Source organism: Nuphar pumila, chromosome 17, assembly GCF_984573655.1.
Source record: "Nuphar pumila chromosome 17, dmNupPumi1.hap1.1, whole genome shotgun sequence".
NCBI classification, from domain to species: domain Eukaryota; kingdom Viridiplantae; phylum Streptophyta; class Magnoliopsida; order Nymphaeales; family Nymphaeaceae; genus Nuphar; species Nuphar pumila.
The window spans coordinates 21,745,894-22,025,005 of record NC_143265.1 but is presented as its reverse complement, the minus strand read 5'-3'; the positions used below and the strand labels follow the sequence as shown (position 1 = coordinate 22,025,005).

At 38.1% G+C, this 279,112-nt stretch overlaps 3 protein-coding genes across 4 annotated transcripts; 1 reads left to right on the top strand and 2 right to left on the bottom strand.

Moving 5' to 3' along the window:
- Positions 1-20,534: 20,534 nt before the first annotated feature.
- LOC149811787 (E3 ubiquitin-protein ligase AIRP2-like) lies at positions 20,535-23,681 on the bottom strand. 2 transcript variants are annotated; one of them, XM_089993524.1, is made up of 5 exons: positions 23,544-23,681; positions 21,840-21,999; positions 21,652-21,718; positions 21,242-21,476; positions 20,535-21,144 (listed from the first exon to the last, which is right to left on the bottom strand). In XM_089993524.1, exons 1-5 carry the CDS (start codon positions 23,624-23,626, stop codon positions 20,937-20,939), a joined length of 753 nt encoding a protein of 250 aa, XP_089849650.1. In that variant the 5' UTR covers positions 23,627-23,681; the 3' UTR covers positions 20,535-20,936. The 2 variants fall into 2 exon arrangements, with proteins under 2 accessions (XP_089849650.1, XP_089849651.1); XM_089993525.1 differs by having other exon boundaries at positions 21,849-21,999.
- Positions 23,682-82,572: 58,891 nt separating this feature from the next.
- On the top strand, positions 82,573-219,403 carry LOC149811786 (cystinosin homolog). Its single transcript, XM_089992925.1, has 8 exons — positions 82,573-82,691; positions 82,823-82,955; positions 87,365-87,454; positions 87,543-87,667; positions 191,271-191,313; positions 194,528-194,645; positions 194,741-194,790; positions 219,224-219,403. Exons 1-8 carry the CDS (start codon positions 82,573-82,575, stop codon positions 219,401-219,403), a joined length of 858 nt encoding a protein of 285 aa, XP_089849051.1.
- Positions 219,404-223,638: 4,235 nt separating this feature from the next.
- On the bottom strand, positions 223,639-252,461 carry LOC149811785 (conserved oligomeric Golgi complex subunit 8-like). Its single transcript, XM_089992924.1, has 12 exons — positions 252,366-252,461; positions 252,122-252,274; positions 251,314-251,462; positions 244,352-244,429; positions 244,177-244,270; positions 243,906-243,980; positions 243,169-243,465; positions 241,906-241,973; positions 241,762-241,816; positions 241,372-241,510; positions 224,054-224,238; positions 223,639-223,969 (listed from the first exon to the last, which is right to left on the bottom strand). The coding sequence occupies exons 1-12, from the start codon at positions 252,459-252,461 to the stop codon at positions 223,682-223,684; spliced, it is 1,677 nt and encodes a 558-aa protein (XP_089849050.1). The 3' UTR covers positions 223,639-223,681.
- Between the last annotated feature and the right edge of the window lie 26,651 nt (positions 252,462-279,112).

The window sequence follows — 279,112 nt, the reverse complement described above, 5'->3', positions numbered from 1 at the left end:
TGTTTAACGCAAGCCGAATATTATAAGGCGTTGACCTCATGAATTGCAATCCTATTTCACGGTTTGCATTTAAGGTGTCCCTGCAAATGAGCGATTTCTGAGCAGGAACCATATTGTACAACTTTTGGCCGACAACCTATTGCGCGATTTGAATTTACTGATGATCATCAATAGCGATTTCTGAGCATCAAACTTTTCTTATCGATGTAGACTGTTATCATTTATGACGTTAGAACTTGTTCAATTATTGTTCACGGCATACATCGCAAATCCTTTTTGCGATTTTCTATCAAGGCGGAGATAAATACAGCGATTGCTGAACAGAAATGATCTATTATATCAATGCTGACCTTAATCATATCCCAACGTCGATTACGGGACCTTGTTGACCACATAAATCGCATGTGTTCTGCGATTTTCATTAAAAAATGATGAGTTATATTGCGATTTGTGAACAATATTACTCATGCTAATCAAACATCTATTGCAAATTTCATTGCGATTTTCATTCAAAAATGATGAGTTATATTGCGATTTTTATTCAATCATCATGTTACGATAATTACTTATAGAATTATGTTACAACAATTACTTATAGAATTACAACAAATATCTATAGCGATTTATGAGCATCACACTTTTCATGTAGTTGTTGACTGTTATCATTTACGACGTCAGAACTTGTTCAATTATTGTTCACGTTATACATCGCAAATCCTTTTTGCGATTTTCTATCAAGGCGGAGACAAATACAACGATTGCTGAACAGAAATGATCTATTATATCGATGCTGACCTTAATCATTTCCTAACGTTGATTACGTGACCTTGCTGACCGCATAAATCGCATGTGTTCTGCGATTTTCATTAAAAAACGATGAGTTATATTGCGATTTCTGAACAATATTACTCGTGCCAATCAGACATCTATTGCGATTTTTATTGTGATTTTCATTAAAAAACGATGAGTTATATTGCGATTTCCATTCAATCAAAGAGGTTAGGCAATGCCACGATTTCTAAACAACAGACATCTATTTTCGATTATAGTTTATTTATTTACGAGATCTATAGACAAAACATGTTTGTTAGATGTAATAAAAAAGAATTAAACAATAAAAGAATGTCACGTTATGACAATTACTTAAACAATTACAACAAATACCTATCATGATAAAAAAAATACCTAGGGTTTATTCTGTGGCACTTGACGAATCAGATGAAATATGATAGACTTGTCTATTTCTTTTTATTGGTGGACTGTCTATCCTAGGTGACCTCTTTGTTGAGAAACTATGTTTTGATAACACATAATATGATATACTGTCATATAGGCTTTAATATGATATGATAATATGCCTTCATGAATAATGTTATATTATGACTGGATATGATTTGTCATGTATTTAACGAGTATTTGATGCAAGGTTATTTCACCTTAAAAGGATGGAGATCTCCTGCTCAAGAACAACCTTTGGTACAATCATATTCTCTGAAGAAAAAGCTTGATGGGTCATTCATTCTTAAAGATCATCCAAGGAGATCGGCTACTTCAAGATGAAGATTCTTTTCTTCTTTAGTGTCATATGTAACAGAACCTTCAGAAGGATGCATAGTGGATATTTCATATTGCATGCTTTATCATACAAAGCCATCTATTTACAAAAGCTATGTTTCATAAAAGCATACGATATTTCAAAAAGCACCTTTTTGAAAACTAATCATTGTACTTTCTTACAAACTTTTATGAAAAATGTATTTTGACAAGATATAATAGCTCATGATTTCAAAAGCATTAATTGTACCTTTTAACATGCATTTATGAATAAGACAACTTGAAATGAAATAAAAACTAATGATTTCAAGTATGAAAGAAAAAGACAAAATGAATTTAAGTCATAATACAAAATCGTCTACCTTGAATTGACAAAGTAAGAAAACTAATATTATTATATTGTGTTTGGAAAAGACTTTAGTTACTTTATATAACTCAAGAATGTCGACTTACTTAAAGTCATTATTCTTTCTGTAGACATTAAATAACACCTCATAAAGCATTTTGAGAAATGACCATTTACAAATAATGTACTCAACAAAGCATTTATTGTACTTACATACATTTAAGTAAAGAAGTGATGATTTCTAATAAAAATATTAATATACTACAAATCATTAAATTGAATAAAGACAAAATTGCATGATGATTTACAATCCAACGTTTAATGTACTACAAATCATTTATTATAAGAATAGACCTTTTACAAAATATAACACACCTAAAATACTACAACGAATAGTGTACCCCAAATGCTACACTTATAAAAAGAAGACTTTTTCGAAAATACAATACAATACACATATCTTTTTACACAAATTTGTTTTTGAAATGACTTGACATCTCACATCCCAAAAGGAAAATCATTTCAAAAAGACAACGACTATTTTCTGGAGGCTATATAAACTCAAACAAAATAGTTTTTCAAAAAAGAGACATGTGAGCTTACAACGAGAAAAATTTATATTCGATATCTGAAAAAGAGAACCTAGAAAAAGAAAGAGAAAAGAAAGAGAAAAAGTCAAGAATAGCTCTTTGACAAAGAGTATTATCTGATTGAAAAGAACAGAACATTCTGAGAATCCTTCATTCGTGCATTCATATCATTCTGAAGGTTCTATAGGAAGTATTATAACTTTCTGTTATTCACTATATCCCTTCTCTGTTGAGAGAAGTAGACCTCTGTGAAAGAGGGTATGTGCCTTCTCTGTTGAGAGAAGTAGACCTCTGTGAAAGAGGTTGTGTTTCTTTTCTGTTGAGAGAAAAAGACCTCTGTGGTAGAGGGTGTGTGCCTTCTCTGTTGAGAGAAGAAGACCTCTAAGGAAGAGGGTGTTGTACTATTTATCTGGTAACTCGGATGTTATAGTGAAAAGGCTCAAGTGTTTTGCTTGGGGACTGGATGTAGGTCAGTGACTTGACCGAACCAGTATAAATCCTGTGTTTTATGTATTGTGTCTTATTGCATTTAAATTTTATATTATCGATCTATTTCATATTTCACTATTCACCCCCCCCCCCCCCCCGTCTAGTGGAATTTCATTTGGTATAAGAGCAGGTTTGTTGGTTTCGACATAACAAGTCTTCCAGCACTTATGGCATCAACCTCTTATGCTCGTGATATTGAAGGTCAACACGCATCTCGTCCTCCTTTCTTCAACGACTCCTACTATGAATACTGGAAATATAGAATGGCTATATTTTTCTAAAGTTCATAGATTTTGCTGTATGGAAAATTGTTGAACATCCATACACATCTCCATCCTCAGACTATAGCTTATGGTTTGATGAAGAAAAGAAGATGGCCAATCTAAATGCAAAGGCTATGCATGCTTTGTATTGTGCCATTGATCAAAATGAATTCAACAAAATATCTATTTGTGAATTTGCTCATGATATTTGGCATTCTCTGGAGGTTATTCATGAAGGAACCAACAAAGTGAAAGAAGCCAAAATCTCATCTCTAGTTCAAAAATATGAGTTGTTCAAAATGAACATAGATGAACCCATCACAGAGATGTTTACAAGATTCACCAACATCACCAACGACTTGAAATCTCTGGGAGAAACCTATTCACAGACAGATAAGGTGAAGAAAATCTTGAGATCTCTCACAACTGATTGGGAGAAAAAGACAACAGCAATTGAAGAAGCTCAAGATTTATCCAAGCTTACCCTGGATGACTTAATAGGCATTCTTATGGCCTATGAAGTCCATATTAAGGAAAGAAGGGAAGAAGAACAACCTACAAAGAAAACTCTAGCCTTTCCAGCCCTTTCTGAGAATGAGGACTCAAAAAAAGAATCTGAAATTGCGCTACTCACTAGAAAATTCCAGCGCTTCATGAGAAAGAACAGGCTTCCAAATAAGCACAAGGAAAGAAAAAGCTCTAAGGAAGATACCATGTGCTATCAATGTAATAAGCCAGGTCACTTGATACGTGATTGTCCTCTACTAAAAAGAAAATCTAAAACCGAGAAACCAAAGAAAAGGTTCTTCAAGAAAAAGGCTATGTATGCTCAATGGGATGATTCAGAACCATCCACAAGTGAAGAGTCAAGTGATGACGAAGCTGAAACCGCCAACATGTGCTTCATGGCAGAAAGCTTTGTAAGTGAATCTCTCAATTTTTCTTTCAAAGATCTTCAAAATGCTTTTCAAAAACTTTTTGAAGAATCAAAAAAAACGATTCTCAAAAATAAAAATTTGAAATATGAAAATCTAGAGCTTGTGCAGAAAAATGAAAAACTCAGTATTGAAATTTCTGAGTTGAAAAAGAAAAATTGTATGATTACTTCTGAAATCTTTTCTACCAGCTCAAAGACTAAAAATCTTAAAGTAGAAATTTCAGAATTAAAAAGTAAAACTGAAAACCTTATGAAAACGGTTTTCAAGTTTACCAAAGGAAAAGAGAACTTGGATAAACTCCTATCTTCTCAAAAACTCTCTTTTTACAAAAATGGTATTGGTTGCTCTCACATGAATAAACCTTCTTGTTTAAATAAAAAGATTGTTTTTTCAAAGGTTCTGCTGAACCTAAGCAGGAGTATTACAACTTTCATACTATGTATTCCTCTAAAGTTATAGACAAACTCAAATCAAAATGGATATGGGTTCCAAAGTCTAACAAAAAGGGACCCGATTGGGTACCACAAAGAACTTTTACTTGATGTTTTGCAGGCTCCAAAGAAGAAGAACAGATGGATACTAGACAGTGAATGTTCAAAACATATGACAGGACATCCAGATCTTTTTGTTGTTCTTCATCATAAAGAAGGAGAAACCGTCACCTTTGGACATAACAACAAAGGTTTGATAATTGGTATTGGCAATATTGGTAATATCGATAAACCTCTTATCAAAGATGTTCGCCTTGTCAAAGGCTTAAAACATAACCTCTTAAGTATAAGTCAAATGTGTGACCTGTGTAGCTACTTGTTTTAGGCGCAAAAACATTAGAACTACCTAGATGTGAATTGGATAATTTTTATCAAGCCCAATGTTGTAAAAAGCACATTGTAATGCACACAAAAAGGTCTAAGACACAAATTTATCATATTGCAAGATGCACCAAAATATTTTAAACGATAAAGCTAACACGTATTTTTTTCAGGACAAAAACTAACAGGTATATAAAACTCAAGTTGAAAAAAAATATCATTTTTACCAGTTATAAAAAATTATCATTGTTACCACAAAGAAGGTTATAATTAATAAACAATTGAACATATATGTAAGCCAAAAAGAAAATAGAAAACAACAACAACAACAACGCCTTCATCCCAAAACAATTGGGGTCGGCGATATGAACCAACAAAGAAAATCATTCTGGGTCTTCCACATGAATCCTTCTCCTCCATTCATTTCTATCCAATGCCATGTCCTCGGTGAGGTTCAAAGCATTCATATCCTTTCCTATCACCTCCATCCATGTCTTCCTAGGCCTACCTCGACCTCTTTTAACTAATATATTTTCTCATTTATCCGTCCTTCTAACTGGAGCATCATTAGGCCTTCGGCGAATATGTCCTAACCACCGTAAACGATTCTCTATCATCTTATTTTCAATGGGTGCAACGCCTACCTTATTACGTATCTCCTCGTTCTGAATCTTATCTTTTATTGTATTTCTATCATCTTATTTTCAATGGGTGCAACGCCTACCTTCTTATGTATCTCCTCGTTCTGAATCTTATCTTTTATTGTATTTCCACACATCCATCTCAGCATACGCATCTCAACTACACTCATTTTTTTAATATGATGTCTCTTGACAGCCCAACATTCCGTACTATATAGTAAAGTGGGCCTAATAGTCGTCCTATAAAACTTTCCCTTCAACCGCAATGGCATTCTACGATCGCACAACACTCCAGTTGCACTCTTCCATTTCATCCACCCAACCTTTAAACATGATGCGTGCCTTATAGCAGACACCAACGAAAATATCATTTTAAATGGTATAAGAAGAAATAATATATATGAATTATACCTAGAGAATATTATTGAACACTGTCTTATAGCTAATAATGACACTCAAAATTTATGGCACATGAGAATGAGTCATGTCAACTCAAAATACATGTCTAAAATAGCTAAAAACAATTTAGTATGTGGGTTACCTAAAATATCATTTAAAAATGACTATTTTTGTGATGCATGTCAACTAGAAAAATTGTCAAAATCATCTTTCAAATCAAAAAATTTTGTTTCAAGTAAAAGACCTTTAGAGATTCTCCACCTGGATCTTTTTGGTCCTTCTAGAGTAGCCAGTATTAATCATAATAAATATGCTTTTATCATTGTAGATGATTACTCAAGATTTACTTGGGTAATATTTTTGAAAAATAAAAGTGATACGTTTTGTGAATTTGAAATTTTATGTAAAAGGTTACAAAATGAAAAATCTTCTTCTATTATCAAAATTCGTAGTGACCATGGAGGAGAATTTGATAATGATCATTTTGTAAATTTTTGTAACTTGCATGGTATATCACATAATTTTGCCTTTCCTAGAGCTGCACCTCAAAATGGTGTAGTAGAAAGAAAGAATAGAACCCTTTAGGAATCTGCTAGAACTATGCTCTAACATAATAACCTTGCTAAATCTTTTTGGGCAGAAGCTGTTAATACTGCATGCTATATATCAAATAGAGTTCTTATCAGGCTCTTATTAAATAAAACTCCTTATGAATTATTCTATGACAGAACTCCAAGGATAGACTACTTTAAAGTCTTTGGATGTAAATGCTTTATCCTTAACACAAAAGATAGCCTTGATAAATTTGATGCTAAATCTGTTTAAGGCATATTCTTAGGATATTTAAGTCATAGTAAAGCATACCGAGTTTTTAATAAGAGTTCAAATACTATTGAAGAATCTATGCATGTCAGTTTTTGTGAATCTATTGATCAATCTATTCATAAGCATACTAACGATGATGATGTTGAAAGTACAAATTTATTCTCAGATAATACAGCTAAATCCAATGAAGATGATCTTCAAAGAACATTTGCCGAAATCAGAGATCATCCTCAAAAGCAGATTTTGGGAGACTTGACCAAGGGGGTTCAAACTAGAGCTAAGCTGGAACGGATTGCAAACATGACATTCATTTCTCAACTTGAACCAAAGAAGATTGATGAAGCCATCATCGATGAGTTCTGGATGCTAGCCATGACTGAAGAACTGAATTAATTCCAAAGAAATGATGTTTGGGATCTTGTACCAAGACCAAAAGATCATCAGATCATTGGGACAAGATGGATCTTCAGAAACAAGCTAGATGAAACATGTAATATTATAAGAAACAAGGCAAGGCTAGTAGCTCAAGGATACAACCAGGAGGAAGGTATTGATTTTGATGAAACATTTGCTCCTGTTGCTAGACTTGAATCTATTAAAATGTTTTTAGCATATGCAAGATATATGGATTTCAAATTATATCAAATGGATGTTAAAAGTGCTTTTGTAAATGGTTTTATAAATGAAGAAGTTTATGTAAAACAACCTCCAGGTTTTGAAAATGAACAATTTTCTGATCATGTTTTCAAACTAAAACGTGCTTTATATGGATTAAAACAAGCACCTCGTGCTTGGTATGACAGACTTAAAATCTTTTTATTAAAAACCGGATTTTCTATAGGCAAAGTAGATTCTACTCTATTTGTAAAAATAGTGAATGATCATACCCTAATCGTTCAAATTTATGTGGATGATATCATCTTTGGATCTACTGACAACAGTCTTTGTGAAGAATTTTCTAAGTCCATGCAGAAAGAATTCGAAATGAGTATGATGAGAGAACTCACCTACTTTCTTGGACTGCATATTAAGCAAACCAAGGATAGAGTCTTCATCAATCAGTCTAAGTATGCTCATGAACTTCTGAAAAGGTTCAACATGAAGTCAACTGCTTCGAAGAATACTCCTATGAGCACAACTACTGTATTGGACAGATATGAAGATGGTAAGATTATGGATACAAAGTTATACAGAGGTATGATTGGATCACTACTTTATTTAACTACTAGCCGTTCAGATATCATGGTCAGTATTTGCTTGTGTGCTAGATTTCAGTCAAATCCAAAAGAATCACATCTTAAAGTTGTAAAAAGAATAATGAGATATCTAAAAGACACAGTTGATTTTGGGTTATTTTATTCAAAATCATCTACATTTGATTTAATCTCATACAGTGATGTTGACTTTGCTGAAAGTAAATCTGACAGAAAAAGCACAAGTGGAACATGTCATATGCTAGGGCACTCACTAGTTTCATGGTTCAGTAAGAAACAAAACTGTGTATCATTATCAACTACTGAAGCTGAATACATAGCTGCTAGCCTAGCATGTACACAGTTCATCTGGATGAAACAAACTTTAAAAGATTTTGGTTTAAAATTTGAAAATACAACTATTTTATATGATAACACAAGTGCTATAAGCTTATCTAAAAATCCTATTTTACATTCTCGAACTAAGCACATTCAAATTAGACACCACTTTTTAAGAGAACAAGTCCTAAACAACATAATCAAACTAGAATTTATTCCCACTAATAAACAATTAGCAGACATTTTCACTAAACCATTAAAAAATGAAGACTTTATAAGAATTAGAAGAGAATTAGGAATTTGTAAATTAAGTGACTTATAAAATCAATTCATATGACTAATTTATAAAATGTAGAAAGATTAGTCTACTCGAGTTCACCTTTACAAAATATTAAAATATAATCTTTACTTGACAAAATTCATCTTAACCAAAAATTAACAAGTAAGAATGATAAAAACACTTTATGAAAAATCTTGTTTTCTTTTACAAATTATTTTTGTCATAATCGAGTGTTTGCATTTCTTACTATTTTTTATTTTGTCATCATTCCATTCACCACCTTTTTTAAAGTTGAAAAAGAGTCTTTCATATTTCACGTACATCATAAAGTTTTTTTTAAATGAATGTTTTATGTCATCTTTTATATATCATATCTCAAAGTACAATCTTCTTTTTGTCCTATCATCTTTCACACTTTTCTATAAAAATAAAAAAAAAATCCACAAAAGACTCCTTCTCGACAAACTTGTCTTTCATCTCCTTTTTAATTATTAAATGTTCTTTTCATTAGTACCATTAGTACCATCCTTCTCTTTCTCTCTCTCATACGAAATGTGCCTCCATTCTTTTCAATCCGTGACTTTGACTCCTTTACAAGTTTAGAAAAACTTAATTTTATTCTCCAAAAACTATGAACTCCCTCCAATCGAGTTTCTTTAAAAATATGTTTAAACATTCATTCATGTCAATCACAACTTTACTTTATGTCATTCATCTCATATCAATCATGAATTTTTTTGTCAATTCCTATCCTACTCGAAAATCCATATATGTGATCACCTTTTTCTTTATGTCTACTCTTACTCCTTCCACGCATATCCATAAAAACTACTTCTTATATAAGCAATCATTACCCTTCACTCATGAATTTCTTTTGTCTTCTTCTAAATTCATCTCTCACGAATATAGAATTTATTCTCATAAAGTAATAATATTGTTTAAAGTTGTTTATCTTATTAGGCCATTATTCATCTCACATGAGAACTCTCTCACACACCTTCCTTTCACGAACTTTCATCTCATCACATCTTCACATAAAAACCTTTAAAATCCATGGATCATAATTCATATCGTGAAACACACATCTTTGACTCTATTCTTCTATCATATTTGTTATCACACTTCGCTATTCGATGGACTCTCCTCTATCAAAAATCTCCTTATATAATTTTTTTGTCATCTTCCCTAATTTAATATACTCTCATCAACACTATCTTCCAAAGAATGATTTGATTTATCATTCACAAGAGCCCTTAAGTTACAACTCACAAATTCTCCTTTTAACTAAAATCTAAATTTTCATTCACTTCAAGTGTCACTCACTTCTTATTATAATAATTTTCTTCTCTCTATTTAATGAAATGATTCTTTCCTCACCAATTCGTTCGAATACTTCTATCATCCTTCAAGCTATTACTCTCTCCAAGTTCCTATTTCCTTCAAAACTTCTCATTCTCTCAAGATTACTTGATATGGCATCCTCTTCAACATCCTCCGATGTCAACATGATTAAAGCAGCTGAATTGAGATATCCAGATCTCATTCATCAATACAACTTCATTAATTCTAGGTCCATTCAAACTGGTAAGTTAGTTCACCTCGAAGCTTTTCCCTCATTCAACCTAGAGACCTCTCTTTCAGATTTTGTTCATATCTTAGCATCATACCAATCCATGACCATTTATCCTCAACTTATCAAAATTTTCTATACCAGCCTTTTAGTCGACCCTGACTGATCATCTATCACTTCCATGGTTCATGGAAAACTCATTTCCTTCGACATTCCTCAATTAGGTTGCATTCTCAATATTTCTTCTTATGGCGTTGAATTCCTCAACATAGTTCCTATAGATCGGACTATATATGTTCAAGAAGATCCTTCTTTCCACTCGTTCAACCCATTTCCCGTGGCATACAAGCAACTTGAAGTCTTATGCTCTGTTATTGTCACAGTTCCTCTCATCCAACGTATTCCCTAAATCACCATCCAAGGGATTCATTGCTAATGAAATCTCTTTTCTTCTCTATGCAATTTTTTGTGCTTTTCCCATAAACTGGTCCAGTATCATCTTCAACAACATGATTAATTTTCATTCCTTCCGCTCTCTTCTTTTCGGGTATTTCATCTCACTTATTCTTCAATACTTTCAAGTGCCCCTTCGAACCGATGTCGTCTACTACTCCATCCATACTTTTCATGACTCCTCCCTCCCTGAGGAAGGATCAACTCAACACTTATCTGACAACGAAGGCCATGAAGAAGCAGATCCAGCAGCAACTTCTAAACTAGATATCTTTTCAGCAATTGTCGATGTCCAGAACACCCAGGATCTCCTTCTGAAGAGTCAAGCTTCTCTGCATCAAGCCTTTGAATCCTTGAAGATCGGCCAAGATGCTTTGCTTCAGAAGTTTCATCCCACATCTGACTCTGAATGAACATTTTCTATTCATTGGTCTGTAATAACTTATTTATTTACTCTGATCCCCTCCTTTTTGTCCATGACAAAGGGAGAGAAAAACGTGTCTCCTACGATGGAGAAAAATACTCTGATTTATTTTTTAAACTTAAAACTTTTATGTTTTATGCTTATGGTGTATGCATTTTTATAATATCATTATTATTATGCATATGGTTTTTTGACAGGAGGAGCATATTTTGTCATCATAAAAAAGGGGGAGAATGTTGAGAAACTAGGTTTTGATGACACATAATATGATATACTGTCATATAGGCTTTAATATGAAATGATAATACGCCTTCATGAATAATGTTATATTATGACTGAATATGATTTGTCATGTTTTTAACGAGTATTTGATGCAAGGTTATTTCACCCTAAAAGGATGGAGACCTCCTGCTCAAGTACAACCTTTGGTACAATCATACTCTCTGAAGAAAAAGCTTGATGGGCCATTCATTCTTAAAGATCATCCAAGGAGATCGGCTACTTCAAGATGAAGATTCTTTTCTTCTTTAGAGTCATATATAACAGAACCTTCAGAAGGATGCATAGTGCATATTTCATATTGCATGATTTATCATACAAAGCCATCTATTTACAAAAGCTATGTTTTATAAAAGCATACGATATTTCAAAAAGCACCTTTTTGAAAACTAATCATTGTACTTTCTTACAAACTTTTATGAAAAAGGTATTTTGACAAGATATAATAGCTCATGATTTCAAAAGCATTAATTGTACCTTCTAACATGCATTTATGAATAAGACAACTTGAAATAAAATAAAAACTAATGATTTCAAGTATGAAAGAAAAAGACAAAATGAATTTAAGTCATAATACAAAATCGTCTACCTTGAATTGACAATGTAAGAAAACTAATATTATTATATTGCGTTTGAAAAAGACTTTAGTTACTTTATACAACTCAAGAATGTTGACTTACTTAAAGTCATCATTCTTTCTGTAAACATTAAATATCACCTCAAAAGCATTTAAGAAATAACTATTTATTTAATCTCCTCTCAAGAATGTTGACTTACTTAAAGTCATCATTCTTTTTTTAGACATTAAATAACACCTCATAAAGCATTTTGAGAAATGACCATTTACAAATAATGTACTCAACAAAGCATTTATTGTACTTACATACATTTAAGTAAAGAAGTGACGATTTCTAATAAAAATATTAATATACTACAAATCATTAAATTGAATAAAGACAAAACTGCATGATGATTTACAATTCAACGTTCAATGTACTACAAATCATTTATTATAAGAATAGACCTTTTAATAAATATAACACACCTAAAATACTACAATGAATAGTGTACCCCAAATGCTACACTTATAGAAAGAAGACTTTTTCGAAAATACAATACAATACACATATCTTTTTACACAAAGTTGTTTTTGAAATGACTTGACATCTCACATCCCAAAAGGACAATCATTTAAAAAAGGCAACGACTTTTTTCTGGAGGCTATATAAACTCAAACAAAATAGTTTTTCAAAAAAGAGACATGTGAGCTTACAACGAGAAAAATTGATATTCGATATCTGAAAAAAAGAGCCTAGAAAAAGAAAGAGAAAAGAAAGAGAAAAAGTCAAGAATAGCTCTTTGACAAAGAGTATTATCTGAGTGAAAAGAACAGAACATTTTGAGAATCCTTCATTCATGCATTCATATCATTCTGAAGGTTCTATAGGAAGTATTGTAACTTTCTGTTATTCACTGTATCTCTTCTCTGTTGAGAGAAGTAGACCTCTGTGAAAGAGGGTGTGTGCCTTCTCTGTTGAGAGAAGTAAACCTCTGTGAAAGAGGGTGTGTGTCTTCTCTGTTGAGAGAAGTAGACCTCTGTGAAAGAGGGTGTGTTCGTTCTCTGTTGAGAGAAGAAGACCTCTGTGGTAGAGGGTGTGTGCCTTCTCTGTTGAGAGAAGACCTATGAGGAAGAAGGTGTTGTACTATGTATCCAGTAACTCGGATGTTATAGTGAAAATGCTCAAGTGTTTTGCTTGAGGACTGGATGTAGGTCAGTGACTTGACCGAACCAGTATAAATCATGTGTTTTATGTGTTGTGCCTTATTGCATTTAAATTTTATATTATCGATCTATTTCATATTTCATTATTCACCCTCCTTCTAGTGGAATTTTACTCTTGATTGCGTCCATCTTATTAAAAAAACTGGTCATCATCTCTACCACTGAGTTCAATTGTCTCCCCATATTGCTTACATCTGTCCTTAATTTCTTATTCTCCCTCTCCATCAGTTCGAACCATGCGGGGGAGACAATGTTCTCTTTTGTAGCAAGTGTTCGCTCTTCATCACGATTTGTTGTTGTGGAAATCGTTGTTGTAACCGGAAAGAGACGACAGACGGGTTGTAGATGCTGGGATGCAATATGAAAGGGGGCAGTTGGGAGGCATGGGTTCCCAATTTTCTCAATCTCCAGATTTCGCCGCATAGGTTTCTAATACCGTTGGAAATAGAAGGGATAAAATTGTCGTCCTTTATAATCATATGATACGGCACGGACACCACCTGTGTTCCAAATTAATAATTCATTCATGTAGCGTTCGCGCCAATTCACGTTCCTGCCCCCACCATTATTCATCTTCCTTCTCACTTCCAAAGGCTTATTTGGGATAGACTGCCTCAAGCCAAATTATAGGAGAACTCGACTACCATGCTGCAATTCGGCTTCATAATTACAAAACAACCATAAATCGCGGTCAGACAATCTAGCAGTCTCTGCAACGTCTTGGTCATCGTCCTCCCCATCTCCATACGGTCTCCACAAAACCTGTACATTGGTAATTTTTTTTAATAACGAGTGACAAATATATTATAATTTTCTTAAGAATGATATGGCGACAACAATATGTACTACGGAAGATAAAATCTTGCAGCGATGATTACTTAAGAATGCTAAACATTATAACGATTTATAATACTGAATGATAAATGCTGACCCGATTGTAAAAAAATTTAGAACGTTTACCTCATTTAGTTGCAACCATCTAAAATAGACTTAGCATTATGAACGGTGACGTTTATTCTAGCCCAGCGGCCGATCTTTGGAAAACCACAAATCGCAGGGCCATAATGTGGATGCAATGGGATAATATGTTCCCATGCCCAAGCCTAACAAAAACAATATATTAGTAACACTACAACCTTCAATGAGCTTAGTCTACAATTACTAAGTATGTAATAAACAAATACATGAACAAATGGCCAAAATCCCCCAACTATTTTCGTACCCTTACTCGCACGGTAGATTTGACTGTACAAGTGTGCGAGCATAGCGGCACCCCATGCATAGTTGTTGACTTCGTCTAAGTCTTCCAGGTACTTCAGCCACATGTAACTTATTCTCGAACCAGAACAATCGAAAAATAAAGTAAGACCAAAAAAATAAAGAAGGAAGTTGCGCAACTCTTGGTCAGCTATTTCAGATGCACAAGTAGCGGAGCGACCTTCCCATTTATTACGAAAAGATGAGACTTTCATTGATGTGGAATTGATTCCACCAGAAATACATTGACTCCATTCGTCCATCAACATTCCTAGAAGGGCCGTGCATTTTTCTCTTGCGTTATAGTTTGAATGTCGTAATAGGACAACACTGTCATCGCACTTAAGGTCAGTGATCCTCGCCACATCTTCTAGAGTCATGGTGATCTCAAAAGAATCAAACTGAAATGTGTTTGTCTTATCATTCCACTTATTTACTAGGTAGGTCATGGTATTCCAGCAAGTTTCAAAATATTGTTGGTCCAAAAGGCCACCGAAGTGCATATTTCGTAATCGGTCATTCTGATATGCACTCAGCTGACCATACCACGACAGAACTACAGGCCATTGACACCGACCTCCAAGCTTTTCACCTGGTGCTCTACTTCTCCTGTGACCTCCCTGTAACACACAATAACATATTATTCTTACCAATTGTAAATTAGTACCATTTGTACTTATAAATAATATTCTACTAATTGCTATAAATAATATTGGTTGCACACACACTATCACAGTAATTGCTATTCATATTAATACCTAACACAGTAATCGCTATACCAAAATCGCTAAACATATTATTAAATCTTCATAGACAAGACAGATTTATTTACCTTGGTCGCACTTTTCTCCTGTTCAACCAATCCCTCCAACCTAGGCCTTTCTGATTGGTCCACTGCCTCCCACTGCCTTTCCTTTTCCTTCTCTTCCTCCTCCACCTTTTCCTTCATTTCTCTCTCCTTCTTTTTCTCGTCCTCCTTCTCCTTCTGCCGCCTTTCTTTCTCTTCCTCATGTTGTTTCCTTCTTTCCTCCACTTTCTCCTTCTGCTTCTTCCTTTCTCTTTCATTTTCTTCCTCCTCCTTCTCCTTCCTTTGCCTTTCCTTCTTTTCCTCATCCTCCTTCTCCTTCCTTTGCATTTTCTTCCCTTCCTCAAACTCCTTCTCCCTCCTTCGCCTTTTCTTTTCTTCCTCATCCTGAAGCTTATTTTGTTCCTTCTCTTTCTCCTCCTTATTCAATTGCCTTCGCCTCTCCACCGCCTCCTTTAGTAGCTTTATCCTGTTTCGCATTGCTATATGCTCCAACAACAGCTTCTGCGTTTCTGTCTTAGCATCCTCCTTTAGATTGTTCAATTCCCTTTCCCTCTCCTCCTTATTCTTTTTTTGCCTTTCCCTCTGCTCTGCCTTCTTCCTTTGCCTTTTCTTTTCATTCTCCTCCTTATTTCTTTGCTTTGCCTTCTCTTGGTCATCCTTCTTCTGCATTTTTAGTTCTTCAGCATTCTTTCTTTGGTCTGCAGCCTCGATATCTGATGGACAATCCTCCACATAATACAATTTCAACGCTTTTTCCCTGTCTTTATCATTCTCAATCTTAAGTATATTTTAGTACCTTTCAAAAACCTTAGATAGATGAGACTGGCGGATCACTTCTCTAATACACAACCCATTGAACGACGGGGTATCTCTTCTCTGATGAGCCTCAGATATTACTAACCTGCACAACACATTAAACGGTCATCATGATTACAAATCGTCGCAATATTTGGCTTCATAAGTACACATCATTGTAAAATTTAGCAAACTTATGTACAAATCGAGGTATCTTAATAAACACACATCACTATTGCTTTGAATGTATAAATCGTCGCTGATTCAAACTTACAAATCTTTGTATAAGAAGCAACCTTCAGATTGCATAACGAAACCTTACACGAAACTCACTTAAACGATATGATTTTGGATATTCCAACTGTAGAGTAAGAAACAGTAAGAACGTATATGCAACAGATGGTGGCAACGATGTTGCGACTGCGCGTAAGATGAAAACGGATGCTCTGGCGGTAGCAGAGCAAAGGAAAGGATGCTTCAGCGATAACAGAAGAAGGCAACAGATGATCCGACGACAACAGATGAAGGCAAAGTATGCTCCGGTAGAGTTTTTTGCTTAGAGCAAGAATGAATTGTTTTGAACTATTTAAATCCTACAACATACAACTTGCTACATAGGCAAACTTTGCTGAAAATTTTGGGGCGATAACGATGGAGGGCAGTTTTATCCTTTTCATGAACCGTCGAATCAGTTTTCTAGATGGAGGGCATTTATGTCCGTTCCAAGAAGAGGAAGAGAATGGCGGTAAAGGGTACTTAAGTCTTTGCGACGACACCAAATTACGATGCAATGTGATGCGGACACACATGGGGATACTAGCCGGTCTGCATCTTATACGCGGCGCTCTTTGGGAACCCCCGAACATGAGATGGAGCTACCGGCCCTGTTCGTGGGGGTAACATATAACCTGCTTGGGTTTTCCTTATCTCTATCCAAGGAGGTTATCTAATTGGACCTCCTTATCCCTATCCAAATCAATCCGACGTGGTGAGAAGGTAACTTAATATACAAATTTACAGTACAATACAAAAACGTAAATGTGTTATTATATATATAATAAGTGATAAATGAAAAACCTAGCTGATAAAATGCAAATATCACAATAAAAACACGATATTTATTCTTACAAAATAAATCGGCCTTTGTTTTGTGTATTTTCAAAGTATTATTGCCAGACTTAACCCTCGCATAAACGAGACTTCTTGCCATCATACCAACGTATACTAAAAGGCCAGTAACTAATCATGTGAAAGCCAATTCAAAAAGTAAATGCAACAACATAGCTCAACCACCATTCGAGGGTTGCCCGTGTTTCTTTTCTTGATGAAAATGACCGTTGCACACTTTTTGTTAAAAATCATTAAAAGTTATGAAACTGCCCATAAAGAAAGGCTAATCTTTTACTGCATCCAATGTTTAAACGCCAAAAAATTGTTCACCATCCAAAGTCAAATGCCGTGTGATCTTATTCCCACAATGCGTGGTAGCCACATGAAAAGTGACCTTACAATGACACCACTTTTTTATATTTAAGCTATGAAAAATCATTTCATTAGGGTATGTTTGATGCGCCATTCTGGGAATGATTCGGACAAAAATCTCGCTGGAAACGGTAATTTCCAACAAATGTTGGACACAGATGGCGTTCCGTGCATTCGCCGCATCCTTATACGTATGTTCTTTTCGTTTCACCCTCCCTGTGATGAGGGGAACAAAATCTTCTCGACGGGCACGCCTCGAGTCTGAAGCGGAGTTGCCGTCGGTGCTTCGTTTTGCCTCTCCTTCGACGCTCGCTCCGAGCTTCGCCCCTTCATCCCGATGAAGCGGGGTTGGCAACAATGGATTTCTGACTTCTTCTTTTGGAAATGGATGTCAAGCAGGTTGTCGTAACTAGAGGGTGAGAAGAAGCAGAAGAAAAGTTGGGTTTTTGATATTTAGTGAGGGGTGGGGACATGGGGAAGAAACCCTTTTAAAGAAAAGGTGGAATCCTTGATGTTCCACCTGTTCACTGGAAAATGGCAGCATAATGCATACTTTGAAGCGATGTGTAGTAACTAGGGTTTTCAAGTTTCAATGAGGTGGAACTGGTCGGACCTTGGTCGATCTAAGATTGGTTCAACCAGTCAATAGGTGGGTCTAGTTCATATTCAAAAATTTGAACCACATATATATATCATGGTCCAAGTCTCTGTCACAGACATATGGATGCAACCAAACACATGACATGAGTTTTTTTTAAATTTATAACCCAAAGAAACCGGCACCAGGACCTGGTCGCTCTGGCTCAGCCTCGTGCCGACAGCATAAAACTCTGAGGCTAGGACTCCTGCCCTTGGGCGTATTCTATACATTGGCTTGCACAGAGGGGTACGCCCATGAGAATCGAAGCTAGACTGCTCGTCTAGCAAACAAGGCCCCACCTCTACGCCAACCCCCTCTGGGCTCATGATATGAGTTTGAGATGAGAGTTTGTAAAATTTTCAAAAAACAAGACACACAAGGACTTTTTCAAAATTTGCCATTCAATCAATAAAACCTATTTTTGATATTTTTAATATATAAAATGCAATTTGATTAAAATATAACAAATATTAGTAAAAGATATTTAATTATTGAAATAATTTTCACACGTGGTGGGGTCATGTCAGTCGCATAGCGTGTCTGGTTCGTGTCACTATAAACACGTGGCTAAATGGTGTATCCCTATGACATGGGCTCAAGTCCAATAGAAAAAAAAAAACTTTTTTCTAAGAGTTAGTGGTGCAAGCAGGTTGGATACAGGTAGGATCATGCTTAGTCCAAATTTGAACCTGGGACTGAACCTGAATGAGATCTAATAAAGTAGGATTGAATCTAGACCCAAAATGTTTATGGTAGTTAGGGTGGTCAATAGGTCCAGTTTGTATCGGGTACCCGACCTGACCCGAACCTGAATTCCTGGTTATGGGCATGGAAAGTGTCAATCAGAATAATATTTGGGTTGGCCAGAACCCAACTAGAGCAATACGCATGCCAGGTTTGGGTCATGTTTTTTGCCAAGTACCCAACCAGGATTTTTTGCTAGGTACCCAACCCAAGTATTTTATATACTCTTTTAATAAAAATAGATTTCTATCTGGGTTTGGGATTCTATTTCCGTGAACCAACAAAATCTGAACCTGAATCCAAACCGGGTTATTAGTTATATGAGCAGGTCCAGGTCAACCCTGACCTGGCCTGACCCATTGATAGCCCTAATGTTAGTAATGTATCTAGAAAGAATACTAAAAAACCTTTAGCATCTAAGAACAAAAGGATTGAATTTGGTCAGAATATGAACATAGATCTGACATGAAATGCCGACCTCAATCCACAAATGATTAAGCGAATCCAAATCTATCAGAACAAATATAAAAACCTTATTCAACCATCCGTATCGAGAAATAAAATGTTTGGATTTGGATTGGGTGTCTAAGTCCATCCGATTTACACCCGTACCAGAAACTGATAGGGTAATACTCACCCACAGCTTCTGGATGGTGCGTCAGGACAATGACTTGTGCAGGATTTGAGTTGAATGTAGCCAATACCAAATCCAACTAATCAGATATTGGCTAATCGGACTTGAATTCGGATTTGGATTCGAATGGGGAAAAACTAATACCAAACCTGAAAAAACACATGTAATTGAATGCGGATATCCATCAGATTCCGTCATGAAATCCTTAAACTGAATCCAAATCCGATTACCAATCAAATTTGGGATCGGGTGGGATATCAGTTATATCCAACTTGTTGACATCCCTATATGCACTCCAATCGAATCAAATACGGCTGGATGAGGATAAGGTTCAATACCCAATCAGTATACAGGACCATATCCAATTAAAAACCTACTTCATTTGACAGATCCAACCTGCAATTTTAATTTGGTGATCTTTTGAGACTACAATAAGATCTGGGCCAGGCGGATATGAAACGCAATCCAGACTGTGGATTGCCCTAATCAGCAACCGATTCATTTCAGGGAAGTGTGACGAATCAAGTTGACATGAATGAGCCCACCAAGAGCCCATTCATAAGTCAATTAACATCCTACTAAAGAATGATCAAACTTTTAGTAACTCCTAACTGAGTATTAGAATGTTTAGCGGATAAATTTTAAAGGAAAAGAAGAAACAGGGCCTTTTTTAAGAAAAATATAAAAAAACTGTGTTAAGAAATCATGAAAGACAATCTCACAATGTTTTGATGTATTGTTAAACTCAGTATTAGAATCCAAACAGATTTGATGCTTTAATTTCAACATTCAAGGAAACCATCTCCAGGACTTTTGTCATTAAGCCATATATGGGTTCTGTGGATGCAACCATTTATCCATAAAAGTGAGATAAACCAGGAAATTGAATTGCAGAGAACGATATAACAACTCATCTGACTTTTCTAGGTAAGTGGCTAACACAAACACCTCCTAAAGATAAGTTTCTATATTATCATGCTTTCTTCATTGAGCATGTTTATGCGGTCAACAAGCGAGCTTAACATGTTGATTGCTCAGAACAAATATGAAGTAATTTCAACAAAAAAAAAGAAACTCAAGACATTGAAAATTCAGACTCAGCTAAGTAAATATACCACTTCATTTCTTCAAGCAGTAAAAGATGCCCATAGATGGGAGTTCAATAAGATAGGTGGGATGGTAAAGTCACACTATCATAATCGAGGGGTCTTCTCCGGTTCTAATCCATAGGGATACCCCCAGCTTGCCTATCATTGAAAAAAAGAAAAAAAAAGACAGATGATGCAAGATGCATGATATCTTCTGCCAGACTCTATTTACAGGGGGTGGTCGGCATTCTTTCCGCACCGTACACCATTTTATCCTCATCTAAGCAATGAGATCCCTCTGTACATGTCATCATATAGTGTAATCATAAACAAAGAAGAGGCTCTCAGGCATAATGAGAGGAAGGCTCTCAATGTAGACATAGAATTGCCTTATGTTCTCCTTGGCCAACTTTGTGGTATCAATGACATCAGAATTGCTGATTAGAACCCAGAGGTCTCTTGAATTTACCCTCTTCAGGCTGTCTCTGCAAAAAGGGCATGACTTAGACAGCGAGTTCCTGCAAATAGAGACACCATTAATGTTTAACTGCATGCTTCTGAAGCAAAACAATTAACATGTGAATGAAAAACATGAAGATTCAGGCTCCAGCATACCAGTCGCGGAAGCATTTGATGCACATTGCGTGCCCACAATTGGGCAGGATAACTTTGCTGCAAGTCTCCATGCAAATGCCGCATTCATCTTCCCTCTCCAAATCCAAATCCGACAGCTTCTTCCTCTCTTCAATTCTCTTCCGAGATAACCTTTCTTTACACCGGGTTCTCGGCTTACTCTCTTCCAATTCCATATGATCAGCTTCAAGTTGCTGCAGAGAAGGATATATAACCGCTGCAAAGCAGAGCCCATCAAGAAAAAAGTTGAGGAAACACAAAGAACACCAGCAATGCTGATATTGAATCAGAGAATTGCAAAGATGAAAAACATGAATGATATCGGAAGTGTCTGTGTTCTCCTAGCAATAAAACAATCAAGAAAGAATAACAATGAGGCTTAAGATGCCCACCATAGAATTCCCTAAGGCTAGCTCTCCGTTCTTGAACAGAGATGGTTGTCTTCCCATCAACGTATACCTGCAATTAAAAGTTTAAATCCGTATTCATGACTGTAAATCTATATTACACAACAGAGTTTTGTTGAAATTAACTTAGACTGAGATTTTCTGCTAGTCTTTTATAAAGATAAATGGCACACCTCACTCACCTTATAAATAAGAATGTGAATAAAGCATAAGCAGCTTGAGAAGCTAAAATCCATCCACTCAATGATGAAAAGAAGAATAGGTGCTAAGGGACTGTAAGATAATCTCATTTGAAGGCAAGACCCATCAAAATCTCTACGAATAGAAGCAGCCCTGGAAAATAGAAATGAAGAGACCAAATTTAGTGTAACTAGACAATAATCTTAATTGGAGGCAAGCCCCTTGAACATAGATATGCATAGACCCAATTTAGGATAACCAGATAATATGCATAGACCAAATTTTGGATAAGCAGGATTGTCAATATTCCTCCCCTTTTCAAATTTTAAATTCTAAATGAGTAAGCATCTTTTCAATAAGGAAATCCGTAAGGGAACAAGAAAATAAAACAACAATTTAATGGGGTCCCTGCTTTTTTTTTTATTTAACATGGAGAAACCACTGCTATCGTTTTGGATGTCCAGTTACGGCCAAGAGGCATCACATTGACCATGGATCTGAGTTGGTGTTCGCAGTGTAAAACCCGATGAGTACTCACCGCTGCCCACCAGGGATAGTTTCCTAGTTGGTTTAGGCCTTGAGGCAAAGGACGTACACCCCGGGTGTCGAACTCTTGACCTCCAACTTGAAAGCCTTACCAAGCGGGCTTGATGAGCCTCTTGTTATGACAAGAAAAGAAAAAATAACAATTCAATATGCATATTTCAAATCAGCCTTCCATGTTAGAATCATGGATTTTGACAAAAAGGGAAAAAAAATGAAAACTTTTATAATGAAGCAAAACCTCCAATTGGTAGAGTATGATTACATTTATTCAATAATTTTCACATCCACATGTCAAACCTAAAGTGAAAAAAGATCAATAACTTGCAAGGTATGTGTCTTATCTTTGTTTGAAGGCATGGAAATAAAAACTTCAAAAACAGTAGAATCATATTCAACTCTCCATATGGAAGTAAAAATAGATAAGATCAGAGCAAATCCACTGTTGTTCAATACACCATACTTCGCCTTTTTTAGTTAAAGCAATCAACCAGCATACAGCATACGGATAGTGATAAATTTATATGAAGAGATGAGATAAGCACCAACCAATTTACTGGGGTACTTATTCCCAATGTTAGGCATCACGGGTGTAATTGATTTCATAAAAAGATTACCAAAATGCATAAACAAAATTGCAAAGGTATAGTAAGGAAGAACAGGGCAGAAACACAATTGATCATTTTGTTCCTTTTTCGCAGTGTGAAAAGAATAAACAAAAACATGGTAACATTCATATAACCTTAATAAATAAAACCAAAACGAAATAAAACACAGAAAAAGAAAAAAGAAAGATTGTTCGTCTCTATTTTCTTCCTTCTCCAAGTTAGAAATTGGGGGATGGGTGCCAACTCAACGAGAGAGAGAGAGAGCAATTACGATTATCATCTGCAAAGAGAAAACTCAAAACAGAACGTAGAAAAGAGCACCCCCAAATTTTATATGCTTACTTTCAAATTTTGAAAAGAATGAATGAAAATACGATCAATAGGAGGCCATACAAGGAAAATAAAACAATAAAGGAAAGCAAATTAGCAAAAAAAATGATGGGTCATCCAAAATTTCGGTTTTTTTTCAAGGTCAGATATCATGGGCTAAGACAAAACGACTGAAACAACTTGACTCCCCAAGGTAAGAGAGAGAGACAGGCTCACAAGGTATTGGCATGTTGAATGTCTGCCTCTAATGCCTTCAGTGACTCCTTGTAAGACGATTTCTGCTGCAGTTTCTGCAACATCTTCCTCTTCTAGAGAGAGAGAGAGAGAGAGAGAGAGAGTTGGTGAGAGAGACAGAAATGGAGGGGGGAGGGGAGGAGATAAACGGCAGAGAAGGGATATAAATGAGAGAGAGAGAGAGAGAGGATAAAAAAGAACTCGAAAAAAAAAAAGGAATGGCTTTTCACCCCTTTTGGTTTTGTGGGTTTTTAGGGCAATTTTGGGATTTTCTTTTTGGGTTTTGTTGGTGGTGACGATGGTGGGCGGCTGGCGACACTGACTTCTGATTGATTTGGTTTTTTTGGGTGAGAGAGAGAGAGAGAGAGGCAGACTTCGGGTGGGTATGGTTTTGCTTTTCCCATATATTTTATTTGTATTTTGCCCCCACCAGGAGTCATCAGGACCACCACTGTTTTGCTTTCTTGGTGGTTACTCCAATCCCTTGTTTCTAGGGGTGAAAACGGATCGGTTCATCTTAGATGAATTTGGATCCGACATGTGCAATCAATTTGAATCTGAAACCAGGTTCGAATGAGATTCCATGAAATAAACTTGAATTCGGACTCAAAAATGGCAATACTGAATCTGGTAAAATGAGAGTTGAGAATTTAAGTATTTTGCATCCAGAAAGCACAAACTGAGTGGATTTGATCTGGATCTTAACATAAATTTGATGTAAAATCCTGATATGAGTATGAAAATATTCTAATTAAATGCACTTTGAATCCAATATGGATAGGGCTGGTAAAGGAGCCTAATTAACTGAAGAGGGCATGTTAGGGCTCGGCTCGTTTACCAATGAATAGAGCTGTTAAAGATTACATTAAATATATATATTATACTTAATAGTTCACATTTTTTTTAGATATTTTCATGCATCCTTCTCTTTGTATATATATTCTATGCATTTTTTCTTTATTTATTATACTTAAAATATATGCTATATATAAAAATATATTTTTTTTATCTAGCCACGGGCTCGACTCGTTTAAGCTACACGAGCTGGTCGTAGCTCGGTTCACCAGCTATACGAACCAATCAAGAACGAGTATGTGCCGAGCCACTACTCAGTTTGTTTAGCAGCCGTACATCTGGATATCCATATCAACGTACCATAGCAATGATGTTTTGATTGAATCATTCATGTTTAGGGCGGTCAATGATCCATTGGTGTTGCAGCCCAGCCCAGCCAATTTGAGAGAGACTGCATGCATTCTGGCTCAGATCCGGTTATCAAACTGGAACTAGGTCCAAGGCAATGTCTCAAATCACTGGGCTATGTCACAAAGATACGGGTACGATCCAACGTGTGACTTGAGTATGCCACAAATTCAAAAAGTTTTTAGGAAAAAGACCCGGGGACATTGATTTTTTTTATTGCGTGTCAGTGTTTGTGACATCGTGCCTGAGCGTGTCCAATCGTGTCAGTAAGTACATGCCAAAATGGCGTGTCCCTGTAGCATTGCGACCGAGTTAAGTAAAAGAGTACCACCCTGTCCAGGGTCAAATGGGATAGCTGGATGGTAAAATCTCACTATCATAACCAAGAGGTATCGGGTTCAAATCTGACGGGGTTAAAATAATCCGACTTGCCTATCAAACATATTAATCTTTGTTTCTGATTAGGTTATATCCGGTTACTCTGGTTCCAATGATGCCTACATCCAATCTCAACCCGACTTGTTCACATCTCTACCTATAAATTTCGTTCTCAGGAAAATCTTGAGATACATAATTTTTCTTTTAAGAAAAATTTCACAAAACTAAAAACAGAAAAAAAAAATAAGTAAAAATATTAAATATCAAAAAAGTGTCTTAATATTCTGATAAAATTGATGATGTTTCTTAAGTAAGTAATATTTCAAAAAATATCATATTTTTAAGGCAATGTATCATCCGATACTTGTGACACAGGTTAAAGTCAGGTGGGGATGGACATTGACTAGTATCAGGCCAAGATCGGGTTTTGACTCATTCAGGTCCACTGGGCCTCAAAGAAGAGCAGGCTTGAGTGGGGCTTGTTTTGGTAAGCTAGATTCAGGCTATGCCGGGTTGGAGTCGGGCTCGTATCCAAAACTTGGTCTAATTCTATCCATATTACATTGCAATGAAACTAAAACTGAGTCAGGCCAGCCATTTCTTGGGACTGGCTCAATTGCGCATGGTGCCGGTTTTGGTTTGGACCATGGATCAGTACTGACCCAATATCCATCCAACACCAGCACCGGCCAGATGCCAGATTATGCTATGAAACTTAGGAGGTGATGGATCCTGATAGCGCCGCTCTACCTACCAACTAAATTAATAAATAAGTGAAGGCAAAACAGGAAATAAGAACCTACAAAATCCAAGAAAATCTCATCAGACACACATCACACCAAGCAAAAGAAGCCATCATCTTTAGACTTCCTATTCATGACTGGCTTGTCAGTGTCAAACAAGGATATGACTGGAACCTAATAATCTCAGATTGTGCCACTAGTTATCCAGAAGAAATAGAATGATATGGGATATTACACATTTCAGTGCACAATTTAAAACTTCAGGTGTTTTCCTGTTTCATGGATAAGTAGGTTTATCCAAATGTAGTATAAGTGATCTTGTCTAGGCTGTGATCAGTTCAAAGCTTGGTCAGGCCCTCTGGGTCCAGGTGTGCTGGGTCCATCTTTGAAGGCCCAAGCCACTTGACCAAAGTTAGTGCATCTGATTCATAAGATTCCAAGGGCATGCCAGAACCCTAATTTTCACATTATCTTGTTTGTGCCTCCTTATTGGATAAACAGGTCTTTCCTATACAATAATCACAGTGTAGCAACTATAGCTTAGTGATAAAGGTATGGTTCTTTCTATTACAAACTAAAATATTAATGACCCACAAGGGCTCTCCTCATCTTGGGCGACTTCTGAATGCCACCAAATTGTTCATAAGTTCGAAATCCATGGGTGGCATCCCTTGCTCCAAGGTCGAAGCTGTGTACTCCCTGGTGGGCAAGGGATCTCAAAGGTTTTACCAACAGGAGGCAAGCAAATGTGTGGTCAGTGATTGGAAGGGGGAGAGGAAGGGTTTTCTTGGATTACAACAACTACGCCTTCATCCCAAAACAATTGTGGTCGGCGATATGAACCAAAAAAGAAAATCATTCTGGGTCTTCCACATGAATCCTTCTCCTCCAATCATTTTTATCCAATGTTAGGTTCAAATCATTCATATCATTTCCTATCATCTCCATCCAAGTCTTCTTAGGCTTACCCCGACCTTTTTTAACTAATATATTTTTCCATTTCTCTATCCTTCTAACTGGAGCATCATTAGGCCTTCGCCAAATATGTTCAAACCACCGTAAACGATTCTCTCTCATCTTATTTTCAATGGATGCAACGCCTACCTTTTTACGTATATTCTCGTTTCGAATCTTATCTTTTATTGTATTTCCACACATCCATCTAAGCATATGTATCTCAACTACACTCATTTTTTGTATATGATGTCTCTTGGCAGCCCAACATTCTGTACCATATAGTAAAGTGGGCCTAATTGTCGTCCTATAAAACTTTCCCTTCAACCGCAATGGCATTCTACGATCGCACAACACTCCAGTTGCACTTTTCTATTTTATCCACCCAACCTTTATCCTATGATTTACATCTCCATCAATTTTTCCATACTTTTGAATGATAGATCCCAAATATTTGAAATAGTCATTCACCGGTATTTCTTGCTTACCAAGCTTCACTACACTCCCATCACTACTTCGTTGCTTACTAAACTGACATTTCATATATTCTGTCTTACTCTTACTCAACGTAAAATCTCTTGCTTCCAATGTCTGTCTCCATAATTCTAACTTAGCATTAACCCCAGCTCTAGACTCATCAATCAAAACAATATCATCAGCAAACAACATACACCACGACACATTTTCTTGAATTGATCTCGTAAACTCATCCATCACTATAGCAAATAGGAAAGGGCTTAATGCAGATCCTTGATGTAACCCAACCGTTATAGGAAAATTGGTTGTCACTCCTCCACAAGTACAAACATTGGTTATTACTCCTTCGTACATATCTTTAATTATACTAATGTACTTGAGAGAAACACCTTTCTTCATCATTGTTCACCAGAGAACATCCCTAGGTACTCTATCGTATGCATTCTCCAAATCAATAAAAACCATACGCAAATCTTTGTTCCTCTCTCTATATCTCTCAATAAATTGTCTAAAAAGATGTATAGCTTCTATAGTTGATCTTTCAGGCATAAAACCAAATTGATTCTCTGATATCATGATAATCTTCCTCAATCTATACTCAATCATTCTCTCCCAAAGCTTCATAGTATGACTCATGAGTTTTATACCACGATAGTTTGTGCAATCTTGTATATCACTCATATTCTTATATAGAGGCACCAAAGTACTTTTCCTCTACTCATTAGGCATCTTATTTGTCCGTCGAATCTTGTTAAAAAGATTTGTCAACCATTCTAAACCTTTCTCACCCAAGCATTTTCAAGCCTCGATAGGTATACCATCTAGGCCAACTGCCTTTTTTTATTTCATTTTCTTCAAAGCCTCTGCAATTTCTTTCTTTTGAATCTTGCGCATGAAGTCACGATTCATCTCATGAAAATGAATGGATAAGTCTCCAAGATCCTGAGCATGACTTCCATTAAATAGTTTATCAAAATAATCTTTCTATCTCTGCTTAATTTCCTCCACTACAAGAAAATACGTTGTTAGCGACGGACGTTAGCGACGGAAAGATTTCGTCGCTAGTTAGCGACGGATTAGCAAGCGACAAATATTCGTCGCTATAATTAATGAATCTTATGAAAATAGCGACGGAAGATAGTTTGTCGCCCAGTCCGTCGCTAATTAGCGACGGACTAGGCGACGAACTGTTTTGTCGTTACGATCGCACCATTTACCGACGACGTTAGCGACGGAATCTAGTCCGTCGCTATTTAGCAACGGATGTGGCGACAGAATATAATCCGCCGCTATTTTCGTAAATTTGATTTTACGTTGGCTTAGCAACGGAAATAATCTGTCGCTAAGCCGTCGCTAACTTTCGAATAACCCTAATCCCAGGCAGCTTTTCCTTTTCTTTTTTCACTGCTCCTGTCGTTCGCCGCTCCCGCCGTTCGCCGGTCCCGCTCCCACCGTTTGCCGGTCCCACCGTTCGCCGGTCCCACCGTTCGCCGGTCCCACCGTCTGCCGGTCCCAACGTTCTCCGCCCGGAGAAAGGTAAAGGACGCCCGACGCCCCCATGCTGTTTCCGGCAGGGGGTTAACGCCCTCCTGGTTCCGGCAGAGGGTTAACCCCCATTTTCACGTAGGGGGTTAACCCCCTGCCAGAAAATGCAAGGGATTAACCCCCTGCGTCCCCTGCCATTTCCGGCAGGGGGTTAACCCCCATTTTCACGCAGGGGGTTAACCCCCGTTTTCACGCAAGGGGTTAACCCCCTCCCGGTTCACGCAGGGGGTTAACCCCCTGCCGAAAAACGCAAGGGATTAACCCCCTGCGTCCCCTGCCATTTCCGGCAGGGGGTTAACCCCCTCCCGTTTCTGGCAGGGGGTTAACCCCCATTTTCACGCAGGGGGTTAACCCCCTGCCGTTTCCGGCAGGGGGTTAACCCCGGTTTTCACGCAGGGGGTTAACCCCCTGCCGTTTTCACGCAGGGGGTTAACCCCCTCCGGGTTCACACAGGGGGTTAACCCCCTGTCGTTTCCGGCAGAGGGTTAACCCCCTCCCGGTTCACGCAGGGGGTTAACCCCCTGCCGAAAAATGCAAGGGATTAACCCCGTGCGTCCCCTGCCGTTTCTGGTAGGGGGTTAACCCCCTCCCGTTTCCGGCAGGGGGTTAACCCCCTTCCAGAAAACGGAGGGGGTTAACCCCCGCATTTTTCGATAGGGGGTTAACCCCCGCGTTTTCCAGCAGGGGGTTAACCCCCTGCGTTTCTTGCAGAGCGCTAACCCCCTGCGTTTTTCGGCAGGGGACCCTTGCCCTCTGCCTTTCCGGCAGGGGGTCGACCCCGGCAGGGGGTTAACCACCTGTCGTAACAGGCTGGGGGTCGACCCGCTGCCCGAACAGGGGGTCAGTTAACTCCCTACGTTCCGTAAGGGGGTTAACCCCCTATGTTCCGTAAGGGAGTTGACCCCTTGCCAGAACAGTTTTTTTCGTGGTGATTTTATTTTAAAACAGTGTTTTTTTGTGCAGATTTTTCAACGGAACTCGCTTGTGCCCCGCCACCCGTGGTAAGTAAGTGACAAAAACAATGCAAATCGGGTAAATACCCGTGGTGAGTAAGTGATGCAAGCGTATCACATGTTATTTAATTTATTAGATGTAACACTTTATTGTTCACACACTCACTTAGTTGTTGATATTTAGGGTTGCTTTGTTGGAGCTCGGAGATCATGCTGAGCTTGATTTTAATGTATGAATATGGAAGTGTTCTTATTTTTGGAGTACGGAGTCCATGCTAAGCATGATAGTAGTTAGTGAGATATTGAAGTGTGTTTGCTGCAGGTACATGTTTGCCATTTGTTTGATATGAATGATTACGATGTATTGCAATGTTTGATGTAATTGTATTCATGCTTGCATGTAGTTACTTTCAATTTGATTTTGACTTCCATGTGAAATTTTATAATAAAAGCATGCTTCAAATGATTGTATCGTGTCATTAATAATTTGCACATGAAAATATTAAGTTATCAATGCATGCATCAAAATTCTTGTTATTGTTTGACATAGTATATTGCATGATAAATTTGATATTTTTTTCATCGTAGCATTCTGATTGTTTTCTTTTAATTCGTTAGGATACTATTCGTAACATCATACGACAGAATGACTGCAAACCGTGAATGGATGTACCGTAGGATAGTGGACAATGAGTTACCGCATGAATATATGGATGGTGTTGACAGTTTTATTGAATTTGCAACGGCAAGTGTCAGTACAGTAGATCCTACAGGTCAGATTAGGTGTCCCTGCAAGATTTGTAAGAATAATCGATTTGTAGAACCTCATAGCATTAAACATCACCTATACAGGAAGGGTTTTGTGAGTGATTATCAGAACTAGATGTTTCATGGAGAAGAATTTAGAAACGATTTTGATGCACAGGTGAATGTGGTGCACGATAATCCATATACGGATTTGATATTTGATGCCGCAGGAACAGAACTGGGTTCTGCTATGAGTTCTAGTGATGTAAGAATTGTCGTAGATGAAGAATCACCAAACGATGCAGCTAGTAGATTTTATGATTTACTTAGAGATGCTGATGAGCCACTTTAGAACGGTTGTGAGAGTCACACTATCTTGTCTGCAGTTCTTCAACTAATGAATTTGAAGTCCGAGTATAATTTAAGTCAATCATGTTTTGACCATTTGTGCATGATTGTGAAGAGTATGTTGCCCAAAGATAAGAAATTGCCACAAAATTTCTATCGTGCGAAAGTTATGGTCAACGCTCTAGATATGGATTACAAAAAGATTGATGCTTGTTCAAATCACTGCATGTTGTATTTCAAGGATCAGGAAAACAACATATCATGCCCGTCATGTGGGCATCCTCGGTTTTAGCCAAAGACAAGAGGCAATGGTAACACGAGATCAAAGGAAGTTTCATATAAGTCGCTCCGCTACTTTCCTATCACTCCTAGATTGCAGCGATTGTATATGTCTTCAAGGACAGCTAAACACATGAGATGGCATGCAAATAAAGTTCGACACGATGAAAACAAGATCACGCATCCTGTTGACGCTGAAGCTTGGAAGCACTTTGATCGTACTCATCAGAACTTCGCAATGGAAGTGCGAAATGTTAGACTCGGTCTATGTACAGATGGATTTAATCCATTTGGGGGTAGATCAACTCCATACTCATGCTGGCCAGTATTTGTAACTCCATACAACCTTCCACCAAGCTTGTGTATGAAACGTCCAAATCTTTTCTTGTCTCTGTTGATCCCTGGTCCGACCGCACCTGGCCAAAATCTTGATGTATATCTAAGGCCATTGATTGATGAATTAAAAGTACTGTGGGATGACGGTGTTACCATGTATGATGCCCACAAAAAACAAAATTTCAACATGAAGGCCGATGTTCTATGGACAATCAGTGACTTCCCTGCATATGGTATGTTATCTGGTTGGAGCACACATGGGAGGTTGGCTTGTCCGTACTGCATGGAGGATTCCAAAGCTTTTAGATTGAGGCATGGAAGGAAGCCTTGCTGGTTTGAATGCCATCGTCGATTTCTACCCAGTGATCATCTGTTCCGACGTCAAAAGAATGCATTTAAAGCAGGCACAACTGAAACAGAAGGTCCATCCTTAAGATTGTCCGGCATAGAGATTCTAAGAAGATTGTGATACTTTTCAGATGTATTAATAGATGCCCGCAGTCCTACACCCTTCCGTGGATTTGGGAAGGATCACAATTGGACGAAAAAATCTATTTTTTGGGAACTACCGTATTGGCCGACCCTATTGATACAACATAATTTGGATGTGATGCATGTAGAGAAAAATGTGTTTGATAATGTGTTCAATACAGTAATGAATATTAAAGGAAAAATGAAGGATAATCCGAAGGCCCGTATGGATTTAAAATTAATATGTAAAAGACCAGAATTGGAACTCAAAGAGTATAATGGCAAAGTACTAAAACCAAAGGCGAAGTACGTGCTCGGACCTAATCAAATAAAACATGTATGTCAATGGTTGAGACAACTGAGATTTCCTGATGGATATGTCTCTAACATTGCTCGGGCTATGAAGATTGACGATGGACAGTTATATGGGTTGAAGAGCCATGATTGTCATATCTTTATGCAACGATTGATACCCCTAGCATTCCATGATATGTTAGACAAACCTATATGGGGGGTATTGTCTGAGTTGAGCGGATTTTTCAGAACATTGTGTGCATCGGAGGTCGTTGTATCAGATGTAAAGAATCTCGAGGACTCTGTCATCACCACTGTTTGTCTGCTAGAAAAGATATTTCCGCCAGCATTTTTCGATGTTATGGAACATTTGATCATACATCTGCCATATGAACTAAGGGTTGGTGGCCCTGTGCAATATCGATGGATGTACCCATTTGAAAGGTATATGTTTTTTTATATTTGTCTCTTTAATGACAGATATTTAAAATTTGAAATATATATTATTGTCAGATGCATGTTCGACCTAAAAAAAAAGGTTCGTAATAAAGCCAGAGTAGAAGGCTCTATTTGTGAGGCATACACTTTAGAAGAGATTTCAAATTTCTCATCTATGTACTTCGAACCTCATATTCCAACACGTTACACATGCCCGCCCCGTAACGATGATGGAGAACAAGTAATTGTAGCTGACAAGCTGGCGATATTTCAACCACTTGGGCATCCATTTGGTAGTTGCCGATCAAGGCTATTGACAGATCAAGAGCAAGATGCAACACACATCTATATTCTTTTTAATTTCTCAGCGATCGACCCATACATCGAGTAAGTATATGTATATGCAACTCAATTATAAATCCTTTTATGTTCTATATGTGGATACATGACTCGGTAATATAAGTATTTATGGTTTGCAGACGATTTGATCTGGAGTTGCAAAGTGAAGTTTCACATCTCACTAATGCAGAAGTATAAAAAGAACATGAAACTAAGTTTGTGGAGTGGTTGAAACAGTTGGTAAAGAAGCTAACATAAATTTTGTACTTATAAACAACACTAAGTTACTTAATTGATCGTGATCACAATCATTGTTTATGTCTGTGCATAGGTTCGCCATGGTGATGTTAAAGATCAAGGAATATGTGATTTAGAAAATGGTCCGACCAAAGTTGTGCAATGCTACAACGGGTATATCGTAAATGGTTATCGATTCCATACAAAAGACTACGGTATAAACAAATCAAAGATAAATAGTGGCGTGTGTGTCAAGGGTAGCAGCTACGGTGAAAATGAACATGATTACTACGGTGTTATAGAGGAAATAATGGAGTTGACTTACTTAGGCATGAATAACAGGGTTACGATATTCAAGTGTCATTGGTTTGATCCAACTGCAACAAGACTCGACAAAGCTTCAGGCATTGTGGAGGTGAATCATAAATCCAGGTTTGGAACATATGAACCATTCATATTAGCCTCACAAGCTCAACAAGTTTATTATACTTCATATCCGAGTATAAAAAAGTCAGATAGAAATGAATGGTGGGCAGTTTGCAAGGTGAAATCCAAGCTATACCCCGAGTATGATCAGTTACAAGAAGATGAGTTAGTTGAAGACAGCGATTACTATCAATCAGATGATGTCTATGACTTCGCTTATGGTCACGATGTTGCGCATGATATGCATGTCATATCTCCATTGGCCGATGAAACATTCATAGAGGAATGTGATCTAAATGATGTACCAAGTGGATGGGCAAACATTGAAGAAGAAGAAGAAAAAGAAAAAGAAAAAGAAGAAGAAGAAGAAGAAGAAGAAAGTCAAACTAGTGACGAGGAAGAATTCTCAAGCTAGTGAGCAAAATCTTATACTACAAACCTCTATTTAAATGCATTGCAGTACTTGATGTGAGTTGTATTGCAATACTTGGTGTGAATGATTAAAAATTTTATTTGAATGTATTGTAATACTTGATACGAATGATTTGAATGCATTGTAATACTTGATGTGAATGATTTCAATTATTTGAATGTATTATAATTTATGCAACGAATGATTTGAATTAGTGCAATACTTCATGTGAATTATTTGAATTATTTGAATACATTGCAATGCTTGATGTGAATGACTTGAATGCATTGTAATACTTGATGTGAATTATTTGAATGTATTGTATGGCATATGTTATTTGTTAGAATATGGTTTGTGGAGGTTATAGTGGTCGCTCATCCAGTAGTAGCCAGGCTCAACCTTCATCTTCACGGGCTCCTGTGATAGGTATATCATATAACTAATTGGATGCTTGATTAGTTCAAATGCGCATTCTGAGAATTTCTAATGTATTTTTTTACATATGATGTTGCGCCTGTACATGACCCACCTACACCAGTTGATCACACAAGTCAACAGCCAACACAGGAAACAGGGTCTTCTCAGGCTGACACAAGAAGACTCATTTGAATAGTGTATATTGATAATCGACCGTAAGTATTTTGTTTTCAATTATTGCATATCTTTTAAATATTTTATATTGATATTTACTGTGTAACAATTCATGTGCAGCACGAGGTTTGAGCCACAAGAAGTAGTACGGGAGATTAAGAATTCACTTCTTCAACATCTACCAGGACCAGTTGCTCAATGGAAAGAGTACCCAGAGGAGGTGTTAGACAAATTGTGGTCTTCATTCATGGTATACAGTTGTTCCTCATAGTTAATGTGTTTCATATTTAATTTATTTAAGCAATGTCTACTAACTTTCTGAAAATATTTATAGGCTTTGAATCGCTTCGCAACTACGGTGGAAGAAAATGATGCAAGGAAGGTGTGGCAGAAGGTGGCTGCCAATCGAATCGCTACACTATGAAGACTGCAACAAAAAAAGCATCCGGCGTAGTAGATGATCCATTACTGTGGAAGGGTCATGGTCCTATTACTATCAGGAGAGATTACTGGGATGAAATGTGCGATAAGTGGGCGGGAGATGCATTTAGAAATCGCTCTGTGAAAGCTGCACAAAATCGATCGAAGATGTCCGAAGCCCATCTACACACAGGTGGATCTAGGACATTTGGGAGCCACCTGAAGAAAATGGTAACTCATTAATATATAATATTAATTTTATAAGTATTGTTGCAAACTTGTGTACTAAATCTTTTGTTATTTAACTTCGCAGGAAGCAGAAAAAGGAGACAGCGTACCATATAAGGATGTGTTTGTAGAAACACATAAACGGAAGACCACGGGAGTCTTTCTATCAGAGAAGGCGAGAACGACAACGGTATGTATTAATTCTATTAATAATCATTGCAATATATATGCAAGTTATCATAATGTTATCATTAATTATTAATGAATACTTTAAACATTATTTTGTAGGAGGCATATGAGCAACAGATGGTAGAGCGATATGGCGATGACGCTACTCAGCATCCATCATTTGATCCTACAGCATAGGTGACTGCAGCAGGTGAACCCAAAAAAGGTCGCGTGTTCGAGTTTGAGAGTAATATGAACACTTCACTAGTTATTGGTTCTTCTAGTTACGGCTCACCAACTTCTTGCGCCGACATAAGCTCCAAGCAACCGACTATTCTTTCCGGTGATGATGTACGCCAAATCGTTAATGAATCACTGAATAACTACTTCTAATACACTGTCGCCCCCTTTCTCCGAAATGAGATCAAGGCCGCTGTTCTGGATAGGGGATCTTCGATTCCAGGTCCCTCTCAGGTATAATCACATATTCAATTTTTTGTCTGCCTTAGAACACATATGAGCATAATCGAATCACATATATAACTTTTTGCCTGCCTAAGAACACATATGAGCATGTTATAATCACATATTCAGTTTTTTGACTGCCTTAGAGCACATATGAGCATGCTATAATAACATATAGAGTTTTTTTATTGCCTTAGAGCACATATGAGCATGCTATAATCACATATAAAGTTTTTTTGCCTGCCTTAGAACACATATGAGCATAATCGAATCACATATATAACTTTTTGCCTGCCTTAGAGCACATATGAGCATGATAGAATCACATATAGAGTTTTTTGCCTGCCTTAAAGCACATATGAGCATGCTATAATAACATATAGGGTTTTTTTATTGCCTTAGACCACATATGAGCATACTATAATCACATATAAAATTTTTTGTCTGCCTTAGAGCACATATGAGCATGTTATAATCACATATTCAGTTTTTTGACTGCCTAAGAACACATATGAGCATGATAGAATCACATATAACGTTTTTTTTACTGCATTAGAACATATATGAGCATGCTATAATCACATATTCAGTTTTTTGACTGCCAAAGAACACATATGAGCATGTTATAATCACATATTCAGTTTTTTGACTGCCTTAGCACACATATGAGCATGCACAAATCACATATAGAGTTTTTTTACTACCTTAGAACACATATGAACATGCTATATATCATTTATGATAGAATCACATATAAATTTTTTTGCTTTGCCTGCCTTAGAGCACATATGAGCATGCTATAATCACATATAGAGTTTTTTTATTGCCTTAGAGCACATATGAGCATGCTATAATCACATATAAAGTGTTTTTGCCTGCCTAAGAACACATATGAGCATGATAGAATCACATATAAAGTTTTTTTGACTGCATTAGAACACATATGAGCATGCTATAATCACATATTCAGTTTTTTGACTGCCTAAGAACACATATGAGCATATTATAATCACATATTCAGTTTTTTAACTGCCTTAGCACACATATGAGCATGCTATAATAACATATAGAGTTTTTTATTGCCTTAGAGCACATATGAGCATGCTATAATAACATATAGAGTTTTTTTATTGCCTTATAGCACATATGAGCATGCTATAATCACATATAAAGTTTTTTTATTGCCTTATAGCACATATGAGCATGCTATAATCACATATAAAGTTCTTTTGCCTGCCTTAGAACACGTATGAGCATAATCGAATCACATATATAACTTTTTGCCTGCCTTAGAGCACATATGTGCATGATAGAATCACATATAAAGTTTTTTGCCTGCCTTAGAGCACATATGAGCATGCTATAATAACATATAGAGTTTTTTTATTGCCTTAGAGCACATATGAGCATGCTATAATCACATATAAAGTTTTTTTGTCTGCCTTAGAACACATATGAGCATAATCGAATCACATATATAACTTTTTGCCTGCCTTAGAGCACATATGAGCATGATAGAATCACATATAGAGGTTTTTGCCTGCCTTAGAGCACATATGAGCATGCTATAATAACATATAGAGTTTTTTTATTGCCTTAGACCACATATGAGCATGCTATAATCACATATAAAATTTTTTGCCTGCCTTAGAGCACATATGAGCATGTTATAATCACATATTCAGGTTTTTGACTGCCTAAGAACACATATGAGCATGATAGAATCACATATAAAGTTTTTTTGACTGCATTAGAACACATATGAGCATGCTATAATCATATATTCAGTTTTTTGACTGCCTAAGAACACATATGAGCATGTTATAATCACATATTCAGTTTTTTGACTGCCTTAGCACACATATGAGCATGCACAAATCACATATAGAGTTTTTTTACTGCCTTAGAACACATATGAACATGCTATATATCATTTATGATAGAATCACATATAATTTTTTTTGCTTTGCCTGCCTTAGAGCACATATGAGCATGCTATAATCACATATTCAATTTTTTGACTGCCTTAGCACACATACGAGCATGATCGAATCACATATATAGTTTTTTGCCTGCCTTAAAGCACATCTGAGCATGGTAGAATCACATATAGAGTTTTTCTAGATGCCTTAGAACACATATGAACATGCTATAATCACATATTCAATTTTTTGACTGCCTTAGCACACATATGAGCATGATAGAATCATATATATATATATAACTTTTTGTCTGCCTTAGAGCACATATGAGCATGATAGAATCTCATATAGAGTTTTTTTATTGCCTTAGATCACACATGAGCACATGATAGAATCACATATAGTGTGTAATTTATTTCATTATATTTTGTTTATCAATACTGATTGTTATTTTCTTGTGTAGGCTGCTAGCGATAATCAGCGTAGTGGAGCTGAAGGGACAAATAAAGACAATGAACAAGAAGACGCACAAAATCTTGGCGATGATTAGAGAACTGTGTTGAAGAAGTTCTATTTTTTTATGTTTCCTAATTGTAATTGTTGAATTGTAAATAATTAAACTTGTTAATTTTAAGGTGGAACGATTAATTGTTGTAGATTCTTGTTATATGAAATTTTTTGTGTGGTTTGTTTTTTATTTACAGGAAATATAAATTGTACAGGAAATATAAATTGTACAGTTCTCGGTATTTAATTTTCAAATAAATTTTTTTAAATTTTTTTTCGTGTTTGCGACGGATTAGCGACGGAACCATCCGTCGCTATTCATATAAATCTAGCGATGGCATAGCGACGGAAGTAAATCCGTCGCCAAGCCGTGGTCGCCGTTTAGTATCGGCGGATTGGCGAAGGAATATAGCGCTCGTTAGTCCATCGCAATTAGCGACGGACCTGGCGACAGAATAATTCCGTCGCCAGTTAGCGTCGAAATATTCGCGACGTAAGCATATCGTCGCCTTATTGTCGCTAATCCGTCGCTAACATGTGTAGCGACAGATTAACGACGGATTAGCGACGGAATGTGGTCGTCGCTAATCTACTGCTTTGTTGTAGTGCTCATCTTTGACTAAAACCCTTTGTAGTTCATCTTTGATACATCTAACCATACCCAGATTCCTCGATTTCCTATCTCTCATCTTTATAAGCCTATAAATATCCTTCTCGCACTCTTTGATATCCAACTTGTCATAAACCTCCTTATATACCTTATCTCTCGCGTTTCGAACTACTTTTTTAGCTTCCTTCTTTGCTATTATATACGTCTTCAAATTCTCATTATCACGACTTTTATTTAGATTTCTATAACACTCTCTTTTAACCTTAATAGCTAATTTGACATCCTTGTTCCATTATGATGTATCCTTACCTAGCGATGCACCGCCTTTAGACTCACCCAATACCTTCTTAGCCATATTTTTCATGCCACCCGCTATCTTATTCTATTGATTCTGAATCCTCCTCGAGACACCAATCAACTTCCTTAACTACCTGCTCTACAAATATTCTTTGTTTAACTCCTTTCAGTGCCCACCACTTAATTCTAGGATTTATCCTATGTCTATCATTTTGGCGACATTTTCTAATTCTAAGATTTAAAATTAAGACTTTATGTTGTGTAGCTACACTTTCTCCTGGTATAACCTTACAATCGATGCAACAACCCCTATCTCTCTTTCTAAGTAGGGAAAAATCTATTTGACTCGTATTAACCCCACTTTTAAATGTTACTAGGTGAGACTCCCTCTTCCTAAACCAAGTATTTGCTAAGATCATATCATAGGACAAACCAAAATCTAAAATCCTTTCTCCACTTTCGTTTCTTTCTCCTATACCATAGCCTCCATGGATACTCTCAAATCCATCCCTACTAATGCCTACATGTCCATTAAGGTCACCGCCGACGAAAAGCTTTTCTCCATAAGATATCCCTTTTACTACTCTATCTAAATCTTTCTAAAATTGACGCTTAATGGAATCATCTAAACCTACTTGAGGTGTATAAACACTAATAATATTAATAATATCTGTACCTAATACTAATTTAATAAGTAAAATCCTATCACCCTTCCTACGGACCTCAACTACATTATCTATAAACTCACGACAAATAACAATCCCTACTATATTCTTATTCCTATTTATTCATGTATACTAAATCTTATATACCCAAGGTTCTATCACTTTTGCTTTCTTATCTACCCATTTGGTCTCTTGTAGACATAAAATATTCATCTTTCTCCTACACATACCATCTACTAACTCTACCAACTTATCAGTTAAAGACCCTATGTTCCAAGTGGCTAACCTAATTTTATGGTTTTGAACTATCTTCTTTACCCCAACCCATCCAACAAAGTGAGGGAACCCTTGCCTATTTGACACCACACCCGAGCACCGGTGTGACGCGTCGCTTCTGGGTGACGACCTAGCAACCCTTGCCCATTTATCACTGCCTCCGGGCCTATAGAGTACAGCGCGTCGCTCAGTAGGGAACGCCCAAATGAAATTCTCATATTGGTTCATATTCATAGGGTGTGACTGAGTTTTTATGCTGGCTGTCATTGGCTTACTGTAACCCTCCTCCTTTATTCGGGCTTGGGACCGGCAGTGTATAACTAAACAGTTATGCACAGACGGAGTTGAAGGGTTTTCTTGGATTATCTAAAAAAAATCCTAAAATATCTAAGGGTTCTTTTGGTTTGATCCATTCATGTTTCAATAGAAAAAAGAACCTTTATTTCCTTCAAGAGTTTAATCCTTTTCTATCAATCCCACAATTGACGAAGAATATGCATTTTTGTGATTTTCAAGTTGGCTTAGTGGGTTAGGTGGGTCTGGATCATGTCTCAGATTCAATGAGTCACTTGGACCCCACTGGCTCAACGAAACCAAATGAAAGAATTGGCCAAAGAAACTCAAATGTACTTTGTTAGTTACCCACGATCCATATAAGTCTGACCTAGCCATTCAGAAACTTTCACAATTCATGTTAAGCTAGCCAACTTTATGAGACATCTAGGACCACATATCATGATCCATGCCACAACCCATACCGTCAGATATGGGCCCATATATTGGTTACTCAATGAAAAAGAATAGGTCCGATAAAATAAATGAGATCAAAAAGTTTGACAAATGCAATTGTGGCATGAAGCTTGATCACTTTTAGCGCCAAAAGCATGGCAATGGGGCCTTTCATTTGACCAAGATTTGAATACTAGAAACGAAACTGTTCATTGGATGTGGATCTGGATCCATTTAAAAATATCCAAATTGAGCATACAAGAATTTTTTTTATATGTGAAAAATGCTCATAAAATTTCGAATAGAACTCAGTAATTTTATTTTTTGGATAGTGTATAATTTGGTAAAAGTTCTAGAACATCTTTGTGGGTGTGGGTGAGTGTGTGGGCTCAGAGAGTGACTATATATATATATATATAGGCAAGCGGGCAGAACCCCACCAGTTATACATCATACCATTGGGATTTGAACTTGCGACGTCCCAACATAAGGTGGCGTGCAGTAACTGCTCCTACCAAAGAAACGGAGCCCCATGACTAGTGTTTAGGAGATATCGGATCTCAAATTCATGGATCTGAGGTTGCGCGGAGAGCGGCTGATGTGACATGGGGCCCATTCCCAGATTCAAGAGGGAGGATCAGATGAAACGTGATTGCACACATTTTAGTGTGCCACTGCACCTGATCACCCACCATCTTTGAGATACAGTCTGTGGGCTCAACAGCAGATGGCGGGTGATCAGCACGCATAAAGCGTGCAATCACATTTCACCTTATCTCAATTCCATATTCAAGGCATTCAAACAACGTGTCTTAACATCCTATCTTTTGAGGATTTGAGTCACATTTTTCAAAAAGAAAAATGCATGGTTCTTTGGCCCGACCTGAGTGGGTCAAACTAGAGATGCTCGGTTCCCAATTTCAGAACGGAGACATTCAAACACAGCCAAAGGGTGGATAGTGAATATAAGTATTTAACTTTGGAGTACATCTATTGTCTTTTCAAGGAAATTATGGGAATTAATAGAATTAAAAATTTATTGTTTACTTGAATAAGCCCGTGAGTGGTTTTTGGTTTCACTGTTGTTGGTGTCATTATTGGTATCATTGTTGTTTTGCTTCAATAAATATTTACCCTAAAACTAAAAGTCATCTAAAAAATGTTGAGATAATACAAAGGACAAAAATATCAAGTTTTGATGTGTCCACAGCATGGCACCAACTCAGAGTGGGTCCACTTTTCTTACTTTTGTTGTGCTGGGTCCACCGTACCCCTTGTCTGTTAGCTCAAACATTTCATGTGTATGGCTAAAGATGGATAGGGTTGGCTAGTTCAACTACTTGGAGCATAACCAGTTGCATCCAAACCACAGTCCAGCCAGACATTGCCCATTGGACTGGATAAGATCATAAGGTCAAGCCAGCTAGGATGAGATGTTCAGTTACGACTTAGGTCTAGAGATGCCAGCCTTGATTTGGATTGAATGTAGAGAGGATTGACCCATTTGTTTTAAAATGAGTTTATGACATCCACTCATGTTTAATACAATCAAACCCTCAATGATGTGAAACTTTTTGAAATATGGTAAAAAATTGTGATAAATTCTAGTATAGTTTGATGTTAATTGTAGAATTTGATGAAGCTTCATTATTAGAATCTGAACATATATCACGTTAGGCTTTGTTTTGGAGCCTTGAATTGGAGGTGCATTCCCCAACCCTTGTTTAGGAGCAATCGTTATGCGGTTTCCACAATTTTTCCTATGTTGTTTGGAAATAGTGGCATTTTCATATATAGAGGGAAAGGATCTCTTGAGTAACCCTTTGTGTGCCATCAGCTATAACGACCCCAAACTAACCTTCGAAGAATGCAGATTTTTTTTTTAAACATTGCGAAAAATATCCCAAGAACCTAGGGCACATCACAGATTTAATATACACAATCCCACAATAATTTCAGACATAAAATAAAATTAAATCTTGAACTGAAAATGAATTTATTTAAATTAAATAATCCTCATTAAAGGTTTACATAGTTTCCAAAAAATAAAAACTCTAAAATACGTCATAACCCTAGCCACCAGATCATAACCCTCGATCCCTCCAACAAGCTAGTCCTTCCATCACTGTGCCTCAGTACCTAAAAAAGATTTTTAAAAATAAGGTAAGAACTGAATTTCTCATACGAGACCCTCTCGAAATCTAATATTAAAGAAAATTAGCATGGATTAAATCAAACATAAGTTTAAGATGACTCTACAAACAACACACATTTAGAACAAACTTACAATTTAAGTAGTTTAAACAGACAAAAAATAATTTTATACTAAATCAAACATTAAAGATAACTTTTTAAGTTCAATTATCAATATTTCTTTAAAATGCATGTCCCTATTTAATACACACAAATTTTAATTTTCACTTTCTTACAACCCGCAAATACTAAAAAATAGGCAAAATTCTTGAGGTTCAAGGTAATTTCTAGTAGTAGCTTAAAACACAATTTATATTTTATTTACTAGGTTCTAGACATGTTTCTTGACTGATGTCAGAAATCATCACCATCAATAAGGGTATTCAGAATCATCATCTAATGTCGGGACGACAAGAAAATCAACATGCATTTACGTCACTTTTTTGGTATACCAATAACTACAACTGAGTCAACAACACCACCCAATCAAAGTGACAAAATTTTCTTACAACTGTGACTGAGAACATAAACCACACATCTGGTTCTTAGAAAAAACAGTTGCACATGATGTTTAGTATCCTCACGGTCCCTCGTGATCGTCATTCAAGATTCTCACCCTTTTAGAAGAACACCAAGAAAAAAAATATTATATTGTTTAATCTATTTTACCAGTCTTAATTAATTAACAGTTATGCAAATCATCATCCAATAATAGATTCGGGCCCTTGCCCTATCAAATCAATAGTGTAATTAACTCTAAAAATAATTATAAAAAAATCATTTTGCAATGCATTCACAGTTTACTTTCTTATGAGCAATATGCGCTTATTGCCTCTAAAGATTCATAAGTGGTCCACACACAACCATTGTACAATTTAATAAGATTTAAATGACATTGCAAATTTTAGTGAATAGGAATCACACATGAATATTTAATTATTTATGTTCACGATACAACCTCAATGTATATTCACAACTATTTAATGAAGGCACATTGAACCAAGCATAATGGATTTACCATGCCAACAGGAAAGTCAAAATTTTTATAACCATTCGAATTCAACATCTAAACTTTCTCAAATTTACCAACTATCCAAAGCGAAACAATTTTAACTTTTTTTAATGAAAAACAAAGTTATGAGAGTCTGAAAGATCTAGCTTCCAATTTGATTTTTCAAAAAGAAATTAGATTTTTATGACACACAGAAAAACAATTTTTCATAACATGTCAAACTTATTTTTAGAATCAAATTTAATCAAATTATATTTTTTAGTACTTTCAAAACTTTTTTTTGAAATATGTTTTAGTATATATACATACACATATATACATATACTACTCGATATATATATATATATATATATATATATATATATATATATATATATATATATATATATATATATATATATATATATATATAGTCTTGATTGACATATATACACATATGTTGATTAATTTGTATATACGGTCAGTTATGCATATATATATATATATATATATATATATATATATATATATATATATATATATATATATATAGAGAGAGAGAGAGAGAGAGAGAGAGATTTCTGATTCATCAAGCCCCTAATTGATCAAGATAATCAACAACCTAATTCTTGGCGGATTAAAACAGGCACAACAAGGTACTAGCATAGGGATGGCAGTGGACCGGGGGACAACGGGGCTCTGCCCCCGCCTCGCCCTGTTTGGACCGGGGATGAAGGCGGGGATGAAGGTTAAAATCTATCCCCATGCGGGGATGGATTTACGCTTTCCCCTGCCCCACCCCTGTTTTTCCCCGCTCTGCCTCGTTCCCAATCCTTTAAGGAATAACTATAGACCGAGGGGAAACGGGGCCCCGCTCCGCCTCACCCCCGTTTGGACCAGGGATGGAGGTTAAAGTCCATCCTCATGCGGGGATGAAGGCGGGGATGAAGGTTCAGATTTTGAAATGGGGTGGGGGTGGAGACCTTGTCCCCCGCCCCGGTCCACTGCCATCCCTATACTAGCAACATACGTGTTGAGTAAAGAATTTAACAACATACATGCACAGTAAAAGAATTTATAACATACATGCACAAAAAAAGAATTTACTACATAACAAACACAGTAAAGAATTGACAAATACAACAACATGATGGTTGAGGCATCAGGAAAGTAAGTCGGTTATATGTGTTTTATATTGTTACACCTGACTATATTTGTCATGGTTTTGAATTTGACCTTTAGGCATCAGTTTGATGCACCAATTTATCAAGTTGAACATGATAAACTAGATATATATATAGGCTGATTCAAGGACTTGTCTTGAATCTATCAGCCCAAAATTCTATCTTGAATCCACAAGACTGATTCTCGGTTCAACAGATTTTAAACTAGTTTAACATAAAAAGATTGTAGGTAAAACAACACATATTACAAACCGGTTTAATATAAAAAGATTATAGGGTAATAAAAACACATATTATAATTTGGTTCAACATAAAAAGATTATAGGTTAATCAAATCACATATTATAGACTGGTTTGACATAAAAAGATTACAGGTTTATAATAACACATATTACAAATTGATTTAACATAAAAAGATTACAGTTTAATCAAAATGCAGGTTTCAATCTGGTTTAATATAAAAAAATTATAGGTTAATCAAAACACATGTTACAATCTCGTTTAATATAAAAAGAAATATAGTCCAATCCACATGCACATCTCAAACTAGTTTGTCATAAAAAAAACATACAAATTTTTTTCATTAAAACGCAGATTTCAACATGGTTTAACATAAAAGAATACAACTCAATAAAACTCAAATTTCAATCTGCGAAAACCATGTATATACCAAGATAAAAAACAGTTTTTTATTTTCAACACTAAACCCATGCTTGAATCAACCTACGCTAAATCCCACCAAATTCGACACAGAAAATCTTGTACTGTTGAGAAACTCTGTTTTGATGTCACATAATATGATACACTGTCGTATTTGATTTTATATGATATGATAATATGTCCTCTTGAAAAATATTATATTATGACTGAATATGTTTTGCCATAAATCTAACGAGTATTTGATGCAAGGATATCTCACCCAAAAAGGATGGAGACTTCCTGTTCAAGTACAACTAGTGCAATCATACTCCTTGAAGAAAAAGCTTGATGAGCCATGCATTCCTAAAGATCAACTGAAGAGATCGGCTACCTCAAGATGAAGATTTTTTTCTTCTGTAGAGTCATATGTAACAGAACCTTCAGGAACATGCATATTACATATTACATACTCATTCATAAAAACTATATCATAAAAGTATACCATAGTTTCAAAAAGCTCCTTTTTGAAAACTAATAATTGTACCTTCTTACAACCCTTTATGAAAAAGGTATTTTGACATTATTTCAAAATGTAATAATTGTACCTTATATCATATACAAGACAACATGAAAAGAAATGTAGGAAAAAGACAAAACATGAAATCGGCTACATAAAGAAAAACAAATATAATATGTTTTTGAAAAGACTCTAGTTACCTTCTTTAAAGAAATGATTTCAAATATGGGTAAAAGACAAAACATGAAAATCGGCTACACAAAGAGAACAAATATAATAAAGGTTTTGAAAAGACTCTAGTTACCTTTTTACAAACCCATAGAATGTCGACTTACTTGAAGTCATCATTCTCTTTGTATAGCATTAAATACCTCCTGTAAGAAATCCTTGTTAAAATATCCTTCTCAAGAATGTCGACTTTCTTGTAGTCCTCATTCTCTCTGAAGACTTTGAAAACCACAACATAAAGAAAACACTTGACATGACTATGTACAAATAAATATCTCAAAGCACTCATTGTACTTACACTCATTTAAAGTAAAAAAGTACTTATGTACCTCAAATCATTAATTAGAATAAAGACAAAACCATAATCCAACGTTCAATGTACTATTGTAAGAAATAGACTTTTTACATAAAATATGTATTACCTAAAAAATTACAACGCCTAGTGTACCCTATATTTTACTTTTATGGAAAAAGACTTTTTTGAATTTCTCTAAAGATGTTTTTGAAATGACATATCATTTCACATCTCAAGAAGGCTACGATTTCAAAATGTAACGACTACTTTTTTAAAAGCTATATAAATACACTCAAATAAAACTATTCAACATGGAATGGACATGTGAGCTTACAACGAGAAAAATTCCTATTCGATATTTGAAAAGAGAGCCTTGAAAAAGAAAGAGAAAAAGAAAAGAAAGAAAAGAGAAAAAGTCAAGTCCAGCTCTTTGACAAAGAGTATCCTCTGAGTGACAAACAGAACATTCTGAGAATCCTTCATTCGTGCATTCATATCATTTTGAAGGTTCTATAGGAAGTATTGTAACTCTGTTATTCACTGTTTTCCTTCTTTGTTGAAAGAAGTAGACCTCTGTGAAAGAGGGTGTTGTCCTTCTTTGTTGAGAGAAGAAGACCTCTGTGGAAGAGGGTGTGCCCCTTCTCTGTTGAGAGAAGAAGACCTCTGAGGAAGAGGGTGTTGTACTATTTATCTGGTGACTCGGATGTTATAGTGGAAAGCTCAAGTGGTTTGCTTGGGGACTGGATGTAGGTCTGGGTATTGACCGAACCAGTATAAATTCTGTGTTTTATGTGTTGTGCCTTATTGCCTGATTATTTTATTTTATCGATCTTTATCGAATTTTACTATTTACCCCCCCCCCCTCTAGTGGAATTTCATTTGGTATCAGAGCAGGTTTGCTGGTTTTGACATAACAAGTCTTCCAGCACAAATGGCATCTACCTCTTATGCTCGTGATATTGAAGGTCAACACGCATCTCGTCCTCCTTTCTTCAATGGCTCCAACTATGGGTACTGGAAGTGCAGAATGGCTATATTTCTCAAATCCATAGATTTTGCTGTATGGAAAATTGTTGAGCATCCATACACATCTACATCCGCAGACTATAACTTATAGTCTGATGAAGAAAAGAAAATGGCAAACCTAAATGCTAAGGCTATGAATGCCTTATATTGTGCCATTGATCAGATTGAATTCAATAGAATATCTATATGTGAATCTGCATATGATATTTGGCATTCTTTGGAGGTTATTCATGAAGGAACCAACAAAGTGAAAGGAGCCAAAATCTCATCTCTTGTCAGAAAATATGAGTTGTTCAAAATGAACAAAGATGAACCCATCACAGAGATGTTTACCAGATTCACCAACATCACCAACGATCTGAAATCTCTGGGTGTAACATATTCCCAAACAGAAAAGGTGAAGAAAATCTTGAGATCTCTCACAACTGATTGGGAGAAAAAGACTACAGCCATTGAAGAAGCTCAAGATTTATCTAAGCTTACTCTGGACGACTTAATAGGCAATCTTATGGCCTATGAAGTCCACATGAAAGAAAGAAGGGAAGAAGAACAACCGATAAAGAAAACTCTAGCTTTTCCAGCTCTATCTGAGAATGAAGACTCAGATAAAGAATCCGAAATTGCGCTACTAACCAGAAAATTCCAGCGCTTCATGAGAAGGAACCGGCTTCCAAACAAGCACAAGGAAAGAAAAGATCCTAAGGAAGATCCCATGTGCTATCAGTGTAATAAGCCAGGTCACTTGAGGCGTGACTGTCCCCTTCTCAAAAGAAAGTCCAAGACCGAGGAACCAAAAAAGAGGTTCTTCAATAAAAAGGCTCTGCATGCTCAATGGGATGACTCAGAACCATCCACCAGTGAAAAGTCAAGTGATGATGAAGCCGAAACTGCAAACATGTGCTTCATGGCAAACGAAAGCTCTGTAAGTGAAATTTCTGATTTTTCCTTTGAAGAACTTCTAGATGCTTTTCAAGAACTATTTGAAGAATCTAGAAAATTAAGCTTCAAAAATAAAACTTTAAAATCTGAAAATTTAGAGCTTTCTCAGAAAAATGAAAAACTCAGCAGTGAAAACTCTGAGTTGAAAAAGAAAAATCTTCTTATTACTTCTGAAATCTTATCTACTAGCTTCAAGACTAAAAATCTGCAAGTAGAAATTTCAGAACTAAAAAGTAAAACTGAAAATTTTATGAAAACGGTTTTCAAGTTTACTAAAGGAAAAAAGAACTTGGATAAACTCCTATCTTCTCAAAAAGTCTCTTTCTACAAGAATGGTATTGGCTACTCTCATTTCAACAAGCCTTCTTGTATAAATCAAAAGACCACTTTTGTGAAAAGTTCGTCTGAACCAAATAAGGAGTATTATAATGATTTTTTTAACTCCTCTAAGGTTGTAGACAAACCCAAATCCAAATGGATATGGGTTCCAAGGTCTAACAAAAAGGGACCCGATTGGGTACCAAAAAGAAATTTTACTTAATGATTTGCAGGCTCCAAACAAGAAGAACAGATAGATTCTAGACAGTGGATGTTCAAAACACATGACTGGACATTCAGACCTCTTTGCTGTTCTTCATAAAAAAGGAGGAACCGTCACCTTTGGTGATAACAACAAAGGTTTGATAATAGGTATTGGTAATATTGGAAATATAGATAAACCTCTTATCAAAGACGTTCTCCTGGTTAAAGGCTTAAAACATAACCTTCTAAGTATTAGTCAAATGTGTGATACAGGTTATAAAATTAGCTTTAATCATAATGCTTGTCTTATAGCAGACACCAACGAAAATATTATCTTAAAAGGTATAAGAAAAAATAATATATATGAACTATACCTAGAAAACATCACAGAACATTGCCTCATGGCTAATAATGACTCTCAACATCTATGGCACATGAGAATGGGTCATGTCAATTCTAAATACATGTCTAAATTAGCTAAAGATAAGTTAGTACGTGGGTTACCCAAAATATCTTTTAAAAAGGATTATTTTTGTGATGCATGTCAATTAGGAAAACTGTCAAAATCTTCTTTCAAATCAAAAAATATCATTTCAAGCAAAAGACCTTTAGAGCTTCTCCACCTAGATCTTTTTGGTCCTTCTAGGATAGCTAGTCATAATCACAATAAATACGTTTTTGTCATTGTAGATGACTACTCAAGATTTACTTGGGTGATATTTTTGAAAAACAAAAGTGATACGTTTTGTCAATTTGAAATTTTATGTAAAAAATTACAACATGAAAAATCTTGTTCTATTGTTAAAATCCGTAGTGACCATGGAGGAGAATTTGAAAATGAACTTTTTGAAAATTTTTGTAACTTGCATGGTATTTCTCATAACTTTGCCTTTCCTAGAGCTGCACCTCAAAATGGTGTAGTAGAAAGAAAGAATAGCACTCTTCAGGAATCTGCTAGAACTATGCTCCAACACAATAATCTTGCTAAATCTTTTTGGGCAGAAGCTGTTAATACTGCATGCTACATAACTAATAGAGTTCTCATTAGACCCTTATTAAATAAAACTCTCTATGAACTATTCTATGACAGAACACCAAGAATAGACTATTTCAAAGTCTTTGGTTGTAAATGCTTTATCCTAAACACAAAAGATAGCCTAGATAAATTTAATGCTAAATCTATTGAAGGCATATTTTTAGGATATTCAAGTCATAGTAAAGCATACAGAGTTTTCAATAAGTGTTCTAAGTCTATTGAAGAATCTATGCATGTTAGTTTCTGTGAATCTATTGATCAATCTGTTCATAAGCAAACTAACGATGATGATGTTGAAAGTACAAATTTATTTTTAGATAACACAGCTAAGTCTAATGAAGATGATCATCAAAGAACATTTGTCGATATCAAAGATCATCCTCAAAAGCAGATTTTGGGAGAACTGACAAAGGGGGTTCAGACTAGAGCTCAGCTAGAACGGATTGCAAATATGGCATTCATTTCTCAACTTGAACCAAAGAAGATTGATGAAGCCATCATCGATGAGTTTTGGATGCTAGCCATGACTAAAGAACTGAATCAATTCCAAAGGAATGAAGTTTGGGATCTTGTACCAAGACCAAAGGATCATCCAATCATTGGGACAAGATGGATCTTCAGAAACAAGCTAGATAAAACAGGTAATGTTATAAGAAATAAGGCAAGACTAGTAGCTCAAGGATACAACCAGGAGGAAGGTATTGATTTTGATGAAACATTTGCTCCTGTTGCTAGACTTGAATCTATTAGAATGTTTTTAGCATATGCAAGCTATATGGATTTCAAATTATATCAAATGGATGTTAAAAGTGCTTTTCTAAATGGTTTTATAAATGAAGAAGTTTATGTAAAACAACCTCCAGGATTTGAAAATGAACAATATTCAGATCATGTTTTCAAACTCAAACGTGCTTTGTATGGTTTAAAACAAGCACCTCGTGCTTGGTATGATAGACTTAAAACCTTTTTGTTAAAAACTGGTTTTTCTGTAGGCGAAGCAGATTCTACATTATTTATAAAAATAGTGAATAATCATACCCTAATTGTTCAAATATATGTAGACGATATCATCTTTGGATCTTCTAACAGCACTCTTTGTGAAGAATTTTCTAAGTCCATGCAGAAAGAATTTGAAATGAGTATGATGGGAGAACTCACCTACTTTCTTGGACTGCATATTAAGCAAACCAAGGATGGACTTTTCATCAATCAATCTAAGTATGCTCGTGAACTTCTGAAGAGGTTCAACATGAACTCAACTGCTTCAAAAACTACTCCTATGAGCACTACTACTGTTTTGGACAAAGATGAAGATGATAAGTTTGTTGATACAAAGGTATACCAAGGTTCTCTATTTAACTGCTAGCCGTCCAGATATTATGTTCAGTGTTTGCTTGTGTGCTAGATTTCAGTCAAATCTAAAAGAATCACATCTTAAGGCTGTAAAAAGAATAATGAGATATTTAAAAGACACAGTTAATTTTGAATTATTTTATTCAAAATCCTCTACATTTGATTTAATCTCATACAACGATGCTGACTTTGCTGGAAGTAAATCTGACAGAAAAAGCACAAGTGGAACATGTCATATGCTAGGGCACTCACTTGTATCATGGTTCAGTAAGAAACAAAATTGTGTATCCTTATCAACTACTGAAGCCGAATACATTGCTGCTAGCCTAGCCTGTACACAAGTTATCTGGATGAAACAAACCTTAAAAGATTTTGGTTTAAATTTTGAAAATACAACTATTTTCTGTGATAATACTAGTGCGATAAACTTATCTAAAAATCCTATTTTACACTCACGGACTAAGCACATTCAAATAAGACACCACTTCTTAAGAGAACAAGTCTTAAACAATATAATTAAACTGGAATTCATACCCACTAATCAACAGTTAGCAGACATTTTCACTAAACCATTGAAACATGAAGACTTTACACGAATTAGAAGAGAACTAGAAATATGCAAACTAAGTGACTTATAAATTAATCACACTTATTATAATACTTCTTATAAGTTTTGTTAAAATCTTATTTTAAAAGTTTTTCTTCTTATCGATTTTTGTTAGTCATACTAGATTTCCATATTCACGTACACTTTAAAACTCTTATAAGACACATTCTTTATGTCTTTCAACTTGTCATCTTTTCAAGTACACATCCATTATGACTTCTTGTCCTATCTCCTTTCACTCATATCCATAAAAACTAGTTATATTAAAAGCTATCATAACATTGTTCACATCACTCATCTCATAACTCCTTTATTATTTTTGTCCTTTTGTGAAAACTTCTCTTATGATAAATTGATTCACCTTCAACATGAAAACATATTAGTTTATGAGAACTCTTGCTTTTCGAATTATTAGTTAAAATCGAATGTTTATTTTGGTTCTTTTACCTTTCTCTAAAAGATCTAGTTGCTATGTTCTCACGTAAATTTTTAATATATCATTTAATATATCATAGATTACGTACACTCTATTATATCTCACGTAAAATTTTACTATATCATCTGTTATATCATAGCCTAAAGAACTATCTATTATCATCTCTTCATGCTTTACATCTCTTACAAAAAGTATTTTTACTCCACCCATTAGTACGTTTTGTATCACCTTCTTTTTTATCTCTCTCTCTATATATATATATATTATACGAAGCTCCTTTTCATCTGTGACCATCACTCTCTCATTTTATATCTCTCTCCATTCTTGTCAAACCGAATTTGTGACTCCTTTACTAGTTTAAAACTTAACTTTATTCTCTATGAACTTCCTCAAATCGAGTTTCTTTAAAAATATGTTTATCAAATAAACAATAATTCATATCAATCATAACTTTATGTCTTTTATCAATCATGTTTTTTTTTATTACTTCTTATCCTACTCGAAAATCCATATATGTCATCTCACTTTTCTCTATGACTTCTCTCACTCCTTCCACGCATATCCATAAAAATATTTCTTATACAAGCAATTATTACTCTTCATATCTTTTTGTCTCATCACTATTCATAGTCAAAGTGTGTCCCTCTCATCTTTACGTATACTCATAAAACAATACAAATGTGAAGACACATTAATCATGACACATTTTTTTAAGGCATTCTTTTCTTTCAAAAATGTCATATCTTTCAAACCACATATCCGTATCACCCTTCTTTATGTCTAGTCATTCTTTTTCCACACATATCAAAATATATACTTATTAAATAACAAATTATTGCCTCTCACTCTCTTATCTTTGTTTGTCTTATTCCAAAATCACTCTTCACGAATTTGGAATGTTTCCACATCAAGTAATATCATGTAGAAAAAGTTGTTTGTTTTATTAGGCCATTATTTTCTTCACTCTCTTCAATATGTCACTCCATACTCCATTCATAACATTTCTCACTACTCGATACACTCTCCCATAGTATATTTGTTCAAATCTATGTCTCTCTTAACTTACATACCAATATGATACACTATCTTCCACCATTGATTTGATTCGTCATTCACAAGCCCCTTAACTTACAACTCACGAATTTCCTTATTCAAACTACAATCCAAAAATCATTCACTTCCATTGTCATTCAATTATTGTCACAATTATTTACTCTCTTCTATTTAATCGTCTGGTTCATTCCTCACCAATACCACTCGTAGCTCACTATCTTCATACATACTTTCAAACTCCTTCTCTCTCAACTTCCTTTTGCAATGACTTCCTCTTCAAACTCTGCAATCACTGCTGCAGATCTTAGGTATCCAAGTCTTTTTCATGATTACAACTTACTTTGTTCTCGACCCATTCATGAAGGAAAATTAGTTCACTATGAAGACTTCATGCTATTTGACCTAGACAACTATCTCCCCGAACTCAAACATCTACTAGGATCTTCATCCCAAACTGCCTACTATCCTGAACTAGTACGACTATTCTATACAAACTTTTCTACTGATCATGAACAAACTACAATCACCAGTAAAGTCCGAGGAAAGCTGATGCTTTTCGATGCTTCCGACCTAGGTAGAATTCTAAACCTACCTTCCACCGCCACCGACCTCAACAACATAGTACCAATCGAACGATCGGTACTTCGAAAAATTCTTCTCTGCACCAATTGCTACCAACTTCCCTGGCACATGAGGAATCTTCAACCTCATGCTCAATTACTTGCCCAGATTCTTCTCCACAACATCTATCCCAAGCTTCCCCGCAAGGGATTAGTTCCACGAAAAATCTCTCTCCTTATCTACGCAATTTTTTCTTCTACTCCGATAAACTGGTCCTCCATTCTTTTCGACCTTTTTATTCGTTATCAAAAATTCAAGCCTCTTCTTTTCGGGTGTTTTATAACTCCCATCCTAAAATACTTCAAAGTACCCCTTCACAACGAAGTTATCCTCCATCCCTCTCAGGTCCTCGATGCTACTACCTTCAATCTAAGGTCCTTGCACATGCTCGGCTCTGATGAAGAAGATCCAACATCCACCTTCAATTACTTCCCTGCTCTGATGGATGTCCAGCGTTCTCAGGATCGTATTCTTCGTCGTCAAGCCTCGTTGCAGCAAACTCTACAGACCCTCCAGTCGGATCAAGTCAACCGAACACATCAACCTACTCCACCTTCGGGATAACCTTTTTTTTTACTGTAATATTTATTATTGGTCTGTAATAACTCTCTTACTCTGATCCCTTCCTTTTTGTCTATGACAAAGGGGGAGAAAACCTGTCTCCATTATTGGAGAAATACTCTCTTTAAACATTTTTCAATATTTTATCATATTATTATTTCTATGCATAATGTCTTTTTGACAAGGGGAGCATATTTTGTCATCATCAAAAAGAGGGAGAATGTTGAGAAACTCTGTTTTGATGTCACATAATATGATACACTGGCGTATTTGATTTTATATGATATGATAATATGTCCTCTTGAAAAATGTTATATTATGACTGAATATGTTTTGCCATAAATCTAACGAGTATTTGATGCAAGGATATCTCACCCAAAAAGGATGGAGACTTTCTGTTCAAGTACAACTAGTGCAATCATACTCCTTGAAGAAAAAGCTTGATGAGCCATGCATTCGTAAAGATCAACTGAAGAGATCGGCTACCTCAAGATGAAGATTTTTCTTCTTCTGTAGAGTCATATGTAACAGAACCTTCAGGAACATGCATATTGCATATTACATACTCATTCATAAAAACTATATCATAAAAGTATACCATAGTTTCAAAAAGCTCCTTTTTGAAAACTAATAATTGTACCTTCTTACAACCCTTTATGAAAAAGGTATTTTGACATTATTTCAAAATGTAATAATTGTACCTTACATCATATACAAGACAACATGAAAAGAAATGTAGGAAAAAGACAAAACATGAAATCGGCTACATAAAGAAAAACAAATATAATATGTTTTTGAAAAGACTCTAGTTACCTTCTTTAAATAAATGATTTCAAATATGGGTAAAAGACAAAACATGAAAATCGGCTACACAAAGAGAACAAATATAATAAAGGTTTTGAAAAGACTCTAGTTACCTTTTTACAAACCCATAGAATGTCGACTTACTTGAAGTCATCATTCTCTTTGTATAGCATTAAATACCTCCTGTAAGAAATCCTTGTTAAAATATCCTTCTCAAGAATGTCGACTTTCTTGTAGTCCTCATTCTCTCTGAAGACTTTGAAAACCACAACATAAAGAAAACACTTGACATGACTATGTACAAATAAATATCTCAAAGCACTCATTGTACTTACATTCATTTAAAGTAAAGAAGTACTTATCTACCTCAAATCATTAATTAGAATAAAGACAAAACCACAATCCAACGTTCAATGTACTATTGTAAGAAATAGACTTTTTACATAAAATATGTATTACCTAAAAATTTACAGCGACTAGTGTACCCTATATTTTACTTTTATGGAAAAAGACTTTTTCGAATTTCTCTAAAGATGTTTTTGAAATGACATATCATTTCACATCTCAAGAAGGCTACGATTTCAAAATGTAACAACTACTTTTTTAAAAGCTATATAAACACACTCAAATAAAACTATTCAACATGGAATGGACATGTGAGCTTACAACGAGAAAAATTCCTATTCGATATTTGAAAAAAGAGCCTTGAAAAAGAAAGAGAAAAAGAAAAGAGAAAAAGTCAAGTCCAGCTCTTTGACAAAGAGTATCCTCTGAGTGACAAACAGAACATTCTGAGAATCTTTCATTCGTGCATTCATATCATTCTGAAGGTTCTATAGGAAGTATTGTAACTCTGTTATTCACTGTTTTCCTTCTTTGTTGAAAGAAGTAGACCTCTGTGAAAGAGGGTGTTGTCCTTCTTTGTTGAGAGAAGAAGACCTCTGTGGAAGAGGGTGTGCCCCTTCTCTGTTGAGAGAAGAAGACCTCTGAGGAAGAGGGTGTTGTACTATTTATCTGGTGACTCGGATGTTATAGTGGAAAGCTCAAGTGGTTTGCTTGGGGACTGGATGTAGGTCTGGGTATTGACCGAACCAGTATAAATTCTGTGTTTTATGTGTTGTGCCTTATTGCCTGATTATTTTATTTTATCGATCTTTATCGAATTTCACTATTCACCCCCCCCTCTAGTGGAATTTCATGTACCTTTTCCTATAGATTCACAGCGAAAGAAGTAAAATAATAATAAGAAGAAGATGAAGAAGAATGTGGCATTGATGATGTGAGCATGCTGCAACTCACACATGATGCTCTCTCTCTCTCTCTCACTCACAATACAACTCAATTATTTTTTTCTCCCTTATGTTCAGCTCTCCCTCTCTCTCAAAACCAATGTTGAGAGTGGGCTCTTTCTAATGTTTTATAACATGAGGAGGACTCCTCAAGGAGGTAACACCCCCTCTAGAATTAGATAGAGTTAGCGTATGTTTATATATAACTTATCTTTATTATACTAATCTGACTCCCTAATGAAGTAGAACTTCTTCTAATCTAACACTTTAAATATATATGTTTATATATATATATATATATATATATATATATATATATATATATTATACCACTTTAAGCAGTGAAAAATATATATTTATTTAATAAAATCATATTTATTAAATTTATAATTGAGGAATTCTATGATATATTACATCCTTACCCCCTTAAAAGAATTTTGTTCACAAAATTTTAACATACCTAATAAGTGTGGGTCATGTTCATGTATATCGGTCTTAGGCTTCTAGGTGTACTCTTTCAGTCTGTGATGTTGTCATCGTACTTTTATGATCAGAATCGTCCTACTCTGAAGTACTCACTCCTGACGATCCACAATCTCCATTGGTCTCTCCACTGTTATGAAGTCTGATTTTACTTCGATTGTCTCATACTGGATAACATGTAAGGGGTTTGTTACATTCTTCATCAATATCAAAACATGAAAGACATTATAGATCTGAAAAAATTAAGGAGGAAGTGCCACTCAATATGCTGACTCATCAACTTGGTTAAGGACCTCAAAAGGTCCCACATACTAAAGACTAAGCTTCTCTTTTTTTTTTAAACCTAAAAATGCTCTTCGTCAGCAATATCTGAACAAACATATGCTCACATACTGCAAAACTGAGCTCCCTACATCGTTGATCGGCGTAGCTCTTCTATCGGCTCTGTGCAGCAATCAACTGTTGGTGAATCATTCACACCTGATATGAATAGTGTTAGATCACATCTAGAGATTCAACCGTTTTAATGCCAACCTCATCCCAATACACTAGGCGATGTACCAGGTCTATCATACAGAGCTTTATACGGGGCCATACCAATACTAGCATGATAGCTATTATTGTATGAAAACTTTGCAAGCTTCACATGCTTATCTCAATCTTCTGCCCAATCCAACGCGCATGCTCTAAGCATGTCCTCAAGAGTTTGGATCGTATGCATTATCTGTCTATCGGTCTGTGGATGGAAAGTTGTACTAAACTTCAGTTTAGTACCTAACACTTTCTACAATTGGTGCTAGAAATGAGATATAAAGTGAGGATTTCGATCTGGCATGATCGAAAGTGGTACCCCGTATAGTCTGACAATCTCATCAATATATAAATCTGTCAAGCTCTGACTCACCTTGATCGGTAGAAAATGTGCACTTTTTGCCAGCTGGTCTACTGTCACCTAGATAACATTATACTGATGATGGGTCATCGATAATCTCATTATGAAGTCCATAGATATATCGTTTCACTTCCACTCGAGGATGTTCAACGTCTATAACAGTCCCTTTGGTGCTCAATCTTAACTTGCTTACAAGTATGACATCGATACACAAACTCTGCAACCATAGTGACAACGTTTTTATCGATAATTTCTCATTTTTTTAAAACTCACAAGAAATTGAAAAAAAATCCATAAATCTCATGTTTTTTTGGAAAAATCTCGGCATTAAAAAAATTAATTAAAAAATATAAAAAAATTATAAGAAAATATTAATAAAAAATATTTAAAAATAAAAGTACATGATTTTTTATGATAAATAGCTGTTTAAAACATAAATATTTTATTTAAATCGCAATATTTATGTTTTTTCATAAATCTCATGATATTTTATAAATCTCGCGAGAAATTATCGTTTTAAACTTTCAGGCAATTTCTCACAATATTATTGTGAGATTTTCATAAATCTCACGATATTTGTCACATTGTCTACAACATCTCATTTCATCCTGTTCTACCAATAAGTTTGTTATAAGTACTTAAACATCTTAGCGCTATCAGGATTAATAGAATACTTTAAGCTATGGGTATCACTCACCAACTCCTTCCGGAGTGCCTTCGAAATCTACCATGTATCCCCGAGCATAATGGTTTCATCCTTCTCACGATAGAACTGCATATTCAACTTCCAACCACTTTTTCTTAACTTCTCGAAGTCTGGATCATTTGATTGTAACTCCTCGATGCAATCTATGATCTTGGGTTGCGCTCTCATCCCTGTACAATGGATGTGTCCAGCTTTATCAGTAAATGACTGCTACTTAACAATTTCATCAAGTAAATCCCAACTCTTACCAATCAAGCTGACTACCAAAACTGAAGTCTTCCTACTCAGTGCATCAGCCATCACATTCGCTTTGCCTAGATGGTAAGTAATGGTAAACTCATAATCTTTGAGGAACTGTAGCCACCTACGTTGTCTCAAGTTCAGATCTTTTTATGAAAAATTATACTTGAGACTCTTATGGTCAGATAAAACCTCAAATTACTCTTCATATAAGTAGCGGTGCCAAAACTTCAATGTAAAGACAAAAGTTGCTAGCTCTAAGTCATGTGTTGGGTAGTTTTTCTCGTGCAACTTCAGCTGCCAAGAAACATAAGCAATAATCTTTCTATGTTGCATCAAGACAGCCTAGTCTAGTTATCTAGGCATCGTTGGACTCCACCATGGTAAAGGAGGGAAAGTTGGCCTCCAAGAACTTGTCTCGAAAGGTCTCCCAGAGAATGAACTCCACTGTGACGTATTTTACCTTATGCAAAATGTCCCACCACTTCTTGGCATCATCCTTCAGACAGTAAGTGCCAAAATCAGTCAGTCTGACCTCAGGTACGGGCAAAACACATAAGGCAAGCTTGATCTCCTCAACCCAACTCTCAGCAGCTTTAGGGTCGGCCTTTATAGAAATGTTGGCTGATCCAACTTCAAGAATTTCTCATACTTCACCACACCAGTGTGGGGGGTCACGACTGATGTGACATTTTCACATGGTGCATGTTGAGCAATCTGTGTTTGGATGTGCGTAGTAACTGTCTCGACCAAACTGTTGAGGGCATTAATTAAGAAATCCCTTTGTTCCTGCTAGTTCTCAAGAGGGTTTGTACGACCACGAGTATACATCTAAAAATCAATTAAAATAAAAAAGTATCATTCAACCATACTCGTAGATCAAATCTACCCCCTTAGGATTGATCTCACTAAAGAAACATAATCACTTCAAGCATGCAAATTAAATCATCATACATTGATTTAATTATCATAGTTCATATTGTCAGAATAATAATTTTTATAATTTCAGGACAATAAGTAAAAATTCTCAAGATACCTCTTATCAGTGATCTGAAAACTGTTTCTGAAGTATGAGTTTATGACTTTGTGGTAGTGATTCTGACTAGCTTTGATACCAACTCTATAACGACCCCAAACTAACCCTCGAAGAATGCAATTTTTTTTTAAACACTATAGAAAATATCTCAAGGACCCAGGCACATTATAAATTTAATATACACAATCCCATAATAATTTCAAACATAGAATAAAATTAAATCATGAACTGAAAATAAATTTATTTAAATTAAATAGTCCTCACTAAGGGTTCACATAGCTTCCCAAGAACAAAAACTCTCAAATACATCATAACCCTGGCCACCAGATCATAACCCTCGATCCCTCCAACAAGTTAGCCCTCCATCACTGTGCTTTAATACCTAAAAAAGATTTTTAAAAATAGGATAAGAACTAAAGTCCCCGTACGAGACCCTCTCAAAATTCAACAGTAAGAAAAATTAGCTTAGATTAAACCAAACATAAGTATAAGAGGCTCTACAAACAACACACATTCAAAACAAACTTACAATTTAAGCAGTTCAAGCAGACAAAGAACAATTTCATGCTAAATCAAACATTTAGGGATGCATAATAACTTTTCAAGTTCAATTATCAGTATTTATTTTATATGTATGTCCCTATTTAATGCACACAAATTTTAGTTTTCAGATTCTTAAAACTCGTGGATACTAAAAAATGGGCAAATTTTTTAAGGTTCAATGTCTGAATAGTATCTTAAAACACAATTTGTATTTTATTTACTAGGTTCTAGACATATTTCTCGACCGACGTCAGAAATCATCACCATCAATCAAAACATTAAGAACCATCACCTAATGTCGGGATAATAAGGAAATCAACATGCATTTACATCACTTTTTTGGTATACCAATAGCTATAATTGAGTCAACAATAACACCCCTAGGCAAAGTGGTGAAAGTTTCCTACAACTGTGATCAAGAACACAAACCACACATTTGGTTCTTGGAAAAAACAAATTTACATAGTATTTAGTATCTTCAGGGTCCCCCATGACTGTCATATAAGATTCTCACCCTTTCAGAGAAACACTAAGGAAGAAAAAATTATTATATTCTTTGGTCTATTTTACTAGTCTTAATTAATTAACAATTATGCAAATAATTATGCAATAACAGATTCAAAACCTTGCCCTATCAAATCAATAGTGTAATTGATTCCAAAAATAATTTCAAACAAAATCATTTTGCAATGCATTCACAGTTTACTCTCTCATGAGTAACATGTGCTCCGGGCCTCTAAAGACCCTTTAGTGGTCCACACAGAACCATTGTACAATTTAATAAGATTTAAACAACATTGCAAATTTCAGTAAATATGAACCACACAAAAATATTCAACTATTTATGTTCAGAATACAACCTCAATGTATATTCACAACAATTTAACGAATGCACATTGAACCAAGTATAACAGATTTACCATGCCAACAGGAAAGTCAAAATTTTTATAACCATTTCAATTCAACATCTAAAATTTCTCAAAGTTACTAATTGTCCAAAGCGAAACAATTTTAACTTTTTCTAATGGAAAACAAAGTTCTAAGTGTCTGAAGGATTTAGCTTCCAATTTGATTTTTCAAATAGAAATCAGATTTTTATGATACACCAAAAAACCAATTTTTATAACATGTGAAACTTACTTTTAGAATAAGATTTAATCAAATCAGATCTTTTAGTACTTTCAAAACCTTTTTTTCAAAATATGTTTTACTATATATATATATATATATATATATATATATATATATATGTGTGTGTGTGTGTGTGTGTGTGTGTGTGTGTGTGTGTGCGTGCGCGTGCGTGTCTTGATCGACATATATACACATATGTTGATCGATTTATATACATGGTTTGTTATCCATATATATATATATATATATATATATATATATATATATATATATATATATTTCTTGATTCATCAAGCTTCTAGTTGATTAAGATAATCAAAAACCCAATGCTTGGTGGATTAAAACTGGCACAACAAAGAACTAATAGCATACGAGAATTTAACAACATACATTCATAGTAAAAGACTTTACAACATACATGTATAGAAAAAGAATTCACTACATGACAAACATAGTACAGAATTGACACATACAACAACATGATGGTTACATCAAGAAAGAAAGTCGTTTATACGTGTTTTACATTGTTACACCTGAATGCATTTATCATGGTTTTGAATTTGACCTTTAGGCATCAACTTATCAAGTTGAACATGATAAGCTATATATATACATGACATCCATATTCTCATTGGCATATATATATATATCCAGATCAATATATGTATATATTGTTGATCGTTATCTATATATATATATGCATTGGCTGATTCAAGAACATGTCTTGAATCTCTCAGCCCAAGAATGTGTCTTGAATCCACAAGACTGATTCTTGGTTCAACATATTTCAAATTGGTTTTACATAAAAAGATTATAGGTTAATAAAAACATGAATTACATACTTGTTTAAAATAAAAAGATTCCAGGTTAATCAAAACACAGATTATAAACTAGTTTGATATAAAAAGATTATAGGTTAATAAAAACACAAATTACAAACTCGTTTAACTTAAAAAGATTATATGTTAATCAAAATGTAGGATTCAATCTGGTTTAATATAAAAAGATTATAGGTTAATCAAAATGCATATATCAATCTGGTTTTAAATAAAACGATTATAGGTTAATAAAAACACGGATTACAAACTTGTTTAACATAAAAAGATTATAGGTTAATCAAAACACAGATAACAAACTGGTTTAACATAAAAAGATTACAGGTTAATAAAAACATAGATTACAAACTAGTTTAACTTAAAAAGATTACATGTTAATCAAAATATAGGTTTCAATATGGTTTAATATAAAAAGATTACAGGTTAATCAAAATGCAGGTTTCGATCTGGTTTAGTATAAAAAGATATACAGTCTAATCCAAACGCAGATCTCAAACTGGTTTGTCATAAAAAAAACATATAGATTTTTTTTTTATTAAAACATAGATTTCAACATGGTTTAACATAAAAGAATACTACTCAATAAAACTCAGTTTTCAATCTATGAAAAACATGTATATACCAAGATAAAACCATATTTTTATTTCCAACCCTAAACCCATGCATGAATCAACCTATGCTAAATCCCATAAAGTTGTTCTGAGAAAATCTTGTACCTTTTTTTTTATAGATTCATGGAGAAAGAAGTAGAAGAAGAAGAAGAAGAAGAAGAAGGTGACATTGAGGAGGTGAGCACTCTCTCTCTCTCTCTCTCTCTCTCTCTCTCTCTCTCTCTCTCTCTCTCTCTTCCTTATGGTACAAGTCTCTATTATTTTTTTTCTCCCTTGTGTTCAGCTCTCCCACTCTCTCAAAACCAATATTGAGAGAGAGGGCTCTCTTTAATGTTTTATAACATGAGGAGGACTCCTCAAGGAGGTGACACCCTCTCTAGAATTTTATAGAGTTCTATTTCCCTAAGGAAATAAAACTCCTTCTAATCTAACCCTTAATATATATATATATATATATATATATATGTCTTTATTGTATAGTTTTAATTTGTTCTTTATTTTAAAACTTATTTATCTTATCATGAATGAACTATGGGTCTCGACTAATGGATCCATGACCTAAGTCCAAATCCAAATTGATGTCATCCCCTCTCTCTCTCTCTCTCTATATATATATATATATATATATTATACCACTTCAAACAACAAAAAATATATATTTATTTAATAAAATCATATTTATTAAATTTATGATAAAAAAAATCTACGAGATATTGCAGCCAATCGCATGACAGTGTTTCATGGGCACCACAACAACAAAATGCAGGCCTCACTTAAAATGTTGTCATGTGATTGGGTGTTGCATATAAAGGATCACTTAAGAGATCTTTGGAATCCTAAGTTGCATTTTTCCCAATACTGTGTTGGGAGTGGAGTTGACAACTACAATAATTTACACATGTGCAAGTTTTGACGTATTGTAGCTTTCGACATTGAGTGTTGTTAATATGCCATAACCACCAATGGGTAGGAGCAAAGAAAATATATATATAGCAAAGAAAGAAGAAAAAAAAATAAGAAACCTTTGAAAAATTCAACTTGTGTTGTATTTTTGGAAAGAAGCATGGGCAACAGAGGGAGGGGTCGACCAAGAGGGAGGGGTCGACCAACAGTCTTCCCCTTTTCTTATTGGGCTGCTAAGGCAAGCCCAAAACCTTGGCTTAATTAGCTACACCCAAATCCCATAAAATAGGGGGGAGCCCAAGGGGTGGCATCCCACCCTATTTCTCTCTCTCTTTCTTTCTCTGTTCTTCTTTTAAGTTTTGAAGGAAGGTCTAGCAACCATTATAGCTGTTACAAGGTGCTACATTGAGAGACAAAGGCTTGCAAATTGATCAAAAACCATTTTTGAGATAGGTATCCCTATCATATATGCTCAAAAAGAGATTTTGGGTACAAAAAGAATGCAATATCAAGTTCTATGGTGATCCATGGTGAAGTAGCCATACAATCATCATAAGAGATGTTCTAAATGTCTATAATGAACATGCCTCATACTTAAGAGTTTCAAAAATATGATTTCTTTAAAAATCAAGATTTTTTCGAGAATTTACCAAAAATGGTTTTTGAAAAAATCATGTAGTCTTATATAATATATGTAAATCAGTTTCAAAAATGTATATTTACTGATTTGTGTACATGTTTAGCTGATTGAATGATGTTGAAAATGACATAAATGAGGGTTCAAATAGATCATAAAAATTGGTCTTATTAAATCCCATGTTTGTAAATCAAAAACATATTTTTTCCAAAGACTTAGTTTGAGATCTTGGCAAAAACATGTGTTGGGTTATGATTTAATGTGTATACAGATTTATTTTCAACATTACAACATGATGTTAGCTTGATTATGTGTGTATCATGCTTAGATATCCATGATATATGTGTTTATACGAGTGTTTTCATGCATAGAATGAAATTTGAAAATTTACTACATGTTATTTGTATTTTCCCTAACTAATCGATGTTGGTAAAAAAATCATAACTCGCAAATGATTCAGTTTCTTATGAAACCCTTTTACATGGGTCTTAAAATCATAATTGTTTGATTTTAATTCTGTGACACGCTCAGGTTTGAAGATGGTTTAGAATTGGTTCGAAAAAGACTTCTATTGTGTTTCAAAAAAAAAATCCCCTAATTGAGGCGGGGTGTTACAATAAGAGCTTAGAATGACTCGAATGGTATAAGCTTGTTAAATATTAAATACAAATTTGATATATTTTATATCATATAACGTAGTGCAGAATAAATCATCAAAGCATTTGGCTTGCAAACAAGGTTTTAGAGCTAAAATCTTTTTGCTTCTAGATTTGAAACATTTTATTTTCTTTGTAAATAATACAACTTGAGCTCCGCTTAGGGCTGGGAAATGAGATGAACAGCTTGTGTTCAACTTATGCTTGGCTGGTAAAGAGTTCGTTCTAACTCGTGAAATAGGCTCAGCAAGCTCAAGCATAAACAACTAAAGTTTGGCTTGGCTCGACTCATACAGGCTCACTAATTAATAGTAAATATATTTTACATATATTTTATATATATTTTATATGATGGTTGAAACATTTGGCTTGCAAGCAATTAGTTTGCAAATGAGTTGGTTTGAGCATGGTTTAGTAGGATTATGTCCAAATTCCACTATTTTCAACACTAAAAAGAATACTTTTTTTTTAAGTGAGCCAACTCGTACTTGGCTTGGGTTTTTTCTTAAGCTCAAACCAGGCTTGGCTCGACACAAGAAACAGGCCGAGCTTGAACATCTTCTGTTCGGCTTGTTTACCAGCCTGAGCTCCACTTAATGGATCCATAGTTCAAATTCAATTACTTACAGTTTAAAATGGTGAATTTCTTTCAAAACTATCAGCTCGAACTTGGCTTCACTCCCCACAAAAACAAGCTGAGCTCGAGCACCTCATGCTTACTTTGTCTTTCATCTCTAAGGTCATCCTTTCGAACTGCTGCTGAAACCATGAGCAGGATAAAATCATTGATCAACTACCATCGGCATTATGACCTCATCTCAAGGAAAACCAAGATTGAAGAAAAGTCATAGGCATTGTTTGAGAGGTGGTAGGTGGTTGTTAGTTGAGGATTTGGGTTTAAATTTTGGTCAAACCACTATGGTGGTGATTGTTTGGATGAATGACATTGAAAAGGTAGTTATGGTAATGAGAAAGAGAGTGAGCAGATTTGTATTACATTGAAAACACGATTTGATAACTAGTACCTCCTAAATGTGGTAGCTGTTAATTTCAGGAATTAATAGCTTTCACTTGTCTAAATTCTTGCTTCTAAACACATAGGTTGGATTGAATTGACTTACCGTGAGCTATGTTTGTGGTCTGGCCTTTGATTAAGGCTTGGTTTCCAAAATGGTAGTAGGAGGGAATTTATGCATTTGGAAAAATTGCTGCTGTTGAATCCTGAATTTCAATTTCTCTGCTATCACACCTCTAGGAAGTGGTTGTTTTCAAGTCTACCATTTGATACAAATACAAAGGGAAGATAGTCTCACTTTACTTCTGGAATGCACGTGGCACGAAGACCTGGTTGCACTGACTCAGCCTGCCATACCTACAGTCGTCGTACTGGTGGCATAAAACTTCCAATAGCAACAGCCAAGATAGTTTGACAAAGTTTATATCAAATGTGTAAACTCCTATCCCAGCTCCCACTTACCAAACAGTGCCCAAGTTTTGGTCAGTGGAGGAGGCCAAGCATTCAACACCAAAAGCCACACCATTAAATCACATGGACTATTTCAATCTTTGGCCTAAAGCATTGACCCTAGTTTGAGGGTTGGCTTTATTGACAATTGTCACACAAAAGAAGAGTAGGCAACTAGGGCTGATCATATTTATTTCATGATGTGATGGTTTTAATTGCTCCCTACTCCGTACCAACCACTCCACCAACAAAAAAGAAATAAAATAATAAATGCTGATATGTTGGCTTTGAGTCCAATGTGTGAAATGCCCTCATTGAGTGTTTGACAATGTGGCATTTCCTCTTGTGCTTTTCGTTTGAATAAAAGAAGCGTTATTTCTGATTTTGTAGGTCAAGTAAACATGCCTGCCAATAATTCAAGAATCACATTAAAAATGTTGAGAGTTCTTTTTCTTTCAAGCTGCTTTGTGTTGGTGTAGCAGAGCTGAAACAAGAAAAACAGAATTGCACTCTGACCTATGATACCAAGATGTTCCTTTTTTTTGCTCCCTAGACAATATATGTTTTATTTTTATAATAATGCAATAGAAAAAAAAATTGAACCCATTAGCCAATATTGCCGGGAATCGGTTTCTGCACTTTTTCAAAAAGATTCAGAAAACCAACCTGAATGGGATCCAATAGAATTGTTTTGAATCAGACTATTTTTAAAAGTTGATTTAAAAATAAAAAGATTCAGGAAATTGCCTAAAAGAGTAAAGTACAAAAATGAAATAAATGATGACTTGGAGGTTCAATCTAATTTCTAAAATGCACATTTAACATTTAAAAAAAGAATAGCAAACAAATATCATAATTATCACAAAATATTGAAAAATAAAAGAAAACCAACTCAAACTGATTTTCGATTATGGACTCAATTCAAATCGACCGATTCAGGCTAATTCGGTTAGATTTTAACAACATTACCATTAGCCATATTCTTGCAAATGAGTCTTTGACACTTAATCTATTTCCAAATTGAATAATATTGAGGAAGGTAACAAATACCAACAAAGGGGTTGGATGGGAAGGGTTTGTCTCTCAACCAAGTTTGTCTGCTTTGCTAAAATGATCAAACTATCTTTTTGACTTTGTGGAGTTGTTTTGGTTGGAGTACAAGGATAATGGCTGAAAGTCAAGTACATTAATGCCTATATTGTTCACCAGAAAGTAAAAATGCATTGATAAGAAAACAAGAAAATGGAGTGATGGGCAAGTGAATTGAAAACGCTCATATCATTTCTTTGAATGACTTGAAATCCAAGCTTTATTTATTTTTCTTTGAAAAGAATTGGTTCATCAGCTTGTGTTGAGGTACAATGAAAACTTGGGGGTTGTCATGTATTGAACTCCTTTTAACTCTATGATATTTCAGTCATCTTTATTTTTCTTCTATAATAACAAAATATATCAAAAGGACATTAAAGATCATTTTGCTTTCAAATGTGATGGCTGGACCACTAGAGTTGCACCATCTTTAATAGGGAGGCCAAATGGTTCATGACAAACTTCTTTGGCCAACTTGGCTGATAACTGCAACACACACACACATGCATGCACACACACGTGGGGCGAAAGATCTAGAGTCACTAAGATATCATATCACTTCAGAGCTGAAATCCGAGACAATCAAACCCACCTTTAGCATCTCATTTTAAGTCCAACTCTTCTATTTAGAAACAGCTTCTTCCATTACCGATTTTGATTATTGCAAGCTGTTTTAAAAGTGGCCATTGGCATAAATGCGATAAGGATGAATTCTTGAAGAACTTTTGGATGGGTAGTCGTGTGGTAAACATGATCTCCAATAATCCCACCTCACAGACTCCAGGCTATAATGAAATCGAGCTAGAAATAATGAGTGTTTAGAACTCGCTGATAGAATGAAGAATGATCCTTTTGGATGATCAATTCCTTTAATAGTTTGTGAGACATGATTAAGCTCGACAACCTCTAGTACAATGTTTGTAACCCTCTCGATACTGACCTGCAATCTGCCGATGAGCATGAGCTGAAGAAGGGCAGAAATCGGCCCTTTCCTACTACCACACATTTCAATCTTTACAAAGGAATGGATTTTGTCTCCCAGGGCATGGAGGAGAGTCTGGAGAAGTTCATAGGAAAACAGTAGATTAAGGGAAGGAATGCAACCCGGGTGGACTACCCAAACTTGGATTAAAACCTTGGTTAAAACTAAAACTTGCAAGGGGCATCCATGCCAGCGGTGGAGTCTTTGGGTGGTACATACAAAAGACTTCTCCCTGTTCTTTAGAAGAACTTCACTTTTTTATAATACCAAACTTGCCCCCAAAAAAACAGTTTGTAAGTTATTGGGTTATCTGGCAGTCCAGGCCCTTTTCCTAGATCATGTTTCCTTTTCTTTATCATTGTAATTCTTGAATTTGTGATTTGCATCTACTTAGCAATTCAATTACAAACTTTCTCACCCATGAGATCATTGAAGTTGAAAGAACACTATGAAAGAACACCAGACTTGTCAAACCACAATGAACATAAGCACACACTATTTTTAACGTGGTTCGATCGAGACGATCTACATCCATGAATGGTCCTCTTTCTCTCTCTTTCTTTTACTCTTGCCTTTTAATGAGAGAGGACCATGTTTATTTATAATATTTTGAATACACGTTTTAGAGGATCCTCCTCTTTACACATTTTAGAGAGAGAGAGAGAGAGTCCTCTTTGAATACAAGGATTAAAAACATTATCAAGATAGGTCATTTTCATCGTATCTTCATCATTAGTTGTTCCAACGTGAGGTGAGATTCCAATGTTTCCAGATTCCATATGGGTTGAGACTCCAACATGATTTGGGTCTCTACTAGTTCCAACGTGAAGTGAGACTCTTTAACTATTATCTCGTACTCTTGATAATCTTGAACCATTATCTCTTTGGACTCTTGAATAATTATCTCCACTAACATCCCCTCTAAAGCTCAACGTCTGATAGACTGAATTGACGTTGAGCTTGGATATGAAGATTTGAAACTGAAGCACTGGTAAGGGCTTCGTGATCAGAATGTCTGCAATCTGATCACGAGAGGACAGATTTTGAACAAATAGTTGTCTTTTTGCCACTTTTTTCTGAACAAAGTAAACATCAATTTCAATGTGTTTACTTTTATTGTGAAATGTGGGATGAGCTGCAAGGTAGGTGGCACTAACACTATCACACCAAATGACCAAAGGAGATGGGTCTCATATTATGAGTTTGCAAAGAAGAAATTGGACCCAGGTGACTTCAGCAACAACATTGGCAACAACTCTATACTCGGCCTTTGTACTGGAGAGAGACACAATATGTTGCTTCTATGAGCTCCAGAATATAAGATTCAGTCCTAGATACAGGCATATCTATGAGTGGATCAACAATCATCTAGGCATCCAACCCAATAGCATCTGAATATAGAGAAATGCTCTTAGATTTCAACTGCCTAAATATCAATCCATATTGGATGTTGGATTTAAGGTATCTCAAGATTCGTTTGATGGCAGCCTAATGTTCTATTGTTTGGTCAGTGTGAGATACTGAAGTGTTCCTACAATGCTCTCATATATTATGAGATTTTCAAATTCTGACCCTCTTGTGGTTGAAAGTTTATTGGAGGCAAACATTGGTGTCAATATAGGTTTTGCATCAACCATATTGGACCTCATGAGGAGATCCAAAATATACTTCCTCTGTGAGAGAACAAGACCCTTTTGAGTATAGAAGGCTTCTATACCAAAAAAGTATTGCAATCTGCCAAGATCTTTAAGAGAAAATTATTTTCCAATGGATATAACCAGGTCACTGATATAAGACTTGCAATCGCCTATGACTAATATATCATCAACATACACCAAAATGAATATCTACAATTTATTCTTATGAAAAATAAATAATTAAGGATGAGTTTTGGAGGTAACAAAGCCACGTTGAACCAGAGCATTACTTAGTTCTTTAAATCAGACTCAGGGTGGCTGTTTTAGATCATATAGAGCTTTCTTTAGTTTGCACAGATAACCAAAAAATGGTAGGTTTTCAAAAATAGAAGGTTAGACCATGTAAACATCCTTTTCTAAGTTGCCATTAAGGAAGGCATTATTCACATCCAGTTGTCCTGCATTCAACACAATATATAAAACAATACAGATGGTTGCAAGCTTGTCCACGGACAACTAAACGAGCCTTATGTTCAACAGTACCGTCAGCTCCCTACAAGATTATGATTTCTACTAAGGTAAACCAATTTCCAGGTATTGTTTTTGAGAAGAGTGGCATATTCTTCCTTCATGGCTTGTCACCACTTAGGATCCTTAGCAGCCTGTTTGTAGGTGGTAGGTTCCTGATCTCAAGTAAATTCACTCAGAAAGGCTATAGGAAAGAAATATTTTGGTACATGATACACTTTAGGCTTGAGAGTTTCATCTTGAGCAGGGGCTATCATCTGATGTATCCTGAGAGGAGCAGAAGGTGGTGTAGGTTCATCATATTCACCACCACCATAAAAGTGTAAATATTTGATTTTCTTTTCAACAAAATTTTTGACTAACACCTTAAACTTGCGAAAAATATGAGCAACATATTTATAATTCATCAAATATAACCAAAAATATTTTAAAAAATAATCAACAAAGATTATGTAGTATTTATAGCCATTTTCACTAATCACTAGGGCTGGACCCCATACATCCAAAAAAATAATTTGTAAAGGTTCACTATTCTCATATGAGATACGAGAGAATGGTAACTTATGTTGCTTACCCATCTAACACGCAGAACAAATATGAATATCACTATTGATCTAAGGTAAACTAAACTTTTGAATCACTTTTTGAACTACTCTTAAACTTGTATGTCTAAGTCTATTATGCCAAGTATCAAAATCAGATTTTTCAACTATATAAGCACTTTTATTATCAATGTTTCTAAAGGAATCAATAAAGTAAAGGTCATCTTTAGCTTTGCCACAAAGGAATTCCTGCCAAGATATGCAGATCTGCGAACCTTCACACTGAGTGTGATAGATGAAACTCAAACGCTACTCCATTGTCTTGAGTGAATCTTTGCATAGAAAGCAATTTCTTGGTTATTTTAGGAACATGCAAGATATCATTATCACAAAATTTAGATTTTTCAAATTGAAAAGTAAAACTACCAATATGACAGATTTCCAAACCTTTACCATTATCAATTTTCATAAAGTCTGAGCCTTGGTATTCTAAGTGAGATGAAAAGGCATTGAGATATTGAAAAGTATGGTGAGATACCCTTGAATCTGGATACCATGCATCTTCTTCTGGTACTGATGTAGAGGTATGATACACATGAGGTAAAACATTCTGATAATTAATGGTGATCATCCTGCAAGTCTTGGCAGCGTACCCTGGTTTGTCACAAAATTGACAAACAACATATTGCTTGTTGCCATAGTCATTGGGCCAGGAACGCCCTCAAGACTGATTTGGTGGTCTCCCATAAAAATGACTACCTTTTCCACAACCTCAAAAATTTGGTGGTCTCCCATAAAAATTTTGTTGCCTCCTCTTTAAACAAAAATTATCCCAAAAGATTCTTTTTTTTCATCATTTTCAGAAAGATGAGCTTCTTGCAAAAAAAGAAGACTGTGTAGTTCAATCAATCTAATTAGGGTTGATTCGGCACGAGTACTGATGGATACTTACAAGAGTTATACTCACTAGGAAGGCCTTAAAGAGCATAAAGGATAAGATCCTCTTCTTGAACAGGTTTGCTCGCAATAGCCAATTAATGTGTAATCAACTTAATTTTATGAATATATTCATAAACACTTTTGGTGCCCTTTTTGAAGCATTGAAGTTGCTCCTTTAATTACATAACTTTTGCATGAGAATGGGTTGCATATACTTCTTTGAGGATCTGCCATACCTCAAAGGAAGTGTCCAAACCCACAATTTGGGTGTGAACAACCTCTAATAGAGATGAGATAATCCAGCTTAATAAAAGTTGAGTGTGTCTCCTTCAGACAAAAAATTTAGGATTAGAGATTTGTTCCCCATCCTAAATTAGGAGGCCCACAAGGCATAATTGTTGATGGTGAGCTTAGAACTTAAAAAAGACTAAAACATATTGGGAGCATGAAGAGATGAAAGGAGGGAAGAGGTCGAAATAAGGGAATCATTGCTGATACCTTGACTACTTGCCATGAGGTCGAAGAGACTTTACTTGGGTACAAAAAATGAGGCGGATGATTCTGGCTAATACCATAAAAGAACACTAGACTTGTCAAACCACAATGAACATATATAGGCACAAGCACACAATTTTTAATGTGGTTCGATCAAGACAATCTACGACCACAAATAGTCCTCTGTCTTTCTCTTTCTTTCACTCTTGCCTTTTAATGAGAGAGGACCATGTTTATTTATAATATTTTGGCTACACATTTTAGAGGATCCTTTTCTTTACACATTTTAGAGAGAGTGAGAGTCCTCTTTGAATACAAGGATTAAAAACATTATCAAGATATGTCCTCTTTATCAGATCTTCATCGTTAGGTGTTCCAACTTAAGGCGAGACTCCAACATTTCCAGATTTCATATGGGTTGAGACTCCAACATGATTTGGGTCTCTACTAGTTCCAACGTGAGGTGAGACTCTTGAACCATTATCTCTTTGGACTCTTGAATCATTATCTTCACTAACAGTAGTGATTGGTAATGCTTCTTTCTAACTATTAAGTCCACCTCTTAAAACTTTTATGGCATGAGAATTTTCTAAATGAGGTAGGGATGACCAACTGAACATGTTCCTTGGATCTACCAGTCTATCTATACAAGAGGGATGAGAATTATGAGATTTTTGAAACTCACAAATTTAACAGAAAGCTTTTATTTAGGACATGAATAAGTATGTAAGGTACAATAGATTAGGTTATAATTACTTAATAAACTATTTAGCATAGATTAGGTTATAATTAATAAACTATTTAGCAGTATTTATTTCAATATACTTTATATTATCAAGATCAACACAAGAACCCTTGATCTAAAAAGAAAGACTAAAGCCCTGTAATTGGGAGACCTGAATTGAAAGTGATTACGCTTTATCCGCATCTTCTACTGTTTTGGCATCTCCAATACCATATTTCAACACCATTCATAGAAAGATGTTTTTGGCAACTCTGTTCTCCTTATCATATTTTGGCAACATATGGAATGTGTCTTTCTATCCCAATCTAAGGCTTCCATTCCAAGCCTTCAATCAGATGTATGTTATGATTTTCCCCAGTATTGTCTGTTGTTTGGAAGCAATGGTGCTGCCAAAACACTGCATTGGGAATCAAGTTGGCAGTGCCAGCACCACATTCAACACCATCTACAAGTGGATATTTTTGCAACTCTATCCTTAACACCACATTTTGGTGCAAAACCATATTTTGGCAACACATGGAAATGGTGCTTCTATCTCAATGCGAGGTTCTCAAATAAAGCCCACATGACATCAAGAACAAAAACATTAAGCTTTGTTTGAGTGCTTTGCAATAAGGAAGTTAACATGTTTCCATGTATCACCGCAAATGTTGTTGGCCAATATATGGCATTGCTAAAGTTTGGTGTTGTCAAAATGTGATGTGGGAATGAACTATGTGGTTGCCTAAGACATTTTCTTGGGAATAGTCTTCAAATGTGGCGGTAAGAGTTGCCAACTCTATCTCCAAGATAGTATTTTGACAACACCACTACTCCATAACTCTAAACAACAAGAAGTGTTTGGGAAACCACAACACATTATTCAACGCTTACAAACAAAGTATTAATGTCATTTTCATTTTTTCTTTTACACCAAACTACTTATCAATTTTAGTTGATGATATGCGCTATAACTTGACCGACTCTCTCTCTCTCTCTCTCTCTCTCTCTCTCTCTCTATATATATATATATATATATATATATATATATATATATATATATAGAGAGAGAGAGAGAGAGAGAGAGAGAGAAGAACCCCTAATTGGAACTCATGAAGAGAGGCTATTTTGACTCTCATGAATGGGTTCAACCTGATCAAATAGTAGAAACCATCCTTGGATCATAGCTTTTGGACATAGAAATATGTTTTTTTGAGGTATGAAAATTTGGTACTTTGTAGGTGGTTGATTTTTCAATCCTCGTAAAATCTGACATCTATAAGAAAAACATGATCCAAAGGTCAATTTCTACTAAACTTAATAGGTAGATTACACACATATATATAGTGGTTTTGTATCATGTTACCTTATAGTAGTAAACACTTTTGTTCGTGTAGATCTAGCCACCAAATATTAGATCTAACCATAGTTACTGGAAGCGCTTCCATAAAGGGGAAATCAGAAGCACACCTCATTTGAGGGAAGTGTGCTTTTCAATAGTTTCTCAAATCACTTTGATTAAGATTTCCACTCATTTATCTTTTGCTTCCAACTTATTTCTCCATTGCTTCCCCATGTTCTTTGTGTTTCCATGTTTTTTTTGCTTCCTTCTTACTTTCCACTCATTTCCCCTTTCTTTGCCGCCTCGTTTTCTTCACATTTTCTTTTTCGCTTCTACAATCACTTTCAAAATGAATCCCGCTTCATGATTCATACTACTTTTTAACACTGGCTTTTCCATTTTCCAATTTACACATTGCTTCCCATATCAATTTTACTTCCTGGTAACTGTGGGTCAAAATACACAAAGTCTTTGACATTGTTTATTGACTATGTTAGTAGGATTTATCATGGGCATCTCCAGTACACTTATCTTACACCTTATTTCAACTTTCACATGAATTTGAAGCACATTTCTACCAAAAATTTTATTATTATATTAGCATCAGCATTGAACACTTTAGACTAGGTTTTGCCCATACATGTACAGGATTCATTTTTAAGATAGTAAAAAATCAATGCCTCACAATTCTTGAAGGGTGGTTTAAAAATGGTATAAAGACATCATATTTGTCTCAACTTACATAAAAATAGAAATTAGGACATACTGAATTTGATCCAAAGATTTAATTTTTCTTTTGGCATATGTAAATCAAGTGTGTAGTATTGTAATTATGGTGGTATAATACTACAATAGAAATATAGATGCAAACATGTTGGATGAAATATGCTAAATGAAACATGTTAAATGAGTTTGTTAGCTTTTTTGGTGATTTTTTTCGTGATTCCAACCTCATAGATATGTTCAGCAAGGTCAATTTACTAAGAATTGACACCCGGATCATGTGTTTTCGATGAAAAATGATATTTGGAGCTTCAAAATTTTATAACGATTTTGGATTGTTGATTTTTTAAACCTTATAAAAGCTCACTCGTGTTAGATATGAACGCGCCAAGAGCTGATCTCTATAAAATCAAGTAGGCAGATTAAATATGTATAGTTAGAATTAAAAAAAACTCAAAAAAACCATTTACAATGTTCTTATATATATATATATATATATATATATATATATATATATATATATATATATATATATATATATATATATATATATATATATTCCCTACTAAATTCCAACCTCTTAAATTCTAGAAACATGCTAATTGGCGAAGTTGCCTTAAACTAATTCAAATAGCTCTTAGACAGTGTTGGTGCAACCAAACACATGCAAGAATTTTGCAGTTGTGATGGATTACAATATTATAAATAAATAAAAAGTCTTGCACATCAAGCCTGTGATTTGATAGAAATAAGGTCAAATGAATAGCTTCCTAAATCTTATAAAAGCAGAAGCAAGGGTAGTTGAGGCAAAAAAAATTGACTCGTTATAACTTTTTTCTAAATGACAGAATGAGAATATAAATTTGTTTGAGCATTTGTAGGGTTTTATTAAAAAATAAAATGTGTTAATTACATGGCAAGTATGTAATTTTTTAAATTAAATGTACATTGAATTAGGCAACTTTTCATTTTCCACACGTCCTCTCTCTCTCTCTCTCTCTCTCTCTCTCTCTCTCTCTCTCTCTCTCCTTCCTTTATTCTTTTTTCTCTCTCTCTCGCCTTCCTTTATTCTTTTTTTTAGAGGCTAAACGGTTCCTTCTCCCAATTTGAAACGTTTAAAATCAAAAGACACCACTCTCCTCTCCTATAAAATTGCCAAGAATTTCTCATCTTTCTTTTATATGGTATCATGTTAAGAATATTTAGATTACCTATTTACCTTCTTTTTCTTTTCTCCTTTCTCTCATTAGATTAATGGATAAATTTTATGATGTTAACTAAAAGCACGCCATACTCTCTGGTGAGTATACTATTTTTTTCTTTTACCTTTTAAACTTTAAAATGGCATATATCAACATTTTTTAATTTGCTTTTTAATGTGGTAACTAATATTTATTATTTTTTCTAATTTTATTAAACATATTGTGAGCGATATAAAAAAGGTTGTATTTGCTTCACTTTTTTTAGTTGTATGTTTTAAACTAAAATAATATAATTTTTTTAAACATATTTATCTATTTATCATAAAATATTAATTAAAAACATCATGCATGTGGGCCAGCCTTGTGGATGGGCCGTTGAAATATGCATTTATATGTAAAATTTAGAGAGTTAGTTGTAATTTGAGAGATGTTAGGCATTCCTCAATCATATTGCTTCATAGGTGTTTTTCTGCAGTAAACCATTTTATGTGAACTTTGTAATGGTCTACCCTACCTGCTAAACAGAATTTGGATATTTTGCAGGCCTATAATCTAATTCAAGGAGCTGCTGTTAGTCCTTTCCTGTATATTTTTCTTACTTTTCATACTATTAGTTATTATGAACAACCATATGATAGTCAAAGAAATAACCTTTCTATTGGACACATGCTTGCCAAGGCTCTTAGTGAACCATAAGTCTAGCCCCTTGGAACAACCATATGGTCTTTAATTTGTAACAAGAATGTTATTTGTATAAGATGCTTCTTTTTATATTTCAAGATCAATATTATTTGTGTGAGATAATAAAATTACTCTTTTCGTTTAGTTTTATGAATTGCATCTTATCATCACATTTCAATATTGAACTTCTATACGTATTTATATACATCCAATTTTTCTTATTAGTCCATTGCAGGGGCCCGCCTTACTAGTCACTTATAAAGGTGTGCAACCCTTTTCTTTTGTGTAATGGGTCCACCACTTGTGGGATGGATAAGGGGTGGCATCGCATCTAAGATAGCTTTGACAGCAAAAATTCTTGGCAAGCCCCTTGCTTTTGAGCTTGGGCTTGTTAAAACTGGATAAAGCTCGTATATATATATATATATATATATATATATATATATATATATATATATATATATATATAGAGAGAGAGAGAGAGAGAGAGAGAGAGAGAGAGAGAGAGAGAGAGAGAGAGAGAGAGAGCACATATTAGGCTTCATTTTTTGTTCTGCTCCGCTCTGCTCCATAGGTTTTAAGTGTTTTATGATATATTTGAAGCGTTAGATGTATTTAGCATAATTGATTTACTGAGAATCGACTTTTGGATCACGGTTTTTTGATGAAAAAATAAATTTTTACTTGCCTGAAAAAACTGGTACCTCCATAGCCACTGATTTTGGATCACCAGAAAAACCTGTACACAGGTCAAATCCTGGTGATCAAAAAGCTGGTTTCCACTAAACAAAACCTATAGATCACATCTACAGTGTTAGATGTGAAAAAAAAAACTTAAAACTACGATTGTTAAACAGGCCTAATGAGACCTAGCGAAAAAAGAAGCCTAAAGAATGCATTACTCGTATTCGTGTATATATATATATATATATATATATATATATGAAGAGAGAGAGAGAGAGGTCATAACATCACGCCCTTCTTGTCAAATGGGTCGATAGTGCCTGGTGTGTCCGTTCATTTTTTTTTTTACGTCTTTTTGGCCTTTATGACATGACCGGGCCACTGCTAAATGCCATTTTTTACAAAAAAAAAAAAATAATGTTCTGCCACTGATCTTGCACGATCAGCCGCGAAAAAGCATCTTATTTTCATCAGATGCTTCGTGTGTTTCACGATAGACTCATCATATATATATATATGAAAATGAAAACCTACAAAATCCGTACAGTGTTAAATGAAACATGCTATTGAATCTTAGTGTTTTTTCTAAATTCTGACTATACAAATGTGATATATATGCTTGTTTTTATAGGAATCAGCATGGATTAGGTTTATATAAGGTTTTAAAAATCAACAGCCTACAACTTTTATTTACTTTTGAGGCTCTAAATACTATTTTTTTATCCAAAATGCATGATCTATGTATCGATTTCTAGTAAATCAATCATGTTGAACACATTCATGAGCTTAGAATTTTGAAAAATACACCAAAAATCCTATATCATGTTTTATTTAGCACGATGCTCATTTTGTAGGTTTATATATATGAGTGTGTGCAAGCCTGTAAATGAAATATGCTAAATGAGTTTTTTTTTAGAATCCTAAAAAAACCCAAGAAAGTAAAAAAAAAAACCATTTAACATGCTTCAATTAGAATGTTTATATATATATATATATATATATATATATATAGAGAGAGAGAGAGAGAGAGAAATGGGTTCGTGCTAAATGGTTTTGTTTGCTCTTCAAATGTTTCTTTTGTAGTTCCCACCTCATAAATGTGTTGGGCATGGTCGATGCACGAGGAATCCACAATCCACACCTGGATTATGTGTTTTTGATGAAAAAAATGATATTTGTAGTCTAAAAATTTATAAAGATTGTAGACTGTTGATTTTTTGAACATTATAAAAACCCACCCATGTGTAAGAATTGAATACTTTTAAGACTTAATCCCTATAAAATCAAGTACATAGATCACATATGTATGCACAGAATTTTAAAAATAAAACAAAAAAAAACTGAAAAACTCATTTAGCATGTACCCATTACTCTCTCTCTATATATATATATATATATGTATGCTAAATAAAATATGCAAAATAAAACGTGCTAAATGGTTTTTCTACTCTTCTGGTGTTTTTTATGCCATAAATGTGTTGGGCATGGTCAATTTAGGAGGAATCCATACCTAACCTATATCATGTGTTTTCCATGAAAAAAATGATATTTGGAGCCTTGAAATTTTACAAAGATTTTGGACCGTTGATTTTTCAAACATTTTTTAAAAAGCCATCCATCTGTGGGAATCGAACACTTCAAGAGATGATCCCTATAAAATCAAGTACATAGATCACATACATCTGTATGGTCAAAATTTAAAAATAAAACAAAAATTCTGAAAAACTGCACGTTTCATTTAGCACGTGCCCATTACTCTCTCTCTCTCTATCTATCTATCTCTCTCTCTCTCTCTCTCTCTCTCTCTATATATATATATATATATATATATATATATAACCTATCTTCGCAACCAACAGAAAAACTAAAATCCCACCTAAACGGTAGGACATTTAACTATACATATACCGGATCAACCGAACAAATCAAACAGGCTGCCTCTGATTACTAGCTTTCCCACGAAAGAGGAAATTTGCTATTAATTTATTGTCATATGTGGAAACATTTAGCCACCCACTCACTCACGCCCCTATAAGTGGGTAGATGAGCGGGTGGGAGACAAGCATTGGTTGGTGCAAAAAGGATCCATTCCTTTGACATAGAATAGGTTCCATCCTATGTCAATCTGGACGGCTAGGATTAGTCCACATCCAGGTGAAAATGTAGACCAATCTTTGCTGTTGATTGGATTGCTAGGGTTGGATGCATGATGGAACCCATCCTATGTCAAAGGGCTTGATCTGGACTCTTGGTTGTGTCTGTGTATAAGGCAGACAAATATGATCTGCTTTAAGCCTTACATCCAGATCTCAACCTTTCACAATTGCAAAATATTTTTAAAATATCGATTGTTACATTAAAATGGTTTAGCTCGTGCAAAGCTGAGCATACTAAGCTTCCTCAAGCTTGACTCAACCTGAGCTTGAATAAGACAGTTCAAGCTTGATATAGCTCAACTTGAATGTGGCTCACATGTGGCATGCTGACCTCAAGCAGCCTAGGCTCCACTGAAGCCCGGTTTGAACGTGGCTCACGTACCGTGATGTGCTAAGCTCAAGCAGCCCAGGCTCCACTGAAGCCCGGCTCATGTGCATAGAAAAAGAAGAGTAGCGAGTAACAAAAGAGCAGGAATTAAATGCAAAACTTTTCAATACCAATTTGCCAAAACTGCACTATACTACGGTTCGTTGATAATTTGTCAAGAGAAGCTATGAAGACATGTTCAGCAACCTGTGTAAAATTATTAATTTTTTTTTCTACAAAGCTCTCACATTTGGCTAACTACAAAGCTCTCACATTATTAAAATTATTCAGCTCATTTTAGTTTGTATAAACCCATTAAGTAGTATTAATTATGCCTTAAGTATATTTCATATCACAAAATAGTGTAAAATAAATAGTCCAGTTGTTTGGCTTTCAAGCAATAGTTATAGAGTTCATTTCATCATTGAAACCATGTTTTTTTACTAAAATGAGTCTATACATTTAGAGTTCAAACTCTATCACTTCTTGCTTTGAAACAGCTTTGGCTTAACTCCTAGTAAAAGTCAGCCAAAATTGAATACTTAATGTTCGGCTCGTTGACCAGCCTGATTTGAGAACTTTTGCAGCATAAGGACTACAGTTTATAAAGAAAGACACTATAATGAAACCATAAGATGAACTATTTTCCAAAATGGTGAAAGTAACCAGCGCAACTTCCGTGCAAACAAATTAGGAGTTGAGCTTTTCTTAGCAAAACCAACAAACTATAGGATTCTGTTGCCAAAATCCCCTGTTTGCTGAGATGAAGACGTGCGGGCATTGGGGACATTTATTGTGTATTACGTGTCCATGCATGACTTGCGACACAGCGCCAGAGAGGAGGTTGATGCGAATGGACGTGCCTGCTTTTGGCAACTAGCTCAAAAGTTGCCTTTGATGGGCGTGCCGTGTGAATCTTCCTCAGATTCTGGGCAGGTTCAAACGATATTTGAACCTCAAAATGCCTCGTTTCTATTACGCCACCCTCTGGTTGCCCACCATTGCCAACCAGCGAGAGAGAGAGAGAGAATGTCTTCCTGGCACTCCTTTGCTCTGGAGGTGACATACCAAGTTCTTGGATGGGTGGCTTTCTGCTCTTGGTCCCTTAGTTTCTACCCTCAAGCCTTCCTCAATTACCACAGGAAAAGGTGTCACCTTTCTTTTCTTTCAAACCTTCTTTCTTTCTTATTATTGTTAGTAATATGCACAAAACCCATCATTTTTTGTTTCCTTTTCTCTTTGTTTCTCTCTCATGGTTGTGTAATGTCTGCTTCTTTAGCGTGGTGGGACTGAATTTCGATTTCCTGGTGCTCAATTTGACGAAGCATACGGCTTATCTCATCTACAATGCATCTCTATACTTCAGCCCTACAGTTCAGCATCAATATCATAAGAAATATGGGCACAATGAAGTATGATCTGTCCTCACTGTCTTTCTTTTCTTTTCATTTTTCAGATTTAGTTTCCGAGTAGTTGAACTTTGTCAATTTTTGCTTGGGAATTTTTTATTGATTCTATTTATGTTGGTTTATTGGCGAAAAGACTAAAAGGAATGTAGACCACCTTGGTTTGAAGGTGGAGGATTCAGTGACATGAGTTATGGTATACGTGTTTAATGCGCAGAAATATATGAATTACTTAATATTTGCATATACTACATTAATTGAATTGCCAAGATGGTGATTAATGGATTTTTTATTTTTTATTTATGGATGAATTTGTTTTCTGTTTTGATAGTAAATGTGCTGAGTGCATCATGTAAAGCGTGGGAGAAGATTGAGAGAAAGAAGCATTTGATTTGCTCTTTTTTGCTTTGTGAGTTCCTTTGGGGCCTCTATATACATGGAAGCAATCATGTGGAAAAGCCATATTTTTGCTATTTGTTTGTGAGATCCTTTTTTTTTTTGGATAATCCAAGGAAACACACCCATCACCGACCACACATTGGCTGCCCTCCGGTTGGTAAAACCCTTGAGGCCCCGTCCACTGGGGAGTACACCGAGTTTCGACCTTGCGGCAAGGGATGCCACCATGGATTTCGAACTTGTGATGCCCTGTCAACTTGGTGACATTCACAAGTTGCCCCTACTAGATGAGTGGAGCCTTTGTGGGCATTTGTGAGATCCTTACTAATATGAAGAAGTGTGGGTTGGCCCAAGGTTGCCAAACTAGGAAGCGGGAAGCGGGAAGCGGGAAGCGGGAAGCGAGGAATTTTAAAATTTATACGAAGCGGGAAACACAGTTTCAATTTAAAAGAAAAATATGAATAAAAAATGAAGCAATATGGAATAAAAAAAGAAACAAATAAAAACTAAAATAAAATTGATCATTCTTATATTTTATGATTTTTCTGTAAAAGAGTTAAATTTTTTGTTAAAATCTAACAATGATGGTTACCAATTTAAAGAAAGTACATGGAAAATGAGTGAAAGCGTGAGAGAAAATACATGAAAAAGATGAGAAGAAATGTGAGAAAAGTATATAGTATGCATAGACCATGTGTATGAGAAGCATAAAAGAAGCGTGGGGGAATCGAGCTTCCCATGAAGTTTCAGAAGCGAGGAGTATCGAGCTTCCGAAGCGAGTTTTCGGGAAGCGAGTTTCCCACTTACCTAAGAAGCTTCCGGTAACTCTGGGTTGGCCTGAATGATGTATAAATGACAATTAGCAAGAGTGATCTTGTTTGGATATGTCTAAATGTCTGTTTCAAATGAGCTATTTTTTTTATTTGTTCAGTATATAGTAGTTGACACAATTATTAGTTGGACATTTTTTTTGCACGCCCATGCTACATTTCTTTATTACCCAGATGGTCTTTTCAGTTGTGATTTCTGGCTTATGAACAAGCATCCTATAATTCAATTGAATTGTGTTGTTTCATTGAAGAACCATTGGTGGGCAAAGCTAGGTCTTCCAAAGACGTAAGAAACAGATGCCATTTGTCAGCAAATTGAATTTGGATCTTTGGCTCATACTAGGTATTTCTTTGAAAATCTTTGGCTTAAGATCCTCAAAAATCTTTATGGTTTTAGGTAAGTTGGAAAAGAAGCAGTTATGCTAGTTGCAGATGTGGATATCAAGAATCTGATGCCAAAATTGGATTCAAATGAAACCCGAGGAGCAGGTGGTGGGACATTAGTAGTGATAATAGAGAAATATTTTCAGGAAAGCCATGAGGACGAAGACAATAGAAACAGAGATTAGATTTAGACCAACTTTGGATGCAAATCATAAGTCACATTCAACAATGGTACTTGGTGAGTCCAAATGCCAAGGTCATTTGCATTGACAAACCCAATCGCCGAATGCAGATATCAAAATCTCTCAAATATTAGAAAATACAACTTTAAGAATAATAAAATATATAAAAATATGGAAGATACAGGCTAATGAAAGGTAGATACATAGGAGGATAAAAAGTTACAACAGGACAAGGTCATAGATACGATAAATTTTTATATAATGATAAACAGAAAAGAAGTAATTTAGTCAAGATCAGAGAGAGGAAAGTTAGAGACATTTACCATGCAAGGTCTATTGAAGATAAAGACCAACAATGCTTGGTAAAGGGAAATCAAACTAAACATAGATGGATAGAATATTTTCTTTGTTAAATGAAAAATGAGAAATGAAGTTGATCAAGAGGGAGAGTTTAATTAGAGGATGATCTACAGTTACAGACAAAAAGATGAAACAACAATATAAAAAATATGAAAAGATTTATTGTATTAGGTTTAGATGATATTTGTGGACTTGGTGGGTAAAATGAGAATTCATGGTTAACTGAATTGTCATAATATTTCAACTATATGAAAAATGACCAATGATTGTAGGAAAAGCATCATAGTATCTGCATGGGAGAAAGAGGAAGATCTGACACTATACCAACCATAGAGGCAATATTTATGATAAACATATTTTTGAGAGGAGAGATTTGCATATGGTTCTTATTGATTAGGAGAAAGCTTATGGCAATGTTTTGAGGGAGCTAATCTAGAAAAAAAATTGATGTAGGTAAAATGTAAATTTTTATGCACATGATGGAGCTAAGACTGCTTTGATTGCTACATTGAGCTAATTTTGAGTTTAGGTTAGGCTGCAGCAAGATTTTGCTAAAAACCCAACTTCTCTTTTTGGCATTTCACATATTTATAAAATGTGTGCCTTTCAAATATTAATTTCATAGGACATAAGAGTTATGCTAATATGTGTAACATCTGCAAGGAAACATATTTTGTCACTGTCTTACAGAATGATCAGATGCAATCTTTATGTTCACCTTATCCTCTTCTATGTATGGGTGGGCATTTGGTACAGGTTAGATAATCCAGTTCAGGTTATGCTTGTTTCTCTCTAACTTTTCACCACTTCTTTGTTGGGTTCTGTTACATGTGTTCACAAAAACATATACTTCTTCATAATAATGAGGTGAACAAGAGAATGCTCATATGGTATAAGGAGCATTCTTCTATTGCTTGGATAGGAAGTTGGTACATGTTTGGTTGCTGCAGTTCAGACCAAGTTTGCTTTCCTCTAATACTTTATTATGGCATTGCCAATAGGGGCTTGTGAAGGTTCCATGATTTCTGCCTTGACAAAATGATTACTGCATCTTCACATAATGGGGTCTACAAGAGAATGCTAATCATATATAGCAGGAGGATTCTTACTTACGTATATTATATGGATCCTAACTATTAGCTAGTTCATCAGACATTCACATTGATTGCAGTCAAGCTGGGGCTTAAATACAGGCTCAGCAGTATTGGCTCAAGGTCTAAATGGATTGAGCTCCAGCTGGCCTTGGCCTAACCTAAACTCTGCAGTCTTTATATAAGAACTTGCAAGTACAACCACAAAAATGAGAAGCCTTTGGAAAGGATGCCAAGAACATCAAATAAGGAAAATGTTGAACCTCCTGTTTTATTAACTGGCATACCTTAAGTCTATGTATTTGTCCGTACATGATATGATGCATCTTAGGCCGAGTGCTTCTGTATACTGAAGTAGGTGCTGATTGATAATTCTTCTAAGTTTTTTTTTCTCTAGTTGAAATTGGGTTGCGTATTCCACAACCTTCCATTTTGGAATTTTAGGGCATGGCCTATTGACAAAGATTTATGAAGAAATGAAAGTGGTATACTCTATTAGCTCATTGACGGCAGCTACCATTGTGCTAGTCCTGTATTGTGGTTCTTGTTAATATAATATATGATCTCCATCTAGCTCTTTTGGCAATGAGAGCACCACATATATTGCCAGGACTAGTACCTGGTCATAAGCACATCAAGTATATGTAAAATTTGCCACCATGTGGACGATCCATATTTCAATGCACTGATCACTTTAACCTGTATGCCTTGGTGGTTTCAGCTAGATGGCTTCTTTATGAAGTCTCTTCTATCTTGTTGCTTCTATTGTAAGATGGGATTCTTAGTAGAACCTCAAGTGACTGGTGTTTATGAAGTTCTTTTGAGCTTGTGCATGTTGAGGGTTTAGTATGGAATATACCATAGTTGATTTGTATGAGAGCAGGTTGGCAAAGTGAACATACTTCTGATGATAACTGTGTATCGTGAGTCCTAAACGTTGTGTGAATGATAGTTATTTTTTGATGTAATGTATAGCTAGGGGAAATTTGGTGTGATTTTCTTTCTTGTTCAAGTTCATGAAATTTGTTTTCACTTTAAATTGCTTTTGTGATGCTTTTATGCACTTCATGTATTCAAGAACATATTGCAATTTATACTATTAAATTTGATGGCATTGGTGTTTGCATCATGTAATCAGCTAACTGTTGCTTTTCTTGACTATCCTGCAGATGATACCAGTGGCTCCAAATGATGTAGCATTTTCAGTACATGCAGTTCTTCTGACAGGATTTACTGTTTTCCAAGTTCTCATCTATGAAGTAAATTGAGTTGATTGAAGTATCATCTTCTTATCATGTCCTTAATACCAATGTGTTCACGCATGTCTTTTTTTTTCTTATTGCACAGCGAGGTGGTCAAAGAGTTTCAAAAATTTGTATTGCAATTACTATTGTTGCATGGGTCTTTGCTGCAGTCTGCTTTGTAGTGGCATTGCGAAACCATTCTTGGCTATGGCTTGTCAACATGTTCAAGTGAGTAGATGACAAACATACAAGTAATTTTCCACTTCTTAAAGCTTTAAAAGTGATTCTAAAGTTTGGTCAAGTGGGATGTATCTGCTTGAAAGCTATTCACTGACGTTCAATAAAGTTGGACTAGTTTGTACACGGAAAACTCTCCAGGGAATTGTGAAAAACTCTATAAAGAGAGTATGTGTATACAAACACAATACTTGAAACAAGAAATGTGCACAAAGGCACAAGGAGAACTCTCACAAGTGCACAACGGCACTGATACACATGCACAAAAGCATAAAAATAAAGAACTTCTTTATTGAATGTTAAAGAGCTTTAAAAAAGCTTGAGAAAAACTAAAGGGGGAGCACCCCTATTTATACAAGTGGGAGTCCATGGAGGGGCTCCCAATATGATCGTTGGGACCCCTCCAACGGTCATAATCAGGACCATTGGAGGGCCCAACGATCATATCGTGTGGGCCCCTCCATGTGCAAAAAGAAAAAAGAATAAAAAAAGAAAAATTACATACATATTCTATAAAAAAGAATATGCATAAATCGAGGTGAAAAGACTGATTTGCCCTTATCGAGTATATATATATATATATATCTTGTATATATATATCTTGTATATATATATAAAAGATACGATACATTTTAACACCCCCCCCCTCAAACTTAGGGTGTTATAACTGAAAGTTTGCCAAGGAGAAAGTTAAATCTTGGAGAACACAACGCCTTGGTGAAGAAGTCTGTCAATTGATATTCTGATGTTACATAAGGGACATCTATAATTCTTCTTAAATATTCTTCACGAATATAGTGGCAGTCCATCTCAATATGCTTCGTGCACTCATGAAATGTGTGATTTTTGGCAATGTAGATTGCACTTTTATTATCACAACAAAGTTTTGTGGGCCCTTGAACTCGTATATTCATATCTTCCAGCAGTCTTCGAATCCAAACAATTTCCATGTTTGTGGTTGTCATGGCTCTATGCTTAGCTTCGGTGGATGAGAGAGATACTTTTTGTTATTTCTTGCATCTTCAGGAAACTAAGGATTCTCCTAAAAAAATGCAAAAACCAATGGTGGAGTGACGGTTATTTGGGTCACCTCTCCAATCAGAGTCAGTATAAATAATTAAACTTAATTCAGAAGAAGATAAAAATATCCCTTTGTTTATGGTTCCTTTTATGTATCTGACAATTCAGAGAATGACGCTCATATGTATTGTAGTAGGGGCATGTTGAAATTGACTCGCAACATGCACTGCATGATAGATATCATGTCTGGTAATGCTGAGATATGTTAATGATCCAACTGGTTGTCTGTAAGGGGTGGGATCTTTTAGAAGAATTCCATCATCAATCTTCATCTTTGAACCTATTATTTCAGGAGTCTCGCAGACCTTGTCATCTGTGATTCCTGATCTGTCAATAATCTCATGAGCAAGTTTAGTTTTGGATAAAAAAATAGCCTCTGTGAGAATAGACAACCTCAATTTCCCAAAAATATGTCAGAAATCCTAAGTCTGACATTTCAAATTTTGTTGTCAATGTGGATTTAATGTTTTTGATTCCTTTTGTATCATCACTTGTTATCAACATGTCATCAACATATAATAACAATATAACAATTCCTGCATCAGATTTCTCGACAAACAATGCAGTGTTAGTATAACATGAAGAAAAATCATTTTCTAACATTACATTGTTAAATCTATCATACTAAGCCTTGGGAGCTTGTTTCAAACCATAAAGAGCTTTTCGAAGACAGAGAACTTTACTTTTAGGGATTTTCGTACCTGGTAGAGCATCTATATAGACTTCTTTATTAAGATTCCCATTTAAAAAGACATTTTTGACGTTCATTTGAGAAATATTTTATTTTTTAATTGAAGCAATGATGATGAGACATCTGATAGTGACCATACGTGCTACTGGAGCAAATGTCTCTTCATAGTCAATCTCATATTCTTGACTATACCCTTTAGCTACTAAACGAGCTTTATATCTTTCAAGAGATCCATCACTCTTGGTTTTGACTTTGAATACCCATCTGCATCCTATTGTTTTCTTTCCATTAGGAAGGGTTTGAAATTCCCATGTGTTAGCTTTCCTAAGGGCTTTGAGATTATTCTCCGTGGCTTCTCTCCATTCGACACACTTTTTGGCTTCCTCGCAGTTTTTTGGTTCAAAATATGAATGAATGGCACTAAGGCAAGCTTGATATTTAGGTGAGAATGAATCAAAGGATACGAATCTAGAGGGAATTTTCCTGGTTATTTTCGTTTATATGGAGGTAGATTCACTGGGTTCACTATATTGTTCAATCACACTTCTAAAAGTACCTCTATCTCTATGTATATAAGTTATAGGATCTCTAGAAGTCCTTCCTTCTTGATGATGGGTAGTAGAGAGGTTGGAAACTTGGAATCATTGTTGTTTTCATCTAATTCATTATCACTATTACATGTTAATTCATCATCACTAGAAATATCATCATCTCTAGACAATAAGTCAAATAGAAAGGAGTAGTCGACTTTTTCTAAATGCGGTTCATTTTTTTCGAAACCACTATCATTTTTCAAAAACGTCATATTCCTTGAGACATATAATTTATCATTCTTAGTATCATAACATCGAAACCCTTTTTGTGTTTCAGAATAACCAAGAAAAACACAAGGTATGGCTTTTGGTGAGAGTTTATCATTTTTGTCTGTAAGAACAAAACATTTACATCCAAAAATTCTTAATCTATTATAATCGGGTTCTTTTTGATATAATACTTAAAAAGGAGAAATTTTATTTAAATTTTTTGATGGAAGTTGATTAATAAGGTAAACGAATGCAAGAGCCGCCTCGGCTCAAAAACTTTTTGGAATGCTTTGGGATATAAGTAAGGTTCTAGTGGTTTCAATGATATGCCTATGCTTTCTTTCGGCCAATCCATTTTGTTGTTGGGTTTTAGGACATGATCTTGTTAAATTGTATTACGAAACCTTGTAATCCTATATATTTTACATATATAAAGGATACAACAACAACTACTACGCCTTCATCCCAAAACAATTGGGGTCGGCGATATGAACCAAAAAAGAAAATCATTCTAGGTCTTCCACATGAATCCTTCTCCTCCAATCATTTCTATCCAATGTCATGTCCTCGGTGAGGTTCAAAGCATTCATATCCTTTCCTATCACCTCCATCCATGTCTTCCTAGGCCTACCCCGACCTCTTTTAACTAATATATTTTCCCATTTCTCCATCCTTCTAACTGGAGCATCATTAGGCCTTCGCCGAATATGTCAAAACCACCGTAAACGATTCTCTCTCATCTTATTTTCAATGGGTGCAACGCCTACCTTCTTACGTATCTCCTCGTTCCGAATCTTATCTTTTATTGTATTTCCACACATCCATCTCAGCATACGCATCTCAGCTACACTCATTTTTTGAATATGATGTCTCTTGGCAGCCCCAACATTCCGTACCATATAGTAAAGCGGGCCTAATAGTCGTCCTATAAAACTTTTCCTTCAACCGCAATGGCATTTTACGATCGCACAATACTCCAGTTGCACTTTTCCATTTCATCCACCCAACCTTTATCCTATGATTTACATCTCCATCAATTTCTCCATACTTTTGAATGATAGATCCCAAATATTTGAAACAATCATCCACCGGTATTTCTTGCTCACCATCACTCCCATCACTACTTCGTGGCTTACTAAACCGACATTCCATGTATTCTGTCTTACTCTTACTCAACTTAAAACTTCTTGCTTCCAATGTCTATCTCCATAATTCTAACTTAGCATTAACCCCAGCTCTAGACTCATCAATCAAAACAATATCATCAGCAAACAACATACACCACGGCACATTTTCTTGAATTGATCTTGTAAGCTCATCTATCACTATAGCAAATAGGAAAGGGCTTAAAGCAGATCCTTGATGTAACCCAACCGTTATAGGAAAATTGGTTGTCACCCCTCCACAAGTGCGGACATTGGTTACTACTCCTTCATACATATCCTTAATTATACTAATGTACTTGAGAGAAACACCTTTCTTCATCATTGTCCATCAGAGAACGTCACTAGGTACTCTATCATATGCCTTCTCCAAATCAATAAAAACCATATGCAAATCTTTGTTCCTCTCTCTATTTCTCTCAATAAGTTGTCTAAGAAGATGTATGGCTTCCATAGTTGATCTTCCAGGCATAAAACCAAATTGATTCTCCGATATCATGACAATCTTCCTCAACCTAGACTCAATCACCCTCTCCCAAAGTTTCATAGTATGACTCATGAGTTTTATACCACGATAGTTTGTGCAATCTTGTATATCACCCTTATTCTTATATAGAGGCACCAAAGTACTCTTCCTCCACTCATTAGGCATCTTATTTGTCCGCCAAATCTTGTTAAAAAGATTTGTCAACCATTCTAAACCTTTCTCTTCCAAGCATTTTCAAGCCTCGATAGGTATACCATCTGGGACAACTGCCCTTCTTGATTTCATTTTCTTCAAAGCCTCTGCAATTTCTTTCTTTTGAATCTTGTGCATGAAGTCACGATTCATCTCATGAAAAGGAATGGACAAGTCTCCAGGATCTTGAGCATGACTTTCATTAAATAGCTTATCAAAATAATCTTTCTATCTCTCTTTAATCTCCTCGTCTTTGACTAAAACCCTTTGTGTTTCATCTTATATATATATATATATGTGTATTATCCATTTATATATGTAAAATATATATTTCCTTATTTTAGTCATAGGTGTAGTTTAGTCATTTCCACTGTTTTACGCATATTCACTTTATGAATGTGATTGTAATTATTTTTTATTCTTTCTTTTCTTTTATTTTTATTTCTTTTCATTTAAGTACCAAAAGGTACCTTGGGGGGCCACTCAAATAGAAGTTGGCCCCCTCCAATGGTCACATTTGTGACTGTTGGAGGGGCTCCAACGTCTATGAGTGGAGCCCCTCCAAGGCTCCTTTATTGTTGTTATAAATAGGGGATCTCCCATTTGTATTTCTTAAGGCTTTGAGTCAAAGCCCAAGTGTTCTTCAATAAAGCTTTTATTCTTTTATGCCTTCTCACATTTGTGAGATTCAGTGAGTTGTGCTTTTGTGCATAAGTGTTCTATGAGTGCTTATTGTGCATGTGTGCATGTGCTTGTCATCAAGAATATTAAGGTTTTGATAATAGTATCTTGCTAAAGATACTTTAACATGGTATCAGAGCTTTGTTGGAGAAAGAAAGATCATGTGGATTCTCCCCTTTTTTGGTACCTCAAAAAGCGCGCTCTCAAATTTTTGAAGATTGGAGTGGATCTACTTGTTCATCCAATATTTTATATTTTAGAAGATTCTTCTATCAAGAAAGATCCAAAAATCCTTTGTGGTATGTATTCTTTTTTATCATCTCTCCTCTCTAATGGGTGAAAAAGACTCATTTTTCTCTTGGTTTCAAACTCAATGTGTAACGCCCCGAAATTTTAACACAGATTTTTGAGGATTTTTTTTTTTTTAAAAGCGGAAACAACAAATGATTACAGGGTTAAGCATTTCAGAACGATACAGGAAAGTAAAAGCAAACCACACCATTTATTCTTATTTCAAAAATAATAGAATCAGAGTTTTCACATCATGAGTCTCAAAATAAAATTTTCCAATCCTAAAGAAAGTAGGACCGCCAGGGAACAAGTAGATCAAGTCTTGGTCAGCGCCTCATCCCGCGTCGCTCATAGAACTACTCTGTGCCTGAAAATAATAAAAATTATAGGAATTAGACTACCACGTCTAAGTAGGAAAACTGTACTCTTAATGCAGGTATGTCATGAATCTAGTACGTGATGTGTGAATCTTTCAGCTTATTAAAAATCACACAAAGTAGAGTATGCATCAGCAGTAACCGACATATATCTAAACAGGCATGCAGATTATACAGCAGTTATAATTAAGCAATTTAAACATTTCATGCAACGACAACAATCAAACAAGTAAGGCATTAGAACATGTTATGCAACATAATAATTAAACAAGTATTTAAGCAATTAAACATTTTATGCATCACAATGACAGTCATGCAATCATTCGTGTAGCAGTCCCAATACGGATTTGATTATCTCATGTCTACTCATTTCAGGGCGTCATTTAATCACAAATTCAGAACATGCTGGAAGAATATAAACCGGTCTCACTAGTAACTCCACTCGCGGTGATACCTAACATGTACTAATTTATGTTTATCTTGTCTTATCTCGTGGGTACACACGGGCCGAAGCAACCATCACAGAAAAGAACGTTCGGGGTTATGTTATTCAAAGGTGTTTTATTAACCCGAACATTCTAACTGTGACTGAAATCCCAAGGGAGCGATCAGTGACCGAGAGAAACTCCCAAAGGCCAAAACCAAAACAGGATGCATCCCTAACTTCTGCAGAAGAGTAAAGAGCTACCACCTAGGACATATTGGTAATCTGGGTCCCCCAACTCCGAGGACTGGGGACCAACGAGTCACTTTAGCTTGAAACAGTAAACATGTCCTCGGAGCTTTGTACCACCTACCCTCTCCAAGGTAAGCCCAAAACTGAGTGGGTTAATCTTTTCCTTTAATTTATTTCCCGAAGTACAGGGCATTTACCCAATTTCCTTCTACTACCATAGCAGTAGAAATCCCAACCTTAGTCAATTCACCAAGGTTATAGAACAGTCCCAATCCTTTGTCATATTGATAGCATAACCCACCCGAATTGCTCCGGTGTCTTTAACTCAGTCAAGCAACAATATTTTATTTTTTTATTTTCATGTGGATTCACATCATAACTTCGATGGCCTATGCAAGACCCTCAATACACTGGCTGGACATTCGTATGTCCACCACAAACCGACCCATAGATTCGGTTGTCGAAACCTTATTATTATTATTGCTTTATTCCTTAATAGTAAATGGCCGCCACCCCTCCATGTATATAAAAAAAATGGCATGTATTTGAAAGCTCGACCAACAAGCAAAAGCACAGCTGGTGTCTTGAGATTCAGTGACACTACTATATACACTTCTCCCAATACACCCTCATTTGAACATCCCCCACGATATGCAGTTTTTTTTTTTTTATTTAATAATTTCAGAAATTATGTAGGGTCTGAACATAGTACCTCAGAAAAATACACAGTTTCACATACATGGGAATATTGACGAATAGGCCTCTAAATGGCCATTCGAACCTTCTAGATGGTGCACACATAATAACATTTGAGTATTTTAAGGAATATGAAATTTGACCAACATAATTTATGCAGCAACTAAATATCAATTTATCTTCCCAAGCTACTATGCAGTGAACACCAAAAATTTTCATGCAGCTTATTATGCAACTAATCCTCACATTAAATTTCCCAGTTACTATGCAGCTTATTCTATAACTAAACATCCATATAAATTTACTAGTTACTATGCAGTTTAATATGCAACTAAACATCAATTAAGATTACTATATACTGTGCAACTTAATATGTAACTAAATATCAATGTAAATTTCCAAGTTACTACACAGTTTCATATATAACTAATTATCAGTTTAAATTACTATGCATACGGTTGCTCATTTCTTAGCTTGAATGTGCAAATCTATAACTCTGTGAATAACTATTCAATCTAGAGATATCATTAAAAATATGAATCTTGAGCAGGTTACAATGAAACCTTATTTCAACAACCAGACCTAAAGAAACATTCTAACTATGTGTTTCCCTGTACAACTGGGCAGAATATAGCCATTGCATAAATGGACGAAAATCATAATTTCATGAAAGTAGTCAACCTCAAAGTGTCAGTTTTCGCATTACCACAGCATACTATATTCAATATGTTACTTGTTGACCCTAAGGTGCTACTACAGTTAAGCAAGTAATAACAATTACACTAATTCAAACCAAAATGGGTGTTCCTTCCGGCAAGTCAACATCCAACAGGAAGTTCGTTTTTATGATCAGCGATAAGATGGCTGTTGGAGACCTTAAGACCCAAATTTCAGACTTTAACAACTGTCATAAACATAGCCGATTCTCTAAACTTTGTTATTTTTATCAAAAATCAGCACATGAAACAGGGATGGAAATAGACTCTAATGACCAACATAAACAGATCGTACTCCCCGATTATGAGTCTTTATACATCCAAAAACAATCGGACTTTCTTTAACATAAGATTGAGCTAGAAAACTCCTAATCCGAGTTTATTCCATGCTAATATTGCAAAACCCCCAAATCTGAAGTGATTTCCTGCCGTCATCGGAAAAACCCCCAAATGCAAACCCCACTTCATGCGATAATAAGCTTTCTTTCTTAATTGACCCACATACCCGGATGCACTCAACACCAAACAATAAAAGTACTGAACTCCTACCATTATTCGGCGAGGGTGTTGCGGCATCCACGAGAGGTGTCGTTCGGCCTGGGCAGCACCACCACCGGCGAGGTCGGCTCTTCACGGCAAGGCCTCGAGCTGCGGCCTGGGATTGGAGGTGAATCGAGGTTTAGAGAGGTAGAAGAGAGTGAGAGAGAGAGAATGGGACAGCGAGAGAGAGAAGGAAGGGTTCGGGGTCCTCCCTTTGTAGGTGGATGCCCCCCCCCGAAAAGGAAGGGAAAAAACCCTCCCGGCGGCTGTGGCTTCCCCCTTCCCCATTTTAAAAAATGTTAGGGTTCAAAAGAACCCTAACCTGCGGCTTATCGGGGAAGAGGGTTTCCTCCCTCTTCATTTTTATCGGGCGGCCCTCTTATCGCCCCCCCCCCCCCCTTTTGTATTTTTTTTTTCTTTACAGTGTGTGGGCCGGGTCCGAGTTCGACCCACGACCCGCACTCGGGGTCCAACCACATGTTGGATCCGGGTCTTATTAAAAAAAATATGGGTTCATAATTGGATCTGAAACCCCTCCTATGTATTTATTTTATTTATTTTCCTATTTACATATTTTAATATTTAAATAGGTTTATCTCGTATAATATGGGTTCTGGATCTTAAACTTGGATCCATGCCCAGATTCGCCCATTTTATGCCTAAAATACTAAAAACTTTAAATGTAAACATTGCGGTTATTACATCCTTTCCCCCTAAAAGAAATTTCGTCCTCGAAATTTACCTGTGGTTACTCACTCGAAAAGGTTGGGGTACTTCTCCCGCATATTTGCCTCTGGTTCCCACGTGCTTTCGTCAATGCCATGGTGTTGCCATCTCACCTTAACGAGAGGAATGGTCTTTGATCTCAAGACTCGCTCACTTCGTTCCAATATCTCCACTGGTTTTTCTTCCATTGTTAGGTCTTCCCTTATATCTACGTCATCATATTTGATGACATGTGACGGATCCTGAAGATATTTTCTTAACATAGATACATGGAATACGTTATGTATCTGAGCATACTGAGGAGGTAGGGCTATACGATAGGCCGTTTCTCCAATCCGTTCCAAAATCTCAAAAGGTCCGAGATATCTGGGACTCAATTTTCCTTTCTTACCAAAACGAAACACACTTTTGGTGGGTGATACTTTCACAAAGACCTGATCCCCCACATCAAAAGTGAGCTCCCTGCGCCTTTGATCTGCATAACTCTTTTGTCGACTCTGGGCTGTAAGTAGTCTATCTCTTATCATCTTGATCTGTTGGGTGTAATGTTGTAACACGATTGGTGATTCTACCGACCGTTCTCCAATTTCGTCCCAATACACAGGTGATCTACATGGTCTTCCATACAAGGCTTCAAAAGGAGCCATGCCGATACTCGCATGGTAACTATTATTGTAGGCATATTCGGCTAAAACAACATGCTTGGCCCACTCACCTTTCCAATCCAGCATACATGCTCGCAACATATCTTCTAGTGTCTGGATAGTCCTCTCTGATTGTCCGTCAGTCTGAGGGTGAAAAGCAGTACTCAGCTTCAGTTTCGTACCCAATGCTTGTTGTAACTGATCCCAAAACCGAGAAGTAAATCGAGGGTCTCGATCTGATATAATAGAAACTGGTACTCCATGCAGTCGAACAACCTCTCTGATGTATAAGTCTGCTAAGCTCTCGAGGGATTGATTTATTCGTATAGGTAGAAAGTGAGTCGATTTAGTCAGTCGATCCACTATTACCTATATCGCGTCATGTTGTTTCTGTGTTTTCGGCAAACCCACCACGAAGTCCATGGTGATTTCTTCCCATTTCCACTGTGGAATCTCCATTTGTTGCATCATTCCACCAGGCTTCTGATGTTCCACCTTGACTTGCTGACAAGTCAAACACTTTGAGACATAACTTGCGACCTCACGCTTCATTCCATTCCACCAATACCCTCGTTGTAAATCTTTAAACATCTTCGTGCCTCCTGAGTGTATGGTGTACTTGGACTTATGTGCTTCACCCAATAGTTCTTCTTTCAACTTGGGGTCACTAGGGACCCAAAGTCGATTTTGCATCCATATACTGCCCTCTTCTTTGAGTGAGACGTGTGAATTTTCTTGTTGGGCTAGTGACTTTAGTTTCTCATATTGGGGATCCTCTTTCTGACCTTCAATAATCTTTGTAAGGATCTCCGGACGGGCAGATAAATTAGATAATTTGATATTTCCCACGACATCTGAGAACGGTTTCCAATAATGAATTCTTCCACCAAATTCCACCTTTTTGTCAAAAGACTAGACAAACTGCAACCGGCTTTGCGGCTGAGGGAGTCAGCTACCACATTTGCCTTTCCTGGGTGATAGGAAAGGGTGAAATCGTAATCCTTTATAAACTCCAACCATCGTCGTTGTCGCATGTTCAACTCTTTCTGGGAAAACAGGTACTTGATATTAGAATGTGAAATATGGATTGGATATGGATCCGATATCGGATCCATATCCATCCATGAGTTTTACTTCAGCTGTATTATATTGTAACTTGTGTTACTTATAAGGGGCAATTTTGTCCATGTAAATTATAATTGTAACTCTATACTAATAAAGGCACGAGTGCAGCAACTAAAAAAAAAACAGGCTGCCGACTTCTTAAGAAAGGTTCTCTCTCTCTCTCCCTCTCTCTCTCTCACGTGTTTTCACATGGTATCAGAGCACGCTGTATACCTGGGTGAAAAAGGATCTTCTTCCTCAGCGACGTGAACTACCAAATCTGTTCACGTGCACTAGCCAAGACTGCTGCAGCAAAAGCCGAGTTTTCAGAACTCGTGAATCTGCCTTCCTCAGCAACATGAACCAGTTCACGTAAATCAGCAAAAGTCGAGTTTTCAGAACTCGTAAATCTGCCTTCCTCAGCAACGTAAATCAGGTTCCCATATTTTTTTTATTCCTTTCTGTAGGCATCCACTTCTTGATTTGTTTGTTCCCTTCACTCACAAAGAGGCTGAGTTCTTCTTATTTGTCGTGATTTCACCGTAATTCATTTTTTTTCTTATTCCTAATTCATTTTTCTTATTCCTCGTGGTTTCACCGTGATTTGGTTTCACCCTCTTTTCTTATTGTTCTCCTTAATCCTGTTATTTCACACAGCAACTACTGTAGTTGTTTTTTATTCCCCTTAATCCACACACAGCAACTGCTGTAATCTCTCTTATTTTGTAAATTCACACACAGCATCTGCACTTCTTTTTCTTAATTCACACAGCCACTGCAGGTCCCTACTTCTTCTTCATTCATTCATAGCTGGTTACTTCTTCTTCTTCATTCATTCACAATTTACACAAGAAGGCTGAATTCGTTTCTTCTGGTAACTATTTCCGTCATAAGCTGCGTCACTCCATTCTTTGTTTTCAGCCACATCTCTGTCATAAGCCTACAAATGGATTCTTCAGGCAGTTCTAGTCTTTCCTCCAACTTCCTGGGGCAACTGGTTTCGGAAAAACTGAATACAAATAACTATCTGACTTGGAAAAGGCAGATTACCCCATTTATTCGCAGTCAAGATCTTTCAGGCCACTTGGATGGCTCCACTCAAATACCTCCGGAATTTGTCACCACCGAAGAAAAAGGAGATGGAGCAATGTCAAGCAGCACCCGCAATCCTGTATTTACTGCTTGGATGAAACGTGATCAAGCTCTCGTCGCATATATCACTTACACACTGTCGCAAAAAGTTTTGGTTTCTATCCCTGATGATTGCACATCTAAAGTATTGTGGGAAACTTTAGCTCAAACCTACTCTCAGATATCGGAGGCTAAGGTACTATTTCTCAAGCGTGAATTTCAGCTTTTAAAGAAGGGAGCAATGACCATTATTGAATTTTTAAATCAAGTCAAAAGCATCACAGATCAATTAGCCCTTGTTGGATATCCAGTGTCCGATAAAGAAAAGGTGCAACAAACTCTGAATGCCTTGGGATCAGAATATCATGTTCTTGTCACTTCTTTATTATGCTTGCCTTCGTTGCCCAGTTTTGAGGAATTACGTGCTAAACTCTTCCAATATGAGATGTCTTTGAAAAGCATATCTGATGCTTCAGCAGGGCAATCATCTACGCATGAGATTCTTGTCACAGGGATGTTTGCTGATCGTACACGGAAAGGGCGTGGCAGAGGCAAGGGAAATCCAATTCAGGGTGGACGTGGGATACTACCTACACCAAATTCTAATGCCAATTTTTCAAAGAATGTTCCCACATGCTATCAGTGCAACAAGCGAGGTCATATCAAGGCCAACTGCTGGTTCAACCCACAAAATCGGAATAGAATGCAAAACACTAGAAATGTTGGTGCATCAGGAACTGCAGGTACGTTCCGAGTCAGTGAGGATGCTAAGGATCTCCTTCTATCTGCTATGGCCAACTTGAATCTGAAGCAAAATGATGATGGAATATGGTATGTTGACTCTGGGGCAGCAACCCATGTCACTGGTAATGCAGGTAAGTTCTCTACTATGACTCCCTATTTTGGAAAATCTAATATTGTAACCGGAGATGGGACTCACCACCCTATTTCGAACATAGGCATTGTCGTCATTCCTTTGTCCAAGTCATCCATTCCTTTATCTGATGTTGTTCATGCACCAAATATAAAGAAAAATATTGTATCTGTTTCCAAGCTTGTTGATTCTACCAATTCTTCTGTGGAATTTACTCCTACTTCTGTCTTTGTCAAGGATCTTCAAACAAAGGAGATGTTCGCTAAAGGAGAGCGACGTGGAGACATGTATGTCTTTAATGAAGATCCAGCCTCCAGTGTCCTGAAGCCCCAGTCTGATCTCATCCTCAAAAGTGTCTTAAGTACATCCAAATGTAATAAGTCAGATCTCTGGCATTCTCGTCTTGGTCATTGTAGTCAAGTCTTTATTGAAAAGTTAGTGTCCAATGGTCTTCTTTCGGAGTCTGTTTCATCTTTATTGAGAAATAAAATATGTCCCAGTTGTCAGGTCTGCAAAAGTCATGTACTTCCCTTTCATTAAATAAATAAAAGAGCTTCTATACCTTTTGAGATAATATGTTCAGATGTTTGGGGCCCAGCTCCTAATCCTTCCTCTTCTGGAAGTAAGTATTATGTATCCTTTATTGACAGCTTCTCTCGTTTTACCTGGATATTCTTTATGAAATACAAATCAGAGGTTTTTTCCATTTTCCGTCACTTTCATGCCTATGTTAAAAATCAATTCTCTCAAAATATCCAAATTCTCCAATGTGATGGGGGTGGTGAGTATTCCTCTAAAGAATTTTTAGATTTTCTCCAAGATAATGGGATGCATCGTAGAGTTTCTTGCCCGTACACACCACAACAAAATGGAATCGCTGAACGTAAACACAGACATATTGTGGAAAGTGCAATGAGTATGATGCATGGGAGTAACTTACCCATTAGTCTTTGGTCTGAAGCCTTTCACACTGCCACTCATGTGATAAACCGCCTTCCAATGCCTATTCTTGAAAATCAATCTCCCTATTATGTTCTCTTTGGTGCACATCCCGATTATAATGAGTTGCGAGTTTTTGGATGTACATGTTATGTTCATATTGACAAATCCATGAGAACTAAATTCCAAGACAAAGCCTCTATATGCCGATTTGTAGGTTATGCAGATGAACACAAGGGTTACAGATGCTATGATCCTGCCAATAAGAAGATCAGAATTTCCAGAAATGTTGTTTTTGATGAAAATAATTTTCTGGGAAAAGAAACAGAAGCCAATCGTGAACCTACTGGCTCAGTTGCTAATTGGTATGATCCATGGCTTAGTGCTGAACTTATTTCACATGCTGGCGAGCATACTATTCTGCCTACTGAAAGCATACATGGTGAGACAGTTTTAGATGATGCATCACAAGCAGAGTGTCGAAGATACAAAGGAAATGTGTATACCAGGAGATCTAGAGAGCAAACGAATGTACCTACTGAAGAACACATTGTGTTGTCTAATGACAGAGAAGCACCAAGAAGATCAGGCAGGATAAAGCATCCTATTGAAAAGTGGGTTAGTTATGTCAACTTTTCTATGGACTTTCAGATCTTTCTATCCCAGATTGAAAAACACGATGAACCACTTGGTTTTCATCAAGCTATCCAATCCAACAAATGGATTGAAGCGATGAATGAGGAGATCGAGGCACTCCATGAATGTCGAACATGGGAGATAGTTGGCCGTCCTCCAGATAAAAATGTTGTTGGTTCCAAATGGGTTTATAAAATTAAATATAAACCGGATGGTAGCATTGAACGGTACAAGGCGCGTCTTGTGGCCAAGGGTTTCACTCAAGAATATGGTCAGGATTATGATGAGACATTCAGCCCAGTGGTGAGAATGGGAACTATCCGCATTATACTTGGCCTGGCAATTGAACATGGGTGGATCCTCAGTCAGCTTGATGTTAAGAATGCATTCCTTCATGGGGACTTAAAGGAAGAAGTCTATATGGAGCAGCCTCAAGGTTATGCAGAGGGAAGCCCAAAAGAATATGTATGCAAGTTAACCAGAGCTTTGTATGGATTAAAGCAAGCTTCTAGGTCATGGTTTGAAAGTTTTTCCTTAGAAATCCATAAACATGGTTTCTTTCGTTCCCAACTTGATCATTCTCTGTTCATATATAGGAACGGTACCACTGTGGTTTTCTTACTCATATATGTTGATGATATTGTTATCACTGGTAATACTCCAGACCACATTCAGCGAATTAAAGTTCTATTGAGTATGCGGTTCAAAATGAAAGACCTTGGGGAGCTGAGATATTTTCTTGGAGTAGAGGTAGATAGACAAGGTGATAAAATGTCATTAACTCAACATAAATACACTCTTGATCTTCTGGCTAAAGCAGGAATGACAAATTGTAAACCTCTACCCACACCCAGTGTTGTTAACCAAAGGCTCAGTATTTGTGATGGTGAGTTATATCCTGATGCAGTCAAGTATCGGAGTTTAGTAGGTATGTTACAATACCTTACCTTCACTAGACCAGACATTGTATATTCTGTCAATCAAGTATCTCAATTCATGCATGAACCAAAGACTGGTCACATGGATGCTGTCAAACGCATCCTTCGCTATCTCAAAGGAACGGTGGGTGATGGACTCGCATACACTCAGTCTTCATGGAAATCCCCAAAACGTGACATACTTGCTTATACAGATGCAGACTGGGCAGGGGATCCAGATGAGAGAAGGTCTGTTTCAGGATACTGTGTTTTCATTGGGAGAAATCTTGTCTCATGGAGTAGCAGAAAACAGAAGGCTGTGGCAAGATCTAGCACAGAGGCAGAGTATAGATCTATGGCAGCTACCACAGCAAAAGTGACCTGGATTAGGCATCTTCTTACAGAGATGGGAGAGGATATCTCAAATTCGACACTTATGTGTGATAATAGAAGTGCTATACAAATTGCATTCAATCCTGTTCATCACAGTCGGACTAAACATATTGAAATCGATCAACATTTCATCAGACAAAAGATAGCCGACAAAGAGATTGAACCAGTTTATGTGCCTTCAGAAGATCAAGTTGCTGATATGTTTACAAAAGGTCTCACAAGTCATCGCTTCTGGTATCTGAAGAACAAGTTGCACATGGTTCAACCCCATGCACAACTTGAGGGAGGGTATTAGAATGTGAAATATGGATTGGATATGGATCCGATATCGGATCCATATCCATCCACGAGTTTTACTTCAACTGTATTATATTGTAACTTGTGTTACTTATAAGGGGCAATTTTGTCCCTGTAAATTATAATTGTAACCCTATACTAATAAAGGCACGAGTGCAGCAACTAAAAAAAAAAACAGGCTGCCGACTTCTTAAGAAAGGTTCTTTCTCTCTCTCCCTCTCTCTCTCTCTCACGTGTTTTCACACTTGAGACTTTTGTGATCAGTAAATACCTCGAATTGTTCCCCATACAGGTAATGTCGTCATATTTTCAAAGCGAACACTACGGCTGCCAATTTGAGATCATGAGTTGGATAGTTTCGTTCATGAATCTTTAATTGGCGAGAGGCATATGCTATCACCTTACCATTTTGCATTAAAACACATCCCAACCCAGTACCTGATGCGTCTGAGTAGACCACAAAACCACCATGACCTGAAGGTAAAGCCAACACTGGTGCGGTGGTAAGCTTCTTCTTTAAGATTTAGAAACTCTCCTCGCACTTATCCGTCCATTCGAACTTGATTCCTTTCATCAGGAGCTTGGTCATGGGCATAGAAATCCGTGAAAAGTCCTGAATGAATCTTCTATAATAGCCTGCTAATCCTAGAAAACTCCTGATATCGCTGATATTCTTCGGTTGACCCCAATTTAATACAGCTTCAACTTTAGCCGGGTCCACAGCGACTCCATCTCGCGATATGACATGACCCAAGAACATGACCTTCTCGAGCCAGAATTCGCACTTGGAGAATTTGGCGAACAATTGGTGTTCCTTGAGAGTCCCGAATACGATCCTCAAATGTTCACGATGTTGTTCTATACTTTCAGAGTATATAAGTATATCATCAATAAAAACAATCACAAAAGTATCCAAGTACGCTCTGAATACCCTATTCATCAAATCCATGAATGCGGCGGGAGCATTAGTCAGTCCGAATGGCATAACTACGAACTCGTAGTGACCGTACCTTGTTCTAAAGGCTGTCTTGGGAATATCCTCGTCCTTGATCCGAAGTTGGTGATATCCAGATCTAAGATCGATTTTTGAAAACACCTTAGCCTTTTGCAATTGGTCGGACAAGTCTTCAATGCGAGGTAGGGGATACTTATTTTTGACTGTTGCTTGATTCAACATCCGATAGTCTATACACAGCCTCATAGAACCATCCTTCTTCTTTACAAAAAGAACTGGTGCTCCCCATGGTGACACGCTTGGTCTAATGAAACCTTGTTCCATCAACTCTTGGAGTTGTTTCTTCAGCTCCTCCAACTCTACTGGAGCCATACGATAAGGCGCTTTCGAGATCGGTGTCGTCCCAGGCACCAACTCGATATGAAAATCCACCTCACGCTGTGGAGGTAGTCCAGGCAACTCATCCGGAAACACTTCTGGGAATTCACGAACCACTTCAAGTTCTTCTAATGGTGTGACCTTCGACTCGCAGGAGAATACGTTTACTAGGAATGCCCGGCACCCTTGTCGCATATACTTCTGAGCCTTTAATATAGATACAATTCGACCCTTCACTGTAGGTCTAGAGAGCCGAAACTCAACCTTTGGCAATCCTGGTCGGGACAAAACCACTTTCCCTTGGCGGCAGAGAACATTGGCATAATGTTCATATAACCAATCCATCCCCAATATGACATCATATTCAGTCATATCGAGCAAGATTAGGTCAGCAGGTAAGTTCTGCCCTTCCAGTACAATTACGACATCAGGGATGTAGTTTACACATATCGAATTGTATCCTATCGGATTATACACATATAATTCATGTTTCAGAGATTCAGTATGTGCACCAAGTAATTTTGCAAACTCTACGGATATGAATGAATGTGTAGCACCACAGTCAAATAGAACAAGTGCAGCACAACCATTGACACATACAGTACCTTGTACCAGATTTCCTTTCTCCAACTCTTCCGCAGTGGTGGCATATACTCGTCCTGGCACCCTCTTCTGTGCATTTTGCTGTGGTGTTTGCTGCGGCTGAGATGGTTGATGTTGCTGTCCTCCTCCGGCATTACGTTTCTGCATATCCGCCATCTTCTTGTGGCACTGACGGGCATAATGACCCATCTTTCCACAGTAGAGACATGCTCCGGTGTCTCTAGGGCAAGGTTGTCCGTAGTGGGACCGGTTGCACTTCTGGCACACCCGATTTTGTCCTTGTTGTTGCGGAGGACGATTTCCACCATTGTACTTTTGCTTCTTGTAAGGTGGCTGGTACTTCTTGCCACCGTGGTGTTGTGGCGGACCGGCTCCCCGTTTTCCCGGTGTGTCCTTTTGACTCTTCCTTGATCGCTCCCATTCTTCATTCAGCATAGTAGCCACTTCAATGGCTTGTGCGAGGGTGGACGGCAGATTAATCATCACTCGTGGTCGTAATCCGTCCTTGAGTCCGCGGATATACCTAGTTGCTCTGGCTTTATCATTCGCGAACAAATTTGGGCAATAACGCTCCAAGGTCCGAAATTTGGTAGTGTATTCCACCAAATTCATATTTCCTTGAGTAAGCTCCAAGAACTCCTGATGCTTCTGATCACGAGCGTACTGGGGAAAATATGTCTCTAAAAATGTTCGTTTGAAATCTTTCCATGGAATAGTATCCACTCCAGCAAAGTGGATGGTTCGGGTTGTGTCCCACCATTTCTGTGCATCTTCCGTCAAGCGGTAGGTGCCGAAGTCCGTTTGCTTGTCATCGGGAACAGACAGAACCCGAAAAACTCGTTCTGTATCGGCAATCCAACTCTCAGCTAGTTCCGGATCAGCCTTGCCTGAGAAGGTAGGCGGGTTCAACTTCAAGAACTTCTCATACGTGATTGTGCTGGTATTATGCCTTTCACTTATGGCTGCGGCTAACTCCGCCTGGTGGCGCATTTGAGTGTCCATGGTTTGAGCCAGATTACCGAGAGTTTCCATCACGAAACCCCTTTGGTCCTGCCATTCATTTGCCGTGCTCGAACTAGCTTGGGATCGACGGTACATCTAATAACCATTTCAATACACACAGTTTTACTATCTTTGCATTATAGTGTTTCAAAAATCATTACAGGTATATATTTATACTTATATAGGAGAAACAATGTAATTATCATGACTACTAAAGTAAAATAAATAAAATATACTCACAGAGCGATCTCAGGATGTGGCATGACCCTGAACTTTGATTTATTGTTCCCAGGCTCTGATACCATAACTGTAACGCCCCGAAATTTTAACCCAGATTTTTGAGGATTTTTTTTTTTTAAAAGCGGAAACAACAAATGATTACAGGGTTAAGCATTTCAGAACGATACAGGAAAGTAAAAGCAAAGCAAACCATTTATTCTTATTTCACAAATAATAGAATCAGAGTTTTCACATCATGAGTCTCAAAATAAAATTTTCCAATCCTAAAGAAAGTAGGACCGCCAGGGAACAAGTAGATCAAGTCTTGGTCAGCGCCTCATCCCGCGTCGCTCATAGAACTACTCTGTGCCTGAAAATAATAAAAATTATAGGAATTAGACTACCACGTCTAAGTAGGAAAACTGTACTCTTAATGCAGGTATGTCATGAATCTAGTATGTGATGTATGAATCTTTCAGCTTATTAAAAATCACACAAAGTAGAGTATGCATCAGCAGTAACCGACATATATCTAAACAGGCATGCAGATTATACAGCAGTTATAATTAAGCAATTTAAACATTTCATGCAACGACAACAATCAAACAAGGCATTAAAACATGTTATGCAACATAATAATTAAACAAGTATTTAAGCAATTAAACATTTTATGCATCACAATGACAGTCATGCAATCATTCGTGTAGCAGTCCCAATACGGATTTGATTATCTCATGTCTACTCATTTCAGGGCGTCATTTAATCACAAATTCAGAACATGCTGGAAGAATATAAACCGGTCTCACTAGTAACTCCACTCGCGGTGATACCTAACATGTACTAATTTATGTTTATCTTGTCTTATCTCGTGGGTACACACGGGCCGAAGCAACCATCACAGAAAAGAACGTTCGGGGTTATGTTATTCAAAGGTGTTTTATTAACCCGAACATTCTAACTGTGACTGAAATCCCAAGGGAGCGATCAGTGACCGAGAGAAACTCCCAAAGGCCAAAACCAAAACAGGATGCATCCCTAACTTCTGCAGAAGAGTAAAGAGCTACCACCTAGGACATATTGGTAATCTGGGTCCCCCAACTCCGAGGACTGGGGACCAACGAGTCACTTTAGCTTGAAACAGTAAACATGTCCTCGGAGCTTTGTACCACCTACCCTCTCCAAGGTAAGCCCAAAACTGAGTGGGTTAATCTTTTCCTTTAATTTATTTCCCGAAGTACAGGGCATTTACCCAATTTCCTTCTACTACCATAGCAGTAGAAATCCCAACCTTAGTCAATTCACCAAGGTTATAGAACAGTCCCAATCCTTTGTCATATTGATAGCATAACCCACCCGAATTGCTCCGGTGTCTTTAACTCAGTCAAGCAACAATATTTTATTTTTTTATTTTCATGTGGATTCACATCATAACTTCGATGGCCTATGCAAGACCCTCAATACACTGGCTGGACATTCGTATGTCCACCACAAACCGACCCATAGATTCGGTTGTCGAAACCTTATTATTATTATTGCTTTATTCCTTAATAGTAAATGGCCGCCACCCCTCCATGTATATAAAAAAAATGGCATGTATTTGAAAGCTCGACCAACAAGCAAAAGCACAGCTGGTGTCTTGAGATTCAGTGACACTACTATATACACTTCTCCCAATACACCCTCATTTGAACATCCCCCACGATATGCAGTTTTTTTTTTTTTTTATTTAATAATTTCAGAAATTATGTAGGGTCTGAACATAGTACCTCAGAAAAATACACAGTTTCACATACATGGGAATATTGACGAATAGGCCTCTAAATGGCCATTCGAACCTTCTAGATGGTGCACACATAATAACATTTGAATATTTTAAGGAATATGAAATTTGACCAACATAATTTATGCAGCAACTAAATATCAATTTATCTTCCCAAGCTACTATGCAGTGAACACCAAAAATTTTCATGCAGCTTATTATGCAACTAATCCTCACATTAAATTTCCCAGTTACTATGCAGCTTATTCTATAACTAAACATCCATATAAATTTACTAGTTACTATGCAGTTTAATATGCAACTAAACATCAATTAAGATTACTATATACTGTGCAACTTAATATGTAACTAAATATCAATGTAAATTTCCAAGTTACTACACAGTTTCATATATAACTAATTATCAGTTTAAATTACTATGCATACGGTTGCTCATTTCTTAGCTTGAATGTGCAAATCTATAACTCTGTGAATAACTATTCAATCTAGAGATATCATTAAAAATATGAATCTTGAGCAGGTTACAATGAAACCTTATTTCAACAACCAGACCTAAAGAAACATTCTAACTATGTGTTTCCCTGTACAACTGGGCAGAATATAGCCATTGCATAAATGGACGAAAATCATAATTTCATGAAAGTAGTCAACCTCAAAGTGTCAGTTTTCGCATTACCACAGCATACTATATTCAATATGTTACTTGTTGACCCTAAGGTGCTACTACAGTTAAGCAAGTAATAACAATTACACTAATTCAAACCAAAATGGGTGTTCCTTCCGGCAAGTCAACATCCAACAGGAAGTTCGTTTTTATGATCAGCGATAAGATGGCTGTTGGAGACCTTAAGACCCAAATTTCAGACTTTAACAACTGTCATAAACATAGCCGATTCTCTAAACTTTGTTATTTTTATCAAAAATCAGCACATGAAACAGGGATGGAAATAGACTCTAATGACCAACATAAACAGATCGTACTCCCCGATTATGAGTCTTTATACATCCAAAAACAATCGGACTTTCTTTAACATAAGATTGAGCTAGAAAACTCCTAATCCGAGTTTATTCCATGCTAATATTGCAAAACCCCCAAATCTGAAGTGATTTCCTGCCGTCATCGGAAAAACCCCCAAATGCAAACCCCACTTCATGCGATAATAAGCTTTCTTTCTTAATTGACCCACATACCCGGATGCACTCAACACCAAACAATAAAAGTACTGAACTCCTACCATTATTCGGCGAGGGTGTTGCGGCATCCACGAGAGGTGTCGTTCGGCCTGGGCAGCACCACCACCGGCGAGGTCGGCTCTTCACGGCAAGGCCTCGAGCTGCGGCCTGGGATTGGAGGTGAATCGAGGTTTAGAGAGGTAGAAGAGAGTGAGAGAGAGAGAATGGGACAGCGAGAGAGAGAAGGAAGGGTTCGGGGTCCTCCCTTTGTAGGTGGATGCCCCCCCCCCGAAAAGGAAGGGAAAAAACCCTCCCGGCGGCTGCAGCTTCCCCCTTCCCCATTTTAAAAAATGTTAGGGTTCAAAAGAACCCTAACCTGCGGCTTATCGGGGAAGAGGGTTTCCTCCCTCTTCATTTTTATCGGGCGGCCCTCTTATCGCCCCCCCCCCCCCCCCCTTTGTATTTTTTTTTTCTTTACAGTGTGTGGGCCGGGTCCGAGTTCGACCCACGACCCGCACTCGGGGTCCAACCACATGTTGGATCCGGGTCTTATTAAAAAAAATATGGGTTCATAATTGGATCTGAAACCCCTCCTATGTATTTATTTTATTTATTTTCCTATTTACATATTTTAATATTTAAATAGGTTTATCTCGTATAATATGGGTTCTGGATCTTAAACTTGGATTCATGCCCAGATTCGCCCATTTTATGCCTAAAATACTAAAAACTTTAAATGTAAACATTGCGGTTATTACACAATGAGTTCAACTATCATGTTTGGGTCGGAAACATGGAGGCTTATATCGAAGGAAAAGGGCTTTGGGGCTATGTCCAAGGCTCGATTCCCGAACTGGAGCCAAAGATAACCTCGATGGAGGAAGGAAAAATAAAAATGCTCGAAGGCAAAGAAAGAGTCAAGGCTCTTGAAGACTATACCAAAAAACATGAAGAATGGGAGATGAGGAATTTTAAAATCCTCTTATGGATTTTCTCATCCGTAGAAACAAGAATTAACGCCAATATTATCAAGTTTAAGAAGGCTTCTCAAGCATGGAAGTACCTTGAGAAGATATACACCTCTAGGGACTTGTCTCATAAGTATTACCTCCAAAAGAGGGCACTAACTCTTCATCAAGGGGAGATGACTATAAGAGAGTATTTTGCCAAACTCTTATATTTGAGATGAGCTTGCTATGCTCGAACCTAAGTGGAGTGGAGAAGCCATAGTGCTTCGTCATAAACAATTGGAAGAAGATAGATTTTTCAATTTTTTGAATGAGCTTAGGCTCGAATTCGAACAAATCTGATCTTCTCTTTAATCCGCTTTCACTTTCCCCTCTCTTGAAGATGTAATTACTAAACTAAGTAGGGAAGAAACTCGTATGGGTATAAGCAAAAACAATCCAAGTGTTCTAGTTACACCCTCCAATAATGAAGAAAATGAAGGTGTAAATGTCGTCTCAAGACCTGGGAGTAACTTAAGGACCTATAAGCCTCCTCACTTCAAGAATCAAAACTCAAATGGTCAAGGAGGGAAGAGGGATTATAGCAAGCTTTTGTGCCACTTTTGTAAAGAACCGAGGCACATTAAGCCTATTTGCCCAAAGTGAAAAAAGTTACTAGCCATGGCTACTACATCCCATCTTCAAAAGGAAGAGTGCTCGTCATCTTCAAATGGAGCTCTCTCATTACAACAAATCGTGGATGCACTTCAACCTCTTCTAAAATGGGCTATTTCCGGAGCTGCCATGTCAAACTCCTCTCCTCCCTGTAAGACCTCTTGACTTTTAGATTCAGGTGTTTCTTTTCACATGATCCCAAGTTTTAGCTCTTTTTCAGAATATTCAAAAAATTTCTCTCCTTTTGTTTCAACCGTGGATGGAACATCCCTTGAAGTAAAAGGAATAAGAAATTTTGAAAAACAAGGGTTCTTTATTCTAAAAATTAAATTTATACCAAAATTTAACTTAAATTTGCTTTCCGTTTCTCAACTCTCGAATCATGGGTGTGATATAAAGTTTTCATCTAACAAATGTTGGATACAAGATCGCCGGTCCGGGAGATTGACTGGGGAAGGCTCTAGGAAGGGTGATCTATACTATGTCTATTACCTTCAAATTTCAAAGAACCCGTTTTATAATATTGTCCAATAAAAGGATATTAATGTGTGACACAAGAGACTTGGACATACAAATATTGCAAAAAATTCTCATTTACCTTTTGTTAAAAGACTATATAAAAGTGATTTCAATTGTAACGACTGTATACTTGGAAAAAAAAATGCCCTTTTGTCAAAGATCTATGTTTACAACTAGACCTTTTGAAATCATCCATTCGGATGTATGGGGACCGACACCTGTTCTATCAAAAGGAGGCTTCACATATTATGTCATTTTTGTTGACGACTACACGAGATATTGTTGGATTTATTTTCTTAAACACAAATATGAAGTTTTCTCGATTTTTAAAACCTATCATATGATGATTAAAATTCAATTTAATGGGAATCTGGAAATTTTTAGAACGGACTCTGGTGGAGAATACCTTTCTAATGAATTCAAAATTTATGGTATTCTTCACCAAAGATCTTGTCCGAAAACCCCTCAACAGAATGACTTAGCCGAAAGGAAGCATAGACATGTAATAGAGACAACTCGAAGATTACTTGTTTCTCAAAACATCCCAAAAGGTTTTTGGGCTGAGGCAACTTTTGCATCTGTCTACCTGATAAATCAGCTACCTTCTAAAAATTTAAACAATATCTCACCTTTTGAAAAATTATATACTAAAGAACCCGACTATAGTCGGTTGAGAATTTTTGGTTGTAAATGCTTCGTTCTTACTGACACGAATGACAAACTTTCACCTAAAGCTATTGCTTGTGCTTTTCTCGGATATTTCGAAACCCAAGAAGGGTTTCGTTGTTATGATATTAAGAATGATAAGCTATATGTCTCTAGAAATGTGAGTTTTCTGGAAAATGTTAATGGTTTTGAAAGGAGTGAACCCTTTGAAGAAAATATAGATTACTCCTTTTTATTTGAAATGTTAACACATAATGATAGTGATGATAGTGATAACGATGTCATTCATAATGAAGTCATTGATAAAGAAGATGGTTCATCCCATCTCTCTATCTCCCAACATAGTAATGAAGGAGAATTGAGAAATCCCATAACATATACCCATAGAGATAGTGTTGAAGGTATGGTGAGATGCGCAACAACCGAGGTAGAGAGAGAGAGAGACGGTTGGAGAATAATAGAACTTCTTATTTTCAATTAGGGCTAATCTCTATATTAAATAGAGATAGTCCAAGGAACAAAATTACACCCAAGTCCCTCATTAAAGAATAAGGTTCAAATAACCTCTAGTTTAGAAAAACTTATTTACTAAAAACATCTTATTCTCAACACTCCCCCTCAAGCTGGAGCATAGATATCAATCATGCTCAGCTTGTCACAACACTTTGAGAAATTTGGTCTCGCCAGGGCTTTGGTAAAAACATCAGCTACTTGATCTTCGGAAGATACATGATCGGTGCAGATATACCCAGCCTGAACCAAGTCGCGAACATAGTGACAGTCAACTTCAATATGTTTAGTCCTTTCATGAAACATTGGATTGTTGGCAATATATGTAGCAGCCCTATTGTCACACATCATCAACATAGGTAGGGATACTTTCTCCTGAAGCTCGGTCAAGACTGATTTTATCCACATAATCTCAGCTGCAGTCTGGGCCATTGCTCGCTATTCAGATTCAGCACTCGACATGGCTACAACAGTTTGTTTCTTACTCCTCCAGGTAACAAGATTTTCTCCCACAAACACACAAAATCCAGATGTTGACTTCCTATTTTCAACAGATCCTGCATAATCCGCGTCAGTGTAAGCAACAACGTCCAAAGATGGACCTTTACCAGAAGATGCCTTTAAGTACCGAATAACCATCATAGCTGCATCCCAGTGAACTTTTGTAGGTTTGTCCATGAACTGACTGATTTTACTCACAGCTAATGAAATGTCAGGTCTAGTAACAGACACATATAGTAACTTACCCACCAAGGATCTAAAGCTGGCACTGTCCACATACTCAGACTTCTCATCGAACATGTGAGTTTTGGGATCCATTGGAATATTAGCTGGCTTGGCTCCTAGCATTCCAGTCTCTTTTAATAAGTCCAACACATACTTTCTTTAAGACAACACTAAGCCCTCTTTGTTTCTTGCAACTTTGATACCCAGAAAATATCGAAGGTGACCAAGATCTTTAGTAACAAAGTGTTTCTAAAGATGATCTTTTGTGGTAGAAATATCTTGGGCACTGCTCCCTTTAATATGATGTCATCGACATATACCACCATAACAACAATTCCAGCACTGGTTTTCTTGATGAACAAGGAGTGATCTGAAGCTGACCTGACAAAGCCAAAACTCGACATTACCTCAAATAATTTGTGAAACCATGCCCTTGGACTCTGCTTCAGGCCATAAATAGCCTTCTTCAACTTGCACACCTTCTTACACTCCCCCTGAACCTCGAAGCCTGGGGGTTGTTGCATGTAGACAGTTTCATGCAAATCCCCATACAAAAAGGCATTCTTGACATCCAACTGAAACAAGGGTCATCCATGGTGCACAATAACAAAAAGAACAAGATGAATAGTGCCAAGACGAGCAACTGGGGAGAAAGTTTCAAAAAAGTCAACACCATAAGTCTGAGTATACCCTTTTGCAACCAACCGGGCTTTGTACCGTTCAATTGACCCATCCGAGTTGTATTTAATGGTATATACCCATTTGCAGACAACAATATCTGCATCAGTTGGAGGATCCACCAAATCCCAAGTGCCCCTAGAACATAGGGCATCCATCTCATCCTTCATAGCCCCCATCCATTTGGGGTCGAATAGAGCCTGACTGTGATGAAGCGGAACAGAGGAGGTAGACAAAGCCGAGATAAAATTCTTCATAGAAGCCCCAAGATTAACTTCAGAAACAAACTGAGAAATGGGATGAAGGGTGCACTGTCTTTTCCCTTTTTGCAGAGCAATAGGAAGATCCTCATCAATAGCAGAAACTTCAGTATACTCAGAGATACTTGCCTCAGGAGAAGGAGATAATGGGGGCATGGAGGTAGGTGGTAACCTGTGAGTATACACTATAGGAGGGTTTCTGTATCGAGACTCCCCAGAGGATGGAGCCACAGGCTTTGGAGTGAACGACTCTAAAGGAAAATGGGGAATTAGCAGAGGAAGAACATCACCCTGACTATCTTGTAACCTTGGAGTAGTACTCAAAAAATAAGGAATAGACTCAAAAAAGGTAACGTCCGCACTGACATACTCTTTATGAGATATAGGGTCATAGCAATGATATCCTTTTTGGTTCTTAGGATACCCAAGGAAAACACATTTAATAGACTGCGCAACAAGTTTATCTCGATCAGGACCCAGCTTATGCACAAAACACACACATCCAAAAACTTAAGGGGGGATAGGAAAGAGAGGAGCCTCTGGATGGAGAATTTGAATTGGGATCTGGTCGTCTACAGAACTTGATGGCATGCGATTTATAAGAAACCCGGTTGTCAAAACCGCATCGCCCCAGTATGTAGCAAGCATATTTGATTGAATCATAAGGCACCAGGCAACATTAAGGATTTGTCTATGTTTCCTCTCAGCCATCCCATTTTACTGGGAGGTATGGGGACATGTAAATTGAGGTTGAATCCCATTAACACAGTAGAATTGAAGTAAGTCTTTGGATTTGAACTCAAGAGCATTATCAGTGCGAACAATTTTAACACATATGTCAAATTGAGTTTTTATCTTTGTAATTAAAGATTTAAGAATGACAGGACCTTGAGACCGATCTTTTAACAGGAACACCCACGATAGTCTCGAGAAGTCATCAACAATAACTAGATAATAACGACATTGAGACCTATTCGGAATCCTACTCGGACCCCACACATCTACATGAAGAAGATCAAACAATCCTTGACTTGATTGACTCTGACTGGAGGGAAAAGAGCTTCGACAATGTTTTCCCAATTGACATGTTTCACATTGAAACGAAACTGAGGGAGGTATATGAGGAATGACACGACGAAGTTTTGTCACTGGAAGGTGACCCAAACGATGATGCCACAATAGAGGACTTGAGGATGAAGTAACAGCAGAATAGGCCGAAACCTTTGGTTGGTGTAGGTAATACAGACCACCTTCCTCATAGCCACCACCAATCCTTCTCCCCGTCAACAAGTCCTGAAAGGTGCATCCCATAGGATAAAAAATTACTCTACAATTCAACTCTTTTGTCATTCGACTGACAGATAATAAATTTTGTGGAAACGAAGGAGCATGAAGAACATGCGACAATTGAAGAGTAGGGGTAATAGACATGTTTCCCTGCCCTACAATTGGGGAAGAGCTACCATCAGCAAGAAGTACCCCTTTTTGACCTGTCACAGGTTTTAAACTCAAAAAGTTGCTCGAGTTTCCACACAAGTGACCAGAGGCCCCAGAATCAATGATCCACCTACCACCTTGAGTAGATAGGCCATCACCTGCCGAGCACACAACCTCCGCAATAGAAGACTTTGAATTGGATGATCGTAAAGCAAGGAGCTCGTCATATTCAGCCCTGCTAAGAGTTACACAATCATTGGAGGAATGCATCTGATTTAACCACTTGAGCCATAATATAAACTAATGGGCTTGATTCACAAAATGCAGGAACAACCACACGCACATACCCACAATCAACAACAAGCCCGACTATATCAAGTTTTGACTTCACCAATGAAATCTGAGAAACACAACCTTCGACTGTTCAGATCCAAACTTCAAATATAATTTTAAAGAAACTTGACCAAAACCTTCCACCTCAACCAAGGATGACTATAGGTTGTAAATCAAGATCACACATCCAACACGACTTAGAATGTGTTACCATCACACATTCGCCACTACGACAACCAGTAGCAGCACCCAACACAGAATCCCACTTCAAAAGACAAGGTTCCCACAAACAGAATATTTTTCAACACAGCAGGGAATCACGCCTGCTGATTCCAATTTTTTTTTTTAATATGTTGTTTTCAAACATCAGCTGAGTCAAAAGGATCACGACACATCAACTAGATGCACGACCAACAATACTATGAGCACGCAGAGACTTCTTTCAAGCCTACTGAATAAAAAAGATCACGACACAACACCCAGCTTCTTGCTGAGTCAAAAGGATCACGACACAACAACTAGATGCACGACCAACAATACTATGAGCACGCAGAGACTGCTTTCAAGCCTGCTGAATCAAAAAGATCACGACACAGCACCCAGCTTCTTGCTAAATAGAATCTGAGCACAACCAACGATAACATGAGCAAAACAAATTTTTTTTTTAACTCACAACATCTGCTCCCAGCCATATACATCATGACAGCAAAAAAAAATCAATTTCACGACTTTTGCACAACACTTGTACTTATCAACATGGATAAAGGTATTCACGACAGCTGCTCCCAGCAATATAAATCACGACAGCCAAAATAAAATCAGTTTCACGACTTTTGCTCAGCACTCGTACTTATCAACATGTATATAGATATTCACCATAACCATTAGATCTGATTACAGATCTGAGTCATGACATTTGTCAGATCTCAGATCTGTTATCAGATCTGTATTACTTATTTCGAAACAAAGATCGATCACACCTTTTCTGTAATCACTCGAACTTGGCGCAGGGCACAAGATCACGCTCCCAAGGACGATGGCTCTAATACCATGTTGAAGGTATGGTGAGATGCGCAGCAAGAGAGAGAGAGAGAGAGAGAGAGAGAGAGAGAGAGAGAGAGGCGGCTGGAGAATAATAGAACTTCTTATCTTCAATTAGGGCTAATCTCTATATTAAATAGAGATAGTCCAAGGAACAAAATTACACCCAGGTCCCTCATTAAAGAATAAGATTCAAATAACCTCTAGTTTAGAAAAACTTATTTACTAAAAACATCTTAGTCTCAATAATAGAAACAGTTTTAGGGGTGCAATTGAAAAAATACAGTGAACCTATTAGTTCAAATTCAACAAATGTTAAAAACCTACGTAGGACTGAGAGAAGCAAAAAGATGCCTTCTAGGTTTATTTCATATGATTCCTTTACTCCTAAACATAGAGCATGACTTAGCGCCATTCATTCCTATATAGAACCCAGAAACTTCGAAGAAACAAAAAAGAATTATGAATGGCTGAAAGCAATGGAATGTGAGCTTTCAACTCTCAACAGGGCTAGGACTTGGGAGTTCTAAGATCTCCCTAAGGGTAAGAAAACAATAGGATGTAGATGGGTTTTTAAGGTTAAAACTAAGAGCGATGGATCCCTTGAGAGTTATAAGGCTCGATTAGTAACAAAGGGATATAGTCAAGAATACGAGATTGACTATGAAGAAACTTTTGCTCCTGTAACCTGAATGGTCACTGTCCGATGTCTCATCACCGTTGCCTCAATCAACAAATGGAACATCTATCAAATGGATGTTAAAAATGTTTTCCTAAATGATGATCTGAACGAAGAGGTATATATGGGGCTCCACCAGGAATAAAGACTCTCCAAGGAAAAGTGCTTTGTCTTCGGAAAGCACTTTATGGTTTAAAATAAGCCCCCAAGGTTGTAACGAGATATTGCGAAAATATAAAGAGTGCTTATAAGCACTTACAACAATGAATAAAAGAGACAATATCACAAGTCCACTAAGGGACAATGCAAGCACAATCCTTTAAGAAGGCAACAATATAAAAAGCCTCTTATTGAAAAGAGAGAGAGCTCTCAAGAATGAAAAATATACAAGGGATTCACCCCTATTTATACAAGAGGGAGTGAAAAGAAAAGGAGGGCCAAGGGCCTCAAAAGGAGAGCCCAAAAGGGGGCTCCCATGGAGTCGTTGGGAGCCCCCAATGGTCACATTTGTGACCGTTGGGGGCTCCAACGACTCTATGGTTGGAGCCCCTTTTGGTTCCTAAAAAATGCAAAAAGAAAAAATAAAAAAACAAAAAAAAGAAATTACATTTTAACAAAAAATAAAAATAGTTGTTTTCTAAAACAACTATGTGAAATTACAAAAATACCCCTATCGGGTATTGATGTAATATATATATATATATATATATATATATATATATATATATATATATATATATATATATATATATATATAAAGTACATTTTAACACCCCCCCTCAAACTTTACGGGGAAATGACGAAAAGTTTGCCAAGAAGAAACATAAAGCGGGGAGCCGTAAGAACTTTAGTAAAGAAGTCCGCCAACTGATATTCTGAAGTGACATACGGTAGAGAAATTGTTTCTTGTAAGTATTTGTCACGAACATAGTGGCAATCCATTTCGATATGTTTGGTACGCTCATGGAAGGTATGATTGCTTGCAATATAGATGACACTCTTGTTGTCGCAACATAATTTTGAAGCTTCGGTAATATCAATCCCCATGTCTTTAAACAAACTGCGAAGTCACACAAGTTCCATTGTTGTGGTTGTTATAGCCTGATACTCAGCTTCAGTAGATGATAGTGAAACTTTCTGCTGCTGCTTGCATTGCCTGGCAATCAAAGAGTCCCCTAAAAAGACACAAAAACCAGTAAGTTGAGACTCAATCATTAGGATTACCTCCCCAATCTGCATCAGTATAAGCAAGAAGATTCAAGGAAGAAGAGGATGATAGAAATAACCCTTTATTGATGGTGTTACGAATGTAACGGATGATCTGGAGAACAACACTCATATGCACAGTTGTAGGAGCATGCTGAAATTGACTAACTGAGTGAACCGCATGGGTGATATCCGGTCTGGTGATGGTTAAATAGGTAAGAGACCCAATGAGTTGTCTGTAGGGTGTGGGATCTTCCAGAAGAACCCCATCCTCCAACCGTAATTTGGCATTAATAACCTCAGGAGTCTCTACTTTTTTGTCATCAAAAATTCTAGACTTAGAACATATATCTACAGCAAGCTTCATCTGTGACAAAATATATCCTCGAGAAGAGTATGCAACTATAATTCCAAGAAAGTATCTAAGAAAACCTAAATCAGACATATCAAAACTATTTTTTAACATATTTTTAGCATCAATAATACTATTTTGATCATTCCCAGTGATAATCATATCATCAACATAAAGTAACAATATTACGATACTAGTACCTGCATTTTTAACAAAAAGAGCAGTGTCAGTGTAACAAGAGTGAAACCCTTTTATCATGATATCACTGAAACGATCATACCAAGCCTTAGGGGCTTGTTTAAGGCCATACAATGCTTTTAAAAGCCAAAGAGTTTGACCTTGCTTAATATTAATTCCGGGTGGTGGATCCATGTAAACTTCTTCACTTAAACTTCCATTTAAAAATGCATTTTTTACATCAAGTTGATAAATAGGTCATTTTTTGGTTGATGCAACAACTATTAAAGTCCTGTCACTGGTCATTCGAGCTACGAGAGCGAATGTTTCTTCATAATCAATTCCATATTCTTGTGAGTATCCCTTAGCGACTAACCTAGCTTTATATCGTTCCAAAGAGCCATTGCTTTTAGTTTTGACTTTGAAGACCTAGCGACACCCAATAGGTTTTTTGTGTGGGGGTAGATTAACTATTTTCCAAGTATTAGCCTTTTCTAATGCATTTAGTTCAACTTGCATTGCTTCAACCCAATGTGGTATAGATTTAGCTTGATTATAGTGAGCGGGTTCAAAATAAGAATGTAGGGTTATTAAACATGCTCCATAGTTGGGCGTTAAGGAATTATAGGATACAAACCTATTTGGGGGTATTGATATTCTAGAAGAATGTCTAACTTGTGGTTTCTTAATAGACTCAGAAATTTGAGAGTATTTTTTGAGGGCACTAATAGGGTTTTCTTGATTTCTTCTTGAGTAAACATTCATATTTGTATTATTATCATTTGAGGGTATTATATCTAGATGGGATGCCTCACATGTATCTTCTATGTTTTCAAGAAAATCTTCTTGTATGTCATCAATAAGATCATATAAAAATATGTAATCAATTTCATTTGTTTCTTCTATTTTATCAAAATCATTCTCTTCTTCTAGAAATATTACATCTTTTGAAACATATAGTTTATCATTCTTAAAATCATAACATCTATACCCTTTTTTATTTTCACCATATCCTAGAAAAACACATTCAATTGCTTTGGGAGACAACTTATCTCTTTTATGCAATAGGACAAAGCATTTGCAACCAAAAATACGAAGACGATTAAAATTGGGTGAAAGTTTAAAGAGCTTTTCATAGGGAGAAACATTTTTTAATTTAGAAGAGGGCATTCTATTGATTAGATAAGTTGCGGTTAGAACGGCTTCGACCCAAAACTTCTTTGGAATATTTCTAGAAACAAGTAATGTTCTAGCGGTTTCTACAATGTGCCTATGTTTCCTTTCCGCTAGGCCATTTTGTTGAGGGGTCCAAGGACATGATTTTTTATGACAAATTCCATTTTGGGTTAAATAGTTTTGAAATTCGTGAGATAAATATTCACCACCGGAATCGGTTCTCAAAATAGATATGTTACTTTGGAATTGATTTTGAATTTTTCTATGAAAATCTTTAAAGAAGGTAAATACTTCTAACTTATGACTAAGAAAATAAATCCAAACATACCGAGTAAAGTCATCAATAAAAGTAACATTATAAGAATAGCCCCCTTTAGACATAACCGAAGAAGGCCTCCAAACATCCGAATGCACCAATTCAAAAGAGCTTGATGAAAGAAAAGTTCTAGTTGGAAATGGAATAGACTTCATTTTTCCAAAAATACAAACTTTGCAACTAATTTCTTTTTCCTTACAAAATTTGTTTCCAAAGGGAAAAAGATACATTTTGGAATAACTTGGATGACCAAGTCTTTTATGCCAAGTTTCCATATTTTTTTTTGACATAAGAACAAAAATAATTTGTAGGAAGATCGAGATGGTCCATATAGTAGAGGTCTCCCTTTCTATGGCCTTGCCCAATCCGCTTCCCGGACCGAAGATCCTGCACAGAGCAACCATTAGATGAGAAAGATATTTCACATCCATGGTCGGTAATTTGGGAGACCGAAAAAAGGTTTAAATTTAGTTTGAGAACAACTCTTACTTTTGGAACACAAAAATTCTGAGAATCTTTAAAAGATCCAATACTTGAAATTTTTAAAAAGGTTCCATCGGCCGTAGAGACACAAAAATCCTTTGAATTGGTGCAAACATCAACAAGTGCATTTTCATGGGGGGTCATATGAAAAGAGGCTCCCGAGTCAAGGATTCAAGAATACATACCGGGTGATGATATAGAAGCAATAGCTGCACCCGATGTGGAGGAAGAAGCTTTTAGAATTTGTTGGAGAGCCATAGATATTTGCCCAAGTGTAAAACCCGCGTTTTCAAAAAAAAAAAAAATCAGACCCGGGCCAGGTCGGGTCTGGACCAGACCCGGGCCCGCCCTCGTTCGGGTTTTTAAAACCCGACGCAGGAGAGGTTTTGTTTAAAAAACAAAACCCCCCTGTGCGTCGCACCTCACCCGCGCAGCTCCACCTCCCTCGACAGGTTTAGGGAAACCCTTTTAGGGTTTCCCCGAAGATCGCCCCCCCCCCCTGAGCCTTTAAGAGTAGCGTAGGAGGGCGAGGCGAGGCACACCTCCCTCTCGAAGCTCCTCGCTCCCCTCACGCGGCCCTCTCCTCCTTCCCTGCGCACGCCGCCGACCGCCGCCGCCGTCGGTCTCCTTCCAGGTACGTAGTCTCCACCTTCTCCCCCTCCCATCTCTCTCTGTCACCTCGCAGGGGTCAATGGCCCCTGCGGACCCCCTTTCTCTTCCTTGTGGGGGATCGGGCGACCGACAGGAGGTCGGTCGTCCCCCTGTCACCTTCCCCTCTGCCATGACCTGCGTAGGGGTCGGCAAGAGGCTGATGGCTCCTGCCGCCTCGATTCCTCTCTCTTTGGCAGGGGCTAGCCCCCTGCCACCTCGGTGATGTCGGCAGGGGCGTGACCCCTGCCGCTTCTGTGCTGACGGCAAGGGGCTCGACCCTTGCCGATTCGCCGTCGGTAGGGGCTCGACCCCTGCCGATCCGCTGTCGTCGGCAGGGGCTCGAGCCCTGCCGATTCGCTGTCGTCGGCAGGGGCTCGACCCCTGCCGATTCGCTGCCGTCGGCAGGGGCACGACCCCTGTCGATTCGCTGTTGATGGCAGGGGTTATTCCCCCTGTCGCTTCGCTGCTGTCGGCAGAGGCTTGCCCCCTGCTGCCTTAGTGCCGTCGGCAGGGGCTCGTCCCCTGCCACCTCGCTGTCATCAACAATCAGGGTTTTACTCCCTGTCAGTTGTTGTCGGTAGGGGCCAAGGCCCCTGCCATTTGTTGTTCGGTCAGGAAGGGGCCGAGGTCCCCTGTCGCCTAATTCTACCAATGCCTCAGTCGCACCATTAATTATATTAGCAAAATTGAATATTTAACACTCTTGCATATTTACGCAACAGGTCCCGATCGTCCTCTGCGGCTCAACCCTCGTATTATCCTCACGCGTAGGCGTACGCAGCTGCACGACATCCCAAAGTAGGGTAAAGTCGCACAAGGGGCAATAGATCTAATTAAGTTGAAATAATTAAGATGTCCATGCTAGTTGTACTTAGATTTATATTGCTTTTGCGTGACGTATTATTCTTGTCTGCATGTTTATGAGTCGAGGCACGATTTTACTCTTCGAGTATTAATTTGCGTATTTGCTTATGTGTTGAAGGTGGTTTCGCACTTTTTGAAATACATATGCCCTTGTTTGCTTGTATACATTTTTGCCTGCATATTTCCTTTGAGTGAGGTACGACTTCGTGTCTCATGTATTACTTATGACCTTATGTGTTTGCCTGTCTAAGTGGTCAAGGTATGGTTTGGCACCTCGTGTGTTACTTATGTGTTTTTCGCTTGATGTGCGGCATCGCAAGTCGAGAGTTGCTTGTCGTCATGTTATAACCTACATATGTTCACATTTATGGTAAATATACAACAACAACAACAACAAATACGCCTTCATCCCAAAACAATTGGGGTCAGCGATATGAACCAAAAAAGAAATTCATTTTGGGTCTTCCACATGAATCCTTTTCCTCCAATCATTTCTATCCAACGCCATGTCCTCGGTGAGGTTCAAAGCATTCATATCCTTTCCTATCATCTCCATCCAAGTCTTCCTAGGCCTACCCCGACCTCTTTTAACTAATATATTTTTCCATTTCTCCAACCTTCTAACTGGAGCATCATTAGGCCTTCGCCGAATATGTCCAAACCACCGTAAACGATTCTCTCGCATCTTATTTTCAATGGGTGCAACACCTACCTTCTTACGTATCTCTTCGTTCCGAATCTTATCTTTTATTGTATTTCCACACATCCATCTAAGCATCCGCATCTCAGCTACACTCATTTTTTGAATATGATATCTCTTGGCAGCCCAACATTCCGTACCATATAGTAAAGCGGGTCTAATAGTCGTCCTATAAAACTTTCCCTTCAACCGCAATGGCATTCTACGATCGCACAGCACTCTAGTAGCACTTTTCCATTTCATCCACCCAACCTTTATCCTATGATTTACATCTCCATTAATTTCTCCATACTTTTGAATGATGGATCCCAAATATTTGAAATAATCATTCACCGGTATATCTTGCTCACCAAGTTTCACTACACTCCCATCACTACTTCGTTGCTTACTAAACCGACATTCCATATATTCAGTCTTACTCTTACTCAACTTAAAACCTCTAGCTTCCAATGTCTGTCTCCATAATTCTAACTTAGCATTAACCCCAGCTCTAGACTCATCAATCAAAACAATATCATCAGCAAACAACATACACCACGGTACATTTTCTTGAATTGATCTCGTAAGCTCATCCATCACTATCGCAAATAGGAAAGGGCTTAAAGCAGATCCTTGATGTAACCCAACCGTTATCGGAAAATTGGTTGTCACCCCTCCACAAGTGCGGACATTTATGGTAAATATATACTTACATAAATGAAGTCTTGTGCCTATCCTGATTCAGTTGTTTTCAAAACACTAAAAGTTGTACTTGTGCATTGCAGTTCTTTAAAAGAGGGTTTCCTCCTGCAAACCCAGTGCTCTTCAAATGACACAGCTTTTGCAAAGTTAAGTTTTGAAAATGATGCAAATCCTCATTCGGGGCTCCTTGCCCGTGAAGAGGAGTAGTGGGGGAGTAATGTGGCGAGGCATCCGGTGCATAGGGCGGCGAAGCCGGAGTGTACACCGGAGAATTCGGTATGTATTGCGGTGAAGCTGGTGTGTACACCGGGGAATCCGATATGTACAACGGTGAAGCCGGAGTGTTTACCGGAGTATCTGATATATACTGCGGTGAGTCTGGGGTTGGTGTGTATATTGGTGAGTTGGGGGAAGGCATATGAGTGGCTGGAGCGACGTCCTGAGCACTCTCTAGGGGTAATATTTGTCCATCACACGATGGTGTGTCATAAGTACCCTGGACTGAGGATACTGTGTCTTCCAGATCTTGTGTTGCAGACGCCCTTCTATCGTATGCTTCTCTAAGTTGACAATTATTTATCGAATGTCCTTCACCACAGAATTCGCACCCCATCTGGGCTTGCCAAGGGGATTCTGCTTCAGAGGATTCTAGAGAAGTGTGTCGATTAACTAACACATGATTTGGTATGCGACTTCCTTCCCGAAAGTGCACTGCTGCCTATGTCGCGGCTAGCGGTGCTTGGTAGGTATCCGGAAGCGTAAAGCCCCAAGAATCCGCAAAAGTGGGAGGGGGCGGCCTGCTGGTCCAATGATCTAAACCGGTAGTCGAACGCTCAAGTCTTCCTACCACAGAACTTCTGCCCCTTATAGAACGACAACGCGTTCTTCTTGCGCCTCTTCTGTGTCCCAATCTCTCACCATCCGGAGGGTTCATTTTCTTTGAATAAGAAAAACCCCAAATACTTATGTAAGGTATACTCTAGTCTAATAGTATAGAAAAAGAGAAATTAAGTTACTTACAGCGCGATGCGGATGCTCGATGACCAAGAATCACTGTTTCGATCTGCTCTGATACCAAGTTGTAACGCCCCAAAATTTCGAAGCTTATAATTTCCTTGAAATAGTTGGAAAATTCCTTTTCTTTACAGAGTTTATTTCTAAAATCAGCGGAAACGATTTCTTTTAAAAGAAAAAGGACAGGTTTGACAACCTTGGGCACGTTAGCGAGAAAACAAAGATTTACCATGAACGATCTGCAATAATACTTAGGAAACCATTTCTTCTATTAAAGAGAGTATCATGTTTGTACAAAATTTGGGTTTCCTCAAGGGAAAACCGTATAAAAAACTAAAATGTCCAGGAGAAGAACTACGAGCAGAAATAGTAGATCCTTAAATCATCTCGCAGTCGCGCCATCGCCTGATGCACCTAATCGTCACTTGTACCCATGAAATGGGTTAGTTTTGCGAAAAACTAGTAGGAGAGTACAAAAGACAGAAATAACTAAATTAGGCATAAATAATTTATGCAGCAGGTAGTAACGAGCAAACTAAGCAGATAGACTGGAGGAATAAGCTAAGTACAACAAACTGAAAAGGATGTGCATGCTCAATTTAGTTATTACTTGATAACCGGCCATGCAGGTACATACATGGCACGTGAGTCGAAACAGTCGAGTCCAAGCCGAGTGTTCATTATGTTAAGTATTTTAAGATACCTCGGTTGTCTGACTGAATCCTATTCCTATGGAGACGACCGATGGTCGAAAGAGTAAGTCCTCAAGGTCTGATAGGGATGCATCCAACTTCTGCAAAAGTGTTAGGCTAACTTATGTAGCCCCTATCCCTCCCCCTAACCTCCGATGACCGGGGAAAAACGGGTCTTTTGCCCTTTTTTTAAAAAGCCATAAATGGTCTGTCCATCGGAGTTGGTACCCTTCGTCCTCTCTTTTGACGAAGCCAAGTTGAATTGAGCGCGACGGAGTTTCTTAGCCGTTACCTCATTCTTCATGCTCTGGTCCATTAGACCGAAACAAGCATCTTGCCTATGAAGGCGATCCCATTTTTATATGTGTTTTCAACAACATGCACTAAACACTAATCGAGGTCATAAGACTCTCTCATCCAATCGTCGTAGTACTAACATGCCTCGCATGTTCAAGAGTATACTTACGAGGAAAGGGATACAGGTTCTTAATAGGAGCCTCGGGAGTGTGTTTCGCAAATATATAATGTTTTTAAAAAGCTATTTTAACATTTCAAATCTTTCGAAACAACACACAACTTGCCAACATATGGCATGCGATTTTCTCGAATCTGACAACTGATGACGCAGTGTCTAGGTGCTATGCAAGTCACGACACTGGTTTTGGTAAATGGGCTTCACAAATGAACCCATCACCTAACAACTTGATCTTGCCCCAGATCAAGGGTTTTCCCAAAACATATCGGGTAAAAAGTGGAATAGGTATTCCTCCCGAATATGCTGAGTCTATAGCAAGGCAAAAACGAGAGACATTAATGCGAAAAGCAAGAGCCTGGGCGCGAAGTGCGACGGCAAACGGAAACAGAAAATGTAAAAGCAAAGGACAAGGATATAGTACTGTATTGTACCACTTGTACAACATATAAATATCAATGGAAAGGGGAGAAGATCCTATTGCCGCCCAACATTTTTTTTTCTCTCTTCCCTCTTACCTCTCTCTCTATCTCTTGCTACGATAGTAAGGTGACTCCCACATCTGATTTCTCACAGAGGAGAGTGAGGGAACGATGGAGAGATGGAGTCGAGGGCGGGGGGGAAGAGAGAGCAGAGCAGAGACAGAGGGGAGAGAGACGAGAGATGAGAGAGAGAGTCGGGGGTCAGGGGAGCTTCGTAAGCCCTCCCCTTTCCCCTCTTGCCCTTTAATAGGGAGAGGGCGCACACAAGGCCCGCCCCCTGTGTCATCGGAGATCCCCCTCCCTCTGCGGGCTGCCAGCCCCTCTGAAAAGGATTTTCGAGGGGCTGGCACGGGTTGGATCCGGGTCGGGTTTGGACCCGACCCGGTTCCGATCTCTTTTATTTTTTTATTTTTTTTAAACTGGATTTTACATCAGGTGTCATCAACAAGGTCGAGACGAGCTAATCGAAACGTGAGAAAATGTTTTATTTTTGACCTTTAAATTCAAGCAAAATTCAAGTGAAATTCAGGTTATTTTTGGGCGAAATTCGAAATTTGATATTTGTGTTATATGTCGTTGGATGCGTCTGGGAATTCTGAGCGCAATGATATTTTATTTTTCTTGATTTGGGCTACGGTTGAGCCGAAAATAGTTTTTCTTCTAAAAATTGAACAGTTTGTCGGGTTGGATCCGGTTTTGAATCGGACTGGATCTGAGGGATTTGATCCAAATTGATATGAATTTGGACCCTATCCAAGACCCATGTTAATCTGGGTTTGATCCCGTTCAAAACCCATTTGGATTTTAGAGATGGATTTGGATCTTAGATCCGAATCCAGATTCAAATTCATGCCCAACGATTTTTCCAACTTTAAATTCATCCAAAACCCTTAAATTGGAGTTTAATCATGTTAATAAGACTCCTACATTATTTTGGTAATTTTTGAAAACTTTTAGAAATTTATTTGTAATTTAATATTAAATAAATAAGTAATTTAATGTAATTCCAAAATTATATTTTTATGTTTGTTTAGGACTCTTGCAAGAGCCCTTAACCATCTCTGGAAACATCTAGGAAGGTTTAGAGACTTAGAGTCCCTTTTTAAACCAAGTTTTGAAAAGTCAAACTTGGAGAGTTTTAAAAAAATTAGAAACAAAAGAAAGAGAGAAAGTCATAATAAAGGAAGGCTCTCTCTCCAGCCCATTTTAGAAGGAGATGGAGGAGGGGGGACCTCCCCTATGGGGCTTATAAAAAGACCACAAGAAAGAGAGAGAAAAGAGAAAGAGAAGGGAAAAAAGGAAGAGGAGTGATAAAGTGAGGAAAAGAGAGAAAAAATGAGGAAGAGGAGTTTGGGTCATTTCCAACCATTTACCTACGTTTTTCAATATCTACCATCATTTTTTTCATCTTGGATTCATGGTACGGGTTTCTCTCTTGTTACGGATGAGAAAAAGAACATGGATTTGATCTGCATGTGATGTTTTTGAGAAAAACCCATGAGAAAGGGGTAGATCTAAGTATTCACTCTAGGATCATGGTTAAAATCTTTTTTTTGTCTTTTGAAATCTGTACACGTATATATATATATATATATATATATATATATATATATATATATATATGCTGATTTTTAATGTGTCATGGCACTATGAAGCTGGACCGATCTGCCATGTATTTAACATGCACAGATCTGGTCCAGATCTTGTGTTTAAGGTTTTGAAAAATATTAAAGGGTTCAATGAAATCTGCATAGTAGGAAAGGAGTTATGCTCTTATTGTCATGTCGAATAGAGATTTCCTTGTTGTTCATGATTTGAACGACATGCATTGGTGCATATGAGTACTACTATGTGTTATGTAATTATGGAAATAAGAACATGAGTATATATGCTTGTAAATAAAATGTTTGCAATAACCTATCTAGATGAAAAGGGTTGCATATACAGGTTTAATGAATTATGAAACAGTGCATAACCGTATATAGATATGTTTATTTCCTGCATATACAGGTTCTCACTCATGCTACTGTTCTGGTTATATGCTGGTACACTTTCAACAAAAAAAAAACTTTTCAGCAGAAAGGACTTCAACAGGGAGCCACCAGTTGGTCTGGTTGGCAGACCAGTCGAGCTCTGCTCGGCTAGCCAACCGACCAGGCCCACTTCTAGTGTTGGCCAACCGACCAGGACCACTTCTAGTGTTGGTCGGCCTGTCAAGCCTGGCTGAACTGGATTCAGCTGGCCTGGCTTGCCAGGCCAGCCGAATTTGCTAAACCCAGCCGAGTGGGGCTCTGCTGGGCAGTTTTCAGCAAAAAGGAATATTGAAGGCTGCAGTGTATGCTTGGCAGCCCAACCGAGCTGGGCTTGGTTGGGGCAGGTCTCGGCCCTGTCAGGTCAGCCTGTCAGCATGCCTAGTGCAGGCCAGGCAGACCTGCCAAGCCAAGCCAGCCATTCTATTTGAAAACCAATGTCACATGTCCTAGTGATTTCTTACCAGAAAGGACATGAAAAACCAATGTCCCATCACACTTGGTCAATTTGCTATAACTAAACAATGAACATTCTTATATAGGTAGACTAGTTTTTTTATATACTTGGCTGGGCTTCTGTAAGTGTAGAAATGATCAACTAATACTCAGGTTCTCTCAGCTATGCAGTTAGAAAATCTCTGCCATAATTGCAAGCATGCTACTACCATAAAATGGTCAACATAAAGACACTAAACTTAATTGGAGGTGGAACATGATTAGTTTTAAAAGGAGCGAAAAGCCAGCACAGAAACGGATGGTGTGAAATCATAACCTCTATTCCAAAATTTTCTCTCCTTAAAATATAAGTGTGGAGACTTGAATGAGGTGCACCAGAATCGAGGCAGGAGAGAGAGAGAATTCGTTAATTTCTTACTTAGGGCTAATCTCCTCTAAGTTAAATAGAGAGAAGCCAATAAAAAAAATTTACATACAAGTCCCTCCATAATTATGAAATATCAAATAACCTACTTTTTAAGAAAGCTTAAGCTTAAAACCTCAATAGGACAATTAGTCTCAACACTCCCCCTCAAGTTGGAGCATAAATATCAATCATGCTCAGCTTGTCACAACATTTTGAGAAATTTGGTCTAGCAAGAGGCTTTGTAAACATATCTGCAACTTGGTCCTCCGACTTTAGATATTTGGTAGCGATATGACCAACTTGAACCATATCTTTTACGTAGTGGCAATCAACCTCAATATGTTTTGTCCTCTCATGAAAGACAGGATTGTTCGCTATATATGTGTCTGCCTTGTTATCACATATCATTGTCATGGGAGAGGAAATCTTCACCTAAAGATCATTTAGTACAGTACGAACCCACATTAATTTAGCAGTTGTTTGGGCCATATCCCTATATTCTGATTTTGCACTCGACCTAGCAACCACATTTTGCTTCTTACTTCTCCATGAAATTAGGTTATCTTCCATAAACACACAGAATCCGGTGGTAGATTTTCTATCCACTACAGATCCTGCATAGTTAGCATAAGAGTAAGCCACTATTTTCAGGGTTCCACCTTTCTTGAATAATAACCCTTTTCCAAGAGAAGATTTTAAGTACCTGAAAATCATTATTGCTGCATTCCAGTGTACTTCAGTTGGTTTGTCCATAAATTGGCTAACTTTGCTTACTGCTAAAGCAATATCAGGATTGGTCACAGTTACGTATAGTAGCTTCCCTACCAGTGAGCGATAGCTTTTGCTATCAACAGGTTTCGACCCTTCTTTAAACAACTGAACTTTATAGTCCATGGGAATATTAACAGGTTTAGCTCCCAACATTCCAGTTTCTTTTAATAGGTCAAGAACATACTTCCGTTGAGACAAAACCATCCCTTCACGGCTCCGGGCAACTTGTATACCAAGAAAATATCTAAGTGAACCAAGGTCTTTTGTAACAAAATGTTTTTAAAGATGAGCCTTTATAGCTTCAATATCTTTCATATCATCTCCTATAAGAATGATGTCATCCACATATACCACCATAACAACTATACCTGAGTTAGTTTTCTTAATAAATAATGTATGGTCTGCCGCCGACCTATTAAAGCCAAAACTTGACATCACTTCAAACAACTTTTGAAACCATGCACGCGGACTTTGTTTCAAACCATATATCACCTTTCTTAATCTACACACCTTCTGACACTCCCCCTCAACCTCGAATCCAGGAGGTTGTTGCATGTATACTGTCTCATACAGATCCTCATATAGAAATGTACTTTTCACATCTAATTGACACAAACTCCATCCATGGTGAACAACTACTGAGAGAACAAGACAAATGGTACCCATCCGTGCAACAGGAGAAAAAGTTTCAAAGAAATCAATACCATAAGTCTGAGTATACCATTTTGCTACTAATCTGGCCTTGTACCTTTCAATAGAACCATCTGATTTATATTTTATTGTATATACCCATTTGCATTCAACAATGTCAGCATCCACTTGGCAATCAACTAGATCCCATGTATGTTGAGACAATAAGGCATCCATTTCTTCTTGCATAGCCAGCTTCCAGCTGTTATCGAGCTCTGCTTGTTGATAGTTCAGAGGAATAGTTTCAGCAGATAAGGCTGAAATAAAAGCTTTCATCTGATTTTCAATTCTGGCATCAGACACAAAATGAGATATGAGATATAAGGTACATTGTCGTGTCCCCTTCCGTAGAGCGATTGGCCTGTTATCATCATCATGAAGATCACTGTTGTCAGTAGTACTTACCTCAGGAGAAGAAGAAGATCAAGGCACTGGAGGGAGTGGAGCTCTATGCACATATACCAATGGAGGATTATGAAATCGTGAAGAAGATAAAGTTTGGTAATGGGGGCATAGATTCCAAAGGAAAAGGAGGTACAGGAAGTGGAAAAAACTCAGTTGGATCAAATTGCGTTTGAGTACCTGTACTAGAGTAATATGGAATGGATTCCAAGAAAGATACATCCACACTGACATACTCTCACCGAGAAATTGGATCATAACATCGATATCCCTTTTGATTTTTTAGATAACCTATAAACATGCATTTTGTAGCTTGAGCAGCTAATTTATCACAGTCAGGTCCAAGTTTGTGCACAAAACAAACGCATCCAAATATTTTAGGTGAGAAAGAGAAGAGTGGGGCATTTGGATTTAGGATATGTAGTGGATTTTGATCTCCCACGGAAGATGAAGGCAAGCGGTTGATTAGATAACAAGCAGTGATAACCGTATCATCCCAATATAATGCAGGAACATTTGATTGAATCATAAGGGTATGTGCGACATCAAGAAGGTGCCTGTGTTTTCTCTCAGCCACACCATTTTGTTGAGAGAAATAGGCACAAGTAGTTTGGGGTAGAATGTTATGGTCTTGATAAAATTACAAAAAAGCTTTTGTTTTGAACTCAAGAGCATTATCAGTGTGAACAATCTTGACAGCAGATTCAAACTGAGTTTTTATTTCAAGAATTAAGGATTTGATAATACTTGGAACTTCAGATCTTTCTTTTATTAAAAACACCCATGACAACTTTGAGAAATCATCAACAATAATAAGATAATAATGACACTGAGTCCTGGTAAGAATCTTACTAGGACCCCATATATCTGCATGAAGAAGTTCAAAAACCTTATGACTAGACCGACTCTGACTAGAAGGGAACGAACTACGATGATGCTTGCCGAACTGATATGCTTCACACTGAAATGATGTAGTAGAAGGAATTTGAGAGAAGTCATAACGAAGCTTTGACAATGAAGGATGACCAAGACGACGATGCCACTGAACAGGGTTGGATGAGTGTTTTACTGCAACATAAACATTGTCCACTGGATGATGTAGGTAGTAGACTCCATTTTCTTCATAGCCTCCACCAATCTTCTTCTCCGTCAGCAAATCCTGAAAATGACAACCCATCGGGTCAAATATCACTCTACAGTTTAGTTCTTTGGTAAGACAACTAACAGAGGGTAAACTTTGAGGAAATGAGGGAGCATGAAGAACATTTTTCAACTGTAAGGAGGAGGATATAGAAATATTTCCGTGACCAACAACTGGTGAGGAACTCCCATCTGCTAATGAGACTCCTCGATGAATAGTAATATCCTTTAGATCTGAAAAGAAAAGCGAATTCCCACACAAATGTCTTGATGCATCAGAGTCAATAATCCACTTACTATCATTCAGATGAAGATGATTCTCTGTTGAGTAGGCCACACCAGCTACAGGAGAAGAGGAGCTTGAAGGACGAAGAGCTATCAGCTCATCATATTCTGATCGACTAAGGGTGATATTATCACTTGCAGAAGTATTGTCATTTGCATTTGCTACCTCTAGTGTAGTAACATTAGCTTTTGGAACATTATGCCTTGATAAAGAAGGGATTGGCCGACCATGCTTATCCTAGCAACGATCTTCTAAATGTCCAGATTTTTCACAGAAGGTACATTGACGTTTGCCTCTACCTCCAATACCTCGACCTCGTCCTCTAATATTCTGAATATTTTCACGTCCATAACCAGATGAGACAGCTAGAGCAGATGACTGAGACACAGGGTGAGATTATGGAAGAGAAATCACAAGTCTACTCAGACGATTGTATGCATCAACAAGAGTAGGTACATCAGATCCAGTCAACATTTGTACTTTTGCAACAGAGAATTCTGAAGATAAACCTGTGAGAAACCGAGCTACCATAGTTTGTTCTTGATGATCCTTTTGCTGCGAACAACACATAGGCCTGTGGGCATTGTGTATTTCAAACGCTCCTTTGACGGATGCATAATATTGAGCCAAGGTCTGATCTCCTTGCTGTAAATTATATATCTCTTGTTCGACTTGCATGATACGACTCACATTAGTTTCTTGAGAGTACGTATCTCGAAGATTATCTCACATCTGTTTTGCTGTATTATAGTAAATTAGACCATCTGCAATATGAGGTTCGACACTATTCATGATCCATGACATAACAATGTCATTATCTTCGTCCCAAGTAATGTATTTTCCCACCTTTTCATTTGATTCAGTTTCCAACAAAATATGTTTTCTACGATGTCCAGATACCGACATCATAAAAGTTCTGGACCACCTGTAGTTTGTTTCATTCAATCTCATAGAAGAACCATACGAGAAGGGATTTGCAAAAGCCTTATACTCCCCAATAGCCTCATTTTTGAATCAAATTTCGAAGCTTCACCCATACTGAATAGTTGTAACGCCCCGAAATTTAACCCAAATTTTAAGGATTTTTTTTTTCTTTCAAGCGGAAACAACTAATAATTCTCGGTTTAAGCATTTCAGAACGATACAGGAAGGTAAAAGCAAACCACACCATTTATTTCCACTTCAATAATAATAAAATCCAACATCAGAGTTTTCACATTTAGTCTCAAAACAAAAATCTCAATCTGAAAGTAAGCAGAACCGCCAGGGAACAAATGGATCAAGTCTCGGTCAGCGCCTCATCCTGCATCGCTCATAGAACTACTCTTCTCTTGAAAATAATAGAAATTATAGGAATTAGACTACCACGTCTAAGTAGGAAAACTGTAATTATTCTTGCAAGTAGATCATGTGTCAAGTGTGATGTGGGTGTTGTGTTGGAATTTCAGTCTAAACATAAACATATAGGGAATTCGATGCAATAGCAATAATAGACATATATCTGAATAGAAAGGTAGATTATGTAACAGTTTATACTTAAGCACGAAAAGCATTTTACTCAACTACAACAATTAAACAAGGTATTAAGAAATTAAAGCAGAACTTACACTAACATGAATAACATCTATATAGCATCCATAATATGAATTCAATTAACTAATATATGCACAGTTTAGGATGTTGTTTTATCATAAGCACCGAATATACAGCATGATGAAAAAGTAAACAGTTGTCTCTTTAATGACTCCAACACAGTGATACCTAACTGTTCTAATTAATGTTTATCTTTTCTTATCCCGCGGGTACACACGGGCCAAGGCAACCATCACAGAAGAGAATGTCCGGGGGTATATTATTCAGGGTTGTTTTATTAACCCGAACATTCTAACTGTGACTGAAATCCCAAGGGAGCGGCCAGTGACCGAGAGAAACTCCCAAAGGCCAAAACCAAACCAGGATGCATCCCTAATTTCTGCAGAAGAACATAGAACTACCGCCTAGGACCCATTTGGTAGTCCGGGTCCCCCGACTCTGAGGACTGGGACCAACGAGTCGCTTTACGCTCGAAACCAAACACATGTCCCCAGAGTTTTGTACCACTTACCCTCTCCAAGGTAAGCCCGAATCTGAGTGGGTTAATCTTTTCTTTTAATTATTTTCCCGAAGTAGGGGGCATTTCCCCAACTTCCTTCTACTATCATAGCAGTAAAATTCCCAACCTTAGTCATTGTACCAAGGTGTATAGAACAGTCCCAATGCTTTATCATATGGATTGCATAACCCACCCAAAGTGCTCCGGTGCCTTTAAACCAGTCAAGCACAAAAGTTATTATTTAATTTATTTGCCAATATACTTGAACCAGATCACGTACCTACATTAGGTACTTAACCAGTATCGCCCATTGGGCAAGGTGTTCCAAACGACACTAGTTATAGTTCATCCAATCCATTTTGTGTTATGTTCCAATATAATGGTATAGTCCCTTCTAGATAATTGAGCATGGTACATATACACAACAGCTAATGAAGTACTGTTGATACAACTCACACAGCCTAACTAGGGCCTATCAATTCTGAACCCAACATGTGCAAGAATTAAGTCTTAACATTTTCCTCAACAGGTGCAGAAAGTTTTAGTATAATTAAGGGCACAATCTAGCCACAATGGTTGGACCTGTCAGCGGATTACCCATTATGTAACATCCGTTAGGAATATGAAAAGAAACGATTGTCGTTGTACACAATCATAAAGCCAAGTTAATTTAAAAAGGTAAGACCCGATTATGCCATGCAATCCAAGTATGAAACCATGACTAACATATACATCAAAACTTTTCAGGAACTATGGACACTGTTAAAATTTCCAATTTTCATCAATGATGCTCAGTTCAATGTATAAAGCAATCCTGGTGTCAACTAGTGAAGATAGCAGTTATCTAAAGCTTAACCTTGACAGATTTTAATTTCAGGCATGGAGGGTCAACATAGACAGTCATAGTATGCATAGCAGAGACAATTCAGCAAAAGAAAATCACAACTATAACCATTAACACCCTGATAAACAGATGGATTTCTGAGCCCCTAAATCAGAGAAATTACTGGAGCTACAACGCTAACAAAAAAAACAGATTCCTTATAATGATTTCAATTCAATAAGAATTTAAAAACCGAACCTTCAGGAAATCATCTAAATGGCCTAACTTATGAACGTGCATGTCTAGCAATCTGAAGAATAGATGCAACTTAACAAAAGAAACATATCTAACAGAGCACATCGTCTAATCCCCCATTTTGTCTGAGAATAATGAGTTTTTTAAAAACAATCAAGGCAGTGAATTCCATGTAAGCACGAGCCCAGTGCATATACCCCTATCAGACAATACAAACACTTTTTTTTTTTTTTTATAGACATCCGACCCCTCCCCATGCTCGGATTTTGTAACTGCCGAAACTACCAACCCACAGATTTGGGGTTTCCGGCAACTGGTAACCCAAGAGGACTCTAGGTCGATCGAGTTAGGGTTTCCTCAGCAACCCACCCCAACATGACCGAGCACAGTCAAAAAAACTTTCAGAAATCCTACAAAAAACCAAAAACACCCCTCATACAAAAATTCCGAAACCCCCAAATCGTGGATTTGGGGTTTTCGGTTTGGGGTTGACAGGCGACCCCAAATTGGGGATTTCCCCCCCCCCCCACAAGTTGATTGATTTGGGTTTTAGGACAACCCACACCCCACCAACCCATGATTGACCTGAAAAAAAATTACAGACCCTACCATTTTCCGGCGAAGGAGTTGTGGCAGCCACGCAAGGAGGTCGGCGTCACCCGGCAAAGCTTCGAGCAGCAGTCCTAAAACTCAGAGGGCGATCCGAAAATTAGAGAGATAGAGAGAGGGAGAGAATGGGATAGCTAGAGAGAGAGAAGGAAGGGATTCGGGGGTCCCTTTTTTTTTGTAGGAGAGTGGCCACCCGAAAAGGAAGGAGCTCCTCCTCCCGGCGGCTGCGGTGTGTTCTCCTTCCCCTCGCTCACGCTCTCAGCGTGTTAGGGTTCAAAAGAACCCTAACGTGAGATTTATCGGGGAAGAGGGTTTCTCCCTCATAGCTTTATCGGGCAACCCATATCGGGTTGCCCCCCCCCCCTTTTTCGTTTTACAAAGTGTGGGCCGGGTCCGAGTCCGAACTGCGACCCGCACCCGGGATCCAACATGTTGGATTCGGGTCTCATTAAAGATGTGGACCCATAGTTGGGTCCAAACCTCAACTAATGATATATATATATATTATCTATTTTTCTCATTTACGTATATATATGGATATTTAATAGGTTTATATATATATAAGTGGTATTTACTTAAGTATGGGTTCTGGATCCGAAACTTGGATCCGTGCCCAAATCAGCCTGTATTCCGCATACAACATTAAAAATTTTAATGGAAAAATTTCGGTTATTACATCCTTTCCTCCTAAAAAGAATTTCGTCCTCGAAATTTTACCTGTAGGTGCTTACTCGAACAACCTGGGGTATTTTTCTCGCATATTAGCCTCCGGTTCCCACGTGCTTTCATCAATGCCATGGTGTTGCCATCTCACCTTGACGAGAGGAATTGTCTTTGATCTCAAGACTCGCTCGCTTTGTTCCAATATCTCCACTGGTTTTTCTTCCATTGTTAGGTCTTCTCTTATATCTACGTCCTCATATTGGATGACATGTGACGGATCTTGAAGATATTTTCTTAACATAGATACATGGAATACGTTATGTATCTGAGCATACTGAGGAGGTAGGGCTATACGATAGGCCGTTTCTCCAATCCGTTCCAAAATCTCAAAAGGTCCGACATATCTGGGACTCAATTTTCCTTTCTTACCAAAACGAAACACACTTTTGGTGGGTGATACCTTCACAAAGACTCGATCCCCCACATCAAAAGTGAGCTCCCTGCGCCTTTGATCTGCATAACTCTTTTGTCGACTCTGGGCTGTGTGTAATAACTGCAAATTTTTCCATTAAAAATTTTAATGTTTTATGCGTAAAATAGGTTGAATTGGGCACGGATCCAAGTTTCGGATCCAGAACCCATACTTAAGTAAATACCACTTATATATATATAAACCTATTAAATATCCATATATATACGTAAATGAGAAAAATAGATAATATATATATATATATATTATTAGTTGAGGTTTGGACCCAACTATGGGTCCACATCTTTAATGAGACCCGAATCCAACATGTTGGATCCCGGGTGCGGGTCGCAGTTCGGACTCGGACCCGACCCACATTGTTGTAAAACGAAAAAGGGGGGGGGGGCAACCCGATATGGGTTGCCCGATAAAGCTATGAGGGAGAAACCCTCTTCCCCGATAAATCTCACGTTAGGGTTCTTTTGAACCCTAACACGCTGAGAGCGTGAGCGAGGGGAAGGAGAGCACACCGCAGCCGCCGGGAGGAGGAGGAGCCCTTCCTTTTCGGGAGGCCACCCTCCTACAAAGAGGGGACCCCGAATCTCTCTCTCTCTCTCTGTTCTATTCTCTCTCTCACTCTCTTCTACCTCTCTAAACTTCGAATCAACCTCCGATCTCGGGCTGCAGCTCGAGGCCTTGCAGTGAGGAGCCAACCTCGCCGGTGGTGGTGTTGTCCAGGCCGACCGACCCTCTTGTGGATGCCGCAACAACCTCGCCGGATAATGGTAGGTTACTGTTTTTTTTATTCTGTGTAGGTAGCTCGCGTGCTCGGGGTATGAGTGAGTGGGGGAAAAGAACATCCCCAAATCACGAGTGGTGTGGTGACAGTTGGGGATTTCTACAAACGCAATGTCCATGAGTAGATCTCCCTGATTGTTTCTTGGGAGTTTGGGGTCAAGTATGAAGGGTTGTCCGATTATCCCCAAATCAACTAATTTGGGGGATCTCGGATGTTGAGAAAAAAAAATATTTTAAATAAATAAAAAAATAGAACCCCAAATCTAAACTAGGAATCTGGGGTTTATCTTCCCAGATCGTTATATTGTATAAAGTTATGGAACCTGTATTCAGTGTTATGCAAATAGTTTTTTTTATTGTATTATGTAACTTCGATTATGCTAAAAAGTAAAAAGAAAAAAAAATTCTGGAAATCCTTGTTACATGATTATTCTTTGAACTAAATTATGGTCGGCATACGTGTAACCTGTCGAAATGGGGCAGAATGGGTTATAATAGGGAAAAGTTGTAAATTAATCCCCTAGTATGATTCAGTCTGGAGATGGGTAAGAGAAATTAAGTTTTGCTGTTCTCACAAAAGAAAATATACATAAAGAGGTTAGCCACGCCCTTGGTATGATAATTTTGAATGTTCATTTGTATCCTATTAAATTGTTACAAGTTCTTTTGGTTATGTGTAACTGGATTAACAAGTAGGAAGTTTTAGTTTTTTTTTTTCATCAGTATATGACCTGTAATATGCAGCCTCTATGAGCTGTCTATGTTAGAGGAATGGGGATCATGAGGGTTGGTGTACTATGTTCTGGAAAATTTTCAGTAACATGATGCATTCGGGTAGACTGACACACAGTCTGTACACGTATGACCATGCTTGAATACCGTAAGGATCTGGACATTTGTTCTCATATGATTAATCAATGGAAATGCATGTTTAAATCCTGTGTTTTTAGTTTGAATTACTTATGATAAACCCAGGTGCTGCCCATGTTTGAGTCTTGTATATGTCCAGTAGTTGTTCTTTTGTTTTTGTTGGTTCTGCATATTACAACATGTTGTTTAATACTTAATAATCCTGTAAAATGCAGTAGAATGGCTGAAACCATTGTTGGATGTATATGCGGTATGAGGGTTGAACAAAAAAAAAAATAGGGGTGTTTAGTTCATGCGGCTAAATAAATTCTTGGTTCTTTCCTTTATTTTCTGTGTAACACACCGTACTGTACTTCACTTAGTTAATCTGTGGGATATAGTAGAATGGCTGAGTGATTCATATTGGATTTTTTATTTTTGAATTCCTGTGTTATATAACTGAAATAGGTAGAATAAGTTACATGCTCTGTTATTTTCGGCATGTATTGTGATGCACATCAAAAGGATTTGTTTTGGTATATTGGCTGTAGACACTGCATATGTTAGTTTCAACAATTGTAATTAGTTCGAGATCTTTAGGAGATGCCTATTTTCCCTTTGACATGTTGTAAAGGGTATGCATAGAAATTTCACGTTCCTATTAAGGAACTATCAATAGTGGGTTTGTGAATGTGCAAATTATCATTTTAGTAAATTTTATCACCATGGATCCTTATAAAGGGCCGAGCTAAGTTAATGACGATTCCAGTCAAAGAGAGTTGTAACCACTCTTTTAGTTTAAGAAAACCATGGTAGTGATTGATAAATAAGAATAAATTTTCATCTATGTGTGGGTGTTATGGTTTAAGGCTGGCCTGTGAATCACCAGGTACTGGAAGGCTTTACCTTGGTACTCAAGTTAAAAAGGGTTAATAACCACATAAATTTTAACATCCATGCTTGACTGGTTTAGAGGCACCAGCGCACTTTGGGTGGGTTATGCAATAAATATAACAAAGGATTGTGATGGTTTTATACCCGGGTAAATAAACTAAGGATGGGAATTCTACTGCCGTGGTAGTAGAAGGAAGTTGGGGAAATACCCTGTACTTCGGGAAATAAATTTAAATAAAAAGAGTAACCCACTCAGTTTCAGGCTTACCTTGGAGAGGGTAGGTGGTACAAAACTCTGGGGACATGTGTTTAGTTTCGAGCGTAAAGCGACTCGTTGGTCCCAGTCCTCAGAGTCGGGGGACCCGGACTACCAATTGTGTCCTAGGTGGTAGTTCCATGTTCTTCTGCAGAAGTTCGGGATGCATCCTGTCTTGGTTTTGGCCTTTGGGAGTTTCTCTCGGTCACTGACCGCTCCCTTGGGATTTCAGTCACAGTTAGAATGTTCGGGTAAATAATACAACCCTGAATAATATACCCCCGGAAATTTTCTTCTGTGATGGTTGCCTTGGCCCGTGTGTACCCGCGGGATAAGAAAAGATAAACATTAATTAGAACAGTTAGGTATCACTATGTTGGAGTCATTAAAGAGACATTTGCATACTCTTTCATCATGCTTTATACTCGGTATTTATGATGAAGCGACATCCTAAAACTGTGCATAGATTAGTTAATTGAATTCATATTAAGGATGTGATGTTGATGTTATTCATGTTAGTGTAAGTTCTGCTTTAATTGCTTAATACCTTACCTGCTTAATTGTTGTAGTCGCATAAACTGTTTCTTTGTGCTTAAGTATAACTGTTACATAATCTACCTTTCTATTTAGACATAGGCCTGTTATTGCTGTTGCTTCGAATTCCTTAGGTGTTTATGTTTAGACTGAAATTTAAATACGACACCCACATCACACACCTGACACATGATCTACTTGCAAGAATAATTACAGTTTTCCTACTTAGACGTGGTAGTCTAATTCCTATAATTTCTATTAATTTCAGGAGAAGAGTAGTTCTATGAGCGATGCGGGATGAGGCGCTGACCGAGACTTGATCCATTTGTTCCCTGGCGGTTCTGCTTACTTTCAGATTGAGATTTTTGTTTTGAGACTAAATGTGAAAACTCTGATGTTGGATTTTATTATTATTGAAGTGGAAATAAATGGTGTGGTTTGCTTTTACCTTCCTGTATCGTTCTGAAATGCTTAACCCGAGAATTATTAGTTGTTTCCGCTTGAAAAAAAAAAATCCCTAAAAATTTGGGTTAAATTTTGGGGCGTTACACTGTGAGCAGTCTATCTCTTATCATCTTTATCTGTTGGGTATAATGTTGTAACACGATTGGTGATTCTACCGACCGTTCACCAATTTCATCCCAATACACAGGTGATCTACATGGTCTTCCATACAGAGCTTCGAAAGGAGCCATGCCGATACTCGCATGGTAACTATTATTGTAGGCATATTCGGCTAAAACAACATGCTTGTCCCACTCACCTTTCCAATCCAGCATACATGCTCGCAACATATCTTCTAGTGTCTGGATAGTCCTCTCTGATTGTCCGTCAGTCTGGGGATGAAAAGCAGTACTCAGCTTCAGTTTTGTACCTAAGGCCTGTTGCAACTGACCCCAAAATCGCGAAGTAAATCGAGGATCTCGATCTGAGATAATAGAAACTGGTACTCCATGCAGTCGAACAACCTCTCTGATGTATAAGTCTGCTAAGCTCTCGAGGGATTGATTTATTCGTATGGGTAGAAAGTGAGCCGATTTGGTTAGTCGATCCACTATTACCCATATAGCGTCATGTTGTTTCCGTGTTTTGGGCAAACCCACCACGAAGTCCATGGTGATTTCTTCCCATTTCCACTATGGAATCTCCATTTGCTGCATCATCCCACCAGGTTTCTGATGTTCTACCTTGACTTGCTGACAAGTCAAACACTTCGAGACATAACTTGCGACCTCACACTTCATTCCATTCCACCAATACCCTCGTTGTAAATCTTTAAACATTTTTGCGCCCCCCGGGTGTATGGTGTACTTGGACCTATGTGCTTCACCCAATAGTTCTTCCTTCAACTTGGGATCACTAGGGACCCAAAGTCGCTTTTTCATCCAGATACTGCCATCTTTCCTGAGTGAGAAATGTGACTTCTCTTGTTGTGCTAGTGACTTCAATTTCTCATATTGGGGATCCTCTTTCTGACCTTCAATAATCTTTGTAAGGATCTCCGGGTGAGCAGACAAATTAGATAATTTAATACTTCCCACTACCTCAGCGAACGGTTTCCAATCAATGAATTCCTCCACCAAATTCCACCCTTTTGTCAAAAGACTAGACAAACTGCAACCAGCTTTTCGGCTGAGAGAGTCAGCTACCACATTTGCCTTTCCTGGGTGATAGGAAATGGTAAAATCGTAATCCTTTATAAACTCCAACCATCGTCGTTGTCGCATGTTCAACTCTTTCTGGGAAAACAGGTACTTGAGACTTTTGTGATCAGTAAATACCTCGAATTGTTCCCCATACAGGTAATGTCGCCATATTTTCAACGCGAACACCACGACTGCCAATTCGAGATCATGAGTTGGGTAGTTTTGTTCATGAGTCTTTAATTGGCGAGAGGCATAAGCTATCACCTTACCATTTTGCATTAAAACACATCCCAACCCAGTACCTGATGCGTCGGAGTAGACCACAAAACCACCATGACCTGAAGGTAAAGCCAACACTGGTGTGGTGGTAAGCTTCTTCTTTAAGATTTGGAAACTCTCCTCACACTTATCCGTCCATTCGAACTTGATTCCTTTCCTTAGGAGCTTGGTCATGGGCATAGCAATCCGTGAAAAGTCCTGAATGAATCTTCTATAATAGCCTGCTAATCCCAGAAAACTCCTGATATCACTGATATTCTTCGGTTGACCCCAATTTAATACAGCTTCAACCTTAGCCGGGTCCACAGCGACTCCGTCTCGCGATATGACATGACCCAAGAACATGACCTTCTCGAGCCAGAATTCGCACTTGGAGAATTTGGCGAACAACTGGTGTTCCTTGAGAGTCCCCAATACGATCCTCAAATGTTCACGATGTTGCTCTATGCTTTCTGAGTATATGAGTATATCATCAATAAAGACAATTACAAACGTATCCAAGTATGCTCTGAATACTCGATTCATCAAGTCCATGAATGCTGCGGGAGCATTTGTCAGTCCGAATGGCATAACTACGAACTCGTACTGACCGTACCTTGTTCTAAAGGCTGTCTTAGGAATATCATCGTCCTTGATCCGAAGTTGGTGATAACCAGATCTAAGATCGATTTTTGAAAACACTTTAGCCTTTTGCAATTGGTCGAACAAGTCTTCAATACGAGGTAGGGGATACTTATTTTTGACTGTTGCTTGATTCAACATCCGATAGTCTATACACAACCTCATAGAACCATCTTTCTTTTTCACAAAAAGAACTGGTGCTCCCCATGGTGATACGCTCGGTCTAATGAAACCTTGCTCCATCAACTCCTGGAGTTGTTTCTTCAGCTCCTCCAACTCTACTGGGGCCATACGATAAGGCGCTTTCGAGATCGGTGTCGTCCCAGGCACCAACTCGATATGAAAATCCACCTCACGCGGTGGAGGTAGTCCAGGCAACTCATCCGGAAACACTTCCGGGAATTCACGAACCACTTCAAGTTCTTCTAATGGTGTGACTTTCGACTCGCAGGAGAATACATTTACTAGGAATGCTCGGCACCCCTGTCGCACATACTTCTGAACCTTTAATATCGATACAATTCGGCCCTTCACTGTAGGTCTAGAGAGTCGAAACTCAACCTTTGGCAATCCTGGTCGGGACGAAACCACTTTCCCTTGTCGACAGAGAACGTTGGCATAATGTTCATATAACCAATCCATCCCCAAAATGACATCATATTCAGTCATATCAAGCAAGATTAGGTCAGCAGGTAAGTTCTGCCCTTCAAGTACAATTGTGACATCAGGGATGTAGTTTACACATATCGAATTATATCCTGTCGGGTTGTACACATATAATTCATGTTTCAGAGATTCATTATGTGCACCAAGTAATTTTGCAAATTCTACGGATATGAACGAATGTGTGGCACCACAGTCAAATAGAACAAGTGCAGCACAGCCATTGACAAATACAGTACCTTGTACCAGATTTCCTTTCTCCAATTCTTCCGCAGTGGTGGCATATACTCGTCCCGGCACCCTCTTCTGTGCATTTTGCTGCGGTGTTTGCTGCGGCTGAGATGGTTGGTGTTGTTGTCCTCCCCCGGCATTACGTTTCTGCATATCCGCCATCTTCTTGTGGCACTGACGGGCATAGTGACCCATCTTTCCACAGTAAAGACATGCTCCTGTGTCTCTAGGGCAAGGTTGTCCATAGTGGGACCGGTTGCACTTCTGGCACACCCGATTTTGTCCTTGTTGTTGCGGAGAACGATTTCCAACATTGTACTTTTGCTTCTTGTAAGGTGGCTGGTACTTCTTGCCACTGTGATGCTGCGGCGGACCGGCTCCCCGTTTCCCCGGTGTGTCTTTTTGACTCTTCCTTGATCTCTCCCATTCTTCATTCAGCATAGTAGCCATTTCAATGGCTTGTGCGAGGGTGGACGGTAGATTTATCATCACTCGTGGTCGCAATCCGTCCTTGAGTCCGCGGACATACCTAGTTGCTCTGGCTTTATCATTCGCGAACAAATTTGGGCAATAACGCTCCAAGGTCCGAAATTTGGTAGTGTATTCCACCAAATTCATATTTCCTTGTGTAAGCTCCAAGAACTCCTGATGCTTCTGATCACGAGCGTACTGGGGGAAATATGTCTCGAGAAATGTTCGTTTGAAATCTTCCCATGGAATAGTATCCACTCCAGCAAAGTGGATGGTTCGGGTTGTGTCCCACCATTTCTGTGCATCTTCCGTCAAGCGGTAGGTGCCGAAGTCCGTTTGCTTATCATCAGGAACAGACAGAACCCGAAAAGCTCGTTCTGTCTCGGCAATCCAACTCTCAGCTAATTCAGGATCAGCCTTGCCTGAGAAGGTAGGCGGGTTCAACTTCAAGAACTTCTCATAGGTGATTGTGTTCGTATTATGCCTTTCACTTATGGCTGCGGCTAACTCCGCCTGATGGCGCATTTGAGTGTCCATGGTTTGAGCCAGATTACCGAGAGTTTCCATCACGAAACCCCTTTGGTCCTGCCATTCGTTCGCCGTGCTCGAACTAGCTTGGGATCGACGATACATCTAATAATCATTTCAATACACACAGTTTTACTATCTTTGAATTGTAGTGTCCCTAAAATCATCACAAGTATATATCTAAACTTATATAGAAAACAATGCAATTATCAGGCCTAATAAAGTAAGAATGATAAAAATATACTCACAGAGCGATCTCAGGATGTGGCATGACCGTGATCCTTGATTTATTGTTCCCAGGCTCTGATACCATAACTGTAACGCCCCGAAATTTAACCCAAATTTTAAGGATTTTTTTTTTTCAAGCGGAAACAACTAATAATTCTCGGTTTAAGCATTTCAGAACGATACAGGAAGGTAAAAGCAAACCACACCATTTATTTCCACTTCAATAATAATAAAATCCAACATCAGAGTTTTCACATTTAGTCTCAAAACAAAAATCTCAATCTGAAAGTAAGCAGAACCGCCAGGGAACAAATGGATCAAGTCTCGGTCAGCGCCTCATCCCGCATCGCTCATAGAACTACTCTTCTCCTGAAAATAATAGAAATTATAGGAATTAGACTACCACGTCTAAGTAGGAAAACTGTAATTATTCTTGCAAGTAGATCATGTGTCAAGTGTGATGTGGGTGTTGTGTTGGAATTTCAGTCTAAACATAAACATATAGGGAATTCGATGCAATAGCAATAATAGACATATATCTGAATAGAAAGGTAGATTATGTAACAGTTTATACTTAAGCACGAAAAGCATTTTACTCAACTACAACAATTAAACAAGGTATTAAGAAATTAAAGCAGAACTTACACTAACATGAATAACATCTATATAGCATCCATAATATGAATTCAATTAACTAATATATGCACAGTTTAGGATGTCGTTTTATCATAAGCACCGAATATACAGCATGATGAAAAAGTAAACAGTTGTCTCTTTAATGACTCCAACACAGTGATACCTAACTGTTCTAATTAATGTTTATCTTTTCTTATCCCGCGGGTACACACGGGCCAAGGCAACCATCACAGAAGAGAATGTCCGGGGGTATATTATTCAGGGTTGTTTTATTAACCCGAACATTCTAACTGTGACTGAAATCCCAAGGGAGCGGCCAGTGACCGAGAGAAACTCCCAAAGGCCAAAACCAAACCAGGATGCATCCCTAATTTCTGCAGAAGAACATAAAACTACCGCCTAGGACCCATTTGGTAGTCCGGGTCCCCCGACTCTGAGGACTGGGACCAACGAGTCGCTTTACGCTCGAAACCAAACACATGTCTCCAGAGTTTTGTACCACTTACCCTCTCCAAGGTAAGCCCGAATCTGAGTGGGTTAATCTTTTCTTTTAATTATTTTCCCGAAGTAGGGGGCATTTCCCCAACTTCCTTCTACTATCATAGCAGTAAAATTCTCAACCTTAGTCATTGTACCAAGGTGTATAGAACAGTCCCAATGCTTTATCATATGGATTGCATAACCCACCCAAAGTGCTCCGGTGCCTTTAAACCAGTCAAGCACAAAAGTTATTATTTAATTTATTTGCCAATATACTTGAACCAGATCACGTACCTACATTAGGTACTTAACCAGTATCGCCCATTGGGCAAGGTGTTCCAAACGACACTAGTTATAGTTCATCCAATCCATTTTGTGTTATGTTCCAATATAATGGTATAGTCCCTTCTAGATAATTGAGCATGGTACATATACACAACAGCTAATGAAGTACTGTTGATACAACTCACACAGCCTAACTAGGGCCTATCAATTCTGAACCCAACATGTGCAAGAATTAAGTCTTAACATTTTCCTCAACAGGTGCAGAAAGTTTTAGTATAATTAAGGGCACAATCTAGCCACAATAGTTGGACCTGTCAGCAGATTACCCATTATGTAACATCCGTTAGGAATATGAAAAGAAACGATTGTCGTTGTACACAATCATAAAGCCAAGTTAATTTAAAAAGGTAAGACCCGATTATGCCATGCAATCCAAGTATGAAACCATGACTAACATATACATCAAAACTTTTCAGGAACTATGGACACTGTTAAAATTTCCAATTTTCATCAATGATGCTCAGTTCAATGTATAAAGCAATCCTGGTGTCAACTAGTGAAGATAGCAGTTATCTAAAGCTTAACCTTGACAGATTTTAATTTCAGGCATGGAGGGTCAACATAGACAGTCATAGTATGCATAGCAGAGACAATTCAGCAAAAGAAAATCACAACTATAACCATTAACACCCTGATAAACAGATGGATTTCTGAGCCCCTAAATCAGAGAAATTACTGGAGCTACAACGCTAACAAAAAAAACAGATTCCTTATAATGATTTCAATTCAATAAGAATTTAAAAACCGAACCTTCAGGAAATCATCTAAATGGCCTAACTTATGAACGTGCATGTCTAGCAATCTGAAGAATAGATGCAACTTAACAAAAGAAACATATCTAACAGAGCACATCGTCTAATCCCCCATTTTGTCTGAGAATAATGAGTTTTTTAAAAACAATCAAGGCAGTGAATTCCATGTAAGCACGAGCCCAGTGCATATACCCCTATCAGACAATACAAACACTTTTCTTTTTTTTTTATAGACATCCGACCCCTCCCCATGCTCGGATTTTGTAACTGCCGAAACTACCAACCCACAGATTTGGGGTTTCCGGCAACTGGTAACCCAAGAGGACTCTAGGTCGATCGAGTTAGGGTTTCCTCAGCAACCCACCCCAACATGACCGAGCACAGTCAAAAAAACTTTCAGAAATCCTACAAAAAACCAAAAACACCCCTCATACAAAAATTCCGAAACCCCCAAATCGTGGATTTGGGGTTTTCGGTTTGGGGTTGACAGGCGACCCCAAATTGGGGATTCCCCCCCCCCCCCCACAAGTTGATTGATTTGGGTTTTAGGACAACCCACACCCCACCAACCCATGATTGACCTGAAAAAAAATTACAGACCCTACCATTTTCCGGCGAAGGAGTTGTGGCAGCCACGCAAGGAGGTCGGCGTCACCCGGCAAAGCTTCGAGCAGCAGTCCTAAAACTCAGAGGGCGATCCGAAAATTAGAGAGATAGAGAGAGGGAGAGAATGGGATAGCTAGAGAGAGAGAAGGAAGGGATTCGGGGGTCCCTTTTTTTTTTGTAGGAGAGTGGCCACCCGAAAAGGAAGGAGCTCCTCCTCCCGGCGGCTGCGGTGTGTTCTCCTTCCCCTCGCTCACGCTCTCAGCGTGTTAGGGTTCAAAAGAACCCTAACGTGAGATTTATCGGGGAAGAGGGTTTCTCCCTCATAGCTTTATCGGGCAACCCATATCGGGTTGCCCCCCCCCCCCCCTTTTTCGTTTTACAAAGTGTGGGCCGGGTCCGAGTCCGAACTGCGACCCGCACCCGGGATCCAACATGTTGGATTCGGGTCTCATTAAAGATGTGGACCCATAGTTGGGTCCAAACCTCAACTAATGATATATATATATATATTATCTATTTTTCTCATTTACGTATATATATGGATATTTAATAGGTTTATATATATATAAGTGGTATTTACTTAAGTATGGGTTCTGGATCCGAAACTTGGATCCGTGCCCAAATCAGCCTGTATTCCGCATACAACATTAAAAATTTTAATGGAAAAATTTCGGTTATTACATCCTTTCCTCCTAAAAAGAATTTCGTCCTCGAAATTTTACCTGTAGGTGCTTACTCGAACAACCTGGGGTATTTTTCTCGTATATTAGCCTCCGGTTCCCACGTGCTTTCATCAATGCCATGGTGTTGCCATCTCACCTTGACGAGAGGAATTGTCTTTGATCTCAAGACTCGCTCGCTTTGTTCCAATATCTCCACTGGTTTTTCTTCCATTGTTAGGTCTTCTCTTATATCTACGTCCTCATATTGGATGACATGTGACGGATCTTGAAGATATTTTCTTAACATAGATACATGGAATACGTTATGTATCTGAGCATACTGAGGAGGTAGGGCTATACGATAGGCCGTTTCTCCAATCCGTTCCAAAATCTCAAAAGGTCCGACATATCTGGGACTCAATTTTCCTTTCTTACCAAAACGAAACACACTTTTGGTGGGTGATACCTTCACAAAGACTCGATCCCCCACATCAAAAGTGAGCTCCCTGCGCCTTTGATCTGCATAACTCTTTTGTCGACTCTGGGCTGTGTGTAATAACTGCAAATTTTTCCATTAAAAATTTTAATGTTTTATGCGTAAAATAGGTTGAATTGGGCACGGATCCAAGTTTCGGATCCAGAACCCATACTTAAGTAAATACCACTTATATATATAAACCTATTAAATATCCATATATATACGTAAATGAGAAAAATAGATAATATATATATATATATTATTAGTTGAGGTTTGGACCCAACTATGGGTCCACATCTTTAATGAGACCCGAATCCAACATGTTGGATCCCGGGTGCGGGTAGCAGTTCGGACTCGGACCCGACCCACATTGTTGTAAAACGAAAAAGGGGGGGGGGGCAACCCGATATGGGTTGCCCGATAAAGCTATGAGGGAGAAACCCTCTTCCCCGATAAATCTCACGTTAGGGTTCTTTTGAACCCTAACACGCTGAGAGCGTGAGCGAGGGGAAGGAGAGCACACCGCAGCCGCCGGGAGGAGGAGGAGCCCTTCCTTTTCGGGAGGCCACCCTCCTACAAAGAGGGGACCCCAAATCTCTCTCTCTCTCTCTCTGTTCTATTCTCTCTCTCACTCTCTTCTACCTCTCTAAACTTCGAATCAACCTCCGATCTCGGGCTGCAGCTCGAGGCCTTGCAGTGAGGAGCCAACCTCGCCGGTGGTGGTGTTGTCCAGGCCGACCGACCCTCTTGTGGATGCCGCAACAACCTCGCCGGATAATGGTAGGTTACTGTTTTTTTTATTCTGTGTAGGTAGCTCGCGTGCTCGGGGTATGAGTGAGTGGGGGAAAAGAACATCCCCAAATCACGAGTGGTGTGGTGACAGTTGGGGATTTCTACAAACGCAATGTCCATGAGTAGATCTCCCTGATTGTTTCTTGGGAGTTTGGGGTCAAGTATGAAGGGTTGTCCGATTATCCCCAAATCAACTAATTTGGGGGATCTCGGATGTTGAGAAAAAAAAAATATTTTAAATAAATAAAAAAATAGAACCCCAAATCTAAACTAGGAATCTGGGGTTTATCTTCCTAGATCGTTATATTGTATAAAGTTATGGAACCTGTATTCAGTGTTATGCAAATAGTTTTTTTTATTGTATTATGTAACTTCGATTATGCTAAAAAGTAAAAAGAAAAAAAAAATCTGGAAATCCTTGTTACATGATTATTCTTTGAACTAAATTATGGTCGGCATACGTGTAACCTGTCGAAATGGGGCAGAATGGGTTATAATAGGGAAAAGTTGTAAATTAATCCCCTAGTATGATTCAGTCTGGAGATGGGTAAGAGAAATTAAGTTTTGCTGTTCTCACAAAAGAAAATATACATAAAGAGGTTAGCCACGCCCTTGGTATGATAATTTTGAATGTTCATTTGTATCCTATTAAATTGTTACAAGTTCTTTTGGTTATGTGTAACTGGATTAACAAGTAGGAAGTTTTAGTTTTTTTTTTTCATCAGTATATGACCTGTAATATGCAGCCTCTATGAGCTGTCTATGTTAGAGGAATGGGGATCATGAGGGTTGGTGTACTATGTTCTGGAAAATTTTCAGTAACAGAAATGATGCATTCGGGTAGACTGACACACAGTCTGTACACGTATGACCATGCTTGAATACCGTAAGGATCTGGACATTTGTTCTCATATGATTAATCAATGGAAATGCATGTTTAAATCCTGTGTTTTTAGTTTGAATTACTTATGATAAACCCAGGTGCTGCCCATGTTTGAGTCTTGTATATGTCCAGTAGTTGTTCTTTTGTTTTTGTTGGTTCTGCATATTACAACATGTTGTTTAATACTTAATAATCCTGTAAAATGCAGTAGAATGGCTGAAACCATTGTTGGATGTATATGCGGTATGAGGGTTGAACAAAAAAAAAAATAGGGGTGTTTAGTTCATGCGGCTAAATAAATTCTTGGTTCTTTCCTTTATTTTCTGTGTAACACACCGTACTGTACTTCACTTAGTTAATCTGTGGGATATAGTAGAATGGCTGAGTGATTCATATTGGATTTTTTATTTTTGAATTCCTGTGTTATATAACTGAAATAGGTAGAATAAGTTACATGCTCTGTTATTTTCGGCATGTATTGTGATGCACATCAAAAGGATTTGTTTTGGTATATTGGCTGTAGACACTGCATATGTTAGTTTCAACAATTGTAATTAGTTCGAGATCTTTAGGAGATGCCTATTTTCCCTTTGACATGTTGTAAAGGGTATGCATAGAAATTTCACGTTCCTATTAAGGAACTATCAATAGTGGGTTTGTGAATGTGCAAATTATCATTTTAGTAAATTTTATCACCATGGATCCTTATAAAGGGCCGAGCTAAGTTAATGACGATTCCAGTCAAAGAGAGTTGTAACCACTCTTTTAGTTTAAGAAAACCATGGTAGTGATTGATAAATAAGAATAAATTTTCATCTATGTGTGGGTGTTATGGTTTAAGGCTGGCCTGTGAATCACCAGGTACTGGAAGGCTTTACCTTGGTACTCAAGTTAAAAAGGGTTAATAACCACATAAATTTTAACATCCATGCTTGACTGGTTTAGAGGCACCAGCGCACTTTGGGTGGGTTATGCAATAAATATAACAAAGGATTGTGATGGTTTTATACCCGGGTAAATAAACTAAGGATGGGAATTCTACTGCCGTGGTAGTAGAAGGAAGTTGGGGAAATACCCTGTACTTCGGGAAATAAATTTAAATAAAAAGAGTAACCCACTCAGTTTCAGGCTTACCTTGGAGAGGGTAGGTGGTACAAAACTCTGGGGACATGTGTTTAGTTTCGAGCGTAAAGCGACTCGTTGGTCCCAGTCCTCAGAGTCGGGGGACCCGGACTACCAATTGTGTCCTAGGTGGTAGTTCCATGTTCTTCTGCAGAAGTTCGGGATGCATCCTGTCTTGGTTTTGGCCTTTGGGAGTTTCTCTCGGTCACTGACCGCTCCCTTGGGATTTCAGTCACAGTTAGAATGTTCGGGTAAATAATACAACCCTGAATAATATACCCCCGGAAATTTTCTTCTGTGATGGTTGCCTTGGCCCGTGTGTACCCGCGGGATAAGAAAAGATAAACATTAATTAGAACAGTTAGGTATCACTATGTTGGAGTCATTAAAGAGACATTTGCATACTCTTTCATCATGCTTTATACTCGGTATTTATGATGAAGCGACATCCTAAAACTGTGCATAGATTAGTTAATTGAATTCATATTAAGGATGTGATGTTGATGTTATTCATGTTAGTGTAAGTTCTGCTTTAATTGCTTAATACCTTACCTGCTTAATTGTTGTAGTCGCATAAACTGTTTCTTTGTGCTTAAGTATAACTGTTACATAATCTACCTTTCTATTTAGACATAGGCCTGTTATTGCTGTTGCTTCGAATTCCTTAGGTGTTTATGTTTAGACTGAAATTTAAATACGACACCCACATCACACACCTGACACATGATCTACTTGCAAGAATAATTACAGTTTTCCTACTTAGACGTGGTAGTCTAATTCCTATAATTTCTATTAATTTCAGGAGAAGAGTAGTTCTATGAGCGATGCGGGATGAGGCGCTGACCGAGACTTGATCCATTTGTTCCCTGGCGGTTCTGCTTACTTTCAGATTGAGATTTTTGTTTTGAGACTAAATGTGAAAACTCTGATGTTGGATTTTATTATTATTGAAGTGGAAATAAATGGTGTGGTTTGCTTTTACCTTCCTGTATCGTTCTGAAATGCTTAACCCGAGAATTATTAGTTGTTTCCGCTTGAAAAAAAAAAAATCCCTAAAAATTTGGGTTAAATTTTGGGGCGTTACACTGTGAGCAGTCTATCTCTTATCATCTTTATCTGTTGGGTATAATGTTGTAACACGATTGGTGATTCTACCGACCGTTCACCAATTTCATCCCAATACACAGGTGATCTACATGGTCTTCCATACAGAGCTTCGAAAGGAGCCATGCCGATACTCGCATGGTAACTATTATTGTAGGCATATTCGGCTAAAACAACATGCTTGTCCCACTCACCTTTCCAATCCAGCATACATGCTCGCAACATATCTTCTAGTGTCTGGATAGTCCTCTCTGATTGTCCGTCAGTCTGGGGATGAAAAGCAGTACTCAGCTTCAGTTTTGTACCTAAGGCCTGTTGCAACTGACCCCAAAATCGCGAAGTAAATCGAGGATCTCGATCTGAGATAATAGAAACTGGTACTCCATGCAGTCGAACAACCTCTCTGATGTATAAGTCTGCTAAGCTCTCGAGGGATTGATTTATTCGTATGGGTAGAAAGTGAGCCGATTTGGTTAGTCGATCCACTATTACCCATATAGCGTCATGTTGTTTCCGTGTTTTGGGCAAACCCACCACGAAGTCCATGGTGATTTCTTCCCATTTCCACTATGGAATCTCCATTTGCTGCATCATCCCACCAGGTTTCTGATGTTCTACCTTGACTTGCTGACAAGTCAAACACTTCGAGACATAACTTGCGACCTCACACTTCATTCCATTCCACCAATACCCTCGTTGTAAATCTTTAAACATTTTTGCGCCCCCCGGGTGTATGGTGTACTTGGACCTATGTGCTTCACCCAATAGTTCTTCCTTCAACTTGGGATCACTAGGGACCCAAAGTCGCTTTTTCATCCAGATACTGCCATCTTTCCTGAGTGAGAAATGTGACTTCTCTTGTTGTGCTAGTGACTTCAATTTCTCATATTGGGGATCCTCTTTCTGACCTTCAATAATCTTTGTAAGGATCTCCGGGTGAGCAGACAAATTAGATAATTTAATACTTCCCACTACCTCAGCGAACGGTTTCCAATCAATGAATTCCTCCACCAAATTCCACCCTTTTGTCAAAAGACTAGACAAACTGCAACCAGCTTTTCGGCTGAGAGAGTCAGCTACCACATTTGCCTTTCCTGGGTGATAGGAAATGGTAAAATCGTAATCCTTTATAAACTCCAACCATCGTCGTTGTCGCATGTTCAACTCTTTCTGGGAAAACAGGTACTTGAGACTTTTGTGATCAGTAAATACCTCGAATTGTTCCCCATACAGGTAATGTCGCCATATTTTCAACGCGAACACCACGACTGCCAATTCGAGATCATGAGTTGGGTAGTTTTGTTCATGAGTCTTTAATTGGCGAGAGACATAAGCTATCACCTTACCATTTTGCATTAAAACACATCCCAACCCAGTACCTGATGCGTCGGAGTAGACCACAAAACCACCATGACCTGAAGGTAAAGCCAACACTGGTGTGGTGGTAAGCTTCTTCTTTAAGATTTGGAAACTCTCCTCACACTTATCCGTCCATTCGAACTTGATTCCTTTCCTTAGGAGCTTGGTCATGGGCATAGCAATCCGTGAAAAGTCCTGAATGAATCTTCTATAATAGCCTGCTAATCCCAGAAAACTCCTGATATCACTGATATTCTTCGGTTGACCCCAATTTAATACAGCTTCAACCTTAGCCGGGTCCACAGCGACTCCGTCTCGCGATATGACATGACCCAAGAACATGACCTTCTCGAGCCAGAATTCGCACTTGGAGAATTTGGCGAACAACTGGTGTTCCTTGAGAGTCCCCAATACGATCCTCAAATGTTCACGATGTTGCTCTATGCTTTCTGAGTATATGAGTATATCATCAATAAAGACAATTACAAACGTATCCAAGTATGCTCTGAATACTCGATTCATCAAGTCCATGAATGCTGCGGGAGCATTTGTCAGTCCGAATGGCATAACTACGAACTCGTACTGACCGTACCTTGTTCTAAAGGCTGTCTTAGGAATATCATCGTCCTTGATCCGAAGTTGGTGATAACCAGATCTAAGATCGATTTTTGAAAACACTTTAGCCTTTTGCAATTGGTCGAACAAGTCTTCAATACGAGGTAGGGGATACTTATTTTTGACTGTTGCTTGATTCAACATCCGATAGTCTATACACAACCTCATAGAACCATCTTTCTTTTTCACAAAAAGAACTGGTGCTCCCCATGGTGATACGCTCGGTCTAATGAAACCTTGCTCCATCAACTCCTGGAGTTGTTTCTTCAGCTCCTCCAACTCTACTGGGGCCATACGATAAGGCGCTTTCGAGATCGGTGTCGTCCCAGGCACCAACTCGATATGAAAATCCACCTCACGCGGTGGAGGTAGTCCAGGCAACTCATCCGGAAACACTTCCGGGAATTCACGAACCACTTCAAGTTCTTCTAATGGTGTGACTTTCGACTCGCAGGAGAATACATTTACTAGGAATGCTCGGCACCCCTGTCGCACATACTTCTGAACCTTTAATATCGATACAATTCGGCCCTTCACTGTAGGTCTAGAGAGTCGAAACTCAACCTTTGGCAATCCTGGTCGGGACGAAACCACTTTCCCTTGTCGACAGAGAACGTTGGCATAATGTTCATATAACCAATCCATCCCCAAAATGACATCATATTCAGTCATATCAAGCAAGATTAGGTCAGCAGGTAAGTTCTGCCCTTCAAGTACAATTGTGACATCAGGGATGTAGTTTACACATATCGAATTATATCCTGTCGGGTTGTACACATATAATTCATGTTTCAGAGATTCATTATGTGCACCAAGTAATTTTGCAAATTCTACGGATATGAACGAATGTGTGGCACCACAGTCAAATACAACAAGTGCAGCACAGCCATTGACAAATACAGTACCTTGTACCAGATTTCCTTTCTCCAATTCTTCCGCAGTGGTGGCATATACTCGTCCCGGCACCCTCTTCTGTGCATTTTGCTGCGGTGTTTGCTGCGGCTGAGATGGTTGGTGTTGTTGTCCTCCCCCGGCATTACGTTTCTGCATATCCGCCATCTTCTTGTGGCACTGACGGGCATAGTGACCCATCTTTCCACAGTAAAGACATGCTCCTGTGTCTCTAGGGCAAGGTTGTCCATAGTGGGACCGGTTGCACTTCTGGCACACCCGATTTTGTCCTTGTTGTTGCGGAGAACGATTTCCAACATTGTACTTTTGCTTCTTGTAAGGTGGCTGGTACTTCTTGCCACTGTGATGCTGCGGCGGACCGGCTCCCCGTTTCCCCGGTGTGTCTTTTTGACTCTTCCTTGATCTCTCCCATTCTTCATTCAGCATAGTAGCCACTTCAATGGCTTGTGCGAGGGTGGACGGTAGATTTATCATCACTCGTGGTCGCAATCCGTCCTTGAGTCCGCGGACATACCTAGTTGCTCTGGCTTTATCATTCGCGAACAAATTTGGGCAATAACGCTCCAAGGTCCGAAATTTGGTAGTGTATTCCACCAAATTCATATTTCCTTGTGTAAGCTCCAAGAACTCCTGATGCTTCTGATCACGAGCGTACTGGGGGAAATATGTCTCGAGAAATGTTCGTTTGAAATCTTCCCATGGAATAGTATCCACTCCAGCAAAGTGGATGGTTCGGGTTGTGTCCCACCATTTCTGTGCATCTTCCGTCAAGCGGTAGGTGCCGAAGTCCGTTTGCTTATCATCAGGAACAGACAGAACCCGAAAAGCTCGTTCTGTCTCGGCAATCCAACTCTCAGCTAATTCAGGATCAGCCTTGCCTGAGAAGGTAGGCGGGTTCAACTTCAAGAACTTCTCATAGGTGATTGTGTTCGTATTATGCCTTTCACTTATGGCTGCGGCTAACTCCGCCTGATGGCGCATTTGAGTGTCCATGGTTTGAGCCAGATTACCGAGAGTTTCCATCACGAAACCCCTTTGGTCCTGCCATTCGTTCGCCGTGCTCGAACTAGCTTGGGATCGACGATACATCTAATAATCATTTCAATACACACAGTTTTACTATCTTTGAATTGTAGTGTCCCTAAAATCATCACAAGTATATATCTAAACTTATATAGAAAACAATGCAATTATCAGGCCTAATAAAGTAAGAATGATAAAAATATACTCACAGAGCGATCTCAGGATGTGGCATGACCGTGATCCTTGATTTATTGTTCCCAGGCTCTGATACCATAACTGTAACGCCCCGAAATTTAACCCAAATTTTAAGGATTTTTTTTTTTCAAGCGGAAACAACTAATAATTCTCGGTTTAAGCATTTCAGAACGATACAGGAAGGTAAAAGCAAACCACACCATTTATTTCCACTTCAATAATAATAAAATCCAACATCAGAGTTTTCACATTTAGTCTCAAAACAAAAATCTCAATCTGAAAGTAAGCAGAACCGCCAGGGAACAAATGGATCAAGTCTCGGTCAGCGCCTCATCCCGCATCGCTCATAGAACTACTCTTCTCCTGAAAATAATAGAAATTATAGGAATTAGACTACCACGTCTAAGTAGGAAAACTGTAATTATTCTTGCAAGTAGATCATGTGTCAAGTGTGATGTGGGTGTTGTGTTGGAATTTCAGTCTAAACATAAACATATAGGGAATTCGATGCAATAGCAATAATAGACATATATCTGAATAGAAAGGTAGATTATGTAACAGTTTATACTTAAGCACGAAAAGCATTTTACTCAACTACAACAATTAAACAAGGTATTAAGAAATTAAAGCAGAACTTACACTAACATGAATAACATCTATATAGCATCCATAATATGAATTCAATTAACTAATATATGCACAGTTTAGGATGTCGTTTTATCATAAGCACCGAATATACAGCATGATGAAAAAGTAAACAGTTGTCTCTTTAATGACTCCAACACAGTGATACCTAACTGTTCTAATTAATGTTTATCTTTTCTTATCCCGCGGGTACACACGGGCCAAGGCAACCATCACAGAAGAGAATGTCCGGGGGTATATTATTCAGGGTTGTTTTATTAACCCGAACATTCTAACTGTGACTGAAATCCCAAGGGAGCGGCCAGTGACCGAGAGAAACTCCCAAAGGCCAAAACCAAACCAGGATGCATCCCTAATTTCTGCAGAAGAACATAAAACTACCGCCTAGGACCCATTTGGTAGTCCGGGTCCCCCGACTCTGAGGACTGGGACCAACGAGTCGCTTTACGCTCGAAACCAAACACATGTCTCCAGAGTTTTGTACCACTTACCCTCTCCAAGGTAAGCCCGAATCTGAGTGGGTTAATCTTTTCTTTTAATTATTTTCCCGAAGTAGGGGGCATTTCCCCAACTTCCTTCTACTATCATAGCAGTAAAATTCCCAACCTTAGTCATTGTACCAAGGTGTATAGAACAGTCCCAATGCTTTATCATATGGATTGCATAACCCACCCAAAGTGCTCCGGTGCCTTTAAACCAGTCAAGCACAAAAGTTATTATTTAATTTATTTGCCAATATACTTGAACCAGATCACGTACCTACATTAGGTACTTAACCAGTATCGCCCATTGGGCAAGGTGTTCCAAACGACACTAGTTATAGTTCATCCAATCCATTTTGTGTTATGTTCCAATATAATGGTATAGTCCCTTCTAGATAATTGAGCATGGTACATATACACAACAGCTAATGAAGTACTGTTGATACAACTCACACAGCCTAACTAGGGCCTATCAATTCTGAACCCAACATGTGCAAGAATTAAGTCTTAACATTTTCCTCAACAGGTGCAGAAAGTTTTAGTATAATTAAGGGCACAATCTAGCCACAATAGTTGGACCTGTCAGCAGATTACCCATTATGTAACATCCGTTAGGAATATGAAAAGAAACGATTGTCGTTGTACACAATCATAAAGCCAAGTTAATTTAAAAAGGTAAGACCCGATTATGCCATGCAATCCAAGTATGAAACCATGACTAACATATACATCAAAACTTTTCAGGAACTATGGACACTGTTAAAATTTCCAATTTTCATCAATGATGCTCAGTTCAATGTATAAAGCAATCCTGGTGTCAACTAGTGAAGATAGCAGTTATCTAAAGCTTAACCTTGACAGATTTTAATTTCAGGCATGGAGGGTCAACATAGACAGTCATAGTATGCATAGCAGAGACAATTCAGCAAAAGAAAATCACAACTATAACCATTAACACCCTGATAAACAGATGGATTTCTGAGCCCCTAAATCAGAGAAATTACTGGAGCTACAACGCTAACAAAAAAAACAGATTCCTTATAATGATTTCAATTCAATAAGAATTTAAAAACCGAACCTTCAGGAAATCATCTAAATGGCCTAACTTATGAACGTGCATGTCTAGCAATCTGAAGAATAGATGCAACTTAACAAAAGAAACATATCTAACAGAGCACATCGTCTAATCCCCCATTTTGTCTGAGAATAATGAGTTTTTTAAAAACAATCAAGGCAGTGAATTCCATGTAAGCACGAGCCCAGTGCATATACCCCTATCAGACAATACAAACACTTTTCTTTTTTTTTTATAGACATCCGACCCCTCCCCATGCTCGGATTTTGTAACTGCCGAAACTACCAACCCACAGATTTGGGGTTTCCGGCAACTGGTAACCCAAGAGGACTCTAGGTCGATCGAGTTAGGGTTTCCTCAGCAACCCACCCCAACATGACCGAGCACAGTCAAAAAAACTTTCAGAAATCCTACAAAAAACCAAAAACACCCCTCATACAAAAATTCCGAAACCCCCAAATCGTGGATTTGGGGTTTTCGGTTTGGGGTTGACAGGCGACCCCAAATTGGGGATTCCCCCCCCCCCCCCACAAGTTGATTGATTTGGGTTTTAGGACAACCCACACCCCACCAACCCATGATTGACCTGAAAAAAAATTACAGACCCTACCATTTTCCGGCGAAGGAGTTGTGGCAGCCACGCAAGGAGGTCGGCGTCACCCGGCAAAGCTTCGAGCAGCAGTCCTAAAACTCAGAGGGCGATCCGAAAATTAGAGAGATAGAGAGAGGGAGAGAATGGGATAGCTAGAGAGAGAGAAGGAAGGGATTCGGGGGTCCCTTTTTTTTTTGTAGGAGAGTGGCCACCCGAAAAGGAAGGAGCTCCTCCTCCCGGCGGCTGCGGTGTGTTCTCCTTCCCCTCGCTCACGCTCTCAGCGTGTTAGGGTTCAAAAGAACCCTAACGTGAGATTTATCGGGGAAGAGGGTTTCTCCCTCATAGCTTTATCGGGCAACCCATATCGGGTTGCCCCCCCCCCCCCCCTTTTTCGTTTTACAAAGTGTGGGCCGGGTCCGAGTCCGAACTGCGACCCGCACCCGGGATCCAACATGTTGGATTCGGGTCTCATTAAAGATGTGGACCCATAGTTGGGTCCAAACCTCAACTAATGATATATATATATATATTATCTATTTTTCTCATTTACGTATATATATGGATATTTAATAGGTTTATATATATATAAGTGGTATTTACTTAAGTATGGGTTCTGGATCCGAAACTTGGATCCGTGCCCAAATCAGCCTGTATTCCGCATACAACATTAAAAATTTTAATGGAAAAATTTCGGTTATTACATCCTTTCCTCCTAAAAAGAATTTCGTCCTCGAAATTTTACCTGTAGGTGCTTACTCGAACAACCTGGGGTATTTTTCTCGTATATTAGCCTCCGGTTCCCACGTGCTTTCATCAATGCCATGGTGTTGCCATCTCACCTTGACGAGAGGAATTGTCTTTGATCTCAAGACTCGCTCGCTTTGTTCCAATATCTCCACTGGTTTTTCTTCCATTGTTAGGTCTTCTCTTATATCTACATCCTCATATTGGATGACATGTGACGGATCTTGAAGATATTTTCTTAACATAGATACATGGAATACGTTATGTATCTGAGCATACTGAGGAGGTAGGGCTATACGATAGGCCGTTTCTCCAATCCGTTCCAAAATCTCAAAAGGTCCGACATATCTGGGACTCAATTTTCCTTTCTTACCAAAACGAAACACACTTTTGGTGGGTGATACCTTCACAAAGACTCGATCCCCCACATCAAAAGTGAGCTCCCTGCGCCTTTGATCTGCATAACTCTTTTGTCGACTCTGGGCTGTGTGTAATAACTGCAAATTTTTCCATTAAAAATTTTAATGTTTTATGCGTAAAATAGGTTGAATTGGGCACGGATCCAAGTTTCGGATCCAGAACCCATACTTAAGTAAATACCACTTATATATATAAACCTATTAAATATCCATATATATACGTAAATGAGAAAAATAGATAATATATATATATATATTATTAGTTGAGGTTTGGACCCAACTATGGGTCCACATCTTTAATGAGACCCGAATCCAACATGTTGGATCCCGGGTGCGGGTAGCAGTTCGGACTCGGACCCGACCCACATTGTTGTAAAACGAAAAAGGGGGGGGGGGGCAACCCGATATGGGTTGCCCGATAAAGCTATGAGGGAGAAACCCTCTTCCCCGATAAATCTCACGTTAGGGTTCTTTTGAACCCTAACACGCTGAGAGCGTGAGCGAGGGGAAGGAGAGCACACCGCAGCCGCCGGGAGGAGGAGGAGCCCTTCCTTTTCGGGAGGCCACCCTCCTACAAAGAGGGGACCCCAAATCTCTCTCTCTCTCTCTCTGTTCTATTCTCTCTCTCACTCTCTTCTACCTCTCTAAACTTCGAATCAACCTCCGATCTCGGGCTGCAGCTCGAGGCCTTGCAGTGAGGAGCCAACCTCGCCGGTGGTGGTGTTGTCCAGGCCGACCGACCCTCTTGTGGATGCCGCAACAACCTCGCCGGATAATGGTAGGTTACTGTTTTTTTTATTCTGTGTAGGTAGCTCGCGTGCTCGGGGTATGAGTGAGTGGGGGAAAAGAACATCCCCAAATCACGAGTGGTGTGGTGACAGTTGGGGATTTCTACAAACGCAATGTCCATGAGTAGATCTCTCTGATTGTTTCTTGGGAGTTTGGGGTCAAGTATGAAGGGTTGTCCGATTATCCCCAAATCAACTAATTTGGGGGATCTCGGATGTTGAGAAAAAAAAAATATTTTAAATAAATAAAAAAATAGAACCCCAAATCTAAACTAGGAATCTGGGGTTTATCTTCCCAGATCGTTATATTGTATAAAGTTATGGAACCTGTATTCAGTGTTATGCAAATAGTTTTTTTTATTGTATTATGTAACTTCGATTATGCTAAAAAGTAAAAAGAAAAAAAAAATCTGGAAATCCTTGTTACATGATTATTCTTTGAACTAAATTATGGTCGGCATACGTGTAACCTGTCGAAATGGGGCAGAATGGGTTATAATAGGGAAAAGTTGTAAATTAATCCCCTAGTATGATTCAGTCTGGAGATGGGTAAGAGAAATTAAGTTTTGCTGTTTTCACAAAAGAAAATATACATAAAGAGGTTAGCCACGCCCTTGGTATGATAATTTTGAATGTTCATTTGTATCCTATTAAATTGTTACAAGTTCTTTTGGTTATGTGTAACTGGATTAACAAGTAGGAAGTTTTAGTTTTTTTTTTTCATCAGTATATGACCTGTAATATGCAGCCTCTATGAGCTGTCTATGTTAGAGGAATGGGGATCATGAGGGTTGGTGTACTATGTTCTGGAAAATTTTCAGTAACAGAAATGATGCATTCGGGTAGACTGACACACAGTCTGTACACGTATGACCATGCTTGAATACCGTAAGGATCTGGACATTTGTTCTCATATGATTAATCAATGGAAATGCATGTTTAAATCCTGTGTTTTTAGTTTGAATTACTTATGATAAACCCAGGTGCTGCCCATGTTTGAGTCTTGTATATGTCCAGTAGTTGTTCTTTTGTTTTTGTTGGTTCTGCATATTACAACATGTTGTTTAATACTTAATAATCCTGTAAAATGCAGTAGAATGGCTGAAACCATTGTTGGATGTATATGCGGTATGAGGGTTGAACAAAAAAAAAATAGGGGTGTTTAGTTCATGCGGCTAAATAAATTCTTGGTTCTTTCCTTTATTTTCTGTGTAACACACCGTACTGTACTTCACTTAGTTAATCTGTGGGATATAGTAGAATGGCTGAGTGATTCATATTGGATTTTTTATTTTTGAATTCCTGTGTTATATAACTGAAATAGGTAGAATAAGTTACATGCTCTGTTATTTTCGGCATGTATTGTGATGCACATCAAAAGGATTTGTTTTGGTATATTGGCTGTAGACACTGCATATGTTAGTTTCAACAATTGTAATTAGTTCGAGATCTTTAGGAGATGCCTATTTTCCCTTTGACATGTTGTAAAGGGTATGCATAGAAATTTCACGTTCCTATTAAGGAACTATCAATAGTGGGTTTGTGAATGTGCAAATTATCATTTTAGTAAATTTTATCACCATGGATCCTTATAAAGGGCCGAGCTAAGTTAATGACGATTCCAGTCAAAGAGAGTTGTAACCACTCTTTTAGTTTAAGAAAACCATGGTAGTGATTGATAAATAAGAATAAATTTTCATCTATGTGTGGGTGTTATGGTTTAAGGCTGGCCTGTGAATCACCAGGTACTGGAAGGCTTTACCTTGGTACTCAAGTTAAAAAGGGTTAATAACCACATAAATTTTAACATCCATGCTTGACTGGTTTAGAGGCACCAGCGCACTTTGGGTGGGTTATGCAATAAATATAACAAAGGATTGTGATGGTTTTATACCCGGGTAAATAAACTAAGGATGGGAATTCTACTGCCGTGGTAGTAGAAGGAAGTTGGGGAAATGCCCTGTACTTCGGGAAATAAATTTAAATAAAAAGAGTAACCCACTCAGTTTCAGGCTTACCTTGGAGAGGGTAGGTGGTACAAAACTCTGGGGACATGTGTTTAGTTTCGAGCGTAAAGCGACTCGTTGGTCCCAGTCCTCAGAGTCGGGGGACCCGGACTACCAATTGTATCCTAGGTAGTAGTTCCATGTTCTTCTGCAGAAGTTCGGGATGCATCCTGTCTTGGTTTTGGCCTTTGGGAGTTTCTCTCGGTCACTGACCGCTCCCTTGGGATTTCAGTCACAGTTAGAATGTTCGGGTAAATAATACAACCCTGAATAATATACCCCCGGAAATTTTCTTCTGTGATGGTTGCCTTGGCCCGTGTGTACCCGCGGGATAAGAAAAGATAAACATTAATTAGAACAGTTAGGTATCACTATGTTGGAGTCATTAAAGAGACATTTGCATACTCTTTCATCATGCTTTATACTCGGTATTTATGATGAAGCGACATCCTAAAACTGTGCATAGATTAGTTAATTGAATTCATATTAAGGATGTGATGTTGATGTTATTCATGTTAGTGTAAGTTCTGCTTTAATTGCTTAATACCTTACCTGCTTAATTGTTGTAGTCGCATAAACTGTTTCTTTGTGCTTAAGTATAACTGTTACATAATCTACCTTTCTATTTAGACATAGGCCTGTTATTGCTGTTGCTTCGAATTCCTTAGGTGTTTATGTTTAGACTGAAATTTAAATACGACACCCACATCACACACCTGACACATGATCTACTTGCAAGAATAATTACAGTTTTCCTACTTAGACGTGGTAGTCTAATTCCTATAATTTCTATTAATTTCAGGAGAAGAGTAGTTCTATGAGCGATGCGGGATGAGGCGCTGACCGAGACTTGATCCATTTGTTCCCTGACGGTTCTGCTTACTTTCAGATTGAGATTTTTGTTTTGAGACTAAATGTGAAAACTCTGATGTTGGATTTTATTATTATTGAAGTGGAAATAAATGGTGTGGTTTGCTTTTACCTTCCTGTATCGTTCTGAAATGCTTAACCCGAGAATTATTAGTTGTTTCCGCTTGAAAAAAAAAAATCCCTAAAAATTTGGGTTAAATTTTGGGGCGTTACACTGTGAGCAGTCTATCTCTTATCATCTTTATCTGTTGGGTATAATGTTGTAACACGATTGGTGATTCTACCGACCGTTGACCAATTTCATCCCAATACACAGGTGATCTACATGGTCTTCCATACAGAGCTTCGAAAGGAGCCATGCCGATACTCGCATGGTAACTATTATTGTAGGCATATTCGGCTAAAACAACATGCTTGTCCCACTCACCTTTCCAATCCAGCATACATGCTCGCAACATATCTTCTAGTGTCTGGATAGTCCTCTCTGATTGTCCGTCAGTCTGGGGATGAAAAGCAGTACTCAGCTTCAGTTTTGTACCTAAGGCCTGTTGCAACTGACCCCAAAATCGCGAAGTAAATCGAGGATCTCGATCTGAGATAATAGAAACTGGTACTCCATGCAGTCGAACAACCTCTCTGATGTATAAGTCTGCTAAGCTCTCGAGGGATTGATTTATTCGTATGGGTAGAAAGTGAGCCGATTTGGTTAGTCGATCCACTATTACCCATATAGCGTCATGTTGTTTCCGTGTTTTGGGCAAACCCACCACGAAGTCCATGGTGATTTCTTCCCATTTCCACTATGGAATCTCCATTTGCTGCATCATCCCACCAGGTTTCTGATGTTCTACCTTGACTTGCTGACAAGTCAAACACTTCGAGACATAACTTGCGACCTCACACTTCATTCCATTCCACCAATACCCTCGTTGTAAATCTTTAAACATTTTTGCGCCCCCCGGGTGTATGGTGTACTTGGACCTATGTGCTTCACCCAATAGTTCTTCCTTCAACTTGGGATCACTAGGGACCCAAAGTCGCTTTTTCATCCAGATACTGCCATCTTTCCTGAGTGAGAAATGTGACTTCTCTTGTTGTGCTAGTGACTTCAATTTCTCATATTGGGGATCCTCTTTCTGACCTTCAATAATCTTTGTAAGGATCTCCGGGTGAGCAGACAAATTAGATAATTTAATACTTCCCACTACCTCAGCGAACGGTTTCCAATCAATGAATTCCTCCACCAAATTCCACCCTTTTGTCAAAAGACTAGACAAACTGCAACCAGCTTTTCGGCTGAGAGAGTCAGCTACCACATTTGCCTTTCCTGGGTGATAGGAAATGGTAAAATCGTAATCCTTTATAAACTCCAACCATCGTCGTTGTCGCATGTTCAACTCTTTCTGGGAAAACAGGTACTTGAGACTTTTGTGATCAGTAAATACCTCGAATTGTTCCCCATACAGGTAATGTCGCCATATTTTCAACGCGAACACCACGACTGCCAATTCGAGATCATGAGTTGGGTAGTTTTGTTCATGAGTCTTTAATTGGCGAGAGACATAAGCTATCACCTTACCATTTTGCATTAAAACACATCCCAACCCAGTACCTGATGCGTCGGAGTAGACCACAAAACCACCATGACCTGAAGGTAAAGCCAACACTGGTGTGGTGGTAAGCTTCTTCTTTAAGATTTGGAAACTCTCCTCACACTTATCCGTCCATTCGAACTTGATTCCTTTCCTTAGGAGCTTGGTCATGGGCATAGCAATCCGTGAAAAGTCCTGAATGAATCTTCTATAATAGCCTGCTAATCCCAGAAAACTCCTGATATCACTGATATTCTTCGGTTGACCCCAATTTAATACAGCTTCAACCTTAGCCGGGTCCACAGCGACTCCGTCTCGCGATATGACATGACCCAAGAACATGACCTTCTCGAGCCAGAATTCGCACTTGGAGAATTTGGCGAACAACTGGTGTTCCTTGAGAGTCCCCAATACGATCCTCAAATGTTCACGATGTTGCTCTATGCTTTCTGAGTATATGAGTATATCATCAATAAAGACAATTACAAACGTATCCAAGTATGCTCTGAATACTCGATTCATCAAGTCCATGAATGCTGCGGGAGCATTTGTCAGTCCGAATGGCATAACTACGAACTCGTACTGACCGTACCTTGTTCTAAAGGCTGTCTTAGGAATATCATCGTCCTTGATCCGAAGTTGGTGATAACCAGATCTAAGATCGATTTTTGAAAACACTTTAGCCTTTTGCAATTGGTCGAACAAGTCTTCAATACGAGGTAGGGGATACTTATTTTTGACTGTTGCTTGATTCAACATCCGATAGTCTATACACAACCTCATAGAACCATCTTTCTTTTTCACAAAAAGAACTGGTGCTCCCCATGGTGATACGCTCGGTCTAATGAAACCTTGCTCCATCAACTCCTGGAGTTGTTTCTTCAGCCCCTCCAACTCTACTGGGGCCATACGATAAGGCGCTTTCGAGATCGGTGCCGTCCCAGGCACCAACTCGATATGAAAATCCACCTCACGCGGTGGAGGTAGTCCAGGCAACTCATCCGGAAACACTTCCGGGAATTCACGAACCACTTCAAGTTCTTCTAATGGTGTGACTTTCGACTCGCAGGAGAATACATTTACTAGGAATGCTCGGCACCCCTGTCGCACATACTTCTGAACCTTTAATATCGATACAATTCGGCCCTTCACTGTAGGTCTAGAGAGTCGAAACTCAACCTTTGGCAATCCTGGTCGGGACGAAACCACTTTCCCTTGTCGACAGAGAACGTTGGCATAATGTTCATATAACCAATCCATCCCCAAAATGACATCATATTCAGTCATATCAAGCAAGATTAGGTCAGCAGGTAAGTTCTGCCCTTCAAGTACAATTGTGACATCAGGGATGTAGTTTACACATATCGAATTATATCCTGTCGGGTTGTACACATATAATTCATGTTTCAGAGATTCATTATGTGCACCAAGTAATTTTGCAAATTCTACGGATATGAACGAATGTGTGGCACCACAGTCAAATAGAACAAGTGCAGCACAGCCATTGACAAATACAGTACCTTGTACCAGATTTCCTTTCTCCAATTCTTCCGCAGTGGTGGCATATACTCGTCCCGGCACCCTCTTCTGTGCATTTTGCTGCGGTGTTTGCTGCGGCTGAGATGGTTGGTGTTGCTGTCCTCCCCCGGCATTACGTTTCTGCATATCCGCCATCTTCTTGTGGCACTGACGGGCATAGTGACCCATCTTTCCACAGTAAAGACATGCTCCTGTGTCTCTAGGGCAAGGTTGTCCATAGTGGGACCGGTTGCACTTCTGGCACACCCGATTTTGTCCTTGTTGTTGCGGAGAACGATTTCCAACATTGTACTTTTGCTTCTTGTAAGGTGGCTGGTACTTCTTGCCACTGTGATGCTGCGGCGGACCGGCTCCCCGTTTCCCCGGTGTGTCTTTTTGACTCTTCCTTGATCTCTCCCATTCTTCATTCAGCATAGTAGCCACTTCAATGGCTTGTGCGAGGGTGGACGGTAGATTTATCATCACTCGTGGTCGCAATCCGTCCTTGAGTCCGCGGACATACCTAGTTGCTCTGGCTTTATCATTCGCGAACAAATTTGGGCAATAACGCTCCAAGGTCCGAAATTTGGTAGTGTATTCCACCAAATTCATATTTCCTTGTGTAAGCTCCAAGAACTCCTGATGCTTCTGATCACGAGCGTACTGGGGGAAATATGTCTCGAGAAATGTTCGTTTGAAATCTTCCCATGGAATAGTATCCACTCCAGCAAAGTGGATGGTTCGGGTTGTGTCCCACCATTTCTGTGCATCTTCCGTCAAGCGGTAGGTGCCGAAGTCCGTTTGCTTATCATCAGGAACAGACAGAACCCGAAAAGCTCGTTCTGTCTCGGCAATCCAACTCTCAGCTAATTCAGGATCAGCCTTGCCTGAGAAGGTAGGCGGGTTCAACTTCAAGAACTTCTCATAGGTGATTGTGTTCGTATTATGCCTTTCACTTATGGCTGCGGCTAACTCCGCCTGATGGCGCATTTGAGTGTCCATGGTTTGAGCCAGATTACCGAGAGTTTCCATCACGAAACCCCTTTGGTCCTGCCATTCGTTCGCCGTGCTCGAACTAGCTTGGGATCGACGATACATCTAATAATCATTTCAATACACACAGTTTTACTATCTTTGAATTGTAGTGTCCCTAAAATCATCACAAGTATATATCTAAACTTATATAGAAAACAATGCAATTATCAGGCCTAATAAAGTAAGAATGATAAAAATATACTCACAGAGCGATCTCAGGATGTGGCATGACCGTGATCCTTGATTTATTGTTCCCAGGCTCTGATACCATAACTGTAACGCCCCGAAATTTAACCCAAATTTTAAGGATTTTTTTTTTTCAAGCGGAAACAACTAATAATTCTCGGTTTAAGCATTTCAGAACGATACAGGAAGGTAAAAGCAAACCACACCATTTATTTCCACTTCAATAATAATAAAATCCAACATCAGAGTTTTCACATTTAGTCTCAAAACAAAAATCTCAATCTGAAAGTAAGCAGAACCGCCAGGGAACAAATGGATCAAGTCTCGGTCAGCGCCTCATCCCGCATCGCTCATAGAACTACTCTTCTCCTGAAAATAATAGAAATTATAGGAATTAGACTACCACGTCTAAGTAGGAAAACTGTAATTATTCTTGCAAGTAGATCATGTGTCAAGTGTGATGTGGGTGTTGTGTTGGAATTTCAGTCTAAACATAAACATATAGGGAATTCGATGCAATAGCAATAATAGACATATATCTGAATAGAAAGGTAGATTATGTAACAGTTTATACTTAAGCACGAAAAGCATTTTACTCAACTACAACAATTAAACAAGGTATTAAGAAATTAAAGCAGAACTTACACTAACATGAATAACATCTATATAGCATCCATAATATGAATTCAATTAACTAATATATACACAGTTTAGGATGTCGTTTTATCATAAGCACCGAATATACAGCATGATGAAAAAGTAAACAGTTGTCTCTTTAATGACTCCAACACAGTGATACCTAACTGTTCTAATTAATGTTTATCTTTTCTTATCCCGCGGGTACACACGGGCCAAGGCAACCATCACAGAAGAGAATGTCCGGGGGTATATTATTCAGGGTTGTTTTATTAACCCGAACATTCTAACTGTGACTGAAATCCCAAGGGAGCGGCCAGTGACCGAGAGAAACTCCCAAAGGCCAAAACCAAACCAGGATGCATCCCTAATTTCTGCAGAAGAACATAAAACTACCGCCTAGGACCCATTTGGTAGTCCGGGTCCCCCGACTCTGAGGACTGGGACCAACGAGTCGCTTTACGCTCGAAACCAAACACATGTCTCCAGAGTTTTGTACCACTTACCCTCTCCAAGGTAAGCCCGAATCTGAGTGGGTTAATCTTTTCTTTTAATTATTTTCCCGAAGTAGGGGGCATTTCCCCAACTTCCTTCTACTATCATAGCAGTAAAATTCCCAACCTTAGTCATTGTACCAAGGTGTATAGAACAGTCCCAATGCTTTATCATATGGATTGCATAACCCACCCAAAGTGCTCCGGTGCCTTTAAACCAGTCAAGCACAAAAGTTATTATTTAATTTATTTGCCAATATACTTGAACCAGATCACGTACCTACATTAGGTACTTAACCAGTATCGCCCATTGGGCAAGGTGTTCCAAACGACACTAGTTATAGTTCATCCAATCCATTTTGTGTTATGTTCCAATATAATGGTATAGTCCCTTCTAGATAATTGAGCATGGTACATATACACAACAGCTAATGAAGTACTGTTGATACAACTCACACAGCCTAACTAGGGCCTATCAATTCTGAACCCAACATGTGCAAGAATTAAGTCTTAACATTTTCCTCAACAGGTGCAGAAAGTTTTAGTATAATTAAGGGCACAATCTAGCCACAATGGTTGGACCTGTCAGCAGATTACCCATTATGTAACATCCGTTAGGAATATGAAAAGAAACGATTGTCGTTGTACACAATCATAAAGCCAAGTTAATTTAAAAAGGTAAGACCCGATTATGCCATGCAATCCAAGTATGAAACCATGACTAACATATACATCAAAACTTTTCAGGAACTATGGACACTGTTAAAATTTCCAATTTTCATCAATGATGCTCAGTTCAATGTATAAAGCAATCCTGGTGTCAACTAGTGAAGATAGCAGTTATCTAAAGCTTAACCTTGACAGATTTTAATTTCAGGCATGGAGGGTCAACATAGACAGTCATAGTATGCATAGCAGAGACAATTCAGCAAAAGAAAATCACAACTATAACCATTAACACCCTGATAAACAGATGGATTTCTGAGCCCCTAAATCAGAGAAATTACTGGAGCTACAACGCTAACAAAAAAAACAGATTCCTTATAATGATTTCAATTCAATAAGAATTTAAAAACCGAACCTTCAGGAAATCATCTAAATGGCCTAACTTATGAACGTGCATGTCTAGCAATCTGAAGAATAGATGCAACTTAACAAAAGAAACATATCTAACAGAGCACATCATCTAATCCCCCATTTTGTCTGAGAATAATGAGTTTTTTAAAAACAATCAAGGCAGTGAATTCCATGTAAGCACGAGCCCAGTGCATATACCCCTATCAGACAATACAAACACTTTTTTTTTTTTTTTTATAGACATCCGACCCCTCCCCATGCTCGGATTTTGTAACTGCCGAAACTACCAACCCACAGATTTGGGGTTTCCGGCAACTGGTAACCCAAGAGGACTCTAGGTCGATCGAGTTAGGGTTTCCTCAGCAACCCACCCCAACATGACCGAGCACAGTCAAAAAAACTTTCAGAAATCCTACAAAAAACCAAAAACACCCCTCATACAAAAATTCCGAAACCCCCAAATCGTGGATTTGGGGTTTTCGGTTTGGGGTTGACAGGCGACCCCAAATTGGGGATTCCCCCCCCCCCCACAAGTTGATTGATTTGGGTTTTAGGACAACCCACACCCCACCAACCCATGATTGACCTGAAAAAAAATTACAGACCCTACCATTTTCCGGCGAAGGAGTTGTGGCAGCCACGCAAGGAGGTCGGCGTCACCCGGCAAAGCTTCGAGCAGCAGTCCTAAAACTCAGAGGGCGATCCGAAAATTAGAGAGATAGAGAGAGGGAGAGAATGGGATAGCTAGAGAGAGAGAACGAAGGGATTCGGGGGTCCCTTTTTTTTTGTAGGAGAGTGGCCACCCGAAAAGGAAGGAGCTCCTCCTCCCGGCGGCTGCGGTGTGTTCTCCTTCCCCTCGCTCACGCTCTCAGCGTGTTAGGGTTCAAAAGAACCCTAACGTGAGATTTATCGGGGAAGAGGGTTTCTCCCTCATAGCTTTATCGGGCAACCCATATCGGGTTGCCCCCCCCCCCCCCTTTTCGTTTTACAAAGTGTGGGCCGGGTCCGAGTCCGAACTGCGACCCGCACCCGGGATCCAACATGTTGGATTCGGGTCTCATTAAAGATGTGGACCCATAGTTGGGTCCAAACCTCAACTAATGATATATATATATATTATCTATTTTTCTCATTTACGTATATATATATGGATATTTAATAGGTTTATATATATATAAGTGGTATTTACTTAAGTATGGGTTCTGGATCCGAAACTTGGATCCGTGCCCAAATCAGCCTGTATTCCGCATACAACATTAAAAATTTTAATGGAAAAATTTCGGTTATTACATCCTTTCCTCCTAAAAAGAATTTCGTCCTCGAAATTTTACCTGTAGGTGCTTACTCGAACAACCTGGGGTATTTTTCTCGCATATTAGCCTCCGGTTCCCACGTGCTTTCATCAATGCCATGGTGTTGCCATCTCACCTTGACGAGAGGAATTGTCTTTGATCTCAAGACTCGCTCGCTTTGTTCCAATATCTCCACTGGTTTTTCTTCCATTGTTAGGTCTTCTCTTATATCTACGTCCTCATATTGGATGACATGTGACGGATCTTGAAGATATTTTCTTAACATAGATACATGGAATACGTTATGTATCTGAGCATACTGAGGAGGTAGGGCTATACGATAGGCCGTTTCTCCAATCCGTTCCAAAATCTCAAAAGGTCCGACATATCTAGGACTCAATTTTCCTTTCTTACCAAAACGAAACACACTTTTGGTGGGTGATACCTTCACAAAGACTCGATCCCCCACATCAAAAGTGAGCTCCCTGCGCCTTTGATCTGCATAACTCTTTTGTCGACTCTGGGCTGTGTGTAATAACTGCAAATTTTTCCATTAAAAATTTTAATGTTTTATGCGTAAAATAGGTTGAATTGGGCACGGATCCAAGTTTCGGATCCAGAACCCATACTTAAGTAAATACCACTTATATATATATATAAACCTATTAAATATCCATATATATACGTAAATGAGAAAAATAGATAATATATATATATATATATTATTAGTTGAGGTTTGGACCCAACTATGGGTCCACATCTTTAATGAGACCCGAATCAAACATGTTGGATCCCGGGTGCGGGTAGCAGTTCGGACTCGGACCCGACCCACATTGTTGTAAAACGAAAAAGGGGGGGGGGGGCAACCCGATATGGGTTGCCCGATAAAGCTTTGAGGGAGAAACCCTCTTCCCCGATAAATCTCACGTTAGGGTTCTTTTGAACCCTAACACGCTGAGAGCGTGAGCGAGGGGAAGGAGAGCACACCGCAGCCGCCGGGAGGAGGAGGAGCCCTTCCTTTTCGGGAGGCCACCCTCCTACAAAGAGGGGACCCCAAATCTCTCTCTCTCTCTCTCTGTTCTATTCTCTCTCTCACTCTCTTCTACCTCTCTAAACTTCGAATCAACCTCCGATCTCGGGCTGCAGCTCGAGGCCTTGCAGTGAGGAGCCAACCTCGCCGGTGGTGGTGTTGTCCAGGCCGACCGACCCTCTTGTGGATGCCGCAACAACCTCGCCGGATAATGGTAGGTTACTGTTTTTTTTATTCTGTGTAGGTAGCTCGCGTGCTCGGGGTATGAGTGAGTGGGGGAAAAGAACATCCCCAAATCACGAGTGGTGTGGTGACAGTTGGGGATTTCTACAAACGCAATGTCCATGAGTAGATCTCCCTGATTGTTTCTTGGGAGTTTGGGGTCAAGTATGAAGGGTTGTCCGATTATCCCCAAATCAACTAATTTGGGGGATCTCGGATGTTGAGAAAAAAAAAATATTTTAAATAAATAAAAAAATAGAACCCCAAATCTAAACTAGGAATCTGGGGTTTATCTTCCCAGATCGTTATATTGTATAAAGTTATGGAACCTGTATTCAGTGTTATGCAAATAGTTTTTTTTATTGTATTATGTAACTTCGATTATGCTAAAAAGTAAAAAGAAAAAAAAAATCTGGAAATCCTTGTTACATGATTATTCTTTGAACTAAATTATGGTCGGCATACGTGTAACCTGTCGAAATGGGGCAGAATGGGTTATAATAGGGAAAAGTTGTAAATTAATCCCCTAGTATGATTCAGTCTGGAGATGGGTAAGAGAAATTAAGTTTTGCTGTTCTCACAAAAGAAAATATACATAAAGAGGTTAGCCACGCCCTTGGTATGATAATTTTGAATGTTCATTTGTATCCTATTAAATTGTTACAAGTTCTTTTGGTTATGTGTAACTGGATTAACAAGTAGGAAGTTTTAGTTTTTTTTTTTCATCAGTATATGACCTGTAATATGCAGCCTCTATGAGCTGTCTATGTTAGAGGAATGGGGATCATGAGGGTTGGTGTACTATGTTCTGGAAAATTTTCAGTAACAGAAATGATGCATTCGGGTAGACTGACACACAGTCTGTACACGTATGACCATGCTTGAATACCGTAAGGATCTGGACATTTGTTCTCATATGATTAATCAATGGAAATGCATGTTTAAATCCTGTGTTTTTAGTTTGAATTACTTATGATAAACCCAGGTGCTGCCCATGTTTGAGTCTTGTATATGTCCAGTAGTTGTTCTTTTGTTTTTGTTGGTTCTGCATATTACAACATGTTGTTTAATACTTAATAATCCTGTAAAATGCAGTAGAATGGCTGAAACCATTGTTGGATGTATATGCGGTATGAGGGTTGAACAAAAAAAAAATAGGGGTGTTTAGTTCATGCGGCTAAATAAATTCTTGGTTCTTTCCTTTATTTTCTGTGTAACACACCGTACTGTACTTCACTTAGTTAATCTGTGGGATATAGTAGAATGGCTGAGTGATTCATATTGGATTTTTTATTTTTGAATTCCTGTGTTATATAACTGAAATAGGTAGAATAAGTTACATGCTCTGTTATTTTCGGCATGTATTGTGATGCACATCAAAAGGATTTGTTTTGGTATATTGGCTGTAGACACTGCATATGTTAGTTTCAACAATTGTAATTAGTTCGAGATCTTTAGGAGATGCCTATTTTCCCTTTGACATGTTGTAAAGGGTATGCATAGAAATTTCACGTTCCTATTAAGGAACTATCAATAGTGGGTTTGTGAATGTGCAAATTATCATTTTAGTAAATTTTATCACCATGGATCCTTATAAAGGGCCGAGCTAAGTTAATGACGATTCCAGTCAAAGAGAGTTGTAACCACTCTTTTAGTTTAAGAAAACCATGGTAGTGATTGATAAATAAGAATAAATTTTCATCTATGTGTGGGTGTTATGGTTTAAGGCTGGCCTGTGAATCACCAGGTACTGGAAGGCTTTACCTTGGTACTCAAGTTAAAAAGGGTTAATAACCACATAAATTTTAACATCCATGCTTGACTGGTTTAGAGGCACCAGCGCACTTTGGGTGGGTTATGCAATAAATATAACAAAGGATTGTGATGGTTTTATACCCGGGTAAATAAACTAAGGATGGGAATTCTACTGCCGTGGTAGTAGAAGGAAGTTGGGGAAATGCCCTGTACTTCGGGAAATAAATTTAAATAAAAAGAGTAACCCACTCAGTTTCAGGCTTACCTTGGAGAGGGTAGGTGGTACAAAACTCTGGGGACATGTGTTTAGTTTCGAGCGTAAAGCGACTCGTTGGTCCCAGTCCTCAGAGTCGGGGGACCCGGACTACCAATTGTGTCCTAGGTGGTAGTTCCATGTTCTTCTGCAGAAGTTCGGGATGCATCCTGTCTTGGTTTTGGCCTTTGGGAGTTTCTCTCGGTCACTGACCGCTCCCTTGGGATTTCAGTCACAGTTAGAATGTTCGGGTAAATAATACAACCCTGAATAATATACCCCCGGAAATTTTCTTCTGTGATGGTTGCCTTGGCTCGTGTGTACCCGCGGGATAAGAAAAGATAAACATTAATTAGAACAGTTAGGTATCACTATGTTGGAGTCATTAAAGAGACATTTGCATACTCTTTCATCATGCTTTATACTCGGTATTTATGATGAAGCGACATCCTAAAACTGTGCATAGATTAGTTAATTGAATTCATATTAAGGATGTGATGTTGATGTTATTCATGTTAGTGTAAGTTCTGCTTTAATTGCTTAATACCTTACCTGCTTAATTGTTGTAGTCGCATAAACTGTTTCTTTGTGCTTAAGTATAACTGTTACATAATCTACCTTTCTATTTAGACATAGGCCTGTTATTGCTGTTGCTTCGAATTCCTTAGGTGTTTATGTTTAGACTGAAATTTAAATACGACACCCACATCACACACCTGACACATGATCTACTTGCAAGAATAATTACAGTTTTCCTACTTAGACGTGGTAGTCTAATTCCTATAATTTCTATTAATTTCAGGAGAAGAGTAGTTCTATGAGCGATGCGGGATGAGGCGCTGACCGAGACTTGATCCATTTGTTCCCTGGCGGTTCTGCTTACTTTCAGATTGAGATTTTTGTTTTGAGACTAAATGTGAAAACTCTGATGTTGGATTTTATTATTATTGAAGTGGAAATAAATGGTGTGGTTTGCTTTTACCTTCCTGTATCGTTCTGAAATGCTTAACCCGAGAATTATTAGTTGTTTCCGCTTGAAAAAAAAAATCCCTAAAAATTTGGGTTAAATTTTGGGGCGTTACACTGTGAGCAGTCTATCTCTTATCATCTTTATCTGTTGGGTATAATGTTGTAACACGATTGGTGATTCTACCGACCGTTCACCAATTTCATCCCAATACACAGGTGATCTACATGGTCTTCCATACAGAGCTTCGAAAGAAGCCATGCCGATACTCGCATGGTAACTATTATTGTAGGCATATTCGGCTAAAACAACATGCTTGTCCCACTCACCTTTCCAATCCAGCATACATGCTCGCAACATATCTTCTAGTGTCTGGATAGTCCTCTCTGATTGTCCGTCAGTCTGGGGATGAAAAGCAGTACTCAGCTTCAGTTTTGTACCTAAGGCCTGTTGCAACTGACCCCAAAATCGCGAAGTAAATCGAGGATCTCGATCTGAGATAATAGAAACTGGTACTCCATGCAGTCGAACAACCTCTCTGATGTATAAGTCTGCTAAGCTCTCGAGGGATTGATTTATTCGTATGGGTAGAAAGTGAGCCGATTTGGTTAGTCGATCCACTATTACCCATATAGCGTCATGTTGTTTTCGTGTTTTGGGCAAACCCACCACGAAGTCCATGGTGATTTCTTCCCATTTCCACTATGGAATCTCCATTTGCTGCATCATCCCACCAGGTTTCTGATGTTCTACCTTGACTTGCTGACAAGTCAAACACTTCGAGACATAACTTGCGACCTCACACTTCATTCCATTCCACCAATACCCTCGTTGTAAATCTTTAAACATTTTTGCGCCCCCCGGGTGTATGGTGTACTTGGACCTATGTGCTTCACCCAATAGTTCTTCCTTCAACTTGGGATCACTAGGGACCCAAAGTCGCTTTTTCATCCAGATACTGCCATCTTTCCTGAGTGAGAAATGTGACTTCTCTTGTTGTGCTAGTGACTTCAATTTCTCATATTGGGGATCCTCTTTCTGACCTTCAATAATCTTTGTAAGGATCTCCGGGTGAGCAGACAAATTAGATAATTTAATACTTCCCACTACCTCAGCGAACGGTTTCCAATCAATGAATTCCTCCACCAAATTCCACCCTTTTGTCAAAAGACTAGACAAACTGCAACCAGCTTTTCGGCTGAGAGAGTCAGCTACCACATTTGCCTTTCCTGGGTGATAGGAAATGGTAAAATCGTAATCCTTTATAAACTCCAACCATCGTCGTTGTCGCATGTTCAACTCTTTCTGGGAAAACAGGTACTTGAGACTTTTGTGATCAGTAAATACCTCGAATTGTTCCCCATACAGGTAATGTCGCCATATTTTCAACGCGAACACCACGACTGCCAATTCGAGATCATGAGTTGGGTAGTTTTGTTCATGAGTCTTTAATTGGCGAGAGGCATAAGCTATCACCTTACCATTTTGCATTAAAACACATCCCAACCCAGTACCTGATGCGTCGGAGTAGACCACAAAACCACCATGACCTGAAGGTAAAGCCAACACTGGTGCGGTGGTAAGCTTCTTCTTTAAGATTTGGAAACTCTCCTCACACTTATCCGTCCATTCGAACTTGATTCCTTTCCTTAGGAGCTTGGTCATGGGCATAGCAATCCGTGAAAAGTCCTGAATGAATCTTCTATAATAGCCTGCTAATCCCAGAAAACTCCTGATATCACTGATATTCTTCGGTTGACCCCAATTTAATACAGCTTCAACCTTAGCCGGGTCCACAGCGACTCCGTCTCGCGATATGACATGACCCAAGAACATGACCTTCTCGAGCCAGAATTCGCACTTGGAGAATTTGGCGAACAACTGGTGTTCCTTGAGAGTCCCCAATACGATCCTCAAATGTTCACGATGTTGCTCTATGCTTTCTGAGTATATGAGTATATCATCAATAAAGACAATTACAAACGTATCCAAGTATGCTCTGAATACTCGATTCATCAAGTCCATGAATGCTGCGGGAGCATTTGTCAGTCCGAATGGCATAACTACGAACTCGTACTGACCGTACCTTGTTCTAAAGGCTGTCTTAGGAATATCATCGTCCTTGATCCGAAGTTGGTGATAACCAGATCTAAGATCGATTTTTGAAAACACTTTAGCCTTTTGCAATTGGTCGAACAAGTCTTCAATACGAGGTAGGGGATACTTATTTTTGACTGTTGCTTGATTCAACATCCGATAGTCTATACACAACCTCATAGAACCATCTTTCTTTTTCACAAAAAGAACTGGTGCTCCCCATGGTGATACGCTCGGTCTAATGAAACCTTGCTCCATCAACTCCTGGAGTTGTTTCTTCAGCCCCTCCAACTCTACTGGGGCCATACGATAAGGCGCTTTCGAGATCGGTGCCGTCCCAGGCACCAACTCGATATGAAAATCCACCTCACGCGGTGGAGGTAGTCCAGGCAACTCATCCGGAAACACTTCCGGGAATTCACGAACCACTTCAAGTTCTTCTAATGGTGTGACTTTCGACTCGCAGGAGAATACATTTACTAGGAATGCTCGGCACCCCTGTCGCACATACTTCTGAACCTTTAATATCGATACAATTCGACCCTTCACTGTAGGTCTAGAGAGTCGAAACTCAACCTTTGGCAATCCTGGTCGGGACGAAACCACTTTCCCTTGTCGACAGAGAACGTTGGCATAATGTTCATATAACCAATCCATCCCCAAAATGACATCATATTCAGTCATATCAAGCAAGATTAGGTCAGCAGGTAAGTTCTGCCCTTCAAGTACAATTGTGACATCAGGGATGTAGTTTACACATATCGAATTATATCCTGTCGGGTTGTACACATATAATTCATGTTTCAGAGATTCATTATGTGCACCAAGTAATTTTGCAAATTCTACGGATATGAACGAATGTGTGGCACCACAGTCAAATAGAACAAGTGCAGCACAGCCATTGACAAATACAGTACCTTGTACCAGATTTCCTTTCTCCAATTCTTCCGCAGTGGTGGCATATACTCGTCCCGGCACCCTCTTCTGTGCATTTTGCTGCGGTGTTTGCTGCGGCTGAGATGGTTGGTGTTGCTGTCCTCCCCCGGCATTACGTTTCTGCATATCCGCCATCTTCTTGTGGCACTGACGGGCATAGTGACCCATCTTTCCACAGTAAAGACATGCGCCTGTGTCTCTAGGGCAAGGTTGTCCATAGTGGGACCGGTTGCACTTCTGGCACACCCGATTTTGTCCTTGTTGTTGCGGAGAACGATTTCCAACATTGTACTTTTGCTTCTTGTAAGGTGGCTGGTACTTCTTGCCACTGTGATGCTGCGGCGGACCGGCTCCCCGTTTCCCCGGTGTGTCTTTTTGACTCTTCCTTGATCTCTCCCATTCTTCATTCAGCATAGTAGCCACTTCAATGGCTTGTGCGAGGGTGGACGGTAGATTTATCATCACTCGTGGTCGCAATCCGTCCTTGAGTCCGCGGACATACCTAGTTGCTCTGGCTTTATCATTCGCGAACAAATTTGGGCAATAACGCTCCAAGGTCCGAAATTTGGTAGTGTATTCCACCAAATTCATATTTCCTTGTGTAAGCTCCAAGAACTCCTGATGCTTCTGATCACGAGCGTACTGGGGGAAATATGTCTCGAGAAATGTTCGTTTGAAATCTTCCCATGGAATAGTATCCACTCCAGCAAAGTGGATGGTTCGGGTTGTGTCCCACCATTTCTGTGCATCTTCCGTCAAGCGGTAGGTGCCGAAGTCCGTTTGCTTATCATCAGGAACAGACAGAACCCGAAAAGCTCGTTCTGTCTCGGCAATCCAACTCTCAGCTAATTCAGGATCAGCCTTGCCTGAGAAGGTAGGCGGGTTCAACTTCAAGAACTTCTCATAGGTGATTGTGTTCGTATTATGCCTTTCACTTATGGCTGCGGCTAACTCCGCCTGATGGCGCATTTGAGTGTCCATGGTTTGAGCCAGATTACCGAGAGTTTCCATCACGAAACCCCTTTGGTCCTGCCATTCGTTCGCCGTGCTCGAACTAGCTTGGGATCGACGATACATCTAATAATCATTTCAATACACACAGTTTTACTATCTTTGAATTGTAGTGTCCCTAAAATCATCACAAGTATATATCTAAACTTATATAGAAAACAATGCAATTATCAGGCCTAATAAAATAAGAATGATAAAAATATACTCACAGAGCGATCTCAGGATGTGGCATGACCGTGATCCTTGATTTATTGTTCCCAGGCTCTGATACCATAACTGTAACGCCCCGAAATTTAACCCAAATTTTAAGGATTTTTTTTTTCAAGCGGAAACAACTAATAATTCTCGGTTTAAGCATTTCAGAACGATACAGGAAGGTAAAAGCAAACCACACCATTTATTTCCACTTCAATAATAATAAAATCCAACATCAGAGTTTTCACATTTAGTCTCAAAACAAAAATCTCAATCTGAAAGTAAGCAGAACCGCCAGGGAACAAATGGATCAAGTCTCGGTCAGCGCCTCATCCCGCATCGCTCATAGAACTACTCTTCTCCTGAAAATAATAGAAATTATAGGAATTAGACTACCACGTCTAAGTAGGAAAACTGTAATTATTCTTGCAAGTAGATCATGTGTCAAGTGTGATGTGGGTGTTGTGTTGGAATTTCAGTCTAAACATAAACATATAGGGAATTCGATGCAATAGCAATAATAGACATATATCTGAATAGAAAGGTAGATTATGTAACAGTTTATACTTAAGCACGAAAAGCATTTTACTCAACTACAACAATTAAACAAGGTATTAAGAAATTAAAGCAGAACTTACACTAACATGAATAACATCTATATAGCATCCATAATATGAATTCAATTAACTAATATATGCACAGTTTAGGATGTCGTTTTATCATAAGCACCGAATATACAGCATGATGAAAAAGTAAACAGTTGTCTCTTTAATGACTCCAACACAGTGATACCTAACTGTTCTAATTAATGTTTATCTTTTCTTATCCCGCGGGTACACACGGGCCAAGGCAACCATCACAGAAGAGAATGTCCGGGGGTATATTATTCAGGGTTGTTTTATTAACCCGAACATTCTAACTGTGACTGAAATCCCAAGGGAGCGGCCAGTGACCGAGAGAAACTCCCAAAGGCCAAAACCAAACCAGGATGCATCCCTAATTTCTGCAGAAGAACATAAAACTACCGCCTAGGACCCATTTGGTAGTCCGGGTCCCCCGACTCTGAGGACTGGGACCAACGAGTCGCTTTACGCTCGAAACCAAACACATGTCTCCAGAGTTTTGTACCACTTACCCTCTCCAAGGTAAGCCCGAATCTGAGTGGGTTAATCTTTTCTTTTAATTATTTTCCCGAAGTAGGGGGCATTTCCCCAACTTCCTTCTACTATCATAGCAGTAAAATTCCCAACCTTAGTCATTGTACCAAGGTGTATAGAACAGTCTCAATGCTTTATCATATGGATTGCATAACCCACCCAAAGTGCTCCGGTGCCTTTAAACCAGTCAAGCACAAAAGTTATTATTTAATTTATTTGCCAATATACTTGAACCAGATCACGTACCTACATTAGGTACTTAACCAGTATCGCCCATTGGGCAAGGTGTTCCAAACGACACTAGTTATAGTTCATCCAATCCATTTTGTGTTATGTTCCAATATAATGGTATAGTCCCTTCTAGATAATTGAGCATGGTACATATACACAACAGCTAATGAAGTACTGTTGATACAACTCACACAGCCTAACTAGGGCCTATCAATTCTGAACCCAACATGTGCAAGAATTAAGTCTTAACATTTTCCTCAACAGGTGCAGAAAGTTTTAGTATAATTAAGGGCACAATCTAGCCACAATGGTTGGACCTGTCAGCAGATTACCCATTATGTAACATCCGTTAGGAATATGAAAAGAAACGATTGTCGTTGTACACAATCATAAAGCCAAGTTAATTTAAAAAGGTAAGACCCGATTATGCCATGCAATCCAAGTATGAAACCATGACTAACATATACATCAAAACTTTTCAGGAACTATGGACACTGTTAAAATTTCCAATTTTCATCAATGATGCTCAGTTCAATGTATAAAGCAATCCTGGTGTCAACTAGTGAAGATAGCAGTTATCTAAAGCTTAACCTTGACAGATTTTAATTTCAGGCATGGAGGGTCAACATAGACAGTCATAGTATGCATAGCAGAGACAATTCAGCAAAAGAAAATCACAACTATAACCATTAACACCCTGATAAACAGATGGATTTCTGAGCCCCTAAATCAGAGAAATTACTGGAGCTACAACGCTAACAAAAAAAACAGATTCCTTATAATGATTTCAATTCAATAAGAATTTAAAAACCGAACCTTCAGGAAATCATCTAAATGGCCTAACTTATGAACGTGCATGTCTAGCAATCTGAAGAATAGATGCAACTTAACAAAAGAAACATATCTAACAGAGCACATCGTCTAATCCCCCATTTTGTCTGAGAATAATGAGTTTTTTAAAAACAATCAAGGCAGTGAATTCCATGTAAGCACGAGCCCAGTGCATATACCCCTATCAGACAATACAAACACTTTTTTTTTTTTTTATAGACATCTGACCCCTCCCCATGCTCGGATTTTGTAACTGCCGAAACTACCAACCCACAGATTTGGGGTTTCCGGCAACTGGTAACCCAAGAGGACTCTAGGTCGATCGAGTTAGGGTTTCCTCAGCAACCCACCCCAACATGACCGAGCACAGTCAAAAAAACTTTCAGAAATCCTACAAAAAACCAAAAACACCCCTCATACAAAAATTCCGAAACCCCCAAATCGTGGATTTGGGGTTTTCGGTTTGGGGTTGACAGGCGACCCCAAATTGGGGATTCCCCCCCCCCCCCCACAAGTTGATTGATTTGGGTTTTAGGACAACCCACACCCCACCAACCCATGATTGACCTGAAAAAAAATTACAGACCCTACCATTTTCCGGCGAAGGAGTTGTGGCAGCCACGCAAGGAGGTTGGCGTCACCCGGCAAAGCTTCGAGCAGCAGTCCTAAAACTCAGAGGGCGATCCGAAAATTAGAGAGATAGAGAGAGGGAGAGAATGGGATAGCTAGAGAGAGAGAAGGAAGGGATTCGGGGGTCCCTTTTTTTTTGTAGGAGAGTGGCCACCCGAAAAGGAAGGAGCTCCTCCTCCCGGCGGCTGCGGTGTGTTCTCCTTCCCCTCGCTCACGCTCTCAGCGTGTTAGGGTTCAAAAGAACCCTAACGTGAGATTTATCGGGGAAGAGGGTTTCTCCCTCATAGCTTTATCGGGCAACCCATATCGGGTTGCCCCCCCCCCCTTTTCGTTTTACAAAGTGTGGGCCGGGTCCGAGTCCGAACTGCGACCCGCACCCGGGATCCAACATGTTGGATTCGGGTCTCATTAAAGATGTGGACCCATAGTTGGGTCCAAACCTCAACTAATGATATATATATATATATATTATCTATTTTTCTCATTTACGTATATATATGGATATTTAATAGGTTTATATATATATAAGTGGTATTTACTTAAGTATGGGTTCTGGATCCGGAACTTGGATCCGTGCCCAAATCAGCCTGTATTCCGCATACAACATTAAAAATTTTAATGGAAAAATTTCGGTTATTACAATAGTACTAACAGGATATGAGAGATATTTGATGCTAATTCAGCTGCAAAAAAAAAATATCATATTCACTCTCTTGAACAACGTGTTTTATGATCACACGTCAGCCAAGTCCACGACTACACAAGGCTGCCACACCAGAAATAAATTCACGACAGCTGACACAGAAAATAGTGTGTTTCACGATCACGCGTCAGCCAATTCCACGACCACACCTGACTATTCAACCCACATCAGAAACAATGGGAAAATCAGATCAGAAACATAGATCTAAGAAAGCCAGAACAACGTCAAACACAACATCTTGTTCATGGTCTGATTTTAGCAAGTGCACTCGACACATAAATCCCATGATAGCTAAAAAAAAACTACTTCCACGAAACAGAAATCACACCTGTTGCTTCCACGACACAGAAATCACAAAAAAACTTATCAACATGTTGCTTCCACGACACAGAAAATACACCAGCTGCTTCCACGACACAGATAAAAATATTATCAATAACTGCTCCCATGAAATGTGTTTTACGACAAGACAACAAAGGAACGCAACTCTGCCGTAACACCCAACTTTGCTGCAATCGATCCAGTTGTCACGCTATCACCGTGATTTGTAGATCTGATTACAAATCTATGTCATGACATTAGTCAGATATCAGATATGTGATCAGATCTATGCAATTAGATAAAAAAAATAACCACATCTGTTTACGATTTGGTGTAGATCGATCACTCTCTCAGGCTCCCGAGATCCACTGCTCTGATACCACGTGGAGACTTGAATGAGGTGCACCAGAACCGAGGCAGAAGAAGAGAGAGAGAGAGAGAGAACTCGTTAATTTCTTACTTAGGGCTAATCTCCTCTAAGTTAAATAGAGAGAAGCCAATAAAAAAAATACATACAAGTCCCTCCTTAATTATGAAATATCAAATAACCTACTTTTCAAGAAAGCATAAGCTTAAAACCTCAATAGGATAATTAGTCTCAACAATAAGGTTTAGATATTTTCTCTTGAATATGAACTCAATAAAGAAAAACATATAGAGGTTGTAGGAAATATGCAACTTAGGTAGGCCCAGTTCCTGCAATATCAAACTCTGGATGTATGCAGGATCGGTCAGAAGCGGGCATATGAAGTTCTCTTTGATGAGCTATATTGGCTCTTTGAGATGGCGAATAACACCACTGCCAGGCCAGTCCAGCCACTCGGCTGGACTTTGCTAGCTGGCCAGACATGGCATGTAACGCCCCGAAATTTTAACCCAAATTTTGAGGATTTTTTTTTATACAGCTGCGTGCGTCTACGCGTGTAGATGATACGAGGCTCGGGCCGTGGAGCCAGAGCGGGGGTCCGATGCGAGGTCTGGGAGTGGTGGCCGGCGTCGGCGGCGGGGCGCAGCGAGGGAGGAGACCGGCGCGGAGGGGGGGGAGAGGGCTGCGAGAGGGAGGCGTGACTCCCCTCGCCCCCCAACGTCTCTTTTAAAGGCGCAGGGGGGGGCAACGAAAGGGGAAACCCCTGGTGGGTTTCCCAAACCTGCCCGCACGCGAAGGGGGAGAAGGGGGGGTTGCGGCGCCCGAAAGCTCGGGTGAGCTCGGGTTATGTAAAACCCTAATAAAAAAAAAGGGGGCCGGGTCGGGTCCGGACCCGACCCGGCCCGGGTCCAATTTTTTTTTTTTTTAAATGGGGTTTTACAGGTGTTGTTTCCTGATATCGGTCGAGGGCTAAGTTTGAAACCCGGTAATAAAATACAAATCGTGTGTGAAGCTACCCCTAGAACCCTACTTGACCTCGGAAATTGTACCCGTTTGGTGTATCCGCGGGCAATGGTAAATTAAAAAGAGGAATTTAAAGTTGTATGCATTTAATAGGACATGCATATGAAAAGAGGGGAGCTTAAATGAAAGATAATAAAGGGGTTCATGCATTGCACATAAATTATGCATATTCTTGCTATTCATTAAATCATGCATGTTTATCTGTTCCCATGGTTGTTATATGTTGATCATTGCATGATGTTGATCTCTTTTGCATTTAATTGCCTTATTGATTAAATTCTGATCAATGTTACTTACTTTGTGTTCCCTCATGTTCAATGTTTAATTCTGCATGAATGGTTAATTGTTTTATGAATTGATTATAACCGTATTCCTCAAAATATTACATGGATCCTATTTATGCTCTTTTTTTTATTTGATTCATTAGGGAAACCTGTACGCAGAATTCTTTGGATTTCTGACCCTATATTTTTATTGGTTTTTCCCAGACACAAGGGATCAGTGAAATCTACTTGCTTCTGAAGGGATACGAGGATCACATTTGCTTCAGACTGCTTCACTTACGGACAGAGTGACTCTACTTTTGTTTCTTTTAGTTCTTCTTATTTCTTGCAGTTGTTATTTCACTTTTGACATTGAGTATGAGACTCTTATTGATTCATTAATAAAAGAATTTAGTTGGTTGGTTATGGATGATAAATGTAAATTTATTTGTGGTGTGTGGTTATCCAACTGAAATTGGAACTATAAGGACCCCGGGTCTCTGGGAAGTTTTCTGCAACTCTTAGGAAAAAAAAATTCCGCATTTTTCAAATGTATGAGTTGGGGTCGTTACAATTTCACTGTTCTATGTTGCCATGAGCTGTGGTCCCGTGAAGAGCTTGACATGTTGATTTGCAAGTTTATGTTATTAATTATGCGTGTTGATTTGCAAATGTAAAAGAGATGAATTAATAACAAGATAAAAGAAAGTAAAGAACGGTATAATTTATGTTTTCTTAATGTTTCTTCTTTAGTGTGGGAATCTTGGATATTGCGGTTTTGGGAAAACCGTGAGGATACTAAAACTTCCTGTGCATTGTTGTTGCCCTTAAACCTGATATTGAGGTTCTTCTCTTGGCTACGGTTTTAAGAAGAGTTTGTCACTTTGCTTGGGGTGGTGTGTAGATACAACTGTTGTTTTGGTATACTAAGAAAAGTGACACTTGTGGATGCAGATATCTCTGGTGCCCCGACATTAGATACTGATTTCAAATGTTTTGATGGATGGTGTTGTTTTCTGGTATCGATCGATGGTTAAGTTTAGAACCCAGTAATAAAATACTTGTGTGCTAAGTTACCCTGGGGACCTTACTTGACCTCAAGAATTCTTACCCGTGTTGAGTATCCGCGGACAATGGTAATTAAAAAGAGGAACTTAAATTGTGTGAATTTAATATGGACATGCATATAAACAGAAAACTCTAATAAAATATAATAATTTATTCATGCATTGCACTGAAATCATGCATATTCCTGTTATGCAATAGATCATGCATACTTTCTTGTTCCTTAACTGTGATATATTGGTGAAGGCAAAATGTTAACTTAATGCATGCTAAATGTCTCTAATGCTTAAATTATGATTTATGTTGTTATTAATGTTCTCTCATGCTTAATAATTGTTCCATATTGCATGAATAGTTAATTGAATTATGAATTTGTCATAAATGCATCCCTCTAAAATATTGCGTGAATCTTATTTATGTTCTTTGTTCTTATTTGTTTCATTAGAGGGAACTGTACGCAGGATTTTTGGGATTTTAACACCCTACTTTTTATGTTTTTCGCAGCCTCATATGCCTAATAGGAAAGACTTGCTTCTGAAGAGTCACGAGGGGACTATATGACTGCAGGGCAGATTCTTGGAACAACGTGGCTTTTTCTTTTTGCTTTCTTTACTTTCATTTATGTCTCAGACTCTTTACATTTGAATAAATAAAGTTTGGTTTGATTTTGGTTTGGTATGAAAGTTGAGTATAAGATCCTTTCTGATGGTGGTTGTGTTTAACTGTAAAGGCCCTAGGTCTCTGAGATTGTTTCTGCACTTTTTTAAAAAAAAAAATCTGCATTTTTTAAGGGTTATAAGTTGGGGTCGTTCCACCTTTGACTCTTTTGGACATTATTTTTTAGGTTATGGGTTGTGTATTTGTTAATGCTTCATGTAAATGTCTAACATTTATAAATATCTATGGATCCTTGTAAATTTAGCTTAAACTTCCTTTTAGTTCTTGTATTGATGCTTTTCATTAATTTTATTAATTTCTTATACATATATAAGCATATTAATGTTTATCTGATTTCTCCTTACTCTTTTTGTTCTCTGAAGTTCCAACAATTCTTTGGTTTTTGAATATGCTAGTAATCTATTTACTTCTGGTCACTCATTTACTGCATTATGCCATCTCTCTTTTTATGGTTGGCGATTCAAATGTCTCTTGGTGTGTGGATGTCACAGTCTGTAGTTTTTCTAGTCTCATTACTATAGTAAAGACCATAGTCACCAATATTGACAATATTTGAAAATATCACCATATTAACTTTTTCTTTTCGCAACAACAGATAAAAAATAAAATATTGCCATATATTTTAAAAGTATGTCCCTGACATAAATATTTTGATAATGTCATGATAATATCACTATATTTTGAATATTTATTATTTTTATATACTTTCTTTCTTTTATATGGCATTTTTTTCTAAATGGTTATTAATATTTAGGTAAGAAAGATACTACTAAAATATTTTAGTTCTTATATTATGTATTATTCTTTACATTTTTTTTGTGTTTTAAAACATCAAAATTTTCCCTAGAAAAACCACTTCTGAAGTCTCTTGAGAAAACCCGTGCCAATAAATAGTCAAGATAAATACTGGTGATTGTGATGAATGCCGACACTGTATCCATGTCTGTCTAGGCCATATAGCTGATAATTTCCTAATTATGATGAGTAATGATATCGCTTGAGATTAATGTGGTGGATATTGTTGTGGAGTATGTGCCTGAAATATGGTTATACAACATTATTTTTGCTATTTTGTTAGGTAGCAAACTGCCAAAGTTTTTATGCTCTTATTGATATTTCTCAAGTCTGATGCTGTAAAATTTGTCATCTAAGACTCTATTAGTGATCAAATCTGAAAGTTTTAGATGCCTTTATTTTGCTGTCTTGTTTCCATATTTCTGTTTTACTTCTTTTTCAAGTATAGATTTCATACAAGCTTGTATATGTTGGCATATATGTGATTTCTTCATAAGCATTTATCATGTGAAAGCCTTGTCTAAACTAAAAAAAAATCATATCTCTTCATTTCTGTACATCCATATGATGATTTCTAGGCATTGTAATATTTAGATCTTCATATTTGAAATTAGAGTGAAATGACATTAAATTGAAACTGGTGTTCTCTGCAATGCAGCATAATACAAGTTGCCATGACAGCCATCAAGTACATTCCTCAGGTTATTATTTACTTCACTTTGACTTGAATTGTTTATGTTCCTTATACCTTTGGATGATACCTAGTATGTGATTTGATGCATGGAATATTTTCACATGTACATCCACGTGGAGTATTCTCTTACACATCCATTGATTCAAGCTCTTCTAATTGCAACATATATTTGTTTTCCAGTAGAATTTTTTATATTATATATGCCAATGGGAAAATAAAATGGAAAGTGAACAGGTTAAAATGACCAAAAGCAAAAAAATCATACTTGTAAATGCTGAAGTGATTTCTTGTGATGGTCTTGTTGAGGTATCTGAATTGGTTTTACTTGAATACTGTTTGCTAAGTCTTTGTTATCATGTCAACAGAATTAAGGTTCCATAATCTGTTTTCCCTTTGCTTAGTGGCTGCTTAGGATCTTAGATCTAAAGGATAATTGACTGCACCGTCAAGATAATTCACTTTAAAGGAGACAATCGTCAAAATAGATGACTTTGAAGGTGACTGTGGAGGTGATAGCCTATGCATACATGGAGAAAGCATCTTAGCAAGCAAAAAGTCCATACTAAGACAAAACAATTCATATGACAACAATGACATCAGTTGCTTCAAAAGTTGCATGGATGAAAAAATCGTTGACTACCAATTGCTTTCCTATTCTCAACTCGATTTAATTTTCAGATAATAAATATGCCGTGGCTACATAATGAAACCCTGTCTAACACAACAAGATAAAGCATATTGAATTAGAAAATCAACTTCATGCATGAGAAGATTGCAGCTCAAGAATTAAAAAGTGGATTTATGCATGGAAAGACCAACTGGCAAACTTATTCACAAAGTCAATTGCAAGATCAAGACTTTTGGAGCTGAAAAACAAGCTATTCAGGGTTGTCACCTGTATATATATATATACACACATATACAATGTATATATATACATTGTATATGTATATATATATATATATTTAGATTGTATTTTAAATTATTGTATGTATTATTTTTTCTTTATTTTGTAGTTTGAAATTCCCATTAGAGAATTTCTGTACATTGCTTTTCTAGCCATTAGCTAGGTCTAACAGCTAGCTCAACTAACCATTAGTTCTATCTAACGACTAGTGCTTTCCTTAGGCTCCCTTCCTCTTGTATATATAGAGGATCTCTCTTCCCCATTTGATATGCTTCTCTTAAGCATTTTGAATTAATAAAATTATTTATTTTTATGTGTTGTAGGCTTGTAGCCCTTTAGTGGCTTGTGCTTGTGCTATCTTTGGTGATCTTGTTTTTTGCCCATAAGTGTCTTCTTGTATTTGTGCACACTTTTGTAATTGTGTAGCCCTTAGTGGCATTTATTTGTGCACTCTTATTTCATTAGTCACCATGTATAGCTTGAGAGGGGCCATTGGAACGTGACCCTGATGGCAAACATGAAATATTCTAGTGTCTATGAGTCGGTTATGTATAAGAGCCCTTATGAAACTTGTATAAGGGTATATTGGTCCTGACTTGTAATGGAGACTAAGTATCACTATAAGTGGATGTCCAGCCCTAATCTCATAATAGGGTCTGGGTTTTGGCTGCAACCCTCTATCTTCCCTCTTATTATTCTTCCTTTCATTATTATCAAAGATTAGCATCAACTTAACTTGGACAAGCTCTAATGTGATGATTAGTTGCCCATGGAGTTTATTACAGGAATGTTTGGCTATACTATTAGGGTGAGATGACCAGTCCTCAATCTGCTAGCACTCCGTATCCTTATATTAATTGGTGGAGAAATGACAAACAGGAGTCTTTAGTTCTTCAATATTGGGTAGTTTTCGACATCAACATGGCAAAGTAAGATACAATTGCAGACTTATATATCAATAACTTGCATACAAGTAACATATTCGAATGAACCATACAAGGTGTAGTTACATGAAAGAGATTTGCAAGGCCACACTTTTTGCTTGTGGTTCCATAGAAATCTCCTAACAGATGTTTCATTTTAAGATAGCTCACTTTTTAGGTCATTTTCATCATTATAGTGTTTCCAAAGCCCTATCTTTTGTGCTTCAAGTTTGTTTCTGATGAGTTATTACATGACTAACTGAATTGTTGATGAGAACTATCTGGATTTTACAGTAAATTGAATATTCATGGTATATCTTGGCAAGGTTAACCTGTTATTTACTATGATTGTGGGAGTTTGAGGAATCTCCAGAACTAGAAGGCGTTAATTATAAAAAATGTGACCTTAGGGATGATTCCTTTTATTCTTTCTTATCGCCCTAGCCCATGTTTTATGTAATAAGATGTATTCCAAAAATAAGATCACAACTTGAAAACAAATCACCATAGTGGCTACTATGCTGCAGGCAATCTTGATATTGACCATGCTCTATTTCTGTGTGTGTGTGTATGTATTATGTATTCATATACACTTATAAATTTGATTTGAATCAGAATGAGACAAAGGGTCATTTTATCTTAAATAAACTCCTTAATTTTGATGCTATTGGCAAACTTCCAAAAACCCAAATTTCAAAATTTCCATCATATGTTGTTAATTTCATGAAGGCCTTTCCCATTGTGCCATTACTACTACTACATCACAAAGGGATTGGAGGGCACAGCCGTGGGAAGATAATGGGACTGCGGCCCGGACTGTCAGTGAAAGGTTTCATGGTTGAAGCTTGGTTTATTTTCATAATGATGTGATGTTTTCCTTTGGTACAGAATATATCTTAGACATTAGAATAATTTATCCTAACTAGATATGTAATGAAGCCGCAAAACTGAAAAAAAATCTTAGAAAAAAATATCAACCAAACTTGCTCCAGAAACACATTTGAAGTGATTACTTTATAGTGTGAACTTTGTTGATTGTTGTAGCATGTCAAGTGGTTAAGATAATAAAGAGGAATATGATGGAAATCAATAGAGATAATCATTTATGAAACATTTATGTGCTTGACAATGAGATGGTTACGAACTTATACGTGTACATGTTCTCTTATAACTTAGTGTAGAGATAATGGGACTTCTCTAGAAAGAACATCAAATACCAACTGTTAACATATACTGATATACATAAACAATTGCCAACATCTAAATAAAATAAAAAAGATAAATTTCTCTTGTGTCCAGCATAACTACTATGTAATCTAGCAGAAAGTTTTCTTGCATTAGTGGTCACCATCATGCCTTTTTCTTGTTTCTTACATTCTTATGTGCTGTAGGCCCTCATGAACTTTATGAGGAAGAGCACAGTTGGATGGAGTATTGGAAATATTTTACTTGATTTTCTTGGTGCTATTACAAACTTTGCACAAATGGGCGTTCAATCTTTGGACCAGCGTCAGTTACCTTTTCTCCACAATGATATTCTTTGTGTTCCTTGACATTATGCAGTGTTCAATATCTTTCTAACAAAGTTTTCCATGATTTTATAGGTTCATTAGTGAATTTTTATGGCAACATAGGGAAGACATTGCTTTCATTGGTATGTGTGCTATTTACATGGATTGACTTTGTTCTAATTACTTCATGGTATTTATACCAGCGCTATTCTGCTAGTTCTTGATTTCTTGTTCATATTGTTTTGAGATGTAAAAAAAAATGAATAATGTGTATAATGTCTATGTACTTGGTATATTGATATGGAGAATTTTAGTTTACATTTAGCAGAATGAAAGAATATTTGGAATCCAATTGCCAAATGATCTGTTTGCTTTTTCTATCTACTTGCAAGCTTTGTGACCCAAATTTTGTTTTAGTGAAATTTTTGCTTTTGATATAGGTGAAAGGAAATGAGAGCCTCCAACAAAGTCCACAAAATCACCAAAGTGGACACACAAAAGGGCTCACCCACAAAGTATAAAACATATTTTAATGATGTTCATGTAGATTTAATAATAGAATACACAGAAGAGAGAGAGAGAGACGTCAAAATCTCTATTAGGTCTAATCTCCTCTAGTTTTAAATAGAGATTAGCCAAAAGAATAAATTTATATTTGGGTCCCTCATTATTTAGAAAATACCAAAACAGCCTTAAGAATAAATAAACTTTAAAGTGGTCTTATCTTAACACTCCCCCTCAAGCTGGAGCATAGATATCTATCATGCTCAACTTGCCGCAACATTTTGAGAAACTGGACCTGGCAAGAGGCTTTGTAAAAATATTTGTAACTTGATCCTCAGAGACTACATGCTTGGTAGAGATATGTCCAACTTGAACCATATCTCTTATGTAGTGGCAGTCAACTTCAATATGTTTTGTCCTCTCATGAAATACCGGATTGTTATCACACATTATTACCATAGGAGATGAAACATTTACTTGAAGATCAGTCAGCACAGTTCGAACACACATCAATTTAGCTATCGTTTGGGCCATAGCCCTATATTCTGATTCGGCACTCGACCTAGAAACCACGGTTTGCTTCTTGCTTTTCCAAGAAATTAAGTTACCTCCCACAAATACACAGAATCCTGTGGTAGATTTCCTATCCTCTACAGACCCAACATAATCAGCATCAGAGTAAGCAAGTACCTCCAGGGTTACCCCCTTTCTTGAATAATAACCCTTTTCCAGGAGAAGATTTTAAGTACCTGCGTATCATCATTGTAGCATTCCAGTGTACCTCAGTCAGTTTGTCCATGAATTGGCTAACCTTGCTTACAGTTAAAGCAATATCAGTTCTAGTCACATATAGTAACTTCCCTACCAATGAGCGATAGCTCCTGCTATCAACAGGTTTTGACCCCTCATCCAATAAATGAACTTTGTGATCCATGAGAATATTTGTTGGTTTAGCTCCCAACATTCTTGTTTTTTTTAATAAATCAAGAACATACTTCCGTTGAGACAAAATCACGCCCTTACTGCTCCTGGCTATTTCAATGCCCAAAAAGTATGTAAGTGGATCAAGGTCTTTTGTAACAAAATGTTTTTTAAGATGAGCCTTCGTAGTTGCAATATCTTTCATGTTATCTCCTGTAAGGATGATGTCATCCACATATACAACCATAACAACTAGGCCTGAGTTAGTTTTCTTAATAAATAATGTGTAGTTTGACGCTGACCTATTAAAACCAAACTTTGACATCACCTTAAACAATTTTTGAAACCATGCACGAGGACTTTGCTTTAGACCATATATCACCTTTCTTAATTTGCACACCTTCTGACACTCCCCTTCAACCTCGAACGCAAGAGGTTGTTGCATTTAGACTGTCTCAGACAGATCCCTATATAGGAATGCATTTTTCACATCTAGTTGACACAAACTCCATCCATGGTGAACAACTACAGAGAGAACAAGACGAATGGTGTTCATCCGTGCTACGGGAGAAAATGTCTCAAAGAAATCAACACCATATGTCTGAGTATAACCTTTTGCTACTAACCGGGCCTTGTATCTTTCAATTGAACCATCTGAGTTGTACTTAATGGTATATACCCATTTGCATCCAACAATGTCCGCATCCAATGGGGGATAAACAAGGTCCCATGTCTGTTGAGACAGTAAAGCATCCATTTCATCTTCCATAGCCTGCTTTCACCTACTATCGAGTGTTGCCTTTTGATAACTCAGATGAATAGTTTCAACAGATAAGGCTGAAATCAATGTTTTCATCTGATTACCAATTATGGCATCTGACACAAACTGAGACATAGGATATAAGGTACATTGTCGTGTCCCCTTTCATAGAGCGATTGTCCTGTTATCATCAACATGAATGTCATTGCTATCAAAAGCACTTACCTTAGGAGAAGAAGAAGATGGAGACACTAGAGGAGGTGGAGCTCTACGCACATAGACCAATGGAGGATTGTGAAACCGTGAGGTAGGTGGAGTTGGATTTGGTAATGGGGGCACCAATTCCAAAGGAAAAGGAGGAATAGAAAGAGGAAAGGAGTCATCAGCCTAGCACCAATACTGGAATAATATGGAAGAGACTCCAAGAAGGATACATCCACACTAACATACTCCCGATGGGAAATTGGATTATAACATCGATACCCCTTTTGATTTTTTGGATAGCCTATAAACATACACTTAGTGGCTTGAGTTGCTAATTTATCACGGTCAGGTCAGAGTCTGTGCACAAAACAAACACACTCAAAAACCCGTTAAATTGTTATTCATAAGACAATGTATTTTCTATATATAAAAGAAGATACATATACATATATATATTTCATATATATGTACATGTATCCATCTACTTATATATATAAAATATATATTTATTTCTTGTATTAGTTGTAGGGGTATTTTAGTCATTTCTACATTTTATGCATATTCATGTTTTTTAATATGATTGTAATTCCTTCTTTTTATTTTTTCTTATTTTTGTAATTTTTCATTTCTTTTTTTTTGTTCTTTTATGTAATATTTCTGTACACAGTCGGTGGTTGACTGTGTACAGTGTACAACAGTGTTGTACACAGTTTAAACATATAGACGTTGGGCTGATTCCCAACGTCTCTGATAAGAGCCGTTGGGAATTGCCCAACAACTCTTTAAGTGTGCCTATAAATAAGGGCTATGTGAGCCCATTGAATAAATGTATCATTGTAAGGAGTTGTCTCTTTTAGCTATAAACACTGTGCATTTATTGCACTTCTTTTATGGTGTAAAAATTATATACACTGTGCATTTATTTTGTGTCTTGAGTATTTTGAAGTATCAAGTTATTCAAAAACTTGATTGTTTGCAAAGATTCTTCACATTGTATAAGAGCCTTGTTGGAGAAAGAAAGATTGTGTGGATTCTCCCCTTTTTTGGTACCTCGAAAAGTGTGCTCTCAAAATTTTGAAGATTGGAGTGGATCTTCTTATTCATCCAATATTTTAGAAAACTCTTCTATCAAGAAAGGTCTAAAAATCCTTTATGGTACGTATTCCTTTTCATCATCTCTCCTCTCTAATAGGTGAAAAATACTCATTTTTCTTTCGACTTCAAACTCAATGGGTCCAACTATCACGTTTGGGCCGGAAACATGGAGACTCATATTAAAGGGAAAGGGCTTTAGGGCTATGTCCAAGGCTTGATTCCCGAACCGGAGCCAAAGATAACCTTGATGGAGAAAGGAGAAATAAAAATCCTTGAAGACGAAGAAAGAGCCAAAGCCCTTGAAAACTACACAAAAAAGCATGAAGAATGGAAGATGAGGAATTTTAAAATCCTCTCATGGATTTTCTCATCCGTAGAAAAAAGAATTAACGCTAATATTATCAAATTTAAGAAGGCTTCTCAAGCGTGGGAGTACCTTGAGAAGATGTACACCTCTAGGGACTTGTCCCGTAAATATTACCTCCAAAAGAGGGCACTAACTCTTCGTCAAGGAGAGATGACTATAAGGGAGCATTTTGCCGAACTCTCTTATATTTGGGACGAGCTTGCTATGCTCGAACCCAAGTGGAGTGGAGAAGCCATAGTGCTTCGTCATAAACAATTGGAAGAAGATAGATTTTTCATTTTTTGAATGGGCTTAGGCCCGAATTCGAACAAATTCGATCTTCTCTTTTATCCGCTTTCACTTTCCCCTCTCTTGAAGATGTAATTACTAAACTAAGTAGGGAAGAAACTCGTATGTGTATAAGCAAAAACAACCCAAGTGTTTTAGTTACACCTTCCAATAATGAAGAAAATGAAGGTGTAAATGCCATCTCAAGACCTGGGAGTAACTTAAGGACCTACAAGTCTCCTCATTTCAAGAATCAAAACTCAAATGGTCAAGGAGGGAAGAGGGATTATAGCAAACTTTTATGTCATTTTTGTAAGGAACCGCGGCATATCAAGCCTATTTGCCGAAAGTGAAAAAAGTTACTTGCCATGGCTACTACATCCCAACCTCAAAAGGAAGAGTGATCGTCATCTTCAAATGGAGCTCTCTCATTGTAACAAATCATGGATGCAATTCAACCTCTTCTAAAAGGGGCTATCTTTGGAGCTGCCATGTCAACCCCTTCTCCTCCCGGTAAGACCTATTGGCTTTTAGATTCGGGTGTTTCTTTTCACATGACCCGAAGTTGTAGTTCTTTTTTCGAATACTCAAAAAATCCCTCTCCATCTTTTGTTTTAACCGCGGATGGAACATCTCTTGAAGTAAAAGGAATAGGAAATTTTGAAAAACAAGGATTCTTTATTCCAAAAATTAGATTTATACCCAAATTAAACTTAAATTTGCTTTCTGTTTCTCAACTCTCGAATCATGGGTGTAATGTAAAGTTTTCATCTAACAAATGTTGGATACAGGATCGCCGGTCCCGGAGATTGATTGGGGAAGGCTCTAGGAAAAGCGATTTATACTATGTCGATTACCTTCAAATTTCAAAGAACCCGTTTTGTAATGTTGTCCAACAAAAGGATATTAACGTGTGACACAAGAGACTTGGACATCCAAATATTGCAAAAATTTCTCATTTACCTTTTGTTAAAAGTCTATATAAAAGTGATTTCAATTGTAACGACTGTATACTTGGGAAAATAAAAAAAATGCCCTTTTGTCAAAGATCTATGTTTACAACTAGACCTTTTGAAATCATCCATTCGGATGTATGGGGACCGACACCTGTTCTATCAAAAGGAGGCTTCACATATTATGTCATTTTTGTTGGCGACTACACGAGATATTGTTGGATTTATTTTCTTAAACACAAATATGAAGTTTTATCGATTTTTAAAACCTATCATATGATGATTAAAAATCAATTTAATAGGAATCTAAAAATTTTTAGAACTGACTCTGGTGGAAAATACCTTTCAAGCGAATTCAAAAATTATCTTGAAAGTCATGGTATTCTTCACCAAAGATCTTGTCCGAAAACCCCTAAAAAAATGGATTAGTCGAAAGAAAGCATAGACATATAATAGAGACAACTCGAACATTACTTGTTTTACAAAACATTCCAAAAGGTTTTTGGGCTGAAGCGGCTTTAGCATCTGTCTTTCTGATAAATCGGCTACCTTTTAAAAACTTTAACAATATCTCGCCTTTTGAAAAATTGTATACCAAAGAACCCGACTATAGTCGGTTGAGAATTTTCGGCTATAAATGCTTCGTTCTTACTGACAAGAACGCCAAACTTTCACCAAAAGTCATTGCCTGCGCTTTTCTTGGATATTTCGAAACCCAAAAAGGGTTTCATTGTTATGATATTAAGAATGACAAGCTATATGTTTTCAGAAATATGAGTTTTTTGAAAAATTTTAATGATTTTGAAATAAGTGAACCCTTTGAAGAAAACATGGATTACTCTTTTTTATTTGAAATGTAACACCCCAAAATTTCAACTTGTGATTTCGAAAACATTATCGAAAAACCTTTCAAAGATTTAAAGTTTTCACTTTTAAAAGCGACAACGGAAGACATTTAGAAAGGAGCACAAGTCAACAATCCTGGGTACGTTAGCTGAAAAACCATCATTCACATGAACAACAACTTAAAGGAATTAAGGAAATAAGGCAATAGATTAAAAATCTGCAGTTTATTACAAAATGAGCATTTTCCCAAAGTTCAATAATCTAAAGAAAAACTCTAAAACTCAGAGCCAAGATGCAAGCAGAAAGAAGAAAAATATTGAGCCATGTTGCACCATGCCATCGGCCGCTTGTGAAGTCCTACTCATCACCTGCCTATGAAATGGGTCAGTTTCATAACAAACCAGTAGGTGCACGAATAGATAAAGTAGAATAAAAATAAAACAGGACATTCATGAGATAAGCAGTTTATTACGTTAAAACAACAAGTACAATTGTAATCTATTCTAGCAAGTGTAACATATGCAAGGAGCTATTGTTTGAAACATTTCAAGCAGTGTAAGTCCCAATCATCTATAACTATTTAAAAAGATATTCTTTAAGTTCTGATATTAACTAGCCTGTGGGTACGCACAGACGCGAAACGTAGAAACAACCGAGACTGATCCGGGGGTTTATTATGTCAGGTGTTTTCATTAACCCGGATGGCTGACTGAGTTTGCTCCAAAGGGGACGGTCAGTGACCAAGAGAGTGAATCCCCAAAGGCATTCGTGGCCCATAGATGCATCCAACTTCTGCAGAAGTACCTGGGAGTTACCACCTAGGATAATTTATGGTAATCCCAATTCCCCTAACTCCGATGACTGGGGAAGCCGAGTCTTTTGCCCGTGGGGTGGTTGTTAACAACCTGTCCATCGTAGTTTTGTACCATCCTCTTCCTTGATGAACCGTGAAGGTCGAATGGGTACGACGGGGTTTCTTAACCGCTGTCCCATTCTACATGCTCTGGTCTGTTAGACCCACTCGAGCATCTTGCCTGTGAGGGCGAGTTCTCATCATTTATGTGATCTCAGCATTGTGCTAAATGCACGCTTCGAGGTTGTTACAACCTCATCATTCAAACATCGTAACACCACGTACTTGTCCAAAAGTACGATCGTACCTATCTAGAGGTACGACTACGATGAGAGGACAACATTTAATGTTTTATGATTCATTTGGTTCATACATGACATGTATTGCTCTTTGAGCAATTGGCCTGTAGAGGCCGACATTATCTCGTTGATATTTATAAGGTGTTGATTTCCCACTTCAGGGTACTTCATTACCTCTCGTAAAACTTATACCGTACCTGTCTTAAGGTCCGGTTATAGTAGCAATTGTCGTGGGTTTCTTTCTAGAAATGAGTCTACCCATAGAGTTTTACATTTAAGCATGCAATTTCAAAAGAATAAGGATGAGTAGACGCAAAACTGACAATCACAAGTTAGATAATCCTACAGGTAAGCATGTACGCCAAATAAACTATTCTATCACAGAGTCCTTATATTTTATTTCATTCATACAAACCCTTCGTGCGACTTTCCCCTACCTCGGGATGTCGTGCAGCTGCGTGCGTCTACGAGTGTAGATGATACGAGGCTCAGGCCGTGGCGCCAGAGCGGGGTTCGATGCGAGGTCTGCAAAAGTGTGAAATATTCAATTATGATAATATCATTTAATGGTGCGACGGGGCATGGGTAGGATTAGGCGAGAGGGAGTGAGCCCCTGACTGCCGACGACAGCGGGGCGACGGGGAACGAGCCCCTGTCGACAGCACCGAGGTGGCAGGGGGCGAGCCCCTGCCGACAACAACGAGATGGCAAGGGGGCAGCCTCTACCGACAGCCTCGAGGCGGCAGGGGGCCAGCCCCTGCCGACCGCAGCGAAGCGGCAGAGGTCAAGCCCCTGCCGACAGCACCGAGGCGGTAGGGGGCGAGCCCCTGCCAACAGCAACGAGACAGCAGGGGTCGAGCCCCTGCCAACAGCAACGAGACAGCAGGGGTCGAGCCCCTGCCAACAGCAACGAGACAGCAGGGGTTGAGCCCCTGCCGACAGCAACGAAACGACAGGGGGCCCGCCCCTGCTGACAGCAACGAAACGGCAGAGGGCCCACCCCTGCCGACAACAACGAAATGACAGGGGGGCCGCCCCTGCCGACAGCAACAAAACGGCAGGGGGCCCGCCCCTGCCGACAGCAACAAAACGGCAGGGGGCCCGCCCCTGACGACAGCAACGAGACGGCAAGGGTCAGCCCCTGCCGATAGCCGAGAGGCGACAGGGGGCCAACCCCTGCCGAGAGAGAGAGAGAGAGATCGGGACGGGGGTGACAGGGGGCAACCGACCTCCCGTCGGTCTCCCGATCAACCACAGGGGAGAGGGGGTGTCGCAGGGGCCATTGGCTCCCTCTGCCGGCACTCCAGCGAACCCCCACAGAGAGAAGGAGACGACAGGGGCCCCGTAGGCCACTTGTCGGGCCTCCGATGGGCACAGGGGAGGTGGGAGGCACGGTAGGGGTCGTGCGCCGCCTATTGGCCTCCCGGTGAACCCTCAAGAAGAGGGTGAAGAGGGACGGTATGGAAGGGGCCATCAGCCTCTTGTCGTGCCTTCTAACGAGGTGACGGAGAGGGAGGTGAAGAGGGCGTACCTGGGAGGAGACCGACGGTGGTGGCCGGCATCGTCGATCGGCGTGGGTCGCAGCGGCGACGACGATCGGTGTTGGTGGCGTGCGCAGGAAAGGAGTAGGGAGTCGGCGCGAGGGGAGCGAAGAGCTTTGAGAGGGAGGCGTGCCTCCCCTCGCCCTCCTACGCTGGTCTTAAAGGGCTCAGGTGGGGGGGCGATGAATGGGGAAACCCCGGTGGGTTTCCCTAATCCACCCGATATCGCAGGCGGGGTGCGACGCTCGGAAAGAGGATTTTCTTAAAATCCTCTTCTCGAGTCGGGTTTTTAAAAACCCTATCGAGAATGGGCCTGGGTCGGGTCCGATACATTTTTTTTTAAACAGTGGGTTTTACATGAAATGTTAGCACATGATGATGATGATAGTGATGACTATTTCATTCATAATGACGTCAATGATAAAGAAGATGACTCTTCCCATCCACCTATCTCCCAACATAGAAATGAAGGAGCATTGAGAGATCCTATAACATATACCCATATAGATAGAAACAGTTTTAGGAGTGCAATTGAAAATTTTAGTGAACCTAGTGGGTCCAATTCAACAAATGATGAAAACCTACAAAGAACTGAGAGAAGTAGAAAGATGCCTTCTAGGTTTATTTCATATGATTCGTTTACTCCTAAACATAGAGCCTGCCTTAACGCCATTCATTCCTATATAGAACCCATAAACTTCGAAGAAGCCAAAAAGAATGATGAATGGCTAAAAGCAATAGAATGTGAGCTTTCAGCTCTCAACAGGGCAAAGACTTTGGAGTTCCAAGATCTTCCTAAGGGTAAAAAAGCAATAGGGTGTAAATGGGTATTTAAGGTAAAAACTAAGAGCGATGGATCTCTTGAGAGATATAAAGCTCGAATAGTTACAAAGGAATATAGTAAAAAATATGGGATTGACTATGAAGAAACTTTTTCCCCTATGGCCCGAATAGTCACTGTCCGATGTCTCATTACCGTTGCCTCAATCAATAAATGGAACATCTATCAAATGGATGTTAAAAACGCCTTCCTAAATGGTGATATGAATGAAGAGGTATATATGAATGCTCCACCAGGAATAGAGACTCCCAAAGGAAAATGTTTTGCCTTCGAAAAGCATTTTATGGTTTAAAACAAGCCCCCAAGGCTTGGTATGATAGATTTAATTCCGTAATGTTAGAAAATGATTTTTCTTCCTGTTTCACTAACACTGCCTTATTTGTTAAAAAAACAATGCAGGGATTGTCATTCTGCTCTTATATGTGGATGATATGCTTATAACCAGAAATGATTCTAAGGGGGTTAAAAGCATAAAATCAATTTTGAAGGATAGGTTTGAAATGTCTGATTTAGGATTTGTAACTTATTTTTTAGGTATTGAAGTAGCATACTCTCATAGAGGATATTTTTTATCTCAAACTAAGCTTGCCTCTGAGATTATTGACAGGTCAGATATTACGGATGATAAGGTTTGTGAAACTTCTGCTATAGTAGGAGCCAAAATGAAGATTGATGATGATATTCCTCTCTCTGATCCCATCCCCCTACAGACAGCTTGTGGGATCTTTGATATATCTGAGTATTACTAGACCAGATATCTCTCATGCAGTTCATAAGTTCCAACATGCACCAACATCAATTCACATGAGTGTCATCTTGTGGATTGTGAGATACATAAAAGGTACACTAAACAATGGAGTATTCTTATCCTATTCTTCTGAATTAAAATTAATTACTTATACTGACTCTGATTGGGGAGGTGACCCAAATAACCGTCACTCCACCACTGGTTTTTATGTGTTTTTAGGAGACTCGTTGATTTCATGAAGATGTAAGAAGCAACAAAAAGTGTCTTTATCCTCAACAGAAGCTGAATATCGTGTCATGACGACTAATACCATGAAAATTGTATAGATTCATCAGCTATTAGAAGACATGGGGATCTCAATAGAAGGGCCCACCAAGTTGTACTGTGATAACAAGAGTGCAATATACATTGCCAAAAATCATACTTTTCATAAGCGGACTAAACATATTGAGATGGACTATCACTATGTTCGGGAAGCGTATCTGAAAGGAGTTATAGATCTTCCATATGTAACTTCAGAATATCAGTTGGTAGATTTCTTCACCAAAGCTTTGTGTGCTTCGCGGTTCAATTTCCTCCTTGGCAAACTTTTGGTCATCTTGCCCTAAGTTTGAGGGAGGGTGTTAAATTGTAATTCATAAGACAATGTATTTTCTCTATATATTTTATATATATAAAAGAAGATATATATATATATATATATATATATATATATATACATGTATCCATCCACTTATATATATAAAATATATATTTATTTCTTGTATTAGTTGTAGGGATATTTTAATCATTTCTACATTTTACGCATATTCATGTTTTTGAATATGATTGTAATTTTTTTTTCTTATTTTTGTAATTTTTTCATTTCTTTTTTTTTGTTATTTTATGTAATATTTTTGTAGCTGACTGTGTACAGAGTACAACAGTCAGCCATTGACTGTTGTACATAGTTTAAACATATAGATGTTGGGCTGATTCCCAACGTCTCTAGTAAGAGCCGTTTGGAATAACCCAATGACTCTTTAAGCACTGTAAGGAGTTGTCTCCTTAAGCTTATAAACATTGTGCATTTATTGCACTTTTTTTTTGGTGTAAAACTTATAAACACGGTGCATTTATTACACTTCTTTTGTGGTATAAAGCTTATAAACACTGTGCAATTATTTTGTCTTTAGTATTTGAAGTATCAAGTTATTCGAAAACTTGATTGTTTGCAAGGATTCTTCAGAATACCTTGGGCGAAAGAGAGAAGAAAGGTACGTTAGGATAAAGGATTTGCAAAGGAATTTGGTTTTCCACGGATGATGAAGGCATGCGGTTGATCAAATAACAAGTTGTGGTAACCGCATCACCCCAATATAAAGCAGGAACATTGGATTGAATCATAAGGGTGCGGACTACATCAAGGAGGTGCCTGAGTTTTCGCTCAGCCACCCCCATTGTGTTGAGAAGTATAGGCACAAGTGGTTTGAGGTTGAATGTCATGGTCTCGATAAAATTGCAGCAATGCTTTGGTTTTAAACTCAAGGGCATTATCAGTGCGGATAATCTTGACAACAGATTCAAACTGAGTTTTTATTTCAATAACCAATGATTTGAGGATACTAGGAACTCCAGATCTTTCTTTTATTAAGAACACCCAAGACAGCTTAGAAAAATCATTGACAATAACAAGATAATAACGACATTGGGTCCTAGTAGGAATCTTACTAGGACCCCGTACATCCGCATGAAGAAGTTCAAAGACCTTATTATTGGACTGACTCTAATTAGAAGGAAACGAACTACGATGATGATTGCCCAACTGACATGCTTCACACTGGAATGATATGGTAGACGGAATTTGAGGAATGACACTACGAAGCTTCAACAATGAAGGTTTTCCGAGACGACGATGCCACTGAATAAGACTCGAGGAATAATCGACTGTAGCATAAATGTTTTCCACAGGGTGATGTAGATAGTAGACTCCATTTTCTTCATAGCCTCCACCAATGTTCTTCTCCGTCAGCAAATATTGAAAATGACAGCACACATGATAATCAAGAGTAAACTTTGAGGAAATGAAGGAGCATGAAGGACATTGTTCAACTGTATGAAAGAGGATATAAAAACATTTCTCTAACCAGTAACCGGGGAGGAACTCCCATCATCTAATGAGACTCCCTGATGTGCAGTAATAGCCTTTAGATCTTAATTTTTTTTAAAGTTTCTACATAGATGTCTAAATGCACTAGAGTCAATAATCCACTTACTATCATGGGGAGAAAGATGGTCTCCTGTTGAGTAGGTCACACCAGTTACAGGAGAAGAGGAACTTGAAGGACAATGAGCGATCAGATCATCATATTCTGCACGACTAAGAGTGATACAATCACTAGGATTTGCTACCTCTAGTTTTGTAACATTAACTTTTGGAGCATTAGGCTTCAATGTAGAAAAGGCAGGCCATTCATGTTTATCCCGGCAACGATCTTCTAAATGTCCTGATTTTCCTCAAACGGAACATTGGAGTTTACCTCTACCTTCCATACCTCTTCTACGACCTTGTCCTCTAACATTCAGAGTATTTCCTCGTCCATAACTAGATGGAACAACTAAAGCAGATGACTGAGATGCAGGTTGAGATTGTGGAAGAGAGATGGCAAGTCTACTCAAATGATTGAATGCATCAGCAAGGGTAGGAACATCAGACCCGATCAACATTTGGACTTTAGCAACTGAAAACTCTGAAGATAAGCCTGTGAGGAACCGAGCAACCATAGTCTGTTCTTGATGATCATTTTGTTTTGAACAACACAGTGGTCTATGAGCATTAAGTCTTTCAAAAGCCGCTTTAACGGAGGCATAGTACTGGGCCAAGGTCTGATCACCCTGTTGCAAATTATATATCTCCTGTTCAACTTATAGAATATGACTCACATTAGTCTCTTGAGAGTACGTATCTCGAAGATTGTCCCACATCTGTTTAGCTGTATTATAATAAATTAGACAATCTGCAATATGAGATTCGGTGATATTCATGAGCCATGACATAACAATGTCATTATCTTCTTCCCAAGTAATGTATTTTCCCGTTTTATCATTTGGTTCAATTTCCAACAAAATATGTTTTCTACGATGTCCAGACATCGACATCATAAACGTTCTGGACCACCTTGCATAGTTTGTTTCATTTAATTTCACGGACGAACCATAAGAGAAAGGATTTGCGAAGGCTTTATATTCCCCAATAGTCTCATTCTTGTAATCAGATTTTGGAACTTCACCTATAATGAATAACACTAACTCAGAAGTCACTACCAATAACGCTGTTGCAATAAACGCCCACGTGTAAAAAAAAATTTGTCACAATTTGTAGATCTCGTAGACTACCAAAAATTGTTCAGATTTACTCTCCAATCCACTAAGAAATTAAATCTGAATGCTTCAAAAACTCACGATCTGCTCCACACTATGCAAATCCAAGACGATGATGAGTCTAACCACGACACCAGATTTGCGATCAGATCTGAACTAACCAGAACAAATTCAAATTTTTTTTTGCAGATTCACGACTAATAATTTTTTTTTCACGACATCCAGGTCCACGACTAAACAAAAGATGCATTTAATCGATGATCTGATATGAACAAATCAAAAAACAAATTGCTCCACACGATGCAGAACTCACGACGACACCAGATCTGTGATCAGATCTGAACTAACCAGAATAATGATCAGATTTGGAAAAAAAATATGCAGATCCACGACTATTTAATATTTTTTTCTCGACATCCAGGTCCACGATTGAACAATATATTTAATCTTCACCACACGCAGATCTGTGATCAGATCTGAACCAACGAGAGCATATGATCAAAACAAAAAAAAATGACTGTCAACCGTCACCCACTTCACGACTTCTGCACAACACTCATACCTGTATCCACCCGATCTTGTTGACAAAGATACATAGATCCACCGCGACTTTTAGATCTGATTACAGATCTGAGTCAAGACTCTTATCAGACCTCAAATCTGTTATCAGATTTGTACCACTCGTTCTTCAAAAAAAATAAATTAGACACACCTTTAGATCTAATCCCCTTCACGTAATCTAATATCCTTCACTCGAGCTTTGGCGCAGAACGCAAGATCACGCTCCCAAGGTCGACTGCTCTGATACCATGTAGATTTAATAATAGAATACGCAGAAACGAGAGAGAGAGAGAGAGAGAGGGATAGACGTCAAAATCTCTATTAGGTCTAATCTCCTCTAGTTTTGAATAGAGATTAGCCAAAAGAATAAATTTACATTTAGGTCCCTCATTATTTAGAAAATACCAAAACAGCCTTAAGAATAAATAAACTTTAAAGTGGTCTTATCTTAACCGTTCAAAATATGCAAGAAGTATTACTTTTAAAGAGGGGGTTTACCTCTATTTATATACATCATGGAAGCACCCTAGAGACGTTGGGGCTGGTCCAATGGCTCGAAATAGAGCCGTTGGACCTGCTCTAACGTCTCTATTTGATTATGCTCCAATGTCTCTATTTGATTAGTAAACATTAAGTTGACTAGTTCAACAAGAACTAAAAAGAAAGAAAAAAAACTAACCTAAAAACTATAGTTACAATAATATATATATAGAATATATATATGTATATATGTACATAATACATATACATGCGTATCTACTGTATATGTATCTATACAATTTAACACTCTCCCTCAAACTTATAGTTGGACAACTGAATGTTTGCCTAAGAGAACGTAAAATCTAGGAGCAGAAAGAGGTTTGGTGAAGAAATCTGTCAACCGGTATTCTGAGGTAACATAGGGAAGATCGTGTTAAATTGTATATATATATATATACTCATAAAACTATATATATATATATTTTATTATATATAATATAGTACATGTATATGTATAAATATATATATGTATGTATTTATGTATATACATATTATATATTGTATAAAATATATATATATATATAAGGTTGGACCAAGTCAACCTTTGTTGACTTGAACGGCTAGAAATCTAGCCGTTGGGTTGGTTCTCTTCCTTTTGTCTTCTCTCTCTCTTAGCTTTCTTTCTCTCCCTTTTGTGTATATATAATTAGGGGTCCATCTCCCTTGTATCGTTATGCTTCTTGCATATTGTTCTTCAATAAAATCATTATTTTTTATTCTTTGTGTATGCCCTTGGTGGCACTTGTGATTGTGCTCTTTGTAACACTTGTGATTGTGCCCTTAGTGGCATTTGTGCTTGTGCATTTTGTACTTGTTGGTGGACACTTTCTTCGTGTTTGAAGTTGTTTCACCTATCTTTACATGATATCAAAGCTTGGAAGTATTAAAGCTCATTTGAAAACTCTTATTCAAAGTGTTGGTGATCTTGCAAGTGCTCGAGTGATCGTGTGAACCACTGATAGAAGAGTGCTCATGTTCCTCGTATTGTTTTTTCTTTCTCCTCTCTTTTCTCTTATCTCCTTATCTTTTCTTTCACTCATCTTCTCTTAGCCCTTGTAAAAATAGATGAAAATGATAATGCCACCATTAAACCTATAAAACTCAATGATTTCAATTATGTAACATGGACTTCTATTATAAAACACTTTATTTGGGGAAAAGGGTTGTGGGGACTAGTAAATAGATCTGATCCGGAACCTAAGTTAGTTCTCACTAAGGTAGAGGGTGAGAAAAAGGTACCTCTAACTGAAAATGAAAAGACCAAAGTTATAACCACTTATTAGAAGTGGAAGGAATGGAGTATGAGATATGCCAAGATCATGTCTTGGCTTATTAGTAGTGTGGATGTTAAAAGGTATTCAAGCCTTGCTAAATTTGAGCATGCTAACAAGGCTTGGGATTATTTTAAGAGAATGTATTCTCTTAAGGATATTGCACATGTATGCAATGTGCAAGATAGAGTTCGGACTATGATCCAAGGGGATAAAACTATTAGGGAATACTATAATGATCTATCTGAATTTTGAGAAGAATAGACTCTTCTAGAGCCAAAATAGAATTGTCCCAAAGACATAAAATTCCGTCAAAGACAAATGGATGCGGAGCATTTTTGCCAATTTATCAACAGTCTAAGACTAGAATTTGAATATACAAAGTCTATTATTCTTCATAGAGGAAAAAGTTATCTCTATTGAAGATACTATAGAAGAGTTGAGTATGGAGGAAAATAGATTGAAAAGCCATGTAACCAAAAGTGAGAATGACTCAGTCTTGGACGTCTTTAGGCCAAAAAATTACATACGTGCATATAAACTAAGTCATTATAGAAGACAAGGCAATGACTATAATAAAAGAAAAGCTATTTGTCATCATTGTCATGAACTGAGACACATTAGGCCCCAATGTCCTAAAGTAAGAGGGGCATATGAGAAGAAGGTTGCTTCGGTCGACTTTCTACAAGAGTCAAGTGATATTTTCACTCCTCAAGATTCATCCATTGGAAGCATGTCTTTGGCTCAATTAATGGAAGCTCTTCAACCACTTCTCAAGGGAGTCTCTTTTTTCAACTAGAGTCGTTTCATCTTATTCCAACCCTGGTAAAATTCTTTGGCTTCTTGATTCTAGTGCATCTTTTCATGTGACTTCAAACAAAGATATTTTATCCGAATATCATAACAACTCAAGTGTATCAAATATTTTTATGGCTTATGGTACATCTCTTCAAGTTAAAGGAATAAGGAATTTTGAAAAAAAAAATCAAACTAAAAAGGTTTTCTTATTCTAACGGTTTGTCACATCCCTAAACTACACTTAAATCTTTTATCCGTCTCTCAAATATCTTATTATGATTGTAATATTTTCTTCTTCAAATGAATGTTTGATATAGGATCTCTAGTCAGGGAAGCTGATTGGGCAAGTCTATAGAGAAGGAGGTCTCTACTATATGGATTTTTTGAAGATACCCAAATATGTTTTTTGTTTTAATGTCTAAAAACTAGTTTTGAATGCATGTCATAGAAGATTAGGACATCCAAATGTATCCAAAATTCAATAATTTTTAAATTTGAAAAAAATTTGTAATCTTAATGATTTCTTTTTTAAAGACTGTGTTCTTGAAAAAATAAAGAGATTACCATTTAATGATATAACTTTTGTTTCATCTAGACCTTGCATTGCTTGTACATTTGCATGTTTGGGGTTCAACCTATTTTATCTAAAGGTGGATATGCATATTATATCATATTTGTAGATGATTTTACTAGACATACTTGGATATACTTCCTTAAGCATAAATCCAAAGTCTTTTTTTCATTTTTAAAACTTTCATAAATTGGTTAAAAATAGGTTCGAAAACAAAATCTCTATATTTCGGATCGATTCAAGTAGAGAATTTGTTTCAAATGAATTTAAAAATTATCTTATTCTACATGGCATCACACATCAAAGATTTTGTCCTCACACCCCACAACAAAATGGTTTATCACTTTATCTTTTAGACAAAAGCTATCTTAACCTCTGTTTATCACTTTATCTTATAAACAAAATGTCATCCTTTTCTTTATAAAATATGTCTTCTATTAAAAAACTTGTTAAACTCTCTCCTGACTATGTCAGATTACTTGTCTTTGGTTGCAAATGTTTTGTATTAACCAACAAAAATGATAAATTTTCACCAAGATCTATTCTATGTATCTTCTTTGGTTATGTTGATAACATCGGTGTTATGATCCAAAAAACAAAAATTTGTATATTTCTAGAAATGTAACCTTTTTGGAAAAAAAAAATCTTTGGAAAACAACAAGCTAATGAAGTAATTGAGTACTCATTCTTATTTGACCTTGGTTTCAACCAAGATGTTGATGATTGTGATAGTGAATATGATTTTGAAAATATTATTGAATAAGAGATAGTGATGAAAATTCTCATGATGATCAATCTTTCTTAAAATACTCTAGACGGGAGCATAAAAAACCATCATGTGCACTTGAAAAATTTTCTAACTTGAATGAAAAAGAACTGCAAAGTAGGAAATCATCTAGAGTTTCACAACCTCCATCCAAATTTGTATCCTATGACTCATTTTTGTCCAAGTATCATGCATGCATAGCTCTAATACATTCATATATAGAACCTTCCTCATACACTCGGGCCAAAGATCACTTCGAATGGGTTAAAGCCATAAGGGTAGAATTAGATGCATTATAAAAGGCTCATACTTGGTTTGTCCAAGATCTTCCATAGGGAAAGAAACCCATAGGTTTTAGATGGGTATATAAAATAAAAACCAAGAGTGATGGGACTCTTAAGAGATACAATGCTAGGTTAGTCGCTAAAAGGTATGCACAAGAATATGATATAGGTTATGAAAAAACATTTGCACCTGTTACCCACATGACCACAGTTATAACCGTCATTACAGTTGCTTCAATTAAAAATTGGCCCATATGACAAATGGATATTATAAATGCTTTTTTAAATAGAAATCTTATAGAAGAAATATACATGGAAGCAACCCCAGGCATGAGAATACTTCAAGGGAAGGCTTTTCATCTAGAAAAGGCATTGTATAGCCTAAAACAAGCTCCCAAAGCTTGGTATGATAAATTTAGTAACATTATGCTTAATATTGGCTTTAGATCTTGTTTGACTAACACGACTTTATTTGTTAAGAATTTTGATGCAGGTAATGTCATCTTATTTCGTTATGTTGATGATATGATAATCACTGGAGGAGATAAACAAGGAGTTCAAAATATTAAAACTATTCTTAAAACTAGTTTTGAAATGACTGATTTGGGTTTTTTACGATACTTTCTAGGGATAGGGGTTGTTTATTTTCCTAGAGGGTATTTATTATCTTAGTCTAAGTTTGCATCTGATATTGTTCTCAGGTTTGGTATATCGGATGACAAAAAGGTTGACACTACTGAAGTAACAAATGTCAAAATGAAAATTGATAATGGGGAGCCTCTAGATGATCCAACTCCTTATCGACAACTTATTAGAGCTCTTTCTTACCTATTACTAGACCTGATATAGCACACGGTGTGCATACAACTAATCAGTTTCAGCATGCTCCAACATCTGTTCACATGGGAGTTGTATTATTATATATCTAAGAAATTTAATTTTATAGGATTGTTTGTCTTCCTTGTATGCACTATATTTACTTGCATATATTGATGCAAATTTGGGAGGTGATCTTAATAATAAACACTCAACCACGGGTTTTATTGTTTTCTTAGGTGATTCGTTAATCTCGTGGAGGTGCAAAAGCAATAAAATGTCTCCCTCTCCTCAATTAAAGTTGAGTATCGAGCCATGGCTACAACTACAATGGAGGTGGTGTGGCTGAGAAGATTGTTGGTTGATATGAGAATTAAAATTCTATGAGGGTCAAAGATGAGCTGTAACAATAAGAGCGGTATCTATATTGTCAGCAACAATACTTTTCATGAAAGAAAAAAGCACATCAAGATGGATTGTCATTATGTTCTAGAGGAGTATCCTCTAGGAATCATCGATCTGCCCGATGTCACATCTAAGTACTAGTTAGCAGACTTCTTTATCAAACCTCTCTCTGCTTCTAGGTTTTATTTCTTCTTACAAAAACTTTCGGTCATCGTATTGTAAGTTTGAGGGAACATGTTAAATTGTACATGTATACATAAAATTGTATATATATATATAATATAGTATATGTATATGTACAAAAATATACGTATATATAAGGTTAGATCAAGTCTACCTTTGTATGCTTCTTTCGTATTGTTCTTCAATAAAATCATTATTTTTTTATTCTTTGTGTATACCCTTGGTGACACTTATGATTGTGCACTTTGTAGCACTTGTGATTGTGCCCTTAGTGGCATTTGTGCCTGTGCATTTTGTACTTTTTGGATCAAGTATACCTTTGTATGCTTCTTTCGTATTGTTCTTCAATAAAATCATTATTTTTTTATTCTTTGTGTATACCCTTGGTGGCACTTATGATTGTGCTCTTTGTATCACTTGTGATTCTGTCCTTAGTGGCATTTGTGCTTGTGCATTTTGTACTTTTTGGTGGACACTTTCTTCGTGTTTGAATGTGTTCCATCTATCTTTACAGATTTATAGTACTATGTAGATACTCCTCTAGTATATAGTGACAATCCATCTCAATATGTTTGATACACTCATGAAAGGTTCGGTTGCTAGCAATGTTGATGGAACTTTTGTTGTCAAACACATTTGTGATGCTCCTTTAATCTAAACTCCCATATTGGCTAGCAATCTTCTAAGCCAGACCACCTCCATAGTGGTTGTAGTCATGACTCAATATTCTGCTTCTCTCGAAGAGAGAGACCTTCTTCTACTTCTTACACTGACATGAGATCAATGATTCACCTAAAAAAACATAAAAACTCGTAGTTGAGTGCCGGTTATTGGGATCACCTCCCTAGTCAACATTAAGTATAAGCAGTTAAATCTAATGTGGAAGAAACAAATAAGAAAAGTCCTTGATAAATAGAAGTCTTAATATATTTAATAATACGCAAGACCGCTCTCATATGAACAAAAGTGATAGCATGATGAAATTGGCTGGCTGTGTAAATTGCATGTTTTATATCAGGTCTCATAATTGAAAGATAAGAAAGTGCCCCGATAAGTTCTTTATATAGCGTCCGATTTTCAAGTAGTTTTCTATCAATTCTCATCAATTCTCATCTTAGCATTGACAACCTCCGGAGTGTCAACCTTCTTATCATCTGAGATTCCAAACATGGCAACAATATCTAGAGAAAATTTAGATTGAGTCAATAGATAACCTCTAGAAGAATAAGGAAATAAGAAATTTAAATTCCAAGAAAATATTTTAAAAAGCGCAAATCAATCATTTTAAAATATTTCTTTAGAAGTTCCTTAATGTTTTCAACTCCTTGTTTGTCCCCTCCGATGAAGGTCATGTCATCCACATAGAGGAGAAGAAGAATAATACTTACATCAGAAATCTTAACAAATACAGATGTGTCAGTCAAACATGATTGAAATCAAATATCAAGCATAACTTGACTAAACCTGTCATACCAAGCTGTTGGTGCTTGTTTAAGGCAATAAAAGGCTTTATCCAAGGGAAGAGTTTTTCCTGTAGAAATAGTTATACCAGGTGGTGCTTTTATATAAACTTCTTTAACCAAATTCTCATTAAGGAATACATTCTTACTTTCATCAGATATATAGGTCATCTTCTCTGAGAGGCTAAGGCTACTAAGGTCCTAACAGTGGTCATCCTAGCAACTAGGGCGAATGTTTCTTCATAATAAATGTCATATTCTTGGGAAATATCCCTTGGCAACTAATATGGCTTTGTATCTTTCAAGAATTTCATCACTCTTGGTTTATACTTTATACCTTATACACCTATCTACAACCTATAGGTTTCTTTTCTTAGAGAATGTATTGAATACTCAAAGTATTAGATCTTTCTAAAACTTGTAGCTCTACCCTCATGGCTTCTACCCTTTCAAAGTATTCTTTTGCTTGAGCATAGGTCGAGGGTTCTATATAAGAACGTATTAATGCAATGTTGGCTTGGTACTTAGGTGAAAAAGATTCATAAGACAAAAAATTCAAGGGGTTTTGAGACTCTAGATCACTTAGTTTGTATTTTTGTCTGATTTTCAATATCAGAATATCTTTTAAGTGCACATGAACATTTAAAATCATTATGCCTAAAATATTATATACAATTTTTATCCTTACAGGATTGTTCTTCTCTAATCTCATCATCTTGAGATTGTTTTTCACTCACCACATCATTTCTAAGTTTATGATCTTCATAAAGATCAAAATCACAATCGTCATATTTTGGAATTAAATCCAACAAAAAAAGAGTACTCAGTTATTTCTTGGAAGAAAGTTTATCACTCTTGTTAGTAAAAACAAAACATTTACACTCAAAGACTCAATCTCTAATAATTAGAGACTAATTTGATTTTTTTTTCTCATTTTCTACTTTAGTGAGAACTAATTTAGGCTCTCTACCCAATGGTCCTCACAACTCTTTCCCCCAAATATGGTACTTCGTGATTGAAGACCATGTTACGTAGTTGGAATCATTAAGTTTCACAGGCATAATGGTGAAACTCTTTGTCATCCATTTTACAAGGGTGAGAGAGAGAAGAGGTAGAGATAGAGATAGGCGGAGAGATAAATGATATAGAGAGGAAGAACGAAAAGAAGTAAACATGATCACTCCAAAAAAAATTGAAGTAGAGACAACACCGATCTTGTACCACCAATGGATCACACAAACACTTGGATTTGAATATTCAAGTGTACAACCATGATCCCACGAACATCAACATGAAGCTTAGGACCACAAAGCTCTCATACCATGAAAGGAAATGAAATCCTCTAACAAAGTCCACTAAATCACCAAAGTGGATTACAAAAGAGCCACAAAAGGGCTCACTCACAAAACACACAAAAGAGGCTCACAAAATATGAAAAATAATATTTTATTGATGTTCAAAATATGCAATAATAATTACGTTTAGAGAGGGGGTTCACCCCTATTTATATACATCATGGAAGCACCATAGAGACGTTGGGACTGGTAGATCCATTGGACCTGCTCCAACGTCTCTATTTGACTAGTCAACATTAAGTTGACTAGTTCAACAAGAACTATAAAGAAACTAACCTAAAAACTATAGTTACAATAATATATATAATACATATACATACATATCTACAATATATGTGTATATACAATTTAACAATAGGTCATCTTTTAAATCATGTTTACTTCAACAGAGTAGAGGAAGAAAGAATGAGAAGCAATAACAATGGTCTTGACCCATCAGATCCATGAAAGAGGCGTTGGTTTTACATAATTATATTATAAGCAAATGACCTATTTTGGCTGGTTCAGAGTATAAATAGAAAATAATTGCAACATATGCCAGATTTGAAAGGAATAACTATGCAATAGTTGACACAAACGTAGAATACTAGTTTTACTTTGTATATTGAGGTAAAAATTTGTTCAACCATTCACACATAATCTACAATGTCTTCTAAGTATTAAAAGATATAATTAAATACTATAAATATATGGCTGATAATTTTTGCTTAACAAAAAAATACATTAACTTTGTATGATAATTGTTTTAAGAATCCCAATTTTTTAATTTCAGGAATTGTTATTCTTGAATATGAGAATTCAATTCCCATGTAGGGTTGTCATTCCTGGCCACTTGTACTGGAAGCATGTGGCTTCTTGGAAGTGGGATTCCCACAAAGTGCTTCCAGAAACTTTATTATGAACTAACCAGCAAGGACCAAGTATAAAGTACCGTCTAAGTATCAATTAGATACATACAGAATCTTCAAATTACAAATTATAACGTTAATAATCAGCCTTCACAAAAAAAATGAATCCTTTCTTCTAGGACTTCTAGGGTTTTGTCTTCTTCTTTACTTTAAAAGAATAGAAAAACCTATCCTTCTTGTTCTTTATCTAGTCCTTTCAGAATACTTCTGCCAAATCTCTTGAGCCATCTTCTGCATTTGCATGTTTGTTTTCACCTATGTATAATTAGTTTGGCTAGTTGTTGAGTTTTTTCCTTGTATTTGTAGAGACAACTTCAAAGGTATGGCCATTCCACACACACACACACACACACACACACACACATATATATATATATATATATATATATATATAGGGAATGGGGACCATCCAACCAAAGAAAGGTCCAAAATCTACAACCAACGATGATTGATGGGCTTTGGAGTTCCTTTCTTTATTGGTTGCATTTCACATTATTGGACTTTTATCATTTATTTAGTGACATATTTTGGTTTATGAATTTTTGATATTTAGATGTGTTTTTTAAAGCACTAAACATTGACGGCCGACAATACTTTGTATTGTCAAGTTTTAAAAGCATTGTGAGCCGTCAATTTTTCATGTTTCAAAAAACATGTCTAGATTCCGTAAAAAATAAATATATAAGCTCTGATCGATGAAACACTCAAAACATTGGAGAAGGGGAGTTGTCCGATCGACCTTCCTTTAGTTGCGGTCACTGTTCCCTATATAAATAGTGTTTTGCATATTTGCCATAGAAATTCAGTGGTAATTTGCAATACTAGATCATCACCTCCAACCACTTCTTTTCAAAAACAATAAGATAATATGTTAATAACTAAGAACATTAATTTAAGGGAAGCAAAAAATTAGATTTACATTGATTTACCTGTCAAAGCATTGAAATGACAAGTGGTTATTCAGTAATACATTTATCGTGATGAAACAATGTCATTCTCAGGGCTTTTACTCATAGTTCATGGAAATCTGTTTCATGTTATATTTAGAGATTGTCACTTGCTTGACTTTGCTATCATACTGAAATGAGACTTTTTGCAGGAAGTAGTTTTCTTTGATCTTCTGTTTATTGTCCAGCATTATGTTCTGTACCCGGTTAGGAAGGATAAAAGCAACACTACTGAAGGTATAACACTACTTGTCAGGCCATTTGATACAATTGAAGAGAGAGCAATTATCTCTCAATCAGCTAACAACAGTCCTGTTTGTGCAGAGGCATGATAACAATGTTGAAACCCAAGAAATAAATGCGTACATCCTTGTTTATCTGGAGATAGCACACGTCCTCCCGTACTGGATTTGGAGTGCGTTGCATCAACATACATTGGCTTGCTTGCACTTGGCATGGACATTCATGACATTTTCATTCTGTGCCTGTTCCCCATTGCTGGAATTCATATATGAGGGTACACATCGTCAAATCCAAGAATATCTTGCTTTGGCATCCTTTCCTATACAGCGTAACAAATAAGCTGACGCATTGAAGTAAAAAAAAATCTTGCAGCTCTTTGTCACCAGAACATTTGTAGCATTATGTGGGTATCATTGAACTCATCCCAGACCTCCATGGGAAAGGCATGCCTTGATGAGAAGGCCACCCCATGAGTAAAAAGTTCCATATGAAAATCCATTTGCAGGGGAGTGGTGTGAATGTTATCTGGTATAAAATGCATAGTCAACGTGAAAAGAAACTCTTGTTGACTGGGCCCCACAGTAAAAATGGGGTTGGCATTTTGTTTCACTTCCGTACGAAAACCAAGGATGAGAAATGCTATGCAGACCCCTTGGGGTCCGGTTTTTGCTGACCACCAACAATATCATGCCACATGGAGCACCTCTATTTTTTTTAATTTTTAATCGGAGAAACCGCCCCCAGGCACAGAGACTTAGCCGCACTGGCTCAGCCTGCCGTACTAACGGTCTCTGTCCATATGTTGTTGGTGTAAGACTATGAGGGCACCCCAGTGAGTCACCAAGCTTCGGCTTAAGTGAGGGGTGACGCCCATGGGATTTGAATCTGGACTTTTTGCCAAAAGGTCTAGGCCCCATCCCACTAAGCTCAAACCCCTTGGGTCTCTGGAGCACCTCTATTGGTAAAATACTAAAACCGTTTATGCAAGGTGAGGTCTGCTGCCATTGAAAAAACAAAAAACAGATGCCCCACTATCTTTCACTTTTGGGCCTCGTCACCCTCAAAACCTAGCAAACCAAGATTAAATGGGCTTGGGTCAGATCAAGATGGCTCGACCTGCAAGAGTGTCCATCACTAACCACTTTTGTTTTGTAGATTTTGCAAACCCTCATCCTACATTGTGCATAATGCTACATATGATCACCGGCCCAGCCTAGCAAACTCAATGTAGTGGAAGGAACTCAATGTACTGGAAGGGCAAACCTCTAGATTGGCACCCTACTTGCAAGCGCACCATCTACAATTTGTGAATTAAGTGGCTTCAACCCCAACTTGATGCTTTAAAAAAAATACAACTTTAATTCACAAACATGTTGTAGGCACTCTGCTTTCATCAAGATCATTTTGCAAAAAACCTTGAACTTTTTAAGAGACCAGCCAAAACTAGACCAAGCCAAACATTGGTCAAGAGTCGTATGAACCAAGCAGGGCCTTGGTAAAAACTAGGTTCAACCCAGTCAAACTAAGTTGAACCTAGTCAAACCCAAGTCCAGTTAGGCTAACCCAGCTCGAATATGGTTGAATTGGTTTAAACTTGGTCAAAACCAGTTATACTAGGTTAACTCAGTCAAATATAATCCAAATAGGTCCAAATAAGGCAAACTAGGTCAAAACCATATAGGTACTATGTTTAAATCAGTTAAACTAGGTCAACCCAGGTAAAACCTTAGTAAAACCCCCTTTGAACCCAGTTTAAGTTTCAAAGTAGATCCACGTTACCCAAATTGGAGCTCCAAGATCCAAAATAGGATGTGGTCAAACAAAATAGAAGAGACCCCAAGGTCCTTTTTTTACCTTGCGTGGGCCTAGCCGAGCCACTTGGTCGAGCTTTGCTCAACTTGGCTGTAGTCAAATGTTTTGCCAAGAGCTTGCTTGGCGCAGCACTCCTATTGCCGTGCCAAGCCTTTGGCATGGCATTTTTTTCCAAGCCAGCCATGTGGCTGTCTAGGGTTGATTGTGGGCTGGCCACGTGCCACGCCAAGGCTACTTCCCCAACTCTATGGTCTAAAAATAGGTATTCCGTGTTTGCAAGGATTTTTGTTTCCAATGAGAAGTAGAGAAAACCACTCCTAGAGTAAGAGACCTGGCCGTGCTGATCAACCCTGTCAGCCTACGGTCGCTTCACCGACGGTGTAAAACATGCTGGTCAACCCTGCCACAAAGCCCCACCCCCTTGGGGCTACTACTATTTGCTAGGATTTGATTTCAATTTTTTTAACCTGATATGCTCTGCTAGTGCGATCAAATTCTTGGGCCATTTTCCTAGCTAGGAAAACCATTGATTTTGAGAGCAAATGTATGCCATGCCTAAACTTAGTTTATTTTGGATTTAGGTAGGTTTGTCTTGAAATGGGATCCCAGTGAAGACTCAAAGATTCATTTCTCATTCCCCAGTGTGCTCACCACAATTGTACTCAGGAGAGGGCTACGAAGCCTGCGAGTCCCTCTCTTTCCTAATTTCCTATAGGCTTCTTTGCATCAACCCCATCGCGGGTACCTACTATCAGGTCTGCTCTGCAAAACATCCTGGAATTTTGGTCTAATAAAGATGAGTTGAATTGGATCTATAGACTGACTGTACGCCCAATATGAGTCTGTCCTGAAACAGACCATGTCAGGCCCAAAGCTTAGCAGTTTATGCCCAGGCCTACATGTATTACCGGGTCCAAACCCCCTCAAAAGTGGGTGATGGCCTTCCATTCAAGGGCCGTGTAACCCGGTTATAGGTGGATTTGGAATTGCAATGGATGGGATCACATTTTCATGTCAAAAGGGAATCTCGTTTCCATATGCATAAACATATCCAACAGCACAGCTGAAAGCCTGAAACTTGCAATCATAGAAATAGTTAGACTCTAGCGGTCCCGAATCGAGTCTTTAGAATGGGGCAAGTGCAGTGTGGAGCACTACTGAGTGAAAAATGCATCGAGTATAGGTGCGTTGACTTGATAAGTGATGTGCAGTGATAGCACGGCACGCGGTTGGCCACGGTATCGTTGTTAGTGCATTATTGTGTGGCAGCACAAACGTGAAGCATTGTTTGGTTAAAGAGTATCAGCGGATCAGAAGATGTTTTTGAAGATTTGGTTAAAGACCTCTCGGCTTGCAGGAGTTTTTCATGCGTAGCGTTTGAACGCACAGAATGCGTGTGGGTTAGGGTTAATTCCTTCAAGAATCACCTTAGGTAATTCCAACTGAGTATGGTGACTCGGGACTAGGCAAGTGAATGCCTAGGCACCGATGAATGAGTTTGAGTGGTGCCCTTCGCTATGGTGTTCAATCATAAACTGATCTTCAGACTAGAGGCCGCAAAGTCTTATTCCTTCAATGACAAGATTTTGTTGTAACATGCGCATAGAGTTGCAATACGCTCTATAACACGCAAGGCTAAAGCAAGTTTGTACCTTTTTTGGTATGAGACGGCTATGCACTAAGTGACATGGATTAGATAAAATACGAAGATGTGCTTGATCAGCTTTTGCTAGGCAGCTTCGCATGAGGTGATACGCAAGGCCAATAAAATGATTCAGCACATGAAAAAGTATTGGTGCACGGCCTTTGACCGTTAAGCTAGTCAGATTAGCGTGTTGCGAGTTTGTAAAAAAAATTATGCCGGTGATACTAGCCCAGCATCTCAATCAAATAATAAGATATACATGACAGGCACATCTTATACTTCCTGCTATCTCCTTTCTCAACCTAGACTCTTGTGAGTAAATGATTTATTTGCATATATTATTGCATAAAAAAAATCACCACCAACGGGTGGGGGGTCTTCGTGGTTGGTAAGAGCTCACATCTCCCTGTGGTGGGACGTTGCAAGTTCAAACCCCAGTGATACGTTGAATAATAACTGGTGGGGGTCTGCCTAACCCTAGCTTGCCTTTTAAAAAAAAAAAGACTAATCACCAATACCAATTCCAACCTAGCACCTTGCGGTAAGGAATGCCCCCAGTGGGTTTTGTCAAGTGACGTCCTGTCAACTTGGTGACTTTCACAAGTCACCCCTACCTCAAAATTGCTTTGAAACCAAATTAGTTGCGTCAAGAGAACAAATAGATCCCCATCATTTGAGAGCATCATGACCAGAACAGCCCAAAGTAGAAAAACTGCAGGAATTAGACAGAGGGATTCCTGATATTCTGATATTGATTAAAAGAAATGGAATATAAAGAATTAAAATTGTAGCTGGCTTTGCCAAATTCGAAGGTACATGATATGGACAAAACTGGAATTGTGCAAATCATTAATCTACATACCGCAAAATCCTTTTACTAGATATTCTTTTCTGCATCAAGGTTAAATCATTATCCTGAAATTTCACCAACCTTCCTTTCATCTGCATTGGCGGGCTCCTTTTCCTGAACATCTTGCGTCTCACCATTTTCCTGAACCAATGCTTCTCCATTATCTGAGATACTATTCCTCCGCTCAATTTGAATGAGACCATCAGATGCTTTCTTACTTCCTTTTATGATAGGCAAAGATGACACGAGAAGCCGGCGAACTCCATCAAATGAATTCTTTATGTCGATCAGTGCAGCAGCACCAACATAACACCGTCCAAAGCATGTAACACAGTAAGGGCATGCAACCTGTAGTGTATAATAGAAGTTTGCCTTCAGATATTCATACACGAGATCAAGAAAAGGATAGGCTGGTGCATTAAGGGTTCTGACCTCGAGGAATGCACGGCAAAGTGAATGGAAAAGTACAGACTCATTGTCCCGGAGCATCCGAGTTGCATTATACCTCATCAGAGAGTCTTCTACAGCCTGCAGGCCATTTTGCACTTCTTGTGCAAGAGCATATTTTAGACTGAGAGGAGCACATGGTCGCAGTTCATTCATTGCCATCGACACACCTGTTGTAGAGAATAACATGAAAAACAGGATATGGATTGGAGTTAATACTCGTAAGACAGATTAGAGAAGAACAAATAACATTTCAGACAATCATATATCATCCATACACAAAAGTGTCACATAGATCATCCAGCAGACTTTGTTCTGCAGATCACAACACATGCACGCAATACTGATACAACAGCAGGGATAGGATTGTCTGGCAAGGTGGTAGTATCACATCCCATCCTTCCAATAACAAAACAATAATAGGTAGTTTATTTCAGGTGGCCAAACCTTTCATAGTGTGATGTTGGGTTTCTATACTCTATACTGGTTTTCAGCCACAGCAAGTCTAGGAACTGGCAGAGGAGGCTACCTCATTGTCAGATCAGCCGGAACTAAGCTCTGATATCACAGAAATTGTACTCTGTTGCAAAACATATCGTTCTTTGTGTTGCATGTATCACTGTGATAATTGATGTTGAACACTGGAATGTGGCTAAAGATTATGATTTATTGGAAAAGATTATGAAGTGCAAACAAGGAAACCGGTTTATAAGTGGTACTACGCTGACTTAAAAAGCCCACGGGATGAGTGGTACCACTTTGATCAAATAGATTGTTCTTCAGGTGCAGAGAAAAGAAATGCAAAGAACGAAAAAAGAAAGGTTTTTGATCTCCTAAGGGTGTGCCCCCCAGAATATAAGGCAACAAGGTGAATGTTTTTGGGAAGGGAGATCCTTCATTAGGGTCCATGTACACCTTGTTTATCAGAGAAGAAGATGGAAGGAAATTAGAATAAAAACAATGATGGGAACGTAGAAAGGTCTGTCCTTGTAGGAGGACCAAGTGTTACTAGAGTGCCCTTTGATAGAAGCAGGATTGAGGGGGGAGCTCCAGGTCATGGTTGAGGTAGAGGCGCATGGACGGGTGATGACAAATACAAGTTAAGGTGCACTCATTGTGGCAAGACAAGGCACACCAAGGGACAATGCTGGGACATCATTGGAAAGCCTAACTTCATGAAAAACAAAGCACTTCACTCCATGAATTTCGAGACTTCAGGTGAAAATGCTAAAGTTGAAGAGAAGGATACACTATCAAGCTTGAGAAAAGAGTTGGAAGAACTCAAGATGAAGTTCGGAGATAGATCTACACCTACATCTTCTCTTGCTACAATTTCTCATGCTTATAATTCCACTAAAGGTAATCAAGTTCACTCTAATTGCATTTCTTAAGATTTGGATTATAAATTCGAGAGCTACAAACCACATGGTGGACGAGAGGAGTCCTTTAATGAATTATATATCCTTACCCACAAAGCATCCCATAAAGCTAGCCGATGGCTCCACCACTCCCATGATTGGGAAGGGTAGTATCATGACACCATCCTTTACCTTATCCTTTGATTTTCATGTGCCATCTTTTCCAGTAAATCTTCTTTTAGTGAGTTCCATAACAAAGTCTTTAAATTGTGCTATAACCATCTTCCCTTATCATTGTGTGTTTCAGGACCTGAAGATGGGGAAGATATTTGGCCGTACTAATGAGAGAGGAGGGCTCTATATTTTGGATGAACCTAGAGTCTTGATGTTTGTCAAGGGACCCAGTGTATCTTATGCCATAGAAGATGTTAGACTGTGGCATAGTAGATTAGGACACTTACCCTTGTCAAAAATGAGAATGGTTGTCCCTGATGTAATTAGTGTAGGAAGCGACTTTACCTTGGATTGTGATGAATGCCAAAGGGCTAAACATCATAGGACTCCTTTTCCTAGCAATGAGTCTAGGAGTTGTAGACCCTTTGAGGCTTTGCATTATGATGTATGAGGTCCAATCCCAATCATGTCTTATGAAGGGCATTGCTATTTTGTATCTTTTGTCGATGACTATACTAGAATGACGATCATTTACTTAATGAAAAACAAGGATGATGTCTCTTCCATTTTTCCCATTGTGCATACATTATTGGAGAGACAATATCATGCTTCCATCAAGGTATTGTGATCAGACGATGGAGGGGAATATACCTTTCAACAACTGAGAAACTACCTAATAAAGCATGGTATTAAACTCCATACAACTTGTCCCTATACCCCCTCAATAGAACGGAGTAGCTGAAAGGAAAAAATGTCATCTTCTTGAGGTGGCTAGATCCTTATTGTTTGAGAAGAATGTTCCCAAGGACTATTGAGGTGATATAGGATTAATGGTTGCCTATTTGGTTAACAAGATGCCAAGTGACTCATTAGGAGGAAAAAGCCCTTTAGAGATGATCCCAAGACCAAAAGGTTTCATGACACACCAAGAATATTTAGATGTACTTGCTATGTTCATGTCTTTGCCCAAACTAGGGACAAGTTGGATCCTCGCACTATTAGATGTATATTTTTGGGTTATTCTCCAACTCAGAAGAGCTATATGTGTTATGACCCTCTTAAAAGAAGAAAATATGTTACCATGGATGTAACATTTTTTTAAACAAAGTTCTATTATGATGAAAAGGAGGAGACTAACAAAGAGAAAGTTGAGCCTAGTCCATTCTTACCTCTTACTCCCTTGATTGTTGATGAAGACCACAAGGAATGTGCAGAAGATGAAGACACTACTAGGAATGAGGACCTATTCAAGAGGGGAGAGAAATATTGTGATGCCGGACTCAATCATTACCATGATTGAAGAAACTTCTAAGGATTCAGAGCCAAGAGAACATGACATTGAGATTTTGGAAACTGGAGCTAATCCTTCATCAGATGTGGACTTACCTATTGCCCTCAGGAAAGGTAAAAGACTGTGCACCTCATATCCTTTATGCCATTTTGTCACTCATACTGCTACATCTCAAGCTTACCAGGCATTTGTAGCCAACTCCCAATCTAATCCGATCCCTAAGAATGTGGAAGAGGCAATGAGACATTCTAAGTGGAGAGAGGCTATCTCTCAAGAGATGGATGCATTGGACAGAAACCAAACATGGGAGGTAGTGCCAATACCAAAAGGAATGATCCCTCTTGGGTGCAAGTGGGTGTACACACTCAAATATAAGGCAGATGGATCCATTGAGAGGTAAGGCACGTTTAGTGGCTAAGGGATACAACCAATCCTATGGCGTAGATTATCAAGAAACCTTTGCCTTTGTTGCTAAATTGACATCTATTAGAGTTCTAATTAGCTTGGAAGCTCATAAAGGATGGGAACTACTCCAACTTGATGTAAAGAATGAACTCCAAGAAAACCTGAATGAAGAAATATGAGTTTTTCTCCGGGGTTCAACTTATCGAGCAAAAAGAATGAAGTGTGCAAACTAAATAAATCCATATATGGACTGAAGCAATCACCTAATGCTTGGTTCGAGAGATTTAGTACAGCTATCACTCAGTTTGGCTATATTAGAAGTACTAGTGATCATACTCTTTTTATCAAAGGTGAGAAGAAATTGTCAATTTTAATTGTTTATGTTGATAATATTATAATTACTGGAGATGATGAAGAGAAGATTCAGAAACTCAAAAGATACTTGCATGAGGTGTTTGATATCAAGGACCTTAGCCCCTTGTATTATTTTTTGGAAATTGAAGTGTTGAGATCCAAAAAAAGGCATATTACTTTCTCAAAGAAAATATGTGCTTGATGTATTGGATGAAGTTGGCATGCTTGGGTGTAAGGTTGTGGATACACCTATAGAACCAAACCATAAGTAGGGATTGTATAAGGATGGCAAATTTGAGGATATTGGGAGATATCAAAGACTAATGGAAAAACTTATATATCTCACCATCACAAGATCAGGCATTGCTTATGTTGTGAGTGTGGTGAGTAGGTTTATGCATGCACCCACAAAAACTCATATAGATACTGTGTATCGCATACTGAAATACTTAAAGAAGAACCCAGGAAAAGGAATTTTATATGCTAGTCATGATCACTTTGATATTCAGATATATGCAGATGTTGATTGGGCAAGAGCTGTTGAAGATAGAAGATCTACTTCAGGTTATTGTGCTTTGGTAGGAGGAAATCTAGTTTCAGGGGGAGTGTTGAAGGAGTTTGTAAAGGGCATAGTTGTCTTTTTTTAATTTAGGTAAAGTGGTCTTTGCTTTTGTTTATAAGGGCATTTTGGTCACAACCTTTATATTCAGTAAATGATGTGTACAAGTTGCAAAAAGGAAGAAATGAAAAGTATCTTTTTCGTTGTGCCCTAGTGTTCTCTCTCTCTTCCTTCATCAACTCTTCTTCCTTCCCCCTCTTCATCTCTACCCTTATCCTCTTACTTTTTACAACATCATTACCTCAAATAAGATAAAAGGGGACCACAATGATGATGTGAGAAGAACCAATAGGCTGTAAGAAGATCATGCACTATAAGGTTGGACCTTAATTGCACAGATCCCTTCTTTATAACTTTCATTTATTTCTCTTACTGGTCCCAAGAAAAAAAGAAGAGAAAAATAATTCTGGCATGTTACACACATAAAGTCTGACACATAGGCATAGATTCTGGTACTTGGCATGGCTAGTTGACAAGGTTGTTTTACAAAAAGGGGAAAGGGTGTGGCTAGGTTATGCATACATAAATCAGTGTGTGTGTGTAATCTTTTGTAGAGTCGACCATACCTGCTATCGAGTAAATCCAATGGATTTAGTCATGATTTGCTGGACATTTCATAGAATGAACCATACAGCTATGAGCTGTATAGTTTATTTAGTAACGCATATGCCTTGGACCACTGATTATGATATGTAGCAGGTTTTTTAGGAACTTGGAAATTTTGACAGCCTGCAATGCACCAACATTTCACAATAAAAAGGCAAAGATCTATGATAAACCAAAGCATGTTTTATAATAACCAGACCATGATAAACACATCTATGGGGTCAGATTGAATAAATAAACTTTGTACTTATGATTTTTCACTAGACAGCATGGTACTATTTTATGAAATATTCTTTATTGATGGAATTATACTGCTACAGCCGACCACATGTGCTGTCGACCTGGAAACTCATTAGTGCAAATTGTTTTGAGTCAATCTGACACCGCATGTGTTCAACATGGTAGATTTGCTAGGGATCGAAATTTGGGTTGCATTTTTCAATGAAAAAATGTTTTTTAAGCCATGAAATTTTGGTAGTAGACAGCCAATTTTTAAAGCCCCTGAAGAACCTGCTGGGACATAAAAAATTGAATGATCAAAATGCCAAATCACCAATAAACAAACTATGCAGATCATATCCATAATCTTAGATCTACTACGGAAAAACAATATAAAAAAATTTAAAAGGCAAGGTCATCCACAGATGTGGTCAACTGTAGCAATTATATGTCCACTATACATGCATACATACGTAAATACATAGAGATATATATAACTCAACTACAATATAAAAGAAAACAGGAGGTTTAAGGTACTTACAGAATCATAGAATGTATCATGTACATGAAGCAATGTGTGAGTGTGTGTCTAAGTGCCAAATCTAGCACCCAGAAGTCCAGTATCAACATGGACAAGCCAAGCATTTTGAAGTACCCATGTTACTTAGCACTTGCAGCATGTGAAAGTTCCCAAGTACAAAGTGCAGTATGACATTGATTTTCTGTAAGATGGGAATGTGGCCAATGTTGCCAAAATCAAAGGCAAAAAGCAGGACAAACTTTTAACGTTGTCCCAAGATTTCTAGATGCACGCACATGAGAGAGAGAGAGAGAGAGAGAGATGTGAGGCTGAAGAACTCAATAGACTTCTCGGCAGGTGCACTATGCATGCACAAGACATATTTGAACTAGAAAGACAATAACACCCTTGAAACTAATACTAGACAGAAAAGTGTATATTCAAAACAGCAAATACAATAGGATCCTGTGTACAGTCATTGATATATGGTACACATACCTATTTCTACACAGATGACTATGAGGAGCCAATTCAAGGATGAAGTGACAGTTGGCCGGCTAATTAAACCTATGCATTGGATTCCATCCCACAAGATATGACCTTGTGTACAGTCATTGATATATGGTACACATACCTATTTCTACACAGATGACTATGAGGAGCCAATTCAAGGATGAAGTGACAGTTGGCCGGCTAATTAAACCTATGCATTGGATTCCATCCCACAAGATATGACCCTAGAAGGTATTGGACAATGATTACAAAATTCTAAAGCATCCATTAAAAGCCTCCATCAAATATAACTTCTTTTATGAATTTCCAGTTTTTATGCTAACCCCATATAGCTATGCAGAAAAAACATGGGATATAGCCACTTGATCAATAGTTTAAGCTGTAAGGATTCATGTATCATTTGAATGTAACTATAAACAAGTATTTTTATCAATTTTTATTTTAAATAACGTAAAAAAATTTCAATTTATTTATTATTTGTAAATTTAATAGAAAAGATATAAGCCCTTCTTTTTACAAACAGTAGGATAGGGAGAGGACTGCTGATTCTTTCGCTTGTGTTCTTTATCAAACTCCTAACTTCTTCCTCTTCTTCCCTTGTCTACCCACTGTTGTGCAGAAAGCACAGAAACAGAATAGGATCGAATTGGCTCCACCAAACAATGCAAAGTAAAGAAAAAAACAAACCACGAAGAGAAAAAGATGGTTCACCACAATATGTGGCTATGTCCATAAAAACACCGTCATAATATCTTTATTATGTGTGAAGGCAATCAAAATACAAAGACCTAAATATAAGTCTCACTCACAAGCACAAAACTTGAAACAATAAAGTCAAGGGTGCAAAGATCAAATCTGTCCACAAATTCTCTACACCTCTTCAAATGAGGGCAAAAGAGTGTCTTGCAACCTTTTTCACCAAATTTTTCAAAAGGATGATCTCTCTCTCTCTCCAAAAGAGCTCTTCTGTTCTCCAAAAGAAGGGTACGGTGGATTGGTCTTCTCCACCTACACAGGCCATACAAAAGGCCAAAACCCTCTTAATGAAAGTCAACAAAGAAAATTTATTATACCAATCCCTAAGGAGCTTGTACAAAATGATAAAATTCCAACCTACTATCCTATTGAGTTTCCAAAAGGGAGCAAAACTTATCATACACAAAATTCCCTTGATGGGTCTTATAAGCCACATGCTCTACAAAGGCATTTTTATTACCCAAAATAAAAAACTTATTTTCAGTCATCTTCACCTTGACAGAAATCCCTAAATTTGTCATGTTCCATGGACTCGCAACTATTCTCGGCTAAGTTTAAGAAAAGCTATGTTCACTAAAGCTTCTCTAGTATCAATAGTAGCTTCAGAAGATGCAGGAACTTATTAAATCTGCACACATAATCTTTGCCCAGATTAACAGAACCTTTAAATTCATACATTGCAGTTAATTACCCTTCTCTGCAGAACCCTAAAAGGGTTAGCATAGTTGGAGCGAGCCTCAGGCTGTCATATGAGCAGTCGGGATTCGATTCCCGCGGGCGCTATCCCCTTGCATAAGCCGAAGCAAGCATAGGCCCTGGGGGTGAGGGTATTCAGCCCTGACATTTTATGCCGTCGGGATGGTGACTATGTCTTCAGGCTTATACACGGTTTCCCAGGTAAAACATGGGGAAAAATCTACCCTTCTGCACATAGGCAATTTCACAAACTCACATTCTAACTTTCCATCTATCACTATATCACAGTCTTGCATTGCTTTCTTATAACTGAATGGTTCTTGATGCTCAATTAACAGGGTGTAAACAACTATATCTTTAAGGCCAAGACAAATTGGAGCCTATTTAATTCTTTTACCTCTGTCAAGCCGAGGTTCTTCTTTAAGAGTGGTAGTCTTGTCACATGAACTCGAAGCTCCATGCAAATTATCTAAAAGCTCCACGCAAATCATCTAATACTTGTGACTTGTCATGGGAAATAGTTGAAGTATTGACCGCCACCTCAACAAGCTCATTAGTAGACTGGTTTTCATCAACAATATGCTTTTTCACATTCAACATAGCAATCTTATTAAAGGTAACATCTCAACTGCTTATAAATTTAGGAGACTTAGGGTCAGTACACCATAAATGATAACCCTTAGTTCCATTTGCATAACCAAGAAATATACACTAACTAAACTACCCTTGGGTCTAACTTATAATTCACAACATGAACATAAGTAGGACGACAAAAATATTTCAAATAAGAATATCAGTAGATTTACCAATTCATACCTCTTATAGAGTCTTGCAATTAGTTGCAATATTAGGTGATCTGTTCACCATAAAACATGTATTGACTACTTCAGAACAAAACTATTTACTATTTACTTAATTCGGTATTGCTCAACATGTTGCACACTTTCTCTGACAAGATTCTATTCATGCATTCTACAGCTCTATTTTGACGAGTACTTAAAGCAGTGAAATGGCATTTGATTCCATTATCTTTGCAAAACATTTTGAACTCAAAAGAACAATATTCACCACCATCATCAGCTCTTAAATATTTAATTTTCTTGTTGCTCTAATTGTCAACTAAGGCTTTCCACTAATTAGAGGTCACAAACTCATCCTTTCTCTTCAACATATATACTAGCAACTCATAAAAATTACCAATTTTCGTATTCTTCATAACAACTAAAATACCTTTCAAGACTTTCATAACTCCATGTTCAGCCACAAATTTGCAACCATTGAAGTCTAATGCACCCAAAGAAATCAAATTCTTTTTCAACACAGGGACATGCCTGATATCAGTGATGGTTCAAACAGTATTGTCATACATCTTAAGTCTAATTGTTCCAATTCCAACAATCTTGCAGGCAAAGTTATTCTCCGTCAAGACTAAACAACCATCAACAGCATCATAGGTGGTAAACCAATCCCTATTAGGGCATATATGATAGGAACATCAAGAATCTAAACATATGAATTGTTGTCACTACTCATACTAACTGACAAGACTATAGTGTCAATTGCTAAAGTGCTTTCAGCCACATCACTTAACAAATCTATTCATAGATGTAGATTTGGCTATAAATTTGTTTTTTATTAGCAAAACAACTCTCTGTTGATCTTCCTCTAGCAACTAAACCTTCAACAAACCTAGACTTCTTTTTTAATTCATTTACAGTAATACCCTCCACACCAATGATATCTCTATCATACATCAATGTAGTAACAAGATGCTCATATTATATAGGAAGAGAGAACAACAAAATTAGAGTCTTATCTTCATCTTCTAATTTCACTTCTATGCTAGTCAACTCATAAATAATCTTATTAAAGACAATTGAGGCATTCAGTAATAGGCGTACATTCTTTCATCTTGAGATTGTAAAGTTATTGCTTCAAATATAAATGATTTGAGAGAGACTTTGCCATATAGAGTTTTTCAAGCTTAATCCACAGCTTGACTGCAGTGTCTTCATCAAGAACATTATAGAAGACTTCATTAATGAGGCACAACTAAATCATACCCAAAGCTCTTAACTACATGTCATTCCAATCTTTAATATGGAAGCAAGATTCGTTCCTAGGGCCTTATGCAGGTCCTACTAAGTTGAAAGAGTCTTAACCTTGACTTGCCATAAGCCGACATTGTTCTTCCTATCAATTTTATCAATGTCAAACTTTGCATTAGAAAACTTAAAATCCATGAGGAACCAAAATTGAATATGCAGCTTTGATACCACTTGTTGATATGTATTGAAAGGGTTTTGGACTTTTGTGAGACTTGTGCGTGAGAGGAGAAGACCACCCAACTGTACCTCCTTTTTTGGTGAATAGAGGAAGAGAGAGGGCTTCTCTTTTTGAAGGCTTTGGTGAAAGAGGTTGCAAAATATTCTTTATCTCCATTTGAAAAGGTGTAAAATTTGCGGATAGATTTGACCTTTGCACTTTTGACTCTTGTTTGGGCCTTATTCTTATGAGTGAGACCTTATACATATACATTTTTGTATTGTGCTTGCCTTGACATAATAAAGATATTAATTTTCCCGTGTTTTCATTGACATAGAAACATGTTGTGGTGAACATATATGTTTGTCTTCTCTTTATGGATTGTTTTATCTTTACTTTGCATCATTTGGTGAAATTAATTCAATTATATTATGTGCTTCCACATAACACCGACCACCTATCATGCCACTACCCCTTCTTCCTCTCCTCTCCTATTTTATTCTTCTTCATCTATGCACGATTCAACGTCCTCTCTATTGTCCCTTTCCCTTCATCGTCATAACACCCACCACCGACCACCTATCATGCCACTACCCCTTCTTCCTCTCCTCTCCTATTTTATTCTTCTTCATCTATGCATGATTCAACGTCCTCTCTATTGTCCCTTTCCCTTCATCGTCATCTACCCACCACTGAACACTCTCCTCTCTTCTCCACTTAACTATAGGAGAAGAAGGGTTTGTCCTCCCCTCTCCTCTCCTCTCTCCTTCCTTATTTACCCAACATCAAACATCGACCACCACCATTGTACTTGATCATTGTGATCGAGTTTTTCTATGGGGACAGAGAAGGGGGGTGCACAAATGCCATGTATGGGTCACTACGGTCAATGAGGGCCACGGAAAAATTTTGTGATCCAAAAAGTCATTATATTTTTGTTTTTCTTAGTTTTTGTTTATAAACATCATTTCAGTTTGACTTATGAATAAAAAAATAAATGCATGCAAACCGTCCCCTTTTTTGTTTTCTTAATTTTTCTTGTTAAACGTCATCCGAAATAGTTCCCTAATTTCATACTTATCATTTTTGTGACCTCTCTCTCTCTCTCTCAATGGTTTGTTCTAAAAGACTTGACCCCATGTATCTCAAGCCCATCTGAGTTTAGGTCAGACATAAATCAAATCAAGTCCACAAACATTGGATCCTACAACATTTGCACTTCAAAAAGATGGTAGCAAATAGATTTGGCTTATTTCCATTACATCTAGCTTTTGCAAGGTCAATCACAAATATCAGCTGCAAATCAAATTTATCATAATTTATAGCAATAAATGTATAGAACAAAAAGATTGATAAAATTCCCCTAAATTCTATTGATAATTTTCATAATATCATATTTTAGCCCTTTTCATTTTATTTACATTTCTAATTGTATTTCCTTGCATTATTATATTTTTATTTATTTTATTTTTAGATTACTGATTTACTGAGATCTTTTCCTCCAAGAAAATTCAAGCAGACTTTCCCTGGTCTTTGACTAGATCCTAGAAATAATTCCAACATAGGTAAAGTCTGTTGAAGAGGAGAAGGGATGACCCGAACCCTAGGTAGAGAGAGGGAGAAGAAGAGAGAGAGAGAGAGAGAGAGAGAAGAGAGAGAGAGAGAAGGAGAGAGACGGCTGTGAGAATAGAACTCGATTACCTCAATTAGTTAGGGCTTCTCTCTATATTAAATAGAGAGAGGCAAAAAGGAGAAATTACATGTAGGTCCTTATGAGGACAAAAATTCAAAAACCCTCTAATATAAAATAACTTAAGCAAAGAACCACCTATTTTCAACACTCCCCCTCAAGCTGGAGCATAGATATCAATCATGCTCAGCTTGTCACAACACTTTGAAAAATTTGGCCTAGCAAGGGGCTTTGTAAACATATCTGCAACTTGGTCTTCCGACTTTAGATATTTGGTAGTAATATGACCAGCTTGAATCATATCTCTTACATAGTGGCAATCAACCTCAATGTGCTTTGTTCTCTCATGAAAGACAGGATTGTTTGCTATATATGTTGCCGCTTTGTTATCGCACATCATGGTCATTGGAGAGAGAACCTTCACCTGGAGGTCATGAAGAACAGTGCAAACCCACATCAATTCAGCAGCTGTTTGGGCCATAGCCCGATATTCCGATTCAGCACTTGACCTGGAAACCACAGTTTGTTTCTTACTTTTCCATGAAATCAAGTTTTCTCCCAGAAACACACAGAATCCTGTAGTAGATTTTCTATCTAGTACAGATCCAGCATAGTCAGCATCTGAATAGGCTACTATCTCCAGAGTTCCACCTTTCCTGAACCATAACCCTTTTCCAGGGGATGATTTTAGATATCTGAGAATCATTATGGCTGCATTCCAGTGTACTTCAGTTGGTTTGTCCATAAATTGGCTAACTTTGCTTACTGCTAAAGCAATATCCGGCCTGGTCACAGTTACATATAATAACTTCCCTACTAGGGAGCGATAGCTTTTGCTATCAACAGGTTTTGACCCTTCTTCAAACAACTGAACTTTATGGTCCATGGGAATATTTGCTGGTTTAGCTCCCAACATGCCTGTTTCCTTTAATAAGTCAAGAACATACTTCCGTTGAGACAACACCATCCCTTCTCGGCTCCTAGCAACTTCTATACCCAGAAAATACCTGAGTGAACCAAGATCTTTTGTAACAAAGTGTTTTTGAAGATGAGCCTTTGTGGCTTCAATAGCTTTCACATCATCTCCTGTAAGAATAATGTCATCCACATATACCACCATAACAATTATGCCAGAGCTAGTTTTCTTTATAAAAAGAGTATGATCTGCTGCTGATCTATTAAAGCCAAAGCTTGACATTGCTTCAAATAACTTTTGAAACCATGCATGAGGACTTTGTTTCAAGCCATAAATCGCCTTTCGCAATCTACACACTTTCTGACACTCCCCCTCAACCTCAAAGCCTGGAGGTTGTTGCATGTAAACGGTCTCAGATAGATCCCCATAGAGAAATGCATTTTTCATATCTAATTGGCATAAGCTCCAACCATGCTGAACAGCTACTGAAAGAACAAGACGGATGGTACCCATCCGTGCAACAGGAGAAAAAGTTTCAAAGAAGTCAATTCCATATGTCTGAGTATACCCTTTCGCGACTAATCTGGCCTTGTACCTTTCAATAGAACCATCAGATTTGTACTTTATTGTATATACCCATTTACATCCAACAATGTCAGCATCTGCTGGGGAATCAACGAGATCCCAGGTATGTTGAGATACTAAAGCTGTCATTTCTTCTTGCATAGCCAGCTTCCAGCGATTATCAAGTGCTGCATGTTGATAATTCAGAGGAATAGTTTCAGCAGACAGGGCTGAAACAAATGACTTCAACTGTTGTCCAATTCTGGCATGAGAGACAAAATGAGATATGGGATATAAAGTACATTGTCTTGTCCCCTTACGTAGAGCAATAGGCCTGTTATCATCATCCTGGAGATCACTATTGTCAGTAGAACTTACCTCAGGAGAAGAAGAAGATGAAGGCTCTTGCGGAAGTGGAGCTCTACGCACATATACCAATGGAGGATTATTAAATCTGGAAGTGGATGAAGTTTGATTCGGTAATGGGGGCACAGATTCCAAAGGAAAATGAGGTATAGGTAATGGAAAAGACTCAGCTGGACAAACCTGCAGCGAGGAACTAGAAATAGAGTAATATGGAGAGGATTCCAGGAAAGATACATCCGCACTGACATACTCTCGGCGAGAAATAGGATCATAACATCGATAGCCCTTTTTATTTTTTGGATAACCGATAAATATGCATTTTGTAGCTTGAGAGGCTAATTTATCACGGTCAGGGCCAAGTTTGTGTACAAAACAAACACATCCAAATATTTTTGGTGATAAAGGGAAAAGTGGAGCATTAGGTTTTAGGATATGTAATGGAATTTGATCACCCACAGAAGACGAAGGCATGCTGTTGATCAGATAGCAAGCAGTGGTAATTGCATCACCCCAGTATGACGTAGGAACATTGGATTGAATCATAATGGTCCTGGCAACATCAAGGAGGTGTCGATGTTTTCGCTCAGCCACCCCATTTTGTTGAGATGAATAGGCACAGGAAGTTTGAGGTTGGATGCCATGATCTTGGTAAAATTGTAACAGACCTTTTGATTTGAACTCGAGAGCATTATCAGTGCGAACAATCTTGACAATAGATTCAAACTGAGTTTTTATTTCAAGAATTAGAGATTTGATAATACTTGGAACTTCAGATCTTTCTTTTATTAAAAATACCCATGACAACTTAGAAAAATCATCAACAATAACAAGAAAGTAACGACATTGAGTCCTAGTAGGAATCTTACTAGGACCCCATACATCTGCATGAAGAAGTTCAAAAACTTTATTACTAGACTGACTCTGACTCGAAGGAAACGAACTTCGATGATGCTTGCCCAACTGACATGCCTCACACTGAAATGATGTGGTGGAAGGAATCTGAGGAAAGACCGACCGAAGCTTTGACAAAGAAGGATGACCAAGACGACGATGCCACTGAACAGGATTGAATGAATGTTCCACTGCAGCATGGACAGTACCCATTGGATGATGTAGGTAGTAAATTTCATTTTCTTCATAGCCTCCACCAATCTTCTTCCCCGTCAGCAAATCCTGAAAATGACAACCCATTGGATCAAATATTACTCTACAGTTTTGTTCTTTTATAAGACAACTAACAGAAAGTAAACTTTGAGGAAAATTTGGAGCATGAAGAGCATTTTTCAACTGTAATGAGGAGGATATTGAAATATTTCCCTGACCAACAACCGGGGAGGAGCTCCCATCGGCTAAGGAGACTCCAATCTGAGCCTTAATATCCTTTAGATCTGAAAAAACACGAGAATTGCCACACAAATGTCTGGATGCACCAGAGTCAATAACCCACTTACTATCAGTCGGATGAAGATGATTTCCGGTTGAATATGCAACACCAGCTACAGGAGGAGTGGAACTCAAAGGTCGAAGAGCTATGAGCTCATCATATTCGGCACGACTAAGAGTGATACTACTCTCATTTTCAGCAATATTTTTTTGTACATTTGTAGCCTCGATAGTAGTCACATTTGCTTTAGGAGTATATGACTTTAATGAAGAAGAGGTTGGCCGACCATGCTTATCCCAACAACGATCTTCTAAATGTCCAGATTTTCCGCAGAATGTACATTGAAGCTTTCCTCTGCCACCCATACCACGTCCACGTCCTCGTCCTCTGATATTCTGAACATTTCCACGCCCATAACTAGATGGGACAACAAGAGCAGATGACTGAGTCACAGACTGAGATTGTGGCAGAGAGATCGCAAGTCTACTCAGGCGATTGTAAGCATCGGCAAGAGTGGGAACATCTGATCCAGTCAACATTTGAACTTTTACAACGGAAAAATCTGAAGAAAGACCTGTAAGGAAACGAGCAACCATGGTTTGTTGTTGATGATCTTTTTGCTTTGAGCAACATAGGGGCCTGTGAGCATTAAGTCTTTCAAACGCAGCTTTGACCGAGGCATAGTACTGGGCCAAGGTCTGATCTCCCTGTTGCAAATTATATATTTCTTGTTCGACTTGCAGGATACGACTCACATTCGTTTCTTGTGAATATGTATCACGAAGATTGTCCCACATCAGTTTGGCTGTATTATAGTAGATCAATCCATCTGCAATATGGGGTTCGACACTATTCATGATCCATGACATAACTATGTCATTATCTTCATCCCAAGTCACATATTTTCCCAATTTCTCATTGGGTTCGCCTTCCAACAAAATATGTTTTCGACGATGTCCAGATACCGACATCATAAAAGTTCTGGACCATCTGGCATAGTTGTTTTCATTCAACCTTACGGAAGAGCCATACGAGAAGGGGTTGGCAAATGCTTTATATTCACCAATGTGTTCCAATTTGGAATCACACTTTGAAGTTTCAGCCATACTAACAAAATATTTCTGTTTCAAAAAAAAATTTGGACAAATTTCAAGCAACCTACCAGCTGTTCACAAAAGAAACACCACGACAATAAGGAACAGCAGGTCACACGAGGAGAATATTCCCCAACACCACAGGAATCAAGCCTGCAATCTCCACGACAATAGTGAACAGCAGCCAAATAACCACAGGAATTAAGCCTGCAATCTCCACGACAATAGTGGACAGCAGCCCACACACATGAGTCTTGAACAGCAGTCCACACACATAACAGTCACGCATCAGCTATAACCAACGACCAAAAACAACTTTCACATAAACATGATGATTTTCAACACAAAAAAAAATGGTTGTTTCCACTACAGAGTTTCCGATGCTGAAACTAATCACGACAGCATGGGAAAAACAATCACGACATCATGAAGGATCACGGCTGATGTGGGTTTGATGCTAAAGTCACGGCAACAGATGTAATCACGACAAACAAAATAATAACGACAGCATGAAGGATCACGGTGGATGCTGAAATCACGACAGATGTTGTAAGTCACGACAGCAATTACTGAAATCATATTTGCAGATGCTGTAAGTCACGACAGCCACAAACACCTCATGGCAGCAGACATAGCCATACGACACTAGGATCTGCTATCAGCTGCCACACCCAGGCGTTACCAGATGTGAAGAAAAAAAAATTTACGACTGCCTGACCTGAGTACTCCCACGATGTTCTCTATGTTGTTCTTTAGGTCTGATAACAGATCTAGGCCAGATCTGTCATCAGATCTAAAAAAAAAATTTAATCGACACCTGGTTCGAGGATGTAGATCACGCTCCTGAGATCAGCTCGATCACGCTCCTCGATCACGCTACTGAGATCGCTAGCTCTGATACCATGTTGAAGAGGAGAAGGGATGACCCGAACCCTAGGTAGAGAGAGGGAGAAGAAGAGAGAGAGAGAGAGAAGAGAGAGAGAGAAGGAGAGAGACGGCTGTGAGAATAGAACTCGATTACCTCAATTAGTTAGGGCTTCTCTCTATATTAAATAGAGAGAGGCAAAAAGGAGAAATTACATGTAGGTCCTTATGAGGACAAAAATTCAAAAACCCTCTAATATAAAATAACTTAAGCAAAGAACCACCTATTTTCAACAAAGTCAAAGTAAACTCATATCAGAGTGCTGATCTATGGAACTACCACTGCAAGACTATCCAAAAGAATGGTAGTTCTAGAGAGATTCTGAAGATCCCAAAGTGGATATACAGCTAGAATGGGAGTAATCAATATTTGGTTAAAGGACCTTGGCACATATTTCAAATTTTCAAAAAACAAGAAGATATTGTATAATGACTCATCAGTATAAGGAAAAGTTATTTGGGTATGGAATAAAGAAATCCATAGCAAAGTCATAGCAGACAACACCAGCAAAAGTAAGAACTCATGTTATCATTCACCCAATTGTATGGAGAGAAGAATAGAATAAAAACTAGCAGCAAATAAGCTTACCATTGACAAAAACAGCAATAGGAGGATGCTCCATTAAAGATGATGGAGGTGTAACATCATCCTGAGTATCATCAGCTCCTCTTCCGGTTGTAATACCCAGTGGTGGTACCGGCACCCAACGGTGAGAATCCAAAACAAGCTGAAAGTTACAAATAGAAATGAATTATCTGATTAAAAACTACAGATCATGTGGACTACATCACGCATAAAGTAGACAGAAGCTATCCAGCCTAATTCACCCTCATTGGGAATTACGAAACACCATGTTAAAGACATGGGATTCTATCCATCCAGGTATACGTACAAGCATACAGTGGGTTTTTCTTTTCTTTATCTTTTTTATTATCAACCGGTAAATGAAAATGACATCCTAGAAATATGCAAACATACCTGAAAATTTTCGATTGCAGTTGCAATATTTTTTGAGAATAGTTTCTGCGCTGCACTGGATAATGATGCAAAAAAGATGATCCACTAGAAACAGTGTAATATTTGAACAGATATAAATATATAAACTTAAGGTTGTGTGTTTACTCTTCAAAAAGTGAAGGAAGCAACCCTCGGAAATCCAAGCCAACAAATCCAAGACTCATGCCAGAATACTGTCAAGAAAATTTGAAAAGAGATACAATTCAGTAACGAATAATTCCCCTATAGCTAAATTATATAACTTTTCAACCTGTGAAGGTAAAGCTTGACAAGTAAATAAAGGTCCAACAGAATAAACAGGCAGGTACATGCAAAGTTTCCCAAATATAGCCCTTGGCAATGGAGAGTCAAATATCAGAAGGAAAAGAATAAAACATCAAACAAACTCATTAAGCAACATGAAAAAATATAATCAACAATAAAATAACAATAAATCATAAAATATACGTGAATATGATATTTCATGTATATATTGGTATATAAATAAAAATAACACCATAAAAGTTACTAAAACACAAGTATATTTTCAGCACCCACATAGGAATCAAGGTGGACTTGAGCAAATATCACCATCAAGAGAAAAAACTAGCTCATGATACATAACCTCCGCGTGTGTGTGTATATATATATATATTAGATTTACCACCAAAAGGGCAGTCATTTTTAATGTATTTTCTCCATAACATTGTAAATTGCCCATAGTTGATTACAATTACTGCATCTAATCACCAGGTCAATCTTAAACTCATTAGAGTTATAAATATGTGGGATGATCATGGGTCCTAAACAAGATCAAGCCCCTTAAGTTCGAGACATGCACAAAATATTCTTCCCCTTTCTTTTGATTTATTATTTGCTTAGATGACTATTCTTCATTTTGTATACCCAATGTCGAGGATATGCCCTAACAATTTGAACCCCATACCACTTAAAATGGTGCAACTCTCACCCCTCTAACTTTTTCACTTCTCTACCTTACAAGGAATAATTACACAGAATAAAAGTTGGGGAGAGAACTCTCTTATTGCCATCTAAATAGCTAGAGCCCAGCCAGTTGGACAGCAAATTTTGTCTACTTGTAAACTATATTATATATAGAATAACTTACGTAATTAGCTACATAAATGTATTACTTCCTAGTTCTACTTTTTCCTAGTCATGCTTGAATAATGCATCCACATTGCATCTGTATCACCCTTGTCCATGTCCATTTGATACAGTGGTACTCAGGCTGTTCCTTTGATTAGCCAAGTAAATGGAAAGTGTGGCAGGAAGCAACAGGAACTATGTAAGAGAGCAATAAGCTTGATGATATGAATTTGAGCATGCAGGAAAGAAAAAACAAAGGAAAAGAGTAAAGTGTCTTGCCATGCACAGGTCAAGGATACTAGAAAGCAGTGAACCCTCAGATATCATCGACAACATGGTCTTCAGAGTGTTGAGATGAGACGATATTTGGTGCATAGACCAACTAAAAAGAAGACCACCATCATAAATTTCTTCATTTCCAGATGTATCATCAACGAATATAGCACGGTATTGATTAACAACATCAAATAGATGCATCCAATGACAATTCACCATTCCTCTCAAATATTCATAAACATTTCTCTGATCAAGATCATCAATAATGCTGGCAACCCACGACTCTCTGCATCTCAAAAACTGTTTTCAGTGAAAAAAACCATTATTAAATGAGTAGATATTCAAGCATAAAATATATCTTGGCAAGAAAAAGACTGATTCCCAGAAGCCTAAGGCTCTGTTTGGAAACCGGTAGCTGGGGTAGGTGTTTATGCAATTGCAAAAGCTTGGTCAAACCACCTTGGTGGTGGATGCTTGGAAACTGGTAGTTAGATTGGGAATTTACGCATTTGGGAAAGGAAGTAAGACCATCTCCCATTTGTATTTGCACCAAATCCTGGATTTGATAACTACCACCTCCTAGAAGTGGTAGTTACCAAATCCAGAATTTGGCAGCTGGCACTTTTTGAAATGCATAAACTCCCTCCAACTACCAGTTTCCAAACAGACCCTTAATGTAAAAGGCATAGATTTTCTTTTCAGGGGAACAATGCATAACATGATATTGTTATTAAGCATACCTGTAAACGCAATTCAGACTCAGTGAACACGCCTATGCGCTTTAAATATGAAATAACTCTAAGGCATTCTGGCAACTGCATTATAGAGAAATGATTCCAGTAACAGTTCAAATTTCTAAATATTGTAGATAAAAAAATCTATTGCAATAATGCATTCATACAAGTTAAATATCTTTAGAAAAGTGATGAACGCCCAAACTTTTATGTATTCAACTACACACGGCGAGAATATGATGTCAGAGTTAAAATAGTATCTTCCAATACAACATGCCTGTATATTAGAGCGCAGCCTCTGAAGTAGCCGAGAGAGCAATGACTGGGTTGTGTGCTTAACCTCAGCAGCTAATGATTGAATGACTGGAGACCTACAAAACAGAACATTGTGCATGAGTCATATATCTCAGTGAAAAAGAGCATTATAACAGAAATATGGACCTAACACTCACTCTGGATGTGTCTTGGCTAGCCTGCATACGAAAGCTTCTAAATCAAGAGCTTCATCATAGTTCCCATTCCGTATACAACTTGAGAAAACATGTGAGAGAGAGAGAGAACTCTTCTTGAGAAATCGGCAGCCCTAAACTTTCTTAGTTGCTGCACTAGTGCTTCATTAGTCTTAATAGGGTTACAATGATCTTTTACAAGGACAAAAGTGCCCCTTATAAGTAACACATGTTACAATATAATACAACTAAAGCAAAACTCGTGAATGGATATGGATCCTTTATCGGATCCATATCCATACCATATTCCACATTCTAATACCCTCCCTCAAGTTGTGCATGGGGTTGAACCATGTGCAACTTGTTCTTCAGATACCAGAAGCGGTGACTTGTAAGACCTTTTCTAAACATATCGGCAACTTGGTCTTCTGAAGGCACATAAACTGGTTCAATCTCTTTGTCAGCTATCTTTTGTCTGATGAAATGTTGATCAATTTCAATATGTTTAGTCTGACTGTGATGAACAAGATTGAATGCAATTTGTATAGCACTTCTATTATCACACATAAGTGTCGAATTTGAGATATCTTCTCCCATCTCTGTAAGAAGATGCCTAATCCAGGTCACTTCTGTTGTGGTAGCTGTCATAGATCTATACTCTGCCTTTATGCTAGATCTTGCCACAGCCTTCTGTTTTCTGCTACTCCATGAGACAAGATTTCTTCCAATAAAAACACAGTATCCTGAAACAGGCCTCCTCTCATCTGGATCTCCTGCCCAGTCTGCATCTGTATAGGCCAGTATGTCATGTTTTGGTGATTTCCATGAAGATTGAGTATATGTGAGTCCATCACCCACTGTTCCTTTTGGATAGCGAAGGATGCGTTTGACAACATCCATGTGACCAGTCTTTGGTTCATGCATGAATTGAGATACTTGATTGACAGAATACACAATGTTTGGTCTAGTAAAGGTAAGGTATTGTAGCATACCTACTAAACTCCGATACTTGACTGCATCAGGATATAACTCACCATCACAAATACTGAGCCTTTGGTTAACAACACTGGGTGTGGGTAGAGGTTTACAATCTGTCATTCCTGCTTTAGCCAGAAGATCAAGAGTGTATTTATGTTGAGTTAATGACATTTTATCACCTTGTCTGTCTACCTCTACTCCAAGAAAACATCTCAGCTCCCCAAGGTCTTTCATTTTGAACTGCATACTCAATAGAACTTTAATTCGTTGAATGTGGTCTGGAGCATTACCAGTTATAACAATATCATCAACATATATGAGTAAGAAAACCATAGTGGTATCGTTCCTATATATGAACAGAGAATGGTCGAGTTGGGAACGAAAGAAACCATGTTTGTGGATTTCTAAGGAAAAGCTTTCAAACCATGACCTAGAAGCTTGCTTCAATCCATACAAAGCTCTGGTTAACTTACATACATATTCTTTTGGGCTTCCCTCTGCATAACCTTGAGGTTGCTCCATATAGACCTCTTCCTTTAAGTCCCCATGAAGGAATGCATTCTTAACATCAAGCTGACTGAGGATCCACCCATGTTCAATTGCCAGGCCAAGTATAATGCGAATAGTTCCCATTTTCACTACTGGGCTAAATGTCTCATCATAATCCTGACCATATTCTTGAGTGAAACCCTTGGCCACAAGACGCGCCTTATACCGTTCAATGCTACCATCCGGTTTATATTTAATTTTATAAACCCATTTGGAACCAACAACATTTTTGTCTGGAGGACGACCAACTATCTCCCATGTTCGACACTCATGAAGTGCCTCGATCTCCTCATTCATCGCTTCAATCCATTTGTTGGATTGGATAGCTTGATGAAAACCAAGTGATTCATCGTGTTTTTCAATCTGGGATAGAAAAATCTGAAAGTCCATAGAAAAGTTGTCATAACTAACCCACTTTTCAATAGGATGCCTTATCCTGCCTAATCTTCTTGGTGCTTCTCTGTCATTAGACAATGCAATGTGTTCTTCAGCAGGTACATTTTTTTGCTCTCTAGATCCCCTGGTATACACATTTCCTTTGTATCTCAGACACTCTGCTTGTGATGCATCATCTGAAACTGTCTCACCATGTATGCTTTGAGGAGACAGAATAGTATGCTCGACAGCATGTGAAATAAGTTCAGCACTAAGCCATGGATCATACCAATTAGCAGCTTCTTTTCCCAGAAAATTATTTTCATCAAAAACAACATTTCTGGAAATTCGAATCTTCTTATTGGCAGGATCATAGCATTTGTAACCCTTGTGTTCATCTGCATAACCTACAAATTGGCATATAGAGGCTTTGTCCTAGAATTTAGTCCTCATAGATTTGTCAATATGAACATAACATGTGCATCCAAAAACTCGTAACTCATTATAATCGGGATGTACACCAAAGAGAACATAATAGGGAGATTGATTTTCAAGAATAGGCATAGGAAGACGGTTTATCACATGAGTGGCAGTGTGAAAAGCTTCAGTCCAAAAACTAATGGGTAAGTTACTCCCATGCATCATACTCATTGCACTTTCCACAATATGTCTGTGTTTACGTTCAACAATTCCATTTTGTTGTGGAGTGTACGGGCAAGAAACTCTACGATGCATCCCATTATCTTGGAGAAAATCTAAAAATTCTTTAGAGGAATACTCACCACCTCCATCACATTGGAGAATTTGGATATTTTGAGAGAATTGATTTTTAACATAGGCATGAAAGTGACGAAAAATGGAAAAGACCTCTGATTTGTGTTTCATAAAGAATATCCAAGTAAAACGAGAGAAACTGTCAATAAAAGATACATAATATTTACTTCCAGAAGAGAAAGGAATAGGAGCTGGGCCCCAAACATCTGAACATATTATCTCAAAGGGTATAAAAGCTCTTTTATTTATTTGATGAAAAGGAAGTATATGACTTTTGCAGACCTGACAACTAGGACATATTTTATTCCTCAATGAAGGTGAAACAGACTCCGAAAGAAGACCATCAGACACTAACTTTTCAATAAAGACTTGACTACAATGACCAAGACGAGAATGTCAGAGATCTGACTTATTACATTTGGATGTACTTAGGACACTTTTGGAGACGAGATCAGACTGGGGCTTCAGGACACTGGAAGCTGGATCTTCATTAAAGACATACATGTCTCCACGTCGCTCTCCTTTAGCGAACATCTCCTTCGTTTGAAGATCCTTGACAAAGACAGAAGTAGGAGTAAATTCCACAGAAGAATTGGTAGAATCAACAAGCTTGGAAACATATACAATATTTTTCTTTATATTTCGTGCATGAACAACATCAGATAAAGGAATAGATGACTTAGACAAAGGAATGACGACATTGCCTATGTTTGAAATAGGGTGGTGAGTCTCATCTCTGGTTACAATATTAGATTTTCTAAAATAGGGAGTCAGAGTAGAGAACTTACCTGCATTACCAGTGACATGGGTTGCTGCCCCAGAGTCAACATACCATATTCCATATCATTTTGCTTCAGATTCAAGTTGGTCATAGCAGATAGAAGGAGATCCTTAGCATCTTCACTGACTCGAAATGTACCTGCAGTTCCTGATATACCAACATTTCTGGTGTTTTGCATTTTATTCTGATTTTGTGGGTTGAACCAGCAGTTGGCCTTGATATGACCTCGCTTGTTGCACTGATAGCATGTGGGAACATTCTTTGAAAAATTGGCATTAGAATTTGGTGTAGGTAGTATCCCACGTCCACCCTGGATTGGATTTCCCTTGCCTCTGCCACGCCCTCCTCTTGCACGATCAGCAAACGTCCCTGTGACAAGAATCTCATGCGTAGATGATTGCCCTGCTGAAGCATCAGATATGCTTTTTAAAGACATCTCGTATTGGAAGAGTTTAGCACGTAATTCCTCAAAACTGGGCAACGAAGGCAAGCATAATAAAGAGGTGACAAGTACATGATATTCTGATCCCAGGGCATTCAGTGTTTGTTGCACCTTTTCTTTATCGGACACTGGATATCCAACAATGGCTAATTGATCTGTGATGCTTTTGACTTGATTTAAAAATTCAATAATGGTCATTGCTCCCTTCTTTAAAAGCTGAAATTCACGCTTGAGAAACAACACCTTAGCCTCTGATATCTGAGAGTAGGTTTGAGCTAAAGTTTCCCACAATACTTTAGATGTGCAATCATCAGGGATAGAAACCAAAACTTCTTGCGACAATGTGGAAGTGATATACGCGACGAGAGCCTGATCACGTTTCATCCAAGCAATAAATACATGATTGCGAATGGTGCTTGACATTTCTCCATCCCCTTTTGCTTCGGTTGTGACAAATTCCGGAGGCATTTGAGTGGAGCCATCCAAGTGACCTGAAAGATCTTGACTGCGAATAAAAGGGGTAATCTGCCTTTTCCAAGTCAAATAGTTATTTGTATTCAGTTTTTCCGAAACTAGCTGCCCCAGGAAATTGGAGGAAAGACCAGAATTGCCTGAAGCATCCATTTGTAGGCTTATGACAGAAATGTGGCTGAAAAACAAAGAATAAAGTGACGCAGCTTATGACAGAAACAATCTGGACTGCTATCATAAAATGATGCAGCTTATGATCAATGACAGAAATTGGTACCAGAAGAAATGAACTGCAGTTGTTGTGTGTGAATCAAGGAAAGAAGATGAAGTCACGAGTAATAAGAAAAACTACAGCAGTTGTTGTGTGTGAATTAGGAAAAGAAGATGAACTCAGCCTTTTGTGTAAACTGTGAATGAATGAAGAAGAAGAAGTGACCTGTGGTTGCTGTGTGTGAATCAAGAAAAGAAGATGGAAGTCACGAGTAATAAGAAAAGCTACAACAGTTGTTGTGTGTGAATTAGGAAAAGAAGATGAACTCAACCTTTTGTGTAAACTGTGAATGAATGAAGAAGAAGAAGTGACCTGCAGTTGCTGTGTGTGAATCAAGAAAAGAAGATGAAGTCACGAGTAATAAGAACTATAAAGGGGAAAAAAAACTGTTGTGCGTGAAACAGGGTGTAACACAGTAAACGAGTGAAAATCTGAATTTATTTCAGATTAGTTGGACCACAGACAACAAATCTGAATGTATTGCAAATCTGCAATATAGATAGTTATTTGTTGCTGAAAAAGGAAAAGGTGAAGGGGACAAATCATGTGACCGACGATGACAGAAAAGGAATAGGGGAATAGGAAGTTGGAACCTGATTCACGTGAACTAATTCACGTCGCTGAAGAAGACCGATTCACGAGTTCTGAAAGGAACGAGAACTCAGCTTTTGCTGCAGCAGATCTTGGCTTTTCACGTTCCTGAGGAAAGTCCTTTTTCGCCCAGAAATACAACGTGCTCTGATACCATGAAAAAACACGTGAGAGAGAGAGAGAGAACTCTTCTTGAGAAATCGGCAGCCCTAAACTTTCTTAGTTGCTGCACTAGTGCTTCATTAGTCTTAATAGGGTTACAATGATCTTTTACAAGGACAAAAGTGCCCCTTATAAGTAACACATGTTACAATATAATACAACTAAAGCAAAACTCGTGAATGGATATGGATCCTTTATCGGATCCATATCCATACCATATTCCACATTCTAATACCCTCCCTCAAGTTGTGCATGGGGTTGAACCATGTGCAACTTGTTCTTCAGATACCAGAAGCGGTGACTTGTAAGACCTTTTGTAAACATATCGGCAACTTGGTCTTCTGAAGGCACATAAACTGGTTCAATCTCTTTGTCGGCTATCTTTTGTCTGATGAAATGTTGATCAATTTCAATATGTTTAGTCCGACTGTGATGAACAGGATTGAATGCAATTTGTATAGCACTTCTATTACAACTGTCTCATTAGGAACACCTCCAAAGTTAGGCATAACAAGTGGAAATCATACTCTAACAAGTAGAAGAAATATAGGAAGCAATGAAACTCTCAATTCCTCGTCATGATAATAAAATGGATTAACTTCACATCAAATATATCAAGATTGAAGCAACAGGATCCATATCACTTAACATGCTCTGAATCAACAACTTCAGGTTCCACCAAAATATAACCAACAAAAAAATGAGTATTCACATCCAAATTATTAGATGTGAAACATTTTCTAGATAAACCATGCTAAATGCATCTGCACAAACCAATCGACTAGAAAATGCATGAGCAAAAGAGACTTACTGACATGTGATTCACACCATACCGGAAAACCATCCACAATTCCTACATACATACATATATACTTACATGTATGCAATTAAACTTATGTGTGTTCATTTAAACATATGTGCACACATATATATACATATATAAATACGTATATATATGTGTGTATGCATGTATGTGTGTATGTATATGTGTGTCAGTAACTGGTCCTCCTAATAACTTTCAGTCTGTGCTAAGAATGGACAGTTTTAGGTTTCAATGTTTATTACATGTTTCATAAATTAGATCTTACAAATGTGAAAAAAAGGACTGTAAACATGTTATATCAATGGTTTATTTAGTGGAAACCATGCATTAAATTAGAGAATTTTTATGTTTATAGATGTTTATAAATGATTTAAAAATCAACGATACATATTGCATTTAAACTTTTCAATAAAAAATCAGGTTTTTTCATTGAAATAGTTGGATCCAAAGCATAAACAAACAATAATGAATACATTCTCATATTCAGATTAAACAAAAACCACATGTACTATTGAAAACTAAACTTTTCATTCCCCAACCACACTGTAAGGTGTTAGGATGAACCAATATATACATACATACGTACATATGTGTGTGTACCTGTGCATGCACGGGCACAAGGGTGCACGGATGCATGTGATTTTAGGCAGAAAAAGAACTCAAAAGACCACTTTGAGGAACTATTTCAGCATATATCACGCACATGCAGAGAAGATAAATGCAACATGCAAATAAATCCATTACATACGTGTCCATAAGCTGAGGAATTTCAAGCAGATCAAGTAATGCACTATGATTTGCAAGTAATGTACGATTCAACTTCCTTTTCTCCAAAATTTGTTGAGCAGAGTCAATAAACTCCGTGCAGCCGGCTGTGAGCTTTGAAATCTCTTCTATCTACGCAAATTTAGGAAATCAAACATCACAACAGGACCATAAAGACAAGGAATTTATACACAAAATAACATCTCAATCCATCAAAAACATTTTGTACTCATAAAATCTAGAATAAAACAAAAGTTCTTTCCACGGCCATGAAAGCATGAAAATGCAACCGTCAGAGGACACATACACGCGCACACATTGAGAGAGAAATTCTTTATTATCATCAACTACATCTGAAGACAGTGAGATGGTAGTGCATACATATATAACACCGTTCATTTGACAAGCTTTGTCCACCATTGTTCTTTCCATCAATCTATTTTTTGCTACCTACTTGTACATATCCAACTAACAACTCACAAAGCTAAACACTCCAGCATATCTAGAATCAATTGAATATCAGACCTGTGAATCGAAACTTATGCAAGTTTAGTATAACGAGCATATTGAATTTCAGAGAAAAGAAAAAAAACACTCTTTGTTCTTTCGTTGGGCACCTTTAAATTGATTGAAGTCAATCCACAGCCCAATAACAATCTCAAGAACCAATCTACAACCATAACAAAAGAACGCAATCGATAAAATTCCCTCGAATCTGAAATGGGTAACGAAGCACCACAGGACCGAAAGCAATGTAATTGAAAGCGAGAAAAGAGATCTGCTCAGTGTACCAATAATTCGAGATGCTTGTCGACCAAGATCACTTTTTCGTGGACCAACTTCAGGGCATCGACGGCCGAAATGAATGCCCTGTAATTGTTGACGGCGACCTCCTGCATCTGGCGCCGGATTTGCTCTGCATCGACGCGGAGAAGCTCTGGTTCCTACAAGGGGGAAGAGAGGGGAGCAGGATTTCAGATCTGGCAACCGCCAAAGAAACCGAAGCCGAATTATAGGGTTTTATGTGATTATTACCTTGTGGAGGCGATCGAGGGTGAAGGAGAGGAGCTCGGTGACGTAGGGCTGCTGAGCATGGGTGGCGAGAGGGAGAAGGGTGCCCTCGGACGCCATTGTCGATACTCCTGAATCAGATTGGGATTCAAGCGATGGCATTGCTTATAGGATTTTGTAGAAAATTCCAAGAATTTGTTCAAGGATTTGGATCACATTTGGGGGAAATGGTGGGTGAAGTCTGCCTCTCCCCTCCCCCTCCAGAAAACGTTTGAAGAACTGAAATCTTGACTTCCTCACTTACGCAGGGATGCAAACGGATCGGATCCGGATCAGATAAATACATAGAAAAGTCGGATCCGAATGTGGCCGGAAACAACCAAAAATCATAAAAGTCGCATACTGGATCCGGATGGGTTGTTCTAAACGGGTCGGAGTCGTCGTACTATGTTGGATCCGTAACGACTGTCCACGCTTGGGTTGGTTGCATGGACCTAGTCACCTTGGGATGTCAACCGGCAAGACCCGATCCAGGTCGGATGCAACCAGATCATGATCCGCCTTTGGGCTCGCACTCTCTCTGGGCCTGGTTCATATCGGAGATGTCTCAATCAGGTCAGATCAATATCTGGGTTTTGTTGACCCGGTGAAACCTCTATCCGACCCAAACAGCAAATCAGACCTACCGTAGTAGGTCCATGAGCTAATACTAACGGAATCACCATCGCTAACTACATGCTTGTACTGTGCTATCATGTGCAACAAGTCACCAAATAATAGTGATTCTTGATTGCTAAGAGGCTTGGAGAAAGAAATCAGCCACCCGCCTCAATGTTGTCAGTATCGGTATTGGCCACTGATTCATCTGTATATCGTTCTGTATCGGCCCAAAAATAAATAAAATAAAATAATATTATGTGTATTGTTTTCATTTATTAAAAATAGGTTTGCAGCGTATCGAATTTCTGTCGATACTATGTGATACGCTGATAACATTGACGACTTCAGCGTCGCCAGAGACGAGTGTGGCACTTTGGGCTGTCCTGTCCGGGGGGAAGAGGAAGACGGAGAGAGAGAGACGAGAACAAGATAGGGACCACGAAAGGAGTCCCGTTTTTTCGGAGTCCTTTTAATTTTTTATTTTACATTCAAAAAGCAAAACTTGATGCCGTTAACGAAAAAACAAGGTGCGACATGACATTCATCCAAAGCTTACAACGGTCGGCCATGATTTTAGCATGAGCAAAAGGCTCATGTTCAGCACGACGACCTGATCTGCTTCCAGCGTTTGCTTGTCACGAAAAACTCTTTTTGTCACGGGAAACTCTTTTTTCGCCAAAATGCTTTGAAGGGTGTGCGTTTCCGCAGGCCCCAAAATGTTGAAAGAAACATAGGACCACCAATTTGCTTTGATAGGTGTGCCAAAGTGCACGCTGAACCCACCTTTTTCGAAGCAGGTTATATGTCCCCCCCCCCCCCCCGAATAGGGCATCTCATGCTCGGGGGTCCCAAAAAGCACCACGTATTTAAGCCTGTGTGTCTCGTATCCCCATGTTTGTCAGCATTAATTAGCATTGGAGTTTGATACGATTGCAAAGACTTAAGTACCCTCTTCTACATTGATGCCAAAAAAGATAACGATTCTAGAAAAGGAGTGATTGTAAAGACTTAAGTGCCCCAAAGATGATTATTTAAGACCCAGTCTCTGCACTGCAGGATTATCCGAGAAAGAAATCTCTCCTGGAGGAGGTCATGAACATCAACCCTCTCTCTCTCTCTCTCCCTTCTCTTTCTGCTTCTGTGCACATCCAGCAGAGGATCTTGCATTGCTCCATCAAGCACCGACTGACCTGCACATTGACTGTTGTGGAGCCTGATTCAGAGTTTTTACCCTTACAGGAGGAGGGTTTGGGGGTTCATCCCAGCGTGGGTAGCATCATTCAACTAAATGAGTTGTGGATCCTGATTCAGAGTTTTTACCCTTACAGGAAAGGGGTCTGGGGGCTCCTCCCAGCGTGGGTAGCATCCTTCAACTTGAAGAGTTGTAGAGCCTAATTCAGAGTTTTTACCCTTACAGAAGGGGGGTTTGAGGGCTCCTCCCAGCGTGGGTAGCATTATTCAACTTGATGAGTTGTGGAGCTTGATTCAGAGTTTTTGCCCTTATAGGAGGGTTTGGGGGCTCCTCCCAGCATGTACAACATCGTTCAACTTGATTCGTTGTGGAGCCTGATTCATAGTTTTTGCCCTTACAGGAAGGGGGTTTGGGGGTTCCTCCCAGCGTGGGTAGCATCGTTCAACTTGATTCATTGTGGAGCCTGATTTAGAGTTTTTCCCCTTACAGGAGGGGGGTCTGAGGGCTCCCCCCCCCCCCCCGGCACGGGTCCCTTGTTTCTGGCATGCTCCTTGTTGGATTTCCCATTGATTTCTTCCAACTTTGCTTGGAACAAACATATTTCTCTTATTATTTTGTGTTATTTGAGTTGCACAATAAGGGTCTGTTTTTTAGTTAAAATGGGGAATGAAATGATAATAGAAATCGCTGAAAATTTACAGGAATAAACTAGACACAATAACAAAGACACTGCTTTTTACGGATTTGGAATATGACCTCTGGTTAGGGAGATATGGCCCTGACAAGTTTGTCATAATTCGAGTACCGATTTACAGCGATTTGCTTACTGAATAACACTACAAATCGCTATAATGATTTGCGGAAGACACTACAAATCGCTATAGTGAGATCCAACAATACTATAAATCGCTGTGGGGCTCGATGGAGACCCAAAAACACTACAAATCGTTATAGTGATTTGCGGAAGACACTATAAATCGCTGTTGGAACACCAGATAACACTATAAATCGCTGTGGGGCTTGTTGGAGACCCCAAAACACTACAAATCGTTGTAGGAAGGCCCGACAATACTACAAATCGCTGTTGAAAGGCCAGATAACACTATAAATTGCTTTATTGCTCTTTTTCGATAGTTAAAAGAGGGAAAGAAAATAAAAAAATTGGTCCAGGGGGCGCTGCCCCCCCGCCAGGGGCGGCCCCCCTCGCTGACCGCGCAGCGGGACCCGTGCCGGGGGGAGCCCCCGGACCCCCCTCCTGTAAGGGCAAAAACTCTAAATCAGGCTCCACAACGAATCAAGTTGAACGATGTTACAGTCAGTGTGCAGGTTAGCCGGTGTTTGATGGAGCCATGTAGGATCGTCTGCTCGATGTGCACAGAAGTAAAAAGAGAAGGGAGTGAGAGGGTTTATGTTCATGACCTTCTCTAGGGGGAACTCTTTGCCTCCCTTGATTTCTTCTCTAGAGAGAGAGAGAGAGAGGGTTTTACAGTGTTTTACGGAGAAGGAAGAAGAAGAAGATGACGATGAAAAGTTCAAACAAACATTTTTGATGGCTCAGGTTCGTTTCGCCGGATGACCATCGGATCGCCGACTCACCATCGGATCGTCAGCTAAGGTTCGTTTCACTGTGTAGACTTTGAAGAGTCAACATCATCCTCGACTTTCTGGATGAAGGACATGTTTGTCCTTTTTTTGAATAGTTTGTTTTCCTTTTTTGAATGAAGGACATTTTTGTCATTTTCTCAAACCGTCGTTTTATGACAAGAATAGCAAGAAAGGGTACTTAAGTCTTTGCAACTGAACCAAACTCCAATGCTGAGTGATGTCAACATACACGGGAATACGAGCCCCATGTGCTTATATACGCGGTGCTATTTGGGACCCCCGAACACGAACATGGGATTCAGTGAATCATCGGAGGTGAACATACACCACCCTCTCCTCCTTTTTCGCGGATAGCGTTCCCGTGGATGGTTTGATTTCTGTTTTCACGATAGAAGAGAAAAATCCATTCCGCACGCGGCACCCCCATTTCGTGACAAGCAAATGCACCCTCAGGCTCCACCCAAAACTCTTGTTTCCTTGCACCCGTAGTAGGGTGTACACCCAAACACAAGTCAAAGGACATGTAGAACCTCTGTGAACTCTACAACAAGAAAAAATTGTCCCATATGCTTCACAAATGCCTTTAAAGAAATCTTTCAGAAAACTATAATTCCTCTCAACTGGCCCCGAGAAGGCTTACAAACATAGTCATGGCCCCTCCAAATTGCAGAAATCAATGAGAGGGTGGTGTATGTTCCCCCCGGATGATTCACTGAATCCCACGTCTGTGTTCGGGGCTTTGAATGAGCACCACGTATACAAGCACATGGGGCTCGTATTCCCGTGTATGTTGACATAACTTTGCATCAGACTCTGGTGTTGTTGCAAAGACTTAAGTACCCTTTCTTGCAATTCTTATCATAAAGTGATGGTTTGAGAAAATGACAAAAATGCCCTTCATTCAAAAAAGAAAAAACAAATAGTTCAAAAAAAGGACAAACATGTCCTCCATCCAGAAAGTCGAGGATGATGTTGACTCTTCAAAGTCTTCTTCTTTTTTCTTCGTTCAAAAAAAGGACAAACATGTCCTCCATCCAGAAAGTCGAGGATGATGTTGACTCTTCAAAGTCTTCTTCTTCTTTCTCCGTTCAAAAAAAGGACAAACATGTCCTCCATCCAGAAAGTCGAGGATGATGTTGACTTTTCAAAGTCTTCTTCTTCTTTCTCCGTTCAAAAAAAGGACAAACATGTCCTCCATCCAGAAAGTCGAGGATGATGTTGACTCTTCAAAGTCTTCTTCTTCTTTCTCCGTAAAACACTGTAAAACCCTCTCTCTCTAGAGAGAGAAGAAATCAAGGGAGGCAAAGAGTTCTCCCTGGAGAAGGCCATGAACATCAACCCTCTCACTCTCTCTCCCTTCTCTCTCTACTTTTGTGCACATCACAGACGATCCTACATTGTGTGAGAAATCAGATGTGGGAGTCACCTTACTATCGTAGCAAGAGATAGAGAGAGAGGTAAGAGGGAAGAGAGAAAAAAAATGTTGGGCGGCAATAGGATCTTCTCCCCTTTCCATTGATATTTATATGCTATACAAGTGGTACAATACAGTACAGTGGTACAATACAGTACATGAAATATATCCATTTACATATACATATTTAACAGCCTCCCTCAAGTTGAGGATGATCTTCAATCATGCTCAACTTGCCCTTAAGTAACCAAAATTGATGACTAACCAATCCTTTGGTGAAGATGTCTGCCACTTGGTCTTCTGATCTGACATACGAAGCCTCAATTTCTTCTGTTTCAATCTTTTGTCTAACAAAATGCTGATCAATCTCAATGTGCTTCGTGCGACAATGATGAATAGGGTTCAAAGAAATATTAATGGCACTTTGATTATCACATAAAAGCAGAGAGGAAGAGATGGGTTCATTCAACTCTTGAAGAAGATGCCGTACCCAAGTGACATCAGCTGTCCCTGCTGCCATTGCCCTGTACTCTGCCTCAGTGCTGGATTTAGCAATGGCCTTTTGTTTCTTACTACTCCAAGTGACAATATTTGGGCCAATGAAAACACAATATCCTGAAACCGACCTACGCTCATCAGGGTCCCCACCCTAATCTGCATCACAATATGTAAGTAAACGGTGTCCTGTAGTGAAGCTTTCATCTTTGTGATAGAGCAATCCATCTCCAATAGTCCCTTTCAGATATCTGAGAATACGCTTAATACATTCCATATGACAATCAGTGGGAGCATGCATAAACTGAGATGCTTGATTTACAGCATAAGCAATGTCAGGTCTTGTAAATGTAAGATATTGCAACATACCAACAATGCGGCGATATAAAGTGGAATCATGATATAATTGGCCTTCTTTTGCACTAAACTTATGATTTAAGACAAATGGGGTGCTGAGAGGTTTACAATTAATCATACCAGTGGTGTGAAGAATGTCAAGAGTATACTTGTGTTGACTTAGAGTGAGTCGATCATCTTGCCTATCGACTTCAACTCCCAAGAAGTATCGCAATGGGCCTAAGTCCTTCATCTTAAATTTAGCCATGAGTAAAGACTTGACCAAGGCAATATGTGCATCATCACTCCCAGTGATAATGATGTCATCAACATATATAAGAACCCAAGTAGTAACATGATCATTCTTATACATAAATAAAGAATGATCAAGTATACTCTTAGAAAAGCCATGCTGCTGAATTTCCATGGAGAAACTCTCAAACCAAGACCGAGATGCCTGTTTTAAACCATAAAGAGACCTTCTCAATTTACAAACCCATGTAGCCGCATCATGTTCACTATATCCAGGAGGTTGCTCCATATACACCTCTTCCTTCAAGTCCCCATGTAGGAACGCATTCTTGACATCCAACTGGCTAAGAGACCAACCATGCTGAAGTGCCAAAGTGAGGATCACACGAATGGTGCCAATTTTGACAACAGGGCTAAAAGTTTCCTCATAATCTTGCCCATATTGTTGTGTGAATCCGCGTGCAATAAGGCGAGCTTTATATCTTTCAATGCTACCATCTTGTTTACGCTTGATCTTGTAAACCCATTTGGAACCAACAACATTTCTATCAACAGGTCGAGGAACAATATCCCATGTATGACATTCATGAAGTGCTGCCATTTTTTCGTTCATAGCTTCAACCCAAGCTCGAGAATGGGCTGCCTGATGGAAAGTAGACAGCTCTTTCTCATTGGCCACATTGGTTAGAAACAACTGAAAGTCAAGAGAAAAATTGTTGTAACTAACCCAACGATGGATAGGATGTCTTTCACGTGTGGATCGTCGAAGAGGGGGAGCCTCGTGAGATGGAGTTGGAGGGGCTCCTCGACGGGCATAAACCAAACCTGAAAACCGTGAAGGTGCATCCTGGATGATGGAGTTGTCTGCTTCAAACTGAATTGGTTCATCAACAACAGGATCTCTGATAGAGTCATATAGCAAAGTATCACAAAGCCATGGATCATAAGTAGTTTGCTCATATACCTGAGAAGTATCACAAGTGCTGAAATGGTCATCATCAAAAACAACATTTCTAGACACCTTAATCTTACCCAAAATAGGATCATAACATCTATATCCTTTATACCCATCGGCATATCCCAGAAATCTGCATTGAACTGCTCTGTCCTGAAACTTGTTACGTAAAGAATGATCCACATGGGCATAACAAATGCATCCGAAAGCATGCAAATCATCATAAGAAGGGTGAGAACCGTGAAGCAAATAATAAGGAGACTGATCTCCTAATAATTCCATAGGCAACCTGTTAATGATATGCACTGCAGTGTGAAAGGCCTCAGTCCAAAGAGAGAAAGAAATATCAATATTGTGCATCATACTTAACGCGGTTTCAACAATATGCCGATGCTTACGTTCTGCTACTCCATTCTGTTGTGGAGTGTAAGGACAAGAGGAGTTACGTGTGATGCCATGGTCCTTTAAATATTCACTAAAATCATGGGATATGTATTCTCCACCACCATCACACTGGAAATAAGTGATATTTGAATTGAAAAGGTTCTGAACAAGAGCATGGAATTGTTTGAAAAGTTTGAACACTTCAGATTTAGATTTCATAAAGTAAATCCAAGTGTAACGAGTGAAAGAGTCAAGAAATAACACATAATAACGAGAGCCAGATAGAGATGAAACAGGAGTTGGGCCCCAAACATCAGAGTGAATAATTTCAAATGGCTTGGAAGCTCTTTTATTGATACTTTGAAAGGGAAGTACATGACTCTTGCAGACATTACAACTAGGACACTTATGATCTAATTTGACTTTGGGAATAAAACCCTGAGAAGACAATTTGTCAAGGAACCCTTGACTACAATGACCTAACCGACGATGCCAAGAAACTGGCTTATTACATTGCATAACAGAAGAAGACTGACTCAAATAAGCAGGAAAAGATGGAGTCACGGTAGATGACGTCTTCAAAGTCCCGGGGGCTGCTTCGAAGACGTACATGTTTCTGCGTCGTTCACCCTTAGCGAGGGTCTTCTTGTTTCGAAGGTCCTTAAGACAAACAGAAGACGGAGTAAATTCCATGGATGAATTTGTTTCATCAACCAATTTAGAAACAGATAAAATGTTTTTCTCAATGGCAGGAGTGAGTAAGACATTTTTCAATGGTAGTGTAGATTGTGACAAAGAGAGAGATGCATTTCCAGTATGAGAAATAGGGTGGTGGGAACCATCTCCCGTGACAATAGTGCCAGTGCCAATATAAGGAACCATGTTGGAAAGTTTACCTGCATCAGAAGTAACATGTGCGGCTGCTCCATAATCAATATACCAAACTCCATCATCATTCTGACGCAAATTTATGTTGTTAAATGCAGTCATCAGAATTTGTTGCACATCATGTGGCAACCCTGCACTCTGTCCCTGATCAGTACCCTGATGTGCTCGAAAATTTCCCTGCGGCTGCCCCTGAAACTGTCTAACATTCATCTGTCCAGCTCTTGGTCCTGGCCTCCCTGCCTTGTTGCGATTCTGTGGGTTGTGCCAACAATCTGCTTTCACATGGCCACGCTTGTTGCAATGGAAGCAAGTAGGGACACGGGTACCTCTAGTGGCAGGTGGAGCAGTAGGAGTAGGAAGGAGTCCTCCACGGCCCATATGAGCAGCAGGTGGACGAAATGAGGTAGACCCAGATGTAAACATGACAGGATGAGGATCATCAATAAGATGATCTTGAGTCAAACTAACTTCATACTGTAGGAGTTTGGCCTGTAAATCCTCAAAGCATGGAAGTGTAGAGGCAACCTGTAATGCAGTGCAAAACATACGATATTGGGGCCCAAGGCTTCCCAATACCTGCTGAACAACATCTCTGTCAGAAACAGGATATCCAATAGCGGCCAACTGATCAATGATAATTTTGATATCCCCTAGATATTCAGTAATGGTCTTAGTTCCCTTTCGCATAGATTGGAACTGCCATTTCAGTTGAAGTGCACGTGATTCAGAAACCTGTGAATAAGAGTGAGCAAGATGTCTCCATAGTTCTGCAGCAGTAAAATGGTCAGAGATAGTTTGTAATATACGATCAGATAACGTGGCAGTCAAATAGGCAACCACAGATTGGTCCTTCTGAAACCAAACATCATACGCAGGATTTGGAATAGCAATGCAACTCACCTTCCCATCATTACCAGTTACCTCTTGCGTAATAGTCATAGGTGGGGCGGGTGATCCCCCATCCAGATGCCCGGAAAGACCATGACTTCGGATAAACGGCAGAATTTGGCGTTTCCAAAGTAAGTAGTTATCATGAGTTAATTTGTGAGAAACAAGTTGAGAAAGAAATCCGGGGCTGATTTTAGAATCCATAAGGAAGAAGATCAAGGATGAATCAAACAGCACGACAGAAATTCGTAGGTTGTACGGACAGAACCGTACGGACAGAAATTTTTGAGTTTTGGAAATCACGATTTTTCAGTTAATCGTGCAGAATGTACGATTTATCAACTATATTGCAAGAAATAGATAAGAAATCACAAGAAGTTTGAGAAAAGAGGCACTTTTGAGAAATGAGGGTTCCCAAATTTGGGGAAAACAGAAATTAGGGTTGATAAAATTGGGGATAACAGAATATGTAAGAAGGAAAAGATGCACGATATGAGGAAATGAAGAAACGACGTCGAGAAAAGATGGAAAAAACACTTTCCTTGAGAACGCCCAAAAACGCACGTCAAGGTCCTTAGGGGCCTTCCAGATGATCGTGATTACCACGCCCTTGGCTCTGATACCATGTGAGAAATCAGATGTGGGAGTCACCTTACTATCGTAGCAAGAGATAGAGAGAGAGGTAAGAGGGAAGAGAGAAAAAAAATGTTGGGCGGCAATAGGATCTTCTCCCCTTTCCATTGATATTTATATGCTGTACAAGTGGTACAATACAGTACAGTGGTACAATACAGTACAGTATGTTGTACAAGTGGTACAATACAGTACAGTGGTACAATACAGTACATGAAATATATCCATTTACATATACATATTTAACACATTGCTCCATCAAACACCGACAGACCTGCACACTGACTGTAGCATCGTTCAACTTGAAGAGTTGTGGAGTCTGATTCAGAGTTTTTGCCCTTACAAGAGAAGGGTTTGGAGGCTCGTCCCAGCGTGGGTAGCATCGTTCAACTTGATTCGTTGTGGAGCCTGATTTAGAGTTTTTGCCCTTATAGGAGGGGGTCCGAGGGCTCCCCCCTCCCAACGCGGATCCCGAGGGGGCCGCCCCTGGCGGAGGTTCGGGAGGCAGCGCCCTCCAGACCAATTTTTTTTTGGGCCTTCCAACAGTGATTTGTAGTGTTATCGGGCTTTCCTACAGCGATTTGTAGTATTTTCGGGTCTCCAACGAGCCCCACAACGATTTATAGTGTTATCCGGCTTTTCAACAGCGATTTGTAGTATATTCCGCAAATCGTTATAGCGATTTATAGTGTTTTTGGATCTCACTATAGCGATTTGTAGTGTCTTCCGCAAATCGCTATAGCGATTTATAGTGTTTTTGAATCTCACTATAGCGATTTGTAGTATCTTCCGCAAATCGCTATAGCGATTTATAGTGTTTTTGAATCTCACTATAGCAATTTGTAGTGTCTTCCGCAAATCGCTATAGCGATTTATAGTGTTTTTGAATCTCACTATAGCGATTTGTAGTGTCTTCCGCAAATCGCTATAGCGATTTATAGTGTTATTCAGTAAGCAAATCGCTGTAAATCGTTACCCAAATTAGGACCAACTTGTCAGGGTCATATCTCCCTAACCGGAGGTCATATTCCAAATCCGTAAAAAATGGTGTCTTCGTTATTGAGTCTAGTTTATTTCTGTAAATTTTAAGCAATTTCTATTGTCATTTCATTCTCCATTTTAACTAAAAACCAGACCCTTATTATTTTGTGTTATTTGAGTTGCACAATACCATTCTCGCTTGACATCCACATCTTGATTCTGGCATGCTCCCTGTTGGATTTTCCATTGATTTCTTCCAACCTTGCTTGGAACAAACATATGTCTTTCTCACCACGACACCCTGTGCATTTTTTGACCACGACACCCGGGACCCGTGCCGGGGGGAGCCCCCGGACCCCCCTCCTGTAAGGGCAAAAACTCTAAATCAGACTCCACAACGAATCAAGTTGAACGATGCTATCCACGTTGGGAGGAGCCCCCAAACCCTCCTCCTATAAGGATAAAAACTCTGAATCAGACTCCACAACTCATCAAGTTGAATGATGCTACTCACGCTGGGAGGATCCCTCAGACCCCCCTTCTGTAAGGGTAAAAACTCTGAATCAGACTCCACAACTCTTCAAGTTGAATGATGCTACCCACGCTGGGAGGAACCCTCAGACCCCCCTTTTCTGTAAGGGTAAAAACTTTGAATCAAACTCCACAACTCTTCAAGTTGAATGATGTTACCCACGTTGGGAGGAGCCCCCAGACCCCTCTCCTGTAAGGGTAAAAACTCTGAATCAGGATCTACAACTCATTTAGTTGAATGATGCTACTCACGCTGGGATGAACCCCCAAACCCTCCTCCTGTAAGGGTAAAAACTCTGAATTAGGCTCCACAATAGTCAATGTGCAGGTCAGCCGGTGCTTGATGGAGCAATGTAAGATCTTCTGTTGGATGTGCATAGAAGCAGAAATAGAAGGGAGAGAGAGACTGAGAGGGTTGATGTTCATGGCCTCCAGGAGAGATTTCTTTCTCAGATAATCCTGCAGTGCAGAGACTGAGTCTTAAATAATCATCTTCGGGGCACTTAAGTCTTTACAACAACTCCTTTTCAAGAATCGTCATTTTTTTTTGCACCAATGGAGGAGAGGGTACTTAAGTCTTTGCAATCGCATCAAACTCCAACGCTAATTAATGCTAACAAACATGGGGATACGAGACGCACATGCTTACATACGTGGTGCTCTTTGGGACCCTCGAACATGAGATGTAGCTAACTGCCCTATTCGGGGGGGGGGGACATATAACCTGCTTCGGAAATCAATTGATGATCTGCATTGAGAATCTTTTTATTCAACCACTCCAACGACATCAAAACACCCTTGGCGTATCCAGTTAGCAAGGAATGTTTGTTTCTCTGGGTCATTGAGACCTCAGATATTTCATGCTTCATTAAGAATGTTGTGAGAATGTCCTGCTCCTCCTGGTGGACCCGCGCGAAGACGAATGATCGAGGTTGACCGCACTTGAAACCCCAAGCTGGCTGCCAAGATGCTTTAATTTACTGAGACAGCTCTCAGGTTTATCGCAATCCTGGAACTTCGAACTTAGATCCTCATGGAGTGATTGCTGCAACTTAGAGGGAAGCTGAATACCCAATAGAGTTTCAACGCCCCATCCACCGAGCAGCCAAGGACTCCTTCAATATTGCACGACCCATATATCGAATCCCGGTGATTGGTGCTCAACAAACACGGGGAAGAAACGAGTAGGGGGGCAGGAGGGAGGGAATCAGACAGTACTGTAGCAAGGACAGGGGAGAGCGGTGGTGGAAGGAGAAAGGAAGCAGAGAAGGGGGAGGTGGGATGAAGCAAAAGGGGAGAGAATGCCATCCCCAAAGGACGATAAAACATGGTGGAAAGAGGCAACAGGGACAGTAGGAAGATGAAGGTAGAAGGTAGAGGTGCAGATCGAGGGTTCAGGGAGGATAGGTTCAGAACGGGGGAGGAGAGCAGGGCCGGTAGAGAAAGAGGAGAGATGATGAGACGATAGGCAGGAAGAGGAGGGGTAAAATGATCATTAGGCAAACGATAAAATAGAGTACGTACAAGCAGAGGGAGGAACGTGATGTCATTAACAGGAAGTGGTATGGGATTCAAAATCCTGGGTCCAAGTGGGAGGTTGATCAGAAGAAAGTGAAACGGGTGACCGTCAGCCGAAGCTTCGAGTTTACCCACTGAAGTAATAAAGGTGGGTGACAGTGGCACATTGGGCTTGAGGAAGGCGTTGAACCCAGTAAACACCGACTTTGGTGGACGGTTAGGACGGTGTTGAGGTGGTAGTGAGTAATAATTGACGTTTGTTGGGAATGTATGCCATCGACGTTATCCTCCAGTGGTGGGTGATGGGTCGTTTGAGGCGGGCGCGACTGTTCAGTTGTCAACTTCGAACCAGGGGTGGAGTTGGTCGGAGCTCGTCGACCTTTCGCCGGAAGAATAGCATGGTGCGGCAAGATGGGAACATGAAGCAACCCAATTAGAACACTCGGCAACTTACCAACTTGACTAGTAATTTTATCTTGACGATCCCCTTCTTTGCATTTTGAATGTCGTTAGGAACTGATCGTAGAAAAGAAGAGTCAGGGACAGTTCATTTTTGTGAACATTACCAAGGGCGAAAATCAATACTTCTGCTCCACCGGAAGCATCGAAAGTTCAAAAAGACACTTTTCGCACCACCAATCGCCTGCTCTCGCCGGATAATCACGAACTCTGTTGAGAATGGACACAATTCTTTTATCCCTCCTTGAAAGGACACTACTCCAATGGCCGACCTCTTGCGGTTAGTCCAAATTGAAGAAAGGAAAGGTGGGAAAGGATTTACTGTTGCATTCGTGAAGTACATCATTTGGTATTTGACGAAGGAACAGATTCACGTCATGACCATCCAGTGATCCTCCATCAGGACGATCCTTCAATGTTCATGACAGTTTCAAAAAAGAACTCTTGATCAATCCGTAGGGTACTCTTATTCTTAGAAGGATGGTTCCACGCTTCTAATCTAATGCTAAGATCCTACAGGAAAGCAATGTTGACAGCTTTTCTCTTGTCGACACAACATACCTCAAACCTTCGATTCAACCATTGGAAGTACCCTGCCAAATGGATGACGACCACCCACGGATGGGAACTTAGAACACGAATGCTTCATCCCATTTTGACACCATGGCCCCTTGCTTGTGAAGAAGACGATTGCCAAGAAACGCCATCCACATTCTCTATCGCTCTCTCAATAGCCAAGTCCGGTATAGGATTAAACTATTCAAACAGTTGGGGGGTGAAGGAACTTGTCTCTTTTGAAAGAGATGAATCCAAACTGAGGAGGATGGCAAACAAGTTGGATTAATGGGGTTGTATTTTGAATGTTTTATATCAATCACATATTTTACGGGGCGCGCCATTTTGACTGCGTGTCTCCAGATGGTGGTGTATGTTCCCCCCATTCACTAAATACTGAATCTCACGTCTGTGTTCGGGCTTTGAATGAGCACCACGTATACAAGCACATGGGGCTCATATTCTCGTGTATGTTGACATAACTTTGCATCGGACTCTGGTGTTGTTGCAAAGACTTAAGTACCCTTTCTTGCTATTCTTCTCATAGAGTGATGGTTTGAGAAAATGACAAAAATGCCCTTTATTCAAAAAAGAAAAAATAAACAGTTCAAAAAAAAGACAAACATGTCCTCCATCCAGAAAGTCGAGGATGATGTTGACTCTTCAAAGTCTTCTTCTTCTTTCTCCGTTCAAAAAAAGGACAAACATGTCCTTCATCCAGAAAGTCGAGGATGATGTTGACTCTTCAACGTCTTCTTATTCTTTCTCCGTAAAACACTGTAAAACCCTCCCTCTCTTTCTAGAGAAGAAATCAAGGGAGGTAAAGAGTTCTCCCTGAAGAAGGCCATGAACATCAACCCTCACACTCTCTCTCCCTTCTCTCTCTACTTTTGTGCACATCCAACAGACGATCCTACATTGTTCCATCAAACACCGACTGACCTGCACACTGACTGTAGCATCGTTCAACTTAAAGAGTTGATATGTATAGGAGAATACAAAGATGTTTCTCGGATTCATTGGAACCTGTTATTTCTTTTTGAATGTGCAGTTGACTCTTATCATTTTCAGTTGTTTTTTAGATTGTACTTTCAATTCTGGTGTATTTTAAATTCATCTATTTTAATTAATCATAGCTCATTTCGATCTGAATTTTTTACTACAAATTCATTCATATGTCTTCATACTCTTCACCAAAAATTAGATCATTATGAGTTTGTTTGACCCACTTTAAAAATCGAGGTTCAGAACCTGTCATTTTGCACCGTCAGGATTTTAGCAGAATCAGGACCAACTTGCGGGAGTGATTTCTCCCTAACCAGAGATGATCTTTTCGATCCGTAAAAAGGGTTGTTTTCTAAATTGAATCTAGTTTGTTCATACCAAATTTCAGCGATTTCTATGGTATTTTCATACCAGTTTTGGGTCAAAGACTACAACCCTGTCACCCTGTATCATTTTAACGGCTCAGATTTTGATACATTTTGTCATAATTTTATTTCCCTAATGAGAGATCATTTTTTAATTTTTTAAAACGGGTTATCTTCGTTTATGTGTCTAGTTCATCTCTATAAATTTTCAAAATTTTTCATGATCAATTGCTATTTTATTTTGATTTAATACCAGAACCCTATATCCAGATTTTGTAAATGTTCTGATTTTTGCCCCCATATCATGACTGTTGTAGCCCTCTTTCAACAAATCACTATTTGATTGACAATATTCTTCAGCAAATCGTTGTTATTTAAGTTGCACATATTTTTAGTTTATTTTGCGAGAGTCATATCTCCCCAATGAAATATCATTTTCCAAATCTGTAAAAAGGGTTTTCTTTTTTTAGGTGTCTAGTTTATATCTGAAAATTTTTATAACTGTTTATATATATTTGATATTTTAAATTTGTTAAAATTCAAGACTGGTTATAAATTAATCTTATTTAACCATAATTAAACAAAATAGTTCCGGTTTTTTATATATTTGAAATATCAAATAAATATATAAAGTTATCAAAATTTCCAGATATAAACTAGACAAATGAAACAAAAAAACCCTTTTTACAGATTTGAAAAATGATCTCTCGTTGGGGATATATGACTCTTGCAAAATGAACTAAAAACATGAGTAACTCAAACGATATAAAGTGTGATAGAGTCTTGATTTTTGACCAAAAATATGTATGAAATGACCATAAAAATTGTTGAAAATTAACAAGAATAAACTACACTCAATAAGAAAGACACCGCTTTTTACGGATTTGAAATCCGATCTCCGGTTAGGGAGATACGCCCCCGACAAGTTGATCTTGATTCAAATAGCGATTTACGCGTGACGACTATAGCGATTTGTAACCAGTCTCGGTTTTTAACAGGTTTAAAATATCAAATGAGCATAGAAAGTTAAGAAATTTTCCAGATATAAACTAGACACATAGAGGAATAAAACTCTTTTTACGGATTTGAAAAATGATCTCTCGTTAGGGAGATATGACTCTTACAAAATGAACTAAAAAATGTGTCATTCAAATAAGGCAAACTGATAGGGGTCTGGTTTTTTATTCAAATGGAGTATCAAATGACCATATAAATCTCCAAAAATTTTCAGGAATAAACTAGACTTCATAACAAAGACACCACTTTTTACGGATTTGAAATCCGATCTCTGGTTAGGGAGATACGCCCCCGACAAGTTGGTCTTGATTCAAATAGCGATTTACGCGTGATGGCTATAGCGACTAACACTACAAATCGCTATAGCCGTCATGCGTAAATCGCTATTTGAATCAAGACCAATTTTTCGGGGGCATATCTCTCTAACCGGAGATCGGATTTCAAATCCGTAAAAAGCGGTATCTTTTCTTATTGAGTGTAGTTTATTCCTATAAATTTTTAGAGATTTATATGGTCATTTGATACTCCATTTGGATAAAAAATCAGACCCCTATCAGTTTGCCTTATTTGAATAACACAGTTTTTAGTTCATTTTGTAAGAGTCATATCTCCCTAACGGGAGATCATTTTCCAAATCCGTAAAAAGGGTTTTATTCCTCTATGTGTCTAGTTTATATCTGAAAAATTTCATAACTTTCTATGCTCATTTGATATTTCAAACCTGTTAAAAAACGAGACTATTTACAAATCGCTATAGTCGTCACGCGTAAATCGCTATTTGAATCAAAACCAACTTGTCGGGGGCGTATCTTTCTAACCGGAGTTCGGATTTCAAATCCGTAAAAAACGGTGTCTTTCTTATTGAGTCTAGTTTATTATTGTAAATTTTTATATATTTATATGGTCATTTGATACTCCATTTGGATAAAAAACTAGACCCCTATCAGTTTGCCTTATTTGAATGACACCATTTTTAGTTCATTTTGTAAGAGTCATATCTCCCTAACGGAAGATCATTTTCTAAATCCGTAAAAAGAGTTTTATTCCTCTATGTGTCTAGTTTATATCTGAAAAATTTCATAACTTTCTATGCTCATTTGATATTTCAAACTTGTTAAAAACCAAGACTGGTTACAAATCGCTATAGTCGTCACGCGTAAATCGCTATTTGAATCAAGACCAACTTGTCGGGGGCGTATCTCCCTAACCGGAGATCGGATTTCAAATCTGAAAAAATCAGTGTTTTTATTATTGAATCTAATTTATTCCTGTCAATTTTCAGCAATTTTTATGGTCATTTCATACCTATTTTTGGTCAAAAACCAAGACTTTATCACACTTTATATCGTTTGAGTTACTCATGTTTTTAGTTCATTTTGCAAGAGTCATATATCCCCAACGAGAGATCATTTTTCAAATCTGTAAAAAGGGTTTTTTTGCTTCATTTGTCTAGTTTATATCTAGAAATTTTTATAACTTTATATATTTATTTGATATTTCAAATATATAAAAAACCAAAACTATTTTGTTTAATCATGGTTAAATAAGATTAATTTATAACCAGTCTTGAATTTTAACAAATTTAAAATATCAAATATGTATAAACAGTTATAAAAATTTCCAAATATAAACTAGACACCTAAAAAAAGGAAACCCTTTTTACAGATTTGGAAAATGATATTTCATTGGGGAGATATGACTCTCGCAAAACGAACTAAAAATATGTGCAACTTAAATAATGCAGAATAATAGGGGTCTAGTTTTTAATCAAAATGGGAAAATAAATGACCATAAAAATTGCTGAAAATTGACATGAATAAACTAGACTTAATAAAAAAGACACCGCTTTTTACGGATTTGAAATCCGATCTCCGGTTAGGGAGATATGCCCTCGACAAGTTAATCTTGATTCAAATAGCGATTTACGTGTGATGACTATAGCGATTAACACTATAAATTAATGCTCCACAACTCATCAAGTTGAATGATGCTACCCACGCTGGGAGGAGCCTTCAGACCCCTTTTCTGTAAGGGTAAAAACTCTGAATCAGGCTCCATAACTCTTCAAGTTGAATAATGCTACCCACACTGGGAGGAGCCCCCAGACCCCTCTCCTGTAAGGATAAAAACTCTGAATCAGGATCCACAACTCATTTAGTTGAATGATGCTACCCACGCTGGGAGGAGCCCCCAAACCTTCATCCTGTAAGGGTAAAAACTCTAAATCAGGCTCCACAACAGTCAATGTGCAGGTCAGTCGGTGCTTGATGGAGCAATGTAGGATCTTCTGCTAGATGTGCACAGAAGCAGAAAGAGAAAGGAGAGAGAGTGTGAGAGGGTTGATGTTCATGGCCTCCTCCAGAAGAGATTTTTTTCTCGGATAATCCTGCAGTGCAGAGACTGGGTCTTAAATAATCATCTTCAGGGCACTTAAGTCTTTACAATCACTCCTTTTCTACAATCATTATTTTTTTTGGCACCAATGGAGGAGAGGGTAATTAAGTCTTTGCAATAGCATCAAACTCCAATGCTAATTAATGCTGACAAACATGGGGCTTTGGCGTGTCCCTGGTGATGGGAAACGAACAGGCTATGACACACTGACGCGACCTATCGGACATGTATGAAAATTGGTTTAGTATTCTTATTAATAATTTAAAAAAAAAAGTTTAACTATATTTCAAAAACGTATTTTTATATATTAAAATATCAAAATATTATTTTTATTGATTACATTTTTTTAAAGAGTGCCCTATGGACTTGCTTCCCATATTCTAAGCAACTAAGGATCTCACCGTGCTTTAAAATATCATTTCAAATATTATGTTTTTATCATGATATTAACATGGAATGAAGCCTGAGCGATGCTTGGGTTATGCTTTAGCAACCCATGTGTGCTCTTAATTATCACGGTTTTATGTTCTTTATGTAGATGAAAATGGTTTAAAACCCATATAGCGCAAACCTTTTTGTGTTTTTTTGATAGGTAAGCTGGATAATTAAGGATAACCCTCCTGGGAGTCAAACTTGAGACCCCTTAGTTACTAAACCTAATTCATTCATTGTTCTGTGTACCCATAATGACAAAAAACATTCCTACCAACAGTATAGTTGTCTGGTAGGAGCAGTAGTGCACGTCACCTTGTGTTGGGACGTTGCAAGTTCAAAACCCAATGGTATAGTTGTATAACTGGTAAGGGTCTGCCTAACCCCAACTTGCCTTTCAAAGGAAAAAAAAAAGTTAAAACATTCCTATAAGATTTTAAAATCTTTCATTTCTCTCATGCATCTATCGAGAATATCTTTCTCAAAAGAACAAGTAATTTTAAAAATCAAAAATATAAAAAGGTATATAATATGTAAACTATGGAATATGTGATTCTTCAAGAGATTTTGCCATTGAAAACGTAAATTTCATGATATAATATTCACTTAAACAACATCACGATATTTACGAAACTTTGAGGTAAATTAAACATATAAAATAGGAGGCAAGATGACATGCTTTTCTAGGGTTATTTTTAAAAACACCACAATATTGGTCACCATGGTTGCACTCGTATGTAGTGCAGTCAACGGGTCGGGTCAGGGGTGCCCCGGACCACACTATAGCTAATTACTGGGTTCGGGTTCGAGTTCGAGTTCAGGTGATTGTCAGGTTAAGCATAAATAAATCATATTCCACTAAATAGATTTTTCAAAATTCCATACCCGGGTTGGCTTATTAACGGGTTGAATCCGTGTCAGGTCGGGTTGATTTTTGAAACCTAGGCTTAGACACTGTAGAAATACCTTTCCTTTCGCCACATTATCAAATTAAGATGCCTTGGCCAGATTTCTGTGTGAAGCAGGTGGTTGGGGCTGGGTTCAAATCCTCGTGTGAAAGCATTCATATTTTTTTATAAAAAACATGCCTGAACCATATGCTAATCAGATTGGATACCCCATTTGGTTCTTCTTTCAAAAACCAAACCCGGACCCGAACTTGGTCAGGTTTAAAAGAAAAAACCCAAACCCACTGAAATTTAATACGGGTCTGATTTTTTTAACCAAACCCGGCAATATAGACCCGGTTCGGGTTGGTTGGGTATCCTAAACAAACCCCACACATTGACACCCATACTGGTATCCAGACTTGCGAAGGAAGGAGGTTAGATCTTTGGACTAATTAATTTGGATAAAACCTCAGCTTAAGAATTTTAGGCTTATCAGCTTAAGAAGCTGAATGTGACTGGAGTGATGCATGAAGAAGTGGTTGTTTAAAAAAATGTTTCAATATTACATGAAGCACAAAGCACTTAGGAAAGATAAGTTAGTAAGAAGCAATAACGGAACAGAGTAGGAAATGACATTAAGGAAACGATACAACTTGAGTTTTTACTTACATACATATTTTTTAATTTTTTTTACTAAAAATATCCATCATATATGTAAGTCTTAAACATAATCTTAAAATAAAAAATAAATATTGGCGAAGAGCAAAAAAATAGTTTTGCAAAAAACTTGCTTATCCAGAATTTTTTTTTGCAAAAAACCAGCTGTATTTACTTTGGGCTGTTTATTGCCCACAGGTTGTAATCTTTAGGATGGTCCACTAGGATCCAACTGGGTCTTCCCTTGGCATCATCATGGCCTTTAGCTTCTTCTTTCTCTCTCTTACCAAGGGACACATGTTAGGGATTTTGGTTAACCAATAGAAGAGTTGGGGTTAATGATACTTCACAATGACTATTGATACTTCACAGGCTTGGGAAGGGGCAGGCCACAGCCTGCACATGCACTGCATATGGTGTAAAGAGCAAAGTGGGAAGTAAAGAAGGAAAGTACCCAAAAGATAGAAGACGAAATGGTACATTCTAGAAGGGATTTTTTGTATAGAATTGGATTTTGAAAGTCCAAATGGGACTTTGGAGATGGATCTTGGGTTTTGGAAACCCAGATTTGAATTTAAAACTTAGAAAACATTTGAATTTTGAGATTCAGGATCAATCTCAAAATTTTGATTTTGAATTTTGAGAATCAAGACTCAATGAAGAATAAAGGAAAAAAAACTTGATTTAAAGCTTGAATTTTGAAATCATCAAATCTTTAAATCTTGTAGGATATACTTGTCAGCAAGATGTTTGAAAGCAGCCAAATTCCTAAAAATATTCCCCAGATTTCTGGCAATAGAATTTAAAACAAGGACACGTTGGCAACTCTGTATTTTTTTTCAGAGATGGGATCAGGTCACTCACAGTGAACAATTCTGCATGCCATTGATCTCAAGCATCTAAAACATGTACAAATGAGATGCTCATCACTTGGATGGGCCCCACTCTTTTTTCTTTTTTCTGTTGTCACTGGTGTTTCGGAGGAATGGTTTAAAATGAACAACTCACAATGAGCCTACACAGTGTTTTGATGGATCTGATTCATTTTCAAGATGAGCGACATCCAAAGCGCCATTGACGTGATACTTTTTAACAGTCAGTACTATGATTTTGTTACCTTAGGAAGGGCAAAGCAGGTTATATGTCCCCCCCCCCGAACAGGGCAGTTAGCTACATCTCATGTTCGGGGGCCCCAAAGAGCACCACGTATGTAAGCATGTGTGTCTCGTATCCCCATGTTTGTCAGCATTAATTAGCGTTGGAGTTTGATGCGATTGCAAAGACTTAAGTACCCTCTCCTCCATTGGTGCCAAAAAAATGGCGATTCTAGAAAAGGAGTGGTTGTAAAGACTTAAGTGCCCCGAAGATGATTATTTAAGACCCAGTCTCTGTACTGTAAGATTATTCGAGAAAAAAAATCTCCCCTGGAGGAGGCCATGAACATCAACCCTCTCACTCTCTCTCTCCCTTCTCTTTCTGCTTTTGTGCACATCCAACAGAAGATCCTACATTGCTCCATTAAGCACCGACTGACCTGCACATTGATTATTGTGGAGCCTGATTCAGAGTTTTTACCCTTACAAGAGGAGGGTTTGGGGGCTCCTCCCAGCGTGGGTAGCATCATTCAACTAAATGAGTTGTGGATCTTGATTCAGAGTTTTTAACCTTACAGGAGAGAGGTCTGGGGGCTCCTCTCAGCGTGGGTAGCATCATTCAACTTGAAGAGTTGTGGAGCCTGATTAAGAGTTTTTACCCTTACAGAAGGGAGGTCTGAGGGCTCCTCCCAGCGTGGGTAGCATTATTCAACTTGATGAGTTGTGGAACCTGATTCAGGGTATTTGCCCTTACAGGAGGGGGGTTTGGGGGTTCTTCCTAGCGTGGGTAGCATAGTTTTTGCCCTTACAGAAGGGGAGTTTGGGGGCTCTTCCCAGCATGGGTAGCATTATTCAATTTGATGAGATGTGGAGCCTGATTCAGAGTATTTGCCCTTACAGGAGGGGGGTTTGGGGGCTAGCTCCTCCCAGTGTGAGTAGCATAGTTTTTGCCCTTACAGGAGGGCGGTACGGGGACTCTTCCCAGCATGGGTAGCATCATTCAACTTGATGCACTGCAGGATTATCCGAGAAAGGAATTCCCTCTGGAGAAAGCCATGAACATCAACCCTCTCTCTCTCCCTTCTCTTTCTACTTCTGTGCACATCTAGCAAACAATTCTACATTGCTCTATCAAGCATCGACTGACCTGCACACTGACTGTAGCATGGTTCAACTTGATGAGTTGTGGAGCCTCATTCAGAGATTTTGCCCTTACATGAGGGAGGTTTGGGGGCTTCCCCCGACGCAATAAAGTGTTTTGTTTAATCATGGTGCTCATGTTTCCTTCGGTTGTTTCTTGCTAAAGGTTTTTGTAACACCCTTTCTCATGATTTTTCTATTTTTTCTGGTTTGAAGATGGTGACTTCTGAAAGTTACTGTTCAATTTCAGGAAATCAACCTGTTACAAAACCTGAAATTCTGTAACCAGTTCCGGTTTTTAACAGATTTGAAATATCAAATGAGTTTATAAAGTTATAAAAAATTCTAAATATAAACTAGCCAAGTAAAGAAAGAAAATCTTTTTTACAGATTTGAAAAATGATCTCCCGTTTGAGAGATATGACTCTTGCAAAATGAATAAAAAACCTGAGTAACTCAAACGATATAGAGTGTGACAGGGTCTTGGTTATTGACCAAAAACAGGTATAAAATGACCATAAAAATTTGTGACAATTGCCAGAAATAAACTAGACTCAATAACAAAGATGTCACTTTTTACGGATCGAAAATCCGATCTCTGGTTAGGGAGATACGCCCCCGACAAGTTGGTCTTGATTCAAATAGCGATTTACACGTAATGGCTTACTGAATAACATTACATATAGCGATTTGTAGTGTATTTCATGAGTCACTAAAGTGATTTGTGGTGTTGTTCAGTAAATCATTATGTGTAAATCGCTATTATGACTTATAGTATTTTCAGTAAATCGTTGTGCGATTTACGGCGTAAATCGCTACCTGAATTAGGACCAACTTGTCGGGGGCATATCTCCCTAACCAGAGATTCGATTTCAAATCCGTAAAAAATGGTGTCTTTCTTATGAAGTCTAGTTTATTCCTGTCATTTTTTAGCAAATTTTATAGTAATTTGTTTTCCCATTTTGATTAAAAAGTAGACCCCTATTATTCTGCATTATTTAAGTTACACATATTTTTAGTTCATTTTGCGAGTGACATATCTCCCCAATGAAATATCAATTTTCAAATCTGTAAAAAAGGTTTTCTTTTTTATTGTGTCTAGTTTATATCTGGAATTTTTTATAACTGTTTACACATATTTGATATTTTAAATTTGTTAAAATTCAAGACTGGATACAGATTAATCTTATTTAACCATGATTAAACAAAACAGTTCCAGTTTTTTATATATTTGAAATATCAAAGAAATATATAAAGTTATAAAAAATTTCAGATATAAACTAGATAAATAAAGCAAAAAAAACCCTTTTTACAGATTTGAAAAATGATCTTCTGTTGGGGAGATATGACTCTTGCAAAATGAACTAAAAACATGAGCAACTCAAACGATATAAAGTGTGACAGGGTCTTGGTTTTTGACCAAAAATAGGTATGAAATTATCATAAAAATTACTAAAAATTGATAAAAATAAACTAGACTCAATAAGAAAGACACATCTTTTTACGAATTTGAAATCCGATCTTCGGTTAGGGAGATACGCCCCCGATAAGTTGGTCTGAATTCAAATAGCGATTTACGCGTGACGACTATAGCAATTTGTAGAGTTATTCAGTAAGCCGTCATGCGTAAATTCCTATTTTAATCAAGACTAACTTGTCGGGGGCGTATCTCCCTAACCGGAGATCGGATTTCAAATCCTTAAAAAGCGGTGTCTTTCTTATTGAGTCTAGTTTATTCTTGTCAATTTTCAGCAATTTTTATGGTCATTTGTTTTCTCATTTTGATTAAAAACCAGACCCCTATTATTCTGTATTATTTAAGTTGCACATATTTTTAGTTCATTTTGCGAGAGTCATATTTCCCCAATGAAATATCATTTTCCAAATCTGTAAAAAGGGTTTTCTTTTTTTATGTATCTAGTTTATATCTAGAAATTTTTATAACTGTTTATACATATTTGTTATTTTAAATTTGTTAAAATTCATGACTGGTTACAAATTAATCTTATTTAACCATGATTAAACAAAATAGTTTCGGTTTTTTATATATTTGAAATATCAAATAAATATATAAAGTTATACAAATTTCCATATATAAACTAGACAAATGAAGCAAAAAAAACCTTTTTTACAGATTTGAAAAATGATCTCCTGTTGGGGAGATATGATTCTTGCAAAATGAACTAAAAACATGATTAACTCAAACGATATAAAGTGTGATAGGGTTTTGGTTTTCAACCAAAAATAGGTATGAAATGACCATAAAAATTGCTGCAAATTGACAGGAATAAACTGGACTCAATAAGAAAGACACCGTTTTTTACGGATTTGAAATCCAATCTCCGGTTAGAGAGATACGCCCCCAACAAGTTGGTCTTGATTCAAATAGCGATTTACGCGTGACGGCTATAGCAATTTGTAGTGTTAATCGCTATAGTCATCACGCGTAAATCGCTATTTGAATCAAGACCAACTTGTCGGGATGTATTTCCTTAACCGGAGATTGGATTTCAAATCCGTAAAAAGCGGTGTTTTTCTTATTGAGTCTAGTTTATTACTGTCAATTTTCAACAATTTTTATGGTCATTTGTTATCTCATTTTGATTAAAAACCAGGCTCATATTATTCTGCATTATTTAAGTTGCACATATTTTTAATTCATTTTGAGAGAGTCATATCTCTTCAATGAAATATTATTTTCAAAATATGTAAAAAGGGTTTTCTTTTTTTATGTGTCTAGTTTATATCTAGAAATTTTTATAACTGTTTATACATATTTGATATTTTAAATTTGTTAAAATTCATGACTGGTTAAAAATTAATCTTATTTAACCATGATTAAACAAAATAGTTTCGGTTTTTTATATATTTGAAATATCAAATAAATATATAAAGTTATAAAAAATTTCATATATAAATTGGACAAATGAAGCAAAAAAAAAAACCTTTTTACAGATTTAAAAAATGATCTCCTGTTGGGGAGATATGATTCTTGCAAAATGAACTAAAAACATGATTAACTCAAACGATATAAAGTGTGATAGGGTCTTGGTTTTCGACCAAAAATAGGTATGAAATGACCATAAAAATTTCTGAAAATTGACAGGAATAAACTAGACTCAATAAGAAAGACACCGCTTTTTACGGATTTGAAATCCGATCTTTGGTTAGTAAGATACGCCCCCGACAAGTTGGTCTTGATTCAAATAGCGATTTACGCGTGACGGCTATAGCGATTTGTAGTGTTAATCGCTATAGTCATCACGCGTAAATCACTATTTGAATCAAGACCAACTTGTCGTGAGTGTATCTCCCTAACCGGAGATCGGATTTCAAATCCGTAAAAAACGGTGTCTTTTTTATTGAGTCTACTTTATTTTTGTCAATTTTAAGAAATTTTTATGATCATTTGTTTTCCCATTTTGATTAAAAACCAGACCCCTATTATTCTGCATTATTTAATTTGCACATATTTTTAGTTCATTTTGCGAGAGTCATATCTCCTCAATGAAATATCATTTTTCAAATCTGTAAAAAGGGTTTTCTTTTTTTATGTGTCTAGTTTATATCTGAAAATTTTTATAACTGTTTATACATATTTGATATTTTAAATTTGTTAAAATTCAGGACTGGTTACAAATTAATCTTATTTAACCATAATTAAACAAAATAGTTTCAATTTTTTATATATTTGAAATATCAAATAAATATATAAAATTATAAAAATTTCTAGATATAAACTAGACAAATGAAGCAAAAAAACCCTTTTTACATATTTGAAAAATGATCTCCCGTTGAGGAAATATGACTCTTGCAAAATGAACTAAAAACATGAGTAACTGAAACGATATAAAGTGTGATAGGGTCTTGGTTTTAGACTAAAAATAGGTATGAAATGACCATAAAAATTGCTGAAAATTGACAGAAATAAACTAGACTCAATAAGAAAGACACTGCTCTTTACGGATTTGAAATCCGATCTCCGGTTAGAGAGATACGCCCCCGACAAGTTGATCATGATTCAAATAGCG

Excerpts from the sequence above, each read along its gene's own strand:
- LOC149811787 (XM_089993524.1), bottom strand. The coding sequence starts at position 23,626 with ATGTTGCAGAAACTGCAGCAGAAATCGTCTTACAAGGAGTCACTGAAG. Across the intron at positions 21,719-21,839 it reads TTATTTATAAGGTGAGTGAG|GTATACGTTGATGGGAAGAC; the intron begins GTGTGCCATTTA and ends TTTTAATTGCAG. Across the intron at positions 21,145-21,241 it reads ATCAAATGCTTCCGCGACTG|GAACTCGCTGTCTAAGTCAT; the intron begins GTATGCTGGAGC and ends CTCTATTTGCAG.
- LOC149811786 (XM_089992925.1), top strand. The coding sequence starts at position 82,573 with ATGTCTTCCTGGCACTCCTTTGCTCTGGAGGTGACATACCAAGTTCTT. Across the intron at positions 82,692-82,822 it reads CTCAATTACCACAGGAAAAG|CGTGGTGGGACTGAATTTCG; the intron begins GTGTCACCTTTC and ends CTGCTTCTTTAG. Across the intron at positions 82,956-87,364 it reads AGAAATATGGGCACAATGAA|ATGATACCAGTGGCTCCAAA; the intron begins GTATGATCTGTC and ends ACTATCCTGCAG.
- LOC149811785 (XM_089992924.1), bottom strand. The coding sequence starts at position 252,461 with ATGGCGTCCGAGGGCACCCTTCTCCCTCTCGCCACCCATGCTCAGCAG. Across the intron at positions 243,466-243,905 it reads AGTCTGAATTGCGTTTACAG|TTTTTGAGATGCAGAGAGTC; the intron begins GTATGCTTAATA and ends CACTGAAAACAG. Across the intron at positions 241,974-243,168 it reads GTATCCTTGACCTGTGCATG|TATTCTGGCATGAGTCTTGG; the intron begins GCAAGACACTTT and ends TTTTCTTGACAG.